Below are 259265 nucleotides of genomic sequence, written 5' to 3'. Positions count from 1 at the left end.
TCCTGAAGCTTGAGATACTGCAGCCTGGAAACAGTGCCCCACTTTAAGGAGCTAAAAGTCAAATAAAAGAAAGGCAAGATGAACAAACAGAGAAAGGTGAGGACTATAGAAAGTTTCTTTAGTGACAAGGAAGATCGAGGTGCACCCTCAGAGAAAGATGTCAAGGTCAGGGCCCCTATATATAAAATTTCTAAGAAAAATATGAATTGGTCTCAAACCATAGAGGTGCTCAAAATTTAATCAGTGGGGACAGCTAGGTGGCACAATGAATAAAGCACTGGCCCTGGAATCAGTAGGACCTGAGTTCAAATCTGGCCTCAGACACTTAACACATACTAGCTATGTGACCCTGGGCAAGTCAGTTAACCCTACTTGCCTCAATTTCCTCATCTGTAAATGAGCTGGAGAAGGAAATGGCAAACTACTTCAATATCCTTGCACAAAAATCCCAAATAGGGTCTTAAAAACTCTGATGTGACTGAAAAACAACTGAAACAACAACAAAGAAGTTTAAAGGTCAGGTTGTTGCCTTCTGGTCATAAGAGCACAAATCAGTTAAGGCACAAAGGGCCAGAAATCTCCCCTTAAACCTCAGACCACAGACCAATTGCAAAAACCAAAAGATGTACAAGAAGGGTGTAGTCAACCGAATCCATTGTATCCTCAAGGAAAAACCCTTCCCTTCTCTGAATGTCCTTGTCATACTATAGCTAAGGGAAGCTCATTTTGCTGTTATATGGACTATAAGGGTCTTATTTTTTTGTTTGTTTTTTGTGGGGCAATAAGGGTTAAGTGTCTTGCCCAAGATCTGAGTATGTGCATACCAAAAAAGAAACTACTTGTTTTTGTTTGGTTTTTTTGAGGCAATGAAGGTTAAGTGACTTGCCCAGGATCACACAGCTAGTAAGTGTCAAGTGTCCAAGGCTGGATTTGAACTCGGGTCCTCCTGAATCCAGGGCCAGTGCTTTATCCACTGTGATACCTAGATGCCCATGATACTATGCTTATAATGACCAAGTTGGCATGCCCTCCCAGGTGTTAAGTGATAAATATTCAGAGTCTGAATGAATAACTTATGAGATTAGGACTATGAATAATCTAAAATTCACCTATTCTTTCATGTTTCATACCTTATCCTAGTGTTCTTTCCCAAATGCCCACAGCAAAATTGGAAATAAAACTTTACCGGCTGGGCCGGTCTTGAACTTGTATTGGACTACATGACCTTTATTATCCCATCCATCCCCCCATTTCTGAATGGGGTGTATATGTGCTTGTGGTACTGTACCTTGGGAAATAGTTTTCTCAAGGCAGGAAAATTTTTCTTGTGTTGTACTCTTTTTTTTTTCCAATTGTGTCTGACTCTTCATGACCTGATTTGGAGTTTTCTTAGCAGAGATACTAGAATCATTTGTCATTTCCTTCTCCAGTTCATTTTGCAGATGAGGAAACTGAGACAAACAGGGTTAAGTTACTTGCCCAGGGTCACACAGCTAGTTAATGTCTGAGACCAGATTTGAACTCAGGAACATGAGTCTTCCTGATCCCAGGCCTGGCACTCTATCTACTGTACCATCTAACTGCTAGCATAATAATAATGATACCTATTATTTATATTGTACTATAAGGTTTACAAAGAATTACACATATATTTTCTCATTTCATCCTAATGACAACCCTGATAGGTAGATGAGGTTATTATCACTTTTTTTTTTTTAGTGAGGCAATTGGGGTTAAGTGACTTGCCCAGGGTCACACAGCTAGTAAGTGTTAAGTGTCTGAAGCCAGATTTGAACTCAGGTACTCCTGACTCCAGGGCTGGTGCTCTATCCACTGCACCACCTAGCTGCCCCGTTATTATCATTTTAAAGAGAAGGAAGATGAAACAGACAATGGTTATCTAACTTGCTTAGGGTCACATAGCTAATAAGTGTCTGATGCAAGATTTGAACTCAGGTCTTCCTGGTTCCAAGTCTAGCACTTTCAGCACTCTGCTACCAAAACAAATATGAGATATGTGAGATTTTGGATTGCCAAAAGAAGCTGAGGTCTTCTGATCCAGTGGAAAGTCCAGAGAACCTCACAAGAGGGTTATCAGTGAAGATGTTCTTGGCAGGCCTCTGGGTACAAAAGTTCATTGGGGCACTATATTAGAGGGGGATATTGTCATTGTCGTGGCTAGAGGAGGATCCAAACAGATAATGGGAAGTTGGGTCCACACTAGAACAGGGGAAGTGCTGAGTCACTAACAGATGAGCTCTGTTACTTTGCTATTACGGGGTTACAGAAGCAGTATGGTGTTCAGACAAATAAGAAACAATTCATTTCTGGTAATTGAGAGACTGACCACTTTCATGGAACCTTGTGGCTTATGAAAACCATGGGGCAGCTAGGTGGTGCAGTAGATAGATCACCGGCCCTGGATTCAGGAGGACCTGAGTTCAAATCTAGCCTCAGACACTTAACACTTACTAGCTGTGTGACCCTGGACAAGTCACTTAACCCCAATTGCCTCACCAAAAACAAAACAAAGAAAAAAAAGAAAACCATGCAAGGCTGCATTGTTTGGGATCCATAGGCATCTTCCCTAACACAAACATTTCTTTGTCTATCTCTCCCAGGATGCCGATTTATGTGGCAGGGTATTCAGAGAAGCCATGAGGGGTAGCTGGGTTTTCCCTTCTTAGAATCTTGAATATTTTGGCTACACTTGATACCTGATTTGGTAGAGCTCAGTCTTTTAGTATAGGCAAATCTGGATGATATGGACATACCCTTACATAAATTTCTAGGGGATAAAAGCATAAAGTTACCTCTTATTTAACAGTTATTCATATCTAGGAAATGCCCACCATAAGTCAAAACAAACTAGGTTAGGAAATTCCTTTAATGTTATACAAGATGGAGGAGAGCACTGGGAATGCTTTGAGGAACCAGAATTAAGAACTTCCACTAATAAATGGGTTATCTACATAGGCTTAAACATCTAGTGATGGAAAGTACCTGAGAGGTCCTTTGTTCCAACCTACTCATTTTAAGAGGTAAGGAAACTGAGGCCTTGAGAAGGGAATGGACTTGAAAACATCCAAACAGGTAATAAGAGGCAGAGTAAGGATTTAAATTGAGGTTCTTTGGCCCACAAATACAGAGCTCTTTCTACTACATGACTGAGACATACATTGTATACTAAGAGTTAGCTAAGTAATTTGTTGAGAGTCACACAGCCAGTATATCTGAGGTATGACTTGAACCAAGGTCTTGGCTTGGATTCTATCCATTACTCCAGGTTGCCTCTTGGCTCTGAACCATCTGCTTTCTCTGGAAATCACATGTTGATAACTACTGGAATCTGTGTAAACTGCATAGAATCTAGGATTACTTTCCCCCACCAAGATACTTTTTCTTTTTTTTTCCTTCCTTTTTTCTCTTTTTTTTTTTTGTGTGTGTGAGGCAATTAGGGTTAAATGATTTGCCCAGGGTCACACAGCTAGTAAGTGTTAAGTGTCTGAGGCTGGATTTGAACTCAGGTCCTCTTGAATCCAGGACCAGTGCTCTATCCACTGCGCCACCTAGCTGCACCTAGGATTACTTTCAAAGATACTGCACTCCCTTTAAATAATGATATAAATAATGATAGATGACAAATATTATACATCTTCCACAATGAACTCTCTGTTGATTGAACCAGCTGAATTCTCTAAGATCTGTGATGATTAAAAAGTTGAGAGACATAGTTTCTGAGTAATTTAATCATCTTATTAATAAGGCCAGCAGGTTATTAGTAAAAGGATGGTCATTTGGCTATCTCTTAGACCAAAGACCCCTAATGGCAGTGGGGCCACAGTCTAGATGAGGGATACCCAAGGGATGGCAATCAACTAGGACTGGTTAACACAATAGCAGGTGTGGGCTATATTAAAATGAAGGTCTTGGGGTATGTCACTAAGGTCACTCAAATCTTGGTCAAAGAGACATCAATTTCCATATCATCTGTCTTTGTTGGTTTTTTTTGTTTTTTGTTTTTGTTTTTTTGGTGAGGCAATTGGGGTTAAGTGACTTGCCCAGGGTCACACAGCTAGTAAGTGTTAAGTGTCTGAGACCGGATTTGAACTCAGGTACTCCTGACTCCAGGGCTGGTGCTCTATCTACTGCGCCATCTAGCTGCCCCGAGAATAATACCTTCTTAAGGGCTAGCCAAGGTGTGGTTACAATCTAGGCTAATCAGCAGTCAGTCACTCTCACTTAATTCAATCAGTTTAGATTCATCTCCAGGTGAGCCTTTGAGTATCTGCCAAATCCCATTATTTTCTCACAATATGGTATTGTAACGATTGGAATGATGCCACCTGCTGGAGACTTACTGTAGAAAAGCTCCGCCATGAGGTGAAGGTCTCTGAGGGCAAGACCATGCGTCTTTTCTTTGGCGTCAGGAAGTAACGTTTGCTTGTGGGAGGAAGAAGGGGGAGGCTGGTGCTCTGACTCAGGCTCTTTCCTGAGGACTCCGGTGGAGAAGGGAGCTAGAAATGCATTCTCCCTTTAATAGATAAATGAATCTAAGCCTTTCTCTCTCTCTCTCTTTACCAAATTCTTATTCTCCTTAATAAATGCTTAAAAGCCTAACTTGCCAAAGCTTATAATTTATTGGTGACCACTCATTAGATATTTTAGACAGTTTAGCTAGAATTTTAGTCCTTACAGGATTTTGGTGTGGAAGATATGAGGGAGCTGTTTCTGAGAGAGTCGGGATGCCCCGTGAGGGAAGTGCTTTGGGGAGATTGGAGCAGGTATAGGCATTCTGTTACTGGCCTCCCTGGGTGTACCACAAGGCTACAAGAAGCCTTTTTCCATTGGCTAAATAGCTATAAGTGTCAGCATCTTAAAAATTAGCCTGAGGGGCGGCTAGGTGGCGCAGTGGATAAAGCACCAGCCCTGGATTCAGGAGTACCTGAGTTCAAATCCGGCCTCAGACACTTGACGCTTACTAGCTGTGTGACCCTGGGCAAGTCACTTAACCCCCATTGCCCCACAAAAAAAAAAAAAATTAGCCTGAGCCAGCTGTGGCTATGTTGTTGCTGCATTTGGATCTGATGGAGTGAGGTGATTACTACACTCACAGTATTTGCTGAAAGACAAAACTTTAAAGGGAAGGACCACTGGTCCTGCTCCTTCTCTCTCTGAAGCCATGTGAGGCTTCTTTGGCATTTTCTTTCCTAGGTAGAGGGAGTACAGTCACTAACTTTGGGGGTTTCAAAGGCCAGGAGAGCAAGCTATGGGAATCTAGGAGTCAGAATCCAGGCCATATTTGACAGCCAGAACAGCATCATAACCCCAAGGGACAAGGAGAAAGAAGAAACAGGTGTGATCTTCAGGACATCAGCCAAATGAAAAAGAATCATGTGGCAGCTATCCTTGCCTTTGAACCTGAACTTGGTAGGACAGATGCTCTGTAGAACTGAAGTAAGTTGTGATCCAAAACCATCTAGAGACTAAGGGTGGATTAGGGGAATTATGCCATGCAAGGTATTGGGGGAAAAAAATGTATGTTTGCTTTGCTACATTCCTTTGTAAAAGGTAACTGGAGTTAAGTGGTTACAGAGAACTAGAGTGACAGTCACTGAGCCACTAAAAATGGAGGGAAGGTACAGCTAGCTGGCACAGTGGATAGGGCATTGGCCCTGGAGTAAGGAGGACCTGAGTTCAAATCTGCCTCAGACACTTACTAGCTGTGTGACCCTGGGCAAGTCACTTAACTCCAATTGTCTTCAAAATTAAAATTAAAATGGAGGGAACATACTTGGTAGAGATTTGAGCTTAAAGCAGAGAAAAGTGACACCCATAAATCCCTCTGGGTACTTGAGAACTGTAAAAGGGAGAAGCAGTCCACCTGGAAGAGGGGGCAAGAAAGTATCATATTATTGCAGAAACATATCTGATACCATTTTGGTTCTTAGGAAAATAGTTCAAAATCCCTTCTTTTGGGGTGGCGATATGAGGTACAGTGAAAATGACACCATGTTTGAACTGCAAAGATGTGAGATCCAATATTAGCTCTGATACTCCCTGTTTGACCTTGAACAAATCACTTCTCTCTGGGCCTCAGTTTCCTCTTTTGAAGAATGAGGGAGTTGGGCTTGATGACCTCTGAAATGCCCATCTACTCTATCTGTATCAATATTTTCCAAAAAACCTCAAATACAATTTTAGAGCTAGAAAGGATTGTAAAGATCACTCAGCCCAATCTTCTTGTTTTCCTGATGAGGAAACTGAGGCCAAGAGAAAGAAAGTAACTTGCAAAAGTCACACAGATACTCAGTTTCCTAAATAATTCCATTAAATTTTTTTTTTTTGGTGGGTCAATGAGGGTTAAGTGACTTGCCCAGGGTTACACAGCTAGTAAGTGTCTGAGGCCGGATTTGAACTCAGGTCCTCCTGAATCCAGGGCCAGTGCTCTATCCACTGTGCCACCTAGCTGACTCTATAGAATCTTTTTTTTTTTTTTTAGTGAGGCAATTGGGGTTAAGTGACTTGCCCAGGGTCACACAGCTAGTAAGTGTTAAGTGTCTGAGGCCAGATTTGAACTCAGGTACTCCTGACTCCAGGGCCGGTGCTCTATCCACTGTGCCACCTAGCTGCCCCTACTCTATAGAATCTTAAAGATTCTACAAAGTTATTAAGATCATTTCAGCAAACTAAAATGTTCATTAGCATATTGTGGAACAAACAACTGGAAATAAAACAAATGTGCATAAAATGTGAAATGGATAAGTAAATGAGACAATATATATTTAGCGTATTGCAAACCTTAAAGTTCTATATGAATGTTAGTTGTTGTTGTTGCTATACCATAAGAGCACTGACTATGAAGAATTTAGAGAAGCATGAGGAGACTTATATAACAACAATGTAAATGGAAGTAATAAAAACCCCAAAGATGTTTAGAAGATTCAGGCACAAGTTAATTGAGAGAGCAAAGTTCCAAGGAATCAAGTGTAGGCCCTGTGATCAAAGGTCAATGCGATAGATTTCAACAACAGAAACCCAAACGTGGCCTATCCTATAGTTTCACATCCTGGGGAAGGGAGATGAATGAGACACCTGTAGGTGGCTCTTGGCTGTTTTCCAAGGAAACAGAACTAGGATTGGAAGGAAAAGAACAGTTTGCTGGAGCACACTCAGAGCTACTCTGGCTTTCCCTATTACATGGAAGAAACCCCAGGAGAAGCCAGCACAGCATCCAATGCTCAGATCTTTCCTTTTCCTGGGTCATTCCAGAACAGCAATTCCCACTCCCTTTTCCTCCCTAGACACCTGAAAAACAAAACACAAAACCATCATGTTTATCCAGTCTGATGTGTACATTCTCACTTCACTAGCCTTTTAAATCAGCTTCTGACATATTTGCTTCCTTCCTTTCCCTTTTTCATTTGAATCATCACAGCAAAATTTGTCGATCCGCCCAAACGGATGTTTAAGGGTGAGAGAGAAGGAGAGAGAGTGGGGTGGGGGCAAGAACTGAAGGAAAAGAGGGGAGTTGTGGGTTTGATTTTGCTCATTTATTCCTTTGTTCACTTGGTTCATTCTCACCTTGAGAAGATAGCATCAAAAGATCAGAAGACCCAGGAGAATAATTTGCACCAACCTGGCCTGACAGCTTAGGGGGGCCCGGTCACTATGTTCTAGAACCAGGAGGAACCACAGGAAGAAAAAGCACTACCATCTACCCAGCCCCCTAGAACTTTGGGGCAACAGGAAATGACTGGTGAATAGTAGCTTGCCAAGATAGGACCAGCAAAAAGTATTTCTGCCAAAGGGACCTTCATGCATGGGGCTGGAAATGATTCTGGTAATTGAAATTAATCTTTGAGATAAGATGGAGCAGTAGGAAGAGCACTGGTCTTGGAGCCATGGAAGAGAGCAGAGTTTGAATCCTGGCTCTGATATTTATGAGGAGTATGGCTATAGGCAAATCACGTCCCCAGGCTCAGTGTCCTTCTCTGTAAAATGAAGATGAGACGACCTGTGGTACCCACCAGATGGGTTATGAGGTTGGAATGAGATAATGGACAGCCCTACCCCATTGGGGAAAAAAAGAAAAGGGAAAAGAAGCAAATTTCTAGTAATAGTTACGAGTAGTTAAGTGAAACAAATCCCCTCAATGGCTATAGCAAAAATATTCTGCACCCTAAATCCATCATTTCTTTGTTGTTGTTTTTTTCAATTTTTTTTTTTTTGGTAAAGCAATTGGGGTTAAGTGACTTGCCCAGGGTCACACAGCTAGTAAGTGTTAAGTGTTTGAGGCCAGATTTGAACTCAGGTCCTCCTGAATCCAGGGCTGGTACTCTATCCACTCACTTCTTTGTAATAGATAGCATATTATCAGCCCCCTGCATAGCTCATTGTAATGATTATAGCTTATATCTTCCAAAGTTATTTCTTTTGGGGGCAGCTAGGAGGCTCAGTGGATAGAGTACCAGCCCTGGATTTAGGAGGCCTTGAGTTCAAATCCGACCTCACACACTTGACACTTAACTAGTTGTGTGACCTTGGGCAAATCACTTAACCTCAATTGCCTCAATGAAAAAACAAAAACAAAACAATGTTATTTCTTTTTATAGTGTGTCATTCTAGAAATTTTTCTCCCAGTTCTACAAATCTCATTTTTATTTAAGGAAGGAAAGGATCAAGCATTTGTATGCTACACCTACTATGCTCCAGGCACTATACTAAGTACTTTTAAAATTATTATCTCATTTACTCCTCATAATAACCCTGAGGCAAACGGGTTAAGTGACTTGCCCAGATTTGCAGTCTGCTAAGTGTCTGAGGCCACATTTGAACTCAGGTTTTCCTGATTCCAGGCCTAGCAAGCGCTCTGTCCACTGAACCACCAGCTGCTTCTACTGTTCTACCAACTACCTCTTTATTCATTTATAAAAGTCCTCAAGATCAATAATTTTTTGTAATATAGTATAAATTGTTCTTCTGATTCTGCTCACTTTACTCTGCATCAGTCCATAGAAGTCTTTCCATGTCTTTTTTTTTGTCGAGGGGGGGGTGGGAACAATGATAGTTAAGTGACTTGCCCAGGGTCACACAGCTAGTAAGTGTCAAGTATCTGAGGCCAGATTTGAACTCAGGTCCTCCTGAATCCAGGGCTGGTGCTTTATCCACTGTACCACCTAGCTGCCCCCTCCATGTCTTTTTGGGCGGGGGGCAGGGCAATGGGGGTTAAGTGACTTACCCAGGGTCACACAGCCAGTAAGTGTCAAGTGTCTGAGGCTGGATTTGAACTCAGGAACTCCTGACTCCAGGGCCGGTGCTTTATCTACTTTGCCACCTAGCCACCCCTCCATGTCTTTTTTTTTGTTTTTTGTTTTTTTGTTTTTTTGTTTTTTGCGGGGCAATGGGGGTAAAGTGACTTGCCCAGGGTCACACAGCTAGTAAGTGTCAAGTATCTGAGACAGGATTTGAACTCAGGTACTCCTGAATTCAGGGCCGGTGCTTTATCCACTGCGCCACCTAGCCGCCCCCCATGTCTTTTTGAAATGATTTATTCCCTCATTTGGGGGGGGGGGGCAGGGCAATGAGGGTTAAGTGACTTGCCCAGGGTCACACAGCTAGTGTCAAGTGTCTGAGGTCAGATTTGAACTCAGGTCCTTCTAAATCCAGGGCCAGTGCTTTATCTATTGCACCACCAGGCTGCCCCCTATTCCCTCATTTCTTATACCAAAATAATATTCCATCACATTCATATGCTACAACTTACCCAGTCATTGGATATTGTCTTAGCGTTCAAGTAGAGATTAGTGAAAATAAAGATATAACCTTTTTTCCATCCCAGTTCATGGGCCTCCTGAAATCTATCCAAGGTTAGGAACCCCTGCTTCAAAAAGAACCAACCTTCTGTAAGCTTAGGTTATCAGGGCACAATTTGGTTTCCTGTCCCCAGTGATTCACCTAAAAGGACACCTGATCACCAATCCTTCCCGTGGAGGCAGACAGTGGTACAAAGGAGACACCATCACTTGTTGCCCAAGGGAGCCAGGGACCACAGCCAGTTATTGTTTGGATGGGTTATCTCTGACTGGCTCTTTAGATTATGTGAGTACATCTCAGAGGTCTCAGAAATCCTCTGAAGCATCCTGAAGCATGATTCTAGACTATTGGTGTGCCTGGTGTTCCTTGAGTGGATTTATGACACAGGATTAGATGGAGAAGGGTTTCCTAGGAGGCAGAAAGAATTTGCCTCTTGCCATCTGCCCTATAAACCACCCTCTCTGGGCATAATAATCCAATCAGTCGGTTGGTCAACTAGCATTCATTAAGCACTGGTTATGTGTCAGGCACTGTGCCAAGCTCTGAGGATACAAAGAAAGAGGGAAAAACAGTCTCTGCTCTCAAGAAACTCACAGTATAATGGGGGGGGGGGACATGCAAACAAGTATGTACAAAAAGACATATACAGCTGTATTAGAAATATGCACTGATTTTTGTGCAATCCTTAAGTGTTTATTAGACTGAATCTATGCAACATTTTGTAACTCTGATCTATGGCACAAATTTGCCATGGACACTTTAAAAAATTTACTATGGACACTTACTAGCCTGTTTGCTGAACCCATCCCTCCCTCCACCCATGCCTCTGCCTCCTCTGACTGTATATCCTGATAAGTGACTATGTCCTACCCTGTTTCTTGGTATAAGATCATTAGCACCAAGATGTCCAAGCTGGTTGAGGGTTGAGGGTCTACCCCAAAGGAGACTCACACCTGCTATTAGGTGGGCCTTCGCTTATCCTTTATCTTGTACATTCCTTCCCCTCTTCCTCCCCTACCTGAGATGCCCAAGGTCAAAACATTGCAGATTATGCTGCCTTAGGAGATAGCCCCCCCCACCATACATATGGGCACTTTGTTTCACTTTTTGTTTGGTTTTTTGTTTGGTTTTTGGGGGGTTTTTTGGTAGGGCAATGAGGGTTAGGTGACTTGCCCAGGGTCACACAGCTAGTAAATGTCAAGTGTCTGAGGCTGGATTTGAACTCAGGTCCTCCTGAATCCAGGGCCAGTGCTCTATCCACTGCACTATCTGGCTGCCCCCGGGCACTTTGTTTCTACAAAAAAAATTCATAGGGCCCGACCACTGTTTCAACATTTCCGTGTTCCCATATTGGTCATAAGATCATAGATTTAGAGCTGGAAGGGGCCTTGGAGGTCATTGAGTCCAACTTCCTCATTTTACATATGGGGAAACTGAGTCACATGGAGAGTTTTGTTGTTGTTGTTGTTGTTGTTGTTTTAAGTGAATTGATCAGGGTCACTCAGTTAATATGTGTCTGAGGCAGGATCCACACTCAAGTCCTCCTGCTGACAAGTCCAGCACTCTAAATATTATACTACCTAGTTATCTACATGGTTGAATTCATAAGGATGTAGCCTTAAGAGTCTTTTGATTCCACTCTTGGATCTCAGTGATTTCATAGACTCCACCTAAAGCTAAACCATTTGGGGTTACCTGTGAAAGATCCAGCAGCCTGTACCTATTGTCAGCCCTGATGATTGCCTTGGGAAGTGATGTCTGTTCCAAAAGTTTTTACTGTTTATCATGTGCTCTAAGAATGCTTATCAAACCTCTTCTTTTTAACCCAGAAGTAGAAAACTTTCTATGGCTCCCTCAAGGTGATGGGCAAACCCTGTGTTTCATTAATATTATATGGGGGGGGCAGCTAGATGGCGCAGTGGATAGAGCACCGGCCCTGGAGTCAGGAGTACCTGAGTTCAAATCCGGCCTCAGACACTTAACACTTACTAGCTGTGCGACCCTGGGCAAGTCACTTAACCCCAATTGCCTCACTAAAAAAAATATATATATATATATATTATATGGGTTTCAAAGACCCCGCTACTGGGATAAGGATTCCCTATTTGACAAAAACCGCTGGGAAAACTGTATGGCAGCCTGGCAGAAATTAGATTTAGACCAACTCTTTATACCATATACCAAGACAAGTCCCTAATGGATACATGGCTTAGATATAAATGGTCACCTCATAAACAAACTAGAACGAAACAAAAAATACTCTAGACCTATGGATGGGAAAAGAGCTCATGACAAAACAAGGGACAGAGAGAATTACAGAAGATAAAACAGACACTTTTGATTATATAAAATTTGAAAGTTTTTGCACAAAGAGCACAGGTCCTTCAAATTTTCCCTCTTTGGATTTTGGCCACTCCTCCATTTCTTCTCTGGTTTTATTTCACGTATCCTTAGGAATGAAGTTTTTTTCTATTACCTAGCACAATGCCTGGCACATAGGAAATGCTTAATAAATGTTGGTTGGTTGGTTATGATTACCTTTGGTATATCTTCAATTTGTTGTGTGTGTGGGCAGCTAGGTGGCACAGTGGATAGAGCACTGGCCCTGGAGTCAGGAGAAATCCAACCTCAGACACTTAACACTTACTAGCTGTATGACCTGCTGGCAAGTCACTTAACCCCAATTGCCTGCCTGCCTCTCTCTCTCTCTCTCTCTCTCTCTCTCTCTCTCTCTCTCTCTTACACACACACACACACACACACACACACACACACACACACACACACAGAATAGAATATGTTGTATGTGTGACTTGGAGCTAAAGGTGCCATTGACAAATGAAAATAATGATGATAATAACTAGCACGTATATAGTACAATGTTTGCAAAACACTTTATAAATGTCATTTTATTTGATCTCCACAACAACTAAATACGTGTGTACATCAGTTCCAGACCACTGCAACAAAGCAAATATTTCAATAAAGTGTCACCCGAATTTTTTTTGGTTTTCCAATGCACATAAAAGTTACATTTACACTATACTTTATTGGTAAAGAATGCTAACCAGCATCTGAACCTTCATCGAATCATAACTTTTTACTGGTGGAGGGTCTTGCCTTAGTGTTGACAGTTGGTGGTTGCTGAAGACTGGGGTGGCTGTGGCAATTTCTTAAAATAAGACAACAATAAAGTTTGCCACATCAATTGAGTCTTCCTTTCACAAAAGATTTCTCTGTAGCATGTGCTGCTGTTTGATATCATTTTATCCACAATAGAACTTCTTTCAAAATTGGAGTCAATCCTCTTAGAGGGTAGCTTGGTGGCACAGTGGATAGAGCCCTGATTCTGGAGTCAAGAGGATGACCTAAGTTCAAATCTGACTTCAGACACTTACTAGCTGTGTGACCCTGGGCAAGTCACTTGACCCCAATGGCCTTAAACATCTGGGGCCATCTTCAGTTATCCTGATGTATATCTTGCCATTGGACCCAGATGGCTCTGGAGGAGAGAGTGGTGACTTTGCACAGCCCTCCCTCTCTTAAATCCAATTCAGTACAAGTCATGACATCACCCCGATGTCATGGTCTTCTTCAAGAACAAACAACATTGCTGCTTTATCAACCAAGTTTATGTAATATTCTTCAATATTATTGAGTCAGGGAGGCCAGAGGATGGGAAGAGAGATGGTGATTGGCCAGTAGGTGGAGCAATCAGAACACAAAACATTTTTCATTTAAATCCACCTTCTTGTAATGGCTCCATTCATGATGCTCTAAAACAATGGTAACATCAAAGATTACTAATCACAGACCACTATAACGTATATAATAATGATGATGAAAAAGTTTGAAATATTTATAGCAGCTCTTTTTTTTTTTTTTTTTGTGGGGCAGTGGGGTTTAAGTGACTTGCCAAAGGCCACACACCTAGTAAGTGTCAAGTGTCTGAGGCCAGATTTGAACTCAGGAACTTCTGAATCCAGGGCCAGTGCTTTATCCACTGCGCCACCTAGCCACCCCCTAAAAGTTTGAAATATTAAGAGAATTACCAGAATGTGACAGAGACTCGATGTGAGTACATGGTGTTGGGAAAATGGAACTAATAGATTTGCTCTATGCAGGGTTGCCACAAACCTTCAATTTGTAAGCAAATAAATGGAAAAGCCTGCAACATCTGTGAAGTGCAACAAAATGAAGCTCAACGAAATGAGGTAGGCCTGTAACAATGCCTAGCATTTATATAGCATTTGAAGGTTTGCAAATCACTTTACCAATATTAACTGATCTTGTCCTCACAATAACCCTGACAGTAGATGCTGTTATCACCACCATTTCACAAATTAAGAAAGTGAGGCAGACAGAGGCTAAATGATTTGCCCAGAATTTCACAGCTAGTGTCTGAAACTGGATATAAAGTCAGATCTTCAGGGCAGCTAGGTGGCACAGTGGATAAAGCACAGGCCCTGAATTCAGGAGGACTTGAGTTCAAATCTGATCTCAGACACTTAACACTTGACTAACTGTGTGACCCTGGGCAAGTTACTTAACCTTCATTGCCCCACCAAAAAAAAAAATTCAGATCTTCCTGACTCCAGGTATAATATTTTATCCACTGTACCTCTTAGCTGCCTGACAATCCTATGAGGTAGGTACTCTTGTTATCTCTATTTTACAGATAAGGAAACTGAGTCTTAGAGGGATCAAATGACTTTTCTTCCCCAGGGAAATACAACCCGTAAGTATCTGAGGTAGGATTTAAACACAGGTCTTCTTGTTGTTTGCCCTTCATTCTCAAAGAGGAAGATGACTTGCAGTGAATTGGATGTAAGTGAGGGAAGGCTGTGCAAGGTCACCAACATCACTCTCTCCTCCAGAGCCATCTGGGTCCAATGGCAAGATATGCATCAGGATGACTGGAGATGACTGGATATTTTAAGGCAATTGGGGTTAAGTGACTTGCCCAGGGTCACACAGTAGTAAGTGTCTGAGATAAGATTTGAACTTCTGTCCTCCCAACTTCTGGGCCAGTGCTCTATCCACTACTCCACCTACCTGCCCCATGGTCTTCTTGCCTCCAGGTCATGTATTCTATCCACTGTACCTCTTAAAAAGCAAGATGAAAACCTTGCTTAAAATTGATAAGACTCATTTCTTATATTATTATAATACTGGTACATAATAAACAGGTGGGGTATTGGTAATTATGATTAGTTTCTATGTATCTTGCATTCCTATGGAACCAAAACAAGAAGTACCATTTGCTCTGCTGTCCTTTGTTCCAAGATGTCTTGGATTCTCAAAATGCTTCTGAGGGGGGCCAGCCTGCAACCCTATTCCTTGCCCCCCAATATATTTCTTTCTTTTTTCGGTGAGGCAATTGGGGTTAAGTGACTTGCCCAGGGTCACACAACTAGTAAGTGTCAAGTGTCTGAGGCCGGATTTGAATTCATGTCCTCCTGAATCCAGGGCCGGTACTCTATCCACTGCATCACCTAGCTGTGCCCCCCCCCCCAATATATTCTTTGACACTTAAGAGCAGAATTGTCATACTGATTGGTGACTACCCAATCAGAGTCCAAGTCACCAGCATTTCAGGGATACTTCCAGGGTGTTTGCACAACATGACTACCTCAGGGGTCTCAGGGTATACAGAGTCCCCTTTTATACACAATCTTGGTTGATGTTCTCATATTTTGTTGTTAGGTAGTCTCTACCTTCTCCTCTGAAGACGACTGGGGTTTTGAGATTGTCATTGTTAACTTTTTTTTTTTCGGGGGCAGCTAGGTGGCGCAGTGGATAGAGCACCGGCCCTGGAGTCGGGAGGACCTGAGTTCAAATTTGACCTCAGACACTTAACATTTACTAGCTGTGTGATTCTGGGCAAGTCACTTAACCCCAATTGCCTTACAAAAAACAAAACAAAACAACAAATGGATTTTCACCTGGGAAACCCAGTGTCAGCCTTGATGCTACAAAGTTTAACTTTCACTTATCCCTTAAACTTGGGTACACTGCCACCATTTGGCTTTAGGGGCCCTCTGTCCCATGAATTCTAAGACATGGGCTTTTCCAGAGGTTCAGAAAGTGTCTCTTTGGAGAGCCTGAGTTTTACATTTAGATTCTACTTTCCTTTTTAAAATTAATAATAAGAGGGGGCAGCTAGTTGGTGCAGTGGATAAAGCTCTGGCCCTGGATTCAGGAGAACCTGAGTTCAAATCCAGCCTCAGACACTTGACACTCACTAGCTGTGTGACCCTGGGCAAGTCACTTAACCCTCATTGCCCTGCAAAACAAAAACAAAAACAACCCCCCCAAAAAAAATCCAAACATAAAATTAATAAGAGATAAATATATTTTGAAAAACTGCTCAACAGAACCAATTTTTAATGTTCACTCCATAAAGATGATACTAAATAGGATTTTTTCCCCTCTAAAGCTAATTCTTTCTACCTCAAACTGTACAATAATTGGGGATCAAAAGCCTTCATGAACTTATATGTTCACTCTCTAGCTCCCAGAGAAAGAAAAAGGAGATTTTCCTTCCTTCCTTCCTTCCTTCCTTCCTTCCTTTCTTCCTTTCTTTCTTTCTTTCTTTCTTTCTTTCTTTCTTTCTTTTCTTTCTTTCTTTCTTTCTTTCTTTCTTCTTTCTTTTCTTTCTTTCTTTCTTTCTTTCTTTCTTTCTTTCTTTCTTTCTTTCTTTCTTTCTTTCTTCCTTTCTTTCTTTCTTCCTTTCTTTCTTTCTTCCTTTCTCTTTCTTTCTTTCTTTTTTTTTTTTGCGGGGCAATGAGGATTAAGTGACTTGACCAGGTCCACACAGGTAGTAAGTGTCAAGTGTCTGAGGCCGGATTTGAAGTCAAGCAAAGAAGAGGAGGGGCAACCCTGTTCTGATCCCCATTGCTGTGCGCTCATTGCCCATCTTTAAAGGCAGTCAGAGAAAACACTAGCCAGTGGTTCTTGGTCAGTGTGAATAGCCTTAATGGGACAACTTGGTACTTTCTTCACAGATCCTTTACAGGTACAGGTGGGTCTCGTGAAATTAAAATGAGGAGGATCTACTCTCCACTGGGTAATCCTTCCCATGGAAGAAGGGAGCCCTGTGTTGGAAGAATATAAATAGATGCCTTATTGCTTAGTGGGGTTCAAGCATCTAGGTGGCACAGTGGATAGAAAGCTGAACCAGGAAGAGAGAGGTGAGTCAGGAAGACCAGAATTCAAATCTGGCCTCAGGCACTTACTAGCTGTGTGACCCTGGGCTAGCCACTTAAACTCTGTTTGCCTCAGTTTCTTCATCTGTAAATTAGGGATAATAATAGCACCTACCTTTCAGGATTGTTGTGAGGATCAAATGAGATAATAATGGTAAAGTGCTGTGTTAAGATAATGGAATGTGGTAGATAAGGGGCCTGATACATAGTAAGTGCTATATAAGTGTTAGTTATTATTCAGATACCCCTATCAGAAGTTTGATGCAGCCACCACAACATTAGAGAGACATACCAGGAGGGACCAGGTATCAGTTGCCTATATGAACAAATTTCAACAGTCACAAACCATTGTAGTACCTTGTGCCAGATTTGGTTAGGAAGAAGTAATGATCATGTGCATATCTAGGAAGGGGTTAAACGAAAGCTAAAGTATCCATTGGTGGGACATTTCATTCCAGGAATATATGGTGGAATATTGGGTCTGTGATTTTGTTGCTCTGAGTTTGAATTCAGGTATAACTGTCTGAATTACTGTTAAAATGGAAAGTCATTCACAGTTTTCAAGGGAAAATGCCAAGAATGGCTCAAAAGGGACTTCTATCTAAAAAGTGGATAGAGATGACTATGAAGGCTGAGAAGAAGGCCTTACAAGTTTAATGGCAGTATCCTCTTGACTCAGTTTCCTTACTGTGTTATTCCCTTTCTGAACAGAAATATTTCCCACCTGGGAGACCATGACCATGGCTCTCAGACCCTTTGAATAATGTGGCTTTCTATTGCATAATTAGTTGTACCAAAAGTTATTTGTGACTTTTCCCTCAAATCAAACAGAGCCAAGGGAGTTTTATGCAACCATTTCCCACCCCCTCTCTTGGCAAATTTCTTTGCCCATGACAGGAGACCTGTAACTATTTTATAATGAATCTTACTACTGAATCTTATAATGAAACTTACAATCATGTGGAATCACTAAGCCTACTATAATGGGAATCAGGAATGAAGGATACTAATGCTTTATTTCTATTCTTCTGAATTTATTTATGGCCATTTCTTATCTCTACCTCTTAACCTTGGCCAAAAAAAAAAAATCAAGTCTATTCTTAGATATGCCTTCTACTTACTCATTAGTTTAACAGTTATTTATTCATGTATATGATTATGTCCTTAGAGCCTCACATCCTTTCTGGCTAAATAAACCTTCTCATTTCCATGATATGAGGATCAAATATAACCTCAAAGTGGGGAAGTGATAAAAAATATCAAAAGCTTTCATTCTTAATTGAGAAGGGCAACAAGAATAGACGTTTTCCTTTTGGACTAGAATTTACATGGTTGACTTCCAAATGTTTTCCAGTGGGTAAAAGAATATACTTAAAGGACTCTTAATAGCTATAATTATAGTTGTGCCCTTAGAACTTCTACTAAATGAAAGCAATGACAGAAGTTTAAGTAAAGTTGATGGTCCTAAAGTTAAGAAGAGAGGAAAGTTTCAGGGGAAGTCAAGTTAACAAGCACTTATCTTAAAAGCCTTTACTAGGTGGGAGACACCGTGCTAAGCAGTGGGGATGCAGAGAAAGGCAACATCTCCAACTGCCTAGCACATATCTTGAACTAGACATCTCACACTCAACATGTCCAAAACTGAAATTGTTCTTAAAAAACCTTCCCTAGGAGCAGCTAGGTGGCACAGTGGACAAAGCACCAGCCCTGGATTCAGGAGAACCCGAGTTCAAATGGAACCTCAGACACTTGACACTTACTAGCTATGTGACCCTGGGCAAGTCACTTAACCCCCATTGCCCCCCCCCCCAAGAAAACAACCCTTCCCTTTCCTAAACTTCCCCATTACTCTCCAGGGCATTTCATAAACTGAACCCCACTCCCAACCTTTACAATCTTCTTACACCTATTGCGCCCCATGTTGATCCAGTGACACTGATCTTCTGCCGTTCCATGAACAAGTCACTCCTCTTGACTGAGCATTTTCTCTATCTGTTCCTCATTCCTGGGATGCTCCCCCACCTAATCTCCACTTCCTGACAGCTCTGGCTGTCCTCCAAGTCCTATCTAAAATCTCTCCTGCAGGAAGCTTTTCCTAATCCCTCTTAATTCCAGTGCCTTTCCTCTGTTGATTACTTCCTATTTATCCTGTACATAGCTTCTGTCTACATTTGTTTGTATGATATCTTCCCCATTAGATTGTAAATTCCTCAAGGGTAAGAACCATCTTTTGCCTTTCTTGGTATTCCCAGTGCTTAGCACAGTGCATAGCACATGGCAGCTTAATAAATGACCATTAACTGACTGATGGACTATTTCAGGCATGAGACATACCTGTGCAGGGAGGCAAGAGGTGAAAGGAATATGTGAACAATGGCAAGAAGGCCAGTTTGGATGGACCAGAGAGTGTGTCCTGTACACTGATCCTGGATAGGTCGGAGCCAGGTTTGAAGGGCTTTAAACACCAAATAGAGGAATTCGGGTTTAATTCTAGGTACAATAGAAAGCCACTAAAATTTATTAAGCATCCGTGGTTGGAACTGTGCTTTGGAAATATCCCTTTGGCAGCCAGCTGCTGGAGGATGGTTTGGAGAGGGGAAAGACTGGAAACAAGGAGACAAATTGGGAAGCTGCAGAAACACTCCAGCTGGGAACTGACAAGAGTCAGGTTTAGGTTGCATGTGATGAAAGTAACACTCCTAAACGTATAAAACAGATTCAATTCAACAAACATTTTAAGGAGTCTAAAAGGGGGCAGCTAGATGGCGCAGTGGTTAAAGAACCGACCCTGAATTCAGGAGTATCTGAGTTCAAATCCAGCCTCAGACACTTGACACTTACTAGCTGTGTGACCCTGGGCAAGTCACTTGACCCCAATTGCCAAAAAAAAAAAAAAGGAGTCTAAAAGCATTGTTCAAAAAGATGAGGTTACAAAGACATTGCCAGGGAATGCACATTCTGGGGACTGGGTGTGGGGAAGATGCATGTGCACAGGTACAAGCTTTAAATTGTATTCAGTTTCAGCCACAAAGGGGCAGTAGATGCCAAGCAGGTTCTCAAATTCTAGCTTCCAGCTGTCCTTATGTGCCAGCTGCTGAGGCATGTTGGCCATTTCTGCTGAGAAAGAACAAAGGCAGCAAGCCCAGGCGGTAACCAGCCTGTAAGTTCTATGGGAGTTGTCTGAGCCTGTGATTTCAGAAAGGAAACAACCCCACACAGAAAAACTGCAGAAGACAAAGGAAAGTACACATCTTAGATTAATTTAACATTATGAAAGAGATCCAAACATTCAAGACTGAGATGAAAAAACTATTATAGGGAGAAAAGCATGAAGTCATCATTTATTAAGCAGCTATTCCTATCCAGGAAGGACTTGCCAGGGTCACAGAATCAAAGAATAATGACAGTAAGAAGAGATTTCACAGCCCAATAAATCTGGCCTATTCATAAAAGAAATCCCCTGCTTTAATATACCTTGCAAATGGTCAGACTGATTAGGTTGGGAAGTTCCTTATTGGCATAAAAAATAGTGGAAAGCAATGGGAATACTGAAGAGACCTGGAATTAAGAACTTTCAATAGTAAATTAATTATCTTCTTAAGCTCACAAGATCATAGGTCTAGAGCTGGGAGTGATCTTCCAACCATTTAATCCAATCCCCCAATTTTATAGATGATGAAACTGAGGCAAAATTTGTTAAGTGATGCGCCTTGCCTTAAGTTATACAAGTGTTAGGCATAATGGCTATACATAGTTGTTAAGACCTCTTTTTGCTCTCATGCTACTCTCACATACACTGTGTACACTGCTTCCCCTTGTCCTACTTTCTTCCCTTGTGGACACTACAAGGAGCTCAGAACTAGATATTAAAATTTGGAAAGATCAAGCCTTCCAATACCCCATGCCTTAAGGTCATTTTTTATCTTCTCATACTCATTCATTTCTTCTGTCTTAAATCACTTCCATGGATGAGTTAGGGGGATGTCTAGCCTAGGCAAGGGAAGACTTTCTTCCAGTGGAATGGGCCAATGAGAACAATTTGTTCCAACGGCCATGAAGGCAGATGAAGCCAGGCACTGTGGATTGCTTAGAACTTGGTCAGATATTGAAGATGCCAAGGTCATCTATCACCAGTCATCCTGACTTTTGTTTTGCCATGGGACTTCAGTGACTGGAAGAGAGAGTGAGGCAGCCTCACTTATCCAATTCATGTGCAAGTCAAGAATCACCCATCATCCAATATTTTACCTTAACACTATGTTGTCATTGGTCCTCTTTGAAAATTAAAGATGAGTGCTTGCTTCAGCAGAACATATACTAAAATTGGAACGATACAGAGATTAGCATGGCCCCTGAACAAATATAAAACGTAAATATGTGAAGCATTCCATTTTGGGGGGGTAGGGGGGAACAGTGCAGCCTGGAAGCAGTGCCCCACTTTAAAAAGGAGTTAAAAGTCAAGAAATAGGTAGGCAAGATGAGTAGACAGAGAAAGATGTGAACCATAGAAAGTTTCTTTAGTGACAAGGAAGATCCCGGTACACCCTTAAAAGAGGATAGCAATGTCAGGGCTCCTATATCCAAAGCTTCCAAGAAAAATATGAATTGGTTTCAGACCATAGAGGTGCTCAAAAAGGACTTTGAAGACAAAGCAAGAGAGGTAGAGGAAAAATGGAAAGAGAAATGAAAGTGATGCAGAAAAGTCCTGAGAAAAAAAAGTCAATAGCTTGAAAAGCCAAATGGAAAAGTTCTCTGAAGAAAATAATTGCCTAAGAATTAGAATTGAAAAAATGGAAGCTAAAGACTTTATGAGGGGCAGCTAGGTGGCACAGTGGATAGAGCACCGGCTCTGGAGTCAGGAGTACCTGAGTTCAAATCCAGCCTCAGAAACTTAACACTTACTAGCTGTGTGACCCTGGGAAAATCACTTAACCCCAATTGCCTCACTAAAAAAAAAAGACTTTATGAGAAACCAAGACACAATAAAGCAAACCCAAATGAATAAAAAAATAGAGGGCAATATAAAATATCTTCTTGGAAAAATAGCTGACCTGGAAAATAGATCCAAGAGAGATCATTTGGAAATGATTGTACTACCTGAAAACCATGATCAAAACAAGAGCTTAGACATCATCTTCCCAAAGGCTATCAGGGAAAATTGCCCTTATATTCTAGAAACAGAAGGTAAAATAGAAATTGAAAGAATCTATTGATCATCTCCTGAAAGAGATCCCCAAAGGAAAACTTCCAGTAATATTATAGCCAAATTCCAGAGCTCCCAGGTCAAGGAGAAAATACTGCAAGCAGCCAGAAAGAAACAATTCAAGTACTGTGGAGCCACAGTCAGGATAGCATAAGATCTATCAGCTTCTATACTAAAGGATCAGAGGGCATGGGATATGATATTCCAGAGGGCAAACGAATTGGGATTACAACCAAGAATCACCTACCCAGCAAAACTGTGTATAATCTTTCAGGAGGGAAAATGGGACTTCAATGAAAAAGAGGACTTTCAGGTATTCATGATGAAAAGACGTGAACTGAATAGAAAATTTGACTTTTGTGAGATTTAAAATTGGATATTAGATCATAAATCTCCCCTCTTTAACCTTTCCCTTAATTTATCTCCCAGACTAGTAAATGGAAGAAACCTCTGGTCTATAGTTAGAGCTTTTATTGTGTGGTAGTTGCCAGGTGATGTTGATTAGAGGGATAGGAAAGTAGAAATACAAAACAAATAGTCTTAAGTCTAAGCTTAGTCTATATTCCGTATAAAACTCACCAAAAACCCAAGGCCACCTTTGGGGAGAGAGAGCCAAGCCGAGTCATGCACGTGCTGCTAACGCAAGCTGGGTTGTGTCCAACTCCAGTCAGCGTCTGTCTGTGTGTCGCGCCAGTCATTGGACCAGGAGAGCAGGCAAGATATCCCACTTCCATTCTCTCCTTGCCTTTTAAGCTCACACCCCGGAAGTGGAGTGCTTAGCAGCCGGGTTGACGTGCGTAGCCTGTGTATGGCCGTCAGTCTCCTCCCCGAAAGGATGGTCCTTTGAAAACTGGCGTCTTTCCGTATTCACTAACCGGCTGTTAAAAAACTTTTTACCACACTTTCAAATACAAGCCCCTAGAGAAGCATAAAAAGGTAAACAGAGGGGGCAGCTAGGTGGCACAGTGGATAGAGCACTGGCCCTGGATTCAGGAGGACCTGAGTTCAAATTCGGCCTCAGACACTTAACACTTACTAGCTGTGTGACCCTGGGCAAGTCACTTAACCCTAATTGCCTCACCAAAAAAAAAAAAAGGTAAACAGGAAAAAGAAATTAAGAGGGATGTAAAAAGGTTAAAAGGTTAAACTGTTTACATTCCTACATGGGAGGATGATATGTCTAACTCATAAGAACTTTCTCAGTATTAGGGCAGATGATAGGAATAAATTTAGACAGAGGGCACAAGGGGGGCAAGGAGGGCAGATTAAGGGAGGCAGTGATTAGAAGCAAAATAGAATTTTGAGGAGAAGCAAGGAAAAAAAGAGAGAAAGAAACAGAAGAAAATGGGATAGAGAGAAATATTCCCATTAACAGCCTCACTGCTCCTATTCCACTCACACACAGACTGCTAGGGCTCCTAAAATCTTGATGTTCCCTTCCACAGATCAAACTGACTCTCAATCACTCCCATTCTCCTTGTCCCTCTCATCATATTACTATTTCCCATGCCAACTCAGTTACATACCTATTTGTTTTTCATATTTAAATATTTTTTAAAAAATTTTTTAGTGAGGCAATTGGGATTAAGTGACTTGCCCAAGGTCACACAGCTAGTAAGTATTAAGTGTCTGAGGCCGGATCTGACTCAGGTACTCCTGGACTCCAGGGCTGATGCTCTATCCACTGCGCCACCTAGCTGCCCCTTTCATATTTAAATATTTCCCTTGGTATTAGCACCCAGTCCTTGCTTCCTTCACCATACACACAGGGGCTATTTTCTCCAGAAATATAGGGTAGGGGGAAAAGTGCTTGCCATGTTTGGATTTAAATTACAGCTCTGCCTATGTGATTTTAGGCAAATTGCTTAACTTTTCTGGATCTGAATTTCTTTATCTGTAAAACAAGACCCTAGAGGGCGTTGGACTGATTGCATTCTAAGATCCTTTTAGCTCTAGATCTATGATTGAGCCTATGAAGATAATTCATTTGCTATTAAAAATTCTTAATTTCATTTCCCTATCTCCTAATCCTTCTGAAATAGTGTTAATCTATGATTTACTGGCAGCTGTATACCTTTTTCAGGTGTATAGCTATAGAGCACAGAAAGTACCTGGCACATAATAAATATTGACTGATTGCACCTCCTTTCCTGGCAATCCCAGACCCATCCAAGGATATTTCAATAAATATCACACTAATAACATCTGTTTAAATTAAACAAAATAGGAAACTATACAATTAACCTTCCTATGTTTGGGTATAATTTGGGTGAATCACTGTTACTTATCATGTTACTTATCTATCTTCTTCCCTTTCCACCTTCAATTCCTATTTATTCTGTAAATTTTCAGTGTAAAATGGGAGGAGGGTTAGAAGAAGGCATTTGGAGAATAATCTATTTTTTTTCTTTTGGACCAGACTTGTGATTTCATTATACAGGGAAGCATATACATACACACTCAGTTGTATATAGAAATGTAACTTACCCGATAAGGAAATAGGAAAGGAAAGGGATAAGAGAAATGGGGGTGGGGTGAAAATAATGAAAAGGGAGGGCAGATTAAGGGAGGCAGTGATTAGAAGCAAAATAGAATTTTGAGGAGAAGCAAGAAAAAAAAGAGAGGAAGAAAAAGAAGTGGGATGGAGAGAAATATACAGTTAGTAATCAAAACTATGAATGTGAACAGGATGAACCCACCCATAAGACTGAATCATATAGAAGAATGGATTGGGAGTAGCTAGGTGGCTCAGTGGATAAAGCACTGGCCCTAAATTCAGGAGTACCTGAGTTCAAATCCAGCCTCAGATACTTGACACTAGCTGTGTGACCCTGGGCAAGTCACTTAACAACCATTGCCCTTCAAAAAAATAAGAAAAAAAACACTAAGAATGGATTAGAAAGCAGAATCCAAGAGTATGTTGTTTACAAGAGACATGCTTGAAACAGAAGGACACACACAGTGTTTGTTTGTTTTTTTGTTGTTGTTGCTGTTTTTCAGTGAGGCAATTGGGGTTAAGTGACTTGCCCAGGGTCACACAGCTAGTAAGTATTAAGTGTCTGAGGCCGGATTTGAAGTCAGGTACTCCTGACTCCAGGGCTGGTTCTCTATCCACTGCACCACCTAGCTGCCCCAACACACAGTGTTAAAATAAGCAGCTGGAGAAAAATCTAATATGCTTCAGCTGAAGTAAAAAAAAGGGAGGGGTAGCAATCATGATCTCAGAGAAAGCAAAAGTCAAAATAGACCTAATTAAAAGAGATTATCAGGGAAACTACATTGTGCTAAAAGATTCCATAAAACAATGAAGTAATATAAAAAAATTTCACAGCAAATTTCTCTGATAAAGGCCTCATTTCTCAAATATATACTAAGTATAGAACTGAGTCAGATTTATAAAAATGAGAGCCATTTTCCGTGTTATAAATGGTAAAAAGATATAAACATGCAGTTTTCAGAAGAAGAAATCAAAACTATAGTCATGTGGAAAAATGCTTTAAATCACTACTAATTAGAGAAAAGCAAATTAAAACAACTCTGACATACCACCTCACACCTATCAGAAATGACAAATGCTGGAGGGGTCGATGGAGAACAATTTGGAACTAGGCCCAAAGGGCTATAAAATGATGCATATCCAACTACTAGGTCTGTATCCCAAAGAGATCAAAGGAAAAGGAAAAGGATTTACACATATAAAAATATTTATAGCAGCTGTGATGATTAAAAATATGATAGACATAGTTTCTGGGTAATTTAATAATTTTATTAAAAACTCACATGAATTATTAGTAAAATGAGATCTATGGCTGTCTCTCTCAGACCCCTAATGGCAGTGGGGTCACAGATTATAATGCCCTTCAAAGAGGAGGTATTCTTGAGGGATGTCTAATCACTTCTGATTGGTCAACTTAATTTGAAGATAGGCTATATTAAAATAAAGGGCTGATAGCAGACCACCTCCCAACCTAGGATTAACTATTTCTTTTTTTATGGGACAAAGGATTAACTATTCATTTTCACCCCAAACCAAATTTTTATTGCCCTAACAAGGATTTAGAAGGGTCATTCTTATCTTATCAAGATTCCTAAAAGTTTTAAGATAAGAGTATCTTATCTTATAGATTTATAGCCCTGACCAGGACCTAGGGAAGTTGACTTTATTTTATCAAGAAGGATTTTGGAATGGGGAGGAAGTAAGGATTATATCTCTAAGATAGTAATTACAAAAATAATTTCTCACAGAGTTTGTTTTTTTTTTTTTTACGGGGCAATGGGGTTAAGTGACTTGCCCAGGGTCACACAGCTAGTAAGTGTCAAGTGTCTGAGGCCGGTTTTGAACTCAGGAACTCCTGAATCCAGGGCCGGTGCTTTATCCACTGCGCCACCTAGCCGCCCCTCACAGAGTTTTTTATGGTGGCAAAAAATTGGAAATCGAGGGGATGCTCATCAGTTGGGGAATAGCTGAATAAGTTGAGGCATATGATTATGATAGGCCATTATTGTGCTATTGAAAATGATGAGGGGCATGGTTTCAGAAAAGCATATTAACATATGCTTTGCTGCTGCACCCTAAGAACAATGGAGCCTATCTGATTTACAGATATAGATTTTATCTTTGTAGTTTTCTCCGTTAGAATATGTGTCCTAGTGAGGAACAGAAAGAAGTCCAGTTTAGCTAGACTATAGAATATAGGAAAGAGAAGATTGTATAATTATTGTGGAAAGAGAGTTTGAAGAAAATTGTGAAGCATTTAAAAAAACAAGCAGAGAAGATCTTTTTTGGACATGGCCAAGTCAGGAATTTGTTTTGCTTGACTATGCCTATTTGTTACAATATTCTTTTTTGTTGTTGTTCCCAGTGGGGAGAGGGAGAGAAAAATATATTTTTTTTCTCTAATAAAATTAAAATTAAGGGGAAAAAACCCAAATGCCTAAATACCCTAAAGAACTTTTAAAAAACCCAAACAAACAGGGGGATTTGTATTTTATTGTAGAGGCAAGGGGGGGGGTCACTCATTGAGTAGGGGAGTGACACAGTTGTCATTTATTCTTAGTTTTTGATGAGCACAGATGACATCATAGGGTAATGTCTTGACCCATTCATGAACTGGATTTAAGTGAGGCAGAGTTGATTTAGTGACATGGTTACTTTAAAAAAATTTTTTTTAAATTAATAAAGTATTTTTTTTCCCATTACATGTAAAGATAGTTCTCAACTTTTGTTTATACAAGCTTTCCAATTTCAGATTTTTCTCCCTCCCTCCCCTCACCCTTCCCCTAAACAGCAGGTAATCTGATATAGGTTCAAATTTCAGATTAGGCACTTTGAGAAAGGAAATGAGGACCCAGCAACAAGAGAATGGACAGAGTTCTGACAAATTCACTTTCCATCATGCTAGCCCCTATAACCATGAAGAATATAATCTTTTATCTGTGAACTTTATATATCCTGGAAAAGACAAAATGTATTCCAAATTCAGGATCATTTGTTGTCATCAAGTTTCCATTCCATCTATTTCAAAACAAACTAACAAAAATAAATAAGATGTGAAGGGAAGATTATACAGGAAACACATTTTTTCTACATTTTTCTTAATTTCCTTCTCAAGGCATGAGGTGGAGAAAAAATACAAATTTTTTAAAAATCTAAATGATCGTTTCCAATTGACAATGCCATTCAGTCTAAGTATAAGACAATTCTATGGCATAACTATGCTGTTGGCAATGTTTGATACAGAGCTTATATGAGAAACCAAAAAGTCTGGGGATGGGCTTCAGAATTCATTCATATTCTTTGTTTTTTTGTTTTTTGGTCTTTTTAGTGAGGCAATTGGGGTTAAATGACTTGCCCAGGGTCACACAGTTAGTAAGTGTTAAGTGTCTGAGGCCGAATTTGAACTCAGGTAGGGTTGGTGCTCTATCCACTGTGCCACCTAGCTGCCCCCAGAATTCATATTCTTAAAATGATTTAATCTCAAATGAAGAAATCAAAGCTATCTATAGTCATATGAAAAAACGCTCTAAATCACTATTGATTAGATAAATGCAAATTAAAACAACTCTGAGGTACCATCTTGCACCTAACAGGTTGGCTAATATGACAGTAAAGGAAAATAATAAATGTTGAAGGGGATGTGGAAAAATAAGGACACTAATACACTGTGGGTGGAGTTGTGAACTGATCCAACTATTCTGTAGAACAATTTGGAACTATACCCAAAGGGCGATAAAATTGTACATACCCTTTGACCCAGCAATACCACTACTAGGTGTTTTACAACTATTATCTCATTTGATCCTCACAACAACCCTGACAGGTAGGTGCTATTATTATTCTCATTTTACAGATGAGAAAACTGAGACAAACAGAAGTTGAGAAATTTGCCCAGGGTCACATAGCTGTTAAATAAATCATAGTTTATAAATTTAAAGATGGGAGTGACCTTTGAAGTCATCTAATCCAATCTTCTCATTTTATAATTGAGGAAACTGTGGCACAAAGACATTAAGTGACTTATCCAAGGTCATATCAGTAGTAAGTGGCAGAACCAAGATTAACATGGATACTCAGAGTCCAAATTTGGTACATTACACTATAACATGCTGCACCTGGCAATCTCATTAGAATTTAGATCTCTTTTTAAGGTCAGTTAGGTGGCACAGTGGATAGAGTACTAGCCCTAGACTCAGACACTTAACACTTACTAGCTGTGTGACATGAGCAAGTCACTTAACCCCATTGCCTCACAACCCAAAAAAAATTCCCCACCAAAAAAAAACAAAAAACAACCCAGCAACAACAAAAAAAGAATTTAAATCTCTTCTTTTTTATAAGGGATGACTCTTTGGGAGAGGGGAGAAGATGGACACAAGGGGAAATCTAGATTCTAAATTAAATCTATATTGTAGATGATACAGAAACAAAAGGTATCAGTGAAAACCTACTTTCAAAAAAAAGAAATTTGAAGTCACTGTTTTCCCTAGCTATTCAACCAAACAGTGAGTCACAAAATGAACCTATTCTGTGAAATGCTAGGCTGGAAATCTGAAATGCAAAGAGGTTATAAGAGTTTGTTCAGGTTCTATGAGTTTGTTTTCTTGTTCCTCCCACATACTACATGTTCATTCTCGCGGTGGAATCACTTCTTGCACCCGTGTGGGTAAGAATGGAATAGAAATTGAATGAAGAATTATCAGGAAATATGAATTACCATACTGTTCAAGGCCTTTTTCATGTAATGCCTGAAGTACCCCTGACCTTGATTATAATGTATTGTCTGAACTAGGTGTCCTGTCATTTTGTGAGGCACATTGTAAGGGGTAAGATTAATTAATATGTCTCTCAATCTGGCACAAGACTGTGTACGTGCGGGGCTAGGCAGGCCCATTCTGTTCCTTGAAGAATGAATTCAACTGTCTAATCACTCCATCAATTTCCTCATGAATTGTATATTTCTTTGCATGAATGAGGTTTAATAAAGAGTTCCTCATTCTACTGGTATTTACCTATAGAGCACATCTGAAAAAACAAAAGACTATTAGAAAGGAAGAACAAATTAAATCAGAAAAAAAAAATCCGGTGAATTAAGGAGATTTGGGGGAGTCCTGACCTGTAACTAATGGCCTGGGGAACTCCTAATAACCAGGTTATCTATATGAGTCCTGACAGTTACCCAGATCATAGCTAGAAGAGACTTCGATGGGCATCTGGTCCACTTCTCATTCTACATATGGGGCAACTCAAGGCCAGAGGTTGAGTGACCTGCCCAAGATCACATAGGCAGTAAATAGCTGAGCTAATACTCAATTCCACAAAGCCTGACTCAAAGTCCTGTGTTCTCTTCACTATGTCAGGCTACTTATAGCATTCAGAGACTGTGACTTGCCTATGACCACACAGCTACAATTCGAAGCAGAACTCAAACCTATTTTTTCCTGTCTTTAAGGTTGTCCCTAGATGGCACAGTGGATAGAGTTCCAGGCTTGGAGTCAGGAAGACTCATCTTCCTGAGTTCAAATCCAGCCTCAGACACTTATTAGCTGTGTGACCCTGGACAAGTTGCTTAACCCTGTTTGCCTCAGTTTCCTCATCTCTAAAATGAGCTGGAGAAGGAAATGGCAAACCTCTCCAGTATCTTTGCCAAGAAAACCTCAAATGAGGTCATGAGGAGTCAGACACAACTCAACAACAACAACAATAACAACAATGCTGCTTCTGAGTTCAAAGACTAAAAAGTAATACTTACTTTACTACTTCAAGAATCTGAGATTTCACTGATGTGGTGACAGCCCTCTACAAATGTGCACCTCATGCCCTGTCAGACATCACACACCCTTCTCTTAAGTAGATCATTTAATGATTTGTTATTGCCCAGAAAATTCCCCAGATGACTAACCCGCTGGTGATAAACTTCTCCAAATTTAGGGAGTCTAACCTTGAGATGACAGAGAACCTAGATCAAGGCATAGATATTCCCAAATGACTTTTCCAAGCAGGTGGGTCAAAACTGGAAATAAGACGATGAATAACCACCATGAAACACTAGGTGGCAGTGCCACTTAAAAATTTATACCAAGGATGACTCCTTTCTGAGTGAGAAAGGTGTTTGGTTTTCTTTAGCTCTTTTTATGAGACTAACATGGGTCCTCGTGGTAGTCCTGTATTTTTCCTTTCTTGTAGAGAAGGGAGCACCGGTACAGGAACAGGCTCTAACATTAATGTAAAGAGGGGGCAGCTAGGTGGTATAGTGGATAAATCACCAGCCCTAGATTCAGGAGGACCTGAGTTCCAATCAGACTTCAAACACTTGACATTTACTAGCTGTGTGACCCTGGGCAAGTCACTTAACCCTCATTGCCCCACAAAAAAAAATCAATCAAACATTAATGTAAAGAGACCCCCATCAGGAACTTGGGCTATGGGAACACTGCTTCCTATCTTGTTACAAAATGTAGAAATGGAACTAAGGAGACTTCAACTAGAATTTAGGGGGTTCATTTCTGATGCTTATGGACTCTGTACATTACCTTCTACTTCTGGAGAAGAAGTCCAGATACATCCCATCACTAGAAGAGTAACCCAGAACAAATCTCTCTCCAACCCTCAGTTTGTTTATCTGTAAAATGACGTGTCTCCTCTAAAATGATACCTCCATTTCCTTTCATCTTTGACATTTTATGGTTCAATAAAAATGATCTCCCTAACTTCAAATTTCCCATAATATATCATCACATGATGCATCATATAATTCTTTTTTTTTTTTTTGGTGAGGCAATTGGGGTTAAGTGACTTGCCAAGAGTCACACAGCTAGTAAATGTCAAGGGTCTGAGGCCAGATTTGAACTCAGGTCCTCCTGAATCCAGGGCCAGTGATCTATCCACTGCGCCACCTAGCTGCCCCATATCATTCTTATTTATGTATATGTCATTCCCCTATTACATTGTAAGCTCAGTGAAAGTAATGAATATGACATATCCCTCTAGCGGCAGAGTGTAGCAACAGAGTACTGGAGTTGGAGTCACAAAGTTCTCAGTTCACTAAACCCTAAAATTAGCTAAGTACATACCAAAGATATCACTAACTAGGTCTATATTTCAATTAAAAAAAAAACCAAACTACAACAAAAAAGGACCCATATGTACAAAATTTATTTTATTTAACTATGCATATTTGTTACTAGGGCTTTGTCTTTCCTTTTTCTTTCAGTTGAGGGAAGAAAGGAGGAGAAAAAGAAAGAAAGAAGAAAAAGGAAGGAAGAACAGGAAAGGAAAGGCAGGGAAGGAAGGGAAGGATGAAGGGAAAAAGGAAGGGAGGGAAGGAGGGAAGAATAGAGGGAGGAAGAAACAGGAAAGGAAGAACAGAGAGAGGGAAGAGGAAAGAAGGAAGGAAGCGGGGCAGCTAGGTGGCGCAGTGGATAGAGCACCGGCCCTGGATTCAGGAGGACCTGAGTTCAAATCCAGCCTCAGACACTTAACACTTACTAGCTATGTGACCCTAGGCAAGTCACTCAACCCCAATTGCCTCACTAAAAAAAAAAAAAGGAAGGAAGGAAAGAAAGAAAGAAGAAAGGAAGGAGGGAAGGAAGGAAGAAAAAAGGAAGAAAAAAGAGGGCTACTGAGGCATTTTTTTAAAAAATTAAGTAGAGAAGGGGCAGAGAGGTGGTGCCATGGTTAAAGCACTGGTCCTGGATTCAGGAGAACCTGAGTTCAAATCCAGCCTCAGACACTTGACACTTACTAGCTGTGTGACCCTGGGCAAGTCACTTAACCCTCATTGCTCTGCAAAAAAATAAAATAAAATAAAAATGAGCAAAGAAGATAACAGAATAATGGCCAGAAAGAACAGAAAAGTGGGATAACTTTGAATGCTACAGATTGAATTTATCATACACTTTTTTTGGGGGGGTGAGGCAATTGGGGTTAAGTGACTTGCCCATGGTCACACAGCTAGTAAGTGCCAAGTGTGTGAGACTGGATTTGAACTCAGGTCCTCCTGACTCCAGGGCCGGTGATCTATCCACTGCGCCACCTAGCTGCCCTGAATTTATCATATACTTTTTTTAAAAAGCAGGCAGCAGATAGTAGAGAGCTGCATTTTCATGTATAATCATTATTATTTACTCTTCCTCTCCTTATATGGAAATGCCCATGGGTACTGGGGGAAGGATGTTTGTTAAGCTCAGATTTTAAAAAAATTTTTTTTCAAAAAGACCAATTCAAATTCTGTATCTCACACTTATTATTTATATGAGCACGGGGAAGTCATCTAAACTCTTTGGACCTCAATTGTTTCATCTTTAAAATAAGGATGATGAAAATAAATGCCCATCAATTGGGGAATGGCTAAACAAACTGTGGTATATGATGGTGATGTAATATTATTGTGCTATAAGAAATGACAAGCAGGATGACTTCAGAAAGGCCTGGAAAGACATGTATGGAAATGATGTATTGTGAAGTGAGTAAAACCAGGAGAACATTGTGCACAGAGACAGCAATATTGTTTGATGAAGAACTGTGAATGATTTGACTATTCTCAACAATACAATGATCCAAGACAATCCCAAAGGAATACTGATGAAACATATTATCTACCTCCAAAGAAAGAACTGATATTGATAGAACAGACTGAAGCATGCTATTTTTCACTTTCTTTCATTTTTTCTTTTAATCAAATTTTCTTGTATAAAATGACAAATATGGTAATATTTTACATAATCATACATGTATAACCTATATCTGATTGCTTGCCACATCAGAAAGGGGGGAGAGCAGAGAGGGGAAAAAGGATAAAAATTGGAACCCAAAACTATAAATAAAAATATTTATTACAAAAAAATAAAAAGGATGATGATAAAAATACCTGCAAAATCCTCTTCATGGAGTTGTTATGAGGCTAATGCAATAGAGCACATATAAAGGGATTTCCCACCTTAAAGTGTGGTATAGACACCAATTCTTTTTTTTAAATGTATTTTATTTTTTCCCAATTACATGTTAAAATGATTTTTAACATTTGGGTTTTTTTTTTAACTTTTGAGTTCCAAATTCTATCCTTTCCTCTCTGTGTACCCTCTCTTCTCCCTGAAATGGTAAGCAATCAGATATAGGTTATACATGTTCAGTAATGTAAAACATTTCCATATTGGTCATTTTGTACAAGAAGATCTAAATAAAAGAAAAAGAAAGAAATAAAATGAAAAATAGCATGCCTCAGTCAATATTCAAACAATATCAGTTCTTTTTCTTGAGGTGGGTAGTATACTTTATCATTAGTCATCTGGGATTGTCTTGGATCATTGTATTATTGGGAATAGCTGTGATTCACAGTTCATCATCAAACAATATTACTATTACTGTGTACAATGTTCTCCTGATTCTGTTCACTATGCATCAATTCATGTAAGTCTTTTCAGGCCTTTCTGAAATCATCCTGCTTGTCATTTCTTATAGCACGATAATATCATCACAATCATATAATGCGGCTTGTTTAGCCATTCCCCAACTGATGGGCATCCCTTCCATTTCCAATTCTTAGCCACAACAAAAAGAGCAGCTATAAACTTTTTTGTACAAATAGGTCCTTTTCCTTTTTTTTAGATGTCTTTGAGATATAGACCTAGCAGTGGTATTGCTAGATCAAAGAGGATGCACAGTTTAATAGCCCATTGGGCATTGTGTAGACACCAACTCTTACTGTTATCCTAGATTATTATCCTGACCAGATCTAGGCACTATGACGTAAAGCAGGGACCAGAGGAGCAGAGCTTAGCTCATCCTTCCAACAACAAGCCTAGTTAGCTGGCAGATGGGCAGGATTGTGCCAAGGTGTGGTGCCACTTAGTATACCACTTCTGATGGTGGCATTAAGTTGCTTCTTTAGAAAAATCAGAGGAGCTTTCTATGGCATAGAGGAAAAGGAAAACCTAGTATCCAGGGTTTATTTCTACCCTAACCAGTTACTTATGTAGATATCCAGCCCTGGACCAGGAATCATTATTGTACCAAGAGACCCATGTTCCCACCTTTAGGTGAAGTCACAGACTAGAACTAGGCTGAAACCTACAGCTTCTTGGTGGTTACCAAGGAAATGTGTCTGAAACTGTTCCCAACACTCGCCTACCTCATGTTCTTACTAGGCCAGAGTCTGAAGCCAGGATCTGCCCTCTAAGGATCATTAGCCCTACATCCTCATATACCCACCACCCTCTGGTGCTTTGCACCTGGCATGCCCCTCTCCTTCCCCCTTTACACAGAGTTTAGTCCAAGTGACTTTGGGATGGTTTATTTACAAGGGTAACAATCCCATAATAATATGAAGAGTACAAGAATCTTGAGTGCTTTGAAAAAAAAATTACAGAATTTCAGTTAAAAGAGACTTCAGCTCCCCACACCTGAAGAAGAATCCCACTATGATGTTACTCACAAGTGGTCCCCCACCCCTGCTTGAAGACCTCCAATGAGAGAAATCTACCCCCCTCCCAAGGCAACCTGTTTCTCTTTGGGGTAGTTCTAATTGTTAGCATGAAGAAATGGAAGGAACAATGGATTTGGAGTCAAAGAACCTGAGGTTCAAATTCTGTTCTGTTTGTTACCTGGGTGACTCTGGGCAAGTCAGTTAACCTTTTGAGACCTTCTCTGTAAAATGAGGGGAATTGGCCTAGATAGCTTCTGATTCATTCCATATCTACAATCCTTTGATGTCAGGTTTTTCCTTATATGTTAAGCCTACATTTGCCACTTTGCAAATTCCACCCATTGTTCCTAATCTGCTCACTCCATTTTCATTATTTTTTTTTTACTTCTTTGGCTTTAACCAACTGGTCCATTAACAATCTACAACACACCCTGGACCAACTGGGAGTGTCCACCACCATCACCGACTTGGGCCTTGGCCCTTCCATTATAGTCCACCCTGAGACGAACCACAAAGTTGTATTCATTATTGCTCCCTTATTGCCCCAAAGGGGCCAGGTGCTGTAACCAAGGGTACTGTGAAGTCCCCATCTCCTCCAGGGATGAGACCAAAGCAGCCCATGATTAAAAGCAATTAACAGCTCCTGAGAGAGAGAACCCAGGTGGTCCAAGCTCAGAGCAAAATGGATAAACAGAATGCCACAGTCAAAGCCCTACAGGAGACCTAGATCATCAATTCAGTAATTCAATTTAACAAACATTTACAAAGTACTTGCTATGTGCCAAGCATTGTGCTAAGGGCTAGGGATACAGAAACACAAATGAAATCATTCCTGCCCTCAAGGAACTTACATTCTATTGGCAGTGGGAAGAGGGCATGTGTATAGAAAATCAAATGCAAAATATCGTCAGTAATTTGAAGGAGGAGAGCTAGCAACTGGAAATATTGGGATAGACTCCCTATAAGGGAAGGGAATAAGCATTTATATAGCATCCATTCTGTGCCAGGCACTATACTAAGTGCTTTTACAAATATTAATTAATTTGATCCTTAAAAGAACCCTGGAAGGTAGGCACTGTTATTATTCCCATTTTATAGTTTAGGAAACTGAGGTAAAAAGCGGTTAAGTGACTTGCCCAAGGTCACACAGCTAGTAAGTGTTTGAAGCCAGATTTGAACTAGGTCTTCTTGACTCCAGGTACTCTATCCATTGAGTCACTGAATTGCCTATTAAGAAATGATACTGGGGCAGCTAGGTGGCACAGTGGATTAAAGCACCGGTCCTGGAGTCAGGAGTACCTGAGTTCAAATCCGGCCTCAGACACAACACTTACTAGCTGTGTGACCCTGGGCAAGTCACTTAATCCCAATTGCCTAACTAAAAACAAAAAACAAAAAACAAAAAACAAAAAAAAAGAAATGATACTTGGGGCAGCTAGGTGGTACAGTGGATGGAGCACTGGCCCTGGAGTCAGGAGTACCTGAGTTCAAATCCAGCCTCAGACACTTAACACTTACTAGCTGTGTGACCCTAGGCAAGTCACTTAACCCCAATTGCCTCACTAAAAAATTAAAAATTAAAAAAAAAAAGAACTATCTAGATAAAGCACTGGCCCTGGATTCAGGAGGACCTGAGTTCAAATGCGACCTGAAATACTTAACATTTACTAGCTATGTGACCCTGGGCAAGTCACTTACCCCTCATTGCCCCATTTAAAAAAAAAAATGGTACTTGAGCTGAGCTTTGAAGAAAGTTAGGTATTCTTTTGAGACAGAGGTAAACAAGGCAAACTTTCCAGGCACGATTAAGAGCTCAGGCAAAGGCATTCCCCTGGGAGATGGAGAACATTATTTAGGTCGTTTAGGATAGAATGTAGAGTGCTGAGAGTCGTGTGCACTCTCAGTGCCTTCAAGGCTTAGCTGGAATACATCTTATCTAAGGAGTCTTTTACAATTCACTTAGAATATCAGCTTCAAAACCTTTCCCATAGAGAATGTGAATGATGCTACTGTATCTTTAAGAACAAACTGAATCTTGGGGAGAGTTATAGTGTAACTAGCTATCAGGCCAGGAGAGAAACTGACTATAGACAGCTTTGCCCAGTCATACCCAGGTCAAATGATCAGAGGTTACCTGACCAACTCCACACCACTCTCTCTTCCTCCCCCTCAACTACATCTATCTGTATACAAGCTACTTTCCCCTCAGGCCCTGAGCCTTCCTCTAGTCCCCAAGCTGGACACTGTCCTTTGGCCACTGGGAGTGATTTCCCTCTCAGTCTCCTTCTGAAGGTTAATTCCATGTTTTTGATCTGTTCCCAGGATAACCGGCCATCTGGCCAAGGTGGGGAAATATGTCTGGCTGAAGGATATAGATGTAATGAGCATGAGAGTTAACATATGGATGTTTCAAACAGTTCCTTGGTAGTGCCTGATGATAATTTAAGCTGCAAGAAATGCCTCCAACTCATAAGGTGAAATGTCTATGAAGGACAGGTAGATCAAAGTCATAGGATCAGAGATTTTTTAGATGGAAGGGATCTTAGAAGTGATCAAGCATACTTCCTCCTTTTACAGATAAGGAAACTGAAGCACAGTTTAGTTAATTGATTTGCCCAGAGTCAAGAACCACACCAGATGAGAAGATGTAGATCTGTACAAGCAGAGGAAAGTGCTCTCATACTGATGAAATCACAGATCCACCAAATTGGGATTCACAATTAGATAGGGCTTCTCAGTTACTTCCCCCAGATACCTGGAATGAGAAGGTAATAGCTGCTGACATTTAAATAGGTAGCACTTTGAGGTTTGCCAAATGCTTTATGTATATATTATTTCATTTGATTCTCAACAAAATCTCGTAAAGTAGTTGCTATTATTATGCCCATTTTGCAGATGAGGAAACTGAGGCTCAATTTTAGTTTTATTTAGGCAGCTAGGTAGTACAATGGATGGAGCTAAGTCCGGAGTCAGGAAGACCTGAGTTCAAATCTAGCCTCTGACAGTTACTAGCTCTGTTACTCTGGGCAAATTGTTTAACCTGTCTGCCTCAGTTTTCTCACCTATAAAATGGGGATGTCAAAAGTACCTACCTCCCAGGCTTACATAGCTAGTATGTCTTTGAAGTAGAATTTGAATCCATGTTTTCCTGACTCCAAGCCCAGAAAAATTATCTGTTGAATTATCCTGCCTGTTAGGTAATAGTTTGGGTTTGTGGGACTTGTATATTCTGTTCTGACTGGAGCTAAAGATTGTCACTGGGGGCTGGTGACAGTCTGCCAATCCTCTTCCCTGGCTTCAGCCAAGTTTGGGGAATAAAAATAGCCTCCTGCTTACAAGGAAGCAGTCGGGAAGTTGAATGCAACCAGTTTTGGAAGCTACTACAGGATTATGGCATGGACAGCAGCAGCAGAGAAGCAGTTTGGTGTTGTGAAAAGAGCTCTGGGCTTGGGTTTGGAAGACTCAGGATCAAATCTTGCCTTAGCATGTGAAGGCTTATTAAAAACTCTCTTCTTTGTTTCTCTAGAAATGTTAAGGAAAAATACTTTTCTTTCCAAAATTCTTGGAAAACTCTCTTGGAAAGACTGGTGTGATGGATTGTAAGGACAAAAAAAGCTTTTTCTTAGATAAATAAATTCAAGGTGGCACACATGCTTCTAACTTGTCTTGTTCTCATTATTGCCTTCCCCAACCTGGAAGTGATTGGGATTTTTACCCAAATAAGTTAGGCTCCAATTTTCTATCCCCTGAAGTGATTAGGGTAGATTAGGGGCTACCTCATAGGAAGTGCCTCTTTTCTGCTGCAATGGAGGCACTTTTACCACTTCCTATTCAGTTTAGATTCTTGATCTGGAGCAGCAAGGTGGTACAGTGGATGGAGCACTGGCCCTGGAGTCGGGAGGACCCAAGTTCAAATCCAGCCTCAGACACTCAACACTTACTAGCTCTGTGACCCTGAGACAGTCACTTAGCCCCAGTTGCCTCAAACATCCAGGGCCATCTCCAGTCGTCCTGATGTATGTCTTGCCACTGGACCCAAATGGCTCTGGAGAAGAGAGCGAGGCTGGTGACTTTGCACAGCCCTCCCTCACTAAAATTCAATTCACCGCAAGTCGTATCATCGGCTCCCAATATCAGGGTCCTCTTCCAGAATGAAGGACAAAAACAAGATTCTCGATACCTTTGGGAGGCACCCCACTGTTTCCTCAAGGGGAGTTGTACAGGAAGAATGGGATAGTGACTTAGTTACTCAAATCTTCTGAATGTTAAACCAGAACTATAGTGTTGATTCCTATGCCAATCCCAACTGAAAACAACTAAACAACAAAAATAAATGTGACCAAATGTCTTTGGGAGAAGGGTCATGTTGGAGGTCATGAGGTAGAATCTCTCTCTTTTTCTTTCTCTCCCAACATGCGCATGCGCACATGCACGCGCACACCCATATACACACACACACACACATACAAAATGACTTGGAGCCTAGATTAATGATCAATTACATAAAATTATTTCTGAGTCTTGAACCTAAAAACAAAGAGTACAGTATTAGTATTAATATGTTTTGGGGCAGCTAGGTGGCACAGTGGATAAAGCACCAGCCTTGGATTCAGGAGGACCTGAGTTCAAATCCGGCCTGAGACACTTGACACTAGCTGTGTGACCCTGGGCAAGTCACTTAACCCTTATTGCCCTGCAAAAATAAAAAAGAAAGAAAGAAAGAAAGAAAGAAAAAGAAAAAGTATTAATATGTTTTCCTCACTAGCCATATGACTTTGGGCAATTTATTGCTTCTCTGAGCTTCAGTTTCATGGTAACATAGGATAATAGATGTGAAGCTGGAAGGAAATTTCAAGGGTTTGTAGTCCAACCCCCATATTTTATACTTGAGGAAACTGAGGCCCAAGGATGTTAAGTGATTTACTCCACATCAAAAAAGTGTCAGAGAGGTAATTTAAACCTCTAGTTTCAAATCCCATAACTAGATGCCCTCTAAGATCCTTTTAAACTTTACATCTCTGATCCTAAGATGGAAAGACTGATACTTGTATCTCCAGAGCTTGGCACAATGACTAGCACATAGTAGACATTTACCAAATACTTGTTGACTCGACTTGCACTGCTTACCTCACATAACTATAAGGAAAACATCCTGCAAACTGTAAAATTCTGTACACATGTGAACTATTTGACAACTTAGTCTGTCCTTTGAAAGATGTTTGTTAATTCCCCCTGACTTGGACCCAAATGTGAAAGTAATGAGGAAGAACATTTTGATTTATTCAGTTTCGGTAGAACCTGTCTGTCCAATCCTGAGATTATAGATGAGACATTGAGATCACATAGTGAATTAGTCATGAATAAAATCAATTGGCAATTCCCTTTCTTTCTCTTCTTTCTCAAATCTAACCCCTCATATCCATCCTATTGCCACCACATATCTAGCCCACATTTCTTTTCACTTAAACCAGTGGTTTCCAAAGAGGGACCATGACATAAGACTGAGGGGTGTGAGATCAAGGAAGAGGATGGGAAGATAGGAAGCAACTCACCCTACCCAAATTCACCAATTGTGGGGCTTGTCTCTAATACAATCACAGTACCCCTTCACTCATTACAGCCCATTGTTACCCAACTCTGCCTCTTTCTGAACTCCGAGACTCTCACCTCTCTCTTCTTACATTGGATATTGGCCTCTCAGGGGAGTTATAAGCAACTCTCCACCCAGGCACCCCAGCAGCAGCTGCACAGACACCATCAGAAAATTCCATGCCCCAGCACATTAAGTCTCTAGCCCACAGATCATTTATTGTGTGAAAGGCTTCAGGTTCTACATTCTAGGGCAGTGACTAGTGAGTAAGACTCTCTCCACTCCAATTCATTTTCATCTGCAGCACAGATTTCATTACATTACGTTTCACACACACACACACACACCAAATAAAAAAGAAACAACAAAAAACAGTCCTCTTCAGAACTTCCCTATTTTTGCTAAGGATACCACCACCATCCTACAAGTCACCCGTGTTCATACCGTTTTGTTACCTGGAGTCGTTCTCAATGCCTCACTCTCTCTCTCTCTTTCTTTCTTTTTTTGGTGAGGCAATTGGGGTTAAGTGACTTGCCTAGGGTCACACAGCTAGTAAGTGTCAAGTGTCTGAGGCTGGATTTGAACTCAGGTACTCGTGAATCCAGGGCCAGTGCTTTATCCACTGCACCATCTAGCAACCCCCTTGATGCCTCACTCTCACGCCTCGAATCTAATCAGCGACCAATTCTAACAAGGCTTGGTTCTACCTCCACTTCTCTTGCAATTATCCTCTTCACTCAAGCAGTCATCACATTAGTTCTGGCCTCATCACCCCTCCTTTGGACCATTACAATTAGTCTAATTTGTTTCCCTGCCTCAAGGCTCTCCTTTCTCCAATTCAATCTCCACATACCTGTCAAAGTGATTTGCCTAGAATATAAATTGGACAAGATCACCACCCTCTTCAACAAAGTCCAGTGGTTCCCAATTATTTCTAGGATCAAAGATAACTTCCTTCTTGTGGGATTTAAAGTCTTTCCCTAAATGCTTCCAACCTACCTTTCCAGCCTTAATTTACAATACTACACTTCCTGCATTCCACAGGCCAGCCAAACTAATCATTTTCATATAAAACACATCACATAAAAACACAATTAAAATATCCAAACATGAATAGGAAACTAAGGTATTGATAATATCTATTAAGCAGACATATTGGGGAAGGAGGTGGAGAGGAATGGATTTATATAGAAAACTTTCTGTTGAGTTGAAGAGAGCTCACTTTTTTTTTTTTTTGGTGAGGCAATTGGGGTTGTGACTTGCCCAGGGTCACACAGCTAGTAAGTATCAAGTGGTTTTTGAGGCTGGATTTGAACTCAGGCCCTCCTGACTCCAGGGCTAGCGCTCTGTCCACTGCACCACCTAGCTGCCCTGAGAGCTCACTTTTGCTGGTTGTTCTTGCATTGTGTACAGTGAATAGCTACAGACAGAAGAACATGACTCCTGCTAAAAAGCTGTTTTGGTTCATTGACTGATATAACCTATTATTTGGTTATTGTATTGGGTATCTTTCAGTAAACAATAACTCAAAAAGGAAATTTCTCTGTTTGGCCAGCCAAATTCATCAAATTAACTAAATAATTTTGGGGGTAGGGTAGGACAATGAGGGTTAAGTGACTTGCCCAGGGTCACACAGCTAGTAAGTGTCAAGTGTCTGAAGCCATATTTGTGGGGTTTTTTGTCTTGTTTTGTTTTGTTTTGTTTTTGCAAGGCAATGAGGGTTAAGTGACTTGCCCAAGGTCACATAGCAGTAAGTATCAAGTGTCTGAGGTCACATTTGAACTCAGGTCCTCCTGAATCCAGGGCCAGTGCTTTATCCACTGTGCCACCTAGCTGCCCCCTAAATAATTAATTAACAAATTATTATTTATAAGTCTGCTCTATGTTCCAGGACATACACAGGGATTTTTCTAAAATAATGAAACATATTAAATCTCAGTATTTTCAAGAATAAAATAGTTTAATGTAATATTAATAAATAAAATAGATTTCTTAAAAATATTGTTTATTTCCTTTGTTTCCTCTTTTAAAATTCATATTTTTGTGTTTAATCATGTACTCTATAGTGCAATAATATATTATATAACTTATAAAGAAACAAATGTGCCTATGTTTGGGGGTTTGGTCATTTCAGTCGTGCCTGATACTTCATGACCCTTTTTGTGATTTTCTTGGCAAAGATACTGGAATTGATGTAGGAGGCAAAAAAGGGGTTAACAGAAAAACCTAAGACCCAAGCTCTAATTTAGATCTGAGCTCTAAAAGGGATTCAGACCCCAGTTAATGGATAATTTAAGACTCGAGTCTTCATTAATACAAGTCAAGACCTAGGTTCTCACTACCCCCACATTAATCAGCACTCATAACAAGAACATACAGAGGCAGGTCATAGAGACCTTAACTATAGCAATGATACACTGACAGTGTATAGAAATTCAAACTGATAAGTGAAAATATTTTGAAACTAGACATGGGAATCAAAAGGTGACATGTGCAGAATAGGCCAAATTTGTCTCTAGATTCACCTTATGACATGTAAACCTCAAAACACACACCTCCACAGAAAAAGGTACCCACCTCAGGGGTTGGCTCAAGCCCCCAGGAATTCCAAATTAGGATAAACCTCCCCTGTACCTCCCCTAAGGTGGAGATTATTATAATGAGACTGATAATCAATTTATCCATACTATAAATATAACTGCCTTTTCTTTTCCTGTTTGAGAGATACCTTTCCACTTTTCTGGTTCTCTCCCTGTGTTCACTCACAGTATTGCAATAAAACATGGGAAACTGAGTCACTGAGCCTTGTAATTCTTTTGGGACAACTCACAATCAATTTGACCCTAAATTCCATCCCACATCAGAATGATTTGCCATTTCCTTCTCCAGTTCATTTTACAGATGAAGAAATTGAGTTAAACAGGGTTAAGTGACTTCTCCAGGGTCCCATAGCTGTTAAGTATCTGAGGATAGATTTGAACTCAGGAACATGAGTCTTCCTGACTCTAGGCATGTTGCTCTATCCACTGTTCCACCTAGCTGCCCAATATTGGGGTTACCTCTCAAAAAATCTGTACTAATAGGGGTGTGTGATCAAGACAGTTTTTTGTTTTAAATCAAGGAAATTTAGATCATTAGGAGACTATTAGAAGAGAAGACATCCCAAATAGCTTAAAACTAAACTAAGGCTTCTGGAACACCTGGTAGAGTGTAGCTGTATAGGCTATTATCATAGTCTAATTGGTATTCTGGGGCCCAGACTACCTATTCCCTGTCCAATTCATTTCAATCTGCAAGCAAGAAATATTTACCAAGCACCAATTCTGTTCAAGTCTAGGAAAGAGGTACTAGGAATAGAAACACAAAAACAGGGGGCAGCTAGGTGCTGCAGTGGATAGAGCACCGGCCCTGGAGTCAGGAGAACCTGAGTTCAAATGTGGTCTCAGACACTTGACATTTCACTGGCTGTGTGACCCTGGGCAAGTCACTTAACCCCCATTGCCCCTTGCAAAAACCAAACAAACAAAAAAAGAAACACAAAAACAAAATATGTCTTGCTCTCGAGGACATTTTGTTCTACTGGAGAGGGGGCAGAAAGGGTTAGGCAACATGTAAGGTAATAAAAACAAATCAGAGGGGCAGCTAGATGGCGCAGTGGATAGAGCACCAGCCCTGGAGTCAGGAGTACCTGAGTTCAAATCCAGCCTCAGACACTTAACACTTACTAGCTGTGTGACCCTGGGCAAGTTACTTAACCCCAATTGCCTCACCATAAAAACAAATCAAGGGGGCACCTAATTGGTATAGTGGATAAAGCACCGGCCCTGGATTCAGGAGGACCTGAGTTCAAATTTGACACTTACTACCTGTGTGACCCTGGACAAGTCACTTAACCCTTATTGCCCCACATACAAAAATAAAAAATTTAAATTTTTAAAATAAATTTTTAAAAATCCAACTCATGAGATGCTGGAGATACAAAGACAAAAGGCAAGACAGTCCTCAAGGAATTTCTCTCTATGGGGAGGATATAGACGGCACACAAATAAATAAAGATGGAGTATATACAAAATAATGCAAACTAATTTCAAATGGAAATAGAAATGACTAACATGGAAATATGTTTTGCATGACTGCACATGTATAACCTACATCAAATTATTTGCCTTATCAATGGGGGGGGAGGGGAGTTAAAGAGGAAGAGAATTTGGAATTCAGAAAAAATTTTAAAGTATGTTAAAAATGTTTTTACATGTAATTGGGGGAAAATATTAAATTTTTTAAAAAATGAAATAGAGAGATCAGGAAAGACCTTGCATAGGAGATAGTTAATAATAGTAGTAATAATAATATCTATTTAGCTTTTATATAATATCTATTTAGCTTTAAGTTTTGTAAAGTGCGTTACAAATTTCTCACTTGATCCTCATAATTACCTTTGGACACAGGTACTATTATTATCCCCATTTTACAAATCAGAGTTCCAAATGACTTGCCCAGGGTCACACAGCTAATAAGTATCTGATGCCAGATCTAAAATCAGTTCATCTTGATTCCAAGTCCAATCCTCTATCCACAGTGGCACCCAGCTGCATTTAAGCTGTGCTTTGAAAGAAGCTGCAAATTCTGAGGTCGGAATGAGGTAGGAGGACATCCCAAGCATGAAGGATCACTTTTGCAAAGGCAAGCAGGAGGAATATTTAATGTCAGGTACAGGAGACAGATAATTGTTCAGTTTGAATGAAACAGAAAGTGTGTGAATGGAATAAAATGAAAGAACAGTGGAAAGGTAGGTGGCTACCTTTGACTGGCTTTAACTTGACTGCAAGGCTTAGAAGTTTGTATTTTACCCTTGAGGCAATAGCAGGTCACTGAAGATTTTTTAATTGAGATTTGACACAGTCAGATCTGCTTTTCAGGAACATAGTTCTGGTGGATGTATGGAGGATGTCTTGAAGTTATGGGAGTAGAGTATGTAGAGTAAGTTATGGGAGTAGTTATGGCCTGGAGAGGTAGAATTGACAGGATTTGGCTATCGATTGGATATAGAAGGTGAAATGAGGTGTGAGAGAGGGAAGAATTAAGGATGACTTCAAGTTGTGTTCATGGGTGACTGGGAAGATAGTGGTTCCCTTAACAACAATTAAGAAGTTAGGAGCAGGTAACCATTTGGGAAGAAATAGGAGTTCCATTTTTAGACATTGATATACCCATGGGATATCCAGGTGTGGATGTTCAGTTAGCTATTGGTAATCTAAGACTGGAATTGAGAGGGAGATCTATAGATTTGGGAATCATCTGTGTAGAGATGCTAACTGAACCTATGGGAGCTGATGAAATAACAAAGACAGAAATTGTAGAGAAAGAAAAGGAGAAAAACCTAGTACAGAGCCTTGAGAGACACCCACACTTCCCAGAAGAGTGATCTAGTACAGAGAAGTCTTCTGCTATCTAAATAAACAGATCTGTCTCCACCCAAAATTCCTTGTGAGATTGGGTAGGGCCAGACCCAGATGGAGAGATTTCATTAATTCTGTCAAGGAGACCTTGCTTTGGGTGGAGGGAAGATAGGACAAAGAAAGAAGGGGAGATCTCTGGGTCCCCCGAGATATTGATTATTAATAATTATTTCTCATAGTATGTATATACAGACATTTATATCATATATTACATATATATGTGTTATATATGTAATATTATATTATATTGTACATTTATATCCACATGGTTCCAAAGGTTTGTCATGCCGGGGTGGGAGTGGGGATAAGCTCCCACTCTCTATAACATGCTCCAATAGCTTGCGTCTCAAATAGCCTCTGACAACTGAAGCCCAACTCCTCGCCTTCTCATGTGGAAACTGATTCTGCTAACAGGAGAAGGGGCGAAGGTAAGTCACTGGCGCCTTAAAACCAGTCGCTCCGGGCAAGTGGGGCTTGTTAGCCTTGTCAGGCAACCCGCTTAGGGGAAGGAAAGTCTGATTTTAAACCTCTGCTGCCTTGCAGCTATACCCATATATGAGAAAGGCTTCAGGAGTTAACCCCAAGGAAAAATCAGGAGTCCAGTCGGAGTCCCTTCAGCAGCTGGATGTTGGACATCACATCCCTCTGGCAACTCCTGCGGCGGCACCGGTGCCAAACTGTATTGGCTCTGCCTCTCCTTTGGATCCACCAATGTCGCGGAGAGGGAAAACCTGCTGCATGGGCAACAGCTTGTTTTCCATATTGATCTGCCCAGGCCAGCGCCCTGGAGAGGACACTCCAGCTACTCCTCATGGGGTAGATACAACACGTGATGCGGCAGTTACCGGTTATAAGTCACTCAGGAGCTGCGGCTCCCGATCTGACTGCACAGCCACACTGTGGCCTGTGGCTCTTCAAGGTGCTGATCCATGGTCGTCTGCGACTGGTGGAGGCCTACTATATCCACATACTCTACAGTTTGGTCATATCAGCCTCCTTACCATTCCTCACACAATGTTTATCTCCCATCTCTGTGTCTTTGCAGTGGTTTTCCTCAATGCCTAGAACCCTCTCCCTCTCACTTCTATCTCTGGTTTCTTCTTCTTTTTTTTTTTTTTTTTTTTGCGGGGCAATGGGGGTTAAGTGACTTGCCCAGGGTCACACAGTTAGTAAGTGTCAAGTGTCTGAGGCCGGATTTGAACTCAAGTCCTTCTGAATCCAGGGCCAGTGCTTTATCCACTGTGCCACCTAGCTGCCCTCTGGCTTCTTTTAAGATTCAACTCAAATTCCACCTTCAACTGGAGGACCTTCCTAGTCCCCATGCCCATTCCTCAGTTGCCAGTGTCTTCCTCTCTACGATTTTCTCCTTTCTACTTCTACTCTGTATATATCTTATATATACCTATTTATGTCTATGAGGGCAGCTAGATGGCACAATAGATAGAGTGTGGGGCCTGAAATCAAGAAGACTCATCTCCCCTGAGTTCAAATCTGGCCTCTGACAATTACTAGCTTTGTGACCCTGGGCAAGTCACTTCACCCTGTTTGCCTCGGTTTCCTCATCTGTAAAGTGGGCTGGAAAAGGAAATGGAAAATGACTCTACTATCTTTGCCAAGAAACCCCAAATGGGGTCAAGAAGAGTTATGATGGAAGAGGCAAAAAGCGGTTAACAGATAAACTGAGGCTTGAGTTATCAATAGTACCTGAAAGGGTTAACAGAGAAACTAAGGTTTGTGTTCTTACAGTAACCAAGGGGGTTTGCTCCTATCAACCCTCACCATCAACAGAGACTAACTAGGGACCATTAACCATTAACCATTAATAGCCATTAATATTCCTAGATGACAGAACACCTAGAAACCAGATCTTAAAGTAAAGAGATACCAAAACCAGGAGATACCAAAGTAAAGAGATACCAAAACCTTGGGTCTGACAAGTTTAAGCCTGTCTTTAGGAACATATGTAGAAAGGACCAAATGTGTCCTTAGGTTCACCTTAAGATGGGTAAATCCCCAAAACACACCTACAAGGAAAAAGGGACCCACCTCAGAGGCTGTTTGAGGACTCCAGGAAGTCCAAATTAGGATAAGACCTCCCATGAACTTCCCAGCAGAAGGAGATTAAGATAATGAGGAAATGACCTACTTTCTCTCATTATAAATAGAAGTATTCTTCTTCCCCCTATTCAAGACATTTCCTGGTGGTCACTCACAGTATTTCAATAAAACTTGGGAAACTGAGTCACTGAGTCTTGTAATTCTTTGGGACTCCTCCTGATCACTTTGATCAATTAAATCCATCTCTATTACTACATAACTCAAAAACAACTGAACAATAACAATTTATGTGAATATTGTCTCTTTCATTAGAATGTAAGCTCCTTAGGGGCAAGAATTGTTTCTTTTTTTTCCTTGTGTTCCCCTAGCTTAGCATAGTGCTTAACAAATGCTTGATTAATTGATTAATTGAACCCACAAACCCATGCCATTCTTCACTCTCAGCATAGCAAGGAGGATCTCCACATTCAAATAACTCCACATGGGGGCAGCTAGGTGGAGCAGTGGATAGATCACCGGCCCTGGAATCAGGAGGACCTGAGTTCAAATCCAGCCTCAGACACTTGACACTTACTAGCTGTGTGACCCTGGGCAAGTCACTTAACCCCAATTGCCCTACCAAAAAAAACCCCCAAAAAACCATATACCTCCACAAGCTGCCTCCTACAGATCTATCTAGTGTTAGACTATGCTCCTTCACATATTCTAATTGTAGACAAATTGGACTATGTATATATACTCTGTTCCTTATTCTCAGTCTACTCTCTTCTGTCTCTGTGCTTGGCATGCCTGACACACCCCATACCTGGCATGAGCTCTACTCTTTCCCCAACCCTCCATCTCTTTCTGTTGCAGTGCCTCATCTTTTTCAAGACTCTCCTCCATGAAGTAAGTCTTCACTGTCTTCCCACCATCCTCTATGTTAGATAAAAGTGCTCTCCTCCCACCACTTCACCTAGATGTCTCCTTTGCACTTATTTCACTCTTTCTTTTATCATAGTTTTTTTTGTTCACATTAGATTGGCAGATGCTTCAGAGCAATCAGTGTTATATTGACCTTTATGGACCCAGTGCCAAGAAAGGAAAGGAAGAAAGGAAACAAACATTTTTAAAGTGCTTGCCATGGACAACTCACATAGTAGGCACTTGTGCTAAGTGCTTTATAAATATTAACCCAACAAACCTGGGAGGTAAGTGCTGTACTTACCTCCATTTTACAATTGAGGAGACTGAGGCAGATTGATATTAAGTGCCTTGCTCAGGGTCACACATCTGGTATCTGAGGCCAGATTTAAACCCAGGTATTCCTAAAACCAAGTCCATCTCACTGCCAATAACAGTGTTTTAAATACAATAAGCACTTAATAAATATTTGCCAAATTTGATTTTTTTGCTGAAGCAAAGAATGGGCTCCTAATTTGTATTCTTAGAACTTTAATGGGGGGACAGTTAGGTGGCACAGTGGATAAAGCAGTGGCCCTGGATTCAGGAGGACCTGAGTTCAAATCTGGCCTCAGACACTTGACACTTACTAGCTGTGTGACCCTGGGCAAGTCACTTAACCCTCATTGCCCTGGGGGGGGAAAAGGATCTGGTTTTCATGGTAAATGGAGTTAATAAAGTTTAATCTGAATTAGAACTTATGTCTTAGGTTTTTCTATTAACCCCTTTTTGCTTCCTACATCAAAACAACATATAAAAGCTTCTAAGCTAAAAGACCCAAAGGATATTGAAGGAAATCAGAACCACAGCTGAAGAGAAAGGGTTCTGGTCCTATGAATGGACAGAATCCCTGCTCACCTTCTCCCATGTCTCACCGTCAGCTCAACAGTCAACCAAACTTTGTCTATGAGAACTATACTACTACTTAAGAATCCTTTGAACCTAGTTCATCTGGAGTTTGTGACATTTACATTGAATTTTAACTGGAGACAAAACCAATGGGCAAATACCATCTATGACTCAGGGAGAGGAAGCCTGATCTTTAGTTGTTTTCAGCCACACCCAATTTTAATACCTTTGGCCCTTTCTGACAGTTGCTCTAAAAGAATTTGACATCACTTCATGGGACAGGAGGGGTTTCCCTATGTCATAGGGAAGATAATTAGAGAGTAAAAGTCTGTCTTGCATCTGTTAGTCTGTCCTCTTCTTCGATTTTAGCCTTGGCCTTTCAGGCCAAGTTCAGAGGACCATAGACAGAACTGAAAGGAACTTTGTTGCTGTTCAGTAGTGTCTGAGTTGTTGTGACCCCATGGACCATGCTATGCATGGAGTTTTCTTGGTAAGGAATCTGGAGTGGTTTGCCATTTCCTTTTCCAGTAAGTTAAGGCAAGCAGAGGTTAAGTGACTTGCCCCTCTACAAGTAGCAAGTTTCTGAGGGCAGATTTGAACTCAGGTCTTCCTGACTCCATGCCCAGTGCTTTTTCTACCAAGCCACCTAGCTACCTTTAGGAAAGGAACCTTAGAAGTCATCATATCTGATTCTCCAATTTGTTTTTAAAATTTTTTTTTTGGTAGGGCAATGGGGGTTAAGTGACTTGCCCAGGGTCACACAGCTAGTAAGTGTCAAGTGTCTGAGGCCGGATTTGAACTCAGGCCCTCCTGAATCCAAGGCCGGTGCTTTATCCACTGCACCACTTAGCTGCCCCTCTGATTCTCCAATTTTAACAGTAACTTGGGTATAGTTGTAGGAATCCAAGGCAAAAATTACCAGTTACACTGTCTTGCCTCCTTGAGACTTGTCAAAGTGTCAAGGAAGTTTAAATGACTAGTGATAGCTGCTTGTAGAACGAACTACTAACTCACTCCAAACTAAATATTAAGCAGAACTAGAGGAATTCACATGGTGGGAGAGTGAGATTCACAAATTGTTAAAGAAGAAAAATCTTAACCTGAGGATATTTTTTTCTGTGCTGACTGGGTGGGATTTTGGGCAGATTAACAAAAGAGCAAAGATATTTCAATTTATCCTGAGAATGGACAGTTTCCTTTTGAAAACAAAGGCCCAGCAGCTAAAGACAGTTTTATCAGAAAGCAACAGTTCAGTTGGAAAAAAACAGCAGCATCTCAGCAACAAATATTAAAATAGCTCTATGGGCGGAGGAGGGGGGGGCAGCTAGGTGGCTCAGTAGATAGAGCATGGGCCCTGGATTCAAGAGGACCTGAGTTCAAATCCAAACTCAGACACTTGATACTTACTACCTGTGTGACCCTGGGCAAGTCACTTAACCCCCCCCCAAAAAAAAAAAAAAACACCAAAAAAAAAATAGCTCTATTGGGAAGTAGCAAGCAATAGATTTAGAGACCAAAAAGGAAAAAAATGGCAGCTGCAGACATGGGAGTGGAGCAATAATCTGATACAACATGGTGAGAGGTATCCCAGCTGCAATGTAACCCTAGGTTAGTGAGTTGTTCCGGAGTATTCCCTCTTCCATCAGTGCTGTAGGAATCTATGGATGATTATATTTCTTTGTGTATTTTTTTAAACAGAATCATAGTATCTCAAAGTTAGAAAGTATCTCAGAAAATATCCATGGAATCCAACTCATAACTGCATGAGAATCCCCTTTAAAGTTATTCCCAACAAATAATAAACCAGCCTTACCCCATGAAGACCTGCAGTGTGGAGAAACCACCACTTCTTTTTTTTTTTTTTTTTAGTGAGGTAATTGGGGTTAAGTGACTTGCCAGGGTCACACAACTAGTAAGTGTTAAGTGTCTAGGCCAGATTTGAACTCAGTGTCATGGGGCGCAGAGCACCCCAGAATTTCTCTGGGGCACACCGAGGAATCTTCTCCTTGAGAAACTAAACCAGAGGACAGATAACGCCTAGAGAAATAAACTGAACCAAATAGGACTGAGCTAGTTTGGGATTCCTACCCTTCATTCTGGTCTCCCTTACCCTGGGGAGATAAATTTGGGTGTGGCTTCGGCCTTTGTGTTCTGAAGAGGGATCTGTAGCCACCCCTCACCCAATTCCTTTAGTCACTACCAGTGGGGGATGGTCCTCCACTGCTCACCCAATTCCCCCAGCTACCACCAGTGGGGGATGGTCCTCTCTCACTAAAGGAACTTTTCACGGGCAGATGGTCCACCCCCATCAGTCCTCTAAAAGTACATGTGCCAAATCTCCCCATGAAAAGTCCAAGGATTTCTTTCATGGTTTCCCTCCCCCCACCCTTTCCTTCCCTTGCTCCTAAATAAACTATCACCTTATTCTAACTACGTTTTGTGTGCAAGAGGGTGTAATTCTTTAAAGAGGAATTCCTATGAACCCCAACCCCAACCTGTACCCCATTTCCCCATATCATCAAGTACTCCTGACTCCAGGGCTGGTGCTCTATCCACTGCGCCACCTAGCTGCCCGAAACCACCACTTCTTGAAGCAACCTATCCCACTTTTGAAATAGTTCTAACTGCCAAGTAGTTCTTCTCCACATCAAATGCAAGTCTACTCTCTTTCAGTGCCTACCAATAATCCTTCTCTGCCGTCTGGGGCCAAGAAGAACAAATCTTTCCTCTACATGGATGGCCTCATAAACGCCTGAAGAAATCAGTGTTCACTTAGTCCTCTTTTTTTAAATCATATTCTGACAACACACTGCTGGATCAGAGAAAAAGCTAAATTAGGAAAGGCTAAAGATTAAGAAATAATTGTGCGCTGCATTACTTCACAATATCCATGATTTCAACATTGTGAATATTTACTTCACTAATCCAGATTATAAAGACAGCTAGGTAGTACAATGCTAGAGCACTGGGCCTGGTGTCAGGAAGGTCTGAGCTCAAATCTAGCCTCTGATTTATACTAACTATGTGGCCCTGGGCAAGTCACTTCATCCTGTTTGCCTCAGTTACCTCATCTGTAAAATGAGCGGGAGAAGGAAATGACAAACCACTCCAGTATCTTTGCCAAGAAAACCCCAAATGGGGTCACAAAGACAACAACAATGATGATCCAGATTATAACCTTTTCCTTGTTATTTTCTTTGCTATTCTGACATAATTAAAAACATTGATTTTTGAGATATATTGAATCAACATGCTGCTTCAATAGAATATTTAATGGATTCAATAGAATAACAAGCTCTTATTAAGGATCTGTTAAATGTCAGACACTGTTTTGTTGGTAGAAAATCCATTGGATTCTCTACCATATTTGCACATCTAACTGTCTTTGACTCTCTGAAAGAGAACCTGAAGGGACTGCTCCATTCAGATGAAGAGACTGAGGCCCAGAGAGGCTAAATCATTTGTCCAAGCTCACACAGTGACAGGGCTGGAATCTGACCATTAATTCAGAACTCTTTCCATTGCAATATGCTCCATCCCCTGGGGCACACTTGGCCCCGGGCTCTGGCACCAGACTCTAGGCTGGATCACCCTGGAAGGAAAAGGTCCCCAGAGTTCACCATTGCCCCAAATCTCTCCTCCTGGGTCTTCCTTCTCCCTTCATGCCAGCCCCATCAGCCCTCCTGGGGTTTGGCAAACACACCTGGCAGTTAGGGATCTCATCCCCACTCTATGAGTAGTGACTGAGTCAGTGGAAAAACTGAAAAGAAATTTGAAAGGCTTAAAAGGACAAGTTCACTGAGAACTAAGGAAACCAAAACAAAGACCAAAAAAAAAAGAAGCATCACATGACCAAGTCAAATTCAAACAAGGAAGAGTCCTAGTGGGGTGAGCCAAAACATTGGGGTGCTATTATGACTTGCAGCGAGTTGGATTTAAGTGAAGGAGGGCTGTGCAAGGTTGCCAACATCACTCTCTCCTCTAGAGCCATCTAGGTCCAGTGGCAAGATATAGATCAGGATGGCCAGGTATTTAAGGCAATTGGGGTAAAGTGACTTGCCCAGGATCACACAGCTAGAAAGTGTCTGAGGTGAGATTTTTGTTTTTGTTTTTATTTATTTATTTATTTATTTTGGCCAGGCAATGAAGGTTAAGTGTCTGAGGTCAAATTTGAACTCAGGTCCTCCTGAATCCAGGGCCAGTTCTTTATCCACTGCGCCACCTAGCTGCCCCTGAGATGAGATTTGAACTGAGATCTTCCCAACTTCAGGGCCAGTGCTCTGCTTTATCCACTGCGACACCTAGCTGCCTCACCAATTCCAGAACTGTTGGTATCAGCCCCTCCCAGAAGCAGCTTTCCAATCTCTCCAGTGTGGCCATTTCCTCTGGTTCCAAGTGATCTTACATTAACCTCACCTTTTCTGCCTTCATTCCTCGCCTTGAGCTCTCTATAGTACTGGTCTTCCTGGAAATTCTACCTTCTCATGTACTTCATTTCCCTCTGCCCTATTTAAATACAGAAAGTATAGCACAATTGAAAGAGTGCTGAATCTGAAGTCAAGATCTGGGTTCAAATCCTGCTCTGAAATTTCCTACTCATGTGGACCTTGGACAAGTCACTTAACCTCCTTGGGCTGATTGGCTTTCTGATCTGTAAGATAATAGGGTTAGACTAGATTACTATAAAGTCCATACCTTCCAGTTCAAAATCTATAATCTGTGAGCCAGAATGTTGTTAATACTGATTCTACCCTTCAGTGAAGCACATCTTCAACTATTATTGTTACAATTATTATTATTAATATAATTATATTAGTTGTTAATATAACAATAAAGCCATTTTATACTTTATAAATCACTTTCCTCATTACAATGCAGAGAAGTGGCAGTACAACTATTTTCCCTATTTTTCAGGTGATGAAACTGAATTATTAGTCAGTATCCAAGTCAGTACACACTTTGCAGCCACAATTCAAATTAGAGTCTTCTGACTTGAAGTGAAGAACTCTTTTCACTACACCATGCTGCTTCTCCCATGATTCTAGGCTCAGATTTGTTTTCCTAGAGGCTGTGTGGGTTTTAGGGGTTAAGGTAGGGGGCTACCATCTTACTGTTGAACCTGTCTACATCCTGCCAACGCTCTGTCCGCCAGACCCCCTCACCCCTCCCCACCCCTATACCCTTCTGTTTCAGATCACACATTCCCTTTTGGTTTACTCACTAAGTTTCTGTTTCCTTTCTAAGGAATGATCCCAGCTTTCCTCTCATTTGCAGAGCCAGAGAAACTGACATCCTGAATATAGTGAATGATCAGACTCAGTTGCTCCATTTTACCTATGTCTTCAACTTCTCTTTAGACCCATAAACCCTAGGTGAGATTGTAGTTCAATACCCTCACTTTAAGATCTATAGGAATAAAAAAACGAGGGGGACAGCTAGGTGGCACAGTGGATAGAGCACCGGCCCTGGAGTCAGGAGGACCTGAGTTCAAATCCGGCCTCAGACACTTAACACTTACTAGCTGTGTGACCCCGGGCAAGTCACTTAACCCCAATTGCCTCACTAAAAAAAAAAAAAAAAGGGGGTGGGGAGCAGCTAGGTGATACAGTGGATAAAGCACCAGCCCTGGATTCAGGAGGACCTGAGTTCAAATCTGGCCTTAAACACTTGATACTTACTAGCTGTGTGACCCTGGGAAAGTCACTTAACCCTCATTGCCCCACAAAACAAAAACAAAACAAAACAAAAGATCTGTAGGAATAAAGGAATTCACCAAAAGATCTAGTTAGTCAGAACCTAGAACCCAGGTATCCTGATCCCAGTCCAGTAATGCTGATGACCTGGGAATGCATGATAACTCATATATTCCCAGGGGAAGAAGTGAAACTCTTCTTAAAGTCACTTAATTGCAATCTTACAGTAAATTATATTTTAAATGTGTAATAAGACATACAGGGATCACTCCTACTGTCAATGAACACATGGCAACAAATGAATGCAATGCCTTACAGGCACTGAAAAATCAGTGCGCTTCTGATAGGTAAGTTACTGTATCCCCTCTTTACCATTTCCTTTGTTACAGTATCAGGCTGAGAAGCTAGCCCAGGGAATAGAGATGCTTGGACTCAGGGAATAAAGATGATTAGACTAAAACAATTCAGTCTTAGAAGTTTAGGGAGTAGTTGTTTGAGATGGAATCATGGCTGTTGATTTAATGCTTTGTGAGAATTAGAATGACACCCCCTGCTGGGAGGGACATTGTGAACTCTGACCTGAAAAGAAACCATGTGACTTTAGCATCAGGAAGTGATGGTTGCTGCCCATGGATCCTGTGAATCAGAGCTACCAACCAATTAGCTTGGAGCTGTGTGTGTATGGGCAGCCCTGTTTCCTGTTTCCTGTTTCCTGTTTCACAGGAGGCTTCTGGGAGGAGTGAGGCCTTTCATTTTGGGACCTCATCTTGGCAGGAGGACAGATGCTGGGCTCTCTTAGATAGTTAGATGAAGTTTGCTTTTTACCTCTCTCTCTCTTCACTAACGTCTGATGCACTTTAATAAATACTTAAAAGTCTAAACTCTTGCTAAAACTTCTAATTTAAGGTGACCACTTATTAGATTTTAGACATCATAGCTGGAATTTTAGGCCCTTACAGCTTAATTATTTCCCTTACATTCTGCTTTAAATAAATAGCCTTTACCTAATTTGATGTAAATATCATGTGCTGAATTTGGCCTTAGTCACGGGTGGTTCAGTGGACAAGCAAATAACAGAGCCAAAGTGGTTCCAGAAACCTGAAAGAGATGATGGGGAGGACACATATATACATTACAAATGCATTCAACCCATGTGTATTAAAAAAAAATCCTTTTTGCTCTTTGTATAGTGGAATGTTTGTGTTTGTTGATGACTGGTAAATTCATATGTATATTTAAAAAAAGAAAAGAAAAGAAAAAGGAAAGAAAAGAAAAGTAGAGCACCAGCCCTGAAGTCAGGAGGACCTGAGTTCAAATCTGGCCTCAGACACTTGACACTTACTAGCTGTGTGACCCTGGGCAAGTCACTTAACCCCAATTGCCTCACCAAGAAAAAAAAGAAAAGAAAAGATGTAAAAAAAAAATGAAATGAGGGGGTTGGACTAGATGACTTCAGAGGTCCCTTCCAAGGTTCAGATCAATAATTTTATGATCTGTTTCAGCATAATGGACTGCCTCCCCTGACCCTGCTCCTCTGGGCTGCATCTGGACTTAGCCTCTCTTCACTTTCCCTTTATGATGATCTCATCTATTCCCATCTACAAAGTGGAAGTCCAATCAATGAGTTCTTCCATTAAGAGCTTTTCTGTACGACCTGACTTTTTCTCTTTCCTGTATTGGGGAGAGGAAATAAAGAGGGAGAATCATGTCTCCAAAAAGTCAATCTGCCTCAGGGTCTCGCTCTGGGGCTTAAAACAAGAACTCAAATGGCTTTAGGTTGACTGGCTCAGCTGGCTAACCCAGTGTTGGCTCTGGTCACTGAAGCTCTCTTGTTGCCAAAAGACTCCATCATCTTCTCTGAGTGACCCTGAACAAGGTTCCTGAGCCTCAGTTTCCTTATCTGTGAAATGACAGGACTGGACTCATGTATCTCTAAGGTCCTGTCATGGGAGAAATAGGTGGTGTGGGGATCTTTAGGTATTCCTCTTTGAAGAATTATAACTCTCACACACAATCTAATTAGAATAAAGATGGTCTTTTATTTGGGCTCTTAGAGAAAGTGACCAAGAGGGAAGTCAAAGACTTCACCTCAAGGGGAGAATATGGCTTCGGGACATCTTTCTCCTTGACTGGAAGAAAGGCCAAAGCTTTTATAGATAGATGGGGTCACCACCTGACAATGTAAAATTCCCTTTGGGGGTGGGGAAAGGCTTGAATGAGGGGTAGTAGTCCTGATTTCTGGAGTTATCTCTGTCCCCTGGCTCCAATTAGGCAGCAGCCGCACCTAATGGGTTTATCTTCCTTACTTCTTAGGTGTGTTCTCTTGATATATAGTTGGCCAGTTTAAACTTTAATAGTCCCTTAATTCCTCCATATGTCCCAACCCCCATGTCAGGTCCCTTCCAACTCTATAATCTATGCTCCTTTGATCCTATATGTTTAATCCTTCAGGTCAGTATGTTGGGTCACCGCCTAGCTCTATACAGGACAGCAGTTTCTGGCTTGGATTTATAGAGTAAATCAAGTCTAATTGTGAGGTGGGGGAGATTTGGAAAACTTGGGCTGAATCCTGATTCCCACATCCTTAGGACAAGTCCCTTTACCCTCTCTGGACTTTCCTTTACTCATCTGGTAAATAAGATCCTCAACTACAATTCTTTAGTACTATTCCATGACTCAAAGCGACCCAAGTCACCAGAAGAATATTATGGATCTTTATTTCAGGAAGAAACTTAAGTTCATTGAAAGAGCTTCTAGGAAATTATTCACTCTGCTTCTCCCATTCACCCCCCAACATCTATTTTCAGTGTCTGTAGAAGTTCATTATCCAGATATAAATATAAATAGGGGTAAAAAATAATATAAATATGGATATGGATAAAGATATAAATATGGCTATAGGTATAGAAAATATAATTATGGACAAGCTTTATCTGTTGCCCATTCAACTGTACATTATGGTCTGGACAACAGAAATTTTTTATCCACTTGTTTTGTCCAGTGTGGATAGTTAGGTGAAACTCTTTAGCCCAATTATGTTCTAATTTAGGAGACTGAAAGACACTGGAACTTAATGTGATCATCAGAATGTTAGGATTCCCAAGAGGATCTCACTATCTATAGTGAATCTCTTTTTAATTTAGACTCCCCTGCATCTCCTCCATGGCAATGGCTGTGATGTTTAAAATATATATTGTGTGATTGCCTTAATTTAGAAGCTTCAGCACCAGTCTTTGGGCATTAAACATTTATTAAAACATACAGATATTCACAAGGAGTTCAGAAAGTTAAGAAAAAGAAGTCTTACCTAGCCTAGAGTTCCAGCCTGGTTGGGTTCTTCCTCAAGTCCTCCTCCAGGAGCCTGCTTTAATCAGGAACTCTCTAGCAAGCTGATTGTGGAAGCTTTTTATAGGTCTGGAACAGAGGAGGTCCTTACACATTGCTTCAAACTGATTGATTGGCATTGGCAACCACGAAGGGATAGCCAGGTGTGATTGCAATCCAGTTAACTTGAAGTAGGGTAATCAGCAGTCAATCACTCTCACTTGATTCAATCAGTCTAGATTAATCTCCAGGTGGGTCTTTGAGTATCTGCTAAATCCCATTATTTCATCACATGGCCAACATCAATAGTATGCATATGTGTTGATACTTTGAACTTAATTTAAGATTAATTATCAGAGGGTCATCGAATAAGGGCATCTCTGTTGTTATGTTTCAAGAAATCTTACATAATTTTAACATATAAATCGGAGACACATTGTTGGAAGAGAACCCACAGGACATCATTTTGCTCTGACAAATCAAATACCTTTTTATAGTTAATCAGTCAACAAGCATGTATTAAGCATCTACTCTTACTCTTTTCTGGGAATTGCTAGACCCTTGAAATATGAAGACCAAGATGAAACATTTTCTGATCCCACAGAGTTTATAGTCTATTAAGGGAGATAACATGTGCATATATAAGTAAATACAAACTGCAAAATAAACACAGAACAATTAGGTGGGAAGACCACTAACATTTGGGGGGGGGGGAGGAAAGGCTTCCTGTAGAATGGAGTACTTGAGCTATATCTTGAAGGAAGTCAGGAAAAATAAGAAGGAAGTGAGGGATTCCATGAGGAGGCAATGAAGGAGAACATCACAGTCATGGGGCAAGGTATGCAAAGGCACAGAGATGGGAAATGGAGTATTATGAGATAGAAACAGAAAGCCAGTTTGGTTAGATATTAGAGTACAGAAAGGTCAATGATGGCTGGAAACACGGGCTGGAGTCTGACTGGGAAGGATCTTAAAAGCCAAACAAAGGAGTCTTAACTTAGAGGCAATACAAGGGTCACTGGAGTTTGTTCATTGAGGGAAGGAAGTGGTAGCATAGTTCTTAGGACACAGTAGGCATTGAATAAATGCTTGTTGAATGAATGAATTTAAGAAAAATTGTTTTGGTGCCTATATTAAAAGAGAGAGAGATTTGAAGGAAGGATACCAATTGGGAGGCCATAGTAAAAGTCCAAGAGAGAGGTGATGAGGTTCTGAACCTAGGTAGTGATTGTATGAATGGTCAGAAAAGGAGGGATATGAGAAATGTTGTAGAGGTTGAAATGGCAAGCTTTGGCAACCCATTGGATATATGGGGTAAGGGGGGGATGAAGAGTAGAGGGTAACACTGAGGTTTTAAGCAGAAGGAAGTTAAAAGAATGGTGGTGTCCTTGACAGAAAGAGGGAAGGCTGGGAAAGGGGTAAGTTTGGTCATCTAAAGGTAATGGTTTTTGTTTTAGACACATTGAGTTTGAGATGTCCAATAGGTAGTTGTTGACTTAAGTCTAGAGCTCAAGAGAAAAACTGGGGGGCAGCTAGGTGGTGTAGTGGATAGAGCACTGGCCCTGGAGTCAGGAGGACCTGAGTTCAAATCCGGCCTCAGACACTTAACACTTACTAGCTGTGTAACCCTGGGCAAGTTACTTAACCCCAATTGCCTCACTAAAAAAAAAGAAAGAAAGAAAGAAGAAAATCTGGGACTAGATACATTGATCTGAGAGCCATTTGCATAGAGTTGATTATTAAATTGGTGAGGTCACCAAATTCTAGAATTTAGAGGGAGAAGAGAAGAGGACCCAAGACAAAGCCTTGGAAGTATATTCAGAGTAGGGGGTTGTGGCGAACCCAGGAGGCTCTCTGTTGTCCCTCCGACTGAGTTCCCCCTCTCCATATTTGGGCCATAATCACTGAAGCAGGAAGATTTTTCAGAGACAATGCCTGACTGGTCTCCCAGGGTCCGAGGAAACCTTGCTCTTTTAAGGCCTAAAACAAGTTCTGACATGTCAAGGCTGAAAGGTTGAAAAATTACTTTTATTCTCTTAGAATTATTCTTGCAGAGACTTTATTTGATTTCTTTGTGGTTTTTTGCTTTTAATACTGAGCTGTCCCAATAATAAATCGCACACAGTTATTCATACAAGGTGGTGCTGCTGTGTCAATGATTAATCATCTCTGATCCTCAGCCCCCATCAAGGGCTTGAACCCAAGACCCTTACAGGGGGTCATAATGATGTGGGATGAAATTAGGGTCAGATTGATCATGAGTCATCCCAAAAGAATTACAAGACTCAGTGACTCAGTTTCCCAAGTTTTATTGCAATACTGTGAGTGATCACAGGGAGAGAACCAGAAAAGTGGAAAGGTATCTCTTGAATAAGGAAAGGAAAGACAGTTATATTTATAGTAAGGATAAATTGATTATCAGTCTCATGATAATAATCTCCACCTTAGGGAGGTACAGGGGAGGGCCCATTCTAATTTGGAGTTCCTGGGGGCCTGATCCAACCCCCAAGGTGGGTACCTTTTTCTGTAGAGGTGTGTTTTTAGGGTTCACATGTCATAAGGTGAATCTGGGGACAAATTTGGCCTTTTCTGTGCATGTCTCTTTCTAATTCCCATGCTTAGTTTCAAAACATCTTCATTTAACATTTATTTCTAGTTTGAGTTTCTATAGCTTGTCAATGTATCATTGTTATACTCTAAGGTCTTCATTGCCTACCTCCCTAAGTTCCCATTATAGGTACTGATTTATGTGGGTAAGAGAACTTAACATCCTGACTTGTAAGTTATCCATTAACTGGGGTCTGAATCCCTTTTAGAGCTCATATCTGAATTGGAGCTTGGGTCTTAGGTTTTTCTGTTAACCCCTTTTTTGCCTCCTACATCAATATGGATGATGAGCTAGCAAAGGAAACTAAAAAGAAATGGTCAGTGGAAGGACCACAGTGGGATATTGTATTCTCTATATCTTCCAATTAATCGCATGATGGTAAAGATGTGATCCACTGTGGAATTTTGCCTAGGAAAGTCTGCTTCTTCACGTTTAATATCCTTTTCAAGAATGCCTTCAATGACAGTATAGATGATTTTCATAAAAATTTTATGTGGATGAGAAAGTAAGCATACAAATCAGTAGTTAGGGATGCTCTCTTGGTTACCACTTCTTTTTTGTTCAGAATAAGGTGATATTTTTCACACAAAGGGCAACAGAGAGGCCTGTGATTGGCATGTACAGGCTGCAACACATTACAAACAAAGAATTAAGTGGGAGAAGTATTTTGAAAGATGTCATCAGAGATGTCAGAGAATCAGAATGCCATGGTGGATAGAATAGTAAATTTTCAATCACTCGATCCACACCACTAATAATAAGAGAAATGTAAATTAAAACAAGTCAGGTTTCACCTCATATCCATCAGATTGGCAAAGAAGATAAAAATGCTGGAGGGGTTTAGAAATGCATGCATACTAATGTACCATTGGAGGAGTGTGAATTTGCCAGACCATTCTGGAAAACAATTTGAAATTATGCAAAAAAAAAAAAGTCACTAACCTGTTTATACTCTTTGACAAAGTGATTCCAGTATTTGACAGTGCACCAAGGGAGTAAATGACAGCAAGGAAGGTCTTACATATAACAAAATATTCATAGTGGCACTTTTTGAAGTAGCACAAATAACTGGGGATGGTTGAACAGATCATGGTATAAATTTGATGGATTACTACTCTTCTGTAAAATCTGAGGAATGGAAGGAATTCAGAGGAATATAGAAACACTTGTATGAAGTGATGCAGAATAGAGAAAATAAAAGAAAGAGAACAGTATGCACAATGAACCTGATCAGTTTTAATAAGCAATCTTAAATCTTGAAGAATTGATAAAACATGTCTTCATCTTCTCAGATGGGAAGTGGGACCACAGATAGTAAATATGGTTTACACTTGTCATGTGAGGGCATTGTGTCAGTTGACTTTTCTTCAATGTTTTCCTTCATTACTAGTTGTGTGACCCTGGGCAAGTCACTTAACCCTGTTGCCTCAGTTTCCTCATCTGTAAAATGAGCTGGAGAAGGAAATGGCAAACCACCCTAGGATCTTTGCCAAGAAAAGCCCAAATGGGGTCACAAAGAGTCAAACATGACTGAAATGTGTGAACAAGAACAACTTTCCTTTGTTGCAAGGGAGGGTTCACTGGAGGTGATAGGGAGAGGTAAAGAGAAATAACAGTGGTATCAAAACAAAAGGTAAGGGGCAGCTAGGTGGCACAGTGGATAAAGCACTGGCCCTGGATTCAGGAGTACCTGAGTTCAAATCCGGCCTCAGACACTTGACACTAGCTGTGTGACTCTGGGCAAGTCACTTAACCCCCATTGCCCTGCAAAAAAAAAAAATTATTAAAAAACAAAAAAAAACCCAAAAAGCAAAAGGTAACAATAAAACTAAAAATGAAAAAGACATCACATAACCAAAAAAGATCAGATGGACTACTTAGGGAGCTAGGTAGCCCAGTGAATAGAGCAATGGGCCTGGAATCAGGAAGAGCCAAATTAAAATCCGGCCTCACACATTCACTATAGCACCTACCTCCCAGGATCATTGTGAGGATGAGATTCTATTTGTCAAAGCACTTTGCAAACTTTAAAATGCTATGGAAATGGGGCAGCTAGGTGACGCAGTGGATAAAGCACCAGCCCTGGAATCAGGAGTACCTGAGTTCAAATCTGGCCTCAGACACTTAACACTTACTAGTTGTGTGACCCTGGGCAAGTCACTTAACCCCAATTGCCTCACCAAAAAAAAAAAATGCTATGGAAATGCTAGTTATAATTAGTAGAAGTGAGAGATGACACAGATGACAGTATGCCCCATAGGTATCTATGTATTCAAAAGAATTCAAGGACCCCACTATGACCAAATGCATGTACACATATATAAACACACAGAGCATGTTGGGCAGACTCTACATAGCAATTGTATGGAAAGACATGGGCAAGAGTTGCCCGGGTATGGATGAATCTGTGTCATTGGGGTCAATACCTCCATCAGATTGCAGCTTCATTAACAAATTGGAGAACATTTCAGATCAAAACTCTTTCAATCTCTTCAGCACAGGGTGGTTGTGAAGAAATCACTTTGGGAACTGTGAAAGGAGCTATCGGAGTTGACAAAGCACTTCATATCCATTATCTCATTTGATCCTGATGAAAACCCTGGGAGGTAAGTGCTGTTTACCCATAAGGAAGCTGAGTCATGGAGAGATTAAATGACTTGCCCAGGGCCACACTTACACATGCATGCATATACAACTACTGGAATGTATGCACACTCCAGCATATAGACACTGATGCACGTGCACGGGGCTCTGCAGGATATCCCTTCGCTCTCCCTCAAACCTTCCCCAGCCGCCAAACAACAACAAACACATGCAATCTAACGTGCATCCCCAGCCTGGGAAACAAGCCTACATCAATATTTTCAACTGCTATCCTCGGAGCTTTTGTTCTTCCCACTGTGATTACTCATAGGTTTAAAATGCCCCTCTCCCAGACCAAGATGTTTAAAGGTCATCAGTTCCCTGATGCTGCTTCCTGCTCTGCTGGGGAAGCAGACACAAGGGCCTTTAACCCATTGCGGTGATCGCTGCAGCTCACAGAGGCAGCTCACAGAGGCAGGCTGGCGTGGGGGCAGGGTGATGAGGGCTGCTTAAGCAGGACTCAAAACCACAATTGAAACAAACCCTCCCTCGCTTCCCGCCCCGTCCTCTCTCCCCTATTAGACTCCTGAATTATCTTTTTTTTTTTGAGGGCTAAGCACCACCTCGGCATCCTAAATACCAAGAGTCAGCTTCTATGGAGCAGGTCCCATTCTCCTGATCTAATGCTACAACTGGGGCATGTTCAAGACTCTTTCACGTTCTTCTGCTTTTTTCATGTGTGGGTTCTGTTTCCCACATCAGATTACAGGCTCTCCAGAAGACAGATTGGTACCTCTTAACCTCCCCTCCCAGTGCTTATTAACTCTCAAGTGTTAAATGAACAAGAAAGAAGTAGATTGGTGGGGGCGGCTAGGTGGTGCTTATGGAGTGGAGGGGAAGATGGGGAAGGAGCAGGGAAGTGAGTGAGCCTTACTCTCATCAGAATTAGCTCAAAGAAGGAATAATATACACACTCAAGTGGGTATAGTAATATACTTTGCCCTGCAGGAAAGTGGGAGGGGAAAGGGATGAAGGGGAGAGAGGTGAAGAAAAGGAGGGCAGATTGGGGAAGGGGTCAATGAAAAGCAAAACACTTCTGAGGAGGGATAGGGTGAAAGAATATAGAAAAAAGAGTAAATATCAAGGGGGAGGGAATAGGATGGAGGGTAGTCCAGTTAGCAACAGTAACTGTGAAAGTAATGATGAGCAGAATGCTATCAGAAGGACTTATGAAAAATGCAATCCATCTACAGAGAAAGAACTGATGGTATATGAATACAGATTGGGGGCAGCTAGGTGGCGCAGTAGATAGAGCCCTGGAGTCAAGAGTACCTGAGTTCAAATCCGGCCTCAGACACTTAACACTTACTAGCTGTGTGACCCTGGGCAAGTCACTTAACCCCAATTGCCTCACTTAAAAAAAATAGATTGAAGTATAATTTTTTTTGTTAGTGTCTCTTTCTAAAGTTATTTTGTCTTTTCTTTTACAACCTGACTAATGTGGAGATGTTTTGCATGACTGCACATGTATAACTTATATTGAATTCCTTGATTTCTTAAGGAGGGGAGGGAAGGGAGGAAGAAAATTTGGAACACAAAGCTTTAAAAAATCAGTGTGGGGGCAGCTAGGTGGCACAGTGGATAGAGCACTGCCCCTGGATTCAAGAGGACCTGAGTTCAAATCTGGCCTCAGACACTTGACACTTACTAGCTGTGTGACCCTGGGCAAGTCACTTAACCCCAATTGCCTCACACACACACACACACAAATCAGTGTAAAAAAAACAACTTGGTTTTAACATGTAATTTGGGGAAAATTCTAAATAAATAAATTAATAAAAAATTTAACAAACAAACAAATATATATATATATACACACACACACATACACATATATAAAGAGTTGCCATTTTTGTGACCCACTCAGATGCTGAGAATGATGTGAGAGCCTGGGCTACAGCCGAAGGTTGGAAAACTTCCTTTCCATTAATCTTGTGATTAAAATAATTCAGGGGTTGAAATCCAGACCTGGAACTCTCTGCTCAAAGACAGTAGACAGGCTGGTGTCAGAGCTTCTCTTTGTAAGCCCCTCCGTCATGAGATCAGTTCAGCCCAGGAATTGGCTATGAGTTAGATCTAACCTGGACACAGGGCTCACTTGAAGAGTTTTATGATTGCATGGGATTGTAGGGTTGAGAACTGGAAGATACCTTACTGACCATCTAGTAAAACTTCATTTTTTTTTACAGGGGAGGAAACTGAGAATCAGAGAAGTTAACTGTCTCCAGTAAAGTCACACAGCTATTAAGTTAGCAGAGCAGCCTGCCCCAGACTCAGTACAAACCATTGGCTCCCCAAACCCCCTGTAATTCTTATCTGGTCAAGCACCAGTGTGTTCTATCCTGACCTCAGGAATTCCATTCATCTTTGCTTGCCAACTCTCCCCTTCATTCCTCTCTGGGGGAGAATCTCAGGTTTTATACTCTAGCAGGCAGGCTGTTAGTCAAACAACAGATAAGGAAGAGGTAGAAATTTGGGGTGAATGCTGGGAACAGAGAGAAGCTATGAGATAACCGATTGACTTCAGACTGATTTGGAAATGAATGTCAGACCTGGAAGGGATTTTAGAGAGTGAGTCTAAACTTTTCATTTTACAAATAGGGAAACTGAGGTAAAGGGGGGGGATGATTTCTTTAAGGTCATAGGACAAGCCAGTGGTAGACCTTGTCAAGTAATCTGATACCATATTGTTCCCCTTCATCAAGAGAGATGAACCCTGACAGCTCAATTTAGCATTAACTTTGACCCCTGATTATAACTCTCCTTACCCACGTCCAATTCCACCCCAACCAGTCCTGGATCAGTAGTAGGCCCTGGATCAGCGGGAACGACCCCCACCACACACCTCCTTATACACACACACACACACACACACACACACACACACACACACACCTTTTAGGTCCAGGCCGACACAGATTAAAGTTGAAAAGAACTGCCAGTCTGGAAAAATACCCATAGACAATCCCTCCCTCCAGGGCAGGAGCTCAGAACCTTGGCAAGCTGTGCCACCTGCCCCGCCCTCTCCCCACTCCCTGTGGGTGTGGGCTGGCCCTTCGGCTGCATAAAGGCTCCAACAGCTGCGGCAGCTGTATCTAGAGGACGCGGGGAAGCATCTCAACAGGCACATTCCTCCCAAGGATACAGGCCCCGAGCCCGCCAGATATTGCCCGCTGCAGCCCAATCAATCAGCCAGCCCCTTCAAGATGGCCAGCAAGAGCTTCCAGGACCTAAAGAAACAGGCAGAGGGCACTGCCCAGGAGGCAGGTGAGAGATGATGAGGGGAGGGGGAGAGGACACAGCTCCTGTTTCCTCATTCAGGGGCAGGATCAGGGAGCCTAAACTCAGCTGTTATGTTCAGATGTTACTTCCAGGACTAGTGAGGGGAAAAGGCAGCCTGAGAGTTCGGCATGCAGAGGGCAGGTTTATTTCTTCTCTGCTCTGCCCAGCCTAGCCCTGCCCTACTCTCTTGGAGGACAGAAAGCTGGTCCTGCTTGGTCCCCCTGCTAGAGAAGCTGCTCTCTTACAGTGACCAGGCTCCTTCTGCTGAGCCAGATAGGATTTGAAAGAAGAGATACCTGGAGACCTTGCTCGCTCTATCCCAGTGCCCATGGGGGGCACTTGGTCAGTGAGTGCCAGGGATTCTTGGGGACCAGGCCAACTGTCGATTCAATTCCAATCTCCAGAGTTGTCTGTGGGTCTGGAAGCTGCCCCTCGAGATGCTGGGAATGTGGGAATCCCTTTCTTAATGTTAGGAATTACCCGTTTGGTGTACTTACAGCCAAAGTTCCCCAAGTGAATATGGTTCTGCAGGAAATCTTGGGAAAGGGCATCAGTAGGATCCCTTGAGCACTGGGCATGATTAGGATAGGCTGGCAGCTCTCTGGCCCAGCTCTGATGCCAGTGGCAAGCCAAGAACAGAAAGAGCAGAAACAAGTACAAAGAAGGGAAGGGGGGTGTGGAGGGAGGGGAAGGCAGATACCAGAGGTTGCAGAAACCATAGACCAAAAAAGACAAAAAGTTTTGTTGTTGCTGTTTAGTGGCTTTTCAATTTTGTCCAACTCTTCTTGACCCCTTTGGGGGTTTTCTTGGCAAGGATACTGGAGTGATTTGCTGTGTCCTTCTCCAGCTCATTTTTTACAGAGAAGGAAACTGTGGCGAATGTTAAGTGACTTGCCCAGGGTCACACAGCTAGTAAGTGTCTGAGGTCAAATTTGAACTCAAGCCTTCCTGACTCCAGGCCCAGTGCTCTATCCACAGCACCACCTAGTTACCCCTAGTTTTCTAGAAAGAGTTTCAGGAAGGTGAAGGGAAGACAGCAGAAACCCATGGTGTGTGTAGGGTGGGGAAGAAGGGGTCATCTACAGTGCTATGTTAGAATGTCCCTTGCCAGTGAACCAGAGGGAGGATCCAGAGGCAAGGAAGGAAAGAAAGGAGCCCCAGCCTTTGGGAGCACCTGCAATGGCTACCCCCAATAACAGCAGCCATTGTGTGCGCAAGACATGACTAGATTTGGGGGAGCTTGTTTTTTAGTTTTTTGACTCAGAAGCCCACGTTTGCTAAGATCACAGCACCTCTGGATTCATCTAGTTGGAGCTTATTTGTTCATCCCAAGCCTCGGTCAGGGGTGACATTCCTCTCAGGCACCAACAAGTAACAACTGAGATGCTAATGCCTTTGTAACTATAAAGCGCCATATAGGTCCCAGCTAAGTCCAGTAATTTATTTCCCCTTTGGCTCTAACTCTGCCGGCCATGGGAGGTTTTCCCAAAGTTCCATTCTTGATGTTTGTGTTCTTTTTGATTCCTTTCCAAAAACTCCCCGGAACTTTCCCACTCCCAACCCCCCAAGAAGAATGGGGAAACTTGGCTCCCCTGAAAAGCAGAGTCTCCTGGGGATGGGCTGCCTGCCTGCCACTGCTGGCTTGAAGTTCAGATGCCATTCCTCCTCCCCAAAGTACTGTTTGGCACACATTCATTTATTTTTTAAAATGAAGTAAACTCATTAATTTCCTGGTAAGAACTGCCCTCTTGAAATGAGTGTAGGCCACCAGGGATTTGGCCAATCTGGAGTCCCTAAGGGCAGGCAAGGATTCAGGGAAGGGCTATAATTTAACCCTTTAAGGGAAGGGTGCATTTATTAAGAACCTACTATGTGCCAGGTACTATCTGTGATAATTGCTTTTACAGATATTGCCTCATTTGGTCATCATAACAACCCTGTGAGGTAGATGCTATTATTAGCCCCATTTTACAGTTGAGAAAACTGAGACAGATAGAAATTGACTTGCCCACACAGTTAGTGAATGTTTGAGGCTGGATTTGAATTCAGGTCTTTCTGACTCCAGAGTTAGCTATCAATCCACTCTACCACCTAGCTGCCCTTTAGGGATAGTTTCCCCATTAGTCCAAATGGGTAGAATTCTTCCCTAATACTGCCATCCAAATAGGAAGAGGAAATAGTGCTAGATAGTCCCCCTCAATGAACTGAGCTAGTTTTGGACACTACGCTTAGGGATAAAATCAAATTTTCACACACACACACACACACACACACTCACTCACTCTGTGTTCCCTTCCTGTGTGCAGATATCTTCTATGCTGGACCTCCTGCTGATTCCTAGAATCAGAGAATTGTCACCTCTTCAAAGGATTTTAGAGATCCCCTCATCCAAACTTTTCATTTTAGAGAAGAAAACAAACTCAGAAAAGTAAAGTCAATTGGCCTAGGTCACATAATTCATTAGTGGAAGAGCTGGACATAGAATCTCAGTCTTTTAATTCCCAGTTCCTTCTTGGCTCCTTCTGTTAGGCTAAGGCAAAGAGGGAGTTACAGACAGGGTCAGGAAGAAGATCCAGGAACCAGTTTAAGAAGGCCTCATCATGAGAAGCATCACATTCTGCTGTTTCCAGAGGAGTCATAGCCTTAACCCTGGTTTAAAGGGCAGGAGTGTACTTTCCAGGCTTAAAGGACTGTTGGATGTAGGGTACATAGAGGACCAGCTCTGTACCCCCCAATGCACATGGATCAGTGTTTGGAGGGGTGCTTTCTGCCACATCGCAACTTCCAACTACCAACACAAATGCTATTACCTTGCACCTGTGTTGTATGTGACTTGATTTGAATGTATCAATTTGTATATACCTTGTCTCACCCCTTAGACATAGAATTAAATGCTCCTTGAGGGCAGAAACTGTCTTTTTCTTTTTCCTTTTCTTTCTTTGTTTCTTTGTCTCTTTTTCTTTTTTTCTTCATTTCTTCCTTCCTTCCTCCCTCCCTCTCTCTCTCTCTCTCTTTCTATCCTTGGATCTTAGCACAGTGCCTGGCAAATAGTAATGTTTTAATAAATATTTGTGGATGATTAATTGATCAAAATGCCAGGAATTTTTTTTTTAAATTTCAATTCAACAAACTAAGTGTACAAGCCAGGTTCTCTGATAATACAAAAGGACAAAAAAAAAAGAAAAAAAGGAATTCTTGCCCTCAGGGAGTTTACATTCTACTGGGGGATAAAACACACACACACAAGCTAGTCAATTCAAATAATATACAAAGTAATACAAAATTATTTCAAGAGGGCAGGAGTACTAAGAACTGGTGGGATCCAGAAAGGCCTGCTGTAGAAGGGGCCTCCTAGATTCTGTAGACTCTGAAGAAAGCCCAGATTTTCCACATAAGGATAAGACAGCGCTTAAGACCATAGGTCCTACCCACATGATTTTTCCCCACCACAGCCTCCAGGTCTGTTTGTCCATCTCTAAAATGGGTCTACTCTGTCCCTCACCATCCTCTGCTTTACTAAGGACAGAGGAGCTAACACTTTTAGCTCTTTGAAGAGAAGGCGCTTCCTCTGGTTAAGGTTTTCTTCTTCTTCCACAGATCATTCAGGTGACCTTGTAGTCAGCTCAGTGTAGCACCTTGGGGTCAGGTCTGTTCTTTAAGTTGAGAGAGCCTGTGTTTGTAGAGGTCTCTTACAGACCCTCATTCAGGGTAGAGATAATGGGGTGGTTACAGGAATGCCTGGGTCCAGATTACTGATGCTCTTGTCTGAATGGGATTTGGAGGCAAACCTGTTTATTTCTAAAGCATGAATTCTCTGCCTGGACTAGGCAGTCAACTGCCAAGAGACTCAGCCAAATCCTATCATTTCTGGCCATTGGTCCAGAACAAAAGGGCCTGCCCAGAAATTCTGAAATGTTCTCCAACACCCCCAGCCCTGCCTTCTGTACCTATCATCCTCCTTTCATCCATTGCCCAAGCAGCTAGGCTCCTCATTGTACCCCCTTCATTTCTTCAGGGAAGCAAGTGTCTGAAAAACTCATTCCGTCTAAGGTGTGAGAGGCAGCTAGGTGGCTCAGTAGATAGAGCTCTAGGTCTGGAATTGGGAAGACTTGAGTTCAAATCCAGCCTCAGACACTTACTAGCTTTGTGATGTTAGGCAAGTCACTTAACCTCTGGTTGTCTTAATGGACTGGAGAAGTAAATGGCAAACCCCTCTAGAATCTTTGCCCAGAAAATCCCATGGACGGTATTGGTGCCCTATAGTCCACTGGGTCACAAAGAGTTGGACACAACTGAACAACAACAACTAAGGTAAAAAAAAAAAAGACAATGTATGAATCTTACCAGAACACTTTTTTTCTTTTAGTGAGGCAATTGGGGTTAAGTGACTTGCCCAGGGTCACACACAGCTAGTAAGTGTTAAGTGTCTGAGGTCCTGGCATTTTGATCAATTAATCATCCAGGGCCAGTGCTCTATCCTCTGCGCCACCTAGCTGCCCCTAGAACACATCTTTAAAAGGAGGAAAATAGGAAGGAAAACAAGCATTTATTAAGTGCCTTCTATGTAGCAAACACTTTACAAATATTATCTCATTTAATCCTCATAATAACCCTAGGAGGCAGGTGCTATTATGAAACCTATTTTACAGTTGAGGAAACTGAGGCAGATAGATGTTAAATGACTTGTCCAGAGTCCCGTACCTAGTAAATGTCTAAGGGAGAATTTAAACTCAGATATTTCTTATTCTAGACCGAGAGGTCTCTCCAATGTACCACCAAATGCCTCAGCTTATGTCAAAGGCAATACATAAGCCAAAGGAACGAATGTCTACTGGTAGAATTGCAGTCATAAGGAACCAGTCATAAGGTCCAGAAGGGAAGATAGATATCATCAAATTGGGCTGGGGGAATGGATATCATCCTTAATAGTATATTTTCCAATTATGTATAGTTTTCAACATTCATTTTTATAAGATTTTTTTTTCTAGTGAGGCAATTGGGGTTAAGTGACTTGCCCAGGGTCACACAGCTAGTAAGTGTTAAGTGTCTGAGGCCAGATTTGAACTCAGGTACTCCTGACTCCAGGGCCAGTGCTCTATCCACTGCGCCACCTAGCTGCCCCTATTTTTATAAGATTTTGAGTTCCAAATTTTTTTCCCTCCCTCCCCTCTGCCCTCCCTAAGATAGCAAGTGGTCTGATAAAGGTTATACATTAAAATCACATTCAACAAATTTCCACGTTAGTCATGTTGTGAAAGAAGAATGAGAATAAAGGGGAAAATCCATTAGAAAGAACAAAAACCAAAACCAAAACCAAAAAAAAAAAAAAGTGAAAATCATATGTTTCAATCTGCATTCAAACTCCACAGTTCTTTCTCCAGAAGTAGAGAGCATTTTCCATCACAAGTCTTTTGGAATTGTCTTGGATCAGGGAATGAACATCTTCCAAACAGAATGAGAAAAGTAATTATTAAGCACTTCCTATGAGCCATGTATGTGTTAAATGAAGGAAATACAAATAGAAAATCACAACAATCTCTGCCCTCAGAGAGACCATATTCTTATTGGGGGAGACAAATTATATGAGAGAGTTCAGCTACAAGACGGATGGAAAAGTCCAGAGGGCTTTGGGGTGAATCAGTTGGGTGTAGTGCTCAGTGCTGCTGGGGAGATGAGAAGACCTAATGAACTTCCATCTTATTGGAAGGATTGTAGCTGGTGGCTTCCCACTCACGGAAGGAATATGGATCACCATGTCAACCCTGCATCATCTCTCTCCATTCCTCTGCCTCTACCAACAGTTCTTTTCACATTTGGTCAATGATATTTGTTCCTGAGCCTTTTAGAGAATAGAATACATAAGCCAAAGAGAAGAAATTTAAATTAATCTCTTTCTCTCTTCCCTTCTCTCTCTTTTCCCCTTCCTTCCTTCCCTCCCTATCCCCCCCCTCCCATATCTCTCTCTCTTCATTTATCTATTTCAGCAAATGCTGCATCAGAAGCTGCCCAGAAGGTTGTGAACCAGGCTGCAGAAGCCGGACAGAAAGGTCAGACAATGGGAGGGGATCAAATAGTGGATAGGAGGCAAAATGGGAAAGGGGGGATGATGGTGGGACAGGGAAAAAGACAAAAAGGTGAGTCAGGTAAGGTACTGGTTGCAATTAGGGCCCTTCCCTTTCTAGCTAAAACTTATGGAAACTAGGTCTCGATTTTCATGAAGTTTTCCAGACCAACTGGATTTGCCTAAGAAAATTTGGCTGGTACAACACTCGGGGCAGCTAAGTGGCACAGTGGAGAGAGCACCAGCCCTGGATTCAGGAGGACCTGAGTTCAAATCCAGCCTCAGACACTTGACACTAGCTGTGTGACCCTGGGCAAGTCACTTAACCCCAATTGCCTCACCAAAATCAATTAATTAATTTTTTTTAAAGAGTGTAACACTCAAAAACTTTATCAGTGACATTTTTTTAAAGTAATAAACATTTTTATTTATAGTTTGGGGTTCCAATTTTTATCCCTCCTCCCCTCCCTCTCCTCCCCACTTCCTGAGGCAGCAAGCAATCAGATAAAGGTTATACATGTACAATTATATAAAACATTACCATGTTAGCAGTGACATATTTTAAAAAGGAACTATATAGAAATGGTAGAAATATATGAATACTACAATAAATTGTGGCTGCCACTCAGCCTGTTGACCCAGTTGACAAAGTTGATGTGTACAGGGGAGAGGGTACAACTGGGGATAAAGATGGGGAGAGTGTGTGGGTGCAAGCCAGCCCATCTCTGTACACAGTTCCTACTGCACCAGAAGATAATATAGCAAATATGGCACTTTTACACTGAAAAAGACCAGAAGAAGGGGGACAGCTAGGTGGTACAGTGGATAAAGCACTGGCCCTGGATTCAGGAGGATCTGAGTTCAAATCCAACCTCAGACACCTCACACTTACTAGCTGTGTGACCCTGGGCAAGTCACTTAACCCTCATTGCCCCGAATTTAAAAAAAAAAAAAAGAAAAAGACCAGAAGTGAGTTTGTGGAAATGGGTGTGAATTAGTATGAAGTGGTGCAGTTTTCTTCATTCTCCATGCTTCTCAAAGATATGAGCATTATTAGTAAACCTAAAATTCATGTTCTTCTCTAATTATTCCCAAATATATCAATCCCGTAACAAATCCGAGTTTTCAAAGCATGGTTATAGGAGAATTAACCCTACTATTGTAGAACCTTTGAACCCATTTGGGATCCCTTTCCCCTGTACTGCTGCATCTCTTGCCCTTTCCCCTTGGGGCAGGAGATTAAGCATCACTGACAAATGAAGAACTTGCTCTGTGTTTCTTGTGCCTCGGCCATTTTCATCCATAGGGAAGGATTCTTCTGGGGTGGGGGTGGTTGGATTGGAGCAGAGAGGGCAAGGATTCACCTGTGACCTCTCCCTCATCCCCAGCTGCGGAGCACTTGGTCAAGTCAACCCAGGAAGGCGTCGACAAGACAACAGGTCAGGCTGCAGAAGCCATCTCAAGCTTCGGGAAGAAATACGGGTTCCAAAAGTGATTGCCTATGGAAAAAAGAAAAGGAGTGACCCCTTTCTTTCCTCAGTCCCCAAACCCCAATCCCCACCTCTTCTCCATCATGGTCTCCGTTTAGAAATGCCCCATGGGGCTCGATCTCTTATTAAAATGAATTCCTCTCACGTGGAGGGAGAGGAACCCCAAATGCTCTGTCTTCTCTTTGGACAATTGTCTGGCTACTTGTGACCTTGGCAGCTGTAAACACAAGCTGACCCCTCCGGATGATCGTAGGTGCCATAGAGTCTGTTATTGATTGGAGAAAACATTAGAAGAAGCATATACTGTGCATGTGCTCCCTCCATCTAGGACTTGTGTGCTCCGTGCATATCCAGGACTGACTGCAGGCCAGTCTGGAGACAGAAACGGGGCATATCCCTCCTTGGGAGGGATGGGGAGAGAGGTGGTCTGTAAGATAGACTGAGCTTTGCAAATGTGCCCTGTGCCTAGCTGAAGATGCAGTAGGAGCAAAGAGGAGATTCTAGTGGAAAGTGCATTAAGCTTGGGGTCTGGAGACTTGGGTGGGAGTCCTGACTATGCTACAGTTAACATGGAAATTAAGGAAACAATCAATATAGGAGAAATAAGGTCTTTAATCAGGGCAGAGGAACTATAGCTCATGGTACCTCAAAGCTGGGAAGCTAGGAATACCCAAATATGGGAACAGAGGACAGGGTTTTTATGGGGTAACAGAATAGAAGGGAACCAAAAGATTGCTCTAGTCACTTACAACAACTTAATGTAAATGACCTTTTAACAAAAGAAACAATAGAACAGCTCCTAAATTAAGTATAGGAGCTACTAACTCTAAATAGAAACTACTTAATGTAGGTGGACCCTTTTTACATAATAACTTAAAATCCTAGGAGTAAGCTGGGGAAACATTGGGAGGGGATAAATTGCTTGGGGGAAGGTCCATAAGTCCATGGAGAGTCTGGAAATGACAAAGATTGGTCAGCCCCAGTCAATTCATTTGTCTGGAAAAGAGGGGACTGGGTGGGGAATCAGTTCTCAGTAAATTCTGTAGTTCTCACTACTTACTCACTAGAGTCACTATGTGACCCTAGGTAAGTCACCTTAACCTTTCTGTAAAGAATTGAGCTAGGCTAGAAGCCTCCCAGCTCTGGCATTCCGTGATGCTATAAATAGAGTTTTCCAGATTCCCCCACCCATCCACCCAGGCCACAGGGACTTGGACTTGGACTTGCCCAGCTGTTCCTCAAACCCCACCCCATCACCTTTATATTTCCAGCCTGATTATAATAGGTTCCGCCTCTGAGTCTAGGGCTTTGTTGGAGAGAGTCTCTTGCCTCTGGTGGAAGTTTTTGGTAATACAGTTAGTTATGTAACTCCCAGTGCAGTGAGTCACAGCTTCCCCTCCTTCCTCCTCTCTTCTCTCTGTTTCACTGTCTCTATCCCTCTGTCTCTGTCTCTCTCTGTCTGTCTCTTTCTGTCTGTCTGTCTCTGTCTCTCCCTTCTCTCCCTCCTCCTCCTCCTCCTCCTCCTCTTCTTCTTCTTCTTCTTCTTCTTCTTCTTCTTCTTCTCTCTCTCTCTCTCTCTCTCTCTCTCTCTCTCTCCCCACCCCCCTCCCCTTTACTCTCCCAACTCTTGTTTTGACTCTTCTGGAATCTTTTTTTTCCCTCTAGACATACTTTATGTACTTTTTCTTTTCATTTTTATTTATAGCTTTTGATATAATTTTTATTTCTGAACATTTTCTTCTCCCTCCCTCTCTCTCCCCCTCCAAAACAATTTCTCACAAGGAACAAAAAAGAAAAGGGGGGGATGGGGGAGAGCAATTTGATGAAACTAACCAGAACATCAATGGAGAATGAGATTATATGTCATTTGGAAGGGAATCCTTTTTGGACTCACCACCTGCTCCTCTTACCTCCCAGCCAGAGCAGACTAGGTTTTCTGGGGCTAGTGGTGCAGACACAGAGAGCCAAACAAGACTGGTAGAAAAATCATTCAAACCCAGGCTAATCCTTTCCTCCCATTCACTCGCTAATGTAGCCATTACCACTGAGGTCAACCCACTGGATGGAGGGAGCTTAAATCAAGCTTAAGGCTCGGAGAGAAGATAAAATGGGGTCAAAAGGGGGTTAGAGGTAGAGGACTGTGACACAACGGTGAGGCCATGGGAGGAGTGGGAACCAGAGGAGGACTCGGGGATGCATGGGACCAGGGGAGGGCAGACCACCGGGAACAAAGGAATATGGGGGATTCATTAAGTTACAAGTTAGTGTTTTCTGATCTCTCCAAATCTAGCCAAGGGTTTCCCCTGTTTTCCCCCTTCCTAAACACCCTCTTCTAACACACATGGACAGAATTGTCCCACTTTATCTGTCCCCATTCTGGGCCTGCAAATCTGACTTCTTTGTAGGCTGATCGTCATGGGAACCTGGGGTGGGGCAGCCGCAGGGGATGACTCAGGAGGCAGGCACGGAAGGGTGGGGCAGGACATGGAGAGGCCCCTTGAAGACCAGATGACAGCTGAAACTGGCACCACGTTTAGGATATTGTACAGTCCTCTGCATCCTAGTAAACTCTGGCAGGAGAAACCAGTTCTGGCCTGGAGGCTGAACTTCCAAGACAGTTCCAAATCCCTCACTCACTCCCCAACCCCAATACCTTACATGATATTGTTGTGAGTTACCTGGAAGGATTTCATTCTCTTCCCAGTTTCTTGAGCTAACTTTACTGGAGTGAGGGTGACTACATCGATTTATAAGTTAAGTAGACAGATCCAGAGAAGGACAGTCCCTTGCTTAAGACCACACAAGGAATTAGAACCCCAAATATCCTGTCTCTCTGGCCAGTGATTTTGGACCCTAGTCATACATTTCATTTCCTGGTATGTCCTCTTAAAGAATGAATCTAAATCACAGGCTCACTGGAATTTTTCCTTCATACCTCCATCCCTCCCCCAGATCCCAACTTTAGTCCCCTTAGCTGTTAGTCCAAGCATTGTCCCCTGGCCAAAGACTCACTAGGCTGGTGACTAAACTATGCCCTGGAGCGGAGGCTCCATCTAGACTGGACTAGAGATTCTTAAGAAGCCATAGAGCCTTAAGCAGGTCTTATTCATCAAGTAAGCATCCTGTCTTTAAAACATTTCTGTGAACTTCTAGTAAAAGAAAGAGTAGTGGGGCAGCTAGGTGGCGCAGTGGATAGAGCACCAGCCCTGGAGTCAGGAGGACCTGAGTTCAAATCCAGCCTCAGACACTCAACACTTACTAGCTGTGTGACCCTGGGCAAGTCACTTAACCCCAATTGCCTCACTAAAAAAAAAAAAGAAAGAGTAGTTTCAAATAGCCCATCCCAAGGTCCTCCCTTTACCTGTAGTACACACATTCAGCCACAGGGTGGAGAGTGTTCTTTCCTCTGGAGCCTGGGGATTTATATATGTACAATTCTTATCTTTGGGGCAAAGGCCTAGACTTTGGCTAATAATAATGTTAGCTAGGAATCTCAGAATTCAGGCTTGTTTAGAATAAAAAGGGCTGACTCTTTTTACTTACACACATTGTCATTTGTTCATCGCATTTCCGGCAACAATGGTACAAATGTTCCACTTGTTGGAGGCTGTGATACTTTAGGTGTGACTGTGTATATGTGTAACCACATGTACAACATGTCACTGAACTCTAGACTAAACTCAGGGCTTACAAAATAGGGGTGTCCCTCACATCCTACTGAACTGACTTTCTAACCAGTCTCACTAGCCGATGAGTTCCCCTAAACTACAAGTTTGAAGACGGGTTATCAGCAACAAAGTCAAGTGTGGTGGGATCCCATCACCTTCACAGATACTCAGTCCCACAGTCAGTCAATAAACAACATTTATTAACTGCCCAGTACGGGCCAGGTACTGTGTCAAGCCCTGGGGATATGAAAAAAGGCAAAAGACAATCCCTGCTCTCAAGGGAAACAAAATACAATGGCCTACAAAGGAGTGATATTGGCAATAACCAACAGAAGGAAGACACTAGCATTAAGGGGGATTTTGATAGGCTTCCTGGAGAAGATGGGATTTTAGCTGGGACTTGAAGAAAGCAGGACAGGTCAGGAGACAGAGATGGTTAGAGAGAGCATTCCAGGATGAGGATTGAGAAAAGGCCATTGGGGCAGCTAGGTGGCGCAGTGGATAGAGCACTGACCCTGGAGTCAGGAGGACCTGAGTTCAAATCCAGCCTCAGACACTTAACACTTACTAGCTGTGTGACCCTGGGCAAGTCACTTAACCCCAATTGCCTTGCAAAAAAAAAAAAGGCCATTAGATGTGGCACTTAAGAGGTTATTAGTAACTTTGGAGACAGCAATTTCAGCTGAATGATGAGGTTAAAAGCCAGACTGTGTGGAGATTTAAGAAGAGAGGTAGAGAAAGGGAAGCAAAGGCATCAATTGTAGGTAGAGTTTAACCACAAAAGAGACAAGATGTGGAATAACAGCTGGCAAGGATGGATTGATTGGTAAGGGTTTTTCGAGGATGAAGGAGACATGGGAATGTGTTTAGGCACTAGGGAAGCAGCCAGTAGGTTTGGAGAGAATGAAGATAAGTGAGAGAGTAGGTAGGGGTGATAGAAGGGTGGGCAATCTACTGGAGAAGGCAGAGTGGAATGGGATCACTTGTGCATCTAGAGGGGTTTGCCTTGGTAAGGAGAAGAGTCACTTCATTATGTGAGGCACAAGTAAAGGCAGTTAGTAATAGAAGGCATCTGGGCGGTGTGAGTTGAGGATGAAGGGAAAAGAGGGAGCATTTAGCAAATTACCTCAATTGGTTTTTTTGTTTGTTTTTGGGGGGTTTTTTGCAGGGCAATAAGAGTTAAGTGACTTGCCCAGGGTCACACAGCCAGTAAGTGTCAAGTGTCTGAGGCCAGATTTGAACTCAGGTCCTCCTGAATCCAGGGCCAATGCTTTATCCACTGTACCACCTAGCTGCCCCAAATTACCTCAATTTTTTAGTGAAATATGAGGTACCGCTCAGGAGAAAGGGAGGGGAAACTATGGGAAATTTGAAGGATGAAAGGGTTTGGAAAAACCACTCTGGTAAATGGGATAGTAAATCTATTGTGGGGTGTAAAAGGATTGACTTCCTGCCATGATGGCCCAGTTGAGATTGCATAACATGAATTTGCAGTGGATCCAGTTAGCACAATTTTATGATTTCCCCCAACCTCACTTGGTGGCACTTGAGCAAGAATGAAGGCAGCAGAAGGTGGGAATAATCCAGGGCTGAGGCTTCACAGAGAGAGATTGTCAAGGACTCATGAGAATGAAACAAAGTAGAGTTGAAATTGTGCCCAAAGGGTCAAGATGGGGAAGGAAGGAGAATATAGTCAATTCCAGGGTGAAAGCCTGGGAAAGAACTAAGGGCCTGAAGGAATGGAAGTCACCCCGAAGACAAACAGAGTTTGGGGTTTCAAGGGAGGTAAGACAACAGGTTATGGTTCAGATCAGGAGATGTCAGAGTTCATAAAGACAGAATTGAACCGTTTGTGTGATGGCAAGATAAAAAACCTGAGCATCTCTGTGTGTAGCTGAGGTTGGGCAGAGGAGGAGGTCATGGGGAAGGATGGAGTTGAAGAACAAGGAAGTAAGGATATTTGAGGAGGTATCAATATGTATGTTCAGGTTCCCTAGTATGAGGGCAAGAGTCAGGGAGGAGACAAAAACTGTGAGTCAAGAACTAAACTTATTGATGAAGTGGGGAGAGTGTCTTAGAGTTCAAGAGACCACTGTTACCAGAATTTTGATGGGATGGTAGATATGAGTAGACTTCAAAGGTTTGTACTGAAGGGACATAGGAGCAAAGGTTTAAAGCCAGAAGGACCCTTGAAGACCATCTAGGTTAACCAGTCAGTTTACAAGTGAGAAAACTGAAGCCCAGAGAGTATTATGATTTGCTTAGGTTAACAAGTGGGAGAGCTGAGATTCAAACTCAGGTCTTTGATTTTTTTCCTTTTGTTCAAGTTTTCTTGTACAAAAAGACTAATATGGAAATGTTTTACATAATTGCATATGTGTAACCTATATCTAATGGCTTACCACCTCAGGGAGGGGGGAGGGAGGGAAGGATAGAATTTGGAACTCAAAGCTTTAAGTAAAAATGTCAAAAAATTGAGGGGGGTAAAAAAAAGAAGACAGTGTGGTAAAAAGTTTTAACAGTCGGTTAGATAATGGAGAGATGCCAGTTTTTTTTAGGACCACCCTTTTGGGGAGGAGACCAACAGCATGAGCTATGCACACCAGTCTGCCTGTGATGCAGGCCAGATTGCCTGCTGAGCACTCGACTTCTGGGGTGCGAGCTTAAAAGGCAAGGAGAGAACAGAAGTGGGGCCTTTTTCCGGCTCCGCTGGTCTCCTGGCTGCGCTGCACAGACAGACGCGGACTGGAGTTTGATTCGGCCCGGCTCTTGGTTAACAGCACGTGCTTGACTTGGTCTCTTGCCCCAAAGGTGGCCTTCCGCTTTTGGTGAGTTTTATACAGAATATAGACTAAGCCTAGACTTAAGACGATTTGTATTGTATTTCTACTTTCCTATCCTTCTAATCAACATCACCTTGTGACTACCATACAATAAAAGCTCTATCTAGAAAACCAGAAGCTTCTTCCATTTACTAGTCTGGGAGATAAATTAAGGGAAAGGTTAAGTAGGGTAGATTTATGATCTAATATCCAATTTTAATCTCACAATGGTAATAAGCAGCAACAGCCTCTATGTCTGGAATTGTAGCTCATTTCTCTCAACAACAGGTCATTCAGATCTTCCCAGCTTTCCTTTCACCATTCTTTGTTGTTGTTCAGTTGTTTTAGTCATGTCTGACTCTTGATGACCCCATTTGGGGTTTTCTTGGCAAAGATACTGGAAGGGTTTGCTATTTACTTCTCCAGCTCATTTTACAGATGAGGAAATTGAGGCAAACAGGATGAAGTGACTTGCCCAGGGTCACACAGCTAGTCTGCTGTCAGATTTGAACTCAGGTCTTCCCAACCCTAGGCCTAATACTCTATCTGCTGTACCACCTAGCTTCTCCTATTCACTATCTCTTAGCACGCAATAATATTATACACATTCATATGCCGTAATTTAGTTAGTCTTCAACATTCTTTTTTTTTTTTGGTGAGGCAATTGGAGTTAAGTGACTTGCCCAGGGTCACAAAGCTAGTAAGTGTTAAGTGTCTGAGGCCGGATTTGAACTCAGGTACTCCTGAACCCAGAGCCGGTGCTCTATCCACTGTGCCACCTAGCTGCCCCTTAAACATTCATTTTTATAAGATTTGGGGTTCAAAATTTTCTTCCCTCCCTCCCTCCCTTTGCCCCTCCCTAAGACAGCAAGCAATTTGATATAGGTTATACATGTACAATCACGTTAAACAAATTTACACATTAGTCATGTTGTGGAAAGAAGAATCGGAACCGAAGGGGAAAACCATGAGAAAGAAAAAACAACAAAAGTGAAAATAGTCTGCTTTGATCTGCATTCAGACTCCATAGTTCTTTCTCTGGATGTAGAGAGCATTTTCCATCATGAGTCTTTTGGAATTGTCTTGGACTATTGTATTGCTGAGAAGAATATGCAGTAAATTATTTGTCCATTTCCTATAGATGGGCATCCCAACAACCAATTCTCTCTCCACTCTTTGGGGAGTGGTTATAGACCCTCACCGAAAGGGCGTGTATGCTGAATGGCAAAGCATTAAGGAGGTGCCGAGCGAGCACTGTGCTATACTTTTACACATCGTGATTTGTTCCCTACTCCAGATTCCTGTAGATGTTAACTGAAATATTTGTGGGCCAGAGAGTCATGTTGGAGAACACTGGAGACTAGGCCTACTTGGACACCTCTCTCTTCAGAAATGGCTTGGATATTACATGATGTTAAGTAAATAAAATTGTTTCTGATAGACAGTTGGCTAAACACAGAGTATGGCATTAATATATTTTTCTTCAACAATTTGTATCTATAGCCTTTAGAATAGCTCCTGGCACATAAGTGACTAAACATATACTTTTTTGGGGGGGTGAGGCAATTGGGGTTAAGTGACTTGCCCAGGGTTTCACAGCTAGTAAGTGTTAAGTGTCCGAGACTGGATTTGAACTCAGGTACTCCTGAATTCACGGTCAATGCTCTATCCACTGCGCCACCTAGCTGCCCCAACATATCCTTTTTTATTCCTTCCTTCATTTATTATTTGTATATTTGCAAAGGTATTGTACTCATGATCCAATTGCAGACCACATTTATTTATTTTTTTTTTGGAGGGGCAATGAGGGTTAAGTGACTTGCCCAGGGTCACACAGCTAGTAAGTGTCAAGTGTCTGAGGCCGCATTTGAACTCAGGTCCTCCTGACTTCAGGGCCAGTGCTCTATCCACTGCGCCACCTAGCTGCCCCTATCTTGCCTCATTTATACAAAAGACTGTCTGCAGCCCAGAGCCATAGCTAGCAGTTCTTGTGGTGCCTGAGACAACACAAAATGTACCCAGGGCAAGCAGAATAAAATCATTCCAAATCAGTTTTCTAAGACAAATTCAGTTGGGGAAAGGGGATGCAAAGACCCTAGGATAGGAAGGGTGGGCAGGGCTAGGTTGAAGAGGAATTCCCTGTGGTATAGGGTGGTCAAGTAAGCAAGCACTTATTTTTTTTTTTTAATTTTTGCAGGGCAATGGGGGTTAAGTGACTTGCCCAGGGTCACACAGCTAGTAAGTGTCTGAGGCCGGATTTGAACTCAGGTACTCCTGAACCCAGAGCCGGTGCTCTATCCACTGTGCCACCTAGCTGCCCCTTATTTTATTTTTTTTTTTTTGGTGAGGCAATTGGGGTTAAGTGACTTGCCCAGGGTCACACAGCTAGTAAGTGTCTGAGGCCGGATTTGAACTCAGGTACTCCTGAATCCAGGGCTGGTGCTTATCCACTGCGCCATCTAGCTGCCCCAGCACTTCTTATTTTAATAAATTATTCTTGATTAATGAAATGCTAAGCACAGTTGTTTCTATGATACTGAAAGATTACAACTGTTGAAGTCAAAGCAGTATTTGCCCTACCCTACAGTAATTAAGTCTCTGCTACAGTTTATCCTGCTCTTCCTAGCACAGACTCAGCTTTTCCCACAAATAGCAGCAGCAGTGGCAATAGTAACCAAGAGCCAGAGGAGCCTGCATTGAAGCCCCTGCCTGTGCTGCTGCAAGGTCAGGGAGATAGATAGATGTGTCCGCCTTGCATGCATAGCAATTTCCTGAGATAAACAGCAGGTGCATCATTGCATCACAAGGCTCTCATTTCAAAGCTTCCTTCCCTCCCTAGCAGGGAGATGGGACTGGAGAGTCCCATTCAGAATGTTTGTTGAAACAGGATTCCTGTGAATTCCCTTGGGCAGAACATGCCCTTTTCTCCCATGGACTTGGGCCCAGCTTCCCCACTTAGAGATAGTTTAGAGATAGATTAGACCACAGGCCTGTTGCATTAAGCTCAGTATCAGACTGGGAAGTGGTATGGTGGTAATCAGGGGTGGTGGGTCTCAGGGAGACAGTGGGGTTTCCAAGCTTGAGCAGGGACACAGTTAGAGAAATGGATGTGAAAGGACCAGAAAGAATGACCCATCTGCATTAGGCTCCCCTTTAATCACAGAAAGCTTGTTGAATTCTAGAGTCCAAGTATCCTCTGTTAGTGGGGAGCTTTCATTCAATCCGGGGGTCATGTCTAGGCGTCTGGGAAGATAACATTTTGCGGTTCTTAGGATCCAGCTTTAGCTTCTTTTTTCCTTCCCCACACTCCTCAGTTCTCCCACTCCTTCCCTTCTCCCCACCCCTGCATCCTATATTATGGACAAAACCATTCTGCATTCCTGGTCATCAGCCGTCCTGTCTAAGAAATGACAGCTTGTTTCCATCCTTGGCTTCCAGAGATGGCAAGTGAATTAATGGCTCACACCTGCCTTGGCCCCTCAGCGTCAGCTGGGGCAGCTTTGGAGCCCCAAGGTCAGGGTCTAAAACGTTTTTTGGCCTAGGTCCTCTTGTCAATTGTTACTCTGAGATTTTAATTCCAGACACATGCACAAGAACATGCCTTCCAGTGCAGGCTCATTCCCTAAATGACCAAGGTATTTACTGCCATCAACTGGGTGGGCAGTGATGAACTAATGAATTTGCCAGAGCCTTTCTCCTGTAAATTATGAGGGATCAAATTGGAATTTATGAGATTTGTCCTTTGCTCCAAGTGCCAAACCCTAGACTCTTCCTTCTGGGGCTTTAAAATTCAGAAAAGACTAAAGTGAAGAAGGAAGAGGTAGGACAGCTGATGACCAAACATCTACTTCAAAGATGATAGAAGGGGTTGCAAGGTGGCACAGTGGATAGAGCACCAGCCAGGGAGTCAGGAGGACCTGAGTTCAAATCCTGCCTCAGACACTTACCACTCACTAGCTATGTGATCCTGGGCAAGTCACTTAACCTCAATTGCCTCACCAAAAACAAAACAAAAAGATGATAGAGATAGAGTCCTGGGACCTGAGTTCTAATCCTAATTTTGCAGACCAATTGCCCTGCTTTTCCCAATCGTGGTGACACCCACTTGAATTACAGTTTCCAGCTCATGATGCCCATTGGATTTTAAGTGACCTCCTTCTCTCTTTACCCCCCTCTATCTCCAAGGAGAGGGCCCCATGCTCAACAAGCACTCAATTATCATTGTCTAATTAATGGCACAAATGCACACTCTGTTCAGAGGTGACACAGAGGGCCCTTTCTCCAAAGCCTCAACTAATTGAACCTGGTTTGCCTACAAACCAGGCTACAAGACAGATTTTCCCTCCTAGAGGCAGCAGAGTATGAAGCTGAAACTCCTAAAGTCTGGGTTCTAACTGCAGATTGCTACTGCTTCCCTTAATAACTTCTGAGGATGAAGGGGTGGCTAGGTGGTGCAGTGGATAGAGCACCGGCCCTGGAGTCAGGAATACCTGAGTTCAAATCCGGCCTCAGACACTTAACACTTACTAGCTGTGTGACCCTGGGCAAGTCACTTAACCCCAATTGCCTCACTTAAAAAAAAAAAAAAAACCAAACTTCTGAGGATGATCTCATTTCCACTCCCTCTTCCATAAAGTAGGCAGCTAAGTCACCCAGTGGACAGAGCACAGGGCCTGGAGCCAGGAAAACCTGAGTTCAAATACAACCTCAGACACTTACTAGCTGTGTGATCCTTGATAAGTCACAACTTGTCTCAGTTTCCTCAACTGTAAAATGGAATAATAATAGCACCTACCTCTCAGTGTTGTTGGGAGGATTAAATGAGATTTCTTTCCCCACTTAATAGTATTTTATTTTTCCCAGTTCCATGTTAAAGATAGTTTTCAATATTCATCTATGTAAGATTTTGAGTTCCAAATTTTTCTCCCCCCCCTCCCTTCCCTCTCCCCAATATAGAAAGCAATCTGTGAGATATATATATATATATATATATATATATATATGTGTGTGTGTGTGTGTGTATATATGTGTATATATATATATGTTTATGCACATGTGTATGTATAAAATCTGATATAGTATAATCATGTTAAACATATTTCCACATTAGTCTAAATGAAATGAGATATTTTTAAAGTGTTTAGCACAGTACCTGGCACATAGTCAGTACTTAAATGCTTATTTCCTTCCTTATCCTTCCAGTCACAGGGTAAACTTTCTCTTAGCTAGGTCTCCAATTCCCTCTTCCTCTGGAATCATATTTTCTGAAATACCTATCATAGAATCTAAGAGTTGGACAGGACTTTAGAAGTCATTTAGTATAATGGGTCCCTTTTATAAAACTTTACAATTTTAGCCTGTGTTATCACCATTCACCCTGTCTCCTGTGTTCTTAGCTTCTCTATCTCTGACTCATTCTTCTACCACATTTCTATCCAATCAGTTACCAAGTCTTGCCTACTTTATCTCTCTATTTCTTCTATTTATTCTCTTCTCTCCTCTCTAGGCCCATCACCATCACCTTAGTATAGGTCCCAACAGCCACATGCCCAGATCATTGCAATAGCCTCCAATATATTCCCACCTCTTCTCTTTTTCCACCCAACCCTCCCTTTATACCCTAACAAGACTAGTGTCCTTTATGTGTACATGGGCATGTGCTTCCTCCATTCAATTAACTCCAGTGACTACTGCCCACAAGGTCAGTTCCAAACTCTATTCCTTGGCTTTGAAGACTCTTTGGAATCTGGCTCCATTTCTCATTTCTGGCCTTCACTTCTTTGACTAACTTCCCTGACCTCTACCTACAGGCCAAACTGGACCACTCCACATTGATGTGGGAGTTTGTTTTGCTTGAGTATGTATATTTGTTTACACTTTTTCAAGTTGAGGGGAGGGTAGATAGGAGAAATCCGGGGGAATCAAGGGATATTCGGTTTTTTGTTTTGTTTTGTTTTGTTTTGTTTTTTAGTGAGGCAATTGGGGTTAAGTGACTTGCCCAGGGTCACACAGCTAGTAAGTGTTAAGTGTCTGAGGCCAGATTTGAACTCAGGTCCTCCTGACTCCAGGGCCGGTGCTCTATCCACTGCGCCATCTAGCTGCCCCAGGGATATTGTTACCAAAAATAAAGAAAGAAAAAGAAAAGATAGAGAAAAAAATCATCGAGTAATTTTTTGATGAACAGAAGAGAACAGAAGGATGGCTAGAACATAGCACCTTTGAAAGCTATGATATCATGTATATTTAAAATAATATATATATATATCTATAGAAAAAGAAAAGTAAGCTGTACATAATAGAGATTTGCAGTTTCAAATACAATTCTATTTCTGTTCTATTCTGTACATGGAAATGTTCACTTTATTTGTTGTTAGTTAAGTTCAGAATTAAAAAAAAACATAATTTAAAAAAAAACCTAAGTTGCATCACTACCAGATAAATGTAACTGCAACCTCCTGCCTCTTTGCCTTTCTTTACTGTTTCTTATGCCTAGAATGTCCACCTTCATTTCCCACTCCTTCTAAATTCCAGCTGGCAGCAGGTCCCAGTGGAAAAAAACACTGATGTTGGAGACAGAGGACTTGGTTTCAAATCTTGCCTCTGATGTTCATCATTTTTTGGGCCATGGGGCAAGTTATTTCACCTGAATTTTCCTCATTGGTAGACTTAAGCAGTTGGAGGACATGACTTTGAGATGCTATTTGGTTTAGGATCTATGATCCTATGAGCTATCCTTGAAAGGCCAACTTAACTGTCATCTTCCAAACAGTCTTCTCTGAAAGGATGAGGTTGGGAGAGATGGAGAGAGAGAGAGAGAGAGAGAGAGAGAGAGAGAGAGAGAGAGAGAGAGAGAGAGAGAGAGAGAGAGAGAGAGAGAAAGGAAAGAAGGAAGGAAGGAAGGAGGGAAGGAAGGAGGGAAGGGAAGGGAAGGGAAGGGAAGGGAAGGGAAGGGAAGGGAAGGGAAGGGAAGGGAAGGGAAGGGAAGGGAAGGGAAAAGAGAAAGAAAAAAGGGGAGGAACGGAAGGTGGGAGAAATTAAACAAAAGGGAAATAGAATAGAGGAAAGAGGAATGAGAGACATGGGCTGTCAAAGGGCCCTGAGGATTTATTCAGTAGCTGAATCCTTTGACCACCTCATTCCCAAGAATGAGTATCATGCTACCGATGACCTCTGGTCCTAAAGGCCCACATAGAGTAATGTTGCTGCTTAAGAAGATGACCCTGGTCACAGTGGGGAACATGGAGATTTCACCTGAGCTGCTATGTGAGATCAGGTCACTCTCCTCAAGTTTCCAGGAACACTTGAGTAGATGCTAGAGCCCAGGGACAGGGTATTAGAGACACTGTTGGTTCTCTATGTATGAATGAATGAAAATTGTGCATGTGTGCATGTATGTATGTATGTGTGTGTATACTCACATGTTGAAGCAGGGCATGTTGGGAATGATTCAGTTAACCTTGTTTCAGAACGTCCATGGAAATGAAATATACTTCCCCAGAATCCACCAACACTGCCATTATGGAACTGGGGGAACCATGAGACTGTTTTATTCATAAAGACAGCAGGAAGTGGAGAATAAGGAAGTAGAATTTAATTTTTTTTTCTGGCATCCTCCATCTTGACCCCATGACAGGCACAGGGGTTGTGTCTTCTCAGTTTTTCCCTTGAGGAAGGAATTCAAGCCATTTTCTGCTCCTATAGTCAGAAATGCCTGATGCTGGTTACCATATATTCAACAAACTGGACCTCTTTCACCCTTGAGCCCTCCCCCCTGTAAAGATATTATCTACTCCCCTTTATATAGATTTTTTTTCTTTTTTTCTTTTTGGTGAGGCAGTTGGGGTTAAGTGACTTGCCCAGGGTCACACAGCTAGTAAGTGTCAAGTGTCTGAAGCCAGATTTGAACTCAAGTACTCCTGAATCCAGGGCTGGTGCTTTATCCACCGTGCCACCTAGATGCCCCCTACTCCCCTTTATATAAAAGAAATTAGTAACTACTAATACTTGCTGTGTTATCAATATGGACAGCAACGGGGCAGCTAGGTGGCACAGTGGATAGAGTACCAATCCTGGAGTCAGGATGACCTGAGTTCAAATCCGGCTTCAGACACTTAACAAATAAAAAATCACTCAGACTAGACAAGATAAGCCCTTTGGGGCAGACAGGAGTTAAGAGGAGACAAAAGAGGAAGAGGGGATTGCTTTCCAGTGTGTTCCCTTTTGGATTTCTTTGTTGGGTACCTTCGTGGTTACCCTCTGTTCATTTCCATTTTCAGCAGGTTAGTAGTAAGGATGTTTGCAGAGTAAAGAACACCCCCAAATCCTATTCACTCATCACTGTCCCGCTTACACGTGTCCGCCTTTGTTACATATAGAAGCAAGTACTTCCTCAAGAGTTGGATTATTCTCTCAAGTGGTCAGGAACCTTGACCTTTATTTTCCTTAAATTGGAGGGAGACTTAAAGCTATTTTACGCATATACTAGGACCTTGCCTCTGACATGATTTATTTATTAGGGTTCTGAATGCAGTATAACCCACATCTGTTTTACTATCTATTCCAAGTAGTTTAGTAACCACTAATGGAAAAATCCCATTATGATTTGGCCTCCACAGAGATATGTGTAATAAAATGGTCCTTCCCCTACTCAGTGAAAATTGTCTCTGTTGCTTTTATAAGTACTTTGATACTGTGAAATTAATAGTGACATATTTGTGTGTGCATGTATATATGTATATAAGATATCACATTGTTATTAATATATTTATTATACATAGGATAATGATATGGGGGAATGGGGTACGGGGTACGGGGTTGGGGTTCTTAGGAATTCCTCTTTAAAGAATTACACCCTCTTGTGTGCAAGTGTTAGAATAAGGTGATAGTTTATTTAGGAGCAAGGGAAGGGAAGGGTGGGGGGAGGGAAACCATGAAAGAAATCCTTGGACTTTCATGGGGAGACTGGCATAAAGCACATGGCTCAGAGGTACCAAATCTCCTCGAACAGGAGACTGGAAAGTACTTTTATAGAGGCTTGATGGGGGTGGACCATCTGCCTGTGGAAAGTTCCTTTTGTGAAGGTGGACCATCCCCCACTGGTGGTAGCTGGGGGAATTGGGTGAGAAGTGGAGGACCATCCCCCACTGGTAGTGACTAAGGGAATTGGGTGAGGGGTGGCTACAGATCCCTCTTCAGAACACAAAGGCCACAGCCACACCCAAACTTATCTCCCCAGGGTAAGGGAGACCAGAATGAGGGGTAGGAATCCCAAGCTAGCTCAGTCCGATTTGGTTCAGTTTATCTCTCTAGGCGTTATCTGTCCTCTGGTTTAGTTTCTGAAGAAGCTTCCTCGATGTGCCCCAGAGAACTTCTGGGGTGCTCTGCACCCCATGACAATATTATAATATAGTATATACCACAATATATTATACTACAGATGCAATATCGATTATAGTTATAGCATAGCATAGCATAGTATGTTGTGGTGTGGTATAGTATATATTAAAATGATCCTTCCCCTACTCAGTGAAAATTGTCTCTGTTGCTTTTATAAGTACTTTGATACTGTGAAATTAGCAGTGACATATATATGTGTGTATATATAATATATTACATTATTATAAATATTATATTATTAATATAATTATTATATTACACACATAATGTTTTATTATACTATATATGCAATATAGATTATGCTATGCTATGCTATACTATGCTATGGTATATATTAAAATGACCCTTCCCCTACTCAGTGAAAATTGTCTCTGTTGTTTTTACAAGTACTGTGATACTGGGAAATGTGTAAGATAAGGCTTTGGATGGGCACTTTCTGAGCCTCTAAATTACTCACCACCTTGCAAGCATAATAAAGCAATTGGAGCCAATAGCCAGGAACAGGGAAGGGTATGAAATGTTCATTAGCCTCAGGGCACTTTTGTTATTTCAGCTATGCTCATGGGATGGGAACCTGAGGGTTTCCTGGAAACAGTAACTTGGTGTAAGATGTAACTTCATGGGTTCAACATCATCAGCTTTGAAGCTGGAAGAGAATACGAATTGGTTTCTGGGTACCAGATTCAAAGATCAAGGACTTTTATGTGGTTCTGTCCTTTAAAACAATATGGACTGGTCCTAGAAAAGAGACTATTTTTAAATTTTTTTTAGTGAGGCAATTGGGGTTAAGTGACTTGCCCAGGGGAGACTACTTATTTAGAGGCAAAATTGTTGAATTTCACCTCAGTTGAAAACCCAGTCTCCTGTTCATCTTCCCAAAACACAGGTGTGACTATGTCACTCTCCTGCTCTATGATCATGCATAGCTCCCTGTTTTCTTAAGGAAATAACACAAATTCTTCATCCTGGCATGGTGGGCTACCTATCCAGCCTCATTTAACACTGCTTTTCTTCACCCTCTCAGTTGTACTTGAATTGGCATCCTTGCTGCTTCTCAAATGCCCCATACCATCTCACACCTTTCCTACCTTCAGAGTTTGCCTGAGGTGCTGCCTCCTCCCCCACCACCCTTGTGATATGGAAATGGTGGCATTGAACAATGGAATTCAAGGTGGGGCTGTTTTTGTCTTCAGCTTTTCAGCTTGAGCTTCTAGCTCTGTATGTTATACACAACAGGCAATTAATAAATGCTTTGAATGCCGGAAATATTCTAGCCCTCTAGACTGGTCATAGAGATGGGTCAAGAAGGTCCAGAACCCTAAAATAGAATACTTTCTACAGGGTCAGGCATGGTTTAGCACCTTGGGTAAACCCAATGATCTTAACATTCTCTACATGATTTTGTTTCCTTTTGCTTTAACAAACCCCCGGCCCCCCCTTTTAATTTTCTAGTAGCTCTGACCTACTTCCATTGAATTAACAGCTTGCAAAATGCTTTCCATGTATCGACTCAGCTACCCTGTGAGATAGGTGCTGTTATTACCCCCATTTTACAAGTGAGGAAGATGAGGATGAAAGAGCTCAAATGACCTGCCTACAGTCACATAGCAAGTAAGTCAGGTCTTCCTCCCCTCCAAGTCCAGCACTCTATCCACTATGTCACCCAGCTGGCCTCTTTCCATTGAATTAAGAGAAAACTATAGGGGCAGCTAGGTGGTGCAGTGGATAGAGCACTGGCCCTAGAGTCAGGAAGACCTGAGTTCAAATTTGACTTCAGACACTTGACACTAGCTGTGTGACCCTGAGCAAGTCACTTAACCCCAATTGCCTCACCAAAAAGAGAGAGAGAGAAAAAAAAAACCAAACTATATAGACACTTGGCCCAGGGAGTTCAGATTGTAAAGAGCTTACTGAAGATTGCTGGGGGGGGGGGGGGGGAGTAAAGAAAGGTGTTATTTTGTGGGGAGGACTTTTGTACTCAGTTTGAACAGCTAGCCCCATCTTCCCAGAGACTTTACTTCACAATGTGGTCCCCCACATAGATCTTGAGGTAGGCTGCCATGCAATTTAAATAGATTTATTTATTCATTCATTCATTTATTTAATTTTTGCTGGGCAATGAGGGTTAAGTGACTTGCCTAGGGTCACACAGCTAGTAAGTGTCAAGTGTCTGAGGTCAGATTTGGACTCAGGTCCTCCTGAATTTGGTGTGGGTGCTTTATCCACTTCACCACCTAATTGCCCCCTGCTATTCGATTTAAATAAAACCTGCTTAAGATCTTTTAAAAGCCACCAGAACAACCAGCAGATTTAGAAAGAGGGTTGGCTCTTGGAGTTGGAAAGGATGTCAAACATAATCTAATCCAATCCCCACCAGAACAGGAATGTCTGCCAGCACCACCCCAGAAAGGGCTCAGCCAGGCTCTACTTGGTGGTTTCCTGTGTTGGGTTGTCTCTGACCAGAGCTTAGCAGAATAGACAAAGACATGAATTCTGCAGAAGATGCTTGGGAGAGGTTCACGTTGAGGTGACATGCCAATGATGACTTTGAACTCTAGAGGGTATCAGAAGTACCATGGGCATTTTAAGATTATGCCTTCCTGGGGGGCAGCTGGGTGGCGCAGTGGATAAAGCACCAGCCCTGGATTCAGGAGGACCTGAGTTCAAATCCAGTCTCACACACTTGGCACTTACTAGCTGTGTGACCATGGGCAAGTCACTTAACCCTCATTGCCCCTCAAAAAGATTATGCCTTCCTGATCCAAGACAATTCCAAAGAACTCATGATGGAAAATGTTCTCCACATCCAGAAAAAAGAACCGTGGATTCTGAATGCAGATTGAACCATACTGTTTCTACTTTTTGGCTGGGTTTTTTTCCCCTTTTTTGAGGTTTTTCCCTCGTGTTCTGATTTTTCTTTCACAAAATGACTAATGACAGAAATATGTTTAATGTGATTGTACATATATAACCTATATCAGATCACTTTCTGTCTTGGGGAGGAGGAAGGGAAGAGAGGGAGGGAGAAAAATTTGGAACTAAAAATTTTATGAAAACAAATGTTGAAAACTATCTTTACATGTAACTGGAAAATAATAAAATACTTTTATGATTTAAAAAAATATTATTGGGGTAGCTAGGTGGTGCAGTGAATAAAGCACCAGCCCTGGAGTCAGGAAGACCTGAGTTCAAATTCGGCCTCAGACACTTGACACTTACTAGCTGTGTGACCCTGGGCAAGTCACTTAACCCTCTTTTCCCCACTAAACAAACAAACAAAAAGATTATGCCTTCCTAGAAATACATGGCTTCTGCAGAGAGGTCCTGCCCTATGTCTACAAATTGACATTAATATCTAACATTCCTCTAATGAGTTTAATTAATCTATTAATCAACAAATGTCTGTGGAATGTCTTCTAAGTTCTCTACCCTGTGCTAGGCACCGGGTGGAGAAAGGACCATAATTATGGGTATAATTCTTACTCTTCAGCCTTAAGGAGGTTACAGTTTATTTAGGGAAATAGCATAAACATACACTAAAAACATCAAACAATAAAAAAGGATATAGTGACTAGTGTCAGATTCATTTTTCAGATGGAGTGTTGCAAGCATTCAAAAGAGGAAAGACACTATGTTGCCTGGGGAGATCATTGGGAAGAAGTGAGCTAGATGTTAAAGGATAAGAAGAGGATGTGGGTAGAGATTTCACAACTTGTCTCAAGGTGGCATTCCAGAATTGGGGTTTCCAGTGACTAGAAGAAAATAAATCGAAGAAATAATAATAATGATAGCTAACATTTATATAGTGCTTATTTTGTGCTAGGCACTTTGCTAGATGTTTTATCATTTTCTCATTTGGTCCTTACAACAATCCTAAGAAGTAGGTATGGTTGTTATTATTATTATTACTACCATTTTACAGATGAAGAAACTGAGGCAAACAGAGGTTAAGTGATTTGCCCAGGGTTCACAGCTAGTAAGTTATCTGAAGCTGCATTGGAACTCAGTACTTCCTGACTCCTGGCCCAGCACTTGGTTGTTTCTGAAAAAAAAGCAAGGACCTAGAGATTGGACTGCATGAGGAAGAGTACAAGGAAGAAATGAGAATGACATGTTTGGGGGGTATAGTGAGGAGGCTGGTCTCACTAATCTGTCTAGAATGAAGGTGAATAATGAGGAATAGTGGCCAAGAAGGGGAGGTCTTGGGGGAGCCAGATTTTAGCCTGGCTGGATGAAGAATAACTAAAATACTCTACTCTCCTCAAAAAAGAATAACCCCAAATAAATCCCAGCATCCATGGTGTACATGGTCTTTTGGACTGATTCCAGCCCAGGGGAGGATCCTGTTTCATGATCCTATTTGCACAAAATATTGACGAGCTCCTTGAGCCATATCACTGGCAAATGGACTTTACCTGTTTTGCTGCTCAGTCAGTGGTTTTGGACAGATTGAGGCATGAATCAGCATCCTTGCCTGACCCCGCTGATCATGGCCTCTTAGGAACCATTGCCCAGAATTCTACAGCTGGGTCAACAGAATGTTTTTGAATGTTCCAGTTCCTGAAAATAAAAATTCACTCGGTCAGTGTGGCTACTGAGCATCCCCACCCTCTTCCTTGAGCTCCCTCAGATAGAAGCTTTTTCTGAGCAATGTCAGGTATGTGTGTGCTGGATGCATCTGATAGCACCTTAAATGTGGTTACCTTGGGGTGACCTCCCCACAGGTTCCCTCCTTTATTCTTGCAATTCTTCAACCGCTCTCTGTGCTCAAACTCTAGTCCTTTGGCCTGAAAACACAAGGGAATTTTTTTTTTCATGGCATTAGGATTAATGATATAATGCATCTTAATATTACCTTTATTCCTTGGATAACCAGGTCTAGTATAAACACTAATTACCCTGGCCCACACCCTGCTAAGGCAGGATGGCATCATGGGGAATGAGGATGCCTGGGCTCAGGGAAATAAGGTCACATGCCAGAAGCTGCCCAGACTTTTGTGGCAGAGTCAGCATGGGACTCGATTGTGTCTCTCAGCTGCAATCTCCTAGTTTTATCAGATGATGGACGTCAGAGTGAAAAGGGGCTAACTGGGTAAGGGAACAGTTCCCTTCCCTGGCTTCGACCCCTCACCATATATACAAATATACTAACTCAGGGCCCTGGCCAGATTAAGGAGACGATCTAGTGGAGCAGAGTTGGGCAGATGGGAGGAGCATTTTATCCTTCTTCCCTAAACTGGAGAAGGCCCAATTAAAGTTTGTTCTCTTCCAACTTGGTGATTGGAAGCCTTGGGCATTGTGACGCTGGCTGTCAGGGGCCATCTTTAGGAAACCACAATTTTCTAAAATAGTGTCTCATCGCATGGTTTAGCCGTGGGCTACACGCTTCTGGAGGCTGAGATGCTGTGTTGTTTATATTTTTGAGGCATACTTGACTCTACATTCTTGTTTCTATTTTTCTGCTCCCAGAGAATCCTCATTTGGTGGAATGATACCTCTTGTCTTAGGCAGAAGAGACTCTTTGTCCAAGAATTCAGTGTCTTTTGGGGATGCCTCACTGTCTGAGAGCCCCATGCATCCCCAGCAGCAGCCTCATATCATAAAGTATGTGATCTGTGCCCCACCTCTGATCTAGCCTAGCTTCTTATGTTGTGGCTTTTCCAGGTCACTGTCTTAGGTTAGATTAAGATGCCTGGCAAATGTCTTCAACCACTGAGGCTGACATCAAGGAAGACAACCATGGTGTCATTAGAGGTATCAAACATCCAGTGGTAATAACCCCTAAGTGGGGACAGAACCAGATTAAAATGTAATCGGGGGTACAGCTAGGTGGCGCAGTGGATAAAGCACCGTCCCTGGATTCAGGAGGACCTGAGTTCAAATGCGACCTCAGACACTTGACACTTACTAGCTGTGTGACCCTGGGCAAGTCACTTAACCCCAATTGCCCCACAAAAGAAAAAAAAAAACCCTACCTAGAATCATAACCTTTCTCAGCTCCACTTTGCTCAGCTGTACAGGACTGACTGGTCTCAGTGACTTTGAAGGCCCCTTCTGGCTATAAATCTATGACCCTATGGATAATGGGGGTGGCTTCTGTGGTCTTGGGTTGTCATAGCAAAAGGAGCCCTGGACTCCCGGACACCTGGCATCCAAATTCAGGTGCATGCTAGTCACATGTTATATCATCCTAACTGTGGACAAGTCCTATAATCTCTCTGAAACTCAATTTCCCCATATGCAAAAAAGAAGCAACAATAACTTCTCCTTCCTACCTCAAAGGGATATAATGAACAAAGCCCTTTGAAAGCTAGAAAATGCTACATAAATAAATGTGAACTATTTTTTTTTAAGTGAGGCAGTTGGGGTTAGGTGACTTGCCGAGGGTCACACAGCTAGTAAGTGTTGAGTGTCTGAGGCTGGATTTGAACTCAGGTACTCCTGACTCCTGGACCAGTGCTCTATCCACTGTGCTACCTAGCTGCCCCTGAACTATTCTTCTTATTTCCTTGTGTTTATTAAGATGTCTCAGCTGTTTTACCCCTTTTGGAAGTAGAGCACTAGTGAAAAGAGAGCTGGATTTATAGTGAGGGGACCCGAGTTCAAATCCTGACATACTACTTACCCTAAAAGCATAAATAAATGGCCTTACCTCTCTCTGGGCCTCAGTTACCTCATCTGTAAACAAATGGGTTGGACTAGATGTTCTCTGCAGTCCTTTCTAGCTCTAACCCTATGATCTAATGTGACTTTGATGAGCATGTCCTGATTATAGGACACCATGGTTTCTGACTTTAAACCTTGGATGACTAAGAGACTGGCTTATCATGTGCTCATCCACCCAATATTGGAAACACCCAAACACACACACAGACACACACACACACAGACACACAGACACACACACACACACACAGAATCAGGAGACCTGGGATTTAATGAAGGATGAAATGTGTTCTACTTGGCCCAAGAAGGCAAATCTAGGCTTGAGATAAAGAAAAACTTGTTTTATCAGAGCCCTCCAAAAGGAGGTTAGGACCACCTCAGCTGGGTAATAACAAATAATGGCACATGCATTAGAAGCAACGTAGCACAATGGTTAGGGAATTGGCCTCAGACCCAGGAAAACCTGGGTTTAAGTGCTGACTCTGCCACATGGTGTGCGAGTGACCCTGGACAAGTCACTGGGTAGGGTTTAGTTGCAGGAAAGGTGTTTGCCTCCTGAGGCAATTTCCTCACCCAGGAGGCCCCTATATCAATGAAGTCCAGGCTTCATTTCATTTTCCCTTTCTGACTCCTCAGTGGGTTTGGTGCTCTCATCCCCATTTTATAGATACTCTTTTTTTTTTTTTTGAGGCAATTGGGGTTAAGTGACTTGCCCAGGGTCACACAGCCAGTAAGTATTAAGTGTCTGAGCCCAGATTTGAACTCAGGTCCTCCTGACTCCAGGGCCGGTGCTCTATCCACTGTGCCACCTAGCTGCCCCGCATCCCCATTTTATAGATAAGAAGACTGAGGTTCAGAGGGATTAAGGAATTGGACCAGAGTCACATAGCTTCTAAGTGTCAAATGTGGGATTTGAACTCAGGTCTTCCTAATTCTGGATCTGGATCAAGCAAAACCTGGATAATGAAGGGATTCTCTGGGGACCCTCCCTAACCTCTCTGGGTTATCTGTGAAATGAGAAGCTTGGTAAACAGCCGCAGAGAAAGAAGCAGATTTGGAGTTCCAGGCATTGGGTTCAAGTCCTCTGATTCTATGGTTTTATTCCTTGGGTGACCTTGTGAAAGTCACTTTTTCTCCAGACCTTAGCTTCCACATGTGGGAAATAAAGGAGTTGGACTGTATGATTACTAAGGACTTAGTAAGGAGGTATCAGTAATATTTTATTTGGACAGAAAGAGTCCATTTCTCCGGTCTTTTGGTATACGTGCACTTTGATGAACTCACAGAGGATCACAGAGCAGTCATTATTTGTAGAGGGAGTCTCACCAGACAAGGAGAGCAGAGACTAGCCCCCAGCTAAGGGTTCTGGGGGTGGGGAGGCAGCAAGGAAGGGTAATGGTCAGGAGAGAGGCAGCTAGCAATGTTTTCAGTGGTCCCAGGCAGATAGAACTTGGATTCCCTAGAGTTCTTTAACATTCTATGACTCGAAGGAGACCTGTACAAGTCCCGGCAGGTGGAAACAAAGCCGGTGTGCCACTGATCCTGAATAAAGAGGACAAAGGGAGAGACTAGTGAATTATAGATCAGCTGGCTTCCCCCCAATACCTCCAGATCATCAATAGGTAATGAGTTGTGCCAAGATAAGCTTTGTGTAGGCAGAGAGCATATGTTAAGTAGGAGGATTTCAAAGGCACAAAGTCCCCTTGTCCCAAACTCTTCCTCTATTTACCTTTCCTTTGTTGCTGAATTCCTGAACCGCCTTTAGAGCGGCAATTTCTAACATTTTTCATATTAAAAAAAAAGGTCACAGGTTATCAACATGAAAACAATTATACTGTCAATACCTGTTGTTTGAGAAAATACATGATGAAATAAATGATTAGCCTGTGGCCTTGGTAGGCATATGCATTTGGATACCATTTGCTACAACCCAGAGGTTGAAAAACTCAGCAATAGGTAGTTACTGAACACTTAGTATGTGGCAAGCACCATCCTGACCTCTAGGGATACAGAGACCAAAAAAAAAAAAGACCAGTTCCTGCCCTCAAGGGGTTTATAGTTGACAGAGATGGAAAAAGGTGCAAAATTAATACAAAGCAGTTGGTGGGTGGATGGGTGGGTGGGTGGGGGGACTAGGAGGAATCAGAAAGACCTCTTGTAGGATATGGCTCTTTGACTGAGGGGCTCAGGATTCCAAGGGGTATAGTAAGTAGAAAGAACATTCCAGGCATGGGAGACAGACTGAGCAAACGTGAGAGGTGGGATGCTGTGTATGGAGGAATACAAAGCCTATGGGTCAGGTGTGGGGGGAATAAAGAGTAAAGGGGAATAATATACAATAATAGGGGCAGCTAGATGGCACATTGGTTAAAGCACCGGCCCTGGATTCAGGAGTACCTGAGTTCAAATCCAGCCTCAGACACTTGACACTTACTAGCTGTGTGACCATGGGCAAGTCACTTAACCCCCATTGCCTAAAAAATGAATAATATACAATAATTCTGGTGAGCTGGGCTAGAGCCAGAGTGAAGAGCTTTAAATGCCAATATCCATATTTTATCTGTGACATGGTCATGCCCCTGAATTAGGAATATCAATTTAGCAGCTCTGTGGAGCAAGGATAAGAGAAGGGAGAAACCAGATTCAGTTCTTTTTTTTTTTTAGGCAATGGGGGTCACACAGCTAGTAAGTGCTTGAGACTGGATTTGAACTCAGATCCTCCTTCCTCTTGAATGCAGAGCCAGTGTTCTCTCTACTGTACCATCTAGCTACCCTTGGATTCAGTTCTGAAATCCACTCTCATAGAGGTGTCTAGGGGACAGGTCCATGACTATCCTGGCACCTAGTACAGTGCCCAGCACATAGTAGATACGTGTGGATTGTGAATGGACACTTACCATGAGTAGAAGGGCACTTCCCTTGGGACAGGCCTTTGCTCAAGACCCTGAGGAACCAGTTTCCATAGTTTCCCCCACCCACTTTGATGCCTCATGGATTAATCACCACCAAATCCTCCTGAATCCTTTAATGTGACACCCATTGCCCCATGGACATTTGGAGGAGCCTGCCTGCCTATAAAAAGCCAGGGTTAGGAGGAAGCCGTACAGCATTCATCTCACTCCTCAGGAACAGGCCAGGTAGAACCATGTTTGGAAGCATAGGGAAGCTTGCCGCCGAGGGTCTGGCCCACCGGGCTGAGAATGCTACAGAAACTGTAGGTGAGTAACACTTTAGCCCGCAGGTACCTCCATTGGAAAGGGGGCAGGTGGATGGGTTAGGGAGTCTACAAGTCTCTGGGGTGCTTACAGAGAGGCAGAGGGGTCTTTAGGGTAATCTAGAAGAGGCTACAAACATGGCTCTGGTTGTCTGGGATGAGGGTTTTGTAGGTTCGGGTTTGTTATTTTGTTATATCTTCTTTATTCTACTGCTTTGGAAGAAAAAGAATGTGCAAATTCACTACCTACATCTCTCTCACTTTACTCAATTATGTCAAGAAAACAAAAAAATAATCATAGACCATCAGTATTCTAGTGTGCTTTCCATGGTAGGGCTGTGTTGGAAAGGGAGAGAGGGCTGAGGGAAGAGATGTCAGGCAGGGTTAAAATTACCCTTCTGGTTACTCTGCAGAGGTCTTTAGAAAGGCCAATTTTGCTGACCTCAACAGAAGGATTCCCCGCCCCCCCCAACCCCCCAACCAATTCCCTCCATTCCTCCAACTTTCCCTTCTTCTGGTGGATGTTGGGAAATTGAAGAAAATCATTGAAAGACTCCAAAAGGAGGAAGCTTTTGTGAGACTAATTGTAGGGCCTGGGCAGACTGGCTTCCAGCCAACACAAACCTGTTCGACAGCAATGTCTGCCGGGGATGCTCCAGCTAATTGGGAACCTGGGGGCTGGGAGAAGAAGGAACCACACTGCTCCACCTGATTATGATTGGTCTAAAGATTGCCTAGAATTTGCACTCGAGGTGGCCATCAATGACCAATAGACCAAGAAGAGCACCTCTAAAATTTTTGTGCCTTCATCCCTGGAAATGGTGGTCCATGGGAAAGAGCACCGGGAGCCAAAACCTGCTTCTTAGACCCTTCCAGCTGCAAATCACTGGGCTGGTTTCTTTATCTGTAAAATCAAGGCGTTGGTTGAGGTGGATTGCTAGGAACCTGTGAATAACTAAGAATCTGTGAGGTAACTCCTGTGATTTTTTTCTATATACATAGATACTATATATACTATATACATTATATATGATCTAAGCTTTATAAATTGCTTTCCTCGAATAATCTTCAGGGAAGCTGACACTTGGATCCTTTAATGCCTACAAAAGATGACGGCCAATTTGTAAAATGGGCTTCCCTGAAATGTTGATAGCTGTTCTGTTCAAAAACAATACTTTCAAATAATTTTGTAAACAAATACCCAACAGAATTTTATTTTTACCTTAGAGGAAGTTTTAAGGATTTGTATTTGAAGAAATGACAGATATTCTCCCCCATCCCTTCCCTTGGTCTTGGTAACTAACCATGGATATTTAAACAAATCGAAAAGTGGATTGACAAAGCCACCCTCGGTATTAGAACTCAAAGGGGCTGTAGGGTAAAGGAAGGATCCTGTGATGAAACAGAAAGCTTTGAATTTAAATAGTGTCTTTAATCTAGAAGGCTCAGGGGTACTTTATACTACTCTTTACACAGACAAATGGATCTCAGATGGAAGAACTTTGAAGTGAGCAGACAACCCTATTTCTCTTCCATCCTTCTTTCCTTGCTTTTTATGGAGTGCTTTCCTGGGAGGAAGCTGGGATTTGGCATTCAAAGATAGATTTCCTTCTAACTGTCAGGCAGTCCATAAGCCTTTATATATAAGCCAGACACTGTGCTAAGGACAAAAGGAAGGGGGTGAAACACAGTTCCTGTCCTCAAAGAGTTTATAATCTAAAGGGAGAGACAACATGTAAACAATGTACAAGTGGCTATGTAGAAATGAGAGATGGACAGGATAAAAGAGAGATCAGCAACAGAGGGAAGGCACTAGCATTAATTGGGGGTAAGTAATAGGGGAGGGCTTCTTGTAGAAGGTGAGATTTAGCTGGGCTTTAAAGGAAGCCAGGGGAAGCAGCTGGGTGGCACAGTGGATAAAGCACTGGCCCTGGATTCAGGAGGACCTGACACTTGACACTTACTAGCTGTGTGACCTTGGGCAAGTCACTTAACCTTCATTGCCCTGAGGGGGGAAAAAAAGGAAGCCAGAGATGCCAGGCGTCAGAGATGAGGAGAGAGAAGTCCAAGCCAGTGAAAACACCTCAAGTCAGGAGCTGGAGCCTCTAGAGCTGTGGTTGCCAAATGCAGCAGAGCCATTTTCTCAAGATTTTTCCTAGCCCTGCTGGTATGACAGAGATTCAGAGTGTCGGGAATCTGAACCAGAGGGACCAGTTTCCATTCCTATCCTTTTTGGCCTACTCATCTTTGTGGTTGGTCTCTTTGCCAAGTCTCCCCTCTCTAGGTTCATCTACTGCAGGTCTGATCGAATTGCTACCCCACCCCCATTCAGAAAACTCCAGTGGTTCCTTATTATCTCTAGGATCAAGGATAACATCTTTATAAACCCAACTCTCCTGACTTTCCAGTCTTATTATACTTTATTCCCCTTCCATTCCCACCCACCCTCACTGCAGTACAGTGACACTGGCCTCCTTCTATCGCCTGACTATGACAGCATTTCCACTGGCTGGCTGTCCCCCATGCCTGGAATTTTTCCCTTGTCATCTCTATTGCCTAGTTTCTCACTGGCTTCCTTCAAGTTTTAGTTAAAAGCCCACCTTCTACAAGAAACTTTTTCACATCCTCCTCAATCCTCATACCTTGTGGTGATTACTTTCAATTTATCCTGTATATATTTGTATTAATTTATCCTGTGTACATGTGCATACATAAACATATGTATATATACTGTATAGATGTTGTTTGTATGTAGCTATTTGCATGATGAGCTCCAAGAGGGTCTATCCTTTGCCCCTCTTTGTATCCCCATCACTTAGCATAGTGTCGGACACACAGTAGATACTTAATAAACATTTGTTGACGTATTTACTTTTGCAATAAATGGACTCATTTGTGAACTAATCACATTGAATTAGTCTGAAATTAGAGTTGGAAACAAAAGGCCAATAAAAATCTTTTTCTGGGCAGTTACTTATTTATATTACATTGTATTATATAGTATTTGATATATTATAATTTATTAGTTTAGGGTTATACAAAGTTGTAGGAATTTTGGACCTCTTATTTCTGTTTTATGCTCTCTCTTCTTTCTAGTCAATGTAGCTGGAGAAGTGGTCAAGGAAGTGGTGGAAAATGCCAAGGAGGCTGGTGGAGAAGGTATGAGAAATTCTAAACTAGAGATTTTAGGGATAAGCAAAGACAAATAAATATGAGGTGGTATGGCTGAAGTGGATTCACAAAGTCAAATATTTTCTTTTCTCATCAATGGCACCATTCTTTCTTTTGGCATAATTATTATTTACTTGTTACCCATATCATTGAGATTGTCTAAGTTTACTTATAGCCAGAGAACATTTTACTTTGAAAAATCAATCAGCAATAAATAAAGAAACAAACAAATGCACTGGAGAGATAGGCAGCATATATAAGTTAATTACTTATGGGACACCATAAGACTAAGTGGAAGGGCTTTGTTTGCTAGGACAAGGAATAAGTGTTGGCTTCCCATTGCTGTTCCTTATGTTCTTTCTATTTGGTAAAAAAGAAACAAACGAACAAACAAAAAACATTAAGTTAACAGCATCATTTCAGAGTAACAGCAATTTGTATGGTATAATTCATAGGGACCTACCAGGTTTTATGCCACACTACAAATAAGAGGCTGAACAATATTCATTTACTCAAACCATCTTCTCTTTTTCCTCAAAAGTCATCAAAAATGTCGTGAAAGCTGTAAAGGAAGCTGAAGAAAAAGCTGTAAAAGAGGTGACCAACAAAGTGACCGACACAATAACTCATGCCGCTGAGGGATTGAACAATCTTGGACAATAATCAGCATGGCCATCATAGCCTGAGCACAATAAAAAGCCATGTGACTTCCATTTTTGGTACTGGTTTCATTATTTACTATTGGTAAAGAAATTAAGAGAGTCTTTTCCCCCCTAAACGATTCAATTCGCCAAAACAACTGAGCAATTCATGGTATAGTGGGAAAAGCACTGGATTTGTATCAAGAGGACCTGGTTCAAATATTTATGCTACTACTAAATTTGTGACCTTGGGCAAGTCCCTTCCCTTCCTATATTCATGCATCCTCATATATAAAATGAAAGGGGCTAGATGGCCTCTGAGGTCCATTTGAGCTATAAATCTGTGATCCTATGGATTTGGCTATCTCCATTTTTCCCATGTCTCACTGGGGATTTTTAGCATAGATGTTAAATATTTATTAAAACATTTTCAACTCCAACATACAAACTAGGCAATCAGCCACCAGTACCCCAATGTTTGAAGGAGACCTGAGGTATTGATTATATTTTGGCTCATATTGCCTAAGGTCTTCTTTAAAACCATTCCTATTGGCAGATTCTGGTATTATTTCAAAATAATCTGCTAGGCGGTGGATTATAGCCTAACCCTAATTCTGAGGTAGTATAGTGGATAGAGTGCAGGACTTGGAGTCAGGAAGACTCTAACCTCAGACACTTATCAGCTGTGATGCCAAGCAAGTCACTTAACCTTTCTGTTATGGGGTAAATAGGTGGGAGGTTGGGGTAGGGCTTCTTAGGAATTCCTCTTTAAAGAATTACACCCTCTTGCACACAAATCCAATTAGAGCAAAATAATAGTTTATTTAGGTGCTAGGGAAAGGAAACCAAGAGGGTCTTTGGACTTCTCATGGAGAGAAGGCGTGGCACAGAGGCGTGACTCCCTGAGATACCTATCTCCTCCAGCAGGAGACAGGCAAATTCTTTTATAGAAGACCATGGGGGGCAGCTAGATGGCGCAGTGGTAAAGCACTGGCCCTGGAGTCAGGAGGACCTGAGTTCAAATCTGGCCTCAGACACTTGACACTTACTAGCTGTGTGACCCTGGGCAAGTCACTTAACCCTCATTGCCCTGCAAAAAAAAAAAAAGAAGACCATGGGGTGAATATCTGACTGGAGAGAGTTCCCTAATTGGGGGAGGACCATCCCCCACTGCTGGTGGCTGGGGGAAGTTGGGTGAGAGGCAGTTCTGATATCGCAAGCCATCTTTGTTCCCCTCATCCCACAAAGGCAGCAGCCACACCTAATCTTAATCTTGGGGGATTCTGGACCAGTGGTCCTGGAGTTATCTCAGTTCAGATCCAGTGCCACTCATCTCTTTCAGTGTGTCTGTCCTTTGGTTTAGTTTCTCAAGAAGGTTCCTTGATTTCCCCCAGAAAACTTCTGAGGTACCCCAGGCCCATAACACTTTCTTTCTCAGTTTCCTCATCTGTAAAATGGGAATATGATAATAGATTCCACCTCTCAGGGTTGTTGTGAGAAGCAAATATGATCATAGTGTCATGGGGTGCAGAGCACCCCAGAAGTTCTCTGGAGCACATCAAGGAAACTTCTCCTTGAGAAACTAAACCAGAGGACAGATACGCCTAGAGAGATAAGCTGAACCAAATCGGACTGAGCTTGATTCCTACCCTTCATTTTGGTCTCCCTTACCCTGGGGAGATAAATTTGGGTGTGGCTGTGCCCTTTGTGTTCTGAAGAGGGATCCATAGCCACCCCCTTAGGAATTCCTAAGAACCCCAACCCCTGATCTAACTCATACCCCATTTCCCACCATATCCTTTGGCCCCGAACAGGGACACGGGAATTTCCTCTTTCCTCTTAGTACACAAAACTGGGGGGCGGGAACCTCCCTTCTGGGTTTCCTTTCTCCCTCTCCCGCCTGACTCAACCTCCCGTTTGAGTCACAGAGAGGTAGAGAGAGGATCAGCTTTCACACGTGGCAGCGGAGGGCAGCCTGAGTCTCCCTCCCTCCCCGAAAGCTCAAACAGACGTCTGGTCCACGCTTGGCACACAAAACCTGGAGGTAGGGCCCTACCTTCTGGGTTTCTCCTTCTCTCTCTCCCACCGGACTCAACCTCCCGTTTGAGTCACAGAGAGGTAGAGACGGTTGGTGTCTGCACTACAGCAGAGAGCAGCCTGGGACTCCTAGATGTCCGAACCACGCTTAGACCCTCAGACTACACGTTTCTGGGTAAGAACATTTATGCTTATGTGTCTATCCCTTACCAGTTCTCTGCTCTTGGTTCAGACTATTCTCCTTAGACAGTAGTTATGGGACAGAAAGGGAGTGTTCCGAAAAATTCACCTCTGGAGTGCATTCTAAGAGATTGGACTAGACTGGAACTTAAAAACCTGAGAAAGAGATGTATGATACATTTTTGTAACAATTTATGGCCACATTATCCTCTAGGAAGTGAAGGAAATTGGCCTGTACACGGCACCCTTAATTATAATACCATTTTGCAATTGGACAAGTTTTGCAAGCGTGAAGGGAGATGGACAGAGATTCCATACATATCGGCTTTTATGAGTTTAAGCCAGAAGTCAAAGGGAAAGGACGAGGTCCCCTCAAACTCATTCCCTACCTGTTTCTCGTTCCACTCCTTCCCTGCCTGCTTCCATACCTATGGGTCAACCACAGTCATATCACTCTATGACTGAGACCTCTCCTTGCCCACCGGCTGATCTCAGAACCAATTCCCTGTGCCACACGGGGAGTGGATATCAGTCTCCTTCTATCCTGCTCTATTCCATTTACAATCTGGGGGAACTCCAATATGTTCCCATTTCTCCTGTTTTTTCCATTCAGCGGACCCCATCTGCTTTACCTAATCTGCAGTCACCTAAGGCTATCTCCCTTTCCCCATCTCCACCCACGCTGCAGCCAAAGACTGTTTCCCCTCTCCCACCTACTCCACAGCCAAAGGCTGTCACCCCTCCCCCACTGGGCCCTGCGCCCAATCCTCTGTCTCCACCTGAGCTATCTCCCCAACCCAGGTCCTTACCCGCGTCTCCCACTGCTTCCCTACTTCCATTAAGGGAATTTCCCATTGGGAAGGGCACAACATTAAGGCATGCCTCTTTTTCTATAAGCAGGTTATCTCAGATTAAAGAGAAATTGGGGAGTTACTCAGAGAACCCCACAAAGTTCATAGATGGCTTTAAGTCTGTGACACTGGAGTTTGACCTTTCCTGGACTGATTTGCAAATTATTCTTGCCAGCTGTTGTACCCCTGACGAGAAAAAACAAATTTGGGATCTGGCGGTACAAGTTGGGGATGAACACTCGCAGGTTGGAAATTGGGTTGGAGTCCCTGGATTTACAGCTGTCCCGGTCATAGAACCGAGATGGAACTATGAGAACAGGGAAGAGAGAGCTCATAGAAATCACATGGTCACCTGCCTGGTTGAGGGAATGAGAAGGGGGGTTAAGAAACAAGTCAATTATGGAAAGGTGAGGGAGATAACACAGGGGTCTGATGAAAAGCCTGCTGTCTTCAAGAGCTGCTTAGCGGACTCTCTGAAGAAATATACCAACCTAGACCCCCAAAGAGATGTAGGAATAACTGTCCTCAATATTCATTTTATCAGCCAGTCTGCTCCTGACATTAGGAGAGAGCTCCAGAAGTTAGACTGGGGTCCCCAGATCCCATCCTCAGAACTCCTTGACGTTGTTTTTAAGATTTTTAATAACAGGGGGGCAGCTAGGTGGCGCAGTGGATAGAGCACCGGCCCTGGAGTCAGGAGTACCTGGGTTCAAATCCGGCCTCAAACACTTAACACTCACTAGCTGTGTGACCCTGGGCAAGTCACTTAACCCCAATTGCCTCACTAAAAAAAAAAAAAAAAAGATTTTTAATAACAGGGACCTTGCCGTAGCCAAAGAGAGAGAAAGGATGGCTCATGCCCGCTCCATAGACCAAGCAGCAGCCATCACCACATCTGCTACCAGCAGAACTCCGGCTGGCCGAGATTCTGGCAGCTGCAGTAAACTGGGACACAGAAGTGGGGGAAGCCTCACGAAGGTGAGGCCTGCCCTCCTACCTCTTTGTCCCCAGGGCAGCACCCAAGAGATCGGCTTAGCAAAAATCCAGGGCTCTGCAGCTTGCTCTCCTGGCCAGCACCTTGTCAGGCCCATGGCCAAGCTGGACATAGGAGGCAAGCCTAGGAATGGTTTTGGGGCGACCTCTGTCTTACTCTTTGGTTCAGGTCCTAGCATGCAATCAAGGCACAAAGTGGGGATGGGATAAAAGGACCGTAAATGTAGACAGACACTGCCTATCACAGAATTAGGCTTGATTTGATTACTTAACTCCGGTAAAGCCGGCCACACCCTGTTCTGCCAAAAGGTCCCACTTGACTCCTGATCTGATAAAGTCCCTTTTCCTTTTTGCTCTGGTCAGTTTTAATTTTTTTGTTTAAGTCTGTTCCATCTAGGCTCAAGGATTCATGACACTGCCTACGTGTTGCCTCTGGACTCTCTGGGCCCCTCACAACTCCGAGCATTCCAGGCCTTCTCCACTTCTCTCCCCCTCCCTTGCGCCGTGATTTCTTCGACCCCCCGGTCAGCATGAAGCGGTTTCAGAAGAATCTTCATCCCCTTTCCTTATATATAAAGAAGTGGGGAATGTCATGGGGTGCAGAGCACCCCAGAAGTTCTCTGGGGCACATCAAGGAACTTTCTCCTAGAGAAACTAAACCAGAGGACAGATAACGCCTGGAGAGATAAACTGAACCAAACTGGACTGAGCTAGTTTGGGATTCCTACCCTTCATTCTGGTCTCCCTTACCCTGGGGAGATAAATTTGGGTGTGGCTGTGGCCTTTGTGTTCTGAAGAGGGATCTGTAGCCACCCCTCACCCAATTCCTCTAGTCACTACCAGCGGGGGATGGTCCACCCTCACTAAAGGAACTTTCCACAGGCAAATGGTCCACCCCCATCAGGACTCTATAAAAGTACTTTCCAGTCTCCTGTTCAAGATTTGGTACCTCTGAGCCATGTGCTTTGTGCCAATCTCCCCATGAAAAGTCCAAGGATTTCTTTCATGGTTTCCCTCCCCTTCCCTTGCTCCTAAATAAACTACCACCTTATTCTAACTAAGTTTTGTGTGCAAGAGGGTGTAATTCTTTAAAGAGGGATCCCCAAGAACCCCAACCCCTGATCTAACCCATACCCCACTTCCCCCCATATCAATAGGTTTGTACTTTGCAAAATTAAAGTGCTATAAATGCTAGGTGATTATTAGAGAATTTGAATTTCCCTATTGCCCATCAAATACACCAGAGGAATAGGAAGATAAGTGATAGGAAACCTTTCCTCTCTACCTTCCTACACTTGTAGAGGAAAACTAGTGATATAGTGGAAAAATGGGGTACGGGTTGGGGTTCTTGGGAATTCCTCTTTAAAGAATTACACCCTCTTGCACACAAAACTTAGTTAGAACAAGGTGATAGTTTATTTAGGAGCAAGGGAAGGGAAGGGTGGGGGGAGGGAAACCATGAAAGAAATCCTTGGACTTTTCATGGGGAGATTTGGCATAAAGCACATGGCTCAGAGGTACCAAATCTCCTCGAACAGGAGACCGGAAGGTACTTTTATAGATGACTGATGGGGGTGGACCATCTGCCCGTGAAAAGTTCCTTTAGTGAGAGAGGACCATCCCCCACTGGTGGTAGCTGGGGGAATTGGGTGAGCAGTGGAGGACCATCCCCCACTGGTAGTGACTAAAGGAATTGGGTGAGGGGTGGCTATGGATCCCTCCTCAGAACACAAAGGCCGAAGCCACACCCAAACTTATCTCCCCAGGATAAGGGAGACCGGAATGAAGGGTAGGAATCCCAAGCTAGCTCAGTCCAATTTGGTTCCTCTAGGCCTTATCTGTCCTCTGGTTTAGTTTCTCAAGGAGAAGATTCCTCGGTGTGCCCCAGAGAAATTCTGGGGTGCTCTGCACCCCATGACACTAGCTTGTAAAGACTTATTTACTTGATGACTTTTATTAGCAGTTTTTCATTGCTAAGGACTATGCAGCCCAAGAGCAGCCAGGTGGAGCCATAGTGCATAGAGTGTCAGGCAGGGAGTCAGGAAGACATCTTCCTGAGTTCAAATCTGGTCTCAGACACTTATTAGCTGTGTGATCCTGGGCAAACTGCTTAACTTAGTTTGCCTCACTTTCTTCATCTGTAAATGAGTTGGAGAAGGAAATGGCAAACCACTCCAGTATCTGCCAAGAAAATCCCAAATAGGATCACAAAAAATTGGACATGACTTAACAACAACATAGCCCAAGCTATTTGTAGGTGAGAAAAAATTAAGATGCCACCAAGGAAATGGATCCGGGCCCTATGTGGGGAGGCAATGCGATGTAATGGATGGGAAGAGCACTGGATTTGTAATTATTGAAACTGGGTTTAAGCCCTGGCTCTCCTGCTTAATAGCTATGTCAACCATGGTCAAGTTAATGTACCTGTGGGATCTCATCTGGGATATCTGTACCCCCTCCCTCAAAGGGTGGTTGTGAATGACAAATGACAAAGTAGGAAGCAAATAATTCAAGGGTCTCCCATTTCTTCAGCGTGGCTACTCCTCTATAACTATCTGTATATAAATTTCCCTAAATCCCAAAGTCCTAAACGATTGGTTCCCAGACTTGCTAACCTTTCAGGATCTCTGCAAGTTTCAAATTAGCATTAGCAGGAAGGCCTACTTTCTTCCCCTTTTCAGATGCCGTGCAGGTTAATAAGCATTTCTGTGAAAAGCCTTTGGTAAAAATGAAGATTAATGAGATGACTCATCTTCCACAGAATAGTGTTCCCAGCTTTTTCTATCAGTAGTGATTTGCTAAGGGCTCAATGAAAAGAACTTTGGAGCGATGTAACAAGATGTAACAAGCGTATAACAGTTTTTGCCTTGGCCCAGTCTAAATGCCTGTGTTTACATTTTTTTTATAAAATCCCTTACCTGACGAGTTAGCTTCTGTTCAATGTACAAGGTGAGGCTGATGCAATTTATTTGCCATCCAAACGAGTATTGTCTTCCAAAATCTCAGGAGGTCATACATATATTCTAATGTGTGGACAAAGTATTTTTTAAGGAGTCAAAAACCCAACCCCCAAACCCCCAGAGCTCTCCGCCCCCTTCCTCATCAAGAAAGCAAATAAAACCCCATCAGTACCCAGTTTGATCGACTATATCCTATCCTATATGCGTGACTTTGGGTGGATTCCAAAAGCCAAATCCGCTCTCAGATCTCTGACTGCAAGAAAACACTTCAAACAGTGGGATCCATGGAGTACGTGCCTAAACTCTCCAAAGTGACTTTGGGAGAGGATTTAGTCTCACCTTGGCTAAAACGGTGAGGAGATTACAGCCCAGTGAGCTCCCTCTGGTGACTTGCCCAAGGTCACAAAGACCTGGAGTCACATAATCACAGCGCTGAAATTTGAATCAAGGTCTCATAACTCCAAAGGCACCTGCCACATCAAGTCACCTCTTGGCTCACCCCTTGTGTTTTCAAAGGAAATACTTTCGCTGGGTTGGTACAGTGGATAGAATCAAGAAAATATGAGTTCAAATCCCACTTCAGACACTCACTAGTTTGTGTGACTTTGGGCAAGTCCTGTAAGGCACTGGGTCTCAGTTTCCTTAATCTGTTAAATGGGGATAATAGCATTTACCTCCTAGGCTTGTTGTGATGATTAAATAAGATAACATATTTAAAGCGCTTTGCAAACCTTAAAACACCAAATAAATGCTAGCTATTATTATCAGTCTCTTGTTCATGTGGTCTTTTTTTGTTATAATAAGCAGCCTGTCTATTTACCTCATGGTTGATCAACTGTAGACTTCCCTTACTCTGATACAATTTAGCATCAGCCCCTAATTTGCTCCATAGCCCGAGGCAGCATGCAGCAGAATAAACATTTCTAACCTTGAGTGCCTCCAAAAGTAGTCGAGTCATTTCCCTGTAGGGCACTTTTTCTTAGGCTGTCTTCCGGAACACAGTCTAGAGGCACAATCCTTTCAGATATTTTGATGGTCAATACCCTGTAGTCGTGCTTATTGGCTGAAGGCATTGCCGAATACTCTACTGATTAAATCAAATGTTTATTTCCTACCCTACTATTTCAAAATCTAATAAGTTTGGATATTTATTATCTTTTAAAAATCGGCTGCAGCTTTGAAGGGTAAAGGTTAAGATCGTTAAACTTTGTTCAGCCTGGTTTAAAGCCAATGTAGTAAAGGCTGTAGTTGAGCGGACCATATGCTGGATACTTTTTTTTTTTTAATGAAAAAGATCAGTTTAACAAATAACTTTACCTGCTACATTTTCTTTTGAAACTAAATATAAAACCAACTAAATGTGACATCTCTTTCTTGGAAACTAGGTGGCATAATTATTGTGAAATCAAATCATATCAATGTACTTAGAGAATTAATTCAACACTATATCCAAGCCAATGATAAAAAAAAAATGAAGTGTTTATCATAGAATTTTTTTTTTTTTGCAGGGCAATGAGGGTTAAGTGACTTGCCCACAGTCACACAGCTAGTAAGTGTCAAGTGTCTGAGGTCGGATTTGAACCCAGGTACTCCTGAATCCCGGGCTGTCGCTTTACCACTGCGCCATCTAGCTGCCCCTTATCATAGAAATTTAAGAGACTTCAGAGCTTAATCTAGTCCATTTTCTACTTGAAGCGTGAATTTCTGGACCATTATTCAGCCCCCTATTAAGAAAATCCTCTAGGGACATATACCACCCTCAAATTGGTACATTCCATTTTCCAGCAGTTTTCATTATTATATTTAGCCATAGTCCTTTTGGGAGTGAGGGAAAAGAGGGGTCAAGTCAAACAGGTCTAAGGCAATATCCACATGATTTTTTTGGGGGAAAATTATATATGTATATATTATATATATTGATAACTACAAAATTTATGGAGAACTGATTCCCCACCCAGTCCCCCCTACCCAGGCAGGTGAATTGCCTGGGGCTAACCAATCTTTGTCAATTCCAGACTCTTGATACACTTATGGACCTCCCCCACAATGGTTTTTATATATTTTCCCAGTTACATGAACACCATTAAATAGTTGAAAAAAGTAGTTATGCCCCTCCCTTATGTCTTCTAAACAGTTTATGACAGTCTCAAGGCCTTTTACCATCCTGCCTACTTTCCTCTGCATACACATCTTCTCAACATTCCTCCTAAGATATGGCACTCAGAACTAAGCTAGACATGATCTAAGAAAAGACTTATAGGGGGCAGCTAGGTGGCGCAGTGGATAGAGCACTGGCCCTGGAGTCAGGAGGACCTGAGTTCAAATCCGGCCTCAGACACTTACTAGCTGTGTAACCCTGGGCAAGTCACTTAACCCCAATTACCTCACTAAAAAAAAAAACCTAAAAAAAACCTTATAGTGAGGCTAACACCTTGGTAAAATATGCACTGTTAACCTGGAAATTAAGGAAACAATCAATATAGGAGAAATAAGGTCTTTAATCAGGGCAGAGGAATTATAGCTCATGGTATCGTGGTATCACAAAGCTCAGAAGCTAGGAATACCCAAAGATGGGAACAGAGGACAGGGTAGGGTTTTTATGGGGTAACAGAACAAAAAGGGAACCAAAAGATAGCTCCAGAGTGACTATAGCTACTTAATGTAAATGAACCTTTGACAAAAGAAATAATAGAACTGCTCCTAAATTAAGTATAGGAGCTACAGACTATGAATAGAAGCTACTTAATGTAGGTGGACCCTTTTTACATAATAACATAAATTCCAGGGAGTAAGGTGGGGAAACATTGGGAGGGGATAAGTTGCTAGGGAGAAGGTCCATCAAGAGTCTGGAAATGACAAAGACAGTCAGCCCCAGGCAATTCATTGTAGTTCTCAGCACACACATAAACACATATACACACATATACATAAACCCTATGTACTTGGAGATTTGTTATGGGGTTAGGGGTAGGGGTTCTTAGGAATTCCTCTTTAAAGAATTATACCGTCCTGCACACAAATCCAATTAGAATAAAATAAGTTTATTTAGGGGCTAGGGAAAGGAAACCAAGAGAGAAATCCTTGGACTTCTCATGGGGAGAAGGCATGGCACAGAGGCGTGGCTCTCTGAGATACCTTTCTTCCCTAGCAGAAGACAGGCAGATACTTTTATAGAGGACGGATGGTGGTCCGATGAGATGATCATCTGACTGTGCAAAGTTCCCTTACTGGGGGAGGACCATCTCCCACTGGTGGTGGCTGGAGGGGAGTTGGGTGATGGCCGGCTCTGGATCTCTCAAGCCATCTCTTTCCTCCTCAGGCCACAAAGGCGGCAGCCTCACCTAATCTTATCTCCCTGAGGGGTGAAGGAGACTGGAATGAAGGGTGGTGGTCCTGGAGTTACTTGATCGGGATCCGTGCTGCTCTCTTTAGGTGTGTCTGTCCTTTGCTTTAGTTTCTCAAGGAGTTTCTTTTGATTTATCCAGGGCCATTCAAATGAGGTACCTAGGCCCATAACAGAGATGTGACAATGTTTTGTGTTATCAAAATTGTAATGTCAAAGATCAAGTGAGCCAGAATTTTTGAATGCATCCTGTATCTTTGGTACCCCAAGCTCCCACTCCTACTCACTGCCCTTCATCTCATTGCTAGGACCTACCCAATTCTTCCATCACCCTCCACGCTTCTCCACTTCCTATCCCATGCCAGTTATCCCCCTTACCTCCAGTAATTTGTTTCATCCAGCACGAAAGCTTTCTCTCCCCTCATGTAGTTGGTACTCATCACAAACATGCACCACTGCAGTGTATGTCATTGCCTCAAAAGCCGCTATTGTGATTCAGAGCCTCAAACATTTCTAGAGAAGCTAGAGCAGCTTTTAAAGGGATTATACAGTTGTGACTGTCTTTGCTCTGAAGTGGTTGCTTTATGATATGGCCAAGGGATAAAGAAGCCAATTCTATTTGGAAAAATGACCCAACCTCCATGACATATCTTTCTCCAAAAAGAGATGTTAGTGCTGGATAATAAAATTAAAGGGGAGGGGGCAGCTAGGTGGTGCAGTGGATAAAGCACCGGCCCTGGATTCAGGAGTTCCTGAGTTCAAATCCGGCCTCAGACACTTGACACTTACTAGCTGTGTGACCCTAGGCAAGTCACTTAACCCCCACTGCCCCGCAAAATAAATAAATAAATATTTAAAAAAAAATAAAATTAAAGGAGACAGCACTGAGATAGTTGACAAAACGAAAAGGGAGAGAGAATATAATAGTACCAAGATCTTCTGACAATCCTTTAAAAAGGATTTTAGTAAACCTTTTTTAGTAAACAAAGAATAAATCCTTTTCAGTAAATAAAGGACATAAAGAGTGAAGCAATTCATTTATGTGGGTGCTAAATGCAGGTTTCTAGGCCTAACTAAAAATCAAGTAGCATTCATTAAGGGCTTTAGATTTATATAAAGGAAAGAAAAAATAGCCTCTGGCTTCAGGGAGCTTCCAATCTAATGGGAGAGAAAACATGCAAACAACTATGTACAAATAAGATATATACAGGCTAAATGAGAGGTAATCTCAAAGGGAAGGCACCAGTTTAAGGGAGATCGGGAATGACTTTCTTGTAGAAGGTGGGGTTTTAGTTGGGACTTGAAGGAAGCCAGTAGGAAGAGACAAGGAAGGAGAGTTCCAGGCCTGGAAGACAGCAAAAGAGTCAGGAGTGGGAGCATCTTGTGCAAGAACAGCAAGGGGGAGTTACTGCATCATAGAATGTATTGGGGGAGGGGTATAAAAGACTGGAAAGTCTGAAGGAAACCAGGCCAGGAAGGGCTTTCTATTTGATCCTGGAGCTGATAGGGAGCTGCTGGAATTTATTGAATGTGGGAGAGTGAGGGTGGGGCATGGTCAGCTCTGTTTTAGGGAGATCACTCTGATGGTTGAGTTGAAGGCCTGAGGCAGGGGCAGAAGGCTATTGCAATAGTCCAGGCATGAGGTGTTGAGGGCCTGGTGGCAGCATCGGGAGGGAAGAGGTTTGTAGGGGACATGCGGATGAGAACGATTTGTTCCAACAGCCACGAAGGCATGTGGAGCACTTAGAGCTTGGTCAGACATCAAAGACACCAAGGCCATCCGTTGCATCCTGAGCCATCACCAGTTGTTTTGACTTTTGTCCTGTCAATTGACTTCAGTGACTGAAGAGTGAGGTTGATGACTTTGTGCAACTCTGCCTCAATTAAATCCAATTCACATGCAAGTCATCACGCCATGAAGTGGCTGGTCTTCTTGGAAAGAAGGACAAACAACCATGAAAGCAAAGTCTACAAGCTTTGGCAACTGCTTGGCTGTGGACAATGAGAAGCCAAGGAAGACATCTAGGTTGTGAGCCTGGGTGACTGGAAGAATACTGGTATACCACAGCACGATAATATGGAAGGTAGGAAGAGAGGCATATTTGAAAAAAAGACAAGCTCAGGGGGAGCAGCTAGGTGGCACAGCGGATAAAGCACCAGCCCTGGATTCAGGAAGATCTGAGTTCTAATCCAGCCTCGAACACTTGATACTTGTTAGCTGTGTGACCCTGGGCAAGTCTAAAAAGGACGAGCTCAGTTTTGGTCGTGTTTGGTTTTAGATGTCTGCAGGACAGGGGCGGCTAGGTGGCGCAATGGATAAAGCACCGGCCCTGGATTCAGGAGGACCTGAGTTCAAATCCGGCCTCAGACACTTGACACTTACTAGCTGTGTGACCCTGGGCAAGTCTAAAAAAGACGAGCTCAGTTTTGGTCGTGTTCGGTTTTAGATGTCTGCAGGACATCTACTTTAAAATGTCCAAAGGAAGCTGGAGATGATAAAGTGGGGGTCAGGGCAGAAGTCAGGACTGGACAAATAGACCTGAGAATCATCTGCATAGATCTAATTGAATCCATAGGAGCTGATGGGACCACCAAGCAAAATATTCTGGAGAAAGACTAGGGCCCAGGACAGAGCCTTGGGAGACACATCCTTTCAGTGAGCACAACTTATATGAATATTCATCAAAGGAAACTGAGGAATCAGACAGGTAAGAGAACCAAGAATGAGCAATATTGTGAAAATCTGGAAAGGTTAGAGAATAAAAGGCATCAAGGGCTGTAAAAGGAAAGGATGAGGGTTTAGAAAAGGCCATTATATCTGGCATTTAGATCTTAACTCTGAAGAGAGGGATTTATGCTGAATTAGTTGAATAGTAAGATCCTAAAGCTAGGCCCCAGAATTGAGGAGAGAGGAGGAGGTTAAGGGACCTGATTATTGAGTCTTATGTCAACAAATTTGAAGTACAACCAAGTCCATCATGGTTTTGTGATTTCTGTAGCAGATGAGTAGAAAAGTTGGGTGGTGGGAATAATCCAAGGCTAGGGCTTGTCAGGGCAATATCTTTGTTACAGCAGGTGGCTCAAGAGTGAGACAGTATGGAATTTAACTGCTTGACCAGTGGGTTAAGGATGACAGCATAGCCAGTATGGGGGTGATGGCCTGAGGAGAACCAAGGGGTGAGGGATGGGAGATCATAATGGGGAGTTAGGGACCATAAGGCAGAGGGAAAGATTATCATTTTTTTTTGGGGGGGGGGTAAGGCAATTGGGGTTAAGTGACTTGCCTAGGGTCACACAGCTAGTAAGTGTTAAGTATCTGAGGCTGGATTTGAACTCAGGTCCTCCTGACTCCAGGGCCGGTGCTCTATCCACTGTGCCACATAGCTGCCCCAAGGTTATCATTTTAAAAAATCTGATAAAGGGATTCCAGAGTTCACAAATATGGAGTGGAGTGTTTGAGTAATTGCAAGATCTAAGGTATGATTATCTTCGAGGTGGGGTGGGAGTAGGTCATGAGAAATAAGTTGAGGAGCTGTGAAGTCAGGGAGTACCAACATTGTTGAAGTCTTCTCTTGGGAGGCGGGCACTGACAAAAGTGTCCTAGGTCTGGAGATAGATAATAGATACCAGAATCCCAAAGGAGGAAAAGGGGGGGGGCCTAGAAGTAGTAAAAGCAAGGTAAGAGTAGGACCTCCCTCACCACTATCAGTGACTAGAAGGCTATGAGGGAAAGTGTAAGCAGTGCTGGAAATGGTGGCCAAGGATGCCATCTTGTCGTCAGGGAGTCCAGTCTCAGCGAGCCTAGGTCAGATAAAGCAGCACTTATTTACCTCTTGCTATGGCTGCCAGGCCGAGCAAAAAGGAAGACAATCCCTGCTCTCAATGAACTTAAAATTTACCTTCTAATGAGGAAAGACAAAGATAAAAAGGGAGCTGATATGGAAGGGGAGGCGGTGTGTGTGTGTGTGTGTGTGTGTGTGTGTATGTGTGTGTGTGTGAGAGAGAGAAGGTACCCAAGCCAGGGCACGGGGTTTCAGAAGTACTTCATCAATGGGAAAATAAAGCCCCTAGGGGGGAAGACAGCAGCTGAAGCATGGTAGCTGGAGAAAAATGCCAGGGAGTACAGTGGAAGGGTTAGGTAGATCAAAAATGGAATATTGTAGGGACTGGGAACAATAGAGTGGGGGATGGGGAATAGCGTGTGTACAATGCCAGCCAGGGTTTGCTGTGAAGTAAGCTAATCATTGAGAAATGAAGTCAGGGAGATGGGCAGCACCTAAGGGGTGGGGGCACCACCAAGGAAGGAGGAGGGGAAAGGAAGTGTGGAAGCCCAAGAGGATAAGCCAGTGCTGAAGAGGGGAGCAGTGAGGCTGGGCCTTCTCACAATTGTGGGTTTCCAGGGTTTCCTCACCAGACATCGAGCTGGCCTCAGGATGAAAATATATCATCTGAATGTACCAAAATATACAATTAGATATGAAATGTAAAAAAAAAAAAAAACACAGAAAAGAAACAGTAGGTTTGAAAAAAGATGGACTTTTAATAACTGCTTTTATCAACCTATTAAGTCATGCAGTTACAAAGTAGTTAGAAGAAAAAAACCATGAAATTTCAGATTTTTTTTCTTTAAAAGGGAGATGGAGAATTCTTTTACTATATAAATAATATCTGGCACTTCACTTGGACTCTAGACAAAAGGCCTTCCTCAAATAACCCCCAAGCAGTGAACTTGTCCAGAACAAAACAAAAAGACCAGATTTGATCCAATTTTGTGTCAAGGTCCACTTTGTTAGGCTTGATTCTATTCAGAATGTGAGGTCTTCAAATAAAGAGAAAATACAAAGACTTCCAGAGACTAAGTAATTGGCCGATGTTTATAAGCCGCCAGCCAGGGTCCAAATGACAAGGCCAAAATTGTTTCTGGTTAGACTTCATATTTTAATTCATTTTTTCAATGAGGCATCATAATACCTAATAATCTGATCAGATCCCAAAGCAAAACAAACCAAAAAACCCAATTTTTATTATGATTAAGAGGTTATTAAATTTGTTGGACTATGTCAGGATTATATTTAGCACAGTTCAGAATATTTTTAAATGTTAAAGGAAAAATAAGCCCCATTCATTGGTCAAGTGAAAAAGGAAAACTTGACTATTATGAATTGGATTTTAATTTTTGCTGGATAAATGTACACAGTTGATAAAACTAGAAATGATACTGTTGTTTTTCAGGTTATAAAAATAATAGCTTCTTTCATCCACATTTATAGGCCTCTCACTGAGTCAAGGTTAGGTCTGATAAATGATTAAAGGCAATTCTATTACAGCAGCATGTTTTTTTTTTTTATTAAAAAGGGAGGAAAACGTTGACTAAAGAGAAACAGCCTATAATTCTGCAACAAGTCAAATGGAGGTATTTTGCTGATGTAATGTAACAAATCTAACTCCCTGCAGGACGGCCATTCTATCTTCTGACAGTGACAGAATACTGGTCACAATAAGGCCCTCTGGAAAGTCTCAAGCAAATTACAGCATTCACCCAAACTGCAATGAGCAAGCAGAGGGAGTGAGCTGACCGCTAACCTGGGCCACCGGATGCTCGCCTGCTGTAGTAGGTGACTCCTGAGGTGGGGAGGCAGCCTCAGGAACAAGGCTCTATGTATGCCTGTACAGAGGAGGCATTTTATTGAGCAGCAAAATACACCAAATGGCCCTCAACTGAGCGAACTAGTTAGCGTTAGACCCACGAGTCTGCATATACCTAGTCTGAGTTAAAAAAAAAAAAATAAAGACTAATTTGGACTGAACCTGGTCGGGAAGTGTCCACTACAGTAAATCATGAGGGAAAAGGTATTTCTGTGGTTACATGTAAACTTGTGATAGGCTGGAAGAGGGTGTAGAACAGGAGGTGGCAAGGAGAATGCCATGAGAGCCAACAAGGATGACTCGCTTATGTGATGGTCAAACCGGCTTCATTGTACACTTTGAAGATCTTCTCAATCGCATTGACATAAGCGGCGGTTCTCAAGTCCAGCCCCAGGTTATACTTCATGGCAGTGCGCATAATTTGCTGAAATGTAGAGTGGAAAATGTGTCAAAATAGGCAATTTTGCCACTTACTCATTTGCCACATCATATAGCAAATAGGAAACACACCAGCCTGTTGCTATTCAACCTCAACAACAGCTTCACACAATCACAGTCTAAAATCTATGGATAATGTTGTTAAGTCGTTCTGATTCTGTGATCCTAATTAAAGTTTTCATGTCAAACATACTGGTTTGCCATTTCCTCTTCAGCTCATTTTACAATGAGGAAGCTGAGGCAGACAGGGTGAAGTGACTTGCTCAGGGTCACACAGCTAGTGTAAGTGTCTGAGGTCAGATTTGAACTCAGGAAGATGAATCTTCTTGACTCTAGGCCCGGGACTTGTCCACCGTGCCACCTACCTGGCCCCATAATGCAAATGACTAAATTCTACCTAAATATGAAAACTAGACTCGGAGATGTTCCCACATACATTTCTACTACATTTAAGCATCCATGGAAGGCATTTTGATGTGGATATTCTCATTTAGACCAAAAAGAGAAAACTACAGAAAACAAGTATTTAACAGAAGCCTGGACAAATGCTCCATGCCACTCTCCACCCCCACCTCCCAACTGTTACCATTTTGCTTCTTTGCTTTGTCAAAGTTAAGCTGATCTAAGAACTAATGCGTTTCCTCATGTTTCAACCTCCTTTGCCTAGAACCATCAGAATCGAGACTCTAGAATCCTCATCGCCCAGAGGGTGTGACCAGTTCCTTCCACATCTGGTACATGTGCTCTGGCTCTGGAACAAAATCATTTCAATGCCCAAGATAAAAAATGTGTAGGACCTGTACATAGTAGAAGCTAAACTTGATATTATTGAAGTTCATGAGCTATCTTTGACACAGCTGGAGGAAAACAAAGCAGCATTTCATTCTGCATACATACCCGGGCAGAACGCTCCATAGTATATGCTAACCCGGAGTGCACAATGTCCTTCTCAGACGCTCCCTACAAAGACAGAAAAGGAATTTAGTGAGACTGTGCTTTTGCCACCCCCTTTGCTTCCCTGCTGCCAATTAAAAATCACCACATTCACCTGGAAGTTCGCTAGAACAACTGGATGACTCAACACTTGGTGATGAGAATAATAAAAAACTGCTGCAAAGGCATGTTTTTAATCAAGTGCTGCAAAGGCATGTTTTTAATCAAGTGAGTGTTTCTGGTTGGAAAACAAAGAAGGAATAGCCATGACTGAAATCTGGGCACTCACAAGTATGTCAAGGGCAATACCACAACTCTCTACACTATCAAAAGGAAAATGCTATTATAAATGAGCTGTGGCACCAATAAGCACATGCAGAATGAAGGCATCTCTCACTACATGACACGGTGATTCTGTAACAACACACATGAGGTTGTGCTTTACAAGTGATGGGGCAGTGATAGGTCAGTCTAACAAGGGACAAGGGGAGTGGAAGGGTTCCCACAACGATGTATCTTATTGGCAGAGCTTCAATGACCCCATAACTAAATTATGGAGGGAAGGTAACTGTTAGCCTCATTTCACAGGGGAGAAAACCGAGGTTTGGAAGCGCTTTCTGGATACATGGTTTGGTGCAAGTGGCAGAAGGATGACTTGGCCCAAGGCCTTGTGACACCAGGTTCAGTGATTCAGCTCTGCCATTTAATCTCTCTCTCTCTCTCTTTTTTTTTTATTGAGGCAATTGGGGTTAAGTGACTTGCCCAGGGTCACACAGCTAGTAAGTGTTAAGTGTCTGAGGCTGGATTTGAACTCAGGTATTCCTGACTCCAGGGCCGGTGCTCTATCCACTGGGCCACCTAGCTGCCCCCCCATTTAATCTATGACCAGAGGAGAAGCTGTTATTAGGCTCCATGTCCATTTTATACCATCTTAAAGTCAGTCCTGCCACTTTCGGAGCTCAGGCTCAGGGGGTAGTGATTTGCAATGATCATACAAATAAATTAATAGCAGGTGTAAAATGAGTATATTAAAGTTATTATCACCTTAATTAATCTAGAAGGTAAAAACTCAAATCAACTCCAGTTCGCTGGATACCAAGAATAATCAATGCAAAAAAAGATGATCCTGCTAAAGTTACTTACTGATATCCTGTCCTGGAATTCTGCTGTGGGTACAACTGGAATAGCACCACCATGCTTGCCAAACTTTCTTTCTAAACTTTCTTGAACAGACACTGAGGAATAAAAGGAAGTCAAGAAGAAAGAGGAATAGAGAGAAATGGGAGAAAAGCGGACAAGGACATTAAAAACCAACATGGAAATGCAAAGTTCTTAACCATATGATTATTTTCTGATCTCCTATCTATCCCACTTAATATTGAATTAGAAAGAAGACTTTTAACATTTTGTCAAAGTTTCTATTCGAATGTGAACTTAGGTTATTGTTTTTTCCCATAAAACCCATTACACCAAAGGTATCTTAGCCAAGTACAGTTTGTTAAAGAAAATGCCAAGTGGGAAGGGTCAATGGAAACAAGTGAAAAACTTTTCATACAAACAGCAAGTGTGACAAAGTAACAGCAAATCCCTATTCTTAGAACTATCTTCAGAAGGACCAACGGTGTTCATTGAAGACGCACTCAGTTCAAATGGAGATCTTGTCTTATTTCAGCCTAATGAGAAATCTCCACAATTAACTCTAAAGTTTAGTCTTTAAGTGAACTTCAAAGGAGCTTGGCAGAAGGCATTGGCTCAAAACAAGGAAAGGCCAAAGCCAAAAGTCCAGTTTTTGTTCCAAGAACAGCGATCCCTCAGGCTGTGCTCTTCCACAGCAGAAATCATGTATTTAATATCATTTACCCAGTCTTCTTCCTCATGGGTCCATGTCAAGAGAAAACTTTTATTATGATTTTTCCCCCTCAAACTAAAATTTTCCAGTTTTATGAAAAGTAAACGTGAAAAGCCCAAAGATAATCTCCATTGCTGTTCTAATGATCCTCTAATCGGCCTTAAGCCTCCTTAGCACTTACTGAGGAGGTGGTAGTTAGAATCCCTTTCGTATTTGAAGGTCAGACGGCCATAGCTGACGTGGTTGAGATTTTTCAGCCATTCAAAGTAAGACACTGTCACACCTCCAGCATTCAAGAAGAGATCCTAGGCACAAAAATACACCACATATGAAGCATCAGCAATTTATCTGGGTGTACAGAACAGTCACAATGAATATGGGCAGGTGGCAGGAGAATTTGAAGCTGAAGGGACAGATCTACCACCATTTGTAAACAAGTTTTAAATTTTTGGTAGCACAATCTCTAAAAATCCCAACATTCCACCTCACGTCCTAAAATCTGACAATGGAAACTGCCATGGCTTTCTCCTCTAGTTGGCAGGTGTCGATGTATTCTAGCCTTGTGATAGTGATGCTTCTTACCACTGTTCCACTGAAACACTTGGTACAAAGACAGCTTCCATCCCCACCAGAGAAGCCAGATTAAAAGACCTCCTTGGATCCTGGTTCTAAGCATGGAAGTCAAGGGTTATGTCAGATCATGACAGGACCAGTCCCTGAGCTCCTTCATCTTACAGTTGAAGAAACTGAAGGAAAATCTAACCTACCTTGACAATGCACGACAATTTCTAACAACCTTAAGGTGGAGTTTTAAAAGCTAAAAGGAAGGCTTGTACTAACCATAATCCTACCAACTTTGTTTGCGAATCTTCCTCCTGCACTATTTGTAAAAGTGCTAGAAATCAATTAAAAACAAGAACAAGGAGACGACGATGACGACGATAACTTACAGGCACAACCAGGATATTCCTCTCCAGGAAAATCTTGTCGGCCTCTGGGGTTGTGGGTCCATTGGCACCTTCAGCAATGATCTAAAAAGGAGAGTCAGGGGACAAATGTCACACAAAGATATCTGACCAAAGAGGGAGCGTCATTCAGCTCCTACTCTTCTTTTAAATGACTAAAAAGTAAAAATAGGGTCCTTGTTCACAAAGCTTACAATCTTCAGGCTGCCTTTTGTAAGGCCCTGTTCAATATTCTTACCTTCTAAGAAGGGACCCTTCATGAAACCATTAATAAATTTATTTTTTTGCCATTAATAATTTTAGTCCATGTTGATAATGTCCAATTCAAGCTTTTGGTTTGTTTGTGGGGGGGGTGAGGGGTAGAGGAAGTGGGAGGTTTAATATAGGATTTTATTTCCTTTAAAAAAGTCCTAATTCATAAATTGTTTTTATGTCATCACATCCCTCCCCATACCAATCCAGAGTTATCCTTTATAGCAAAGAATAGAAAAGGAGAGGGAAAGCCAGCTTACCCAAATAAATCGACATCCCACACCTGTAATTTCCTACTGCTAAAAAGATGGGGGATATGGGCAGTCTCACCTTTGCTTTGATTTTGGGGGCATTGGCCTTAGTCAGCTGTTTCTCACTGGCAGCAGGGATAAGGATGTCACAATCTGCTTCCAAAATGCTTCCCTCATAGGGCTTTGCCTTGGGGAAGCCAATAATTGTTCCATGTTGCTGTTGTTGGAAAAGAGAATGAACAGCTGCATTACAAGTTTACCATAATTAATGTAAAGGCCCTCTACTCACTCCCAGTAACTTAAAAATGAGTCTCTATGCAACTGCAATGCTTGAGCCTTTCTCTATAATTAGTGGTAAGAGCCTGTAAAGGACATTCTAAGTAAAACGAATTCCTGTAAAAGCAAATTTATGTAGACAGAAAAACCTTTCAGAGACTTTGCAGACCATTCCCAAGGATGACATACCAGCTTATAATCCTCTAGCTCCTTGGGGTCAAGGCCATCTTTATTCCATATGGCACCTTCAAATTCGCCAACACCAACACATTTAGCACCAAAACGATGTAAGTATCTCATTGAATGGAGGCCTACATTACCAAATCCCTGTTAAGAAAGAACAGCTCATGACACACATGTACACATGCCCACAGACATTTACACAGCCCCTGCCTTAGAGCTGATATCTGATAAGGACCTGCAGTCCTACTGCATGTCCACCTAAAAGCATAATGAGAATTCACTTCCAGCTGGAGAGGCGATTTTGCCAAGATACACCTTTCTGGAAGCACGTTTCAATGCCACTGCCCATAACTCTGACAAGATTTGGCTCCTACCTCAAAAGCAAATAACAGTAGGATACAAAGCCTGACCATTCAGGGTCTTTTGAATATGACAAGGGAAGACTTAGGCATGCCCTTTTGGCTTATAATGAAAGCACACCAGAATATATACAGAGGAGAATATTGGTAAAGGGACTGGCCCAGGGTCATACACAAAGCGCATGACAGAGCCAGAATTCCAGGCCAGGTCTTCTCACTTAGTGTTCATTTGTTCCTCACAGCCACCTCCAACAATATCAGATAGCATCTCCATTGTAGAGATGAAGAAACAGAGACACTGAATAAATAGTTCACCAGCTGTCACACAGCTGGTAAAGTAAGCTGTCAGCTAAACACAAATCAAGTAAAATCTTTTGTTTTTTGTTTTACATGCTGATGCATATGCATATACACAGACAAAACTGGAGAGAAGGGTAACATCTTTATTATTCCAAAGTTTAAAAGCGAGTAATTAAAAGTGCAGTATTTCATGGCCCCTGTTAGGTTGGGTACCCCTGAGGACAGAAACCCCTTAGAGGAGGAGGTTGGAGTGAAATGACAGGGGCTCCAGATCCCTTCCAAAGCAGCCCCTGGACAGCTCACTTCCCTGTAACATCGCATGTATTCATTCATTCATCCCAGATAATCAAGTTCATAATGTGTGCTTCTTCTAACAGGGCATGTGGGCCACATTTTTCTTTTTATTACATAACCAAGGGGACAATGTCTAATTATTAGGGCCTATTATCCTCATTATTCCAGATAACAATTACTCCCTAGCTGAATAAAGGGATAACAGTTATGATTATGCCCCTGATGCTCCGATAAAAACACTATTAGAGATTTATCACAGTTTTAATAATGAATTATTTTTTATTTGCTCAATCTCATTAATTAGTAAACTTTTTAGACTCCTGCTTAAAAGGTGCTTGTTATTTTTGGATACAAAGCTTGGGTTAGAGTATGGGGAAGAGAAGATTGGGAACATTCAATGAATAGCAAGGACATCTAAACCAGTCCTTACCATTAAGCAGTGAAGGAACTGGGTCCCTCAGTTCATATAAAAAGTATACACTTAGCATTAGGACAACTGGCTTTATAAAAGCTATTACAGTATATCAAAAGTACTTCTCTCTCTAATCCCAGTTGAATTTTGTTTTGTGGCAAAATTTTGCATACGATCTATTTTGGATGAAAAGTAACATTTCTGAAAATATTCTGAAACAAATGCTTCCAATTTTTATTTAACTAAAGTGAAAGAAAAACAATTACCTGAACAACAAATGTTTTATCTGCAAATCCTGGAGTCATTCCCAAAAGGCTCATGTAAGAAGCCTCATTGATGAAGTTTTCAATTCCATGGAAGACACCACGACCAGTGGCAGAGATACGCCCATGGATACCACCTTGACTGATGGGCTTACCAGTGACACAGGCATGCGCATTAATATCCTATAAGAGAATTAAGGCTTAAGTGAACATGTATCAATCAATAAGCATCTATTAAGGATCCCAAATGCTGGGGATACAAAGACAAATGAAACGGTTCCTACCCTTGTATTCTATCAGGAGGAGCCAACACGAACACATAAAAGGTATTGGCATGTGAGCTGAGCTTTGGAGGACACTTGGTGGAGGTTAAGAGAGCACTTTCAAAGGAAAGGACCTGGGAGATGGAACGTCACGTGTGGCAAGCAGCAAGGAGGCCAGCTTGACAAGGCTGCAGAGGAAGGAGCATCCTTGAATAAACTGAGAAAAGTAGGCTGGAGCCAGGGTGTGAGGGCTTTAAATATCAAACAAAGGATTCTGTATTAGATCCTAGACCCAATAAGAAGTCCCTAGAGTTTACTGAGCAGAGGAATGGAAGGTCAGACATGAACATTAGGAATTTTGGCTGGTGTGTGGAGGATGGGTTGTAGAAGCAAGGAGACCAATTACAAGGCTATTAAAAGAATCCAAGCCAGAGGTGATGAGATCACAAACTAGGGTAGTGGCTTTGTTAGTAGAAAGACCGACAGGAGAGATATTGAGATAAAAACTGACAAGTGAGGGAGCCCAAGTTAATGAACCTGGGTGAGCTGAAGAATTGTGATACCCTCACCTGAAAGAGAGGTGTCTAGGGGATGGAGAAATAAGATAGTGAGCTGACTAAGGACATCCTTAAAAATCACCACTGAGCAATTAGTGATGTGGGTGGGACTAAAGCTTGGGAGAAAGGCCAGGGCTAGACAAGAGATCTGGGAGTCATCTGCCAAGAAAGAAGTGAGCCCATGGAAGTTAGGTCATTGAAAAACGTAGAGAGTGAAGAGGGCCCCAGGACAGAACTTTCGGGCACACCCCCAGCAAAAGAGTCTGATGTGAAGGACAGTTCAGAAAGGAGAATGGGGAGTATTCAGAGAGAGTGTCCAAAGGACAGAGCGCTCAACAATGGCAAATGCTCAGAGAGAGCAAAGGTCACTTTGCATGTGGCAACAAAGAGATGACAGGTAATGATGGAAAAATCAAAGGGGCTGGGAAGTGAGCAAGGGGAGGAAATGAAGGGAAGAATAGGGAGTACTGAGAAAGAAGAAATAGGAAGCTAGTTTAACGGGATGTTAGGATCAAGTGAAGGTCTTTGAAGGAGGATGGAGACCTGGTAGGTTTGGTGGCAGCATGGAATGCACCAGGAGACAAGGACAGACTGAAGATTAGAGAGGGGGACGGACTGTCTGCTAAAGGAGATGGCACCAAGGCTGGAGGCAAAGAGTAAGGGAGAAGTGGGACTCATAGGCCAAGTGGAAAGCAGCATCTTCTGCCAAGAGGGAGGAGGAAGGGGTGGTGTGAGAGGCTGCAGGAGAAGAGAGGGCAATCACAGTGGGCAGGCAGCGCAGCAGGGAGGACTGACGAGAGAGCTGAGATTAAGTCATGCCAACATGTATCTGGTAGCAAAGTGAGCTGAGGTAGAGGAAGTAGATGGTGGGAACGAGCCAGGGTTGGGCTGGGGAAGCTGAGGAACTGCAAAGCCAGAGTCCTTGGGGAAACATCAACTGCTGTCTCTGGCCTAAGGACAGAGGCCAGTATGAGCTGAGTACACAAGTCCTTGAGAGAGGAGGGGGACTAAGTCTGGTGTTACTGTATCCTACATACTTTCAAGGATCAGAAATGGCCCGTTTACCAGCCAGAGGAAGAGGCCACACTCCCTAACGACATGCCTAAGTGACTACCAAGTGTGACAAGGTTATTTTATTAGCTCACCTCACCACAGTTCTGGTTGTTTTTGCTCTTTAAAGGAAGAAGCTCAGCAAATCTTGGGTGGAGGCAACAAGACTTTTAACCAAACATCCAAAACTTACTGCTTGGCTAATCAACCCAAACTGTGGACTTGGTGCCTTTTATTCCTGCATTCAACAAGGGCTTACTCAACCTGTCCCCTCACTCAGTGGGCGAAGGGGCCCAAACCACAAAACCCATCTTCAAGTGCTTCCAGTGGTTGGTATCATCACTTTCCCCATGACATCCCCAGACCCTCCCCTGCCTAAGCCTTTTCCACTCTGATCTTTATTTTTCATTCCCATACATCTACAGTGTCTGCTTCTATCATTCTAAATGTGGAGCCATGATAAACACAAAAACGGTTTGATAGGTGGCTTCTCTCCAGGCTGACAGGTAAGTGCTTCAAGGATAGGACCCTGGTGGTCCTGTTCTTTGTACTCCCTATTAGGAAAGGGCTCTGATTACAATAGCTCAGTAAAGCCATTAGGAATATCCAATTCATTATGCTAGGGCACTAACTCACATCGAATTAAGGCTACTAACAATGCACGCTAAATGTCAGATCAAGGAAAATCTTTTCCTGTAGCAGATCATTCAGGCTTGAGATCTTCAGCATTACTAACCTCTGAAGCTCATTACTAAACTTGGCAGCCATCCACAGCCAATCTGAAGGGAAAGCTTGGTTTCCTTTTCACCCCCAGATGGGGACATGACTTCTTCCTCCATAGCAACTGTCAGGCTGCTTTAGTGTTTGCAGGATGTCACCCCAGGATTTCCAGAAATGAAACTTTGGGGGAGGGGGATTTTCCTTTACAGAAAGCTGTAACAAACAGAAGTGAGGTGCACTTGCATGGCCCTTCTGACATTTTCAGAGTGCTTCTATACTCAGGACACCTGGTAGAACCTAAGGATTCACAACTGGGGCGGGGAGGGGTTGTGAGAAGAAGGGCACGAAGGACAAGTGAGACAACTCAAAAACTAAATTAAATGGCCTAGAAAACCTCAAAAATCACTCACCAACCGTTCAGTGACTCCTGAAACTCCTTGAATAAAAGGGAAAAGCCCCTCATTTCACAATGAGAGATGGAGAAATAAGAGAGACAGAAGGCCATAAAGTGAAGGAAGGAAAGGAACATATGATGATGCTGGACAGGTAGGCTGAGGCTCAAGTTACAGAGGGCCCTCATATTGAAAAGAAAAGTATACATCTGATTCTAGAGCCAGTAGGGAACCACTGAGCAGGAGTGACGTGGTCAGCCCTGCACTTTGGTAGCTGAAGACGGATGGAGCGAGGAGACGACTTAGGGCAGGGATCCCAAGGAGAAGGCTGCTGCAATAGTGGAAGGAGTAAGATGGTGACTAGATGAGGACAAAGAAGGACACACACACACACACACACACACACACACACACACACAACGACACTAGAGGCAGAAGCCCTAAGATTTTGACTGGACATAGAGGGTGAAGGGGAGTGAAGGGCTGAGGCTGAGCCCAAGGCTGCCAGTTTCAGTGCCTGAAGGATGGCAGGGGGCAGGTTTTAGAGGAAAGTTCATCAGTTCTGATCTTGGCATGATGAGATGCCTGAGATGCTGGCTATATTGATGGGACACTGCTGCCTTTTGAAAGAGCAGGCATACTTGTTCTGCCTGGAACCAAAGGGCAGAAGTAACAATAAGCAGAAGTGGGAGAGGCTATATGCAGGGGAAAAGGCATTACATCGTTTCCCTAAAGTAGAGGAGGCTACCATAGGAGGTACGGAGTCTCCCTTTGTTGGATGTCTCCGAGTACTGAGAGGTGCTGCAGGGGGGATTCCCAATAGATTCTAGGTCACAGAATTAGTGCTAAGATTGGAACTAACATGTCTTGGCTCCCAGACACCGGTCTGACAGAGCTCCCACTTCTTATTCTACTCAGGGAGATAGAGTTCTGCTCACAGCTCAACAATCACCACAAACACTCAAGATCTGACATCAAAAGGTGGGCAAAGTTGGTGCTCAAGTAGACCTGTATAATAAATGACGACTCCTATCCCAGTGAGGAGGGGCTAGGTCAGAGGAATGCAGTACCTTTTGGTAACCAAACAGTGTGCTTTCATCCACTAACGGCAAAGTTCCAAACACAATGTGGGTGGTAAAGCACAGGAAGTGATTTAGAAAGCTGTTCTAGAGCAAATCCAAACAGGCAAATGACTGTATAAAAGCAGAGATTTATGGAATTCGTTTTCCCACAGCTTTCTTTCATGAATAATTAAAGCTTCTCGTAAGAGTGCTGAGCAGCACACCCCTTTTGTGAGGCCAAGCTGCAAATGCAGCTGCTGAGGGCAGGAGCCAGGCTACCTTGGACACCAGTATCACCAACCAGCACCAGAGACTCAAGTCCGCCATGATGTCCCGTTACCCACACAATCTGTCTCAGTGCTGAGCTGCCTCTGAGCACCTGCTAGGCTTAGCTTCATGAGCAGCAATTAGTAATTAAAATTATAACATTCTTGCCTGAGGCCCTAATTTCTTCTTCATGTTATTTCAACAAGAGAACCTCAGCTTACAAGTACCAAAATGTTTGGCTGACTCTGCACCAAAGCTTTGCTTTGCCATCAGGGTGTGCTAAGCATACCAATATCTTGTTTGGAAGCAGCAAACTCTACAAAGGCTATTTGAGAAGATGGAGCACGAGAACTTGTTAGACCAACTAAGAAAGAGGTGAAGAAAGCTTTTGAGGGGAGGAGGATAACATTGCAGCAGCTGCTTTCCCGTCTTCTGGCCCTTATTAATTCACCCCTGGGCCAACAGGCTTCTGAATGGTACCTCTGATTTCAAACTCTCCCCTTTCAAATCCATCAAGTGTGAAGCATCTGAGGCTTTCCACGAGGTCTCAAATCTACTCCTTCAGCCTTACTTCTAACATTTTTTGGGGGGTGAGGAAATGAGGGTTAAGTGACTTGCCCAGGGTCACACAGCTGTTAAGTGTCAAATGTCTGAGGCTGGATTTGAACTCAGGTTCTCCTGAATCCAGGGCTGGTTGCTTTATCCACCTAGCTGTCCCCTTACTTATACCATTTCTAACAATGCCTCTTGTGCTCAAGGCACTCAGTGCCTTTCACTGTTCCCCAAATATTTCTTATGTGTTGCTGCTTCCATTGCAATGTAATCTCAAGTCCTCATAACAAAGTGCAGGTAGGTATTGTTGGGGGGGAGGGGAGAAAATAGGGGAAAAAACTGTAAAAAAAAAAAATTGGAAAATTGATCCAGGATAAAGAAATGAGACTAAAAGCTTGCGAATTACAAAAAGGAGAAATGACAAATCAGGAAGAATGACTTGAACCAAAGAGGTGCTGGAGGCAATGATTTTGAAGGTATGAAGTAATCGGATTAGTGCCTAAGACTGCAAAAAGATACTAAAGCAAAAAAAAAAAAAAAAAAAAGGCACCCACCATTTATTTATTTATCGGGGAAATGGTCAACTGACTTGCCCAGGGTCACACAGCTAGTAAGTGTCAACTGTCTGAGGCCAAATTTGAACTCAGTTCCTCCTGAATCCAGGGCCAGTGCTTTATCTACTACACCACCTAGCTGCCCCCTGCATAGTATTATTTTTTAAAAGAGGTGATCTGAGAGAAGCAGTAATAATTGTTACCCTTACTTTCTCATTTTTTTTACCTTAGAAGCAAGTCCACTTGTGGAAAATACAGGGTGCTACTGAATTTCCCCACACCCTTTCTCAAAAAATTTACTCAGTAAAACAAAGCTTTGCCTTCATATCATTTGTTCTTCCATTTATAAAGACACACAGGATGTGCTGACAGAAGTAACAAGAGAAAACTGTTCAACAATCCTCCGATCATTAATGCTGAAAGGTCTAAGACAAAGCTTGCCTGAAGGCATCTGATGGTGATGAAATTGTCCAGGCAAGAGGGATTTCCTCTAGATGAGGCCCCCCAGATACAGTTATCATACTACAGCAAAGCAGGTAGGTGAGTAATAGGCATTTATTAAACAGTTACCATGTGCCAGGGACAGTGCCCAGTAAGCCCTAGAATCCTAACTTAGGGCTTCCTCAAAGACATTCATGGCACCCATGAGATTAGTGTCAATATCTACTATCCAGGGACTGAATCAGTCCATCTGCATGTGAATCTTGGCCAGAGAGTAAAGATGAACAATAACTAGAATTAAACAGGAGAAAGACGACATGCTAGACTGCACTAGGGATAGCAGACAGTACTTTCAACTATTTCCAGCGGTTTCTTATTTCTGACTCCAGGAGAGGAAGTATAATATAGGGCATGAAGAATTAGGCTAAGAGATCTGCCTATGACCCATCCAGGCTGGATAACCTGGGCCAAGTCACTTAACTTCTCAGTACCCTAGTTAACTCTAAGACCATAAGGTACCAATCTGCATTAGTGAAGGAAACTTCTTCAGTGGGATGCCAAAGAAATCAGACCAGGTTAAAAAAATTCTGCTAATAATGCTGATGTTCTGAAAAATCTGAAATTGTGGAGGACCCAGAGAACAAGAATTGCAAATAGAGTAGGCTCCATATGCAACCTATCACCAGTGATGACTTCAGTCTCATGAAGTAGCATGGGGTTTATGAAGTCCATGGTCAGAAAAGGGAAGGACCTGAGCCCTACAGGAGTGCCTCTGGAGGAGATGCACAAGAGTTCTCTAGGATGAGAAGGCATGCCTGCATGTTAGGCATCATCCCTCTCTTCCTATTTCCTGATTTGTGCATATCTACCAAAATAAATTGCTTCCTGAGAGACACTTTGATATCCAGTAAAAGGAAAGAATTTTAAACCAATCCCTTCTCTGGTACTTACATAATGTCCTATGGTATTGGCATAGGTATCTGCAATCCAAGACATCTCTCTTTCACCTGTGCTCATGTCAGGAGCAGGAACATCAACACCAGGTCCTGTTTGCAAAAGACAAAAGTCAATGCAATCAAAATCCATAAGTGACAGGAACACCAAGAAGCCTTTGAAACAAAAGCCAATCTAACCTAAAATCTGTTTGAATAGTCTGCAAAATGTCTTGACAACTTACTGTTTCACTGTAAACAGAAAGCTGAATCTTTTAAAAAGCCTTAGGTGGGGCAGCTAGGTGGCACAGTGGCCCTGGATTCAGGAGGACCTGAGTTCAAATCCAGATCACACACTTGACACTTACTAGCTGTGGGCAAGTCACTTAACCACCATTGCCCCACCCCCCAAAAAGCATTGGGCACACACACACACCCATGACTGATTTCTCAAGTAGATATAGTGGTGGAAAGAACCTGGGACAAATCAATGTATAAAAACACAGGCAATGCACTTGAACTCCCTCTGGTAGCATAGCAGCCCCTTCCTCCAACCATCCACACTCCTGCCTACCTCATAAGGTTGCTGTGAGAATAAAAATGAGACTGTGTTAAGGACTTTTGCTATTTAAATAAACCCTCACTACAGGGACAAAAATGTCTGTAAGGGGAGAATAAGCATAAAGGAAAAAAAAATTATGGCGCATATCTGAACTACTATGTGGACAAGTGCTTTTTTTCTTTCTTTCATTCATTTATTCATTCATTCACACCATATACTAAGATCAAAGTCCAGAAAAAATAACTCAAATGACCTATGGGTGGGAAATCTAGGTAAGGAGAAACAAACAAAAAGAAAAGGGATGATTTACAAGTCTTGCTCTTGAAATAGATCAGGGTGAAAATTTCAGGATACTAGAAACTTGAAAGTATTATTTGTGGGGCAAATAATAAAAATATGGTAAAAACTTTCCCTTTTTGTCAACTCTCATGATTTACTTTCTACAAATAATCACCTGTAACATATTAAGTGATAATCATACAGAAGTAATACATAATGTCTAAGAGTTTTAGGTGCTTTCTTATTGTGCTCTTATTCTTTGAAAAATGGTAATCTATGGATGGTTCATCTGGTAATTATTTTCAAAATTGTGTATTCTATGACCAAGACGGATCATTATTATCACTTTTTACAGCAAATGTTTGTTTTTGTTTTTTTACGGGGCAATGTGGTTAAGTGACTTGCCCAGGATCACACAGCTAGTAAGTGTCAAGTGTCTGAGGCCAGATTTGAACTCAGGTCCTCCTGAATCCAGGGCCGATGTTTTATCCACTGCGCCACCTAGCTGCCCCTCATTTGTATCTATTCTGTAAGTAAGGATATCTGTACATGCTGTAGGCTTCTTGAGGGGAGAACAGGCATTGAGTAAATACTTTCTGATTGAATACATTTTCATGTTTTCATGGAAGAGGCTATTGTGTGTTACTTCTATACAGAATGACTGGGAGCCAACTAAAACCATTCTGGTTTGGTTTTTTTTTGGTGGGGCAATGAGGGGTAAGTGACTTGCCCAGGGTTACACAGCTAGTAAGTATCAAGTTTAAGAGGCTGGATTTGAACTCAGGTCCTCCTGACTCCAGGGCCGGTGTTCTATCCACTGTGCTACCTAGCTAAAACCACTCTGTTAATGGATATCATGGAGAGCAGCATTCTACATACTTTCAGAAAAGAGCCCAACTCTCAGCATCTATTCAGATGAATGCCAGATTAAATCCTTAAAGCATATGGAGATGAAGTCCACTTTAATAGGGCAAGCAGCACAGTGAGACTCAGAGAGCCCTGGCACTGGAACAAATAAATGGGGAGACAAAGCAGAGCTCAAAGAAGCCTGGGGAGACCTGGGCTAGAAACCAGAGCGCACGTCAAGCTCCCTCACTTCTCTCTTCACCTCAGTTTCCTCATCTATAAAATGGGAATAATAATGGTTTCTATCCTATTCCCCACAAAGGACTGCAGTGAGGAAAGTGGTCTGCAGTAAAAGCTTGGACACCATGTAAAAAAAGTAAATAATCATAATACATACCAATAAAGCCCTTTTTGGCTAGCTCCATGGTAAACCTTCTTGTGATCTTTTCCAATTCATTATCCTATAAAATATATTTTTGATCCAGTTATATTTAATCCTTAAACCGAAAATCGATTGAAAGCAGCTAGACCCCAAAAAGGGCCCTGTCTTGAAGCTTTGTGGGCCTCTTTTATGGGGTAACCACACTGCAATCTCTAGGTAGCTTCTCACAGGCTAACTCAGAGATTGCCTTCACAATGGGGTCACCCTCAGGATCATTTGAGTTATGTCAACTTATTTTAAAGATCTAAAACATTCAGAATTGGTTTGGGGATAACTTCAAATTCACAGCAAGCCCAAAAGCAATGAGCTCTGGTTGTCTCAGAACTGAAAGACTGTCAATTTTTTTAAATGACAAAAATCTAATAATACAAAAGGGCTTAAAGCTGTAGCTAAGATAGACAAAAAAAATCCCAAAACCTCAAAATTTTTTAAAAAATTCAATGTAAGTATAGTTACTTAAAGAAACAATGGCTTCTAATATACAGGGATCTACCTCTTTACCAAGTAAGGAAAAGGTCAATAGCAACATCAAGTGGGTGACCTTTTATATGGCAATTTACCAAATGAGTAACTTATTTACTTGTTTTTCCATTTGTCTTTTAAGCAATAGGGTTCATTAATCTCACCTCTGCTGAAAGGAGAAATCAGCTGGGAAAACAGCAACACAGAGTAAGGGCAGAAGGAGCATTATTTTAATCTTCACATACACATAAAGGTAGAACTTACTGAATAGTGCTTGGGATTGATTTTAACACCAGCTTTGGCTCCTCCAAATGGCACATCTGAAACAAGGAGAGGGGAAAAAGAGAAATTGAATACCTGGAGTAAAAATGTTCGAATTTTGAAAGCCAAATTTTGTCTAAGTCTCAGTAATTAACAATTATGTCCTGACAAATCTATACTTAAGTAAATAATTTTCTAATATAATAAGGCCTGTAAGAATTTTATGTGGCTGACCCGTTTAATCAGAATTTCTATCACATTCAAATTTGTTATTAACACAGTCCTACTAAAATGGTAGTGCATTCAAGAAATTTTGATTTTATGTAAAAATAGATTATGCATAAAAATAAAAATTACTAGAGTAAATGAAAATTTACCCATATAAAAAAACCTTTCTTCTTTTTGGAGAAATGGTAACAAAGAAACACATATGCCTCAAAAGCTAATTTCTTACTACACTATTGTTAAAAATAACATCCAGACATCACTTTTTTCTCCAAAAGCTTAGAGCACTTTTAGAACATCCTACCACAAACAAGAAAGCTTTCTTACCAACCACAGCACATTTATAAGTCATCAGAGATGCCAAGGCTTTTACTTCATCCACACAAACATCTGTACTGTAACGGATACCTAGAAGAATGAGAAAGATAAAAACAAGTTTTAAGGAAGCATGAAGACAGGCCTACAGGTAAACTTTTAAAAAAACCCAATGTTTTTTCCAACTAATAAGCACTTCTCTCTTCCTTTACCCTGCCTCAACAAATATCCATAGTCAAGCAAAATACTGACAACTAACCATGTCCCAAAATGTGTCTCATTGTCCATCTTCTGTCCACCACCTCTCTGGAAGAAGGTGGGCAGCATGCATCATCACAGATTTCCTAGACTTATGGCTATTGCACTAATCAAAATTCTTAAAGCTGTTTGTCTTTATAATATTCTTATTACTACAGAAATTGTTGTGCCCGCTTCACTGATTCAACTCATAAAGGCCTACTCGGGTTTCTCTACAATCAACTCCTGTATCATTTCTTATGACCCATTAGAATTCCATGATGCTGGCTGATGAAGCTGCTAGGGTCAGAATATATTCAATTTATGCCATGTAGTTTGTCTGTGAATTCTTGACAGCAGAGATCTTTTGGCTTTCGTTGTATCCCTAACACTTAGCACTGTGCCTAGCATACAGTAAGGTGTTTTTTGTGTGTGTGTGTGTGTTTTTTTTTAGTGAGGCAATTGGGGTTAAGTGACTTGCCCAGGGTCACACAGCTAGTAAGTGCTAAGTGTCTGAGGCCGGATTTGAACTCAGGTCCTCCTGACTACAGGGCCGGTGCTCTATCCACTGCGCCATCTAGCTGCCCCTATACAGTAAGTTTTTAATAAATGCTTATTGACAGATTTCAGCCATATCATTTTAAAGTGATCATTATATTTGACTTACACAGTGCAAACACAATTTTTTTCACGTTAATTAGATCAAGAGATATCTCAGCATATATTCCCTTTTTAAACATCTGTACCTATGTAATTAAGCTTACATTACACTGTAGATTTAAACCACCTATGAATACAGTGGTGTTTCATACTATTCTGCTATCACCAATTCTTTGCTGCTTGCCTCAGCTTTTTTTTTGGTGGGAGGATTAAATGACTTGCCCAGGGTCACAGAGCTAGTAAGTATCAAGTGTCTGAGGCTGGATTTGAACTCAGGTCCTCCTGAATTCAGGGCTGGTGCTTTATCCACTGTGACACCTAGCTGCCACCTTGCCTTAGCTTTCTCTAGGTATTGTTTAGAAGAACTGCTCAATATCCTTCTCCAGCTTTTAGTAAGTGTTTACTCAAGGGTGGCTAGGTGGTACAATGGATAGAGTACTGGCCCTGGAGGACCTCAGTTCGAATTCAGCTTCAGACACTACCTAGCTGTGTGACCCTGGGCAAGTGTTTAATTTCTGTTTAAAGCCCTTCATAAGTGGTCCCAAACTATCTTCCTAGCCTTCCTGAGTATTACTCCCTACTGGGGATTCTGTAATCCACCCAAGCTGACCTCTCCCTCTCACACACAGTGCTTTTGCATTGGCCATCCCTTTTGCCTACAAGGACTCATTCCTCATCTCTACCTCAGAGAACTTATTCTCTTGTTATTCTGTAAATATTTTTAAGTACTGGCTTTCCTTGTTACAAGGTTAGCACCTGGAGGAGGAGGAGAGCCCTGCAGTGGAGGCTGACAAGTAGAAATAATTTAGTAAATGCTTGTTGACTGAAGGAAGGTGGAGTGACTTGCCTCAGGTCATCCAGCTAGTAAAAGTCTATGGGAGACTTGAGTTCAAATCCAGCCCCAGACACTTAACACTTGCTAGCTGTGTGACCCTGGGCAAGTCACTTGGCCCCAATTGCCTCACTTAAAAAGAAAAGTCTATGGGAGAGGGGCAGCTAGGTAGAGCACAGTGGATAAAGTGGATAACTTTAAAAAGTTTTCCCCAAATAACACCCCAAATTGAGTTTAGGTTTGGAAGTCCTAGAGATAGTCTTGTCCAAAAAAATAAAATAAAAATCCAGTAACATTTTTGTCCTTACTCACCAGGTGAGCAGGCAAGTACTTGTATATCTAGCTACATTTAAAATTATGCAGATGAATCTTTTTGTTTTGGTGAGGCAATTGGAGTTAAGTGACTTGCCCAGGGTCACACAGCTAGTAATTGTTAAGTGTCTGAGGCCGGACTTGAAGTCGGGTCCTCCTGAATTCAGGGCCAGTGCTCTATCTACTGTGCCACCTAGCTGCCCCCGCAGACGCACCTTTTAAAGATGTTAGCGTAATCAGTATCTTAGTAATCAGATCACTTTGAGTGCCTGACTATGCCCCGAAATCTTCTGGTAGAGAAGGTTAACATTAGGTTTCAGTTTTATTGAAGAATGCATATACATTCATCTGCAAAGCCCCTCCCCCAAATAAAATAGCTGAGATTGTGTATAGATTGGATTTTATATAGAAGGAAATGGGTAAAACAGTGGGTATCACCTTCTACTATGAAGTACAAAGGATAGCTTATTAGAACCAAGGACACAAAAGATAACCTAGTGAAGGCATTTCTGTGACTGGCCAACATACTAAGGCTATTTCTCTGACTTCAGAAGTCCAGTTTTTTTGTCAGGTAATAGGCCAGTAGCAGATGATCTGTTGGCTAATGGGGGAGGTGCTATACATGCTTTAGATAAGCCTGTGAAGTACAAAGGTGGCCTGGATCCTAAAAAGTTTTAACTGTTCAGAACTTGACTTCCATCCAGACAAAAAGCAACCTAAACCAACCTACTTCTTCAGCAGATTCACGAGCTGAGGAGCCTATATACAGGCAATGACCAATGTTTCTCTGAAGAATTCTGACGTTTGTATTTCTCCCACATTTGCACAGTAAACAGTATGCAGAGTGGGAATTCAAATATTTACTGACTTAGTAATGTTCACAATTGAGTATCAAAAGCAGTTATTCCAGATGATCATATGGGTATTCTCAACACCAACTCAGAAGCATAAAGACTACAACACAAAGCAAACAAAATGCCCATTAAAAAGGCCTGAAAATTATAACGTGAGTCAGAAACCAGCTATGACTGTGCTATGGATTACCATGGAAAACACTCAAGTTTCCACTGGATGAAACCCAGGAATAGTCTTATTTACAAAGTAAAAAAATTTTTTTTCTACCAACCACACCCAGTCAGAACCCAACTGCAATCAACAGAGCAGGAGAGGCAAGGCCACAAAATTAATAGTTTCAAAATCCTTTCTTTTTTCCCAAGTGTTTTATTTTCTTTTGTCTTCACCTAAGTTATTCTAGTGGGGTAGGAAGAAGAATCTGCATTAATTCTAGATGAAATCTTTCTCAAGAGCATTTTCTAAAAGAGGGAATGTTTTAAAATGCTTTTAATCTATTCTTTAAACATTGGTCACCAACTGTATGCAAGGCATTGAGGCACTGTGCTAAGTGCTTACAGGCACAAACAGTTCCTGCCCTCAAGCTTGCAGGTAACCAACTGTAGAGAACTTTAGGACATCAGTACAAAAGGATGGGGAGTTGTGGTCTTGGTGATCATCCTTTGTAATTAACTGAAGAATTGAAATGATCATTTCTGCTCAAGCGTTAAAGTCATAGTACTATTGAGAGGTAGCTGAGATTTAAAAAAAATACTTATGGGAAATTTAGTTTACTAATAATTCTTTATTTCAAGATAAAGCTAAGCACAAAACCCTAACTTTTGGGGAAAGTATGCTGTCTGTGCATTGTCTAAGCTTAAACCCCATTCATCTACTTCCATTTTAATCAGTGGATTAGCAAAACAAAGTAACTTGTGTATGACAGCTAATGCTTACCGATAATGGAACAGGGGAAGCCCTCTATCTACTGGTCTGGGACCTGTGATGGACACCCCACGGAGCATGTCTGTGCCTGGCCCCTTACTCCATCATTAGCTCATTATCAGGAAGGACTTGGGCTCTGGGATAACAGGCACCATCCCAAGAAGCAGATACAGTATGGGTCCAGGCAAAGACCCCCTGCTAATGGACGGATGTGACCAGAAGCTCTCAGTTGGATTCCTGGTCCCCATAGTGGGGAAGGAAAAGAGTGCTAAAGAAGCCAGGAAGAGCTGCTTACTCAGCACCTTTAAAGAATTTTGAGATCAAAGCTACTGTCTCCTACTTCCCTGTGTGTTTGAGGACTGACAACTCTCCCTTGGACTTACTAGGGGGCAGGAAAGGATTTCTTCCTCCCCCCTTTCTCTTGGAGGTGGGCTTGACTACAGCTCAAGCCTCTGGCTGCCTCTTTTTTTGGGCCTCTTTTCTTAAGAATGGGGAGCCACATCTGAATTAAGGGAGGGAATTTCCTCAATGGGAGTTTTTCTACTAATGGGGTCATAGAACCAGACCCCCAAAATGACATTTATACATATAAAAAAATTTTTTTTTTTGGTTTTGTTTTTGTGGGGCAGTGAGGGTTAAGTGACTTGCCCAAGGTCACATAGCTAGTAAGTGTCAAGTGTCTGAATCCAGAGCCAGTGCTCTATCCACTGTGCAACCTAGCTGCCCCTAAAAATATTTTTTTTTTACAAGAATGCGGAGCCAAAGAGCAAACCTGAGAGCTAACTGTAATGGGGAGGACAGGTGAGTAAGTTCTGATTGGAGGTGGAAGATGATTTCCACAACTCTAACCTAACCAAAGGAGATGACCACCAGAAGGATGAGCCATTCATGCCTAGCAGGCCAGGAGACAAAGCTCCTGAGTTACTACTAACATACTACAGATCTGAAGTAAATATAAAATCTTTTTATCAGGGAATATACTGGAACTAATGGGCTGCTGTGCCAGGTTTTTAAAATGTTTGTTAATATGCATTTATTAGGCTTTTAAATACTTTTTTGTAGTAAAAGAAAATAACTAGCCTATGTTATCTACTACTTTATATATTGAATGACTTTTCTAGAAGGAACCCTATTTCTCACTTTTGGGAGAACTCGGTCATTAGCTAAGCCTAACATTTAAGAGATTTTTTTCCTGGGGTCCCTGAGGTAGGGGACATAAAGAGCCAGAGATTGATTTGCAGGAAGTAGAAAGTCCTCTCTTTGGGGGACAGTCTCCCTCCAGAGGACTGGACCCAATATTCAGGGTCTATTGTCAAGAAGGTATGGTAAAAATATATATCCGAAGTTTTAGCTGAATCATTTGAGAGATTGCGCATGCTACTGAAGCTGCTTTTGAAGGACCTCCTTTTTGGGGGAGGAGAACGCGAGGAACTTCTGGTACATGGACTTAAAAGTGAGGGCAGGAATGGAATTGGCGTTCTCTGGCTGCTAAACTTAGCCGTTGCAGTGCTCGCAGGTAAGGAGTTGAGAAACAGGAGGTTGGTGTTATGCTTTGGTTGTGCTGGTTCTTGGCCTGGCGGGCAGTTTGGGATTCGGTGAGTTTTATAAAGGAAAATAGACTAAGTTTAGATCTAAGGTCATTCATCTGTATTTCTACTTCCCTATTTCCCTAATTGGTATCACCATTTGTTGTCTAATTAATTCCCAAGCAATAAAAACTAATCCCTCACAGATTAAACCTCAGAGGCTTCTTTTTCTTAATGCTCTGGGAGATATATATATAATATAAAAGGGAAAAGTTAAAAGGGGGAGTTTAATGCTCCGTATATCCAATTTTGAATCTCACAAAGGTCTATTCTCCACTATGGAGCACAGGTGATACAGGATGTTTATTGACAATAGAACTTTAAAAAATATGTCTTAGGAAGTTATCATTAAAGCCTGTAGGTTTAAAAACTACTCAGAGGCAGCTAGGTGGTGCAGTGGATGAAGCACCAGCCCTGGATTCAGTAGGACTTGAGTTCAAATCCGATTTCACATAGTTAACACTAGCTGTGTGACCCTGGGCAAGTCACTCAACCCTCATTTGCCGCCCCCCCTTCGCCCTCCCCAAAAAGATAGTGATTGTTGAACCGGAATTAAAAAAAAAAATTACTCCCAAACAAGTTTATATTAAAAAGTCAGGACTGTATGAGGGGTTAGAGTTTGAAGTCACTTGCTCTATCCACTGCGCCATCTAGCTGCCCCCACACATCCCTTTGCAAAAGTCACATGCAACTTGCAGAATGCATTCCGTGGCTTCAGTTTCCCAAAATATAAAATACCTGTAATGACACTTGACATTCAAAGGGAGTCAAAAAGGACCATATATGGCATTATGCAAGTTAAGAAACAACTTGGTAAACAAAAGTTGAGAACTATCTTTACATGTAACGGAAAAAATAAAATATCTCATAAAACCAAAAAAAAAAAAAAAAAAAGAAACAACTTGGAAATAGTAAATGTGACTTTTCCAGTGTTTTAAGATTTTAAAATAGTGAAATTTGGATAAAAACTACTTACATCATTTTGTGATTACCTAAAAATGATACAGAATCCTCTGGCGACATAACTGACAAAAATGATAATTCCAAAATGACAACAATAATGGCAATGTATACAGCTTTCAGGGGAAATGAAAGTTAATTTGTTACTATAGTGACATTGGGAGAAAATGTCAACTTACTGCCCATTGGGAAAAAAAAAAGGTGACTAAAAAACCAAGTCAGTTTGAACTTTTTCTTGCTTTCACTGGTTATGAGTCACAAATACCCCCACCATAAGCTGGCATTTATTTTTTTCATGAATCATATAGTAACGGGTAGATGTAATAAACAAAGCCGCAAATTTGTTTTTAAAAAATTAACCACTAGCTAGATCTCGAGAAGGGAAAAGTAGTTCAGCAAAACCAATCAATACATCAAGGCTAACACTTTATGTAAGGCTCCACACACCAGTGTCCCACATCTGAAAGACAGGAAGACAATGCAGGCTCATCTCTCTTCTTCAGGACCAAATTTGGTCATTATAATGTCACAGCATTATACTTTAATGTTATGATGTCTTTTTCATTTATAGTTATTATGTACACTGCTTATTTTTCTTGCATCAGTTCATATAGTGAAGTGAATCTTCTCATACTTCTTGGAATTCTTCATATACATTATTTCTTTCTTTCTCTCTTTTTTTCGTGGGGCAATGAGGGTTAAGTGACTTGCTCAGGGTCACACAGCTAGTGTCAAGTGTCTGAGGCCAGATTTGAACTCAGGTCCTCCTGAATCCAGGGCTGGTGCTTTATCCACTATGCCACCTAGCTGCCCCCAGGATTTGTTTAACCATAGTGTTATCCATGGGCATATGCATCTATTGTTTTCTGCTCTTTTCTACTACAAAAATGTAATGCTTGAAGTATCTGGTGTGTGTATGTGCAAATGTATTTGTAAATGCCTTTCTTTTTATCCTTGACCTCCTTGTAGCAATTCAATTTAATTGGAGAAGCTCGCAAGTCTTCCATGAGCTGGGGTCCCGGGATGTAAAGGCAAACAACAACACAAATTGTTCAAGAGGCATATTCTAGTGATAGAGCTTGACACACCATTTTAACAAAGTGTGGTGATCTTGATTCCTGGGGCTAGGGCAAATGACAAATGGTTGGAAGGAACTGCTACAGGAAGGCACAGTGGCAGTCAGGAAAAAGGAAAACTATCAAATGTAGTTTGATAGGCGGAGCTTCATAGCACAGTAGCATGGCTTCATTTGCTTCTCTGACAAAGACCCAGTATTTGTGCAGCCTTAGGCAAGTCCAGGAAACTCTTGGGTCTCACTTTCTTAGTCTATGGATAAGAGGGGATTGGACTAGATCTCAGGACCTCTTTATACACTTGAAAATCGAGCCCCCCCCCTCCCCCCCATGAGCTTTCATATGTGGGGGTCATCTCTACTGATGTTTACCATATTAGAAATTAAGATGTCTTAATATTATTACATAGTTTTGACCTCAAGGACCCCCTAACAAATAAGTTTTATGATCTTATCTTCCAGGTTTTAAAGGCAATCAGGTACTGGATTTAAGGTGCTCAGGTAAGAATGGAAGTAGAAGAGATGAGGATTAATAGAAACCTTACCAAGAAAGGCATAGTAGATTCATTAAATAGAATCTGGACAAACTTTACAGACTCCTTGTTTGGATGGCCAAATCATTAAATGACAGTCTGGGTATATTTCCCCACATCAAAAACAAAGAGGTTGAAAGAGATGTTCTTCTCTAAATCCCTGTTCAAGCTCTAAGAGTCCATGAATCTTATTCTTCTCAAGACATCTCCCAGGACTTAGCACAAGGTCTTGAACAAAATAGCAGGTACCGGCACATTGAATGGTGTTATATTCATTTTTCTCTTATACGGAATATTCAGTATAAAATATTCAGGCTTGGTTAAGATAGGGGAAAAGTTACTGAGAGCCCATCAAATATTATCTTGGGGCAGCTAGGTGGCACAGTAGATAAAGCACCAGTCCTTGATTCAGGAGTACCTGAGTTTAAATCTGACCTCAGACACTTGACACTTACTAGCTGTGTGACCCTGGGCAAGTCATTTAACCCCCATTGCCCCGCAAAAAAGAAATTAATTAAATTAAATAATAATAATAATAATAATAATAATATCTGCTCACCCATCATTCCTTCTGTCTCTTTTTTTGGCCCTTAAAATCCGAGGTACAGAAAAAAAAAATTCTAGGTACTGTTCTAAGACTATGCCAGGTCTCACACGAGCTAATCCATTCTTTTTTTTTTTTTTAAGCGAGGCAATTGGGGTTAAGTGACTTGCCCAGGGTCAACACAGCTAGTAAGTGTTAAGTGTCTGAGGCTGGATTTGAACTCAGGTACTCCTGACTCCAGGGCCGGTGCTCTATCCACTGCGCCATCTAGCTGCCCCAAGCTAATCCATTCTTAAAGTTTCAAGAAGCATTTTATGCAGATGATTCTCAAATCTCTCTCTAGCCAAGGATGGTCAAACTACACAGTCCCTATTTCCAGTGATCCCTAGAGATATGCTCTGCCATGGCCTCCAACACTATATGCTCAAAGCTCCAGATGAACTCTCCTTCCCAGGATCCTCCCTGTCTCTAATACCACCAGCCACCCTCTGACTTTCTAAATATACTTTTTATTAACCCTTCCCCTCATCCAGCACTTCAGGGGCTCAGCCCCACAGGAGGAAGACAACGAACGTGCCAGGCCACATGTAGTGGAAAGAACCTGGCATCCAATCTGCTCTACTCCTCAAGTTATCTAAAAGAAATTCTCTCTCAGGCTCAGCTTCCTCACCTGTAAAATGAGGGAACCCACCACAATTTTTAAGTCCCTTTTATTTCTAAAATTGTATGACTATTATCACCAGGGCTGGTTTCCCTTGCTCTCCAATCTCAGAGAACCAAGTGCTGCTATCAGAGGAATCTTCCTAAAAAATGACTTTCAAAACCCAGGCCCCAGAGCTAGCAACAATAAATGGAAGCGGTAAAAAGGCAGGTTTTTGTAAAGAAAAGCTTCCTCCGAGGCTACTCGGGGAGGTGATGTGTTTTTCCATGTCTAGAGCTTCCCAAGCATCAGCTGGGCCATCATTTATAAGAGGGCTTCTTGTTCAGGAACAGGCAGGACCTGAAGCCCTCTCAAAGTGCCCTCCCCTACCGCAGAGTCTGCAATTCCTCTCCACTAGTAGAGGGGCTAGAAACATCTTCCCTGACCTCTTTTGTTAGGCACAAACTCCTCTGTTTGGATTTCCAGGATCTCCCAAATGTGGTCCCACTCTACTCATCCAACAGCACCCCAAATTCAATCAGCATTCTTCAGTCTATTCATTCTTCACTCAAGTTCTGGTCTAATGCCTTATTACAGCACAGTCATGTGTGAACCAGTAAGACCTGGTGATAGTCTGATTGCTATCAGGCTCAACCTTGCTGTGTTTGCTATAGACCATGTCCAAGAGACCAAGTCAAGGTGATGAATTGGGGCCACAACAATCCTCAAAGAACAAAGATTTAGAGGCATTGCCATTTGTTCCTATAGAATGCATATTTACAATCAGTTAAGTTGATCCTTGGAGAATTGTAACGTGGCAATTATTAATTCATACAAAAATTAAACAATGTTCCTTAATCACCTATATGAACTTAGAAACTAGAAATATAGAAAATACCTGGAATGAACACTTAAGCAGAGACTGTCTACAGTTTGTTTTAATAAGGCAAATTATTATATTATTAATTTATTAATTATTTGTAAGATAATTATTTATTAAAGTCATATACAATTATTCACTTGATTCTGCCCCTTCATTAAAACTTAGCCTGAGGGGCAGCTAGATGGCGCAGTGGTTAAAGCACCGGCCCTGGATTCAGGAGTACCTGAGTTCAAATCCGGCCTCAGACACTTGACACTTACTAGCTGTGTGACTCTGGGCAAGTCACTTAACCCCCATTGCCTAAAAAAAACAAAACAAAACAAACAAACAAAAACTTAGCCTGGAATAAAAAAACCCCAAACACATTGTAAGCTGTATTCCTTTTTACTTTCTGCTCATGAAACAGAAAAAAAGAACTGTGTTCTTAATGAACTTGGACAGGCATTACTAAATCTTTATTTGGGTCACATCTACTCAACTTCTAGCAAAGGAAGTAATTCTGAAAAATTGGAAACTCTTAAAGACTTCCATAAAGAATAGTGTGATTCTCAGGGAAAGAACAGCAAGTTCACAGCTAGCTAAAATACATTCCTTTGCTTTTTAAGGTGGGTGAGGATAGACAGGGAGAAATGAAGCTATTAAAAAAATTACTCCACTGAAAAAACTTAGTTGGAGAATAATGCCTAACATGTTGCCTTGCTCCTAGAAGATACTTAATAAATGTTTAATGAAATAAATGTCTTACATAATTAGAATTTTACTCTTTAAAAGTTAAATACTTGTTTTATTATGAGTCTCCAAAAATGTACCATCTATTTTCTTATTACAGTAATTTTGCGGGGTTTCAACCTGTGCTTTCATGGGGACAGAGTAGGTGTTCTGAACCTGAGGCCTATGAACCTGATTTTCAAACTATCTTTTGCTAACTGTATTTCAACACAATTGGCTTCCTTTGTAATCTGAGAAAATTTTTTTTTGCTGTTAAAAAATTATTCCAGGGCAGCTAGGTGGCACAGTGGTTAGAGCACCGGCCCTGGATTCAGGAGGACTTGAGTTCAAATCCGGCCTCAGACACTTAACACTTACTAGCTATGTGACCCTGGGCAAGTCACTTAACCCCAATTGCCCTACCAAAAAAAAAAAAATTATTCCGAGGAATCCATAGGTATTACCAGACATGGCAGCTAGGAAGGCTTAAGCAACATTATCCTCAACTAATTTTTGAGTGCAATAAAATGAACCATCACATTTGTTTTCAGCAGTGTTCTTTGACTGTCATTTCAGCTTTAGTATTAGAAAGTATGAAGAAATCTTCCTTACTACAGCCAATCCGCTTCTTTTTTAAGAGAAACCACCAACACTCTAGAGACAAAGATAGCAACAAACTAGACCATTAAATCTACATTTCATTTTCTTAACACTAGGGACAAAGTGACCTTGGCAACTTTTTTAGCCTTTTCTGGATAAGATCTTTAAGGCTTCTTTAACTTCGGGATTTTAGGGGGAAAATATTAAGAATTGGCTCAGATATTTTGTTAATTGCTGAATAAAAACATTTCATCTAAGAAAAACCACATATTTATTCCTAGGAAATAAGGCAGGGAATATCCAAATTAAGGGCTAGATCCATTGTGGATAGTATTCACTCAGATAATTTGTATTAGAGATTGATCAGGTACTGTTCAAAAACTATATACAAACAGTTCTTCATTAAAGTTCACCATTTCTCTACGAAAAGGGAATGGAATTATGAATGAGTTCAACTATTGCAAGTAAGACAGGTGAACTATGGTATATGAATATAATGCAATTTTGTTTTATTGCATGTGATTCGCAGAAACATAGGGAGAACTGAATGAACTAATACAGAATGAATGGGCAGAACCAGAAAAACAATCTACCCAATAACCATAATAACACGAAGAAAAATTCAAACAATGGAAAGCACATTGACTTAAGGAGTCAAGAGAACCTGAGTTTCAAATGCCATTTCTATGACTATCTGGGTAATTAAGTCACTTAAGCACCCATTCCTCATTTTTAAAATAAAAATGGACTACCTATATACACATATACATTCATTTTCTCTCACACACACATCCCATTTCTTTTTTTAATTTTTTTTTTTTTTTAGTGAGGCAATTGGAGTTAAGTGACTTGCCCAGGGTCACACAGCTAGTAAGTATTAAGTGTCTGAGGCCGGATTTGAACTCAGGTACTCCTGACTCCAGGGCCAGTGCTCTATCCACTGCGCCATCTAGCTGCCCCCACACATCCCATTTCTTAAACAATAACAGGAACCCAAGTTTCTTATACAATTTTTTGTTCTTTTTTTCAACAAAATATTTGATTTCTTAAAAATTGCCATGGTAATGAGGTTTTAAAAGTACAATGCTCCTCACTTTGCCATTAGCAATGCCCACATACTTGTTAGGTTGACTTTATACAGATGAGTGGGCATTAAATGTTTGTCTTTCGGCACAGAGGACTTCACTGCTCTGTATTTTCTTTTCTCCTTTAAAAAATTTATTTATTTATTTATTTATTTGGTGAGGCAGTTGGGGTTAAGTGACTTGCCCAGGGTCACACAGCTAGTAAGTGTCAAGGGTCTGAGGCCACATTTGAACTCAGGTACTCCTGAATCCAAGGCCAGTGCTCTATCCACTGCATCACCTAGCTGCCCCTTTCTTTTTCTTTTTTTTTGTGAGGCAGTTGGGATTAAATGACTTGCGCAAGGTCACACAGCAAGTAAGTGTTAAGTGTCTGAGGCCGGATTTGAACTCAGGTCCTTCTAAATGCAGGGCCCCTGCTCTGTATTTTTTAAAGAACAAGTTACTGGAAGAATAAGTGATAGAGAATGGCCCATTCATCTCATCATAGCTCTCTACCCCCCTCTGAAATCTTAAGAAATAAAGGTGTTAGTTTTCATTTTTTGTAAAAGCAACAGGGTCACATTATTTTAGAAAGAGCATCAAAAGTCACAGGAGAGGCTGGTTTGCTTTTTCACAAGGACAATGACCTAAAATCTGGTTTGCCCAATATTATTCTTTTTATTTTTTTTTAATTTCTTTTTAGTGAGGCAATTAGGGTTAAGTGACTTGCCCAGGGTCACACAGCTAACAAGTGTTAAGTGTCTGAAGCTGGATTTGAACTCAGGTCCTCCTGAATCCAGGGCAGGTGCTCTATCCACTGTGCCACCTAGCTGCCCCTGCCCAATATTATTCTAACATATAACCTAGTGTCAGGAAGAGGATTCTTAAAAAAAAACCGTGTTCTGGGGTATCAGCTTAATTGCCGAAGACCTAGTCAAATACAACCTTTAGCAATGATAATCTAGACTCACTTGGAAAATTAATTTCTCTCAATAGAAGTTTTCCAAGTTATATGCTTACATTTTGTGTTGAATAATTTGCAAAGATTTATAAGAAAAAAGGAGAAATATTCTGAGAGTAGAGAATACAATTTTTGAACTCCAATGTAGATCAAAGATCTCTTTTTGTAAAGTTATGAGTACTTTCTTCAAATCTTTTAAATTACATTATGACACTGACTGTCTTTTAAAATAAACTCAACAATGGGGCAGCTAGGTGGCAAAGTGGATAGAGCACTGGTCCTGTAGGTAGGAGGACCTGAGTTCAAATCCAGCCTCGGACACTTGAGTTACTAGCTGTGTGACCCTGGGCAAATCACTTAATCCCAATTGCCTCACACCTCCCTCCCCAAAAAATTCAAAAATAAAATAAACTCAACAAAACAAGGGTGAGAAATTTGTTCTCTGGGCAAAATTTTGGTCAATTAAAAAATATCATAATAATATCATAATAAGAAAGCAAAAAGCAATGCTTTAACTGATTTTAAGCAAATATTTCAAAACTGATACATACAACATCTTAACATATTATTACTTTGCAGCATATTCTCCTAAATACTTCCAATAGAGACAGTGGGATGTTGTGGACAGAACATGGGATTTGGAATCAGGAGAGACTTGGGTTTAAATTCTAGACCTAACACTTGCTAGTTGTGTGACCTTGGACAAATCATTTGACCTCTTTGTGAGAAAATGACTTTAAAAACCTTCAAGTTGACAAATAAGAGTTATAGCTTTCATCTTTTCAGTGTGAACTTTATTTGCATCAACAGCCAAGTTATTTGGACGATTCTAAAGTAAGTAAAGTTTTACATTCTAGCACTCTATGTATGATTTGTATCATGGGATCTCAACTGGTTCTGAAAGAATCCTAAAAGTCCTAAAATTAGTTGTTTAAATGATAACATCACTGAAATTTATAGGCTCCCGAGATGATGCATTTACAAAAATTAGGAACTCATTTCAAAGATCCAGTTTTTTTGGTTCTTTGGGGGAACAGTGGTGGGAGTTCACACATACTACACAGGTTTTTCTGATCTCTCCCAGAACTGTTGCAAGCTTTAAGTTTTCAGTGTGACTTCGGCTACTCTTGATTCCTTCTTAACAAGTATTGGTGCTATAAAGTCATTCATATTTTGCTGCCAAATTCAATACTTTTCTGTTAAAGGATTTTGCTAAAGCAGCAACAAGAGGAAGATGTGACAACTTTGCATTAACCTTTAATTGTTTCATATTGTACATGGATCCCCCTTTTTTCAAAAGATGCCCAAATTTGACCTTATATGTTTTCAAATTAAAAGTGGCAATGGAGTAAACAGACCAACAGCATCTTAAAGACGTTGTAGCTCATCACTTGTAGATGTCATCAATATGCCACCTAGCCCTTTGTTCAAGTTAAGTCACTGATTAAAAAACTGAACAGCTCAAAATCTAAGGACCCATCCTTAGGACATAGAAGGGCACTGGCTCTGAAGTCAGAGAATTTGGATTCAAATCCTGCCTCTGACACTATGTGGGTGACCTTGGAAAAATCACAACCTCTCTTGGCTTCAGTTTTCACATCTGTAAAAGGAGGGGATTAGAAGAGAGCTTATGATGTTTCTTTCAGTTATAAGCTGTCTGATCCAAATGGCCATTGCTACTTTACAAAATTAGGAAACTAAGACCCAAGGTGGGCAGTTACTTACCAAGGTCACAATATGGGTGTTGTCAATACAGACTTATAAAGTAAAAATCTGTGAATCATTAAGCTGATGACTGTTCATTTAAAATGCAGTTCCAAGCAATTGCTATTCCTGGGCTGGGACCACTGGAAATTGCCCAAGTTTTCTTTGTAGGAGGAAGAACTTTTTCTAAAGTCTGTTTGGGAACCACATTTTAAATGTGGCTAACTGTAAAGAATGGTCTATAAATCAGTCCAACCTGGCATAAATAACAGTGGGGGCCCAACCTCCTCACCCAATTATTTGTAGGCAAACCTCTTTAGGCCTTAGAGGAGACAGGCATGGGGCTTAAAGTCCCTTCCACCTCTATATCTGCTTTCCCAATAACAAAACGAATTTAAGTAATGATCTTTTTTTTTTTGGTGAGGCAATTGGGGTTAAGTGACTTGCCCAGGGTCACACAGCTAGTAAGTGTTAAGTGTCTGAGGCCGCATTTGAACTCAGGTCCTCCTGAATCCAGGGCCGGTGCTCTATCCACTGCGCCATCTAACTGCCCCACCAATGATCTTCGAAACACCAGAGAGGTTCTACTGTCTTTCTGTGAAATTCAGTTACTAGGAACAGGTTCTCCCTTGATCTGGATCCTTTCAAAGGAATGAAACTAACCGGAAAGGAAAGGATTCCAGCAAGATGGGAAATCCAAGATGTGCTTGAGCACAAACGATACACAAATGTCCATCAGCATGGAATAATATGGTTTCATTGAGCAAAAATTGCTTTGACTCCTTTCTCCATCGGAGGCTCAAATCAGTAGTTAGCCACGCCCTTACCACACCCCCTCAAGCTGTTTCATTCTATTGGCTGGCAGGCTGGGCAGAAGGCGCCCCAGGTTGGCCGTCAAAGCGCTTGTTTATTGGAGAACTAGTTAAACATATTTGTGCACCTCGGGGGTGCCTATGGTTCTACAAATGAAAGTCGACTGCACAAACCCTCAGGAGGAACCCTCGAGTCAACAAAGTTGGTCAGATCAGAAGGTGCCCTCTTTTTCTTGGCCCGAGGACCCCCTGGATGGAATCGAATGCTGCTATCACCCGCCACTGATTTTTAGGGAGGGGGGAGGGTTAGCCGGTAAAAAAACAATCGATTCAAACCGCCAGGGCAACTGACATTAGAGGGAATAGGAGAGAACTCGGGAAACCTTCAGGAAGCTCCGAAGTGAAACTTACAGACTAACTCCCCTTGGTTACAAATTCGGAATAACAGTCTTTTTCAAAGGTACAACGCGGTGCAATAAACAGACACATCTTGCCCCTCCTTACTCTCTCCATGGACAGGGGGGTTGCCTTCTGCCCCCCCCCTCTACACATCCCAATCTACACACTTTATTTTTAAATTGGAAACACCAGCAAACAGCCCCAAAGAGGTGCATCCTTGAGGGAAAAACTTTCCAGGGGAGCATTGGTCCGCCACTATCCCATCTCGGGTCATTCATTGGGGCTGAAGAAGCAGAATGGGTGCCCCCCCCCCATCCCACTCCTGAACATTCGCTGGGATTGAAAGGGATAAAGTGAGCAACCGCACTCCACCCGGGGGGCATTAGCTTAGTTTGGAAGGGGCATAGTGGATGTCACCCACCCCAACCCCAGGCCATTCGCCGGGGTTGGAAAGGGGCGGGGGAGCATGTAAGTCGCCCCCGCCCCCTCGTCACTCACCTCCCTTGCAGGGGGTGCGGTGCTGGCTGTGCTGCGCCCGGTATCCCTCTATCACCTCCCAGGAGCCGTCGTCCCTCTTGATGGGGAAGGTGACGCTCAGCACATGGTTGCAGGGCTGATGATGCGCAGGATGCCTCGCACCCGTTGCGCTTCTGCTCCTCCGTCTCCCGCGTCTTCAGGTCCTCCACCAGCTTGTCCTCCAGCGATGCGGGAGCCGCGTCGAAGAAGCCCTCCACCATATTGAAGAAGTTGGGATCATCCTCGCCGGCCCCGGCCGCCTCGCTGTAGTGGCGTCGAGGGGCGGGCGGTGCGACCGCGGGCTGGCCCCGGGCCCGCAGTAGCAGGGCGGAGGCGGCGGGGTCCGTGGCGGCCGCGGCGGCGGCGGCCGAGGCCCCGGCCCGGGACAGCTGCAGCGCTTCCCCGAGGTACCGGAACATGACGGCGGTGGCGGGAGGCTGGAGGGCTCTGAGATGGGGGCTGCGGGGCCCGGCGGGAGGGAGCGGTCGCTCGAGCCGAGGTTGCTTTCCTGGCTCGCTGGCTTTCTCCTCCCTCCTCTGTACTCACAGTCTAACGGGGAGCAAAGGAAGGGCTTTCTGGGACCGCCGCCAGTGCTACGCCTTTAAATGGCAGAAGCACAGGGGGGGGCGGGGGCGGGGATGAGGAGGAAGGGCGGAGGCGCGCGCGCGCCCGGCGCCGCTGCTGGGCGGGGGAACCTCGGCCCCCAACGCCGCCACGGCCGCCGCCGCCTCGGAAACAACCGACGCGCGTGCCCGTGGCTCGCGCTCGCGGCCTGCCGCCTTCCCGACCACGCCCCCGCTCGTGCCCGCGCCCAAGGGAGGAAGCCCGGGGAGGGGGCGTGTCTTCAGTCGGCGCGCGGCCTTGGCCGAGTCTGGGAGACGGCAGCTGGGACCGCGACGCTACTCCCGGCCCGGAGAGTGGCGCCCCCTATTCCCCCGCCCCTCCAGCGCTGCCGGGTCCGGGTCAGGCCCCGCCTCCTCCTTCCGGCTCGCCCCACTTCTCCGAACGGCGCCCTCCCTGGAGCTTCCCGGTCCCCGCGGCCTGGGGGTTCCTGAGGTCAGTGCCGGGGAGGCCCAGGCAAGGCTGGAGCCGGGGCTCGGCCTCTGGGGTTGGGGCAGGGGGGAACCTGAGGCCTAAAGTGGAGACCCCGCCCCCCCACCTCTTACCCCTCAGCCCAGGAAGCGCTGCGGCCTATGGAGCGGCCACGTGCCGCAGTGGCATTGAACTGGGACACCGGAAGATATGCATTCCAAAGCCCCCGCATTGTGTCACCCTGGCCAAGTCCCCTAACCCACCAGACTGGGTGGTCCTAGACAGCAGAGACCGATCTTTGCCCCTTTTTGTATCCTCAGTGCCGGGCCCAGGGACTGGTAAAAAGTAGGTCTTAAACTTCTCTGGGCCTGAGTTTCCACGTTTGGGAAACAAGGTCTTTGATGATGCCCTTCCCCTAAGTCCACCACCTGTGGGTCAGACACTTCGGGTGAGGTTCTTGCACTTTGGAGCCTTTGTGGTTCCAACCCGAACCTGAATGAAATGAAGTAAAGAAAAGCATTTATTAGGCACTTAGCGACTGCAGAGCTCAGTCTGTGCTAGGGACATGAACAGGAAAATAAGAGACCTTGCGCTCTGACGTTGGGGGAAAACACGTGGAGGAGTGGCCAGGTACAAGTCAGGTGGAAAGGCCCCGTGGTCTTTAGGGTGCAGCGGCAAAGCAGAATTTTTGTTTGTTTTCATTTGTCATTTGTCATCAGTTTTATTGACATAAACTTGGGCAAAATGCTTTCATGTTCTTTTTTCAAAGTAGATATTAACACCTTTAATGTCGTTTCCGCTGATAAAATGGTAACAGTTACTGATGTTGAACCATTTGACAGAGCCAAGGACTTTGCACACAAGCACTTTCTTTTCTGGGTCTTCAAGAGTTGCAATTGAAAGTCCTGTAAGAGCAGCTGCCAGGCTGCATCTCCACAGGGGCTGCTTCCTTGGGATGAGAGCTGAGAGCACAAAGCTCTTGGGTTCAGGGACCTGGCTGATTCATTGGGTCTGAAGGGAGGGTGGTGGTCTTCAGCCATATCTCCGGTCAGTTACCTCAAGTGAGAATTCTCCTACCCTATTCTCGTTCCAGACCCTTTGTCTCTTCCTCCCCCCCCCCCCCCCCCGACAATCTATGTAGATTTGTTTGCTCTCTTTCCATACTTACAAATATTATGCTTGGGGACTCTAAGGTGGGCTACCTGGTGGCCTCATATTGAGGGTCGTTAACAAACTGTCCAATATCCACAATGATACAGGAAGGCTGAGTCTGGAAACTAATAGATAAGCCCAAGGTATCAGTTAAAGTGGCAGGCAGCTACTTGGGTCTGGGGGTAGAATACGAGACATGGAGTTAGAATGCAAATAGAATGCAAATTCCTATGATTAGACGGAAATGTTTTACATAATTGTATATTCTGTATCCGATTGTTTACTGCCCTAGGGAGGGTTAAGGGAGGGAGGGAAAGAGGGATAAAATTTGGAACTCAAAACTTTCAATAAAAAAAATTACTTTTAAGAAAAAGTAAGGGGGCAGCTAGGTGGTGCAGTGGATAGAACAGGAGTCAGGAGTACCTGAGTTCAAATTCGGCCTCAGACACTTAACTCTTACTAGCTGTGTGACCCTGGGCAAGTCACTTAACCCCAATTGCCTCACTTAAAAAAAAAAAAAGAAAATAATTAAAAAAAAAAGAAAAAGTAAGATTAGGCTTCAGATGGTTGAATGATACATCAGTCATTGTAATGGAGACATGAAGAAGAAAGTTTTCTGGAGCTGAAAATTAGTGTTGGAGAATTCGGATTGTAGGCGAATTTCCTATGCCATTGATTGCCAGAATGAGGAATTTAACACTGCCTGGAGACTACAGGGAATGATTGAAATTTTTATGAGTGAGGTTAATGACAAACATTTCATTGAGATAAATCTGATGTTTAAGATGATAATAACTGGGGACCAACTTAAGATAGGAAGATGTTTTGGTAGACTATTCTGTGTTTCTCCTCCAGTTTTTCCATTAATCTCAATGAATTAGCTACAGGAAATTCACAGTTAATACAATTAATTTGCAGTTTTCCTTTCTTTATACTATGACTTTTGTTGCAAATTCTTTGAACTATATCCTTTGCATTTTTTTTTTGGCAGGGCAGTGAGGGTTAAGTGACTTGCCCAGGGTCACACAGCTAGTAAGTGTCAAGTGTTTGAGGCCAGATTTGAACTCAGGTCCTCCTGAATTCAGGGCCGGTCCTTTATCCACTGCACCACCTAGCTGCCCCTATCCTTTTCATTTTTAAAATAGGAAATTACTTGGGTGACCTTGAATTCATCTAACTTCTTAGCATCTCGGTTTCTTCACCTATAAAATTAAGGGTTTATACTAAATGACCTTTAAGATCCTTTCCATTAACCCCAAATACAACAATTCCATTAAATTCTTATTTAGGAATACTGTATTAAGTGATAATCTGGAAAATTTCTGCTGTATGCTTAGCAGCACATATTACTTAAAAATTAAAAGACTCTCAGTTCTGTTTGCTCTCTTCCCATATTTGCAAGTATTATGCAACTTGCATGAAACCAAACCTCAACATAGCATTAGCTTGGGGCAGCTAGGTGTCACAGTGGATAGAGCACCAGCCCTGGAGTCTGGAGTACCTGAGTTCAAATCCGGCCTCAGACACTTAACACTTACTAGCTGTGTGACCTTGGGCAATTCACTTAACCCCAACTGCCTCACAAAAACAAACAAACAAAAATAAATAAAGTCATTCATATTTTTAAAAAAAGAGGGATTGGGGAAGGCTTCCAAAATTAACAACAACATAGCATTAGCTTTATATTTTTTCTTACTTCTCACAAGAAAGGTTTTTATATAGAACTAGATAGTAAATTCTTCTTTAGTTGTAAATTAGGCACTTAGAAGTACAATGATTGATGTCATTATTAATCTAACAAATATTAAATTATCAACTTATATATATTATAACAGTTTTAATGGCATACATTTAGTTGGCTTAGAAATTACCATGAGTTCTTAGATACTTAATTTACACAACAAAATTTTTTTTAACTTTAATTTTCACAGTATTTTCAAATGTTGGTAAGTGGTATTTTGCCTAATTGATTCAGGTTAGCTGGTGATCCCATAAAATAATTAACAAGCATTTATTAAGTAACTCCTGCCTTCTTAGCTCTGTACTAGATTTTGGGGACATAAATATAAAGAATGAAACTGTCCATACCCTTAGAAATCTTACATTCTAAGGGAAACAAATACATACAGAAATATATGCAGAATAAATACAAGAAGAATAAATAGTAGGTAGTTAAATGGAAAGTGGTTGGAGAGGAAGGGCAAGTGCTAGAAGTTGGGGAAATCTGGAAGGTCTTCATTTAGGAATGTACTACTGTTAACTGATGAATTTTTTTTAAATAAATGCAACTATATATTGGTTGAGTTACCATTTGTTACAAGAAATACTTAACTTAAAAGAAATATATCTTTTCCTTTTCAGTGAAATGTATGCTCAGTGTTAACTGATACATCTTGGATAGATATCCTAGCTGCTAATGGTCAGAAAGTTAAGGTAAGTATTTCCTTTTACTTGATTACATTATATATGTATATGTGGACATTTGACTTACAGCTTATATTTTTGAAGTTTATTTCAAAAGGTAAAGTAGTGAGGGCAGCTAGGTGGTGCAGTGGATAAAGCACCAGCCCTGAATTCAGGAGGACCTGAGTTCAAATGTGGCCTCAGACACTTAACACTTACTAGCAGTATGACCCTGGGAAAGTCACTTAACCCTAGTTGCCTCACTTAAAAAAAATTTATTTTTAATTAATATTTCGCTATAGCACAACCAGTACAATTTGGGGGGGGGGGCAGGGCAGTAAGGATTAACTGACTTGCCCAAGGTCACACAGCTAGTAAGTGTTAAGTGTCTGAGGCTGGATTTGAACTCAGGTCCTCCTGAACCCAGGGCCAGTGATTTATCCACTTCACCACCTAGCTACCCCTAATCAGTACATTTTTGAAGAAAGTTCATTAAAAACTGAATTTTACTGTCCAAGTTAATATTTCTTGATATGTATAGCCTACACAAATGGTAAATTAATTGTGAATGTTTCAAACCACACATTAATCCAAATTGCAGAAATATTTTAAGGATTTAAAAAATTTAATTTTACTCATTCAATCCGCATTTATTGAATGCTTCAAACAATGAGCTATACCTAGGGATACAACAACATTAAAAAACAAGTTTGTCTTCAAGAATAGCCATTTGGGGGCGGCTAGGTGGCGCAGTGGATAAAGCACAGGCTCTGGATTCAGGAGTACCTGAGTTCAAATCCCGCCTCAGACACTTGACACTTACTAGCTGTGTGACCCTGGGCAAATCACTTAATCCCCATTGCCCCACAAAAAAAAAAAATAGCCATTTATTCCAGACTAAAGAAAATTGTATCTTCTTTATCAGTCACTTGTTAGTTAGCATTTGTTAAGCTCCTACTAAGACCTTATTAGCTAAGATAAAGAGAAGTGGGTGAGTTCTTGAGAACTATTCAGTCTTTGTTTTGTTTTGTTTTTTTGGGGCAATGGGGGTTAAGTGACTTGCCCAGGATCACACAGCTAGTAAGTGTCAAGTGTCTGAGACTGGATTTGAACTCAGGTACTCCTGAATCCAGGGCTGGTGCTTTATCAACTGCTCCACCTAGCTGCCCTTTCGGTCTTTTTTTGTAACAGTAAAGTCATTGGGGAAAGGGAGGTCCCGAAGGAGACATTCATACATTTATATAATAATAGCAAACATGCACACAATGAGGTCGGTTTATATTCTCCCCAAGGGGAAGTCGGGAAGTCACTAAGGTTAATGTAATGATTGGAATGACGCCACCTGCTGGAGACTTACTGTAGGAAAGCTCCAACATGAGGAGAGGGCCTCTGAGGGCAGGACCATGTGGCTTTCTTTGACATCAGGAAGTGACATTGGCTTGTGAGAGGAGGAAGGGGGAGGCTGGCGCACTGGCTCGCTCTTTCTTGAGGACTCTGGTGGAGAAAGGAGCTACAAATGCGCTCTCCCTTTAATAGATAGAGGAATCTAGGCCTTTCTCTCTCTCTTTACAAAGTTCTTATTCTCCTTAATAAATGCTTAAAAGTCTAACTCTTGCTAGAGCTTATAATTTAATGGCGACCACTCATTAGATATTCTAGACAGTATAGCTAGAATTTTAGCCCTTACATTAAGGAGGACAAGGAAAGGCTTCTCATAGAAGATGACATTTTAGCTGGAACTTGAAGAAAGCCAGAGAGGCCAGGAGGTATAAACAAGGAAGGAATGAGATCCAGGCAGTGAGGACAGTCACAAAAATGCCTGAGTCAGGATATTTAGTATAGGTTTGTGAGGAACTGCAAGGAAGCAGGGTCATGGGAGCACAGAGTATCTGGGGAAGGGAGACGTCAGGTATCAAAAGGGGCTTTGGACTACTAAACAGAGGATTTTGTATTTGATCCTGCAGAACATAAGGAGATACTAAAGTTTTTTTATTGAATTGGAGGCAGGAAGATGACCTGATTGGACCTACTTTAGAAAGATGAGTTTGACAGCTGAGTAGAGAATATACCGGAAGTGGGGAGAGACTGGAGGCAGGGAGGCCAACAGCATTCTATTGAAATAGTCCAGGAATGAGGAGGTGAGAGCCTATACTAGAGTAGTGTCATTTTAAGAGGAAAGAAGAAGGTGTACAGGAGAGATGTTAAAAAGGTAGAATATTTGACATTATAGATATGAGGATTAAGAGAATGGGAGAAGTCAAGGGCAGCTAGGTGTTGCCAGTGATAAAGCACCGCCCTGGTATTCAGGAGTACCTAAGTTCAAATCCGGCCTCAGACCCTTGACCTTACTAGCTGTGTGCCCTGGGCAAGTCACTTACCCCCATTGCCCCACAAAAAAAAAAAAAAGAGAGAGAGTGGGAGAAGTCAAAGATGGCAGGGAGGATGGTGGTACCCAAGGCACTAATGGGGAAATTAGGGGTGGGTAGAAGGGAAGAAAGATAATGAATTAAGTTTTACACATATTGAGTTTAAGATGTCTACAGGACATCCAGTTTGAGATGTCCAATAGGCTGCTGGAAATATAAGACCAGAAGTCATGAAGAGAGGTTAGGGCTGAATAAAAAGATCTGAGAAGCATCTACATAGAGATGATTGTCAAATCTATCGGAGTTGATGAGATCACCAAGCAAAATAGTTAAATAGAGAAGAGAGCCCAGAACAGAGCCCAGAGCTCTATTTGTGGGTATGACCTGGACAAAAATTGAGCAGAGAAAACTGCGAAGGGGGAGGCTGAGGTAAGATGGCAAAGTGAGAAGCAATTGAGTTTAGCTTGCTGCTATCCCTTCTCCACAACAATCTAGAAAATTCACAAAGCACATATATGGGGTACACAAAGAAGAATTCATGTAATGGAGAAGACAGTAGGGGGAGAAGTGGATGACTCTTGAACCTTATTCTTATCTGAACCGACTAAAAGAGGTAAGCATACACATACATATATAGTTGGGTATAGAAATCCATCTTACCCAACAGGGAAATAGGGGGGGAAGGGTGTAGGGAGGGAATAAGGGAGAGAATAGATTAAGGGAGACAATAGTCAGAAGCATAACAGACTCTTTAAAGAGGGATGATGAGGGGCAGCTAGGTGGCGCAGTGGATAGAGCACCAGCCCTGGAGTCAGGAGTACCTGGGTTCAAATCTGGCCTCAGACACTTAACACTTACTAGCTGTGTGACCCTGGGCAAGTCACCTTAACCCCATTGCCTCACTAAAAAAAAAAAAAAGAAGGGATGAATGAAGGGAAAAAAAGAAGAAAAAAATGTAAAGCAAAATGGATGGAAGGCAATAGCAATCATAACTGTGAAAGTGAATGGGATAAACTCACACATAAAACAGAAAAGGATAGCAGAATTTATTAGAAACCAAACCTCAACAATGTGTTGTTTACATGAAACGTGTTTGAAACAGAAAGATACACGTGGAGTTACAATAAGAGCCTGAAGCGGAATCCATTATTCTTCAAATCAGAAGAAAAACCTGCATTTTGCCAAAAAGTACCATAGACAATGAATTAGTATTGGTACTAAACATGTATGTATCAATTGACAACTAAAAGAAAAAGTGAAATGAGTTACAGTCAGAAACAGACCATAAACTTCAATTTACCTTCTCAGACCTAGATCAATCTAACCAGAAAATTAAAGAATCTTTGGAAAATATTGAATGAGACTAGACAAGAGTATACCTGTTCTTATCTGTGCATGGCATGCACAAAAATTTGCCATGTATGAGGGCATTAAAAACCTCACAAATGCAAAAAAGCAGAAATATCAAATACATCTTTTAGTGACCATGATGCCATAAAATTATGTTCAGTAAAGAGCCTCTGAAGCACACATTAAACATTAATTGGAAACTATATAACAATCCTAAAGAATAAATGAGTCGGGGCAGCTAGGTGGTGCAGTGAATAAAGCACCGGCCCTGGATTCAAGAGGACCCGAGTTCAAATGCGGCCTCAGACACTTACTAGCTGTGTGACCCTGGGCAAGTCACTTAACCCCCATGGCCCGCAAACAAACAAAGAATAAATGAGTCAAAGAATAAATAAAAAACAGTCAATAGTTTAACTGAAAAGATGTGGAAGAGGAAGAGGATGAAGATGAAGAAGAATATTTTGAGGAGGAGGAAGAATTTGAAGAAGAGTTTGAGGAAGAAGAAGAAGGAGAACTGGAAGAAGAGGAGGAAGAGCTAGAGGAGGTAGAATTTGAACCAGCAGAGGGTGAGGTAGAGGATAGGGGAGCCCTTCCCCCAGATTCTTCCCCCTCCCTCAGAGCCTCCCAAGGAGGAGCCTGAGCCTGGCCTCCTGTTGGAAATAGCGCTGAGGATGAAAAGGAGGGTGGTGGTGGTGCCCCTCCCCCGGCCCTCCAGGCTTCACCCCCTCAAGGAGACAGGGAGGAGGAAGGTAGAACAGCTGTACCAGAAGCACCCCTTGCAGAAGAGCTGGCTGGAAGTGAGCCCCCTGCCTTAAGGAGAGGGCACTGATGGGAGGGGCAGTCAAGAGCTTCCCCCAGCCAAGGCTGCTGAGGCGACAGCAACAGAGATAGAAACAGCACCAGTAGGGGAGAAGGAACAGGATGACACAGCCCCTATGCTGGCCGACTTCATTGACTGCTCCCCTGATGAAGAGAAGACAACACCCCCACCTGAGCCTGACTCTTAGCACCCCCTCCACACTCACACCTCTCAGGTCTCCAACTTAAATAAAGTCATTCTCTGTATATCCAAAAAAAAAATAGTTTAACTGAAGAAAATAGAAGAAGCAGTCCCAGGTAGGAGAACCAAGAGAAAGCATCATCAGGAAAACTAGAGAGAAGAAAATGTCAAGGAAAAGAGAGTGATCAGTAGAGTCAGAGGCTGCAGAGAGATCAAGAAAAATGAGTATTGAGAAAAAAGCCATTAGATTGGTCAGTTAAATCATTGGTAACTTTGGAGAGAGCAGTTTCAGTTGAATCCAACTTCATTAACTGCAGAGAGTTAAGAGAGTGAGAAGCAGCAAATATAGAGAGCTTTCTCAAGGAGTTTAGCCACAAAAATGAGGAGACAAATGGGATCATTCTAGTGAAGGTTTTTTGAGAACAGGAAACACAGGGGCATGTTTGTAGTTACTAAGGAAGCAGCCGGTAGACAGGAAGAGAGTGATGGTTAGAGAGTGGGGATGATAGAGGGGATAATCTTCAGGACAAGATAGGATGGGATGGGATATGTATATAGAGAGGTTTGCCTTGGCAAACAGAAGGGCCACCTCTTCATGTGAGATAAGTGAAGAAGGCAATAATAGCATCTGGGATAACATGAGTGGAGAAGAGGGAGGTTTTGGCAGAATGGCCTCAGTTTTTCCAATGAAATATGTCAGGGTTCTCAGCTGAGGTGGTTGGGGTTGAGGAGCCATGGGACATTTGAGGAGGGTGATAGAGGGAAAATCTGAAAATGGTGCTGGGGAGCAAGAAAGTTGTTATAAAGGGAAAACAGCATCCACTGCTGCATTAACACGGGTGTCTTGGAGTGTGATGGAATGGCTAAACCCAACAGTGTTGGCTGGAACCAGCCTGTGCAGGGCTTTAAATGCCAGCCAGAGGCATTGTACTTTAGGCAATTCTGGAAGTTTTTGAGCCCTGTGATGGAGGAATGAAATGGCAGCTCTGCCATTGTATGCAGAAGAGAGAGATTAGAAACAGGGAGAACAATTAATCTGTGGGAACAGATTTAAACTGAGTTGTAATGAGCAAAGGACTAAATGGCTTCTGGGGAGGATGAGGCTACTTCTTTCCTGAGTCCACCACCATCTCCACCAGACAGGCTGGCACTGCAGTAGCTACCCCCATCCCCATCCTCCATGGGCATGAGGGCTAGACTCTTTATATCCTGGTTCCCCATTTCCTCTCCCTCAACTTCAGACAGGGTAAGATAAGGAATGATATTGTTTGATCAGAAATATCTGAGCTTCGAATAATAACAAGATACTACTTTTAAAGCTTGTAAAATACTTTACATCAATTATTTCTCTTAATCCTCACCATGATCCTATGACAGAAGTCCTCTAGGTATAGGTGTTGTTATCATTATTTTTATTATAGATAAGGAAACTGTCTGAGATGTAGCTAATGAAACCCTACCTCTGACAGTTTCCAGGTAGTTAATTAATTTATTAATTAGGCTAGTTAATAATCAATAAATTGATGGTTTCTCTTGGTAACCAAAGATGCCAAGTGAGACTCTGAAACACCTTAAATCAGACGTGTACCTTCTGACAGGCAGCTCCCCCAACAAGTGAAATGGTGGATGTTATTCAGTGTCTAAAGAAATAAAAGTCTTCAGCTTCTCCTGCTGAGAAATGTGGCTTGATCATGAGACTCAGCAGCCTCCAGCAGTCTGGGCAAGGGAAGCCAATTCCATCTGGACCTCTCTGGCTAGTTTTCTCCTTCATCAGCTAGGTTGCCCTAAACTATAATGGAGGACATCAAGAACTGGGGTTCTTTCCTCACAGGAAGGGCTTGTCCAGACTGGATTCTGTTTATACTCTAAACCAAAAGATTTCCCAGTTGGGTGGAGTCCCATCAGTCAGTCATGCCCTTCATAGACTTATCTTTTCAGGAGTTGGGTCTTAAAAGAAATAGGGGGGCAGCTAGGTGGTGCAGTGGATAAAGCACTGGCCCTGGATTCAGGAGTACCTGAGTTCAAATACAGCCTCAGACACTTGACACTTAATTAGCTGTGTGACCCTGGGCAAGTCACTTAACCCCTATTGCCCCGCCCCCCCCAAAAAAAGAGGAAGGAAAAGGTTGGATCACTAATTAATAATTAGTTATTAATAAAACAGTATAATACTAATTTCCCTCAGAGAAAAGTTCTGAAGAGTGATTTGGACCCAAGTCCTGCGTTCTGTTTTCCTCTGCTTTATTCCTTTTGAAGTGTATTTGGTTTGTCAAGCCAGCTTTCCACTTTGGGTTTTAACTGCCCCGCCCCCCCAGCTTTCTTTTTCAAGACATTTACTTACATTCAAGGCATCCACTGAAATGGACTTGTAAAGTTAGTAGTATCACTAATAGTTTTTGTTGTTTTTTTAAAACAACCCACATTTTTTTTCGTTTGGCTTTTTCTAAGTTCAAATGATAAAACCTTTCCTTCCCTTGATTGATGGATAGGGAGCTAGCCTTAAAGTCAAGAAGACCTAGGTTTAAGTCTTGGCCTGCCTTCTGGTCCCCAGACAAATCACTGAGCCACCCTGTGTCTCAGGAAATTTCCTAAGACTCTAAATTGCAGAGCATTAGCTGGTCTGCCCTGGTGGAGAGCGTTTTCTCACTTGCCAGAAGTTCCCTGCCAATTCATCAGCAGACATTTATTCAAGCCTTAAGAGGTTTCAAGCAACTCTACTGAATAGTAGAGACACAGATGGAAGTGAAACAGCTCCTGCCCTCAAGGAGCATACGCTGTACCTGCGGATCTTCTTCTCTGAAACTGCAAGGGTGGGTGTTCTGGGGGGTAGGGGTCCTTAGGAATTCCTCTTTAAAGAATGACACCCTCTTGCACAAAAATCCAATTAGAATAAAATAATCGTTTATTTAGGGGCTAGGGAAGGGAAACCAAGAGAGAAATCCTTGGACTTCTCATGGGGAGAAGGCATGGCACAGAGGCGTGGCTCTAATATACCTATCTCCTTAAGCAGGAGACCAGCAGATACTTTTATAGAGGACTGATGGGAGTGATCATCTGACTGTGGAAAGTTCTCTTATTGGGGGAGGACCATCCCCCATTGGTGGTAGCTGGGGGAAGTTGGGTGAGGGGTGGCTCTGGATATCTCAAGCCATCTCTGTCCTCATGCCACAAAGGCCGCAGCCACACCTAATCTTATCTCCCTGAGGGGTGGGGGAGAATGGAATGAAGGGTGGTGGTCCTGGAGTAACTCAGTCCGGGATCCAGTACTGCTCATCTCTTTAGGTGTGTCTGTCCTTTGGTTTAGTTTCTCAAGGAGAAGGTTCTTTTGATTTACTCCACAAAACTTCTGGAGTATGCTAGGCCCATAACAGTGGGGATATTTTCTCATCTCTACTTTGGAGCCAGGCTAGATTGTTGGTGTCTTGCAACATTTGCTTTTTTTTTTTTTTGGGGGGGGGGGTGGTGAGGCAATTGGGGTTAAGTGATTTGCCCAGGGTCACATAGCTAATAAGTGTCAAATGTCTGAGGCCATATTTGAACACAGGTCCTCCTGAATCCAGGGCCAGTACTCTATCCACTGCACCACCTAGCTGCCCCTATAATAATACAGTTCTGGGTTTACATTTCTTTCTTTTCTTTTCTTTTTATTTTTAGTGAGGCAATTGGGGTTAAGTGATTTGCCCAGGGTCACACAGCTAGTAAGTGTAAAGTGCCTGAGGCTGTGTTTGAACTCAGGTCCTCCTGAATCCAAAGCCAGTGCTATATCCACTGTGTTACCTAGCTGTCCCATGTAAAGTTATCTTGACTGTTTTTGTGTATTGACATTGTTTTGTTATCTGATCATTTTACTGGATCAATTAATATAAATCCATGCTTCTCTGTATTCTTCAAATTTATTGTTTCTTATGGCACAGTAATCTTCCATTACATTCATGCACCAGTTTGTTAAGTCTTTCCCCAACTGATGGGCATCCATTTTGTTTCCAATCCTTTACTTTATAAAAAGTAATACTCTTATTTTGTATACAGTAGATTTCACTTTGCATCAGCTCATATAGATACCGCCAGGTATTTCTGATAGTATAATTTTTTAAAAAATGAACTATATATAGTATTTTAAAGAGATATTTCCTTAAAATGAACCCATGAGATTGATTATTGCAACAACAGTAATAGATAACTTTTATATAGTACCTTAAGCTTGACAAAAAATTTTCTTCACAATAACCCAGCAAAGTACCCTATGTTTTGCCATCATCAATCAATCAATTATCCATCAATTCTCCTCATCATCCTCAGTCAATCCTCATCATTGTCAGTCAGTCCTCATATTCTTCATTCAGTCCTTATCATCAATCAATCCTCATCTTCCTCTAGTCATCATCAATCCAGCATCAGCATCAGCAGCATCAGCATCTTACATTACTCTCGCCTCTGCTTCAAAAATTTTTTCACAATTACAAAATAACAGTAATATTGTGAGATGATCTGCTGTGAGTGACTTGGTTATTTTCAGCAATGCAATGATCCAAGATAACTCTGAAGGACTTATGAAAATTGCACTCCATCTACAGAGAAAGAACTGATGGTATCTGAAAACAGATTGAAGCATAATTTTTTGATAGTTCTTTAATCTGAAGTTTTGTTTTTGTCTATTTCTTTCACAACCTGGCTAATGTGGAGATGTTTTGTATGACTACTCATGTATGACTTATATTGAATTGCTTGAATTCTTGGGTGGGGAGGGAGGGAGGAAGAGAAATTGGAACACAAATTTTTAAAAAATTGATGTCAAAATTTGTTTTTACATGTAATTTGGAAAAATAAAATTCTAAATAAAAAACAAAAACAAACAAACAAAAAAGTAATACTCTTAGTTATACATTCCCCCCCCCATGACCCTGCTCCTTTTCAAAATCAAGAGGTAAATAAAAATAAGAGCAAGCATGGAAAAATATAGGTATGATGGGCAAAGTTAAAAGAGTAGAAAATAAGAAGGCTAAGGAACTTAAACTTTGTCCATAGGAACATTTTTGAGGGAGGGAGTTGACTAAAGAGTTGTTTTAGAAAAATCAATCTGGTACATAGGAAGAAATGGACAAGTTCACTCAAGTTTTTAGCTAACTACATTAGCTACAAGAAGTGAACAGTACTTAAATAGCTGTTCTCTTCAGTAGGAAATATTTTTCTGAAATATTCATACTCAGACACTCACATGAGTCTGTGCTCTTATCCATTTGTGTATTCTCTCCAGGATTCAAAGCCCAACCCATCATGCTAGGACTTTCCTATATTGTGACTTTTCAAGGACAGCAGTGGTACACATAGACTATCAATCGATTTTCTTTCCTACTTCCATGTTTACCAGCCCATTTTCTTTTTTACTCATCCATTTCTTTGATGTATTTTATTCTGATGCTTTATAATTCCTTGTTTACATTATGGTACAGCTTGATTTTGCTTGTCATGCACCTTTCCAATGCTCTTTGGATAGTTTTAAATTTTCTTTCCTTGGAGATTGTTGGTATTTTCAAAATACCACCATCAGTAGAATACTAGTATTTTAAAGATGTTTGTATTAAAATAATTTTGCAGGGGCAGCTAGGTGGCACAGGGATAGAGCACCGGCCTTGGAGTCAGGAGGACCTGAGTTCAAATTTGGCCTCAAAGGTTTATTTTTATAGTCAACAAACAAGCATGGTAGGATCTTGTATTCTCTCTATCCATTGTGTAAAGATATGGCTTATTGCATAAATTGTCCTTTATTCCCTTCTAATAACTTTATCAAGGATACTCTGTATAATTATTCTCATACAATTGTGTGTAGATAGGAAAGTAGGTAGATCTGTTAGCAGGTATTAGTGTCCTTCCTTTTGTTAACATTTCTTTTTGGAATGATAATATCTGAAGTTTTTTTCTCTCCTTGCCTGGTTTACTACCTTATCTGAGACACCTTCAAAATACCTTCAAAATGTGCCACCTCCAGCATGGACTTCCTCTTTAGATACCTTTGGTTTCTTAGGTGCCATCCACACTTCTTCTATATGAGTACATATGGGACTGTGATGTTAGAGTCCAAATGTGGTAGTTTATTGGTTTGAAAAGAGTTTGTTATACAGATAATTGTGGGGAGTTCCATCATTTATCTGTTGTCCTCCTAGTTTTATCCTCAAATACTTTGGGGAATGACTATAATCAGTGGGTTTCTCTCTCCCTACATTTCTTTTGATTTGGTTTGGTTTCTTGCTATCTTCAGAGGACACAATGTGCACAATCCTCTGTATTATTTAACAAACAGTGTATGTTCTAAAGTTGAGTTACCTTGGGCTCCTGTAACTATCTTTATCAAGTAAGTCAGCGTTTGGTGACCAAGCAATTTTTAAGCTGTTTTAATCTCCTCTTTATGGCAAGTGATTTACATTGATTAAACTTTGTATGAAATTATAGTTAGTGTTGATGTTTGCCATCCATTTCCCATTTGTCTGCATCAAGAACTCATTTAAATAGATAAGTTTGGAGTTTTTAATTGTATTCTACATCTTTCTCATTTTAATTTTTCTAGTTTTATATGAATTTTGGATTTCAATCTGACAGGGTGGTATTCTAATTGTATACAGATAGCTGGTTCAGGAGTAATTCCCTACATCATTTGCAAACTCTTAATCATTTCATTTTTTGTTATATCATTTTATGCTTGTATAGTATAGCTCAGTTTAGTAGGTGAGAGGTGAGGAAAGTAAGTAAGAAGGTCAGTGGTTGCTTTTCCTTGCATATTGGATGAAATTCTAGCAGATGTGCTTTGGGACATGTGTAAACATGTTCATTCATACTTTGAATATAAACCTTTGAATATGTAATAGACTGTTCCATCATTTGTATAGTAGGCATCATTTGGTTAGCATTATTACTATTTCTAATTCTCTTTTTTCAAATACTTTTGACTTTGTAGAATTTGGTATGTTGTTATTTAAATTCGCAATAGCTTCTGTTAGTCATCATGAATGTAAGAAGACAGTTTATTTCTCAAAAATGAAACTTACTCAGCTAGTTAAGCATATTAATTATATTTTGGTTGTAAAATAGATATCAGGATAAGGGTTGGGGAGCCTCACCTGTGCTAAATCACCTATGTTAGACGTTGACTGGCTAGATATGTGGATTTTGTCCACATCACATTTATGATTGATGTGATTTGGACAGGACCCAGGAGACATTTAATAATTATTTTTGTTTAAATAAGTCAGAGATTATTTGCAAATGGTAAATCTACCATACACCATCCAAATCTACCATCAGCAAAGGAATCTTTGTAATGCCCTGTCTTTTAGGTTGAATTAGACAAGTACAATTTTATTTAGTAAAAATATAATACTGTTATTTCTGTTAAAATAACATTTGTTTATACAATGAAGAAATGCCTATACTAAAACCTGCAGAAACTTGGAATTTTGATGAAGAAGATGACGTAAAGCAACATTGCAAGGTAGTAGCTCCCATTTGAAGTAACCTTTTCATCTCAGATCTTATTTAACTCAATGGATCTAAATGATTGTTGTTTGTTAGAGTTAACTTGTCCAGAATTCAAGCTGAACTTCTTGACTAAAAGGCCTTGACTGTTCTGCAAGAGGGTACTAAAATATATTCAGAACATGAAATATTCTTGAGAAGTATCAGCAGGAAAAAATTTGCAGCATATCTCAGGGGATCAGAAAGTGAAAATTTTTCACTTAATTGCCTCTCAATTATACAAAATACTACTGTTTTAAAATTATTATTATAAGTAATATGATATATAATATATTGTTACATTTTATTTATTATTTTATAATTTAATGGGATATTAGCCATAAAAAATCCGCTACAGAGTGGATAGAGCACCGGTCCTGGAGTCAGGAGTACCTGAGTTCAAATCCGACCTCAGACACTTAACACTTACTAGCTGTGTGACCCTGGGCAAGTCACTTAACCCCAATTGCCTCACACACACACACACACAAATCCACTACATTAAAAAACACTGGCCTCAAATGTATTAACTGATTCCAGCAGAGAATGGGGAGGGATGATGTAGAGGGAGAGGAAAATACATGCTAAATCAACTACTGATACATCCTGAAAAGGTTTTCTTATTACAGTTGTACATTAAACTTGGCTTAGTGAACATTTTGTTCAGGTGATATATCAAAATGGCACAGGTTTTCTTTATTTTAAAAAGATTTTTATTTTAGTAGAGCATGAGTCTGAAATAAAAAAGAATATATTTGGGGGTTCCTTTATATAAGGGAAGTGATAAAAGATTAGCATTTTGAAGGAACAGTTGAGTGAAATTGGAGTTTCATAGAGAAACATTTTTTTAGAGTGACCAAAATTTTGGGGGGGGAAACTATAAGGCAGGTGATGACTGAGAAATTATCAATAATCTCCTTAAAGCATATTATGGGATGTTACCTGTCACTCAAGATCTAATTCTTTGTTTCTTATTTGGATTTTTTTTGGTAGAAAACCTAACCGATATCAGTGATGCACACAGGGAACTCTTCTATCAAAGAATCTGCAACACTCTATCTTTTAGGTTGAGTTAGACAGGTACAATTTTATTTAGTAAAAATATAATTCTGTTATTTCTGCTAAAAGTAGTGGAAGATAGACAAAATCTGAAATCAGTTTTGTCCCCTTTCTCTCAGTAGTATGAAGTTAATATGTTTTTATAGTAGTAGCATTTAAAAAATCTTTTTTGTCCAATTTTTTTTTTTCCTCAAGGAAAGTATTCTTGATGTATTGGCATGAGATTTTTGTCCACTTTACAGGTCTTTGGCCACTCTGATTCTGAACCACATTTGACAACTTTTTTGCCCATCCTTTTTTAAAATATCTTTTGAGAACCCAAGGTCACTTCCATGTCACATCAGAGTAGAATTTAGTTAAAGAATATGTCCTTTAGGGAGCAGCTAGGTGGCACAGTAGATAAAGCACTGGCCCTGGATTCAGGAGGAGCTGAGTTCAAATCCAGCTGTGTGACCCTGGGCAAGTCACTTAACCCTCATTGCCCCGCAAAAAAAAAAAAAAAAAGAGAAAAAAAAGAATATGCCCTTTGGATTGTGACGTTGTGAACTGTGTAACATTGGGTAATTCAATGAATCAGAAAACATTTATTAAGAACTTGATCTGTGCCAGGCACTGTACTAAGGATTGGAGTTACAGATACAAAAGTGAAAAATGAAATAGACCCATAAACTCAGTGAATTTAAATTCCGTTGGAGGAAGGTGTGTATATTTGTGTAGTAAGTATATATTGAATCAGTAGAATGGTATTGTCAAAAAGAGGGCATTAATAGTAGGAGAAACTTCCTGTAAAAGATGGCACTTGAGCTGAGTCTTGAAATCAGAGATTCCCAAACTCAAGAAATTGAGGAAAGAGTTCATTTCAGACATGGGAACTAGCCACTGCAAAGATGTAGAAGACAGGATGTCATGTATAGTGAAGAGCTTGAAGGCAGGACCCTGGAGTGCATGAAACAATACGTAATAGGTCTAAAAAGGTAGATTAGGACCAGGTTGTAAAGGGCTTTAAATGTTAGACTAGAGTTTATATTAAACCCTAGAAGTAACAGGGAGCCTCGCCACTGAATTTTACTGTGTAAGAGACAGACCTGAGTTTTAGGAAAACCTCTTGAGCAGCTTTGTGGAGGATGGATTAGAGAGTGGGGAGGCTTGAAGAAGGGAGACCAACCAGACGGTTAGTGGAACAGTGCATGAGGAACGTGGCTCAATTTGTTTTCCTGCCTCAAACCTCTTCCCTCTTCAGTCCATCCCGTAGATGGCTGCCAGAGCAGTTGGAGGTGATGAGGTTGGTCATCAGTTGAGAGAATGTAGAGAGAAAATCGAACCAAAGATAAGACATTGAAAGACACCACAATTAGGAGATAGGATATGGAGGGTCAACCAGCAAAAGAGACTGAGAGGGAGAAGACATAGCTAGGAAAGAAACCAAGAAAGCTAAGTATCACAAGACTTGGAGAGAATATCAAGGAGTGTCATATGCTATAGAGATATCAGTAAAGGTGAGAAGTGAGAAAAGGTCATGGGATTTGACACATTAAATCATTGATAATTTTGAAAGGAGCATTTGTAGTTGACAAAGTCAAAAGCCTGCTTACTGAGGGTTTGAGGAGTGATAAGAAGTGGATAAGACTAAAGAGGTATTTACACATCCTTGGCAGACATCACACAAAAGAAAATGAAGAAAGCCTTAAGGGTATAGATCCCTTACTACTAATATGAGATAGTGAATACTACTTTAAGTAAAGCATAAACTTGGATGAATTAAGATACTAAGACATTAAGATAGCATAATTAAAATATTAAGATAGCATTTTCCCTACAATATTAATTTGAACATGCTAGACTTTAAATTGTTTTTCTGCAGTGTTTTCTATTTATTTTTTATAATTCTTTTTAATTAAATGGGACTGTTTTGATGTCAACTGTACCCCTAAGTTATTAAAAACTATTTTGATGGGGGCGGAGACAAGATGGCGGAGGAGAGGCTGTGACTCCCACAAGCTCCAGATAAACCTGTCCATTCACGCCCAAATAATGCGGTAAAAATCAAAACCCAGAACAGCCTAATGCCCATAAGAACAGAGTGAGACTGTTTCTCTGCAAAAGAGGGTGATTCTGATCACCTACTGATCAGGCTGAACAGCTCAGCGCGCGGTCCGGACCCAGCCAGGGACAGTGCTTCCAACACGTCAGAGTCTTCAGCACCAGCAGCTTCTGAGGCTCCGATCACAGACTGGTGAGGGGGTTCGGAGGTAGGCCGGGGTGAAGTGGAGGCAGTATCTGCTGGAGTTGGGGCAAAGCGCCGTGGGTCTGAACCAGTGGGCTGAATTGAGTGGTGGTGGCCCAGTGGGGGAGGGGTAAAAGCACGCCAAGCTTCCGACCATAGAGAATCAGAGTTCAATCAGACTTCTGTTTCCGGGTCAAAGAGAAAGCGGCTGTGATTACTCACAAGCCAGGCAGGCTGAGAAGAAGCCCAATCACCCCCTGGGCCGCGCTGTAGCACGAACGGTGTGTCCGGGAAGCAGCGCTACACTTTAAGGAGTAAAAAGCCAAGAAACAGTAAGCCAGGATGAGTAGGCAGAGAAAGCAGAAGACCATCGAAAACTTCTTTGGGGGAAAGGTAGACCACAATACATCCTCAGAAGAAGAAGATAATAATAGGGTCAAAGCTCCAACATCCAAAGCTTCCAAGAAAAATGTGAACTGTTCTCAGGCCATGGAAGCTCTCAAAAGGGACTTTGAAGAGAAAGTAGGAGAGATAGAACGAAGATGTAGAGAAAGAGAGGAAGGAATGGAAAGAGAAATGAGAGCAATGCAGGAGAGTCATGAGAAAAAAGTCAACAGTTTGAAAAGCCAAATGGCAAAGGAGATTAAAAAACTGTCTGCTGAAAATAATTGTCTAAGAATTAGGATTGAACAAATGGAAGCTAGTGAGCTTATGAGAAACCAAGACACAGTAATGCAAATCCAATTGAATGAAAAAATAGAAGGCAATGTGAAATATCTCCTTGGAAAAACAGCTGACCTAGAAAATAAATCTAGGAGAGATAATTTGAAAATCATTGGACTACCTGAAAACCATGACCAAAACAAGAGTTTAGACACCATCCTCCAAGAGATTGTGAGGGAAAATTGCCCTGATATTCTTGAAGCAGAAGCTAAAATAGAAATTGAAAAAATCCACCGATCACCTCCTGAAAGAGATCTCAAAAGGAAAACCTCCAGGAATATTATAGCCAAATTCCAGAACTCCCAGGTCAAGGAGAAAATATTGCAAGCAGCTAGAAAAAAGGAATTTAAATACTGTGGAGCTCCAATAAGGATAAAGCAAGATCTAGCAGCTTCTACATTAAAGGACCGGAGGGCATGGAATATGATATTCCAGAGGGCAAAGGAACTGGGACTACAGCCAAAAATCACGTACCCAGCAAAACTAAGCATCCACTTTCAGAGGCAAACATGGAACTTCAAGGAGAAAGAAGACTTTCAGGCATTTGTTATGAAAAGACCTGAACTGAATAGAAAATTTGACTTTCAAATACAACACCCTGGAGAAGCATAAAAAGATAAACAGGAAAAAGACTTCATGAGGGACATTAAAAGATCAAACTGTTAACATTCCTATATGGGAAGATAATACAGAGGACACAGGTCTGAACTGAATACGAAGGGAAGTTATGTTTTGTTCTTTGTGGGGTGTCTTATGTATGGGGCCGGATTTGGGCTTGGGGCCTCCTGGGTCCAGGGCTGGTGCATTGTCCACTGTGCCACCTAACTAACCCATAATGACATCCTTAAAATAGGGTTGAGGTGTAGGAGAAATAGACTGGGGGAGGGGGAAGGGGAGAGATGGTCTGGGGAGAGGTTATTCATATGAAGGAAACAAGAAAAAAGCTTATGGAGGGGAGGGGAAGAGGGGGAAGGAATTGGGGAGTGATTGAACCTTAATATCATCAGAATTGACTCAAAGAAGGACTAACATACATACTCAAGTGGGTATAGTAATATATTTTGCCCTGAGGGAGGGGAGGGAGATAAGGGGGGGGGAGGGGAAGGAGGGAAGGGCAGATTCTGGGAGAGAGTAGTAAAAAGCAAAATACTTTCAAGGAAGGTGAAGAGGTTCTGCATAACGGCACAAGTATTGAATTGCTTGATTTCATAGGGAGGGTTGAAGAGAGAGGGAGGAAGAAAATTTGGAACATAGAATTAGCTCAAAGACCTTAAACTCATCAGAGTTGGCTCATGGAGGGAATAACATTCACACCCAGTTGGGAGGAGTAATCTATTTAACCTTACAGGAAAGTATGAGGGGAAGAGGATAAGGAAGGAAGGGTGGAAAAAAAGGGAGTGTAGAGTAGGGGAGGGGACAGTCAGAAGTAAAATACTTTTGAGGAGGAATAGTTTAAAAGAAGATGGAAAATAGAGTAAATATCATGGGAAGGGAATAGGATGGAGGGAAATAGTTATGATGACTTTGCTGGGCTAATTCGAAGAAAATTCTTTGTCCAAGTTTAAATACATTATTTAGGTATGATGAACAGGATACTATTAGAAAAACCTGGAAAGACCTACATGAACTGAAGCAGAGTGAAATGCACTGTATACAAAATAACAGCAATAGTGTAAAATGAAAAAAAAAAAAGATTTGGTACTGATAGACCACCTTCTTTCATATGTTTTTCATTGATTCCCTTGAGCTATTGTTTATCCAGATGAACTTTGTTATTATTTTTTCTAGATCTACAAAATATTGTTGATAGTTTGATTGGCATAGCACTAAGTAGATTAACAGGCAGGATTATCATTTTTATTATGTTGGATCAACCTACCCATGAGCAATTAATATTTTTCCAGTTGTTTAGATCTGACTTTATTTGTATGAAAAGTGTTTTATAGTTTGGTCATATACTTACTGGATTTGTCTTGGCAAGTAGACTCCCAAATATTTTATATTGGCTACAATTATTTTAAATGGAATTTCTCTATCTGTTGTTGTTGGACTTTGCTGATGATTTATGTGGATTTATTTTGTATCCTGCAACTTTCCTAAAGTTGTTAATATTTTCAAGTAGTTTTTTAGTTGATTCTCCAGGATTTTCTAAGTATAACATCATATCATCTACAAAAAAAAACCCAAAAAAAAACCAAAACTATTTTGATAACACAGAATTACCGGAAGAACCTTATACATTCATCCAACAAACATTTTTTCTATCCTGTACAATGCATTGTTCAGTGGGATTAATGGAAGAGGGAATAAATGCAAAGATAAATCAAAGATAGTTGCACCCTTGAGGTAATAATCTATATATCAGGGACAGCTAGGTGGGCTCAGTGGATAAAGCACTGGCCCTAGATTCAGGAGGACCTGAGTTCAAATCCAGCCTCAGACACGTGACACTAGCTGTGTGACCTTGGGCAAGTCACTTAACCTTCATTGCTCCACAAAAATTAAAAAAAAAATCTATATATCAGACACTTAGAATCTAGGTACTGAAGTAAGATTATAGGACCCACAAGAATAACTATTATAACATTTCCTAATGAATGCATTGTCACAACCTAAAAACATAAATATAATGCAATAATAATCTTCCTCAAGGCTGTTTATAATACATCATGATTAAAAAAACAACCTTTTCATATTTTGTAGCTTGGATCCTCACAATTCAGGAAGTCTTTAGGGTAAGTTTTGGGACATCAGTGGAATTAAGTGGGTAGGAGGGGATATGGCTTCATCAGTCTTTGAGGCATCACTTTAGGTAGGGGATTTGACCTCAAGTAGAAGTTACCCTAGAGATCATCTCAGGACACAAGTAATAAACTCGAAGAGTATAGCACATGTGTGAGTGGGGGAATCTGGGCTGAGGTGACTGGCAGAGGGAAACAGTGGGAAGGCATTTCCCAGAGGCTTCATCAACAATTCATTTTCCCCATGGCCCCCATGATAATGATCATTTTCATTTTTTGTCATCTTTACCAATATTATGGATCTAAGATAGAATTTCAGACTTGTTTTAATTTACTTTCCTCTAAGTATTCTTTTCTTTAAATTATTTATTCATTTTTGGCATTCATTTTTTTGAAATTTTTGAGTTCTAAATTCTTTCCCTCACCCCTCCCACACACATTGAGAAGGTAAGGAATAGGATATCAACTATACATGTGAAATCATGCAAAATATTTCCATGTTAGCCATGTTACAAAAATTAATAGCCAAAAGCAGAAACCATAAAGAAAGTGAAAAAAGTATGCTTCGATCTGCACTCAGAGTTCATCAGTTCTCCCTCTGGAAGCGGAGAGCATTTTTTTCATCATGAGTTCTTGGAATTGTCTTGGATTATTATATTGGCCAGTCTTTCACAATTGATTACTGTTACAGTACTGCTGTTACTGTGTTCTGTTCTGCTGTGTTCATTTCATTTTGTATCAGCTCATATAAATCTTGCTAGATTTTTCTGAAACCATCCCCCTCTTCATTTCTTACAGCACATTAATTTTCCATCACAGTCATATACTACATCTTGTTCTGCCATTCCCCAGTTGTCAGGCATCCCCCTCAATTTCCAATTCTTTGCCACCACAAAAAACCAAAACCAAAAACAAAAACCTGATATAAAGATTTTTGTACAAATAGGTCCTTTTCTTTTTTCTTTTATCTCTTTGGGATACAGAGCTAGTGGTGGTATTGTTTGGTCAAAGGGTATGCACAGTTTTATGGCCCTTTGGGTACAGTTCCAAACAGTTCTCAGAATGGGTGGACCACTTCACAACTCCATCAACATTGCATTAGTCTGCATTTTCCCACATTCTGTCCGGCATTTGTCATTTTCCTTTCTATAAAGTTAGTCTGGTAGGTATGAAGTGTTACTTCTGAGTTGTTTTAATTTGCATTTCTAATTAATAGTGATTTAGAGTATTTTTTTATGTGACTTTTGATAGCTTTGATTTCTTCTTCTGAAAACTGCCTGTTTGTATCCTTTGACCATTTATCAATTGGGGAATGGCTTGGAGTATTTTTTTCTTATGACTACATGTAGTCTGTATTTTTTCCCTCAACTGCCAGTTTATATCTGTAGATCATTTACCTTTTGAGGAATTTATTCTTATAAATTTAAATTAATTCCTATATATGTGATCCTGTAGATTTGAGACCTGTATCAGAGAAACAAAATTAACGGTTTGCTTTTCATTTTAGCAATAATCACTTTTGTGCCAAAAAACAATTTTTATGTAATCAGAATTATTATCCATTTAATCTTCTATGTGATCCTCCCTATTCCCTTGTTCTATCATAAATTCTTTACCTAACCAAGTTATGAATTATTTTCTTCATTGCTCTTTCATTTTGTTTATTTTGTGACCTATAGCCAAGTCATATGTACATTTGGAACTTAACTTTGGACATAGTGTGAAAAGTTGGTCTGTAGCTAAATTCTATAGTTTTCTTCCCAAGTTTCCCCATAATTTTTGTCAAATAGTCCTTGTCACAGGGCAGCTAATTGGCGTGATGGATAGACTGCCAAGTCTAGAATCAGGAAGACCTGAATTCAAATCCGCCCTCAGACAGTGGCTGTGTGACACTGGTCAAGTCACTTAAACCTCTTTTTGCCTCAGTTTCCTCATCTGTAAAATGATCTGGAGAAGGAAATGGCAAAGCCCTCAAGTATCTTTGCCAAGAAAATCTCAAATGGGTGGACATGACCAAAAAATGACTAACCAAGAAGTCCTTGCCCCCAAATTTGAGGTCTTTTTGGATTTATCAGACAGTATACTACTATGTTATATGTTATATAACATCTCTTTCATTGAGTGATCTCTCTATTTTTTAACCAGTACCACAAAGTTCTTCTTAATCGTTATTAATTCGAGTGTGATTTGATTGATACTGCTAGGCCCTCTTTCTTCCTACTTCTTTTCCCATTATTTTCCTTGAGATTCTTGACATTTGTTCTTCTAGCAGAATCTCATTCTTTTTGCTAGCTCTAAAAAGTAATCCTTTGGCTGGTATGGAACTAAATAAGTAAATTAGTTTAGGCAGTATTATCATTTTTGACAGAATTTTATTGGGTTGAAATGGATGATGAAAGAAATTCCAGATGGAGGGAACAGCTTAAACAATATTAGAGAGGCAACAAAGTACAGTAGCTATTTGAGTAGTAGTGATAATGGCACTAATAACATATACTAACTGGTGTCAAAAAGAGAGTGGGTGGGGGTAGCTAGGTGGCACAGTGGATAAAGCATTTTGCCTTGGATTCAGGAGGATCTGAGTTCAAATCCAGCCTCAGACACTTGACACTACCTGTGTGACCCTGGGCAAGTCACTTAACCCTCTTTGCCCAGCACAAAACCGCCCCCCTCCCAAAAAAACCCAAAAAGAGTGGGTTCAGGCCACATGATGGTGGCTCTTGAGTGCTAGGTGGAAGAATGTTTTGAGGAGGGAAGTGACGTTTATCAGAACTGTTCTAGGAAACTAACCTGATGCTGGTTTGTCAAGGGCATGCTGGAGCCAGCTGAAACCTTCTGGTGTCCACTGTTAAATTTTCAATGTCAGCACTTACACCTCTGAAAGTGGCAAATGCTACAAATCAGGGCTTGACTTACTGTTTTATTGACTGACTAGACCTTAAGAAAGTGATGGAGAACATGCCAATAATACAAATTAAATTTAAAAGTGGGTTGTGGGTTCATTTTTTTCCTCCAGAGAGCTAGTTGTTAAACATTTACCAGGACATTCCTATGTCCTGGTTTGAGGGAAAAGACCCAGAGAAAGGATTTCCAGGAGTTCTGTTAAGAAGCTATCAGTTGGGGGCTGCTAGGTGGCACAGTGGATAAAGCACCGGCCCTGGATTCAAGAGTACCTGAGTTCAAATCCGGCCTCAGACACTTGACACTTAGTAGCTGTGACCCTGGGCAAGTCACTTAACCCCCATTGCACCACAAAAAGAAAGAAGCTATCAGTTGTCTGGGGAGAGACAATGAGGCCTTGAGTTCCTGTAGTGGCAGGAGGAGGACCTCAAGGGCCTGAGGCTAGAGGTACCTTTACAGAATCAAGCCTAGGCTTGCTAGGGCACAGGAGAGCCAAGCTTTAGTCACTGGATCCCTGACATTTATGCAGTTCTGTGTGTCTTTCATTACATGGCATTACATTGCATCCCCCTTCAGTGAGAGAACAGGGAGGATGCCAACACTCCATTCTAGTCCCTGCATGCATGGGCATCTCCCTTACTCCCCAAGGTATCTGGGGCAGAAGGGGCAGAATGACAGTTCATTAGAGTAGTTTGGGTGGAAAACAGACTGTTAGGGCTTCCTGCAGCTCCAGATCAGGTGCTTTTGGTTAAAAAGACAACACTGGTGTGTACTGGTTTAGGGAATCTCTGTATTTGACAATCACATGTGAGCACATTGGAAATCTTTTCCTAAATTATCCAGAATAAACAATGCAAGGTCAGTTGCCCTTTTCATCCATTTTGCAATATCAAGATTGTAAATATGTTTTCTGCACTGTACTTTTTTGTTCACACCCAGTGTCCTTTCACCCCCATACATCTTTGATTGTTTACAGAATTTGACACACTCATTTACTTTTTCCACATTGTTTTTCTCAAATTATTGAGAGACCTTTCCACAAAAGGTTCTTCCCCCCCCAAAAAAAGGTTCTGACTTCAGAATTACTGTCCTTTAACTTTTAAGTTAGGGGGAGCTTAACCCTGGGGTCAGCCACAACATAGAAAAAGTTAAGAACTCTAACCCAATCCCTCTGTTGATCTTTTAACTTTTTTTTTTTGGTGAGGCAGTTGGGGTTAAGTGACTTGCCCAGGGTCACACAGCTAGTAAGTGTTAAGTGTCTGAGGTCAGATTTGCACTCAGGTCCTTCTGAATCCAGGGTCGGTGCTCTATCCACTGCGTCACCTAGCTGCCCCGACATTTTTTTTTAAGATCATAAAGTTTCATTTTACAGATGAAATACTGTTAACTTGTTTCCTCTATTTTTATTTTAACTTAATCCAGTAGTAATATCTCCCCAACCCCACCCCAGGCACAACCAAGTTTTTTGATTGATTGAAATACCTTTTATGTTTGTATTAACAAAAGGAGAGCTAGCGGGCAGCTATCTGCCCTGATGGATAGAGCACTGGGCCTGTAGTCAGGAAAACCTGAGTTCAACTCTGGCCTCCAGCACTTAACTAGCTGTGTGACCCTGGGCAAGTCACTTAACCTCTGCCTGTCTCAGTTTTCTCATGTGTAAAATGAAGATAATAGTACCTTCCTTACAGGCTTAGTACACTCTTCAGATAGGAGGTACTATATAAATGTTAGTTAGCTAGTATTATTATTATTCATGTATTGTACTAAAATCCTTGGAATCTCAGGTTTACAGGGACCCACAGAGGTCACCCTGTATATGAAAAAATACCCCTTTTTTCTACAACCCTGATAAGTGGTCGTCTAGCCTTTGCTTGAAGACCTCTAGTGATGGAGTGCTCACTACCTTTCCAATTTCTAATCTATTCTAATTTTGGACAGTTCTAATTGTTAGGAAGTTTTTCCTTGCAAGGAGCTGAAACCTCTCTTCAACTTTGCCCATTTTTTACTACTTCTGGCACTGGGGGCTAAGCGGAACAAGTCTAATCCCTCTCCCACATGACAGCCTTTCAAACTGTGAAGACAATTACAATGTCCCCTGCTAAGTCTTTTGTCTCCAAGTTAAACTTACCCAGATCCTTTCTTTTTTTTTTTTTTTTTTGTGGGGCAATGGGGGTTAAGTGACTTGCCCAGGGTCACACAGCTAGTAAGTGTTAAGTGTCTGAGGCTGTATTTGAACTCAGGTTCTCCTGAATCCAGAGCTGGTGCTCTATCCATTGCACCACCTAGCTTCCCCACCTATTTACTTTTAAGCACAATTTTAACAAGGTGAAATACTTGGATTTTAGAGGCAACAAATTAAAAGGCAGTTGCAGTGAGGGAACCTTGACAACAGCAAGAAAGAAGACAGATGAACTATTTTAAAAAACATAGTTCTCTGGCAAAGAATTAGAAATTGAAGGGATGTCCATCACTTGGGGAATAGCTGAGCAAGTTGTGGTATATGAATTTGATGGAATATTATTGTGCTATAAGAAATGATGAGCAGGCAGATTTCAGAAAAACCTGGACTTACATGAACTGATGCTGAATGAAGTGAGTAGAATCAGGAGAACATTGTACACAGTAACAGCAACACTCTGTGATGATCAACTGTGATAGACTTGGCTCTTCTCAGCAATGCAACGATCCAAGCCAATTCCAAAAGACTCATGATACTCTCCACATCTAGAAAAAGAACTATGGAGTCTGAATATAAATTGAAACATACTCATTTCACTTTATTTCTTGGTTTTTTGTTTTTTCTTACTGTTTTTCCCTTTTGTTCTGATTTTTCTCTCATAACATGACTAATGTGGAAGTATATTTAACATGATTGTACCATATAACCTGTATCAAATTTCTTGCTGTCTTGGGGAGGGAAGGAAGGAAGAAAAATTTGGAACTCAAAATATTCTAAAAATGAATGTTGAAAACTATTTTACATGTAATTGGAAAAAATAAAATACTATTTTTTTCGTGGGGCAATGAGGGTTAAGTGACTTGCCCAGGGTCACACAGCTAGTAAGTGTCAAGTGTCTGAGGCTGGATTTGAACTCAGGTCCTCTTGAATCTAGGGCCAGTACTCTATCCACTGCACCACCTAGCTGCCCCTGAAAAAATAAAGTACTATTAATAAAAATAAAAATCAGGATTAAAAATGTATTTATTTGTTTGTTTATTTTTTGGTGAGGCAATTGGGGTTAAGTAACTTGTCCAGAGTCACACAGCTAGTAAGTGTTAAGTGTCTGAGGTCATATTTGAACTCAGGTCCTCCTGAATCCAGGGCCGGTACTCCATCCACTGTACTACCTAGCTGCCCCTTTCATTTATTTATTTATTTACTTGCTTATTTATTTATTTATTTGTTCATTCATTCATTCATTTATTAGATTAAAAATTTTAAAAACATAGTTCTTTGGAATCATTTAGTGTTAAAATCAAATAGCCCTATTACTCTTGGTAGACTTTGAATATTGCTGTGGTATAATATTTAAAATGAATCATCATGGGGGCAGCTAGGTGGCGAAGTGGATGGAGCACTGGCTCTGGATTCAGGAGTACCTGAGTTCAAATCCAGCTTCAGACGCTTGACACTTACTAGCTGTGTGACCCTGGGCAAGTCACTTAACCCCCATTGCCCCACAAAAAAAAAAAAAAAAGAAAGAAAGAAAGAAAAGTAAAATGAATCATCATGGGGCAGCTAAGTGGCACGGTAGATAAAGCACTGGCCCTGGAATCAGGAGGACCTGAGTTCAAATCCGACCTCAGACACTTAACACTTACTGGCAGTGTGACCTTGGGCAAGTCACTTAACCCCAATTGCCTCACCAAAAAAAAAAAAAAAAGAATTGCATTAAAATGAATCATCTTTCAGTCATCAAGAAAAGGTTAAATTGTATTATGTATGCTCTTAAAAAAACTTTTTACATCATCCTTTTTTCAGTAAACTCTCCCTCTTGCAACAACAACAAAAAAAAACCCCAGCTAAGCAAAAACACTAAACAAAATAACTAAATGTGATGGGTATGAAAAGTTCTATCCCTCATACTCATGAAATCACAGGTTTGAATTTAAAAAGTGGGGGGAGGGGCAGCTAGGTGGCGCAGTGGATAAAGCCCTGGTCCTGAAGTCAGGTGTACCTGAGTTCAAATCCAGCCTCAGACACTTAACACTTACTAGCTGTGTAACCTTGGGCAAGTCACTTAACCCCAATTGCCTCACTTAAAAAAAAAAAAACAATTAAAATTAAAAGTGGGGGGAAATCATTGTGTCTATATTTTTCTTGGTTATTTCACTTTGTGTCAGTTCATATGGGAATTCTTATGTTTTTTTAATGACTTTCTCATATTCCTTGTTACAGCACATTCCTTTTTCATATACCACTTAGTTAAGTTCAGCCCTCCCTGCACACTTAACAACTCACTACAAATTCATTCCATTTCAGAAATGGTAGAGTACACCTCTCCCCCACCCCTACACCTTTCCATCTTTCTTCCTAATGACTGCATCCAGAGGCAGAGACTCACTAATTGATGAGTTCCTGTCTAGCTTTTCTCTATGTGAAGAGGTCTTGTCTCATTGTTCTCACCCTTTACTGTTGACTCACCTTCTGGTCTGTTCCACATGCACACTCACTAGCTGCTGAAGACAATGATAACTTGCCTAAACTTATTCCTATGTGATTAGTATACTCCAGCCCTGTCAAAGCTCCCCATCCCAATGATTCTGAACCCTTGCCTATCATACGAACCCAGTTCTCTGGCCTCCTTGCCCATCCCTCTCAGCCTGAGCCCTAGGGTTCCTTCAGGATCCACCCACGCTTTCCACTGTGCTTTCTGGAATGCCTGCTCCACAGGAGACACCCCACTTACTCTCAACTTCAGTCTTTTCCATTCTAGCTCCTTCCATCTTCTTGCACTCACTGAGACCTGACCTCCTCTTGCTGACATGGCATCTCTGGCCACCCTTTCCCAATACTGCTCCCACTTTCACCTATGTACTCAATTTAATGGTGGTAGTGGTAGAGTCAGAATACTTTTTGTTTCCCATTGCCACTCCAGGCTCCCCCTCTACCACCATCACTTATTAACCTCTCCTTTGAGGTGCCTTTAATTCATTTTTATTACACAATCAAGATTCTTATGTCTGTTATCCATAGATTTCTAGGACACTTCTTCCTTCCTCAATGAATTTGGTGCATAGGTCACAGTCTTTCCTCCCAGTTCCTACCCTCATACTAGGAGGCTTCACCATGCATATTAATGCTTCCTTAAACACCAGTACCTTTGGGGTTACCAACAGTCAGACACAACTGAAACAACCACAAAAAACAACCTAATTTCCCAGTTCCTCACCTTTTTTATTTCTGCCACCTCAATGCCACCTCAGCCACACAAAGAGATCTTGCCCTTGCCATCATTCAGAGATGTTGCAGTTCCATGTTCATGAACTCTGAAATTCTTTTAATCATGATCTTTTATCATTTTCTATCTTTCCTTCTGCCTTACAAATCCAAACCCTGTTCTTCATCTTCATTATAACTTCCAATCCCTCCACTCCTTAGTTTTTTCTCAGGCCATCAGTACTGGATACACTATCCTCCTTTTTACATTTGGAAATCTTGGTGAACCAGTTCAACTCTACACAATTTTCTTTTCTTGAGACCCTGGTCCCCATATCTTATCTTGCCCTGCCAAATCCTAACCTTAGATTATTCCCACTGTCTCTTTGATGCTTTTACTCCTTTTCACATATTGCTGAATGAAGCTGGAAATCATGAAACCATACTGACTGGCTCCTCTTGCAAATTTATATTACATAATCTCAACTGACCTTTGTTGCTGAAATCCTTTTACACCTCTTTAATTGACTGACCACCCAACTCTCCACAGTGGGTCTTCCAAACCTTTCATCATTCCTTCCTATCATCTCAGCTGAGAACCTTCATATTTCACTGAAAATTTGAAGCCGTTTGCCGAGAGCTCCCTCTTTTTCTTTTCTCAACTCCCATCATTCAGATGCATTCAATCTTTATTCTTCACCATGGCCTTGTATGAATAAATGGTCCCTTTCCTTGCCAAGGCAAACCCTTCTTCATACACAAATGATCCCATCTCCCTCCCTAGCTTATCTTCACTTCCTCCAAGACTACTGGCTTGCTTACCTTGCTACCTTGCCTTCAGATATGCCCTTATCTCCCTTGTCTTTGAAAACCTTTACCTAATCTGTCCATCCCCTCTACTTATAGTCCTACATATCAGAAGTCATCTACAATTGGTGCCTCCATTTCCTTCCCTCTGATTCTCTTCTTAACTCTGTATACTGGCTTCTTGCTTTACCATTCAGCTGAAACTATTACCTCCAAAGTTACCAACAATCTCAGGAGCTAAATCCAATGGCCTTTTCTTAGTTGTCATCCTCCTTGACCTCTCTGCTGACACTGCTGATCACCATCTTCTCCTTGATACTTTTTTCTCTCTAGGTTTGTTTATTTGTTTTTTTACACTGGTTCTTTGTTCTCCTTCCTGTCTGACCACACCATTTTCTGTTGGATACTCATTCATTTGGGGTGTATGATCCGTGTGTGTGTGTGTGTGTGTGTGTGTGTGTGTATCCCTGCTCTTTTCTTTTTTCTTTTTTTTTTTGCGGGGCAGTGAGGGTTAAGTGACTTGCCCATGGTCACACAGCTAGTAAATGTCAAGTGTCTGAGACAAGATTTGAACTCAGGTCTTCCTGAATCCAGGGCCGGTGCTTTATCCACTGCATCACCTAGCTGCCCCCTGTCCTATATATATTTGGGGGTGGGGTGGGGCAGGGCAATGAGGGTTAAGTGACTTGCCCAGAGTCACACAGCTAGTAAGTATCAAGTGTCTGTGGTTGGATTTGAACTCAGGTACTCCTGAATCCAAGGCCTGTGCTTTATCCGCTCTGCCATCTAGCTGCCCTCCTATATATCTTTAAAAGGACAACAAGCAATATGTTTTAGAAAGATTACCGGTTTTATTATTTCTATCCCAAATGACAAAAATAAAGAGTAAGTGTTTAGAAAGATTACTGGTTTTATTATTTCTATCCCAAATGGCAGAAATAAAGAGTGTTTAAAAGATTACTTACTGTCATGGGGCTCAGAGGACCCCAGAAGTTCTCTGGGGCACATCAAGGAATCTTCTCCTTGAGCAACTAAACCAGAGGACAGATATGCCTAGAGAGATAAGTGGAACCAGATTGGATTGAGCTAGCTTTGGGACCTCCACCCTTCATTCTGGTCTCCCTTACCCCTGGGGAGATAAATTTGGGTGTGGCTGTTGCCTTTGTGTCCTGAAGAGAGAGATGGCTGGAGAGATCCATAGCCACCCCTCACCCAATTCCTCCAGTCACCACCAATGGGGGATGGTCCTCCCTCACTAAAGGAACTTTCCACAGTCAAATGGTCACCCCCCCACCCCATCAGTCCTCTATAAAAGTACCTGCCGGTCTCTTGCTTGAGGAGATTGATATCTCAAAGCCACATACTCTGTGCCATGCCTCTCTCCCCATGAGAAGTCCAAGGATTTTGTTCGTGGTTTCCCTTCCCCTCCCTTCCCTTGCCCCGAAATATACTACCATCTAATTTAACTGTTTTTGTGTGCAAGAGGGTGTAATTCTTTAAAGAGGAATTCCTAAGAACCCCAAACCCCGTAACCCATTTTCCCCCCATAACATTACCTATGTGGAAAATTCATTCAGTAAATATTATTGAGTACCTACTATAAGCAAACTCCTGTTTTACATGCTCTGAGGATTCTAAATAGTTGAGATGTGACTGCTTAATATATCAATACCCCCAAATCAAGTACCATTAAAGTAATCTATGGACTTAATTCATGCCATTCAGAAATATGGAAGATCTTCATCTTTATACTTTAACCTTGCTTACTAAGTCTTCAAGGTTCATACCTATTGCATAAACTTTCTAAAAAGGAACAAAGTTCTGATCACCCATGGTGAAAAGAGAAACATCAATTACATGAAAGTTGTTTACTAAAGATTCATATCATGCTAGAGGACTCAGGTCACCATGTTTCATCCTAAACTCTCTCAGTTGCTGTAATCATCCACTTTGACAAAGTGGAAGGTTAGCAGTTACAAATGTAAACTTTGTACCAACCATGCATTTAGTAATGCAGTAGTAAGCATTTTTGTCTTTTAAAATTCAGGTGATACATAACTTTCTCAATGAATTTTGTTCTAAAAAATGATTTGTAAGCTATTTAAAACTCAAGAGTATTATAAATGACTAGATGCCTATTCCAATTGATTGAAAAACCCCAAACTAAAAAGTTCCACTAAAGTACACATAAGCCATTGTTTCAGAAATCTCTCCCCAATAGCTCTCTAATGTAGTAGAAAGTTCCTCACTGACTGAGACTTGTATGAGCTGACACAAAATCGAGTGCAGAACAAGAACAGTTTATATAATAACAACAGTGCTGTAAAAATCAAGTAACTTTGACATTGTAAGAGTTCTAATAAATGAGCGATACCAAAGGACTGATGATGAAGCCTACCACACACCTTCTGAGTCAGTAAGCATTTATTAAGCTCCTACTAAGTGCTAAGCATTGTCCTAAGTACTTGGAATACCAAAAGAGACAGAAGGCAGTCCCTGCCCTCAAGGAGCTCACAATCTAATGGGGGAAGACAACAAACAAAGCTAGCTACCTAGATAGATATGCATATCTATGTATATGATAAGTAGGAAATAATTAAAAGAGGGAAGGCCCTAGAATTAAGGGGAGTTTGGAAAGGCTTCCTGCAGAAGGTGGGATTTTATTTGGGATTTGAAGGGCAGAGATAGACTCAGGGTGCAGAATGAAACTAATGGCCAGTGCAGGAATTGGTTTTGCTTGATTATGCATATTTATTACAATGTTTTCTTTTTTCTTTTTTCTGAGGGGAAATGGGTTGGAGAGATATAACAGCATATATTAAGCAATTACTATGTCAGACACTGTGCTAAGTGCTAGAGTTAAAAATACAAGCAAAAAGAAAAATTCTCCTTGCCTTCAAGTAGCTTACAATTTAGTAGGCAAAGAGTACACAAAAGGGAGCTGCAAAGTGGGAGGGGAGGGGGAGAAGGTACCCCTGTGGGTACATTGTTTTGAAGTCTGGAAAGTTGGAAGCAAAAGCAAGAGGGGAATGAAGGTTGGCTAGCATGGTTCCCCACCCATTGTAGAGGTACTGGAGGAACTCACCAATGGAAGAAGCCACCTCCCATCTCCCCTGTGGTGGAGAGATATCCCAGGGTAAGAAGACTGTGGAAGAGGATGGAATCAGCTCCTTGAAAGCAAAAGCAGGATTTTATTCGTTGACATTTAGCATTCTAGGACTTAGATATTTAGAGCAAAATATGAAGAAGCCAAGAGGCAGCAATGTTTAGTGTAATCCCACTTCAGAAACTTACTAGTTGTATAATTATATGACATCTCAGAGTTTAGGTTTCCCTATCTATAAAATGGGAATAATGATCTTTTAACTTATCTACCTGACAGTGTCACGGGGCTAAAGGCATTTGGCAGCTCTTAATGCTGGGAAAGAGCATAGGGAAACAGCTTACTTTAGAGTCAAAAAACCTGGATCCAAGTCCTGCTTCAGATACATATTAACTGTGTGAACCTGGACAAATTGTTTAACTTCTCAGGGTCCCAGGAAACTTTAAGATTGTTAGGTTGTAGGGAAATTACTGATTTGCATGGAAGAGAGAATTGCTTCTCTTAGCAACTCCAAGCAACAGTTAGATCAAAGATCTAGACATTCCCTGCCCCCAAAAAGATCTGTGCAAGTTGTTATTATTATGTGGCTGATCAGGGACACATCTAGGACTGGAACCAAAGTATCCTGGATATTGACAAAGCTACCCTTAGTTTTACATTCTCATGTTAAAGAGTGTGAACTCTGAACACTTTCTCACAGTTCAGTGCAAAGGACTTCTCCCTGGTGCGAACTCTGATTGAGGGGATGGAAGGGGGAAGGTAATAAAAATGCTCTCAAAGTTTAGTTCAGAGTTTCTTTTTTTTTCCCAGAGTTTCTTTTTAAAATGAATTCTCTAATGTTCATTAATGAATAACCTTCAACAAAAATTTCCCACATTCAATGTATTTGTATGGTCTCTCTTTACTTCCGAGCTCTCTAGAAGAGAAGCAGATGAGCTTCTACTGAAGGCTTTCTTCCCACGTGGATTGCACTCTGGAGGCCAGCCTACACATCAGAATAATGGACTTTCTCTCTGGCGCCCAATGTCTCTTTTATTTGTATGCCCCCGTTACACTTAACATAGACACATAATACATGTTCAATATTTGTTTAATAAATGAGTGAATAGGGGCAGCTAGGTGGCGCAGTGGATAGAGCACTGGCCCTGGATTCAGGAGGACCTGAGTTAAAATCCAACCTCAGACACTTAACACTTACTAGCTGTGTGACCCTGGGCAAGTCACTTAACCCCAATTGCCTCACCAAAAAAAAAAAATGAGTGAACACTAATATTATTATTTCAGCTGTGCCTAACCTCCTCAAGAAACCTTATTTTTATAGGCAAGTAAATTCAGATGACTATATTGAAGTACCAGCTAAAGTTAAGGACTCTGTCAGCTCCTGTTTCTAAAGAACTTAGTTATTTCTGTTCACCAGTAATTTAGTATTATAATGGCTGAATAAGAGAAAATCCTCCCTGTATTGATCATTCTGAAATTCAGTACCAAAAATATTGGCTCCAGACACATATTTCCCAATGTATTTATATGTATCAGTCATGTCTAAGTCAACAGAAATAGTTCCTGCTTATGCAATAACTAGAGCTGCTTATATTATTTTCCCCTACTTTTTTCTCATTCACTATGAATGAAATAGAGATGCTACTTTGAAAAAAAAATACAAGTATGCTGTGGCATCTAGAATAAAAGAAGTCACTGAATGGATAAGTGTATTTATAGTCTATGTGCTACTACAGTTAGTGTCTAAATTTGTATGGTACAAATGAAATGCAGACTATCTCAGCAAAAGCGCTCATTACTAAGCAAAAATATGAAGCTCAAATGTAACTTAGTAAACATTGTTCCCAAAGGGAAGAGTATGAGTGACTCAGAACCATGGTAAAGGTCAAATCAGCAACAGTCCTTAAATCAATATTTTTCTAACGGTTCTTTTGATTCCCATAATTCTGAAAATCAGCTCCATGGAATCTATGGAGAATAGAATCTCACTTTTGTATTTGAATTCACAGCACCTAGCACATGGTGGGCATTTGCTAAAAATACTAATTAGTTAATTATTGAAAAGAGGACTGTGACATCTACTTTAGAGTGATATGCACCATGGCAGCCATCTACCAGGAAACTGTCACCTCCTTAAAACTTCATTTTTAGTCAGAATTGCTGCCAGATGGAGGAACAGGGCTGAGTCACAGAAGCCTTGGAACTTCTCCAAGACTTTGGCCAGTGCAACCACAAAGCTTAAGATCATAAACAGAAGCTTCCATCACCTTTGCTCCAGGAAACTCTTTAAGGTGTCACTCCTAGGGTGACAAAATCAGAATCTAGAGGCGAAGATACAATTTAAAAAAAAACACACCAAAACCCAAAGAACTGAGGCTTCAAAATAAATGCCCTGAATATCCTGTCTCCTCCCTCCTTATTGTTTGTTTGTTTGTTTATTTATTTATTTTTTGCAGGGCAATTGGGGTTAAGTGACTTGCCCAGGGTCACACAGCTAGTAAGTGTTAAGTGTTTGAGGTCGGATTTGAACTCAGGTCCTCCTGAATCCAGGGCTGGTGCTCTATCCACTGGGCTACCTAGCTGCACCCCCCTCCTTATTCTTTGTGATCTGTGACAGCTTCTGTTTTCTCTTGATGCCCTAGCTGGATTTTTACTGCTTGATTTTCCCTTATATTCCTTCCTTGAAAATCCACTTGTTCACATGTTTTCTCTGCTCCTGACAGTTGTTCAAGATTTCTTCCCATTTACTTGTTACATGCTCTCTACTGTTTTTTCCCCATTAGAAAGCCTCTGCATATGATTACCATATCTACCAGATTTTCCAGGACAGTCCAAAATTAAAATATTTTATCCAATTAATATACTGCCTTTTTGTTATTATTTTTTCTACTACTATAAAATAATCCACAGATGGGTTGCTTAGTATGTCACCAAATCAGCAAATTTAATTAGGTAGTATTGTTATTTTTATTGTACTGTCATGGCCGTCAGCAATGAACATTTCTCTATTTAGATCTGTCATTTCTACAATACTGTTTTATAATTGTATTTATATCATTTTTATAATTGTATTCATATTGTTGGGGGATTTGCGACCTGAATGGGGTGGGTAGCTCATTCAAAGAATTGGAGAAGCATCCTGAATCTTGTAAAATAAAAATATATATTAGGAGAGAGGAATATGTGGCTGGAGGACAGATCACTATGGAAAGCTGTCCCACCAGAGGGAAAGACCACCTTGTCTTTTGTATGTTTACAAAACAAATGGAGGGAGAGGCAAGATAACTGGGAGGGGATCTTTGAATAATGGAGTATCAGGATATACAGCATCCATCCTCTCACCTATCATCTCACAGACCTTGGTATTGCTTATCAAAGTACCATACTATCTTAGGAGGTAAACTCAAATATTTTATAAATTCTATAGTTATTTTGAATGGTTTCTCTCTATATATATAATATACGGAAGTGTTAATGAACCAATCCTGAATTTCTGTTAAAATCTAACCTCATTAAAGTGTATAATTTAAAAATATATATGGGGGCAGCTAGGTGGCGCAGTGGATAGAGCACCGGCCCTGGAATCAGGAGGACCTGAGTTCAAATTTGGACTCGGACACTTAATACTTACTAGCTGTATGACCCTGGGCAAGTCACTTAACCCCAATTGCCTCAAAAAAAAAAAAAGAGTAAAAAACACTCAGCTCTCTGGGGGGAAAAAGTGCATAAGAAAAAAAATATATATGGTTGCTTTGGGACACTAATCCACTGCCTGTGGAGTTGTGAACTGATCCAACCATTCTGGAGAGCAATTTGGAATTGTGCCCAAAGGGCTGTAGAACTGTGCATACCCTTTGATCCAGTAATATTGGATCAAACTGCTAGTTTTATATCCCAAAGACCCCTCCAAAAATGATGACTAATGCAGAAATGACTTTGATGACTAATGCAGAAATAGGATTAATGTTATTATTATGAAATTGTAAAGCTTGTATAAACAAAAGTTGAGAACTATCTTTACATGTAACGGAAAAAAATAAAGTACTTTATTAATTTAAAAATAAAGAAAAAGACCTCTTTGTACAAAAATACATAGCAGCTCTTTATGTGGTAGCTAAAAATTAGAAATCAAAGAAATGCCCAGCAATTGGAGAATGGCTAAACAAGCCGTGGTACATGATTGTAGTGGAATATTATTGTGCTATCAGAAATGACAAGATGATTTCAGAAAAGCCTTGAAATACTTATATGAACTGATGTATAGTGAAGTGAGCAGAACCAGGAGAACGTTGTACATTGTGACAGCAATATTGTTCTATCAAGAACTGTGAATGACTTAAATACTTTCAGCAATACAATAATTCTAGATAATCCTAAAGGACTAATGATGAAGCATACTATCCACCTCCAAAGAAAGAACTGATGCTGATTGAACACAGACTGAACCATGCTATTTCCCACTTTATTTCTTTCAGGTTTTCTTTTTCTTTTTTTTTTTTGTGGGGCAATGGGGGTTAAGTGACTTGCCCAGGGTCACACAGCTATTAAGTGTCAAGTGTCTGAGGTCGGATTAGAACTCAGGTCCTCCTGAATCCAGGGCCTGTGCTTTATCCACTGCCACCTAGCTGCCCCCTCAAGTTTTCTTATACAAAAGGACTAATATGGTAATGTTTTACATAATCCTGTATCTGTATCTGATTGCATACTGCTTCAGGGAAGGAAGAGGGGAGAGAGTGAAAGAGGGATAGAATTTGGAACTCAAAACTTTAAATAAAAATGTTTATTATCCAAAAAAAAAGGTTGGAAAGGATAAGGAAAAAAAAATATGGTTGTTTCCTGGAGTCAGAAAGACCTGAGTTTAAATGCAACCTTCAGATACTATTAACTGTGCCTGTCAGTTTCATCATCATTTATGGGGATAATAATACCTATTCTTTTTTTTTTTTGGTGAGGCAATAGGGGTTAAGTGACTTGCCCAGGGTCACATAGCTAGTAAGTGTTAAGTGTCTGAGGCTGGATTTGAACTCAGATCCTCCTGACTCCAGTGCCGGTGCTCTATCCACTGCGCCACCTAGCTGCCCCAATAATACCTACTCTTCAGGGTTGTTATGAAGATAAAATAAGCTATTTGTAAAGCAATTGCCAAATCTTAAAACACTATATTAAATGCTTTCTATTATTATTATTTGTGGGGTTTTTTCTTGCTTTCAATTTTAAAAAATTCCTTTGATTTTCAGAATTTCTTTTGGAGCTTTTTGAATTATTACTTTTCTTGGTTTTTTTTTTTAGCTGTATTCTAATTCATTGATCTCTTCTTTTCTTATATAAAATTTTCTGTAAGGACTACTTTAGCTACATCCCCAAAGTGTCAGTATGCTGTGCCATTGTTGTCATTTTCTTTTGTAAAACTTTATTATTTTTTTTCTGTGATTTATTCTTGGACCCAATAATTCTTCAGGATTAAATGACAGTCTCAAATAAATTTTTTAAATTAAATTTTATTTTATTTTCAGAGCCATAATCTCTCCCTTTCCCTCTCCCTCCCTGTATTAAGAAAGCAAGAAAAAAACAAAACTTATTACAAACATAGTCAAGCAAAACAAATGCATTGGCTATGTCCAAAAAAATTACAATTTTTTTTTTGTTTGTTTGTTTGTGGGGCAATGAGGGTTAAGTGACTTGCCCAAGGTCACACAGCTAGTAAGTATCAAGTATCTGGGGCCGGATTTTGAACTCAGGTCCTCCTGAATCCAGGGCCAGTGCTTTATCTACTTTGTCAGTTAGCTGCCCCCTAATTACAATTACTTTTAAATCATTTTCTCAAAAACCCTTTATTGAATATTTTTCTCTTGTATTGTAGTTAGTAAATTATGCAGGGCAATTATGTGTTCAATATTTTTCCTTTTCTGCATTTGTTTGGGAATGTTTTCTACCTCCAATACCTTCTTGTTTTTTGTCAAGGAGCTATGCCTAGCTGAGAAGTATTTTAACTTCTTTTCTGCTCTCATTTAGTAATCATTGAAGATCTAGCATATCCAGTTTCCCTAAAGGTCTTTTCAAGTCCTTAACTTCTTTCTTGTTTTTCATCCCCCCCCCCAAGATTTGTCTAGGTCTGAAAGGGGTACATTGAGGTCCACTGGTTTAATAATAACAGCTAGCATTTATATAACCTTTTAAGGTTTGCAAAGCATGTTACATATGTTAAATCATTTGATCCTCAAATCAACCCTGAGAAGGAAATTCTGTTATTCTTATTTTACAAATGAGGAAGCTGAAGCACAGAGAGGCTAAGTGATTGCTCCAGGGTTGCATAGTTAATAAGTATTATAGCTCTAATATTTCTTCATGTAATTCAATTAACTTTTCCTGTAGCTACTTAGAGGTTGTGCCATTTGGTACAAACATAATAAGTACTGATGTTGGTTCATTATCTGTGCTGCCTTTAAGAATAATGTAATTTCCTTGTTATCTCTTCTTGTCATGTCTGTTTCTGCTGCCTTTGTCTACAATTATGGTTGCTACTCCTGCTTGTTTTGAGTTCACCAGAAGCATGATTGATTTTGCTCCAGCCCCTTATTTTAGCTCCTTGTGAATCTTCGTGTTTCAGGTCTTGTTAGATTCTCCTTTCTATTCTAGGATGCTCTCCTCCTCCTTTTCTTTTCTGGGTGAATGCATTCTATTCATGTTCTTTGTTAGGACTGTTACTTGGATATTCCCTCCATCCTGTTCATCTTTCTTCTCTTTCCCTCCTTCCTCTCCCCTTACAAAGAAAGAAGTGGAGAAGGAGGAGTTTGCTTAAAACTGCTGAGCTGTGATTGATCTGTTTCCAGTACATTGCCTCTGTATTCTTCCTCTTGCCCGGACCTTGAACACAAGTTTTCACTCACTCCTTCCTTCCTTTTCTTGCCCTTCATTCTCCACCATCCAATGCTGGCGTTTCTTGTGCTTATGATGATTCTTTCACTTTTCTTGGCTTTCCTCTTAAATACCTCTTTCTCCTCTCTCTGTTCCTGCCTATTTGTCTGCTGAGTTTAATGTATTTCCACACCAAACTCTGTGTGTGTGTGTGTGTGTGTGTGTTCAACTTCCTTTGCCTAGTTCAGATAATAGTGACTTTTGTGAGATGGCCATTGTACCCATTCCTTTCTCCATGTTTGTACACTCTTTACCCCTGTTATATAAAATAGTAAATAAATTCCTTCCCTTCCTCCTCTTTTCCTCCCTAGTACATTCCTCCTTCCATTGCATTTCAGTCTAAGAATGTTGAAACATAACAACATCGTGCTTCCCACCCCTGCAGACTGCCTTTTTCTCTATGACTTCTACAGACATTAGGGTTCTGAGAAGACATTTGTTTCTACTCCCTGTTAGAATGCAAACCATTCATTATCTTATGGTTCCTTCCAATTGATGACATTATTTACCTTTCTATGTTTCTCTTGATTTCTGCCTTTGCATTTTAAAATTTTGCCCTCAGGAATTCTTTAGTTTCATTCAGGATCCACTTTTTTCCCCTTTAGAATTACTCTCAGTTTCCCCAGGTTCGGTTTCTGGAATATAATCCAAAATCTTCTGTCCTTTATAGTAGTAGCTACCCATTGTTGTGTGACCCTGACTGTGGCTCCTTGGTATTTGAATGGGAGGTGGGGGGAAAGATTGCAGGGTGAGTACTTAAAATATCTTTTCTTGGCCTAGAAGTCCTGGGGTTTGGCTCTGATATTCCTAGGGGTTTTCATTTTGCAGTTTCTTTCAGGAGGTAACTAATGTGTTCTTTTTGTTTTAACTTGGTCTTCTGGATCTAGGACTTTTTTTTTTTAATTTTGTGAAATCTGGTATCCAGACATTTTTAGTTATGATTTTCAGGTATTCTTATGATTCTTAGATTATTTTTCCTTGACCTGTTTTCCAGATTAGTTGTGTAAAAGTTACAAGTCAAGTCAAGCCAAAAGGCATTTTTTTCTGAGATGTTTCTCTGTGTCAGGCACCTCTTTTTTTAACCTTTGATTTTGTTTTTATGTTTCTTATTGTCTTATGGAGACATTGCTTTCTATTTGACCAATTCTGATTTGGGGGGAGGTCAGTTTGAGGGTAAGGTTCACTATAATTTGTCTTCACGTTGTTCATTCTCTTTGCCGTTCTTTTTTTCCCTGGCTATCACTTCCTCTAATATTGCATTTTGTATCTCTGCTGCATTTCTTGTACTCCTTGAGGCCAGGGCATTTTCTTTAAGCCTCTTTCGGAATCCTGGAGTTACCCTTTTCTTTTTTGATTTGATCTCTTGGTTTTCTTCCCTTTCTCTAGTAGTTCCTAGCATTGAGCATTTTTCTTTATTGGGAGTTTGTGCTTGAGTCAGACTTAAGGAGCCAACCTGCCCACTTACTTGGATGATGCGAGGAGGCCTTTATTCTGGACATGGTGGATAAGACTCAGATTTGCTTTCATTAGATATTTCTGGATCTTAACTTGGTCTCTTGGTAGTTCAGCTTGGGTTTTGACCTTGGCTTTCTCTCCATTTCCTTCTCCTTGAACAGTCCAAACCCAGAGTTGGCTCTGCTCCTTGCTTGTGACCTTGACAGAGCCCAAGCAGATAGTATAGATTTTCCTCCTAGTGGACCTTCCACAAAACCCCAGATACTTTGCTTCCCAGGTACTGCCCCGGCCCTATCTCTTGCTGAGGCTCAGGTATAAGCTGCCTTAATGCTGGGCTACCCAGACCTGGGGATGGTCTTGTTTCCTGCTGTGGTTCAGTGACTGGCTGCTCAGAGCCTGGATTGGGCACAAGCTCCCTGGCACTGGCTCAGCTGTGTTTCCAGTGTTGGCTCAAATGCAGGCTGTCTGGGCCTGAACATGTCCCTGTCCCCTGTAGTTGGAAAAGTAGGTATATGTTTAGTAATTGTTGATATTTAGAGGCAGTGGATGGTGCGCTAGAAACACTTGAGGCAGAAGATGAGCTGGGAAATTATCAGAATAGTCCAGGCTAGAAGTTAAGAAGACTGTTGACTGTGGCGTACTAGGTCTACACTCCAGAGAGATAAAAGGAAAAGGAAATAAACCCAGATGTGCAAAAATATTTATAGCAACTCTTGAAGTGTCAAAGAATTGCAACCTGAGGGGTTTTCCGTCAGTTGGGGAATAGGTGGACAAGTTATGGTACATGTATGTGAAAAAATATTGTTGCATTTTAAGAAATGATGAAGAGGATGATTTTAGTGAAATATGGGAAGACTTGTGTGGACTGCTACCGAGTAGAGAACAGAACCAAAAGAACAGTTTTTACGATAACAGGAAATATTGTAAAGACAACCAACTTCAAAAAACTTAGGAGCTCACAATTTCAGAGGCCTCAAGGTGAAACAGACCACCTCCTGATTGAGAGGTGATGGACTCAGACTGCAGATTGAGACATATTATTTTTGGACATGGCCTATGAAGGAATTTGTTTTGCTTGATTATACATGTTTGTAATAGGGATTTTGTTTTCTTGCTTTCTCAATTGGTGAGTGGGGAGGAGAAAAATATATATCTGAAAATAAAATAAAATTTAATATTATTAATTTTTTAAAAGAAAATGAACTAGAGTAGTAGCTATGTGAGTAGAGAGAAGGTGAATAGATTCCCTTACTAGACTGTTTCAAAACAGTGAATAAACATCTATTAAGCACCTACTGTATGCCAGTTTCTGTGCCAAATTCTGGGGATAGAAAGAAAGGCAAAAGATAGTTTCTGCTTTGAAGGAGTTCCCAATCTCAAAATGGAGAGGGTCGAGAAGGGTGTGATGAAGTCAGAGGAGTGCAGCTGGGTGGAAGTGCTGAGACAGCTTCCCTTCCCTGCTTCTAAACTTCCCTATTTCTGTCAAGGTTACCACCATTCTCCTCATTCACACCCCACCTATCCTAGCTGTTGCCAAGTCCTGTGGTTTCTCCCATAACCTCTCTTGTGTAAACTCCCTTCACTCCACTAATAGCCATTAGCCTGATGCATGCCTCATCACCTCACACCTGGACTGGTCTGCTGGTTTTGATCTCCCTGCCTCATCTCTCCCAACTCCATCTTCCACTCAGCTCCCAAAGTGATGATCTTCCTACAGCACAGGTATGACAGTTCCCCTCCTTCCCCCAGTGAATTCCAGTGGCTCCTTATTCTCTCCAGGATCAAATAAAATAATATCATAGTTAGCTTTTGCACAGTGCCTACTATGTGCCATGCACTGTGCTCAACACTTTCCAAATAGTCCCTATGTTTAAAAAAATAAAAATCTTCTGTTGGGCTTTTACAGCCCATCACAGCTTGGTCCTTTCCTATCTTTCTAATCCCCTTTTATTTATTCCCCTCTCTCTATTTTTTTTTTAAGGGAGGCAATTGGGGTTAAGTGACTTGCCCAGGGTCACACAGCTAGTATATGTTAAGTGTCTGAGGCCGGATTTGAACTCAGGTACTCCTGAATGCAGGGCTGGTGCTCTATCCACTGTGCCACCTAGCTGCCCCTCTCTATATACTTTATGATCCAACATCACTGGCCTTGTAATATTCCTTACATAGAATACTGTCTCCTCACTTGGTCTTTCCCCTGGCTGTTCACCATTCCTGGAATGCTCTCCTTCCTCACCTTCAGCTCTTGGCATCCTTTAAGACTCAACTCAAATCCCACCTTTGCAAGAGGCCTTTCCACTTCCCCCAGCCCCCAAAGGGGGGGGGCGTTGGGGGGAGTTATCTCTCCCATTAGAATGGGAGCTTCTTGATTGCAGAGACCCTTTTAGGGAGAGGGGGTTCTTTGTATCTTAAACACTTAAAGTAGTGCCTGGCACATAGTAATTGCTTAATAAATGCTTTTGTTTGTTTGTTTATTTGTTTTGTTTATTTTTTTGTGGGGCAATGAGGGTTAAGTGACTTGTCCAGGGTCACACAGCTAGTAAGTGTTAAGTGTCTGAGGCTGGATTTGAACTCAGGTCCTCCTAAATCCCAGGCTGGAGTTTTATCCACTGTGCCTTTTTAATATTGAGGATGTTCTTGGAGAGGGTGTCTGGCTCTTTCTCTGAGGAAGATATGATTGGACAAGAGGTAGGTTTTTGGGAAAAAGATAATGAGTTCTAATCCCACTTAATGCTAGTGCCTTCTCAGTTGATTATCTCCAACTTACTCTGTATATATGTTGTTTATACATCGTTGTTTGCATATGGTTTCCCCCATTAGATGGTGAGTTCCTTGGAAATAGGGACTGACTTCCTTTTGTTTTTCTTTATGTCCTCAGTGCCTGACAATAGAATAGGTCCTTAATAAATCTTTGTCGACTGATATGTTGAGTCAAGTTGTCAGTGGGACATCCAGTTTGAAATGTCCAGTAGGCAGCTGGTCATGTAGGGCTGGAGCTCAGGAGAGAGACTAGGACTAAATATATAGATCTTGGAATCATGTAATGAGCAATGATAGAGCTTTGACAGCTGATAAGGATAGGTTTTATGTTCTGTCTTTTTTTTCTTTATGTGCAGAAATTGTTAAATATGAGTAATTTAGATAAAATTTCAAATTAACAAAGACTGAAGAAACCATCTCATCAGATATCAGACTGATACGTTAGAGATGTTAATAGGTAAATATTAATTTCAGTGTATTTTTAAATTCACTGGGCAAACTTATAATTGTGTCATCAGTTATAGCAGATTCATATTGCTATGTGTTTTGTATAGTGGGCTTCATCTATATTTGTCTATATTTGTAATCACATAGTTCTCTCAGTAGAAAACAGGGATCAGGGTGTTTTTATGGTTGGTTGGTGGAATAGGAAAGGATGAACAAATTTGGTAACAGCACTTTCAGTTTTAGTAATCTGAAAGGGAAAAACCTGCTGATGCAGTTCATCTTGTTTTAATAGATCTTTGACCCTTCAATCAGACTCTGACCATTCTAAAGATAAAGGGTTCTAGTTGTATTAGTTTTCCTGAGTGAAGCAACCTTTTGCAGATTGTGAAATGGTATAATTATTAACAAGGAAAATGGCTGTGTGCTTACAAGTTTCATTTAGTATCTCAGTAAGCATTAACCCTTTGAGCATCCCCAAAACATATGAGATTCTGCAGATGTAGCTGATTTATGAGCACTGTCAGCCACAATATATTAATCTTACTGTATTTGTAATGACAAATAGTGTTAATAAGTATAAACTTTTTCTTCTACAAAGTTCACTGTTTCATAAGTAGAATAAAATGAAAGGGTAAATGACAGCATCAGAAGAACTTGAGTTCATTGATGAGATAAATTGCCTTTAATGAATTTTACTTTTGAACGCAATGTTACGTGAGTCATCTCGCTGTCAGTCATCTGTATGTTCTGGAGGTAATCTAGCCATCTTTTGGGCCCTTGCTTCCTCCTCCCATCCTTATCTTCTAAGTCTGAAGGTTTGCCTGCACTGCCTATTTAAACCTCTTATATCTTTCCTACTAATTGAAACCCAGGAAGAAACAAGCTATAAAACTTTCCAGTGCTTTGGGCACATTCCTTGGCCCTACACTAGTGCTGTCACCTCCAGTAGTTCCCTTATGGGTCTGCTTCCTCATCTCCATAATAGCAAGAGCACCAGAGTGCCCAGGTACTGGGCAAGATGCAAATTTGAGATAAGATGTGACCGCTCCCTCAGTATAAAGGGATTTGACACATCCAAAGATCACTGTAGTTCAGAATGCCTAAGGGCACCAGAAAGCTCCAGCCCTAGTGCCTTGAGACAGTCAAGGGGATAGAGGGAATTATCAGACTGGGGAGGACCAAGAAAGACCTCCAAGGGAAAGCAGCCTTTAAGAGAAGATTGAAAAGGTGACTAGGATTCAGCAGATGGAGGGAGAGTTCCCCCACTGAAGTGTGGGGGAAGGGGACACAGCCTGTAGTCCATTTCATCTGGAGACTAAACTGTGGGTAGGGAAGGCAAGGCAAGGTCATTGTGGAGAGGGCTTTGATAAGGAATGCAAGCTCAGGTCTACAAGTGATCAGAAAAGATAATGGTGTGAAAGCACTCAGTCGAGCCCCATACAAATGTCAGGTACTCAGAGACTCAAACAGATCTGTGGTTTCACTGATTGAGATGTTTCTTTCACTCCTGCAACTCCCAGACTATCCATTCCTGCCTATTCTGTGCAGTGCTTATCCGTATCCTCACACACATGGGTCACGGTGGGTCCCCCTCCCTTGCTTTCACTTGACATTGTGAGGACACCAGCCAACACGAGGGTTGTCCACTGATAATCTCTTGCTCTTGCCACGTGATCAGTCCATCTTCTTTGATCAGGCATTTCTCTGATGATATCCATTCCATGGTTCTTCTTTGGAGTTCTTTGTTATGTGCTGCAGTCTGCTCACACCCACCATGAACCTGCTTCTCCAGTGGCCCCTTTGTGATCCTTATTTATATTTTATAGGGTTATAGTTCCAGAACTAGAAAGGATTTTAGAGGTCATTTATTTCAGTCCCCTCATTATACAGATGAAGCAGCTAGGTGGCACAAAGTACAGACCACTGAGCCTGGAGGCAGGAAAACCCGAATTCAAATCCTGCCTCAGACACTTAATAACTATGTGACCTTTGGTAAGTCACTTAACCTCTCTAAGCCTTAGTTCCTCATCTTTAAAATGGGGATAATAATAGCACCTACCTCCCTGGGTGGTTGTGAGGATCAAATGAGATAACATTTTTAAGGTCTTTAGCATAGGCCTGGCCTGGCACATAATAGGCACTATATAAATGTGGGTATTATTATAAGGAAATCGATGCTTATAGAGGTCAAAGCACCTGCCCTATATGACACAGGCAATAGGTGATTGAGTGAAGTTAAAACTCAATTTCTTTAACTACAAGATGAGGATTTTTGTGTCTGAACTCCCTGGGCTTAGAATCTCTGGCATTACATGGCTTGGAACCTTAAAATACCAGTAGATTATTAGGATCAAAAGGATGGACCTTGGGGCAGCTAGATGGCGCAGTGGATAGAGCACCGGCCCTGGAGTCAGGAGGACCTGAGTTCAAATCCAGCCTCAGACACTTAACACTTACTAGCTGTGTGACCCTGGGCAAGTCACTTAACCCCAATTGCCTCACTTAAAAAAAATTAAAAAAAAAAAAGGATGGGGGGGAAGTGTGGGGTCATTAAAGGAGCTTTGAATTTTCTTCAGTGCAGACCAGCCTGGACCCCTCCCATTTAATTCTGAGCCCAGTGTGATCATTTGCATTATCCACTATATATTCTACTCCCACATTCTTGTCCAGTTGATCTTTCCTCGTGATATTCTCCATGCGTGATCTCTTGTCTTTTGTGCCTTTGCACAAGTGATCTCTTCAGTCCAGAATGTCCTTCTTCACTTCAGCCCCTTTAAATCCCCAGCATCCTTCTGACTACAACTCAGATCTCAACTCCTACATGATTGAATGAGTGCATTTACTATGTGCTAGGCATAGTGCTGAGAGTACAAATAGAAGAAAGCAAGATAGTCCTTGCCCTCAAGGAGATTGCAAGACAATACATATGTGTGAGTGACCCGGAGGGTTTGGGATACTTTAAAGCTCTCTCTCTGACTCTGTCTTTGTCTTCTATTTGAATCCCCTCCCCTTCCTGGAGCTTTTGGGAGGTACTGATCCCCCTTTGTCTCTGTCTCTCTCTCTCTCCCCTTCTCCCCCTTCTCTCCTCCCCTTCCCAGGATGGAAATGCAAAGGCTACTCTTGGGCTTTTTCCACTATTGATCAGCACAGAATCTTTGACCAGACCTCTATTGGTTCTGCTCTCCTAGGGGTTCTCAATATTGATGCCAGACTTAGTGTGAACACCTGTTTGTCTTTGTCTACAATCGCTCATTGTTTGTCCTTTGTTTTCTTCATTTTTTTTTTTTTTGGTGAGGCAGTTGGGGTTAAGTGACTTGCCCAGGGTCACACAGCTAGTAAGTGTCAAGTGTCTGAGGCTGGATTTGAACTCAGGTCCTCCTGACTCCAAGGCCAGTGCTTTATCCACTGCACCACCTAACTGCCCCCGTCCTTTGTTTTCAAAGAGGACTATGACAGATTCCATGACTTGCAGTGAATTGTATTTAAGTGAGGCAGGGCTGTGCTAAGTCACCAACCTCACTCTTTCCTCCAGAGCCATCCAGGTCCTGTGGGGCAAGACATAATATCAGGACGGCTAGAGATGGCTTCAGATGTTTAAGGCAGTTGGGGTTAAGGGTTAAGTGACTTGCCCAGGGTTACACAGTAAATATCTAAGATCAAATTTGAACTCAAGTCCTCTCAACTTCAGGGCCAGTGCTCCATCTACTGTGCCACCTAGCTGCCCTCAGACCTGAGCTGAAGGGATCCGCCAGCCTTAGCCTTCCTGGTGACTGTAATTACAAGCATGCACAACCATGCAAAGCCACATTCCCTTTTGTATAGGAGCAGAGGTCCTGGCTCCAGAATCAAATCTCCTCTTCCTCCTCCTCCTCCTCCTTCCTTCTTCCTTCTTCCTTCTTCTGGGGGGTGAGGCAGTTGGGGTTAAGTGACTTGTCCAGGGTTACACAGCTAGTAAGTGTTGAGTGTCTGAGGTCACATTTGAACTCATGTCCTCCTGAATCCAGGGCCGGTGCTCTATCCATGGCTTAGAAGTATTCTTGGCAGCTAGGTGGCTCAGTGGATTAAGCACCGGCCCTGGATTCAGATTTGGCCTCAGATACTTGACACTTACTAGCTGTGTGACCCTGGGCAAGTCACTTAATCCTCATTGCCCTGAAAAAAAAGAAATAAATAACAGAATGAATGTTAGAAGCGTTCTGCAACCACAGAACAGTTCTCTCTTTTGCTACCCCATCAATGGAGTGCTGAAGACACTGGGACTAGACTGCTGTCAAAGTGTCTTCTTTTGGCAGCTTTGGTTCCATGATACAACGTAAAATATGTGTGATAGACAACTAGAATGAGTTTCTAAAAACAGTGTGGCAAGTGAATCCAGTTTATGTAGATGTACCCTGGTTATACTAGCTTTGGTTCTAATCATTCAGAAGGGATTCCAACACTATGGGAAAAGCAAGTTGGAAAAGAAGGTCACCTCTTTTACTTTCTGAACTGCCCCTTTCTGGACATGAAGTTCAGTGACCTGAAATCACACATGGAACAACAACCCAAAACATTAAAATGGCCTCCTAGAGCTGGTTATTAGCAAATGGCCCACCCTGGAATGGCCAAGAAGTGACAAAGTGCTTTTTTTTCCTTTAAAAAAAAATACCCAGGAGTAGAGAGAAAATACTGAGTCTGGGTAAAAATTTACGGGCACAAAGGCCTGGGAAAGTTTACCCTATTGAACCTAGTGACCCCTAAGTAACCATAAACTTCTCATTTCCCTAGGGGAGGGAGAAAGGCACAAAGTGTCTTCTTATAGTAGGGTAAGTAGTCTGAGATTCCCAACTCTTTCCTGCCATGGTCAAGGGAGCTTGTTCCTGAGTTTAGTAAATGCCATGGAATTCTTGGACACTGCTGACTTTGCGAATGGTTGTGTGAGCCCCAAGAAGTATCCTGCAGAATTTTGGGTCGACATATGCATTCTCTGTCTCCTTGTCTCTATCTTACTCCTCCTTTTCTTCATCCTCCCCCTCCTCCCCAACTCCTCTCAATCTTTGACTATCTCCCCCATGTTGTCAGGCATATCAGCCATACATGCTCCTCCAGTCTCCTCGCTTGGTGCACAAAATTCTGTCTTCTGACTGTCTTGGTCACTTGCCTTAAAATTTTCCCAGAGCTGTTGGGAGGTGTTGAACCACAAGTCAAGTTAGCAGCCATTTAGTAAACACTTCCTGTGTGCCAGGCCTTACACTGAGCATTGGGAATACAGGAGATGCTGAAAGAGGAAAGTATCCCTGAGACATGGTGGAGAAAGTCCAGAGAGTCAGGAGCAGAGCCTGCAGAGAAAAGATGTGGCTGTGCTGGGGCAGTGGTAGAAAGGAGGCCTCACTGGGCCTGTGAGGTCCAGCTCCTGGCAGATCTCAAGAAGACCCCTTGTTTCATAAGGTTTCTCTCTCTGCAGTATCAGAGGTATTCAATCTATTTAGTTTATTTTCCCTAAAAAAAGCTCTCCATAGTCTTCTGCAGACATTATTTACTTTATTTCTGGGATGGTTATTGGCTGTTTGAAGATGGGCATTGTTCACCTAACCAGGAATGCCCTATTTCAGTCCAGTTTTTCTTTGGCTCAGAACAATCATGGGACATCCTCTGCTTGTTCTGGTTCACCCTATTCATGAGCATTTTCCTGACTGAAAGCCAAAAGTTTCTCAGGTCAGTGGAGCTTCCCAGCTGCTGGACTGGATGACTTGCTTCAGAATTCTCCCTCAGTCAGGCTCTGCACTGCTATGGCTGCTTCCTGCTAAATAGGTATGGGGGTGAGGGAAGCCATTCTTGGGACCTGGCCCCTCTTCAGATGGTTTTTACCCTCACTCCTGGGGTAATTGTATGAACCAGCAAGCAGGGGCCCTCCCACCCATTGATGGGGCCTTTCCTGAAATTGTAGTAGTAATTTGTTTACTGTTTGAAGAGCCAGAATCGCAGTGCCCATGGGGAAGGTTAGCACTCAGTGGCACAGCATGAAGGTGGCCAAGAAACTGTGTGATATGTCTGGGTCTGGACAAGAGAAAGTGCAGAGAGCTTCTGTTGCTGAAAGAGGTGGAAGCTAGAGTGCACACAGCTCATGCTTTCTTTTTACTTTACTGAGGCAAGTAGGTTAAGTGACTTGCCCAGAGTCACACAGCTAGTAAGCATCTAAGGCTAGATTTTAACTTAAGATGAGTCTTCCTGTCTTCAGGCCCAGCATTCTGTGCCACTAGAGCTCTAATGTTCCATAAAACATTTCATGTACTTACCATCCTTTCTGGGAGAGATTATTCATAAAAATGAGATAGCCAGATTAATGATATTATACTCATATACTTAAATAACAAATCTGCCTTATGTGTGGGGCCTGCTCGTTAGTCATCCATGCCTTCTCATCCTATTTCATTAAATCCTTCCAAGTAGATCTAGCTAGGTCATTCCTTTTATATAGATTTAACATTTCTTTAATACAAGTAGAACACTTAGACCATCCACATATTATCCCTTATTTTCACTGCATAACCAGCCCATCTTCTTTTTTGGCTCATACATGCCTTTGATGACATAGCTTATGCTACTTCTTGCACAGATGCAGCTCTCCATTATCGTTGAGGTTACTCACAATTTTGACTCTTCAGAGGTCTTGGTGTTCTCTGATTCACAGCCACATAGGCTGTGTTTGTCTCTACTAAGTCAGTTTTCTTGTTATCAGTAAATAGCAGATAAAGTGAGATCTTTCATCTTTATACTTTTCAGTCAGTGTGTGGCTATGAAATTATCACTTGCTATAGAAAATAGTCAATGAAAACTTGCCTCTTCCTCTTCCTCTTCCATGTTTTCATCAAGGATACTTCAGGTGTGTAGGCCAATCTCATAAAGATTTTATGGGGGCAGCTAAGTGGCGCAATGGATAGAGCACTGGCCCTGGATTCAGGAGAACCTAAGTTCAAATCCGGCCTCAGACACTTGACACTTACTAGATGTGTGACCCTGGGCAAGTCACTTAACCCTCATTGCCCTGCAAAAACAAAAAACAAAACAAAACAAAAGGTTTTATGGATGCGAAAAAGTATACTAGTTCCATCATTCTTCTTTCAAAATAATAAAAAATAAAGTCCTCAGATTGTTCCTGATTTAAAGGTATTTTCTATTGGGATCTTTCTTTTGGTTATTTTCTTGAATAGTATTACTAATAATACTCTTTTGAAGCCTGTTGACCCATCAGGCTTAATAATCTAACAGCTTCAGGGGCAGCTAGGTGGCGCAGTGGATAAAGCACCAGCCCTGAATTCAGGAGTTCCTGAGTTCAAATCCGGCCTCAGACACTTGACACTTACTAGCTGTGTGACCCTGGGCAAGTCACTTAACCCCCATTGCCCCGCCAAAAAAAAAAAAGTTTAAAAAAAAGTAAAAAAAAAAATAATCTAACAGCTTCTGCAAACTGGATAGGACCTATCACGATGGGACATGATCATAAAAATCATATTAAGAACAATTCTCTTTCTCTGTTCCAGCAGAAAGCTAGTAAATGGTTACAGTAATTAGGCTGTAGTAAAAATATCACTGTAATGTCTGCTCTTATATATAAAAGTCCTCAGGACTTTTAACCTTTTAAAAATATAAGCCAAGCATGCCCAATCACAAGACACTTCCTATAAAAATCTTTTTTACTTGCTATATTGATCAAATTTCATTACAAAAAAAATTTCAGGAACTCCTTAAGTAGAGTTCTGTGGCTTGTATTTGTTGTTTGTATTTGTACATGGCCTCACCCCCAATGAAATACTTTACATCAAATGACACACATGAGGCAGTGCAATACAATGGAAGATGTGCTAGATTTGAACTCAGAAGGCCTGACTCGAATCCTGTTCTGCTACTTACTGTCTGTGTGACTTTGGGCAAATCACTTGACCTGGCTAAGACTGTTCCTCACCTGTGAAATGGAGCACTAGATGCTGTTCTTGTGAACCTCCCAACTCAACTCCATGATAGTGTGGACCTTTATTTCAAGCCTGAACTTGAAGACTTTTATTGGGTGCTTTAGTGACCTCTAATGGCCAAATGAGGAAACCACATTTTAGAAATAAAGCTATTTGAGTAATCAGATGGTATTTACTTTAATAGCCATTCATTTTTCCTTGACTTGTAGCAGGTCAAAAACTGACATCTGGCATCACTATTTTTGCTGACATTTCGAGATGGTTTGTTTGAAAATTGCAATCTGTCTTGATTATTAGTACTGCCCAAATAGTAACAGCTGTCATCAGTGTTCTCAACTCTCATATTCAAACTTTTGCTCTGAAAAAATTCAAGGGCACGGAGTTAAAAAATATGAAAGCAAAGTAAGAATTCTTAAAGTTTAATTTTTCTTAAAGTATATTCTCTCCATTTGGTTAAAATTGGTTACCTGAGGGGGCAGCTAGGTGGCTCAGTGGATAAAACACCAGCCCTGGATTCAGGAGTACCTGAGTTCAAATCCGGCCTCAGACACTTGACACTTACTAGCTGTGTGACCCTGGGCAAGTCACTTAACCCCCATTGCCCCACAAAAAGCAACCAAAAAAACCCCCAAAAACCAAAAATTGGTTACCTGTTCCTTCTTTTACAGTTTTCACTTTTTTTCTACGTCTAATTCCTTAAAATTTTGGAAAGTTTATATTGCTGTCTTCAGATGCCTTAGTTACTGTGATAAAAACAATCACATTGACAAGTTATAATAAAAAGTATGTGCTACTCATGTTATTGTTCCTATTATTATTAATCCTATTTGCATTCTTAACTTTTTACTTTATAAACATTTACAGATCAAGCAATTTTCTAAACAAAATAGCCAACTCTTGATTATGCTAGGTAGGTATTAAAATACAAATAATATACTTCCTTTCCGTAGCACAGGTATTTATTAAACTTCTCCTATGTGCAAGGTACTGTGCTAGATGCTGGAGATAAAAAGATTAAAATGAAATGTTCCTTGACTGCAAGGAATTTATTACTTTCTGCTGGGGGGAGAGGGAGTTGGAGATAATGGCATAATGGGCATAATGCACTATGCAAGTAAATATGAGGAATGAGCCTTCCAGGCATGGAAAATGATTTGTTGAAATTCAAGGAAACAAGAGATAAAGAGGAAAGTTTAGGAAACTGGTTGGACTTTAGTTTGGTTGGAACATGACATTTGTGAAGAGAAGCAGAGCCTAGAAAAGCAGGTAGGAGCCAAGTAATCATATCTTTAACCCTTAAGAAATTGGGGGGGGGCAGCTAGGTGGCGCAGTGGATAGAGCACCGGCCCTGCAGTCAGGACTCCCTGAGTTCAAATCCAGCCTCAGACACTTAACACTAGTTGTGTGACCCTGGGCAAGTCACTTAACCCCAATTGCCTTACTTAAAAAAAAAAAAGAAATGGAGGGGGGAACCACTAAAGGTTTCTAAGCAAAGAAAGGGCCCACAAGATAACAGATAATCCAAAAATGAGAATTTTGTGGATTTAGAAATAGTCAATCAGCCAGTTATTACATCTATTTAAGGCTCTGAGTTTTGGGGTTGGTTCATATTTTGAGAGTATGTGAAATGTTTGGATTATAAATAGTTCAGATAAATAGTCTTTGTGTATAATCTAGGTGTTTTTACTACTAATTAAACAAATGTTTATTTTGTGGTTAAAAAAATCCCCAAAGAAACAAAACTAACCTGTTATTAAAATGGGATTGAGTTGTATATCATGAAACTGAACAAATTAAGATGAATGTAGCAAACAGTGTTTTATTTACTTGCTGAATCTCTAAATGAATATTATTGATGATTATTTTCTTTTTAATCATTAATATATGGGTTGGATGGTTATGAACATTGGAATAAAGTTGAGAGTCCCATAATAAGCAGTATAGATTAATTTAAAATTCTTATTTCAGTTGAGATCAAGTGAGATGTTTGAAACATTTTTCAAAACTTAAAGTTCTACATAATAATCTTAACTGTTGTTTTAAATTTATAGTTATTATTTTTTGCTTTTGTGACTATGAAGTTAATATGACAACCTTTAATGAATTAATACATTCATAAATTTTTGTTTTTTTCCTCAGAAATCATGAGTAAAATACCTCAAATCCACATTTTCTTTGGAGCACCAATTATTCCATCAAATACTACAGTATCCCAAGAACAAACTTGTTCAGCAGCCAATGCCGATCCATGGAAGAGAACTCAGCTTTTATATGATCACCATTCCTTAACTGTTAGTGCTGAAGCATGCAGGTATGGTCATCTTGAAGGCCACCATGCAAGTATTCCAGTTCCTCTTAAAGAACATATCATGGTGAACTCTGATAAGGCTATATCTTGGAATGGCGAAGACTGTTTAACATGTGTTCCTGAAACACAGTGTATAGAATCCCAGAATAGTGATTCTTCAAGGACAATTGAGGAAACGCAGTGTATAGAATCCCAGAATAGTGATTCTTCAAGGACAATTGATGAAACACAGTGTATAGAATCCCAGAATAGTGATTCTTCAAGGACAATTGATGAAACACAGTGTATAGAATCCCAGAATAGTGATTCTTCAAGGATGATTGATATAGCCTGCTATAATGAGCAAATACCAAAATTTGAGAGCAAAGTTCAACAGCATTTAAATGAAAGAACATGTTATTATCCTGTGAATGAAAATAATGAACTCACAGACCAGCAGGAGAAATTTGAATCAAATTCCTGTTTCCAAAGTCTCTTAAGAAAAAATTCCCAACCAATAAATCAGGACTGTTCCAGTATCTGGGATTTGGTCTACAGTACTAAGCAGATTAATATAGAGTCAGAAGCTACAGGAAATGATCATATACCATCAAAAAATCATGAGACAGTAAGCCATTATCCGGAATTCTTTTCTCCCCAAATAACAGAAGAGCCAGAGTCTAAAGGAGTAATAAGGGAGATGTCGAGCTTCAGTACATCAACAGACATTGAATTTCTTAGTATTATGACATCAAGCAAGATAGCCTTTCTAGCCCAAAGCCTGGATAAAGAACAGAGTTTTCTAAATAAAGGAACTACAAGCATGAAACTAGAACCAAAGGAAAGTTGTAGGGAAATGAGACTAGAAAATTCCAATAATTTTGTGGATGGACCAAATCAAGCAAACTCCCTTGAACTTTTTAGTCCTAATTGTCCTGAGACAACAAGCAACCTCACTACCTTAAACTGCAACAAAGGAATCAAGGAAAATATAGGATCACAAGAACTTTTCAAAACTCCTAATGAACAGCCTACAGATGATTTTTGTATTGAGTCATTTAGCACAAGAAAAATTTGTTCCCAACAAAATACTTTACATAAAGTTTCTACTAAAAGAAATCGAACTTCTGAAGATAAGTCAGGTCCTTCAAGTACTGTCTCAGAATCCCTTCAGGGACCCAAGAGAGTTAAGTCAGTTTGTTCTTCAGATACCCATCAGATTTCTTCCAAAGCTCTTCCTGAAAAAAATGTATCTAAGCTTGGCAAGCTCTTTAAAAAGACATTTCTGCTTAAAAACTGTGTTTGCAAAAACCAGAAATATAATTGTTTGGTTATGGCCTTACATCCGTGTCTTGTGAAGGAAATACACATAAAAACAGGACCAAATTCTGGCTGTAAAGTTCCTTTGGCAACTATTACAGTAACCGACCAATCAGAAATTAAGAAGAAGGTTGTGCTATGGCGTGACACTGCCTTTGGTGTGCTAACAGTATTTCCTGGAGACATAATTTTACTAACTGGTGAGAACCTTTGTAACTAGCAGATGTTTTATTTCACTAAAAACTTTTCTCCAATCATATGAATTTAACAGTTCATTTCCCATCACCTTTCTCTTCTGAGCCCAAACATAATTCCTCTCTGTTTATCTATTTATATGCCTACTTTGCAGAGCAATATTTATTATTGGAAGAAAGATGAGTTTTTAGTGGTCTCTGCCACCATAGAGCCCATAGAGTAGGGGAATGAAACACAAACACAGATAATTGTAATACATAGTACTACATAAGTTTTCAAGATAGTTTCAACACCAACTGCTATATAAGGTCAGGAGACAAGGTTTTTACCAGTTAGGAAGATCAGGGAAGGATAAATGAAGATAGGGTGTGGCATTTGAGAATTGTAAAGGATGGTTTGAAATTCTGCACATAAAGGTATAAAGGAAAACATATAGGACATACTGGGAAGCTTGAGGAGGGGTATAGGATGGGAAAATTTGTATGAAGTGATATAGAATAAGAGAAACAAAATCAATTATGCATGATAACTACTACAATGTACTTTTTTTTTTTAATTACCAGAGCAGCAGAAATCTAACTGAAAAATCAGTGATGGTCTGGTGAATAGATCATGAAATATAGCTCCTTCCTTTTTTAGCAGAGAACCTAGGGGCTTTCAAGACAGAATGTTGTATGTATTATCAAATGAAATCATTGTGTCTGATGTTTTTGCTTAATCGCTTTTCTTGGTTACAAAAGAAGATTCATTCTGGAAGGAGTTTCCCTCAGAAACAACTGTGATATAAAAGCAAAAGACATCCATAACGTGTTTTGTGTTTTTGTTTTTTAAAGAAAAAGCATGGAGATGAGAAAAGAGCAGCCTAGTCAGATAAAATTATAAAGGCAGCCTAGGGTGGCCTCAAATCCCTGGCAAAGGACTTTGAATTTTAATCAGTAAGCATTAATTATAATAGCTACCATTTAGGTAGCTTTTTTTTTTTTTAAGTGAGGCAATTGGGGTTAAGTGACTTGCCCAAGGTCACACAACTAGTAAGTGTTAAGTGTCTGAGGCCGGATTTGAACTCAGGTCCTCCTGACTCCAGGACCAGTTCTCTATCCACTACACCACCTAGCTGCCCCTAGGTAGCATCTTGAAGATTTCCAGAGAATTGTACCTTATTTCATTTGACCTGACAAAGACCACCATGGGATACAAGTGGCATTATCTCTATTCAATGAATCTTAGATATGAATAGTAAATATTGAGAAGTTATTGGCATTGAGATGTTCATTGAACCTCTAGGAGTAAATAAGGTCACCTAAAGAGGATATAGAGGGGAACTCAAAACAGAACCACTTCCAAGGTAGGAGATAGATGATCCAGCAAAGGAAACTGACAAGCCACATTGGGTAAGAGAAAAACCAGCATAGAATAGTGTTTGTTCTGAGGAGGGATTGACTAGTGGTCAAAAGCCACATAAAAGTCAAGTAAGGTGAAGCTTGTGAAAAGGCTGTCTGACTTAGCAGTGGAGAAGTTTTGTTTGTTGTTAAGAATTATGGAGAATGTGGTGGTTGTAGGCATAGGAAGGAGCCAGAGGAAAAAGAAAAATTAAAGATAGTGATCAAAGCAGCAGCTCTGAAACTGATGGGAGGGAACAGGATCAAGGAACCCAGGAGAAGGGTTAGCCTTGGCAAGAAACCTCTGTCAGACTGGAGCAGGAAAAAAAAAAAAAAGAACGGGGGGGGCAAAGTAGAGGGGTTGTGACCTGAAATAATACTCAAATATGATCCCAATAGATTATGAACAGATATCTTGAAAGGAAAGGCATAGTTGGAAAGTGGTTAAGGGTTTCTAAATTCACTCAGTTGATGTTCTTTTGATTTCTTTTTTCCCAGATGTCACTATACACGATGACCAGTGGTATAGGGAAACAGTCCTACAGTCTACGTTTACCAGTCAATTATTGAATCTGGGGAGTTGCTCATCTGTCCAGCCTAAAGAATGTAAGATATATTATGAACATAATGGTCTGTTTGCCAGGTTCTTTGTACTTTTAAGTGACTAAAAATGGTACAGGAACTTTAATGCATTAGTCAGTGTTAGTATCATAACGGTCAGGGTTAAAAGACACATAACTCTTTTTTTAATAATATTTTTCCCAATTACATGTAAACATTTTTTTAACATTCTTTTTTTTTTGTCTGAATAAATATCTGGGGATGTTAGTGAATTCCAAGCTCAATACAAGTCAACATTGTGATATGATACCCAAGAATTCTTTTTTTTTTTTCCCCCGTGGGGCAATGGGGGTTAAGTGACTTGCCCAGGGTCACACAGCTAGTAAGTGTCAAGTGTCCAAGGCCGGATTTGAACTCAGGTACTCCTGAATCCAGGACCGATGCTTTATCCACGATACCCAAGAATTCTGATATAGTTTTTCCCCAATAATAATAATAAACATTTTTATTCAAAGTTTTGAGTTCCAAATTCTTTCACTTCTTCCTCTTTCCCGTCACTGGGGCAGTAAGCAATCACATATAGGTTATACATGTGCAATTATGTAAAACATTACCATATTCAGTCATTTTGTATAAGAAAACTTGAATAAAAGGGAAAAAAATGAAAGAAAGTGAAAAATAGCATGCTTCAGTCTTTGTTCAATCAATATCATTTCTTTCTTTGGAGGTAGATAATATGCTTCATCATTAGTCCTTTGGGATTGGCTTGGATCTTTGTATTGCCTAGAATAGTTAAGTGATTCACAGTTTTTCATCAAACAATATTGCTGTCACTGTGCACAGCAGTCTCCTGGTCCTCTCACTTCACTATACATCAGTTTATATAAATCTTTCTAGGCCTTTCTGAAATTGTCCTGTTTGTCATTTCTTATAGCACAATAATATTCCATAACAATCATATACTACAGCTTGTTTAGCCATTCCCCAATTGATGGGCATTCCTTTGATTTCCAATTCTTAGCCACCACAAAAAAGAGCTGCTATAAATATTTTTGTACAAATAGGTCTTTTTCTCTTTTTTGGGATGACTTTGGGATATAAACCTAGTAGTGGTATTGCTGGATCCAGGGGTATGCACACTTTTTTTTTTTCATATAAGGTATTTTATTTTTCCGTTATATGTAAAGATAGTCCTCAACTTTCGTTTATACAACCTTTACAATTTCAGATTTTTCTCCCTCCCTTCCCTCCCTCCCCCCTCCCCTAGACAGCAGGCAATCTGATATAGGTTATGTTAAGGGTTAAAATTCTAGCTAAACTGTCTAAAATATCTAATGAGTGGTCGCCAATAAATTATAAGCTTTAGCAAGAGTTAGACTTTTAAGCATTTATTAAGGAGAATAAGAATTTGGTAAAGAGAGAGAGAAAGGCCTAGATTCCTATCTATTAAAGGGAGAGCACATTTTTAGCTCCCTTCTCCGCCAGCGTCCCCAGGAAAGAGCGCGAGACTGAGTGCCAGTCTCTTCCTTCCTCCTCCCACTAGCCCGCGTCACTTCCTGACTCCTGGTCTTGCCCTCAAAGACCTTCCCTTCATGGGCAGAACTCTTCTACAGTAAGTATCCAGCAGGTGGCGTCATTCCAAACATTACAGTCCCCCCTGTTGTTCCTCAAGAAACAAAATGTTTCCTTGACGGAACAGTAAAAAGAATATAATAACTATTGCTAACTAATAATATGTGAACAACAATATAGAAAAGGAAGAGAGGAAAGTTTTGTCCAGAGGGGCGATTTTTTTTTGTCCTCATGAACCGACGCTTTGACATTAGTCCTGCAAAGGGAGGGCCTCTGCAGAGAATACATGTTACAGATGGTGTATATTATAACAGAAAGAGAAAAAAAACAACAAATCAAAACTGTTCATTTAAAGTCTCTGAAAGTCTTTTCTCAGATGTCCTCTAGGTGTAGTCATGGAATGGAAGTCTTTTCAGGGGTTGATGTGTGGATGCTGGTAATCAGCCAGGAAAATTTCCTACAAAATTGAGCTTAACACAACTTTAAAATAGCTTTGTCAATAATCAAATCAAACAATGAAAGTTCTCAAAAACATGTCTAAGGGAATTCAGAATCTTAGTTGTTACACATGAAACATATAATAAAACAAAAATTAAAACATTCTTTAAAATTATAATATTACTATAGTCCCCCCTCATGGAGGGTAATTGAGAAGACAATTGCTGCGATATTAATTAATAAAAATAATTTTTATCTTTGTTTTATCACTTTTTGCATCATCTGCCTAATTATCCTCATGCCATTATGAGAAATTAAAAAATCTAATATAATTGGTAACAGGTGTCAAGGCCAAATTCAACACTGTTATTTATCATGACACCTGAGATAATTATGGGGGTTACCATAAAAGAACAGAGAAATGATGGGATATGAGCATTCCCACACTTGAGCAATATGTACTGTCCATGCAGTATGCCAGGCTTAAAATAGGTGGATGGAATATATGTCCATGCCACCAAACATATTGGAGGAAACTGAGTCAGACTTAATCAGATGCATGGGATTGAGATGTCCATGGCATCAGGCATATAGGAGGGAGCATAGAAGCCAGGTGTAGAAGTGAGATGGGTGGGATCAATACTTCCAGCCATCTGTACAATATTGTGGGGAAAAATAAAATAAAATATTAAACCAAGAGAATCCAACCTCAACATTTGTCAAAAGCCGTTCCCTCGGCCATACCTTGACTTCATGCATGTCTCCCCTCATGTGACAGTTCAGTGTCTGCTCTTGCACGTATTCCTCTTGTGATTGGACTGGCATCTGATAACTCAGAATAAAGGCAATTAATGTCTTAAATGATAAGTTCCCATAATCCAAGTCTCATATGGATTTAAAAATTGAGGATAATAAATGATTGCAAAAAATGTGAATACATCTTGACTCAGAACACAATATATAATTATGCAACAATTTCAAATAATACCCCTTTTTTGTACTTAGTATACAATTACCTTTGTGAAAAATCAGAACATATTTAAATACAAGTTAAAGCACAACAGAATCTCAAAGAAAACTTTTTTTTTGAAAAAAGAAAACTTTTACAAATGTTCCCCTCTTTTTTTTTTTTTGAATATGCTTATCAAAAATAATACTTCTAGAATCAATTTACACTTGCCATGGCAACCAATTTGCCAGGGAAATGCTTTGAAGAGTTTGATCAAATAATCAGTTGAGAAAAAATAACAAAAACAAACAACTCAGAACATGGGAGCACAATACTCCTAGAATTAACATTGTATTATGAAATCAAAACCATCTTGCAATTTTTAAAAATTAGATAAATGTATAGAAGAAAATACACATGGAACAATAAAAGACAGTGAAATTCAAACTAAGGAAATCTAAATGAGCATGAACTTAATATTAATGAGTATTACAAAATATAAACTTGATCGCATGACTATAAAAAGCTTTTACAAATATTCTCCTTGTTTTAGAAACTAAGTATAAGACACAATCTCAAAAGCATTAAAATCTCTATGAAAATAAACCTATACCATTAATTCCAAAATGTATATGTAATAGCATAGAAATCCTATGTAACCTCTGAACTGACATTAATAATCTGAGTGAATTCAGAACACTCTTGATTCCGATATCTAAAATCCCCAATACTCATATCAATACCTTGCTGCTTACTTCTACATTTCTGTACAATATATATCCTTCCATGCCAAAAGAAGCATTGTCTTGAACTATGTTGATGATTGTCATTCTTATTCAGCTTAAGTTTTTCTTCTTTAACCCCTCTATATTGTCTGTCAGTCTTTTCACCATACAAATGCTTTATAAGATTACTAATTAAAGACAAAAGCAGGTTAGCAAAATTATGAACAAAACGAGCATATCTGGAATTTAAAGAGTTTTCTAAGATTGTCTCAAAAGCACAGCCAGGATGGGGAAGGGCTGAGCCTGAAGCTGCAAATGCAGGTAGAAAAAGTTGCGCATGCGCATCAGATCTCTGGACTTCCCAGGCAGGGGAAGCAATGGGCTTGGCCATGTGAGGAGTAGAGGGTGGGGTCTGGAGAGGAGGGGAGGGACCAGAGCAATTTGAATCAGACTTGATTTTGAACTCAGGCCTGGATTCCTCTTCCCCCACTTTGCCTCCAGGTGCTAGGGGATTAAAAGCTTCTAGAGGGTGGGTCATTGCCTCCAGGCATGCAAAATTAGAGCAACAATTACTGTTAGAACTGGGAAAAGCTGCAGGAATCTCTTCAGGTTTCTCTGAAAAAGCATGGTTGGGAGAGGGAGAGATATTTCCTTGTGTGAGTAAGTTGCTGGCTCTTCTAACAAAAATAAAAAGAAAAATAGAAAATCCACAAAAACAAAGCATTAACATGATCTTATCTCCCATTTGTCTGGTTAAACAGACTAAAATCAAAAATAGGATAATTAGGGAGTTTAAAAGGTCCATTTGAAAAAATTTAAAGGGAAAACACCAGGCAATTCAGCAGTACTTAAGATTTAAAGGGTTAGGGTAGGGAAAATTTCTTACCCAACCAGAAGATCAGAAGTGAGGTTCAGCTTTCCTCTTCGTGGTCAGCCATCTGTTAAGGGTTAAAATTCTAGCTAAACTGTCTAAAATATCTAATGAGTGGTCGCCAATAAATTATAAGCTTTAGCAAGAGTTAGACTTTTAAGCATTTATTAAGGAGAATAAGAATTTGGTAAAGAGAGAGAGAAAGGCCTAGATTCCTATCTATTAAAGGGAGAGCACATTTCTAGCTCCCTTCTCCGCCAGAGTCCAGAGGAAAGAGAGCGAGCCTGAGTGCCAGTCTCTTCCTTCCTCCTCCCACTAGCCCGCGTCACTTCCTGACTCCTGGTCTTGCCCTCAAAGACCTTCCCTTCATGGGCAGAACTCTTCTACAGTAAGTATCCAGCAGGTGGCGTCATTCCAAACATTACAGTTATATCTATATATCTATATACATATACATATACATATATATATATATACACACACACACATATATATATATATACACATAATAACATTAATCCTATTTCTGCATTAATCCTGTTACAAGAGAAAAATGAGAGCAGTGATGCAAAACCTCAAAAAAAAAAAAAAGCACCCAAAACAAAAGAAATAGCATGGTTCAATCAGCATCTATACTCCACAGTTCTTTTTTTTTTTTTTCCTTGGATTTGGAGATCCTCTTCCATCACGAGTTCCCTGGAACTCTTCTGTGCCATTGCATTGGTGAGAAGAATATAGTCCATCACAGTAGATCAACACTCAGTGTTGATGATACTGTGTACAATGTTCTTCTGGTTCTGCTCATCTCACTCATCATCAGCCCACGCAAGACCCTCCAGGTTTCTCTGAACTCCTCCTGCTCATCATTTCTTACAGCACAATAGTATTCCATTGTATTCATATACCACAACTTGTCCAGCCATTCCCCAATTGATGGGCACCCCCTCAACTTCCAATTCCTTGGTATGCACACTTTTATAGCCCTTTGGCCATAGTTCCACATTGCTTTCCAGAATGATTGGATCAGTTCACAACTCCACCAGCAGTGCATGAGAGACAACAGATAAACTAACCTTTTCAGGAAATGGGCTTTGTAATGGGATTCATTAGGATGTTTGTTTGGGGAGTGTGTCAAAATGTTAAAAAAAAAAAAAAGGGGGGGACAGCTAGGTGGCACAGTGGATAAAGCACTAGCCCTGGATTCTGGAGGACTAGAGTTCAAATCTGGCCTCAGACATTTGACACTAGCTATGTGACCTTGGGTAAGTCACTTAACCCTCATTGCCCCACAACAAAAACCAAAATGGTTTAAAAAAAAAACAACTTTAAAAATGTAAAATGTATATTAACGGGGGCAGCTAGGTGGTGCAGTGGATAGAGCACTGGCCCTGGAGTCAGGAGTACCTGAGTTCAAATCCGGCCTCAGACACTTAACACTTACTAGCTGTGTGACCCTGGGCAAGTCACTTAACCCCAATTGCCTCACTAAAAAAACAAACAAACAAACAAACAAAAAATGTATATTAACAAATTGGTTTCACTATAATTTTTTGTTCTATTTTTGTTAATATAGATGGAAATTAACATTTTTACAAATTTGTTGAAATCAAATTTCTTTTAGAAAGAATAATAAAAAATAAGGGAAAGAAAAATATTTCTAGAACAATTAGAATAGTTTTTATCCTATAGATTCTAAAACTTTATAAAATGATATATTTTTATTTTTTAATAGCATTTTATTTTTCTATTTACATGGAAACATTCATTTTTCAACATTCATTTTTGTAAAATTTTGAGTTCCAAATTTGTCTCCCTCTCTCTGTTCCTTCCCCCCTAACAAGCTAGCAAGCAATCTGATATAGGTTATACATTATAAGAAATGATATTTTTTAAACCTACATTGCTTTTTCAACTCTTTAATTTGCAGGTTATGTACAATATATGATCCTCTTTTTTCCATATGAACTTTTGGATATGCTCCACCTTAAAAACTGCCTTGAAAGTTATTGACCTTTTATGCAGATCACTGCACCATACTTTAGACCATGATTGGTTTTTCTATTTTGTGTAAACTTTTCCAGTAGTTAGGTTTCTGGAGACGGGTGGTTAGATTTAGTTAGTCAGAGGGTTTGAAACTTTAAATACGGTGATCCTTTATACAATGTGTGCCAAAAGTCTAAGTATAGATTTTTAAACTATTAAAGCATAACACCTGCACTAGAACTTTTGGGACATTGTGTGTGTGTGTGTGTGTGTGTGTGTGTGTGTGAGAGAGAGAGAGAGAGAGAGAGAGAGAGAGAGAGTTAGAGAGAGAGAGAGAGAGAGAGAGAGTTAGAGAGTTTAAAAATTCACAGAAGTGGGGCAGCTAGGTGGCGCAGTGGATAGAGCACCGGCCCTGGATTCAGGAGGATCTGTGTTCAAATCTGCTCTCAGACACTTGACACTTACTAGCTGTGTGACCCTGGGCAAGTCACTTAACCCTCATTGCCCTGCCCCTCCAAAAAATTCACAGAACCTTGATCAAGCTATAATAGTTTAATACCTTATTAGTCCAGATTTAACCCACCCTAAATATACTAACACCTTCCCCATGAGACTTCTTTGAAATGGAAAAAAAAATTTAGGTGTATTAATTAGCACAGTACTTTAAGGCTTCATGATTTTGTCAGTGTGACAATCCCCTCCATCAACAGAGATTGCAGCCCTTTTACAATTTAGTAGATGGTCTTCAAGAGTTAAACTGTGGCTCTATATCCTGCTTTGGGGTAAACCTCTCTGAGGCTCATTAGTGAGACACATTTTTAGATGACACATATTGTCTGTCTCTAGGACTCTATTTGAAGACTTTCTAGTTTTACTTGCCAAAAATGCCCTTTAAAACCCAAAGTTAACCTCCACTCAGTGAGGCATAAAAGTTAGGATTTTAGTGGAGCATATAGATATATAACTAACACTGTTTATAGGCTGCACTGTTTATTTTAAATCAAATTTGAAGGGGAGAAATGTAACCTACAAAATTATGGTAATTTTTAAAAAGGAACAATCTGTACCAGCTTTTAGTTAAAGATATATTATAACTAATAAATGAGGCTTTTTTTTTTGACAGGACAATGAGGGTTAAGTGACTTGCCCAGGGTCACACAGCTAGTAAGTGTCAAGTGTCTGAGGCTGGATTTGAACAGGTCCTCCTGAATCCAGGGCCAAGTGTTTTATCCACTGCACCACCTATCTGCCCCTAGTTGAGGCTTTTGAATAACAAAAGAAATACTGGAAGAAAATGGGGGCTATAATAAAATTCACCTCTATTGTTCTTTATCCAGGCAAAACCAATTTTATAAATTTTCCCTACAGGTGGCAGCACTTGAACAGTTTGGTTTTTGGCTCAGTCCTTAGTAGCATTTAGAAATAAATACATTGTTGTTGCAGAGTAAAATTAAGTATAATTTGGAAACATGAGAATTGCAGAATCTTAGAGATGAAAGGCATATTCAAGGCCATCTAATCCAAAGCATTTCTGAAAAAGAATTCCATCTATAACATATGTGGCAAATGGTCATCTGACATTTGCTCAAAGACTTTCAGGGAGGGAAATTCATTACCTCCCAGGTAGCCGAACTTTCAGATGGGCCTACAAGTGATCTTGACTTCACTTCCTCTTTGCCAATTTTGTTCCATTTGTTTCTATTGTTTCTAGTCCAGTGATTATTCTCCAAGAAAATTAGTGATCCATGATTAATGTTCTCATGCAAATTTAGGCATAAAAAATACTTTTTCACAAAAATCCTTCAAAGAGCTCCCTTTACAACACCTGAACTGGATTTGAGAATTAGAAGAGACTTCACTGGCCTTCCAGCCCAACATCTCAGCATCTTCAGGAATCCCTTCTATTACATCCCTAACAGCCAACGTTCATTTATTTGAAATATGTCATGAAATTCTTTTGCATTCTCTTTTCATGAGAAAGAAAGAAATGGCAACTAAGCAAGCTTATTCCAGGAATTTTCTTTAAAAGGCAATCTGCTGGGGCAGCTAGGTGGTGCAGTGGATAGAGCACTGGCCCTGGATTCAGGAGGACCTGAGTTCAAATCCGACCTCAGACTCTTAACACTTACTAGCTGTGTGACCCTGGGCAAGTCACTTAACCCCAATTGCCCCGCAAAAAAAAAACAAACAGGCAATCTCCAGAGCATTTCATAGGGTTATCTACCCTACTATATAGTAAATATTGACTATCATGAGAACAACCTTCTATGGTAGTAGATAGTGACTATACTATAGTGTGTTCAGTAGAGATTCTGCTGTGTCTTATTATAATTGTTTGAAAATTATCAACATTTAAAAAATGATAATCCACTTATCATTTATTCCTTGATTTATCATCAAGGGACAATAAGAAGTAACTGACATTTTGAGCCCAATTGTGAATTATGTGGCTTGATTCAAGGAAAGCCATATATAACTTAGAGCAGCCTTTGTAAATGATTTTAATGTGCTCAATGAATGCCAGATATTACTACTGTTGTTATTGTTGTTATTATGAATAAATGTGAATTTATTATAAAATCATAAATGTTTTACTGCATTCACTAAAAATCTATATTCCATCATCCATTAAAAAAAAGAAAAGAAACAGAACAACTTCACCTGACTTTACTTTGTTCATTAGATCTGAAGCCAAGGCATTAACTAAAATAAACCTAAAGATAGCTTTAAAATACTTTTATTTCAGAAACAAATGATTTTCACTTGGTATTATAAACAGAGTACTCAGTATTCAGACATTGTAATGAGGATATATAGCAATGTTCCTGTTATAGTTAAGTAATATCTACAAAATCTAAAAATTTGATTATTGTCTTTATTTCAAGATAACATGAATATATATTATTTCATTATTATCTCCCTTGGTAATTTACACACTTTCCATTAGAATAGGTTGAGGTGCAGTCTAGAAAGCTGCATACCATAAAGTGAGTACTTTATACCAAAAATATTATTTTAGCCATCAGTAAAATGTTTATTGGGACATAGTTCATACCCCCAAATAACAAAAATTCTAATTAGGTATGATATACAAATAACAGTATAAGACAACAATGTAATATCATAAAGTAATATATATCAATTGCTGAATGAAAGGTATTAACAATAAGAGCTATAATATATTGCCATATGAAAAAATGCTCTAAAATCACTATTCATTAGAGAAATGTAAATTAAAACAACTCTGAGGTACCACCTCACACCTATCAGATTAGGTAATATGACCAAAAAGGAAAATAATAAATGTTGGAGAAGCTGTGGAAAAATTGGAACACTAATGCATTGTTGGTGGAGCTGTGAACTGATTCAACCATTCTGGACAGCAATTTGGAACTATGCCCAAAGAGCTATGGGACTGTTCATACCCTTTGACCCAGTAATACCACTACTAGGTCTGTATCCCAAAGAGATCATAGAAGAGGAAGGATCCACATCTACAAAAATACTTACAGCAGGGGGCAGCTAGGTGGTGGAATGGATGAAGTATCAGCCCTGGATTCAGGAGGACCTGAGTTCAAATCTGGCCTCAGACACTTGACACTTACTAGCTGTGTGACCCTGGGCAAATCACTTGATCCTCATTGCCCCACCCCCAAAAATATTTATAGCAGCTCTCTTTGTGGTGTCAAAAAATTGGAAATTGAGGGAATGCCCATCAATTGGGGAATGGCTAAACAAGTTGTGGTATATGAACGTAATGGAATACTATTGTGCTGTAAAAAACAATGAGCAGGAAGTTTTCAGAGAAACCTGGAAGGACTTACATGAACTGATGCTGACTGAGAGGAACAGAACCAGGAGAGCATTGTACACAGTAACAGCAACATTATATGATGATCAACTGTGATAGACTTGGCTCTTCTCAGCAGTGCAATGATCCAAAACAATTTCAAAGGACTCATGATAGAAAATGTTCTCCATATCCAGAAAAAAGAACTGTGGATTCTGAATGCAGATTGAATCATACTATTTCTACTTTTGGGCTGGTTTTTTCCTTCTTTTTTTGAGGTTTTTCCCTTGTGCTTTGATTCTTCTTTCACAATATGACTAATGCAGAAATATGTTTAATGTGATTGTTCATATATAACCTATATTAGATTGCTTTCCATCCCAGGGAGGGAAGGGAGGGTGGGAGAAAAATTTGTAACTAAAAATCTTATGAAAACAAATGTTAAAAACTATCCTTACATGTAACTGGGAAATAATAAAATACTTAAAAAACATACAGTAAGAGCTATAAATTCAAAGAGAAGGAGAAACCATTATGAGTTGGAAGGATTAGGAAGATGTCATGAAAGGGGAGAGACTTCAACTGGATATTATAAGATTTGGGGGGGAGGGAGAACAGTAATTTAGGTTATTCTAGGTGGGCATAAGGCATATTCAGGACATAGTGAGTAGACTCTTCCAGAGTGGAGGTTTGCATTGATTAATTTGTAGACACTTAAAAAAATTATTTATTTGACTTTTTCCCCATAAAAGTATTTTATTATTTTCCAGTTACATGTGGAGATGGTCTGCAACATTTGTTTTTTATAAGATTTCCAGTTTAAATTTTTTCTCCTTCCCTTCCCCCTCCCCAAGACAGCAAGCAATTCGATATAGGTTATATATGTACAATCACATCAAATATATTTCTGCATTAGTCATGCTGTCGAAGAAGAATCAGAGCAAAAGGGGAAAACCTCAAAAAAAAAAAATAGGGATAGTATGGTTCAATATGCATCCAGATTCCACAGTTGTTTTTTTCCCCCTGGATTTGGAGAGCATTTTTCATCATTAGTCCCCTGTAACTATCCTGGACCATTGTATTGCTGAGAAGAGTCAAGTGTATCACAGTTGATCAACACACAATGTTGTTGATACTGTGTATGTAGACACTTTTGAATGCTAGGCTTAGTAATTTGAATGTTATCCAGTGGGCTAGCCACTGAAGATGGGTACTAATGATGTTTTAAGGAGATTAATCTGGTGATGATGCATAGGATAGATTGAGGGATTAGAAAGACTACAGGCAGAAAGATTAAAATTAAGAAGTTGTTGCTATAGTCTTAGTGTGAGAATAATAAGTGTCTCAACTAGGCTGGTAACAGTGGAGATGAGAGATACCTGAGGAGTAAAAGAACAATAAATTGTCAAGGAACAATTAAAAGTAACTGAAATTTTGAGCCTGATCGTAAGTTAAAAGAAATTGGAAAGGGGGCAGCTAGGTGGCGCAGTGGATAAAGCACCGGCCCTGGATTCAGGAGTACCTGAGTTCAAATCTGGCCTCAGACACTTGACACTTACTAGCTGTGTGACCCTGGGCAAGTCACTTAACCCCCATTGCCCTGCAAAAAAAACAAAAAAAAGAAATTGGAAAGTCAGGATTAGAAACCAGTTTTATTTATTTAAGTTCAAGGCTTTAGTTTCATATTTAAGCTGAACTGAATATTCTATAATAAGAGTAGTACTAATGTAGTTCAGAACACAGAAATAGGATCATTTACTTTTTGTCTAATATTGCACAGTCAAAATACAGTTCTGATGTTTCCATCATCTTTATGCTTTTTTTTTAGACTCCAGTAAAGTCAGTGTTACAGTTCTTCAAGATTTATTGAGATATATCTCTTCAAAGTATTCCTACATTGTAAATCTCCCTTTCAGACATCCTCAGAAATTGGAAAGTATACAGTATGTAGAATTGGACCAGCTTCAGCCAAACACATTAGTCCATTCAATACTAAAAGTTGTCAGTATCACAGCACTAACAGGTAAGTCATCTTGTAGTCCTTTTTTGGAAAGGTTGATAATGGCGCTTTCTCAAGAATCAAGATTTTTCAAGCATATGATAAAAATCTACATTAAGGAAGCTTTATGGTCACATGATATTAAAATGTAACCTATAGGTTATCTTCAGACCAGAGAACAGGCCAGGCAAGAGTAAAACCTGCCCTTCCTCAAACCAAAACACCTGGGGCCCTCTGAAGCTGGGAGAAATAGTGGAACTGAAAAGCAGGGCCCCCCAGTGGAGAGTTTAAAGTCAAATAAAAGATGAGCAAGCAAAGAAAGGTCAGAATTATAGAAAGCTTCTTCAGTGACAAGGAAGATCAAGGGGCACCATCAGATGAAGAAATCAACCACAGGGCCCCTCCATCTAAAGCTTCCAAGAAAAATATGAACTTTGAAGAGAAAGTAGGAGAGATGGAAGGAAGATGTAGAGAGAGAGGAAGGAAAGAATGGAAAAAGAAATGAGAGCGATGCAGCAGAGTCATGAGAAAAAAGTCAACAGTTTGAAAAGCCAAATGGAAAAGGAGATAAAAAAACTCTGATGAAAATAATTGCCTAAGAATTAGGATTGAACAAATGGAAGCTAGTGACCTTAAGAGAAACCAAGACACAAATCCAATTGAATGAAAAAATAGAGGGCAATGTGAAATCTCTCCTTGGAAAAACAGCTGACCTGGAAAATAAATACAGGAGAGATAATTTGAAAATCATTGGACTACCTGAAAACCATGACCAAAACAAGAGCTTAGACACCATCCTCCAAGAGATTGTGAGGGGAAATTGCCCTGATATTCTAGAAGCAGAAACTAAAATAGAAATTGAAAGAATCCACTGATCACCTCCTGAAAGAGATCCCGAAAGGAAAACCTCTAGGAATATTATAGCCAAATTCCAGAACTCCCAGGTCAAGGAGAAAATACTGCAAGCAGCTAGAAAAAGGGAATTCAAATACTGTGGAGCTCCAATAAGGATAAAGCAAGATCTAGCAGCTTCTACATTAAAGGACTGGAAGGCATGGAATATGATATTACAGAGGGCAAAGGAACTGGGACTAAAGCCAAAAATCATGTACCCAGCAAAACTGAGTATAATCTTTCAGAGGAAAAAATGGGACTTCAATGAAAAAGAGGACTTTCAGGCATTTGTAATGAAAAGACCTGAACTGAATAGACAATTTGACTTTCAAATACAACACCCTGGAGAATCATAAAAAGGTAAACAGGATAAAGACTTCATGAGGGACATTAAAAGTTTAAACTGTTTACAGTCATACATGAGAAAATAATACTTCCAACTCATAAGAACTTTTTCAGCAAGGAATACACAGAGGACACAGGTCTGAACTGAATATAAAGGGATGGTATTTGTAAAGCATTTATTTTTTGGGTATCCTTGTTCTTTGTGGAGCAAACAGGGTGGGTTTTATGGTGTCTTGGGCCAGGGAGGAATAGACTGGGAGAGGGGAGAAGGGAGAGGTGGAATGGGGAGAGGTAACTCACATGAAGGAAACAAGAAAAAAGTCTATGGAGGGGAGGGGAAGAGGGGGAAGGAGAGGGGGAGTGAGTGAACCTCACTATCATCAGAATTGGCTCAAAGAGGGAATAACATACATACTCAAGTGGGTATAGTAATATATTTTTGCTCTGAGGAAAAGTGGGAGGAAAAGGAGATGGGGGGGTGGGGAGAAGAAGGGAAGGGAAGTTTGGGGGAGGGAGCTGTAAAAAACAAAACACCTTCGAGGAAGGTGAAGATGTTCTGCATAATACCACATGTATGACATATATTGAATTACTTGATTTTATAGGGAGAGTTGAGGAGGGAGGGAGAAAGAAAAATTTAGAAAACATTATTAGCTCAAAGGCCTTAACCTCATCAGAGTGGGCTCAAGGAGGGAATAACACACACACCCAATTGGGAAGAGTAAGCTATTTAACCCTACAGGAAAGTAGGAGGGGAAGAGGATAAGGAGGGAAGGGTGAATGAAGGGAGGGTAGAGCTGGGGAGGGGGCAGTTAGTAGCAAAACACTTTTGAGGAGGATTAGGGCAAAATAAGACAGACAATAGAGTAAATATCATTGGAAGGGAATGGGATGAAGGGAAATAGTTATGATGATTGACTACAATGTCAAAACGTATGATACCAGGGCAGCTAGGTGGTGCAGTGGATAGAGCAACTGGCCCTGGAGTCAGGAGGACCTGAGTTCAAATCCGGCCTCAAACCCTTGACACTTACTAGCTGGGTAACCCTGGGCAAATCACTTAACCCCAATTGCCTCACCAAAAATTAAAAACAAAAAACAAAAAACACACACACGAAAAACATATGGTACCTACTCTTCTGGGCTATTGTGAAGAAAATTCTCTGTAAAGTTCAAGGTACTATATAAAAATTATGATGAACAGGAGGCTATCAGAAAAACCTGGAAAGACCCACATGAACTGAAGCCCAGAGAAATGTACTGTATACAAAATAACAGCATTAGTGTAAGATGATCTGCTGGGAAGCATGTGGTTATTTTCAGCAAGGCAATGATCCAATATAACTCTGAAGAACTTATGAAAATTGCAGTCTATCTACAGAGAAAGAACTGATGGTATCTGAAAACAGACTGAACCACTTTTTTTTTTTGACAATTCCTTAATCTGAATAAAATAGAAAAAAATGTAACCTATAAAAATGGAAGTAAAAATTGAAAATGCAATGTGTGTGTTTTAAAGTAGATTTTTTATTTGTATCTTGTTTTTATATTGTCTAGATTTTCCTTGCTTCCCTTCCAGAAGCTCTCCCTTATAGCAAAGATTTTTTTAAAGAGGGGAAAATTAAACAAATGTGTCCAAAAAAATCTCCTGTACATAATGTTCATGTTTGTGCTCCCTCCAACACATCTGCAAAATAGTGGAGTAGGCCTCTTTTCTTCTCTCCATATCTCTTCTTTGAGATCAAGCTTGCTCTTTACAGTTTTGCAAAATTTCATTTTCAATTGTTTTGTGTTCTTTCAGTTTGCATTGATGTTATTTGTATTCTCTTCCTGTCTTGCCTTACTTTACTCTGTATCAGTTCTTTCCATGCTTCTCTGTATTCATGATGTTTACTGGTTTTTACAGTACAGTAATATCCCATTGCATTCCTGTACCAGTGTTTTATTTTAAGCCATTCCCTAGTCATTTGCATCTACTTTTTTTTTCAAGTTATCAAGTCAGTCATTTATTAAGCACCTACTGTATGCCAGGTACTGTGCTAAGAGCTAGAGACAAAGTAAAGCAAAATATACTCACTTCTCTCGAGGAGCTCACAGTCTTAAGTGGGGAAGACAACATGCAAACACAACTATGAAAACAAAATAAATACAGAATAAATTAGAGAGAAAAAGGCACTTAAAAGTAAGGAGGATCAGGAAAGGCTTCTTGGCAGAGATTTGAAGGAAGCCGGGAAGTATAGAAGAGGAGAGAGTGAGTTCTAAGCATGGGAGACAGCCATTTAAAATGCCCAGAGTTGGAGGATGGATCATCATTCTAGTTCTTTGCTACCACAGAAAGTGCTGCTATTAATGTTTTGGTGTATATGGAACTTTTCTTTTTTTAGTGACTTCCTTGGAGTAAATGCCTAGCAGCAGAATCTCTAGGTCCAAGGGTATGGACATTTAAGTCACTTTATATGCATAAGTACAGATTGCTTTACAAAATGGTTGTACTAAGTAATACCTCCATCAGCAGTGCATTAGTGTGAAAAAAAGTATGTCTATTCTACTTTTTTAAAAAATTGTTTTAGTCAAGTGACTTAATCAGTTACACAGCTAATAAGTCACACAGCTGGACTTGAACTCAGGCCCTCCTGATTCCCAGGGCTTATGCTCTCTCCACTGTGCCACTTAAGCTGCCCCTTGTATAATCTACATTTGAGTTGTTATAGACTTAGGAAAATGAGAAAATGTTCTATTAAGTCAAATAAAACTAATACTCTTGTTGCTTTTCCAGAGGCAGTATATGGTTACAGAGGACAGAAGCAAAGAAAAATTACTTTTAACAGTAGAACAGGTCCAAGACCGACATTTTACCACTTGTATTATGGGGTCCTGGAGCAGCCCTGGTACTCAGAGCTTCAAAGAAAGAAGGGTAATGTACCAGACTTTTTTTTTTTCAACTTAATAACACTATTTGAATGGTTAATGCTGGGTGTGAGTTAAAGAGGAAAATAAAGTTCTGTTCTATAATTATTCTGTGAACATACCCTATTAATTTTGAAGTAGAAAAATAATTGTGGTCCTAAAAATCCTCTTTATTGTTGAGAAAATAAAAATTTATAGGGGCATACAATAATGCTATGCCATTTATATCTTTTTTTTTTTTAGTGAGGCTTAGCCTCCAGATTATATCCTTTAAAGTATCTAAATATTGAGATTATGTCTCTATATGCAGGTACAGTGTGCTAAAAATATAAACTGTTTGGTATACATGCTACTTTGATTGTAAGTTAAACTTTTTTAGAGTACATAAAGTATTCACTTTTTTTTTTTTTTGGTGAGGCAATTAAGGTTAAGTGACTTGCCCAGGGTCACACAGCTAGTAAGTGTTAAGTGTCTAAGGCTGGATTTGAACTCAGGTTCTCCTGACTCCAGGGCTGGTGCCTTATCCACTGCGCCACCTAGCCGCCCCCCAAGTATTAACTTTTAAAAAATTAATTCTGAACTTTAAAAAAAATGAACATTTCCTCAGAAAAAGAGTATTATATATGAAATTTTGGGTTTCTATTACATATGTTTCTATTACATGTATTACATACATTCTATTACATACAGCTTTTGTTTTTTTAAGAATAAATAATACATTTAGTTTGTTACTTTCACAGCTATTCTGCTTGTGTTTCCTTCCTGACTTCTCTACATTTTAAAGTGTTTTTATGACCTTTTTTTCTTTCTTTCTTTCTTTTTTTTTGCGGGGGGGGGCAGGAGGAGATCTGGTGGAGGAACCCTATTACTGTCTTCCCTTCCTCCATCCCCATAGTCCTTTCTCTCTTTAATCCTTCTAATAAATAAACATAGTTAAGCAAAAAAAAAAATCCATCTGTCGACCATGTCTGTTTTTCATGTATGCTTCATTCTGCACCTTGGGAGAATATATCCCCTCACCTCTCGGGAGGAGGATAGTGTGCTTCATCATCAGTCCTCTAGGACCACTATTGATCATGGCATCAATCAGTGTTCAACGTTTTTATCTTTTCAGTATTGTTGTTTACTGTATAGATTATTATCCTGGTTCTTCTCATTTCATACAGTCTTCCCAGGTTTCTCAGAAACGGTTTCTTTCATCATATCTTGTCACTCAGTAATAATCCGTTACGTCCATATACTATAATTTGTTTAGCCACCCTCCAATTAATAGAGAGTTCATCTCCCGGTCTTTGCTACTACAGAAAGAGCTTCTACAAATATTTTTGCATATAGAAATCATCTTGCTCTCTCTCTGATCTTTTTGAGGTATAGACCTAATAGCAGTATCACTGAGTCAAAAAGAATATACATAGTTTTTAGTGACTTTAGGGGCCTTGTTCCAAATTGCTTTTCAGAATGGTTGGCCTGGTTCCACAGTTCCATCAAGAGTGTACTAGTATTCTCATTTATTAATTCTTTGAAGCTACTAGGATAATTTAAAAAAATTTATGCACAAAGCCAATGATTTTCAATGTGTAGTCATGTTTAAAATATGAACTATACCTGCATTTTTAGTTCTGGCATGAATGAATCATATTAAAAACAAGTCATACTTCATTGATATTAAGAACAGTGCTTTTCTTCCTTTTTGTTCTGGTGAAGTTTTTCTGGTTTATAATAAGTGGGAATGGTGAGTACAAATGGCCTGTCCCTTCCTTTTACCCCCTGATCTCTAGACCGAGACAGTTTGCAAACCACTGTATCATCCCACTGTCTTTCCTGGAAAGGGTTAATGGCTGTCTCCAAATACTGAACTTAAACCCTGTTGAATAGTTACCCCAAAATAAGGCTTGGGACCATCTTCTTTTAATGATTAACAAGGAATACCTAGAATGTTAGATATCCAATTCAGAAAAAAAATTATGTTGAGATCAAATGTTTATGCTATGTCAATGAGAATTGTTTGCCAGTTGTGAAATCAAATATCTTCCACTGGTAGACAAGCCCTGACCATTTGATCCCAACCTAAAAGCCCAGACCATGAGTCTGATGGATGCTCCCAAAATGTGGGTCATCACATAGCCAGATAATCACATGATGGACGTTCTTTTAAGGATAATAAGGGTTCGCATTATTTGTCCACAAACCCTCTCCAGAGAGGGGGTTTGTACCCTATTTCATTTAATATTAAAAAATAATCAGACAGTTGAAATACAAAGATTTTCCCAATATTCATTTAATAAGTATTTATGAAATGCTTACTATACAAGACATTGTGTTCATATCATGTAGTTTTAAAATAACAGATTCAAGAGAGCTTCCTACCTAAGCAGTTCTGTTATGATATGTGCATACAACAGTCAAGATGTTTCCATTTTCAGAATTTCTTAAACTCTATTTTGTTTTGCTCCAAGAATACAAACTCCCATTCAAATACTGTATCACATTTCAATGGTGATTAGAAAAAATAGAAGAGCTGATTGTTTAGAAAGGGAAAAGGATCAAAATATAAGGCCCCTTTCAGAATATACTATTTCTATTTAGTATTGACAAATGACTTGACATGTAGCAAATACATGCATCACATGTCACAGTCACAGTCACAGTCCTAATGGTGGGCAGACTATTAACCTAAATGAGTTCTTTTGCAGAGCTACAGAAATAAACATAAAATAAGTTGTTGGGCTTTAACTGCCATGCCAAATGAACATCTTACTTTTGTAATGTTGCAGGATGTGTGCAGAGCAGCTCAGATGGGGCCAACAAACTTAGTGCATATGGTAGAAATAGCATTGCACTTGCAGTAAGAATACCTGAGTCTGAGTCTGAGTCCCAGCTCTAAAACTTCCTAGTTTTGTGACTACAGATGATGCTCTGAATCTTTCAAAGACTCCATTTTCCTCATCTTTAAAATGGGGATAGTAATGATAATTATACTGCCTATGCCACAAGATTGTGAAGAGAGTGCTTTATGCATCTTGAAGTGCTGTGAAAGTGCTATTATTATTCAATAGCTAGAATTTAATTATGCCTATATGAAGGCTAATAATAGATAACTCAGGCACAGCTAGGTGGCACAGTGGATAGAGCACCAGCCCTGGATTCAGGAGGACCTGAGTTCAAATCTGAGCTCAGACACTTGACACTAACTAGCTGTGTGACCCTGGGCAAGTCACTTAACCCTCATTGCCCCACAAAAAAAAAAAAAAAAGAAAAAAATATATAACTCAGAATCACAGAAACTTGGCATTGAAAGAGGCCTCGAAGTCCATGAAGCCCTCTGGTACCTAAACAAGTTATAATTGTTAGGAAGCTTTTCCTTGCCCACATTTTCCTCTTTGTAATTTCCACCTGTTATTCCCAGTTCTGCATAACCAATCTAACCCATTAGCCTCCTTTTTTTTTTTTTTTGGTGAGGCAATTGGGGTTAAGTGACTTGCCCAGGGTCACACAGCTAGTAAGTGTCAAGCATCTGAGGCCGGATTTGAACTCAGGTCCTCCTGACTCCAGGGCCAGTGCTCTATCTACTGTGCCACCTAGCTGCCCCACCCCTTAGCCTCTTGATAGTCCTTTAGATATTTGAAATGAACTCTCATAGCCACAAATAAGTCTTTCCTTCTAGGCTAAACATGCCTTGTTACTTCAACCAGTCCTCCTATGGCATTAATAGAATCCCATTGGGGCAGCTAGGTGGCGCAGTGGATGAAGCACCAGCCCTGGATTCAGGAATACCTGAGTTCAAATCCAGCCTCAGACACTTGACACTTAATAGCTGTGTGACCCTGGGTGAGTCACTTAACCCCCATTGCCCCACAAAAAAAAAAAAAAAGGAATCCTATCAATCCTATCAGCATCATGGCTGCCCTGTTCCAAATCCTCTCTAGCTTATCCGTCTTTTCCTAAAATGGAGTATTCAGAGTTGAACAGAGTACTACTCCCTGATGGTCTGACCAGAGCAGACCAGAAGATAGCAAGACCATTGCTACTTTAGTCCTGGGTTCATGATAGCTTTTAGGGCTTCCCACATCACTTTTTTTTTTTTTGCAGGGCAGTGAGGGTTAAGTGACTTGCCCAGGGTCACACAGCTAGTAAGTGTCAAGTGTCTGAGGCCGGATTTGAACTCAGGTACTCCTGAATCCAAGCCCAGTACTTTATCCACTGCATCATCTAGCTGCCCCCCACATCACATTTTTTATTCACAGTGAGCTTGAAATTGATTAAGATCTCCAGATCACTTTCAGAATAAGATTGTGGTATTGTTATGAAACACTCAGTTATGCATAGCTTTTAGGTTGTACCTCAATCTGTTCCAACAGAAAGTATGTAGCTTACTGAAAGGCTAAGGATGAAATGACAAAAAAATGCTCCAAATATTTTCTTGAAGATTCAATAGCTAAATTTTCATTCTTCTTAGATATTAACTATAGTGGAAACATTACTGCATGGCTGCATTACTATGTCTGAACATAAAGTACTATTAGTATCTATAACATAAAGTTGACATTTATTATTTGTGTTTCTGAAAATAATAAGATATTTTTAGGTTTATTTTTGTGACTCATACCTAAGGAGAAAGTTAAAATATTGAGATAATAGGGGGCAGCTAGGTGGCACAGTAGATAAAGCACCAGCCCTGGATTCAGGAGGACCTGAGTTCAAATCCGGCCTCAAACACTTGACACTAGCTGTGTGACCCTGGGCAAGTCACTTAACCCTCATTGCCCTGCCAAAAAAAAAAAAACACCCAAAAAACATTGACATAAGACAGAAAATGTACTATTTTTTAAATGGCTAATTAAATATTGCCTTGTAAAGAAGTACATAAAACATTTACTTGTGGTTTTATAATTCCCATTTATCTTCTAACAACAACAGCAATAATAATTGGCTTTGATAGAACACTAGAATTTGCAAAGGCTACTCTCCCTTATAGTTTGGTTTTTAATAAATATATATATATATACATACATATATACACACAATGTGTGACTATCATTTTTTTGTTTGTTTTTTTTGTTTTTGTTTTTGTTTTTGCGGGGCAATGGGGGTTAAGTGACTTGCCAAGGGTCACACAGCTAGTAAGCATCAAGTGTCCGAGGCCGGATTTGAACTCAGTTACTCCTGAATCCAGGGCCAGTGCTTTATCCACTGCGCCACCTAGCCGCCCCTCTGTGACTATCATTTTTTTTTAAATATATATATATATATATATATATATATATATATATATATATATATATATATATATATATATATATATATTTTTTTTTTTTTTAGTGAGGCAATTGGGGTTAAGTGACTTGCCCAGGGTCACACAGCTAGTAAGTGTTAAGTGTCTGAGGCCGGCTTTGAACTCAGGTACTCCTGACTCCAGGGCTGGCGCTCTATCTACTGAGCCACGTAGCTGCCCCAAGACAACACGCATTTTTTGGGGGGACGGGGCAATGAGGGTTAAGTGACTTGCCCAGGGTCACACAGCTAGTAAGTGTAAAGTACCTGAGGCCAGATTTGAACTCGGGTACTCCTGAATCCAGGGCCGTGCTTTATCCACTGCACCACCTAGCTGCCGAGTGACTATCATTTTTAAAAACTTGCCCATTTTCTTTTTTTTTTTTGTGATCAACAAAACTATTACTGATTAAAACAGAAAAAATCGTCATAGAACAGATTACATAAGTATGAACCAAAAGAAATCACAAGTAGTAGATAAGTATTGATAAAGCCCCCCCAAATAAACTACTGGGGAAAGAGCTCCTTTTTTTACCAACCTCCCCCAACCCAAATATGAACGTGTATGTGTGTGTGCGTGCACGCACGCACACACACCTAGTAAAGGGGAAAAGCAATTTGGCAGAAGTTACATCTAGACCAGTCTTTTATACCATATTACATAAGGAGCTCAAAATGGATTTCACCTAAATATAAAAGGTCACTTCATTTAAAAAAAATGAGTGGAAGGAGATAATTTTCACCATCACGGATGTGTCATGGGGTGCAAACCACCCAGAAGTTCACTGGGGCACATCAAGGAACCTTCTCCAAACTTACCCATTATCAAAGTTGTAACAGGATAACATTTTCAAACAAATTTAAACACAAATTCCAAAACATTTATAACATAATAGACAATATTAATTCCCCACTGATCATGCCATAGTCATTTGGTGATTAAAATGCTCCAGGTTCATTATAAGTCAAATAAGAGAATTTATTATAAATCTCGGAGAAAATATCCTGTAGAAATAATATAGGATCACTATTTTAGAACTGGAGGAGACGTTAGAGATCATGTGGTCTAACTCCTTCATTTTGTAGATGAGGAAACAAAGGCTCACAAAGGTGAAATAATTTGCCCAAGGTCACACATGGAGTATGTGGTAGAGTTGAAATGTGGACCCAGTGCCTATGGCTGTGAATCCAAGCCTTTCCACTGGACTGCAATGCCTGATTTAAATACTTCAGAGGCTCTGTGAGCTTGTCATTGTGCATCCTTTCTCCAGCAGTGCTGATCCAAATCCATCTATGCCTTCCCAACCTCAGACTTTTCTCCATGTCCTCTCCTCCCATGAATCCTTCACTAAGATTCTATTCTACTTTCATTCATTCAACAAAGATTTACTATGTACCTTCTATACACTATTTCTTTTCTCTTTTTTCTTCCTTTTAATCACCCCTTCACCATTAGAAAATTTGTGTTGCAACTTCCCTATTCACCCATTCTCTCATCCCTGCTTGTTTCCCTGTTAAGTCTAATGTACTTCTCTACCAAACTCTGTGTGTGTGTGTGTGTGTGTGTGTGTGTGTGTGTGAGAGAGAGAGAGAGAGAGAGAGAGAGAGAGAGACCATCCTTTGTCTGTTTTAAGTGAGGTTTAACTGTTAGATGCTTCTTATGCACCCCAATTATGAGAAATAACAAATTCTACCCTCTCCTTTCTACACTGTGTTTTTCTTTTTGCCCTCCTTTTTCTCTTTCAAACCCTAATACCCAGATCTTTTTTGGGGGGGGGGCAGTGAGGGTTAAGTAACTTGCCCAGGGTCACACAGCTAGTAAGTGTCAAGCGTCTGAGGCCAGATTTGAATTCAGGTCCTCCTGAATCCAGGGCCGGTGCTTTATCCACTGTGCCACCTAGCTGCCCCTCATTCCTTGATTTTTAACTGCATCTTTCTAACCTGGGCCACCCGGAGTCTTGTAGTTTGAGGATAAGGGAGGTATACAATGGGAGGCAGCTCAAGCACAGGCGACACAATCAGGCCTATAATGATGAGAAATAGGAGGCCCATGAACAGACCTTCCAACCCAGGGAAACCAGGAAGCAGAGAGGTTAGCCACCCCAAAGTGTAAAGCAGGGCAAAAAGCAGAAGAAAACCCTAAGCAAATGCACAGTAGATTGCAGGGGACAGATTAGGTCCTGATTATCAGAATCAAACAAACAGGTGGCCAAGTGGCACTGATTGGTGTCAGTCCTTTTTCACTTTAATGGGGCCCAGGACTCAGGCCAGTTGTAGCCGGCTTCCCATGGGCGTGATGGATCCTGGGCATCTGTTCGGTAACAACTGGACCCAGAACGAACCATTCCGGGAGGGCTAGAGACCAGATGCCTTCCTGAAGTTTTGGGTCCACACACAGTCTCCTGATTCAAATAGATACACCGTCACTTCTAAAGGCTAAGTTTACACCAAGGCTGCCTCTTTCCAGACCTAAGAGAGGTCGCCTGAGTTATGCTCTGGCCTCTTTCTCCTTTGGCAGCTACAGATTCACATTTAGGGAATCCTGACCACCATGGAGCATTCTTAGCAGACACCTTCACTCTCACTGCTTCTGGACTTAGATGCCTGAAGGTACGCTTGTTTCTGGCCTCTCTCTGGTCACACTGGGAAGCCTGGGGCTTGTGTGCCTCTTCTAACACTGGCTTTGCTCACATCTCTCTTTCCAATTGCCCACAGACTTCTGGCTGACTCTTTGTGCGATTGTTGGGTGGAAGTATTCACTTACTGTAGTTGCTTGTTGAATTTCTTAATCATTATTCATTCTGATGTGAACTTCAAGGTTTTGCTGTAGTAGGTGTGTAGGAGCTGAGTAGTCTAACCCACATTCCAGCATGCAGTCATCTTGTCTGGAAGCCTGACAAGTTATCTTGGAAAGAACACCTTCTTTTTTTTAAGTGAAGATTCCTTACTTTGATGCCTAAATAAATCATACATATTTAATTATTTAATAAGCTTTATGTGTGGTGGAAAGAACATTAGCCTAGAACACAGAAAGCTTGGGTTCTAGTCTTGTCTCTGTTTTCTACTAGCCATGTGGCTGTAAGCAAGTGATGCTTGAGCCTTAGTTTCCTCATTTGCAAAACAAGGATAGGACTGCAGCCTTGCCTTTCTGACAAATTATATTCTACATATGAAAGTACTTTGAAAACCTTAAAGCATTATTACAGATTTTATTTATTTCACCCCCAGATTCTTGAGTGTAAACCCAAACTAAAGAAATTAATACTGTTGTGATTCTAGATTGTTTTCCTTATGTTGCTTTTTAATTTTCTCATTCTAAGATCATCTTTGGGAATTTAAGTATCTCCTCACTCTGGATAATCCCACATTAGAAAATCTAGAATTGCATACAACCCCATGGTCCTCCTATGAGTGCCTCTTTGAGGATGACCTGAAGGCAATTGAATTTAAAGCAAATTTCCAAAAAAGGGAAAGTCACCTCGTGAAGATCTCACATTTATCTGCCCTGATGGAAGAGAAGCGCTCTGGTAAGTCTGTGCATGCACAGTTTGTGACCTGTTAATGAGGTGACTGCACTCTTTGGGAACAGGCAGGGACTGACTGTGACTTGAGTAGGAATGCAATTGAACTGCTTTACAGCTGTAGTCTTAGCTGTGCCCCAGGAAGTTTGAACACTGTAGCTGGTAGACTAGGCACTTGGGATTAAGTTATATTTAGTGGGATATTACATTTCAAAATATATATTTTGTATAGTTCCAACCATGTAGCCCATTTTTCTGCAAATGTTAAATTTAAAAATCTAATCATTGGAGAACTTTTTACTGATTTAACCTGCTTTCTAATAAATTTTTTTTTGGAGGCAATTGGGGTTAAGTGACTTGCCCAGGGTCTCACAGCTAGTAAGTGTTAAGTGTCTAAGACCGAATTTGAACTCAGGTCCTCCTGACTCCAGGGCCGGTGTTCTATCCACTGCGCCACCTAGCTGCCCCCTAATAAATATTTACTTAAGACACTGAGACATTATCCAGATGCTATTAGTTTCCAGATACTTTTAGCATATTCAAATCACTGAGCCATCTAGATACTGATACTATTTAGATTGATCATTTGTATGGTACATGAAAAGTCTCTGTTTTATAAAATGCATAAAAGCATCTATTCCCAGAACTTCTCTTTTTAAATATGTAATTCATCATCAAAAGCATTTTAAGGCTTTCTTAATTGATGGTATTGTCCTTTGGAACTATGCCCTGACAAACAGAAATATACCCTGAAACATATGACATGGGAAAACATTTTTTTCTCTGTCATCATCTACCTATTTTATTATATATCATTTAGATAATATGTGATACATATTATTTAGAAAATATTGTTTAGATGAGTTGGCATAGATACAATATGGGCAGTTAAGGTATGTTCTCAGATCTGAAATGTGACTACCATGATCTTTTAAGACAACTTATGGGGGTACAACAATTCCAATTCTATATATTTTTTGTCTTCCATAGGAGTGGTTCAAGTAAAAGCCAAGATCTTAGCATTAGTGTTTCCTGTTGCTGCCCATGAGAGCCAGCAGCTTGTCCTAGATGCCAGCACTTCTCTGGAGGATATTCTGACCTGTCTGCCCACCATTACGTATTCAGGCTGTAAAACATGTGGAGCGGAATTACAAACTGATGAGAACAAGATCTACAAACAGTGTGTCACCTGCTTGCCATTTGCTATGGTGAAATTGTATTACAGGTAAAGGAAGCCAAAAACCAAGTTATCTAAAAAACTGTATTTAGAATGATAGGATTGGAAATAACATTAAGGAGTCACTGGTGCCAGTTTCTTATATCCCATCAGAAGCTATAACTAATTATCCAAGGCAGAAGAGATTCCATCCATTTCAAAAATAAAATGTTAGGGTGTGTAAAAATAATTAATATATGTGGAAATAATTAATAATTAATAAAATAATTAGTATATGTGGAAAGAAGAGTAGGTTGATAGTTAAAATGAAAATTTTTCACTATCCTCACTGCTGAGTTACTATAGGAAATATAAAACATCTTAGAGTCTCTTTTTTAAAAAATATTTTCAGAGTAGATAAAACAATATGTACCTTATAAGATATTGATTAGCAATTTAATGGCTACAGAACTTTTAAGTCTGACATATTTTGTTTTGTTTTGTTTTGTTTTGCGGGGCAATGAGGGTTAAGTGACTTGCCCAAGGTCACACAGCTGGTGTCAAGTGTCTGAGGCCAGATTGAACTCAGGTCCTCCTGAATCCAGGGCCAGTGCTTTATCTACTGTACCACCTAGGTGCCCCCTGACATATATTTTTTTTAATGTATATATGCCTTTGTGAAGCAACATCTCACTTTTTACTCCTTTGCCAATTTTGTAACACCACCTATAAACTTTCAGTATCTCTCAAGGAGGCTTTGTTTTGTTCCATATCAGACCCTATTCCATCTGAGGCCTCATTGTGACATGGGAGTGACACTGTGTCCTTTTAAAAGTTATTATCTTTTCTTTTTTTTCATTTAGTAAGCATTTTTCTCTCCAATCCTACCTTGTCTAGCTGTCCTGTCATATTTTGTCAAATAGCAAGTCCTTGCACCTGTCAGGAGGTTGTTTAGGTTTCTTTAGCACTAAATTATGAGGTTTATTTGCTACAGTATATTGTGTACTTAATCTAATCCATTGATAAGGCTTCCCTCCCCCTTCCCCAGACAGCAGGTAATCTGACATAGGTTTTATATATATACATACATACATAATAACATTAAACATATTTCTGCATCAGTCATGTTATAAGAGAAGAATCAGAGCAATGAGGAAAAACCTCAAAATAGAAAAACAACAGCACCAAAAGCAAAAGAAATAGTATGGTTCAATCAGCATCTCTACTCCATAGCTTTTTTTTTTTTTCTGGATTTGGAGATCCCCTTCCATCATGAGTCCCCTGGAACTCTTCTGTACCATTGCATTGGTGAGAAGAATCTAGTCCATCACAGTAGATCAACACACAATGTTGATAATACTGTGTACAATGTTCTTCTGGTTCTGCTCATCTCACTCATCATCAGTTCATGCAAGTCCTTCCAGGTGTCTCTGAATTCCTCCTGCTCATTGTTTCTTACAGCACAATAGAATTCCATTACATTCATATACCACAAATTGTTCAGTCATTCCCCAATTTATGGGCAATCCCTCAATTTCCAATTCCTTGCCACCACAAAAAGAGCAGCTATAAATATTTTTGTACATGTGGGTCCTTTTCCCTTTTCCATGATCTCTTTGGGGAAAAGACTCAAAAGTGGTATTGCTGGGTCAAAGGGTATGCACAGCTTTATAGCCCTTTGGGCATAATTCCAGATTGTTCTCCAGAATGGTTGGATCAGTTCACAGCTCTACCAACAATGCTTTAGTATTCCAATTTTCCCACAGCTTCTCCAACATTTATTATTTTCCTTTTTTGTCATTTTAGCCAATCTGATAGGTGTCAGGTGGTACCTCAGAGTTGTTTTAATTTGCATCTCTCTAATCATTAGAGATTTAGAGCATTTTTTCATATGGGAATTTTTTCATATGGGAAACCAAAGCTATCTAGCTTTGGTTTCTTCATCAGAAAACTGCCTGTTCATATCCCTTGACCATTTCTCAATTGGGGAATGACTTGGATTCTTATAAATTTGATTTAGTTCCCTATGTATTTTAGAGATGAGGCCTTTATCAGAAGTACTGGCCACAAAAATTGTTTCCCAGCTTTCTGCCTCCCTTCTAATTTTGGATGCATTGCTTCTGTTTGTACAAAAATTTTTTCATTTAATGTAATCAAAATCATCCATTTTGCATTTTATAATATACTCTATCTCTTGTTTGGTCATAAACTGTTTTCCTTTCCAAAGATCTGATAGGTAGACTATTCCTTTCTCTCCTAATTTACCTATGGCATCACCTCTTATGTCTAAATCATGTATCCATTTTGACCTTATTTTAGTATAAGGTGTAAGATGTTGGTCTATGCCTAATTTCTGCCATACTATCTTCCAGTTTTCCCAGCAGTTTTTGTCAAATACTGAGTTCCTATCCCAGAAGCTGGAGTCTTTGGGTTTATCAAATACTACATTACTAGTGTCATTTACTACTGCATTTCCTGAGCCTAGCCTATTCCATTGATCTACCACTCTATTTTTTAGCCAGTACCAGATGGTTTTGATGACTGCCTCTTTATAGTAGAGCTCCAGGTTTGGTACTGCTAACCCACCTTCCTGTGAATTTTTTTTCATTATTTCCCTGGATATTCTTGATTTTTTGTTTTTCAAGATGAATTTTGTTATTATTTTTTCTAGCTCTATAAAATAATTTTTAGGTAGTCTGATTGGTATGGCACTGAATAAATAAATTAATTTAGGCAGTATTGTCATTTTTACTATATTAGCTCTGCCTATCCATGAGCAATTGATATCTTTCCAGTTATTTAGATCTGATTTGATTTGTGTGAAGAATGTTTGGTAGTTGTGAGAACATTGTTTTTTAATTGAAATGTTAGCACAAAAAACTACAGAATTCTAAGGGATTATTAGCGAGAAAAAATATTTTGCCTGTTACCAGTTTTATGACTTATTTTAATGGTTACTGTGTAAGGAAAAGTGCATATTATCAGAACTAATGTTTTGTTATAAAGATTTGTATGCAGAAAGTGTATTTTCCACAATCTCTAGTAAAAGATTATAGTTTTTGGTGTTCGCAGGTACTTATTTTCCATAGGTTCAACATAACAACATTCACAGTTTTTACTTTTGTGCCGTTTTCTAGGAATGTTACCTCTATGAAAGGTGAGGATTGACAGTATACTATTTTCCTTACATTTAAAAAAATTAATTTTTTTCCTTACTACATTTAAAGACAATTTTAATGTTCTTTTTTAAAAATTCTGACTTTTAAAATTTCCTTCCTCCCTCCTTCACCCCCTTCCCTTTTTCCTTACATTTTTTTTTTTTTTTTGGTGAGGCAATTGGGATTAATTGACTTGCCCAGGGTCACACAGCTAGTAAGTGTTAAGTGTCTGAGGCCGGATTTGAACTCGGGTCCTCCTGACTCCAGGGTCGGTGCTCTATTCACTGTGCCACCTAGCTGCCCCTCTTACATTTTTTAAAGACACTAAAAATTATTTTTAAAGAACCAAAATTAATTTAAGGAATTACATTCAAGAAGGAAAATCTGCTAATTAGGATTTATAATGTCATTTATATTCTTTATTACTTTTATTTCTTTACGGGAAGTATGGCCTTCTTTCTCTTTGATATTTAACTTTATTCAGTAAATACCTGTAGAAAGTGAGAAGATTGCAAAGAATCCAGGATGTCTAGTCAGTTGATAACTGGCAGGCACCTCCACAATGCTGCTCAAACCAGATTCAAAGGTAATTAGGAAATGTTTAACAAAATAAATAAAGACAGTACAACTTAGATAATGTTAACTTGTGGTTTTCTAATAATATTCCATATGCTGCCCAAAGGGATCCATTTAATTCTAGAGAATGTAAAATAGTTCATTATAAGTGATATATTCACAGCACAGACTTAGGGCAGTCATCATTGAAGAATTTAGTGTCTAACCCTGTATCAAGATTTTTTTAAAAAATCAAGCCCGACCAAGTAAACAGAGAGTACAGTTCTTTCCATTCAGCATCAGTAAACAAGCAATTATGTGGAATTGTTCTTTACACTTAGGGAGCAGTTTGATGTTCTGTTTTTTTAAGTGATAAGAATATTGTCCCTGTCTGGAGTTCTAGTTTGGTTCAACAAACCTGCAAGTGCCAGCTGTATATGAAGTGTAGTATGATGCCCTGGGCATCTTGTCATCTCCTTGGTCAGGGGTCTCCTCCCTGCCTCACCAGTCCTCAGTTTCCTTTACCCGGCCCCCCTTCTCCTCTCCCTCTCTACTGTCTTGTTTCATCATCTCCTTAGCTCCTGTGGGTTCAATGATCATCTCTATGCAGAAGATTGACAGGTCTGTGTGTGTCTCTCTCTCTCCCTCTCTCCCTCTCTCCCTCTCTCTCTCTCTCTCTCTCTCTTTCTCTCTCTCTCTCTCTCTCTCTCTCTCTCTCTCTCTCTCTCTCTCTCTCCACCACCATCATGCTGCCAGCTTTGTTTTGGATATCTTGAACTAGATGTCCCCATGGAATCTCAAACTTACTGTGTCAGTCAGCAGGCATTTATGGAATGTGTACTATGTGTTGGCACTGTGCTAAGAGCCAGGGATACAGATTGTTAAGGGGTCCCCTGAACTTGTCTTTTTGAAACGACATATTTCCCAGAAACAGTGGATCTAGAGCATGCAAGAGTCCTGAGTGCGTCAAGGATGAAGCTCCCCCTGATCTGCCATAATTTGTTGTTTGTACCCCAAAACAGACTCCCTGTGTATCCTTAGGAGGCAAGACAGGTGCAGGCTAGACTGTGCTAGACTGGAATAATGCTTGTGCAGTTGGGGACCTTTGTAGATAAGCAGACCCTCCTATCTTCATAGTCTGGCAGTTCCCAAGGGAAAAGCATAAGGCTTTTGCCATCACCTTACTCTTCTCCATGGAGAAGTATATACTCCACCTTTTCTGCACCATTCCCCCTCCCATGTCACACCCCTTCCTGGTATCCCCTCCTCCCTTTGTCCTGCTGTTGTAAAAATGTAAACTGTAAAAGCTGGGAATCCTTTTTAGGAGCCACATGCATGTTCATTTCTTTTGTTCCTAGTTTTCACATAAGTCTCATGATGTTGTGATTGCCTTTTGACAAAATACAAGCAAAAAGAAAGACTTTTGTGTGTGTGTGGGGGGGGTGAGGCAGTTGGGGTTAAGTGACTTGCCCAGGATCACACAGCTAGTAAGTGTTAAGTGTCTGAGGCTGGATTTGAACTCAGGTCCTCCTGAATTCAGGGCCAGTGCTTTATTCACTGAGCCACCTAGCTGTCCCCAAGACTTACCTTTAATAGGGAGGACAGTCTGTAAAAGGACATTTGAAGAACAAGAGCGGAAATGAGGAGATACTTGGAGGGGACATGGTGGCAAGTCCAGAGAATTACGGATGGCTAGGCTGGGCCCTTCCCCAAATGGAGATTCTGAGAAGACACACCAAGTGGAAGAGAAACCTGCCTGGGCGGAGGGAGGAAGCAGCTGACTCATGGCAGTGGAATCTAGAGCAGGATGGATGCAGGGCTGGGCCATACCTCAAAATGAATGTTCTGGGAAGAATTGAGCAATGAAAGAGAAGGCCTCAGGCTGAGCGATGTTAGTGGAGTCTGAGAGTAAGAAACCGACTCAGTGTCTTTGCTCCCAAATTGTCTTCTCCAGGATGCTGCCAAACCTCAGAGTCCCTGAGGTTCCCAACCTCAACGTCATCTCCAGCCCCTCCTGCCCGCCCTGCACATCCAGTCTGTGGTCAGGCCTTGGTGTTTTACCTTCCCAATCTCTGTCCATGCCCCCAGCCACCATCCCAGTGCAGGCTTCATCACTTATCCAGACTCGTCCCCCTTCCCCAATCCATCCTCCATTCGGCTACCAAAGTGACTTTGCTAAGCCCAGATCTGACCGTGTCATCCTCCCCTGCCCCACTTTGTGATCTTCCGTGCCCCGCTGTTACCTCCAGCATCAAATGTAAAGCCCTGTCATTTAGAGCTCTTCACACAATGGCCTCTTTCCTGCCCATGCTCCATCTCATATGTCTGCCATTGCAGTGGCTGTCTCAGTGCCCGGAATGCTCCACTCCTACCCCTCCACCTCTTAGCTTACCTGACTCTTCAAAACACAGCTCCAATCATACCTTCTGCAAGAGGCCTTTCCTGGGCCCCTTGGCCGTGGTGCCTTCCACGCACAAGGGGATGCTTATGTGTGCAGTTATTTACATGTCTTCTCTCCCTAGAGCACAGACTCCTTCAAGGCAGGGAGAGTGTTTTTGCCTTCCTGTCTGCCCAGCCCTTAGCACAGTGTCCAGCACACAGTAAGTGTGTAATAAATATTTGTTGATTAACTTACTCACTGACAAGAAAAGATAGTAAGCCCTAAAAAGGTAATAAGCCGCCAGAGGATGAATTTGCTGCTTTCTCACAGGTAGGGTTATCCCCAGTATTAAAAGGCAACAGGATGCTAATTAATGAAAACATTTCTCTGTAGATAAATTACCCATTCAACTGTCTACTTCCTGCTAGTGCCACTATTGAATAACTGGAGCCAATATTATAATTTTCCAAGGAGACTGGGACTTGACCTTGGAAATTGTGTTTCATTTTTCTCTTACTGTCTTACCACAGTAACATGGGCATAGCTTTCCCAGAGGCACAGGTTTTTCCTCTGTTGACTCTTCCACAAGAACTTTTTAAATGTAGGTGTGGTATCACAGGAGCACTCTCAGCTGTTTTCAGCATGTTAAAAGAAAGTCAGGACCAGAAAGTGACATTTTCTATCATTCATTTATTTCCCTCTACTTTCAAAGCTGCTTTTTTGACTCCTGCCTCTCCGTTTTCAGGTCAGCTCTGATGACTGTGTCTGACGGTAGGAATGAGGTTTGCGTTCATGTTGGATCAGAGATGATACAGAAGATTCTTCTCAATATTCCGCCTGACTGGTTAAGCAGAGTTGTAGGTAAATGTAAAGAATTAATTGTTATTTGAGGTTTTTATGCCTCGGCATGCACTGGCCTGGGGCTCCGCAAACCACATGGTGCTCCACCCACTGGTGATAGCTGTTGCCAGGGCTCTGGCACCTTGCCAGGGCTCTGGCACCTCACGTCATCACCACTTGCCGATGCCTACGTGGGCCTGGCAAAATTATAATGATTGGAAGCCTAGTGAGGGCAGTCATGTGACTGACAGAGCGGCCATCCCATTGGCTGGGGCTGTGTGGGGTTTTTCTGGGATTGGAGGAGGAGAATTGGGCATTCTAGCGGGATGCTGGAATGACAGGTAGGCTGCATATTCTCAGCTGATTCCTGGGCTGTGGTATCTTTTAAGGTTGTATAATTTCCCTTAACCTATTTTATTTCCTTTTCCTTGATCCTACTGATCCTGTTTGTGTTTTTTTTTTTAAGTTAGTTCTTGTTAAAATAAATCTTGTTCTGTTTTGAGGGAGGCTGCCGGTCTCCTTCCTTGCCCCAATATTGCGGCGAGCCGCTTAACTAGCACTCCCCAATTAAAAATTGGTCCCCACATAATGTAATTATGTGAAATATATGTAAATTGTGAAATATGTAATATAAGTAAATGTGAAATATGTAAAATTAAAATGTAAACAGTTCTTAGTGATCTATGTATAGATCTCAATAGAGAGTTGTTTCTGGATAAGTGAGATGTTTACCATAATCTATTAACAAGATCACATGATTTGTATGCTCAAATTTTTTTGGGGGGGGCTGGGTAATGGGGGTTAAGTGACTTGCCCAGGGTCACACAGCTAGTAAGTGTCAAGTGTCTGAGGCTGGATTTGAACTCAGGTCCTCCTGACTCCAAGACTGGTGCTTTATCCACTGCGCCACCTAGCTGACCCCCTCCTAAAAATTTTAAACTGGCAAAAAGCTCTAGTAAGTTTATATAGGTCTCCTATAGTCTGAGAAGATTAGTGTACCTCCACATTCTCAGTTTGTTTCAGTTAACTTCCTCACTGGTGAGGTGGGTTCTTGGCAGACGTGAGGTGTCAGTGACAGGTGAAATTGGGATACTAGTATTTAAAAACAAACACGGATTAACAGTCTCATCCTCTTTGGTCTCTGTTCTAGCATTTATGAAGGAAGAAGGTTTGACCAAGCCACAGGGGCTATAAATTAATGAGATTTAACCCTAAACTCATCTGAGTGTATGAACTGGATCAAGGGCTTTAACCTCAATCCTAAATTTTTCACCTAGAGATGACCATTCTGGTCAGTGCTCAAATTTTCCACTGCCCAAAGCAATGGCATACCTGAGGCTGGAGAACACAGACAGTGGGCCAGAAGAGGCAGCCTCATAGAAAACAGGCTGTCTGTTAGGTGCACAGAGGTACAGAGCCTGCTCTGCCGTTACAGAGGTGAAGAGAGCATTCCAGGCATGGTGAGCCATGCAGGCAAGGGCAGGAAGCTGCAGACTAGAACCAGTACATGGGAATCACAAGGACACTGAGCAGTGAAGAGAGGGATTGACAGGGGGCGGCACCAGCTTGGGATGGGCTTTAAAAATTAACCCAAGATGCTGTTGTTGTTGTTTTTGAGGTTTTGCATCACTGCTCTGATTTTTTCTCTTGTAACAGGATTAATGCAGAAATAGGATTAATGTTATTATGTGTATATATATATGGGTGTATATATATATGTATATGTATATAGATATATAGATATAACCTATATCAGATTGCCTGCTGTCTAGGGGAGGGGGGAGGGAGGGAGAAAAATCTGAAATTGTAAAGCTTGTATAAACAAAAGTTGAGAACTATCTTTACATGTAACGGAAAAATAAAATACCTTATATGAAAAAAAAAATTAACCCAAGAAACCCAGTAAAGAACAGAGCACTCCATCCCATGATGCACATTGTGGGCACAAAGGGTCACTGCCCATACTGCCACATTGCGTTGGTGGACCGGTTAGTTTCCTCACACTGTTTTTTGTTCTTTGGTGTAAGAGATGACTCTTGGGTACATCATGATATATTTGGGAATTAAGGTGATAATACAACAAAATATGGTAATAGTTTGATTTTTAAAATATGGGGGAGGTTTGTGTAGCAGGTAAGCAGCTTGAGACTATTCAGAGTGCTGGTGTGTTCCCCAAATGCAGTCCAGCCAATCTCTTACCCTTCGCCGGACCTAGCTCATCATCCATCCATAACATTTGTCCTGAGAGATTAATGACACATCTGTTTTTAATCTCAGCACTTCAGGATATTTTAAATGTTAGGAATCAATATTAGCCTAACTTACTCAGCATAAAATGAGATTATTTTTAGTCTCCTATTCTTTTTTTTTTTTTTTTTTTGGCTAGTCTCCTATTCTTAACATTTATTTAAACACAGAATCCCTCAGCTAACCCCAGTGGTACTTTTTAGATGCAAACACTCATAGTGTTTTCAGTTTCAAATTTAAGCTAATAGTAGGCAATAAAGTCTTCTACATGTCACTTATTTATAGTTAGCAATGGAATAAGAAATATCTTCAATATACAAAATATACATCATAAGTGATACCATTTCTTCAATAGGAATGGAGTTACTAGATGCTAGGCTGCCATCTCTTTGTTGTACCTGAAAAGAAGGTAGGGAAATTAGTCTTTTGCTCTGAGCAGCAGAAAGAAACTGTACAGGACTTTCCCCCTGGGAAAGTAATCATCATGCTTTCTTCCTTTTTTTTTTTTTTTTGGCAGTCCCATCCTCAGGTATCACATATGGGATGGTTGCAGCAGACCTGTGCCACTCGTTGCTAGTAAGCAGAGAAAGAGCCTACACACTGAAAATTCAAAGCCTTTTTATTCTAGATGAAAACAGCTACCCTTTGCAACAAGACTTCTTTCTGCTGGATTTTCATACTGACTTTGAAGGTGACTCTCCATAGTCATATAAGTGATCAGAAGACCAAACCACTGGTAATTGGAGGAGAAATATAATGAAATGATTTGTCTTTTGAAATGAAGAAACAAGACTTTTAACCTTGGATTTATGTCCAAAAAAAAGTAACAAAAAGAATTGTGTGCATTTGCAAACTCCAGAAATATTAATTTAAGCATATTCTTTTTAAAAAATAAAACTTTGTAGTCATTGAAAAAATAAATTATTTTTCCATTGTCTCTCCCGGTTTTCCTTCCTTTGGGGGGGGGGCAATGAGGGTTAAGTGACTTGCCCAGGGTCATGCAGCTAGTGACAAGTGTCTGAGGCTGTATTTGAACTCAGGTCCTCCTGAATCCAGGACTGGTGCTTTACCCACTGCACCACCTAGCTGCCCCCCAGTTTTCCTTCTGAAATATAATCTAGTGCTAATCATAGTGTTACACCTCTTCCCATAAGATAGCCTCGTGAGGCAGATGATTATACAGGTATCCTGACTTGACAGATGAAGATACTGAGCTTAAAAGAGGTTAAGTGCCTTACTCTTAGTCACACAGCAAGTTTTGCATCCAGAATAGTTATAACATAATGGGCATTTACTATATGGGTAGGAGTTTTCTAAACAGTGAAAATTATATCGAAGGCACAATGAAGCCAAGGGAGAGAAAATAGGATAATGATGTTGAGAAGATCTGAGACATAGAACTGGGAACAAGAAGGAGCTTTTTGATAGATAGCTTCTATTTTTCTCTACAAGGTATGAATTGTTAGTGTTTCCCTGGCCTAAAATTACTTATATTTGCTTTTTATATACTTTGTATTTACTTACCTATGTACATTTGTATCACCCCACACACCCCATCAGTAGAATGTAAGTTCCTGGTTAGAGACTGTTTGGTTTTCTCTTTGTATTCCTAATAGCTGCTCATTCAACAAACACTTACTGTATGAATAAAAGGGCCTCTATTGAGAAGCATAGACTAACGGATAGAAAGGGAGCTAGCTTTGGAGCTAGGAGGACCAGGGTTCAAGTCCCACTTCTGGCCCCTACTGACTATGTGACCCTGGGCAAGTCACTGAATCTCTCAGTGCTCTAGGCACTTTTCTAGAACTATGCGTAGCAGAAAAGGTGCCGACCTGCATTGATAGAGGGAGTCTCCTCCTTCAGGAGTACCCCATACTAGTGAAATTACAGGCCGCATACCTATCTCTGCGTTATGGAGAAAAACAGAAGAGGTGGTTTGAACAGAGAAGGTTTACTCTACCCAATGTGGGGAACATGATCACGTCAGTCGGGAAATTTAAAGGATGCAGCGATGAGAACTCAGTTAAGCCTCCAAAGCCAACACCACCACCTTTCTGTCTTTCAGCAGATGGTGAGGTGCTGGCTTCCTACTACATCTAGAAGTGAGCCCATTCATCCTCTTCACCTGTCCTTTCCTCCTTTACTTTGTTCTCTGAGAAAGAGGTGGTTTTTCTTGTTGAGGCTGGCCAGATCTCTTACTTGTGCCCTCATTCCCTGCCCAGCCCACCAAAGACTTACATCCATCATTTTTCTCCCTTTTCATCTTCTCTGTTTCCCCCTCTAATTAGGAAATTCCCTCCTTCCCTGTTTCTAAACAAACATTTTCTAGTCTCCCACCTACTATAAAAGCCGTTCTCTTTACCCTATCTCCACCCCCAACTTTTTAAAAGTGGGATCTTTGTACCCACATAGGCACAAACTGATTCATAGGATGATTAGAAGCCATCCTTTCTGTCACATGAAAAGTGACTGACCCCTGCTCTGGTTTACAGGGAGAGAAGCTTGTGACAAGAAATGTAATTTGCCATATTAGTTTCCTTTCCCTCTGTCTTCAGAGGTCTTGGACCTGATTTGTCATCACTTACATCAATTCCTTCACACCCAAGAAACATGTTTGCTAAGAGTGGCCTCCCTATTTCCATGTGGAAATGAAATTGGTAAAATCCTTCAAAGTAATCAGTAGCAAATTGCCACAGAGAAGAAAAAATGTTTGACTCATCAGTAAACAGGAAATTATGCTTTACCTTGCCTGAGCCCCAGTCCCCTAAAGTCAAAATTACAAAGTTAATAATACGGGGAGACAGCAGAAGGACCTCTTTAGTTGCTAAAAGCTGATTAAGCTATGCTACAAGGCTGTTTGCTACAAATACCAGCATAGAGAATCCTAAATACTTGCTTCAGGGGTTGGCAATATTTTCTTTTTTTTTTTTTTTGGTTGGCAATATTTTCAAAGGGATGTTGATGGAAGCCCTTTTTCCACCTCAATTGTTGGAGAATAGGTATTGAACAGATTTCCATTGTGTATTCTCGTTGCTACTCCCAAAGATGTGAAGGAGACCCAGTGGCCTCTTGGCCCTCTTATCATGAGTTAATGACCCTCAACAGAAGCAAGATGCTAACAAGCTTTAAGGAAACTCACCAAGTGATAGCAAAATTTAATCCTGCAGAAAAGTTGTTCCTAAAAAAGAAAAATAAGCCTTAAAAAAACAAAAAGGAACGTGGGAAAGAGAATAATAGCAGCAGAAACTAGAAAGAATTAGAGAGACCCAGCCATGCTTGGTTTTGGTTTGAGAAAAGCCACAAAATTAGTCTTCCTTTTGGCTGGATACAGAGCTACATAATGGCAGGAAATATGCGACATCTCCAGGGAGCCTTGAACTAATCTAGAATTTCTCCTTTGGACCATTTCCAGAATCCCGAGTCAGCTATTTCAGTCACTGGGATGGAGAGGTAAATAGGATAGGAACCCTCAATGTGGTTAAACAGGCAAATTTTTTATTTCAGACTTTATTTCCTATCTAGCTGAAGAAATGACCAATTATGTATGTCAGGGTAATTCTTAGCAACAGAGCAATAAACTATCAGTGACAGGAGACTGAAGGGATCGTTCTAACTTTTCACCAGTAATCCTAACAGTTTCTTTCCTATGCTGCCTCCTTCCCTCTCCAGGTACTTAGCATAATGGTGAATGCAAAATTCTTCCAGAAAAGAAGATGATGGTGACTTTTTTTTTGGCCAGGCAATGAGGGTTAAGTGACTTGCCCAAGGTCACACGGCCAGTAAATGTCACGTGTCTGAGACCGAATTTGAACTCAGGCCCTCCTGAATCCAGGGATGGTGCTTTATACACTGCGCCACCTAGCTGCCCCCTGATGATGGTGGCTTAAAATTTCATTTGAAAGTCTTTCTCAGGTATAAAACAGTACAATGGATAATCAACTTTTTTTTCATGAGAAAAATGTTATGCTTTATTATTTATGATAGATACCTTACTGCATCATCTCATAAATCTTATACTGTTTTTTCAAATTCCTCATATTCGTAATTTCTTACTGCACAATAATAATCAATCACCATATGCTCCATTTGTTCAGCAGTTCCTCAGGCAGTGGGCACCAGGGTTCTCTGCAATGGATAAAACACTTTAAAAAGGAAAACACCCCATCCCAGCTTCCCATTGTTAATCTCCTGTTTTTCTTCCTTCCTTGGCAATATGGCAAAGTGACAAATGAAAACTGTACCTAGACACCACTTCATGTAAAATATATTTTTTTGTTTTTGTTTTTGTTTTTTGTTTTGTTTTGTTTTTGTTTTTTAGTGAGGCAATTGGGGTTAAGTGACTTGCCCAGGGTCACACAGCTAGTGAGTGTTAAGTGTCTGAGGCCGGATTTGAACTCAGGTCCTCCTGACTCCAGGGCCGGTGCTCTATCCACTGCGCCACCTAGCTGCCCCCATGTAAAATATTAAAGATGCGTTTGCTGTTTATTTTGTATTTACACAAGGTGGTTGATAACTTAAACTCAACTGCCAATTCTACAAGGCCATTCCTTTGGATCCTGGCTCACAGATTCTGTTGTGAGCTGCCCTGGCATATAGTAGGCACTAAATAAATGTCCATTGAATCCAAACATCAACCTCCCAAAACAATGACTACACCTGAGACAAGTGCCTTCTGGGAACCAGTGAAGAAAATGACGGCCAGCCTTGGTTTAGAAGTATTTTAATGACCAGAAGAGTATGGGAATATGCAATGGCTTAAGATAGTCAAAGTACAGGAAAGCACAGAAGCCAAGAGATTTGACAAGCCCTGGCCAGGGAACCCTCACAATAAGGGTCATACTTTCTTCATCAGGAATTTCACTGTAGTTGTCCAGTCCCCATCTCAGTCCCTTAGAACAATATCTGCAGGTATTGCATCATCCAAATCATTTTGACTTAGACAATCTATAGTCTACTACAGCCAACTTATATGTCCCCTCTACTTTTGATGTTTGTACCATTTCTTTGCTCTGAAGAGCTTCTTTTCCAACTAGCCCAGAAAACATTCTTGTTGCCAAGTAACTTCATTCCACCTTGAGGTCACGGGATCACTGGGATGGGTCCTATGTTCCAGAGCCCTAATGCCCACATCTAGAGGTAGGGGTCACATGAGGTTCAAGTAAACAAGTGATAAGTCATCTCTTACTGTAACCAACTGCCTCAATCCATATGTAGTTCTCATTGACACAATGGCCTAAAAGTCCCGCGGACAGTATTTTCCTAGCTTTTTCCTATTCCTATCCTCTCAAAATAATATTTCCCTTTGTGGCTGAATACAGAAGTGGGTCTGCCTACAAAATAGTGCTCACATGTGCTGAGAGGAATTGAATTTCAGAGAAGATCAAAGTTTGTCTCACTGACATCTATGCTATTCAGCAAACAGTCCGAGTGCCTGAAATTCTGACTTAACTTCAGCTCTAAAGGTTCCAAAACAGGACTCTTGTATTCCACAAGAGAGAAAAGAGGGCATTTTATTAGGACTTTCCCTATGCTAACCAAGGAAAGATGAGGCCCTATTTCTGGCATAGAACTAGTGAGGACATCTTCCCTTATCCTGTTAGAGTCTGCTCCCTGTGTACACAACTCTGCTAGGAAGCCATACTGGTGGTTCTGCTAGCGTTTGGGGAAACAGAGATGACACCTTGTCCTTAGGTCACAGATTTCTAAAGGAAGAGAAGCAGTTTCCAAAGCAGAGAAGTCGCTGTCCCTGAAGACCAGGTGCAGTTAGGTGCTTCCAGAGAGCGAGTGCCACCTCTTCACCAGTTCCTTGGGCTTATTGATCATCTCATTCCAGTGTTCTAATTCTTTCCCCCTTGTGTACATGAAGGGTCCTACTACCACACGGCCCAGCTGATGGCTCTCTGGATTGAAAAGGGGGAGAGAGAGGGAAAGGCAGCATAGTTACTCTCTTCTGTACATGATTGGATTTACCTCAGCAACACATTTGAGTTACTTCTCACCCTCACTTTAAGGAAGTAGCAAATTCTTTCTCCATCATACAGACAGAAAAACAGGCCATCAGTTATAGCCTTTGAACTTGTATTCCAAAATCTGTGGCCATATCTTTTTTTTTTTTTTCAGGGCGATGGGGGTTAAGTGACTTGCCCAGGGTCACACAGCTAGTAAGTGTCAAGTGTCAGAGGCCGCATTTGAACTCAGGTCCTCCTGAATCCAGGGCCAGCGCTTTATCCACTGCGCCACCTAGCTGCCCCCCATATCTTCTTTCAAACAGTGATGGTAGGGAATCCTCCAAAATTCAAATATCCAACATGGGCCTCTCTTTTCTAATAGTAACCTGTGGAGGAATTATCATATGATGGATGGAGGGACAGGACATCCTCGATTCAGATCCCTCCTCGGACACTTATTAGCACTTCCACCCTGGGTAAGCAAACACTTAACCTCTCTCTCAGCCTTGGTCTCTTCAACATGGGAACTGAAGTCAGTAAGACCTAAGTTCAGATCTGGCCTCAGACCCTTACTTGCTGTATGACCCTGGGCAAGTCACAACCTCTGGTTAAATGGGGATAATAATAGCACCTGATTCACAGGGTATTTGTGAGGATCAAGTAAGATGATCATTGGAAAGCACTTAGCACAATGTATGGCATATTGCAGGTGCTTCTCTCTCTCTCCATCCATCCATCCATCCATCCATCCATCCATCCATCCATCCATCCATCCATCCATCCATCCATTCATCTATAATAGTTAACATTTGTTAACTATTATTATTACTGCTGCTGTTACTACAGCCACTATAAAGTCATTTGAAGTCTGAACATCTGAGCCCTGGGTCAGAAAGATAAACTGCCTTACTGTCCCCTTCTGTGTTCTGTAGCACCGTCAGGCTCAGACTCGCAGTGTCCAGTTCCACAGGATCAGCCTTGAAGCTAAAAGTCTCATTATACACAGGATTGGGAGAGCCCAGCACAGCAGAGGTCTTCTTGCATTTGACGAATTTGTTGTGGTTCATCAGCGACACTTTGACAAACACACCTAAAGAAACCAAGTTGAGAATCACCGGGAGATTGCATAGTGGATGCCAAAAAGACACCCCCATTTGTCTCCTCCCTGGGAAGGCCATAAAACCTCTGTACTGAAAACAAGTCTCTATGGAAGCATCCTGACAGAATAAATCAGTCAGCAGGAGCCCAACACCCATTCCCACCTGTTAAGCTGCAGACAGGCTGAAAGAGACATGGATTTTCCACTCCTTCCCCACTTCCAGAATAGGTCCAATTTGGCAAAATGGCTACTGTGCCCTAGGAACTGAGCCAAGGTGACCTATAACCACTGCAGCCAGGGCCATTATCAAAGGAAACAGGGGCTAATTATTTCAATGTCTTTCTCGCCTGACTATCCATCTTAAGGAAAAGCTTAGTGACAGCTTTTCCTTCCTCCCAGGCTTTGGAGAGCATTCACTGTCCCAGACAAGATTTTTGCTTATTTGAAAATAATCCAAGACTCTGGCACCACATTCACCCAAGGAGCAAACAATCTCATAGCAACTACATTTCCAAGCCAGCCCATGGTCCCTCCAGGAGTCATGACCTTCCCAACATTCCTATTCCACAGGAACTCCACTTCTGCAATTAGGATTGATCTTAGGCTATGGGCTCTTGTGGCTTCTTTAATCCATAAGAGAAGCCCAAATCCTACCAAGCCTAAAGTGAAAAGAAAAAGTTGACTCCATTTCTAGGGAAAATGGAAAAAGGTAATAAGAAACGGGGGAGAAAAAAGGACACCAAAACATGTCAATGACCCAGTCCCTGGCTTCTTCTCCCTACCCTGTGTCCTCTCCACCCTATGCTCTGACTCTGTCCTTTCCTTAAATGAGCTCCCAGCCTCAGGGGAGTGGGGGTGGGGGTAAAAGCTTGGCATGGACACAAATCAATATTACGCAAGGAAGACTGAGATTAGTGTGGTAGGGAGACTAGGGCAGAGCCCTGGGGGTGGCAGGGAGGAAGAGGGGAGATCATAAGTGACTGAGAAGTAGAGGAAGGCTTCATGGAGGAGCTCAAAGAAAGGGAATTGTAGGCATAAAAGAAGGGGTGGAAGGAGGCATGGAGGAGGAAGATTTCAGGGCACACCCACAGAAACTAGTTTAGAGGATCAAAT

General features: G+C 40.9%; 5 protein-coding genes and 1 pseudogene across 5 annotated transcripts in view; 4 read left to right on the top strand and 2 right to left on the bottom strand.

The window, feature by feature from the left end:
* The first annotated feature begins 21317 nt into the window (after positions 1 to 21317).
* Positions 21318 to 21418, top strand: LOC122744990 (annotated as a pseudogene).
* A 45946-nt stretch (positions 21419 to 67364) lies between these two features.
* ADIRF (adipogenesis regulatory factor) lies at positions 67365 to 75307 on the top strand. Its single transcript, XM_043987313.1, has 3 exons — positions 67365 to 67580; positions 73580 to 73642; positions 75045 to 75307. Exons 1-3 carry the CDS (start codon positions 67520 to 67522, stop codon positions 75149 to 75151), a joined length of 231 nt encoding a protein of 76 aa, XP_043843248.1. The 5' UTR covers positions 67365 to 67519; the 3' UTR covers positions 75152 to 75307.
* Positions 75308 to 100791: 25484 nt separating this feature from the next.
* LOC122738079 (protein FAM25C-like) lies at positions 100792 to 104786 on the top strand. The gene is made up of 3 exons (XM_043980139.1): positions 100792 to 100916; positions 104009 to 104071; positions 104625 to 104786. The coding sequence occupies exons 1-3, from the start codon at positions 100844 to 100846 to the stop codon at positions 104744 to 104746; spliced, it is 258 nt and encodes an 85-aa protein (XP_043836074.1). The 5' UTR covers positions 100792 to 100843; the 3' UTR covers positions 104747 to 104786.
* Positions 104787 to 119713: 14927 nt separating this feature from the next.
* On the bottom strand, positions 119714 to 155090 carry GLUD1 (glutamate dehydrogenase 1). The gene is given in 15 exon segments (XM_043982993.1): positions 119714 to 121158; positions 122070 to 122132; positions 123249 to 123340; positions 124136 to 124259; positions 124905 to 124985; positions 125502 to 125639; positions 125888 to 126025; positions 127513 to 127692; positions 134318 to 134412; positions 136383 to 136446; positions 137154 to 137209; positions 137703 to 137783; positions 154472 to 154588; positions 154591 to 154614; positions 154617 to 155090. Coding segments are annotated over 15 exon segments (1665 nt in total). The 5' UTR covers positions 154909 to 155090; the 3' UTR covers positions 119714 to 121038.
* Positions 155091 to 155323: 233 nt separating this feature from the next.
* On the top strand, positions 155324 to 252001 carry SHLD2 (shieldin complex subunit 2). The gene is given in 13 exon segments (XM_043980446.1): positions 155324 to 155545; positions 159035 to 159106; positions 211902 to 213569; positions 215442 to 215549; positions 227661 to 227855; positions 231847 to 231887; positions 231889 to 231927; positions 231929 to 231955; positions 231957 to 231984; positions 240569 to 240775; positions 241760 to 241994; positions 248764 to 248879; positions 251623 to 252001. Coding segments are annotated over 11 exon segments (2847 nt in total). The 5' UTR covers positions 155324 to 155545; positions 159035 to 159106; positions 211902 to 211906; the 3' UTR covers positions 251811 to 252001.
* A 3892-nt stretch (positions 252002 to 255893) lies between these two features.
* The window catches only part of LOC122742573 (synaptotagmin-15-like), a 16861-nt gene continuing 13489 nt past the window's right edge, over positions 255894 to 259265 (bottom strand). Inside the window, exons 7-8 of the mRNA XM_043986882.1 lie at positions 257964 to 258143; positions 255894 to 257005 (exon numbers count right to left, since the gene is read on the bottom strand). Of these exons, the coding sequence (XP_043842817.1) occupies positions 256869 to 257005; positions 257964 to 258143 (317 nt within the window). The 3' untranslated portion in view covers positions 255894 to 256868. The remainder of the gene's footprint in view (positions 257006 to 257963; positions 258144 to 259265) is intronic.

The sequence above is a fragment of the Dromiciops gliroides genome, chromosome 2 (genome assembly GCF_019393635.1).
Source record: "Dromiciops gliroides isolate mDroGli1 chromosome 2, mDroGli1.pri, whole genome shotgun sequence".
Classification (NCBI taxonomy): domain Eukaryota; kingdom Metazoa; phylum Chordata; class Mammalia; order Microbiotheria; family Microbiotheriidae; genus Dromiciops; species Dromiciops gliroides.
The sequence above is the reverse complement of the archived record's forward strand: the minus strand, read 5'-3'. Positions and strand labels throughout refer to the sequence as shown.

Bases quoted from the DNA above. Each gene is read 5' to 3' on its own strand.
- ADIRF (XM_043987313.1), top strand. From the start codon at position 67,520: ATGGCCAGCAAGAGCTTCCAGGACCTAAAGAAACAGGCAGAGGGCACT. The intron at 67,581-73,579 runs GTGAGAGATGAT...TATCTATTTCAG, and splicing joins GGGCACTGCCCAGGAGGCAG to CAAATGCTGCATCAGAAGCT. The intron at 73,643-75,044 runs GTCAGACAATGG...CCTCATCCCCAG, and splicing joins TGCAGAAGCCGGACAGAAAG to CTGCGGAGCACTTGGTCAAG.
- LOC122738079 (XM_043980139.1), top strand. From the start codon at position 100,844: ATGTTTGGAAGCATAGGGAAGCTTGCCGCCGAGGGTCTGGCCCACCGG. The intron at 100,917-104,008 runs GTGAGTAACACT...TCTTCTTTCTAG, and splicing joins GAATGCTACAGAAACTGTAG to TCAATGTAGCTGGAGAAGTG. The intron at 104,072-104,624 runs GTATGAGAAATT...TTTCCTCAAAAG, and splicing joins CAAGGAGGCTGGTGGAGAAG to TCATCAAAAATGTCGTGAAA.